General features: G+C 31.8%; 2 protein-coding genes and 1 long non-coding RNA gene across 7 annotated transcripts; 2 read left to right on the top strand and 1 right to left on the bottom strand.

Annotated features, from left to right (window-relative positions):
• Positions 1-61,306: 61,306 nt before the first annotated feature.
• On the top strand, positions 61,307-164,528 carry LOC129615791 (protein unc-119 homolog). Of its 5 annotated transcripts, none has more exons than XM_055531157.1 (4): positions 61,308-62,128; positions 62,184-62,356; positions 103,492-103,645; positions 164,370-164,528. In XM_055531157.1, the coding sequence occupies exons 1-3, from the start codon at positions 61,707-61,709 to the stop codon at positions 103,608-103,610; spliced, it is 714 nt and encodes a 237-aa protein (XP_055387132.1). In that variant the 5' UTR covers positions 61,308-61,706; the 3' UTR covers positions 103,611-103,645; positions 164,370-164,528. The 5 variants fall into 5 exon arrangements, with proteins under 5 accessions (XP_055387135.1, XP_055387132.1, XP_055387134.1 ...); XM_055531159.1 differs by lacking the exon at positions 164,370-164,528 and adding an exon at positions 142,989-143,154; XM_055531158.1 differs by lacking the exon at positions 164,370-164,528 and adding an exon at positions 135,440-136,306.
• Positions 164,529-185,419: 20,891 nt separating this feature from the next.
• LOC129615783 (uncharacterized) lies at positions 185,420-197,878 on the top strand. Its single transcript, XR_008697484.1, has 2 exons — positions 185,420-185,554; positions 197,720-197,878. It is a non-coding gene; the product is annotated as an uncharacterized LOC129615783 (long non-coding RNA).
• A 33,294-nt stretch (positions 197,879-231,172) lies between these two features.
• On the bottom strand, positions 231,173-232,831 carry LOC129615784 (uncharacterized). The gene has a single exon (XM_055531149.1). The coding sequence runs from the start codon at positions 232,829-232,831 to the stop codon at positions 231,173-231,175; it is 1,659 nt and encodes a 552-aa protein (XP_055387124.1).
• Positions 232,832-262,630: the final 29,799 nt, after the last annotated feature.

Genomic DNA, 262,630 nt, shown 5'->3' with positions numbered 1-262,630 from the left:
TTTAATAATGATTCAATGTATGCTCTGTAATGATAATTTCCATCTGACCGGGTAATACTTTTTCCGTTAAATTGAACATCACACTGTTTTATTATTGAGTATAGAAGATTATTCATTGTTATTTGTCGTTATTCCAATGGTTTGCATCTTTTTTAACAATTTGTACCTTTAATCTAAGATATGTAGAAGATAAATCTCTGTATGTATCACCATGATCTAATGAGACAAATTCAATAGTTGATGGATTATCTAAAGAAGCAATAGGATTGTATGAAACTTCTTCAGATCTTGAAATACTAGATTGAATTGGCTTTGTTCTAAAAATATCCAATTCTGATTTCATACATTCAATCATAATTAATCAAAAATATCAACTTTTTTTCTTTTGCTATTAACTTTTCGTCGCTTTGAAGCAAAATAGTCGATTTTTTTAATGAGGCGCCTTTTTATAGTTTTTCTTTTTCCAGATCCTGAACTACTTCTCTTATATTTGCTCCAGTTGCAATATAAGATAGAGCATTCATACTGGAATTAATTGCTTCATTTTTCAATATACATATTAGCTCTTTGATAGGCAAGGGCAGAATGAAGTAAGGGGCCGATATCATCAAGCTCTTTACCAGATTGAACTAAATAATACTTATAATACAATCGTTCCATAATATAATAGAAAAATAATATAATTTTTGCTTAATACCTTTTATTTATACTTATTTGAAATGTAATACAATTTTTGTAAGAATATTACAATTGGAAAAATTTATTTGTTTACCATATTAATCACATAACATAATAGAAATATTATCAAAAAATTTATTTTCAACTGGAAAATAATGAATATTTTTAAATTCAAAAAAATTATTTTCTTATGTATTCTTTATTATTATTGTTCGTAAACACCTCAAAGTATTGTCACCGACAATTTGTGGTTCTATAATGTCACTGTATACAAACATAATATCTGATTTATGTACTGGTATAAAATATAAGGTTTCTAAATAAGACTTGTACAATTGCACAATTCTGTCTTTATATTTTTTAAAATCGGGATATTTTATTAAAATTTGATTAAAACATTCTTTGATAAAAACATCAATTGACCAACTGGTTTTTACACCTATTTTTATGTCAACTTCTGAATCGCTGACACATATTTTAACCACTTCACCAGTGTATTCAGTTGGTTCTCCAGATTTTATGTAACTTGAGTTCCTTGAAATATAATCAAAAATTTGCCATATAAGTTGACGCTCACATTCCTTTTTTGTATATCCTGCATCCGGTTCTATATTTTGTATGAGTTTAGGTAAAACAAAAGTTTTCCAATCACAATTGATTTGTTCTTTCCTATATGGAATATAAGTTGTACCTATGTTTTCATATTTTTTTTCTGTACTTCCAATCGTAATTCATATTATTTTTTCGTCATTTTCTCCGTAAATGGATGATACATAATCATTTACATACACTTGTGAAATTCCAACTTTCCATTTTTCATCAAGGGCAAATTGTTTATTTAATTTATTAGTAAAAGCTGCCAATGTGTTTTCAGGATAGTAGTTAATGGACGAGTTACTTAGTAAAGTTACATAAAATTCATCATTTACCTGTAAGTTGTCCATGTGCTTGTCGATTTACTTTTACGTATGGGAAAATCAAGCTGTGTTTGTGTGTCACCTGCTTTAGCTGATCGTAAAACACGTCTTTCAGATTTTTCTGCGCTTTTGCTATTTATAGTTTTTTCTTTTTTTGTAGGAGGACTTGGACTGTCTAGAGGAACCGTTATAATATCTCCACTATCGTACATCTGAAAATTTTGATTTCTGATAGACTTACGTTTTCTAAGACGTTCACCAGCTGATGCAGCAGAAGGCGCTGTCGTAAAAACATTTTCATGCAATTCATTATCAAATACATCATCTGGTTCTTTTACGAATATTTCCTCCTCGGGGAACTGTATTTTAGCATCCTTAAATTCCACAAAATTTGTTTGGGTGTCTGTGTTTTTAAAAACAGTTTTTGGACGAGTTTGAGTACTCTTTGTGTCTGTAAGTTTGGGCTCGTACGACTGTGCTGTAATGTTTTGGGGAACAGTTCTACTTTTGTTCCTTATTTTAAACAGGTTTTGACGATATAAATACCACTTTTGGATATCAGTCAAATTTTTATTCAGTAGAATATTTTTCATCTTTTTATTTAACTCATTTAGCTCGACATCAGAATTTTGTTTTAGTTTTCATAAATTTCAGGTTTTATTATTACCATTTTATTCAAAATTCAAAAAAAGATATTCTTACAACAATTCATTGACAACTCCAAAATAGAGGATTTAAAAGAAAGTATGCCATCATTATTACAAATTGAAAACTATAAGGCTTTATGCCCTATTGCTGAACATAATGGAATTAAAAAATTAAGATGTGCTGTAAAAAATGCAATAAACATTTACATACATTTGATAAAGGAAAAAATACTGAATTAACTACATAATAAAAATATGAAAACAAAAGTTCACTTTAACTTGAAATTAAAAATTCATTATATGAATGCATGGGATTTTGCTTACAGAATTGCTCGAAAAGGAATATACGATAAGCTTGCACGAGATAGGAACCGGTTTCAAAGACGTATACAAATATTTGAACCAGTGATATCTGCAATTCTAACCTGTAGTCATCGAAAAAAAATATTTAAAGAAAGATTCCAAGAACAAATATGTACTATATATAATTATTAAAGAAAAAGTAAAAAAAAAAAAAAAAAAATGTGTTTTGTAATTTATAGGTATATACGTTCTATAGAACATTCTACTTTAAGAAAAATACAAATGCGTAATGTATTAACAACTAGACTTTTTTTGATTAACCAGTTTTTTTTTTGTATTTAAGTACAATCAAAGAAAATGAAAACAAGAATTTGTTTTTATTTTCAACGCAACTATTTGCATCAACAACAACAAATTTCATGCATCTTGTTTTTCTTATGCAAAAGTAAGCAATAAGACATTCCTGCTATTTCTTAATTATGCATAGTAAAAACAAAAACAATGCGGTGCGCAAGCAACTAGATACAATAACAAGAACTAAGGTAGAAGGAAAATAAAAATTATAGGTACCTCAATGTAAATAAAACAAGTTTTTTCCTTTTTTACTATCAAGGTAAAATTAAAAATACGTACTTTCTGATATTTCTGATTACCTAATACTATTTTTAAAATATTTAATTTAAATTTTCTTATCTGCTGGGCAACTCCGGCAAAGGAAACTCACATGTAAACAAATCATGCAAAGTCTCAAGTACGCTGAACTCGGACAAGTAAACAACTTGCTTTGTAACCTTTGACCTCATTGACCTGGCGGCCACCTCAGCTTCGTACATTCATATGTACATGGGTCATGACACACTTAAAACAACTTCCGCCATTAATTAAAACTTGCTTGACGATACCAACGTCATACAACTCCTCGAATCAACAACAATCAAAGGGTCATGATATACTTACACATCAATCATGCAAAGTCTCAAGTATACTGAACTCGGACAAGTAAACAACTTGCTTTGCAACCTTTGACCTCATTGACCTGGCGGCCAGCTCAGCTTCGTACATTCATATGTACATGGGTCATGACACACTTAAACAAGTCATCTACCTATACCAGGAAATAAACGACCCGTTATACAGGTCATGACATACTTTAACAGGTCATCTACCTATACCAGGAAATAAGAAAGTGAAAGTGGGGCGTGCGTTAAGATCATTTGCCAAATTAATGTTTAATTCATTTTGGTGCAAATTTGGTCAAAGAGAAAATTTACAAAAAACATCAAACATTATCCAGCCTAGAGAATTGTACAACCTGTTAAAAAAACCCATCTATAGAAGTTTGTTTTATTTTTCCGGTAAATGAAGAAAACATTATAGTTAATTGGCAGTACAAGGAAGAAGTAATGGATTCCTTACCAACAGTAAATGTGTGTATTGCTGCTTACACAACAACTCAGGCGCGATTAAAACTGTACAGTTACTTAGAAAAACTTCAAGAGAGAGTCTTATATTACGATACTGATTCCGTAATGTATATCAGTCGTGAAGGGGACTATGAACCTTTAGTAGAAGATTTTATTGGTGACATGACAGATGAGTTAGAATGTTATGGTAAAGATAGCTACATAACAGAATTTGTAAGCGGTGGCCCCAAAAATTACTCATTTAAAGTATATAGTACAAAAGATAAAGAAGAAAAAATTATATGTTAATGGTTTTTGTTTAAATTATGAAGCTTCACAAAAAATTAATTTTAACACAATCAAAGAATCTGTGTTAAACCCGAAAGCAGACAACGAAATTTATATATTGTCACAAAATATTGGGTGCAACAAAGAACCTAAAGTACTAACGGTTCCGCAAGTAAAAGTATATCAACCGAAATCAGAAAAACGCAACTTTGCTGTAGATGGTAGCTCCCTTCCTTACGGATATAAGAGGTTAAAACAAAACTAAATTTGTAAAAATATAAAAATAAACTAAAAAATAATAAAAAAAAAAAAATTAGGCAAACAAAAGAATTACTTTCTTCAATTTTTATTATTGTACAAAGGTCGAAAAATAAATATATAAATAATACTATCTATATATATAAATAATACTATCTTTATTGATCCATATATTATGATCGTCGCTGAACCCCAACCATTTTACGAAAACTTTATTTCCCTGTTTTTTAATAATTTTTTCTACTAGGTAAGCATCAGGATATTTAACAGAAGTAAGTTCTTCGTTATAGAAACCACCAGAAATAGTATTGTCTTTATAGTCAACTAATTGATATGTAATGGGATATGTTTTATTTACTTTGGCGATTTTAAAAATCTCAGTACACCAGTTAGGTTGATAACCTTTTTCAAAATGCTTTTTGTATTTATTTATCCTTACGTAATCACCAATTTTATATTTACTTTTTTGAAAAATTTTAGGTTTTATATAGATATTTCTTAATAAATATTGTTCATTTTTCTTTGTAACTTCTTCAGGCGAAATTTTTATTTTCTTATGTTTTGTTGAAAAAACTCCTTGCCTTGATCAGATTGAATATTTTTGGGAATTGATTTTGATCTTTTAATTATTAATTTTAAAGAGTTTAAAACATTTTCAGCAAAGCATCTTTGAAAATATATCTACAGCTGTTAATATGTATTTATATCCTCTATTGAATTTAGCGTAGGGTATTATTTCAACTAAATCTATTTGCCATGTATCATTTACTCCCTTTTGCTTGAATTTTCTTCTGAGATATCGTTTTCTAGCTGGTCGATACTATTTGAGATTTTGACATTTTTTTTGTACCAGTCAATCAATTTTGCAACTTTAATTTTGTATTTTTTTATTGTATAGCATTCACAAGTATCTGGTCCAGATGTAGTATCGTCGTACGCCCTAGGGCAAATAGTAAAATGGCTTCCGTGTATCGAACTAGTTAATTGTAATTTATGTTCAAATGTTTTTAAGTAATTGTTTAAATATAAAATTTGATTCTTATGTTCTTCCAAAATAACAGAATCATATACATTTAAAAACTCGTTGACATCCATTTTTAAAATAAGAAAAATAAAAAGGGATTCGATTATTTATATAAGCCGTTGCAGCTCAATAAAATCAGCAAAGTCAGTATTTTTATATTTTAGCATGATTCAAATAAAAAACTTTAGTATACATCAATTTATAATCGTAGCAGCATAACTGTAACGAATTTTCCAGTTTTACTAAAGAAATAAAAATGGATACTCAATCACCAAGAGGGGATGGGGTTTCAATTATGTTCTATAATGAAGAAGAACCAATTCAGATACCAAATTCATTTTGCTGGAATTGCTATAAATGTCTTATGCAGTATATGGTATTTTTATGTTTGCTTTTTATTATTTTTACAATTACTCATGTTTTAAATAACACAAAAATAATGTAAATAAAAGAAAAAATAAAATAAAATACAAGTAACATATTAGTCTAGTAGCATAGTGCTTTTATTTATTTCTAAATATTTTTTTATCTTATTTTTAAATAAAAACGGAATTTCATAAAACAATCTAGAATAATTACATTGAAAGTTAAATCGATCTAATGGTATATAAATTTCACTTTTTAGTATGATTTCATTGTTTTCTACACATTGTCTTATATATTTCCTTACATAGTCTTTTACACCTTCTTCAGCCTTGTGTTTGTAATCCATTACCACATGAATAAAATCAATTAGGATATGAAATTCATCCATCTCTTCGCTCCTTAACACGAAAGTTTGTAAATTTTTTGTTTTTATTTCAAATTGTAGACAAGAGACCTTGTTATTTATAAATTTTTTTTTATACTTTGTTTGAAATTGCTGATAAAATTCCACCCAATCTTCATAATTTATAAAAATTTCCTTTTTTCCAATACGGTATATTGAAATGGTTGCTTCTAATAATTCTACGTGGAATCCTATTACTACTTTTACAGTATGTGTTTTGTTTAAAAAATAAGTATACGTATAAGTACAACAACATGTTTTAAGAAACACTGATTAAGTAGTGCTGATTTAGCTGTCTGTTTTTAAACTTCATTTTAATTGAGACATTTCATCTTTTATAAAACATGATTTCTAGAAACACATGTCTGAATATTCTGCTTTCCAAATATTTTGTGAAATTTTCTTAAAACTATTTGATCATTTTTAATATGGTTGCGTTTCTTAAATTCACGTAAAAAATTATTCATACTTATACCAAAACATCTATACCATGCATACACGCAACAGTATTCTCCACAAACTTCTGAAAAGGTGCTTTATAATTGTTTGTCATTGAAAACAATACATTTATCTTTTAAAAACCTTAAAATTTCCTTTTTATTTGGTAAACCTCCATAAGAATCAAAGTATTCAACACAACCAGGATCTTTTGCTTTATCAGCATTTATAATTATAAGAGAAGATCTTTCAAGGTTGGTATTTAATCTAAAGCAAATACACCTCCAAATTTTTTTCTTGTATATTTATTGCAATTTAAATATTTTATAATATCTAAAGTATTAATATCCATAAATTTAATTCACTTAAATCATAAACTGTACTGTTTTCTTTAATGTAATACGAAATCAAATCTTTTTTGATTTTTCCGTTAGTAAATATCACATTGAATCCAAAAAATTTTTTTTCAATGGTTGATAATTTTTCCGAAATATAATTCTTCTTTCTAAGTCTCCTCTCTCCAGAAGAAAATCAGCTTTGACAAAGTGCGTATGTAGCGCACGAAATATATTAGCAAAAAAAAAATAAAAAAAGTATTTTATTCCTAATAAAAGGAAGTTTTCTTTTTATACCAATAAAAAAAAAAGAAAAGAACCACATTGAATTTTTTTAATATTTCTTTAAGTTCATAGCTTATATTGTCATTAAACAAAGTTCCAAACATATAGTTTTCAAAATTTTCATATATTAGTTCCTTAGTTGGAAATTTGTAAAAAAATTCCTTTACAATTTTTTTGCATTTTTCTTGAATCCCAACTAAGCAAATATCTTTTACAAATAAGGTATTCTTGTCGTCACAACAAAAAGTTATATCAACAAGTGCATAAGACGATGACATCATCTTGAATATTAAAGCCATTTATGCAAATGTTCTATTTATAGGTTTGTGAAAATATTTCTATTTTTGTCGATTTCAACACTTGCATCAAATTCTCCATAGACAATAGCAGTCAATACAGATGATTCCGCTTTAGATAACCTTGACTCAATTCTAATTGTACCTTGATTAAATAGACCTTGACATATCTCATTTCCTGATGCATCTGGTGTCAAATCGAAAGCCAAGATGAAAAATCCACTACTAAACACAGATTTTGATATTTGATGTCCTTTGTCATTATGATAAATTCCTGTACCAGAAAAAACTGTATGGTATGTACGAATATGACAATTTTTTTCATCTGAGAAACTTGTTTCAATTGCTGTGTTTGGTAATTGTACACCATTTACATACAATACAAACTGGGACATATCAAAATGTCGAAAATTATATGGATTTTTTGATTTTTTCTAGAGTAGCCCATATTTTCTGTAAGGCAAAAAATTCTGGTGTAATGAAGACATTATCAAGTGAAATAGTTGATGTATTAGAAGGAATTGTAAAACTTTTTACTTCAACACGCTTGTAATTGTACGTGGCATTAGATTTTTCTAGAACAGCATTATGGGCTAGTAGCACACTTGGGTTTATTGTTACGTGCTTCATAAATAATGTAGCTTCCAAAATTTTTAACTGAGATTTATCAGCGTCGTCTGTAAATATATAAAAATCTGGTTTTTCAAGTGTTAAAGTAATTCTCACATCAACGTTGTTTATTAAAAGAGTCGGCATCCGTACCATAATTTAATAATGATTCAATGTATGCTCTGTAATGATAATTTCCATCTGACCGGGTAATACTTTTTCCGTTAAATTGAACATTACACTGTTTTATTATTGAGTATAGAAGATTATTCACTACACTTGGCTGGGCCAATGTTTTTCCGTCGGCACCTTTGTCGTTATTCCAATGGTTTGCATCTTTTTTAACAAATTGTACCTTTAATCTAAGATATGTAAAAGATAAATCTCTGTATGTATCACCATGATCTAATGAGACAAATTCAATAGTTGATGGATTATCTAAAGAAGCAATAGGATTGTATGAAACTTCTTCAGATCTTAAAATACTAGATTGAATTGGCTTTGTTCTAAAAATATCCAATTCTGATTTCATACATTCAATCATAATTAATCAAAAATATCAAACTTTTTTTCTTTTGTTATCAACTTTTCGCCGCTTTGAAGCAAAATAGTCGATTTTTTATTGAGGCGCCTTTTTATAGTTTTTCTTTTTCTTTTTCCAGATCCATACATTTCGTTTAATTTACGAACTGCTCCACGTCTCACATTTTTTAAAATTTCTTTGCCCCGGTCCTGAACTACTTCTCTTATATTTGCTCCAGTTGCAATATCAGATAGAGCATTTATACTGGAATTAATTGCTTCATTTTGCAATATATTAGCTCCGGAGACAAACAAAGGTTTCAAATATTTAAAAAGCCCCTCAAAAAAGCTTCCCAATCCTCGATCTCTTTGATAGGCAAGGGCAGAATGAAGTAAGGGGCCGATATCATCAAGCCCTTTACCAGATAGAACTTAATAATATTTATAATACAATCGTTCCATAATATAATAGAAAAATAATATAATTTTTGCTTAATACCTTTTATTTATACTTTTTTGAAATGTAATACAATTTTTGTAGGAATATTACAATTGGAAAAATTTATTTGTTTACCATATTTATCACATAACATAATAGAAATATTATCAAAAATTTTATTTTCAACTGGAAAAAATAAATTCAAAAAAATTATTTTCGTAAGTATTCTTTATTATTATTGTTCGTAAACACCTCAAAGTATTGTCACCGACAATTTGTGGTTCTAAAATGTCACTGTATACAAACATAATATCTGATTTATTTACTGGTATAAAATATAAGGTTTCTAAATAAGACTTGTACAATTGCACAGTTCTGTCTTTATATTTTTTAAAATCGGGGTATTTTATTAAAATTTGATTAAAACATTCTTTGATAAAAACATTAATTGACCAATTGGTTTTTACACCTATTTTTATGTCAACTTCTGGATCACTGACACATATTTTAACCACTTCACCAGTGTATTCAGTTCGTTCTCCAGATTTTATGTAACTTGAGTTCCTTGAAATATAATCAAAAATTTGCCATATAAGTTGACGCTCACATTCCTTTTTTGTATATCCTGCATCCGGTTCTAAATATGGTAAACAAATAAATTTTTCCAGTTGTAATATTCCTACAAAAATTGTATTACATTTCAAAAAAGTATAGGTTCTATATTTTGTATGAGTGTAGATAAAACAAAAGTTTTGCAATCACAATTGATTTGTTCTTTCCTATATGGAATATAAGTTGTATCTATGTTTTCATATTTTTTTTCTGTACTTCCAATCGTAATTGCAATTCTTTTTTCGTCGTTTTCTCCGTAAATTGATGATACATAATCATTTACATACACTTGTGAAATTCCAACCATTTTTCATCAAGGGCAAATTGTTTATTCAATTTATTATTAAAAGCTGCCAATGTGTTTTCAGGATAGTAGTTAATGGACGAGTCACTTAGTAAAGTTACATAAAATTCATCATTTACCTGTAAGTTGTCCATGTGCTTGTCGATTTACTTTTACGTATGGGAAAATCAAGCTGTGTTTGTGTGTCACCTGTTTTAGCAGATCGTAAGATACGTCTTTGAGAATTCCTTAAGTTTTCGGTATTTATAGTTTTTTCTTTTTTCGGAGGGGGACTAGGACTGTCTAAAGGAACTGTTATAATATCACCATTTTCTGTTTCATACATCTGAAAATTTTGACTTCTGATAGACTTACGTTTTCTAAGACGTTCACCAGCTGATGCAGCAGAAAGCGCTGTCGTAAAAACATTTTCATGCAATTCATTATCAAATACATCGTCTGGGTCTTTTTCGAATATTTCCTCCTTGGGGAACTGTATTTTAGCATCCTTAAATTCCACAAAATTCGTTTGGGTGTCTGTGTTTTTAAAAGCAGCTTTTGGACGAGTTTGAGTACTTTTTGTTTCCGTAAGTTTGGGCTCGTACGACTGTGCTGTAATGTTTTGGGGAACAGTTCTCGTTTGTTCCTTATTTTAAACAGGTTTTGACGATATAAATACCACTTTTGGATATCAGTCAAATTTTTATTCAGTAGAATATTTTTCATCTTTTTATTTAACTCATTTAGCTCGACATCAGAATTTTGTTTTAGTTTTTCATAAATTTCAGGTTTTATTATTACCATTTTATTAAACATTGCGCTATTCATTTTAAGAAACGTCCTATTATTCCAGACAATATGGCTCCAAGAAGGCTTGGTAAAAATCCCCCTTTTTGAATAATTATTTTTCGTTTATTATTTATAGATTTTTTATTGGAGGTTAACGAAGTATATGATAACCAGGTTATAAATTATAATTAGTTTTTTTCTAAAATTAATGTAGTAGTTAAAACTCTAGATCTAATTTTATTATATAATAAAAACTTAAATGTTTTGCACCCACAAAATATATACTTACTTACACAGTTTTTATATAAATACGCATAATTGTTTAAAACATTAAAAAATTTCCTGAAACATGAACTATTAAAAATTTACTAATTGACTTTATTTGTACAAGTCCTTATACTCAAATTACATTAAATTTAAATGATTTAATTTAGGACACATATACAAATTTGAATTAGATAATTAGTTCCTGAATTTAGAAACAAGGATGACAAGTTTAAAAAAATATCAATTTACAATATGTACAAATAAAGTTTATTTTTTATGCATATTTTGAAAAATTACTCATTTTTATTACAAAATAATAAAAATTTCAATTTATGTACATATTGGTCAAATAGTTTAGCATTATTTTTCAATTAATTTATTTAATATGGGCATATACAATAGAATCTAGTTATAAAAAACTTTTAATTCGTTTTTCTTGCACGCATCGTACCACAAAATTGCATGCCTTAAAAAACTCTTAAAGTTGAAAAAATGTTGATAGCAACATTCATTTAAGTCTTAGCTTAACACAAATTTTTAAAAAAGCTAGCCAAGCTCACTTCAAAATGCCAATTTTGACAATTTTAAAATTATTTAACATGATTTTTAGCGAAACTAGTCAGTCAATTTAGAAACACATCACGTAAAAGTTTGTAGAATTAATTAAATTTTAATTTTTTATAAATTAATGAAGAGTTCATATTACAGGAAAATGACACTTGGAACTATTTTGGAATTAGTTTATATAATCAGAAGTTAATAGTTTGTAAATGAAATATTGTCTTGTAATGGAAATTGTCTTACATATAGTTGGTAGTATGTGAAGCTGAAAATGCTAGGAAATGCCTTCTGAAAACATCGGCTCTCCCAACAAATCCGACTCTGACCTCCTAGAAGGTAGGTTACATAGTTATCTGCCTGGTGTCTCCTGGGCAACTTACTTAGTAAGGCTGACGAGAGCGGGTGAAAGTGAGTACTCGACGCTTAATCCGGGTTTCGTTGGTTAGGAAGCGCGCGGGCGGTAAATCAGGAAGCGTCTGACCTAGAATAAGCGGCCCCCTGGTCTACGGCTGATCCCTGAGGAAGGGCAGCTTTTGAATGCTGGCAGTAGGTATAAAATGCAGAATTTAATCATTTGTGCAATGGACAAAACAAAAGGATTTAGTACCTCAGGTGGTAATTCAACTACGTTGGAGAATCGGCCCTCTGTGGAGGGCGGCTCTACGGATTCTGGGGAGAGTCATTTATTGCATTTGATTGATCCGTTCAAGAGGAACGCGCAAATCTGGTGTGCGGATTTTAGAAAAGAATAAAAATATAGAAGGTGGACTACCGAACACTCAAGCTCCACAGACCAATAAGAATATAATCATGAGTAAAACTCAAGCCAAAAAAATTGATGATCAGAATGCTGACATACATAAAAGGATTAGCCAACTAGAAAAGCTCTGTGTGGCTTTGAAAAACAAGGTTCTTCAACTGAGGGCTGAGAATGAGAAGCTAAAGGAAGCAAAACATGGACAAGTTACAAACAATAAGTCTAATGACAGTAGTTATAAAGAAAAAGACGCTGCACCACAAGCAAAGCACCAGAGAAATAGATTGGATTCTAAAGCAAAAGAGGTCCAGTAAGAAAAGAAAAGCGGAATCATCTGCGGAAGTGGTTCAGGTGACGATCAACGATGAGAAAGCGAATGTTCCTGATTCTAAAAGTCGAGGCGATGTCACGAAAAACTCTACAAATGGACTACAAGAATCTTGCCAGGGCCATGAATGGATCTTTACTAGAGTGGCATATCTATGAAAACAAGCAGGCCAGACCAATAAAAGTCATGGTAAGAAATCTTCACCCCAGTTGTAAACCGGAAGATATAAAAGAAGACCTAAGCTCTAGGGGTTACAAGATCTTAAATGTAACCAATAAAATTAAAAAAATAAAAGAAAATGGGAAAAACATGTTGGTGCCTCTACCGCTGTTTATGTTAACGTTCTCAAATGACGAGGAGATGAAAGAAATTTATGAAGTCAATCACATAAATAGGATGAAATTTAGGATAGAGGCACTTCGAAAGGACAGGACCTTTCCGCAGTGTAAAAGGTGTCAAAGGTATGGACATACACAAAAATTTGAACCGTTTGTGTTACATGTGCAGGCAGGCACTTAACATCAGATTGTAGTAAGCCAAAGAGTACTGCAGCACAGTGCTCCAATTGCTTGGAGGCGCACCCAGCAAACTATAGGAAATGTCATGTAGCTAAGGAACTGCAAAAAAGTAAAAATAAGAACAGCAACAACAACTTGAAGAATTCTGAACGGCTACCGAGACAATTCACCTCGAGAATAGTCTCAAAAGTTGTAACATACAAGGACGTTCTCCAAACGAAAACTGGTGACGGTGGCACGAGCAATAAAGCAAGGGCCAGTGACGTGAATGTTTTGTATAAAAAGCAAAATATGATGCAGAACATGCTAGATATGATGGACAAAATCTCTCAGAGATTGAGCATTTTAGAGAGCGAAGGGAAAAAATCGAATACCAAAAAATCTGTTAAATGATGGTACGAAGTATTTTTAAAATAGCGACATGGAATTGCAATGGTATCGCAAATAAAAAGGAAGTGCTTGAAGTTTTTCTACATATACAGAATATAGCCGTGTGCCTCGTAACTGAAACCCATATGCCCTTCAGAAGCAAGATTCGGTTTCCAGGTTATAGAATTTATAACTCGAACCACCCTGGAAATATGGCGAAGGGCGGAACGGCGATAATAATAAAAGAAAATATAGTGCATTGCGATCTGCACCAGATACAAACCGAGGGAATGCAAATGACGGCGGTTCAGATCATTTCGTCTAAGCAAATATTTAGAGTGGCTGCATTATATTGTCACCCCAGATTTAAAATAACGACAGAAATGTTTCAAAACGTTCTGACAGATCTAGGCAATAGATTTGTATTGGGGGTGACTTTAACGCCAAGCACACTGATTGGAGTTCAAGGCATACTTCAACTAGAGGAAGAGAACTCGGGACAGCAATTGGTGGCACGGGGTATCTTTTTCACTCTACTGCGAAACCAACGTGTTGGCCAACCGATGTTAATAAGTGTCCAGATTTAATAGATTTCTTTATAACAAAACAGATTGCGAAAACTTCCATCGAGGTACATGATAACTATGATCATAACTCCGATCATTCGGTGGTTGTTCTTGAACTTAAGGAAAATATAGTTATGAAAAGACCGCAACCTGCGCTGACAAATAGAACTACAGATTGGTCAAGATTTCGCTTAAAAATTGAACGACAAATAGATCTAAGGAAAAGAATGAGAACGACCCAGCAAATAGATGAAGAGGCCGAAAACTTTACTAAAATTATTTAAAATGCGGCTTGTAGTAGTTCCAAAATTAATGTTATTAGAAGGGGAGGCATTAACTATCCCCCACATATACTAGCAAATGTAAGACAAAGCAGGCGGGCGAGAAAGAGGTTGCAAAAACTGACAAGGACAAGGCAAATGCGTTTGCGGATCATTTGTCCGATATATTCTGCCCCCATAACAGCCAGGGCGTGTATCAAAATGAGGAATCTGCTTTTATTGGGGATAGCGTCACTATTCCAATTGTCAGGGAAAGAGATGTTATAGAAGAAATCAGGACTCTGAAACATAAAAAGGCCCCAGGATTTGACCTAATAACGGCCGATATTTTGAAAGAATTACACAAAAGGGGTATAACAAAGCTTACGCGCCTAATAAATGCGTGTATATGGTTCAATTACGTTCCTGAAATTTGGAAAGTTGCAGAGATAATCATGCTGCACAAACCTGACAAACCTATAGACAGGGCGACTTCTTATAGACCAATCTCATTGTTGTAGATGATTTCAAAACTGCTAGAGAAACTTTTATTGATAAGACTTTTATTGAGCACACTTGGGTTTATTTATACGTGCTTCATAAATAATGTAGCTTCCAAAATTTTTAACTGAGATTTATCAGCGTCGTCTGTAAATATATAAAAATCTGGTTTTTCAAGTGTTAAAGTAATTCTCACATCAACGTTGTTTATTAAAAGAGTTGGCATCCGTACCATAATTTAATAATGATTCAATGTATGCTCTGTAATGATAATTTCCATCTGACCGGGTAATACTTTTTCCGTTAAATTGAACATTACACTGTTTTATTATTGAGTATAAAAGATTATTCACTACACTTGGCTGGGGCAATATTTTTCCGTCGGCACCTTTGTCGTTATTCCAATGGTTTGCATCTTTTTTAACAATTTGTACCTTCAATCTAAGATATGTAGAAGATAAATCTCTGTATGTATCACCATGATCTAATGAGACAAATTTAATAGTTGATGGATTATCTAAAGAAGCAATAGGATTGTATGAAACTTCTTCAGATCTTAAAATACTAGAATGAATTGGCTTTGTTCTAAAAATATCCAATTCTGATTTCATACATTCAATCATAATTAATCAAAAATGTCAAACTTTTTTTCTTTTGTTATCAACTTTTCGCCGCTTTGAAGCAAAATAGTCGATTTTTTATTGAGGCGCCTTTTTATAGTTTTTCTTTTTCTTTTTCCAGATCCATACATTTCGTTTAATTTACGAACTGCTCCACGTCTCACATTTTTTAAAATTTCTTTGCCCCGGTCCTGAACTACTTCTCTTATATTTGCTCCAGTTGCAATATCAGATAGAGCATTCATACTGGAATTAATTGCTTCATTTTGCAATATATTAGCTCCGGAGACAAACAAAGGTTTCAAATATTTAGAAAGCCTCCCAAAAAAGCTTCCCAATCCTCGATCTCTTTGATAGGCAAGGGCAGAATGAAGTAAGGGGCCGATATCATCAAGCCCTTTACCAGATTGAACTTAATAATATTTATAATACAATCGTTCCATAATATAATAGAAAAATAATATAATTTTTGCTTAATACCTTTTATTTATACTTTTTTGAAATGTAATACAATTTTTGTAAGAATATTACAATTGGAAAAATTTATTTGTTTACCATATTCATCACATAACATAATAGAAATATTATCAAAAAATTTATTTTCAACTGGAAAAAATAAATTCAAAAAAATTATTTTCGTAAGTATTCTTTATTATTATTGTTCGTAAACACCTCACCGACAATTTGTGGTTCTATAATGTCACTGTATACAAACATAATATCTGATTTATTTACTGGTATAAAATATAAGGTTTCTAAATAAGACTTGTACAATTGCACAATTCTGTCTTTATATTTTTTAAAATCGGGGTATTTTATTAAAATTTGATTAAAACATTCTTTGATAAAAACATTAATTGACCAATTGGTTTTTACACCTATTTTTATGTCAACTTCTGGATCACTGACACATATTTTAACCACTTCACCAGTGTATTCAGTTCATTCTCCAGATTTTATGTAACTTGAGTTCCTTGAAATATAATCAAAAATTTGCCATATAAGTTGACGCTCACATTCCTTTTTTGTATATCCTGCATCCGGTTCTAAATATGGTAAACAAATAAATTTTTCCAGTTGTAATATTCCTACAAAAATTGTATTACATTTCAAAAAAGTATAGGTTCTATATTTTGTATGAGTGTAGGTAAAACAAAAGTTTTCCAATCACAATTGATTTGTTCTTTCCTATATGGAATATAAGTTGTATCTATGTTTTCATATTTTTTTTCTGTACTTCCAATCGTAATTGCAATTCTTTTTTCGTCGTTTTCTCCGTAAATTGATGATACATAATCATTTACATACACTTGTGAAATTCCAACCATTTTTCATCAAGGGTAAATTGTTTATTCAATTTATTAGTAAAAGCTGCCAATGTGTTTTCAGGATAGTAGTTAATGGACGAGTCACTTAGTAAAGTTACATAAAATTCATCATTTACCTGTAAGTTGTCCATGTGCTTGTCGATTTACTTTTACGTATGGGAAAATCAAGCTGTGTTTGTGTGTCACCTGTTTTAGCAGATCGTAAGATACGTCTTTGAGAATTCCTTAAGTTTTCGGTATTTATAGTTTTTTCTTTTTTCGGAGGGGGACTAGGACTGTCTAAAGGAACTGTTATAATATCACCATTTTCTGTTTCATACATCTGAAAATTTTGACTTCTGATAGACTTACGTTTTCTAAGACGTTCACCAGCTGATGCAGCAGAAAGCGCTGTCGTAAAAACATTTTCATGCAATTCATTATCAAATACATCGTCTGGGTCTTTTTCGAATATTTCCTCCTTGGGGAACTGTATTTTAGCATCCTTAAATTCCACAAAATTCGTTTGGGTGTCTGTGTTTTTAAAAGCAGCTTTTGGACGAGTTTGAGTAATTTTTATTGGAGGTTAACGAAGTATATGATAACAAGGTTATAAATTATAATTAGTTTTTTTCTAAAATTAATGTAGTAGTTAAAACTCTAGATCTAATTTTATTATATAATAAAAACTTAAATGTTTTGCACCCACAAAATATATACTTACTTACACAGTTTTTATATAAATACGCATAATTGTTTAAAACATTAAAAAATTTCCTGAAACATGAACTATTAAAAATTTACTAATTGACTTTATTTGTACAAGTCCTTATACTCAAATTACATTAAATTTAAATGATTTAATTTAGGACACATATACAAATTTGAATTAGATAATTAGTTCCTGAATTTAGAAACAAGGATGACAAGTTTAAAAAAATATCAATTTACAATATGTACAATAAAGTTTATTTTTTATGCATATTTTGAAAAATTACTCATTTTTATTACAAAATAATAAAAATTTCAATTTATGTACATATTGGTCAAATAGTTTAGCATTATTTTTCATTTAATTTATTTAATATGGGCATATACAATAGAATCTAGTTATAAAAAACTTTTAATTCGTTTTTCTTGCACGCATCGTACCACAAAATTGCATGCCTTAAAAAAACTCTTAAAGTTGAAAAAATGTTGATAGCAACATTCATTTAAGTCTTAGCTTAACACAAATTTTTAAAAAAGCTAGCCAAGCTCACTTCAAAATGCCAATTTTGACAATTTTAAAATTATTTAACATGATTTTTAGTGAAACTAGTCAGTCAATTTAGAAACACATCACGTAAAAGTTTGTAGAATTAATTAAATTTTAATTTTTTATAAATTAATGAAGAGTTCATATTACAGGAAAATGACACTTGGAACTATATTGGAATTAGTTTATATAATCCGAAGTTAATAGTTTGTAAATGAAATATTGTCTTGTAATGGAAATTGTCTTACATATCGTTGGTACTATGTGAAGCTGAAAATGCTAGTAAATGCCTTCTGAAAACATCGGCTCTGCCAACAAATCCGACTCTCACCTCCTAGAAGGTAGGTTACATAGTTATCTGCCTGGTGTCTCCTGGACAACTTACTTAGTAAGGCTGACGAGAGCGGGTGAAAGTGAGTACTCGACGCTTAATCCGGGTTTCGTTGGTTAGGAAGCGCGCGGGCGGTAAATCAGGAAGCGTCTGACCTAGAATAAGCGGCTCCCTGGTCTACGGCTGATCCCTGAGGAAGGGTAGCTTTTGAATCCTGGCAGCAGGTATAAAATGCAGAATTTAATCATTTTTGCAATGGACAAAACAAAAGGATTTAGTACCCCAGGTGGTAATTCAACTACGTTGGAGAATCGACCCTCTGTGGAGGGCGGCTCTACGGATTCTGGGGAGAGTCATTTATTGCATTTGATTGATCCGTTCAAGAGAAACGCGCAAACCCGACGTTCACCACCTACATCTGGTGTGCGGATTTTAGAAAAGAATAAAAATATAGAAGGTGGACTACCGAACACTCAAGCTCCACAGACCAATAAGAATATAATCATAAGTAAAGCTCAAGCCAAAAAAATTGATGATCAGAATGCTGACATACATAAAAGGATTAGCCAACTAGAAAAGCTCTGTGTGGCTTTGAAAAACAAGGTTCTTCAACTGAGGGCTGAGAATGAGAAGCTAAAGGAAGCAAAACATGGGCAAGTTACAAACAATAAGTCTAATTACAGTAGTTATAAAGAAAAAGACGCTGCACCACAAGCAAAGCACCAGAGAAACAGATTGGATTCTAAAGCAAAAGAGGTCCAGTAAGAAAAGAAAAGCGGAATCATGTGCGGAAGTGGTTCAGGTGACGATCAACGATGAGAAAGCGAATGTTCCTGATTCTAAAAGTCGAGGCGATGTCACGAAAAACTCTAGGCCGCTTCCAGTAGTTACAAGTAATGCGGTTGACTATAATCAAATAGAGTCAACATTGAAAAATAAGGACATCAAATGTAAGGTTAAAATGATGAATTACAATCAATTTAAGCTTATTGTAAACTCCGAAATGGACTACAGGAATCTTACCAGGGCCATGAATGGATCTTTACTAGAATGGCATATCTATGAAAACAAGCAGGCCAGACCAATAAAAGTCATGGTAAGAAATCTTCACCCCAGTTGTAAACCGCAAGATATAAAAGAAGACCTAAGCTCTAGGGGTTACAAGATCTTAAATGTAACCAATAAAATTAAAAAAATAAAAGAAAATGGGAAAAACATGTTGGTGCCTCTACCGCTGTTTATGTTAACGTTCTCAAATGACGAGGAGATGAAAGAAATTTATGAAGTCAATCACATAAATAGGATGAAATTTAGGATAGAGGCACTTCGAAAGGACAGGACCTTTCCGCAGTGTAAAAGGTGTCAAAGGTATGGACATACACAAAAATTTGAACCGTTTGTGTTACATGTGCAGGCAGGCACTTAACATCAGATTGTAGTAAGCCAAAGAGTACTGCAGCACAGTGCTCCAATTGCTTGGAGGCGCACCCAGCAAACTATGGGGGATGTCATGTAGCTAAGGAACTGCAAAAAAGTAAAAATAAGAACAGCAACAACAACTTGAAGAATTCTGAACGGCTACCGAGACAATTCACCTCGAGAATAGTCTCAAAAGTTGTAACATACAAGGACGTTCTCCAAACGAAAACTGATGACGGTGGCACGAGCAATAAAGCAAGGGCCAGTGACGTGAATGTTTTGTATAAAAAGCAAAATATGATGCAGAACATGCTAGATATGATGGACAAAATCTCTCAGAGATTGAGCATTTTAGAGAGCGAGGGGAAAAAATCGAATACCAAAAAATCTGTTAAATGATGGTACGAAGTATTTTTAAAATAGCGACATGGAATTGCAATGGTATCGCAAATAAAAAGGAAGTGCTTGAAGTTTTTCTACATATACAGAATATAGCCGCGTGCCTCTTAACTGAAACCCATGTGCCCTTCAGAAGCAAGATTCGGTTTCCAGGTTATAGAATTTATATCTCGAACCACCCTGGAAATATGGCGAAGGGCGGAACGGCGATAATAATAAAAGAAAATATAGTGCATTGCGATCTGCACCAGATACAAACCGAGGGAATGCAAATGACGGCGGTTCAGATCATTTCGTCTAAGCAAATATTTAGAGTGGCTGCATTATATTGTCACCCCGGATTTAAAATTACGACAGAAATGTTTCAAAACGTTCTGACAGACCTAGGCGATAGATTTGTATTGGGGGTGACTTTAACGCCAAGCACACTGATTGGAGTTCAAGGCATACTTCAACTAGAGGAAGAGAGTATCTTTTTCACTCTACTGCGAAACCAACGTGTTGGCCAACCGATGTTAATAAGTGTCCAGATTTAATAGATTTCTTTATAACAAAACGGATTGCGAAAACTTTCATCGAGGTACATGATAACTATGATAATAACTCCGATCATTCGGTGGTTGTTCTTGAACTTAAGGAAAATATAGTTATGAAAAGACCGCAACCTGCGCTGACAAATAGAACTACAGATTGGTCAAGATTTCGCTTAAAAATTGAACGACAAATAGATCTAAGGAAAAGAATGAGAACGACCCAGCACATAGATGAAGAGGCCGAAAACTTTACTAAAATTATTTAAAATGCGGCTTGTAGTAGTTCCAAAATTAATGTTATTAGAAGGGGAGACATTAACTATCCCCCACATATACTAGCAAATGTAAGACAAAGCAGGCGGGCGAGAAAGAGGTGGCAAAAACTGACAAGGACAAGGCAAATGCATTTGCGGAACAGCCAGGGCGTGTATCAAAATGAGGAATCTGCTTTTGTTGGGGATAGCGTCACTATTCCAATTGTCAGGGAAAGAGATGTTATAGAAGAAACCAGGACTCTGAAACATAAAAAGGCCCCAGGATTTGACCTAATAACGGCCGATATTTTGAAAGAATTACACAAAAGGGGTATAACAAAGCTTACGCGCCTAATAAATGCGTGTATAAGGTTCAATTACGTTCCTGAAATTTGGAAAGTTGCAAAGATAATCATGCTGCACAAACCTGACAAACCTATAGACAGGGCGACTTCTTTGAAATCATCTACAACAATGAGACCAATCTCATTGTTGTAGATGATTTCAAAACTGCTAGAGAAACTTTTACTGAGAAGACTTCAGCCTATAATTTAAAGTAAAAGGTTAATCGTCAATTTGGTTTTCGCCGGAACCACTCAACCATAGATCAGATTCATAGAATAACTGACTTAATAGAAAACTTACTGGAAGAAACAGCGATATATTCTATCATATGTTTGGACGTAGCACAGGCCTTCGATAAGGTTTGGCATTATGGATTAATAAAAAAACTTAGGCGATTACTACCAAGGCAGTATGTTGACCTGCTCGGATCTTACCTGGCTAATAGGGTATTTCGAGTTAAACAGGAAGAAGAGTACTCTTCGCTTATGGATATCAGGTCGGGGGTACCACAAGAAAGTATATTGGGCCCGATATTGTACTTGTTATACACGTGTGATATTCCTGATACAGCAGTTATCCCAATAGAACGAATCGAAAATACACATAAATTACAAAAGGCAAGTGATGAGATCTCAAATGGACTAGAAAGTGGAATATGATACTTTACGAGGTGAAATCAGTACACGTAAATTTCAGTAATAGGAAATTTTACAATTGATTTTCGGTTCGGATAAATGGTCTTTCGAGATTTTTCACCCTTCCTCTCAAAAAAAAAAAACTAAAAATTTATTTACGTTAAGATTATTTCGATTTTTCGAACCAAAAATAAGTGAGATCATCATATTTTCAAATATTATTTATTTCTCGGTTTGTGTTTCTAATCATAATGTAAAACGCATAATTTATTTCTTGGTTTGTGTTTCTAATTATATTAAGTATAAAAGAAAAAGGTGCTTTTGTTATACAAAAATCTTTTCAGAAAATCTTAAAATAGAGCTATTTCGGGTCTAAAAATTTTTGTTTTATTTTTTTTTAATATATAACAGATAAATATTATTATAAAAGTTTAAAGAAAATTTCCAAAAAAACTAGATAAATATGTATGTATATTTTTTTTAAAGCTTCCTAACTTTTTAAGCTTTCTATATGAATTGAATAATATTCAAAACTGTGGTTTGGCATATAGAAATAAATTTTAAACACATAATTATTAAATCATGGGGTAAACATATAGAAATAAATTTTTCAAATAAATAAAAGGTTTAGGCATAAATAAAATAATATCTTTTTTATACATATGAATGTATTAGAATTGAACATTTAAAAATTTTTCTTTCGAATAATTAGAAATAACATTTCAAGTACACACATACATAATTATGAATGTTACCTATTTTTTTAAAACTGTGGGTGAACATACAGAATTAAATTTTTCAAATAAAGAAAAGGTTTAGGCAAAAACAAAATAATAATTGTATTCAAATCCATGTATGTACATATGAATGTAATTTTTCAAATAAAGAAAAGGTTTAGGCAAAAACAAAATAATAATTTTATTCAAATGTATGCATGTACGTATGAATGTATTAGAATTTAGCATTTTACAGTTTTTCGCTTGAACAATAAAAATATAATTTTAAGTACATACGTACATAAATTCTGTATGTATATTTTTTATAAAATATTAAACATAATATTCAAAACAATAACAAATGAAGCATTAAAATTCAGATGTCACAAAACATCTAATTTCTTTGATAAAAGCTGACATTTATTTCCGTTCAGATTATTTCGATTTTCCGAACCAAAAATATGTGAGATCGTTATATTTTCAAATATTTTTTTATTTCTCGGTTTGTGTTTCTAATAATAACGTAAAATGTATCATTTATTTCTTGGTTTGTGTTTCTAATTATATAAAGTATAAAAGAAAAACGTGCTTTTGTTATACAAACATTTTTTCAGAAAAGCTTAAAATAGAGCTATTTCGAGGCTAAAACGTTCCAATGCAAGATTTTTCTGGGACTCTATAGGAAAAGCACTATCTAATGCCTTCTGTCCCACCGCTCCAGCCCTTCCAGAAATACCCGTACTTTTTGACAGCCGTGCGTGCTTGCATTGCAAGTCTTGCAAATATTATGTTTTTAGTTTTGAAATTGTGTTCCATTCTGTGTCTGAGATATTTTAAGTTTACTTCCTTTCTTCAAAAACAAACCCGTAATATACATATAGATATGTTTTTTTCCAAATATCTTTTAAGATAAAACTTAGAATAAAAAATGCTCTTAAAAATAATTACGAAAAAGTACATAATTAAACAAATATTTAGTTCTTTTGAGATCTAATATCTTTTTAGTGATTTATTTTGACAATTAGCACCTTAAGCGATAAATTACCGTATACGCATAAAATAATTCGCTACTAAAATACGTATTTATTTGGATTTTATAATACATGCGAATAAAACGCGTGAATGTATAATTAATTAATACTAATACTATATAGGTTAAAGCGTATAGCATACGATTTCTATGCAAAAAATCCCAGGTTCCAACTCTGAAAAATGCAAATCGCATTTTTCAGATGAACTCTTTTTTACCGACCGTATTGTGTAAACAATAGGTAGGTTATGTGATGGCAACAAATTTTGCATATCGAGTTTTCGGTGGGAACGTACTTCTCCATAGTAGGGAAGTGTAAATAAACTATTTTTAGCAACCTGTCGGTCTGTCGGTCTGTCGGTCTGTCGGTCTGTCGGTCTGTCCGTCTGTCGGTCTGTGTGTGCACGCGTGTATCTCAAGTTCGGCTGAACCAATTTTGATGAAATTTTATATGTAAGTTTGTTTCCACCATGGCACGGATCGATCAACTTTTGGTATATATCAGGGCTCGGGAACTGCACTTTTTAGCGGGCCTGTTTTACATTTTTGAACATTTTGAAGAAAATATTCATCCGATTTACTTGAAATTTTATATATAAGCTCAGCTCGACCGTCTGCAAAAATTCGTATGTTTTGGAAGAAATCAGGCATCGGCAACTAGACGTTTACTACGGGCCAAATATACATTTTTGTGTATATAAAGAGAAATAATCAACCGATTTCATTGAAATTTAATATATGAACTCCTTGTATCAAAACAATGAACATATAAATTTTTTTGGAAAGATCATGGCTCGAAAACGGATTTGCGGGCCGATTTTACATTTTTCACCATATCCACAGAACAAATTGATGGAATTTCTTGAAATTTGATATTTGAGTTCTGGTTGTTACCGAAACTAACTGGCGAGCATTTCAGGGAATTCGGGTAGCACAAAGCGAAACTCTACTAAGAGCAAAATTTTCATTTTTCTTAGTATGTTAACTATAAGCTTACTAATGTCCTAAAAATTGGAAAGAAGTATTTAACAGACATTTTTTTAATATTCTGTAACACTTTCATTTAACTAGACAATACACAATGCGGTCGGTTATGTGCTGACCACATCAGATTTTTTATTGATAATTTTATATTTTTTTAAATGAAATTAAAAAAGCTTTACCCTTACAAATCAACATTTTTTTGAAAATCCCTTTTTGTAAAATGCTATTGCAATAGAAAAACATTTTCTTATAATATTTTGTCCTAAAAATATATTGTCAAGAAATTTAATATACCCTTATGTTTTGCTTACTAATACATTTTGCTACAGATCGCGAAAAGAATACATAACTAAATGCGTACGTACACACTTATTAAAAAAAATGTAGATCTCATTAAATCTTTACAATTTTCTTAAGAAAGTGTTCACTTTTTGTTATAACTCACACTTTCAAATATGAATTTACATACAATATTTATAACTCCAAAAGTAAATAAAAACTACCCTTAAGGAGGTCTTGGGTGGGTCTGAAGGGAAAGGGTGGGTGGAATAAATCATTTTTCTTGGATCCTAGAGGCAAAACCCTATATAATGCCTTTTGTTCCATGTCTCTAGCCCTTCTAGAAGTACCCGTACTTTTTGCCACCTGAGAAGTAGCTATATACATGTAATGTAAAATAGGATGGTTCTCGAGGAATTATACGAAATATGAATAAAATCTAGAATTATAAAGGGGAATTCAAGGTACTGCGTAGCCTAGTGGGTAGCGTGGTGGTCTGATAGCCAGGAGGTTATCGGATCAATGCTTGCCTGGATATTGTCGTATTTTTCTTTTTTTGGATTATTTTAAAAATGTTTTTTTTTTTTATTTTATTTAAATTTTTTGTTTTATTTTTTTTAATATATAACAGATAAATGTTACTATAAAAGTTTAAAGAAAAATTCCAAAAAAATATTCTTATAATAGTTTGGAAAAATTCGCAAAAATTTTAAGTACATAAGTATGTACATATGTATATATTTTTTTTAAACCTTCCGAAGTAAATTTTTCAAATTATCTATATGAACTGAATAATATTCAAAACTGTGGTTTGCTATATAGGAATAAATTTTAATCGCATAATTATTAAATCATGGGCGTAAACATACAAAAATTAATTTTTCAAATAAAGAAAAGGTTTAGGCATAAAAAAAATAATTATTATTCAAATATATGTATGTATTAGAATTGAACATTTTAAAATTTTTCATTCGAATAATTAGAAATAAAATTTTAAGTACAAACATATATAATTATGAATGTATATCTATTTTCTTAAAACTGGGGGTGAACATATAGAATTAAATTTTTCAAATAAAAAAAACAAAGGTAAAAACAAAATAATAACTCTATTCAAATACATGTATCAATATATATATATTTAAATTTAAAGCAGACAAAATATAGAAAACTTCATTTTTTATATTCACTTACATTCTAAATATTATAACGTATAATACTCGAATATAGTAATTCACACTATATAATAAAAAAATGTTTAAAAAAATCGTAGTTTTCAGTCAGTAGTGTTTGTACCTAAGATTTTTTATTGTATCACCTGCATTTGAGAAATCTCAGAGAAAGCTGCGCAATTTCATTATTTTGGGAGAATAAGTTAAATAAAGTTGGGTCAAACCAATGGTTTGTAATGTAGCACTTCTGCTTTCAACAAGTGAAAATACTGCTCCATTACTAAAATTGCTTTCATTTATATACGAATACATTTCAAAAATTGCGTACTTTTGGAATAAACATTGTATGCATACTTTAGAAAAAACGAAAAAACATTTAAAGACGTGTGTAAACAATGCTTGAATTTAAAGGTTAGTTGCGTGAGTTAAGAAAAATAATTTTATTTTTTATTGACATGGAAATTACCGCTAGCCTCATGCATTCACAGTAATTTGGATAAGCTTGCAATTTCGGAATTGTAAGGTGCCAAAATTTGAAATATTCCAAATTTTGAGAGGCGATATCTTAAGAGGAAGTGAAAGCGGAAAAAAATTCTTCTCCCGAAATGAACTATTTATTAGTGTCTAAAAATTGCTAAAATTTCAGACTACTACCACTTGAGGTCTAGAAGAAAAACATTTTATATAACGACAAATTTTATCGACCGTTTTTTTTGTAAATTTGAAATATAGTACGCTGTGATGGAAGAAATCAGCCACTACATTTCTGTATTTTCATAATATGAAAAATTTTTCTGGTTTTGCTACAATCATTACTTAAAAAATGGCATTTTTAGCCCTTTGAGGGATTATGATTTTTAGAGGGGGGAGATACATAAAAATTCCCTTCTACGGAAATAAGTTCTTAGTAAAGATATGTGTACAAATGAAATTCCAGTTTTCTATCTTCAAGGGTATAGAAGTTGTGTAAACGAGTTCACGAACGAACAGAGTCGAGGCAATTTTTACAAAATTTTTTTAAAAAGTGGCTAAAAACCAAATGTAACAAAATATAATTATCCAAAATTAAAAACAGTAAATATAATGATCAGATAAAAAATATCATTAAATTTTTTATCACACTTTTTACACCCGTACGGACGTATGTTTGAAAGATATACTAAATTTGCCTTATCGTTTATAACGCTAAGAAAAAACGATCCCAAGGTATAGACTCAAGTGTATGTTTTTGATGAGCGTCGAGTTCTGAGTCGATTTAACCATGTCTGTCCTGACGGCTATATCAATGAAACTACAAAAGTTGTGGTACTGAAATTTAGCATCAGGAAATATATTAGTTATTTGAATATATTAATACAAGCAATATAAATTGCTTGGCTTCTTCTGGTAGCTGCCATATTATTAAACCTGTGATTTGGCTATATCTTAAAACTGTTCAACCTGCGGTACCGAAATTTTGCAAAAAAAAATATGGTAAAATGGCAGGCTTATTCATTAAAAGTTGTTGAGATTTCAAGAGCGCTTGTGATTACTGCCACACAACTCCAAAAGTTATTTGGCCATATCTCAGAAATTTCTCAACGCATGGATTTAAAAATTTGCACAAGCAAATATGTTATTAGGACTCGTGTGTTTGATAAATGCCATTGAAATTTCTGGGCTGCTTATGGTCGCTGAAATACAACCTCATAAGTTGTTTGTTCATAGCTCAGAGACTATTAAAGCTGCAGGGCTGAAATTTTAAACAAACAAATTTAGTGATGTGTTTTCAGTAAATTTCAGTAAAACAGTTTTAGATTTTCTATATATGTATAAAATAGCACTAGACATAAAAATCAAGAGGTTGTATGAAACTGTATATCAATTACCTCCGGCATTTAAAATCGGTTGTTCGTACGGTTATCATAGAGTTGATATGGGCAACTCTCGTTAATCCAGAATTTTTTTTATGCATTTTAATTTTAGGATTTTTTTTGTAATAAATATTTTACATATAATAGCAAATTGTTTAAGTTTGCTATTATATTAAAATAATTTTCTACGAAAAGTTTAAGTGTATTAAAAAATATGAACAAAAATGTTTATGATTTTGTTTTTCTGATTACTTTGTTTAACGTCTAATAAATACTTATCATCACATCCTATATTTTCCGAATTTTCAACTGAAAATATTTAATTTTGCAACCTTAAAAATTTATTGATAATTTTAATTTTAAATTTTATGCAATTTATTGCAATTGATATAAACTAAAGAGCATACTAACACTTACATAAAGAAATCATGCTTTTGTCATTTGAAACATATGCAAAACTTATTTTCACGAAAGTAACATTGACTCAGAATCACACCAAAATTATAATAATAAGTGATATCATAATAAGTCTACAAATGTATAAATTTTTTGAAAAACGGAAACTTCTGTTTACAGCTTTTTTTCAGCTTAATTAGTTTCTGCACGAAAAAAAGTTTAAAAAATGACTTTATTATATTTTAACAAAAAGCAAATGTTCAGACTGCACCTAAAATAAAAGTACAATTGATAGAAAAGAGAAACAATATACAATTGCGTTTTTACCTGAATTACTCTCAGTGGTCACTATTCGTGTCCAGGGTGATCCCGACGTCGATCATTTTGCTGCAAAAAAAACCAAATAACATTTTTCATAATGTATGTGTGTGCTTTAAAAAATTATATAAAAAATAATAATTTCTATTTTTGCTACGACGGCAACCATTAAAGCCACCATCTTCGTATATCATCGCATATAAGGTGTGCTATGATATAGTATGCATACATATGTATATATAATATGATATAGTATACATACTTATATACGTATACGTAAGATGATATAGTATACATACATATGTACATATATAAAATTTGTTTTTAAAAAGGATTAATTTAAAATAAGGTCTGTTTGGTATAAAAAAAGTTTTAAAAATGTTAATAAAAATTGAAAAAACTTTTATAAACTTTGGCATGCGTCTTGAATAATGCTTTTGGATAAAAATTAGAGAAAATAAAGTTTCATTTTCTCAATGATTAAAGTTTTTCAAGTTTTGTAAAATAAAATTTAGTGTTTTAAAAACTTTTGAAATCTCTTGAATACGTCACAAGGTTTTATTTTTAAAAAAAAAAAATCTTTTTATCAAGAAAACTTTTTTTTTTCAATACTTTTTAATTAAATATAAAATAAAATAAGCAAAATGGATTAACAAATGGTTTCTTCTAAATTTCACGCGTTAAGACATCATAAACTGTTTTAATTTTCTTTTTGACTTTTGATTAATAAAGTTAAAAAAAAAGAAGTGTAAATTTTTACTTTATAAACTTACTTTATAAACTGTATAATGAAACATTTACGTATTTTAGTAAAATTGTCGTAATTGAAATTTGTAGACCGTCATCACCGATTAACGCAATGCCAGTAGTTACCAATATTTTGCGAGTCATCGAGCATTTTTATTGCCAGCCGTCGGGCACTTATCAATTACCAGCCGGTTTTAATATTTAACGATTACCAACCGTATACGATATTTATTGATGTCTCCGAAAATAAACAAAATTCGCCGCGTAAAAAACACAATCGATACGTACTGAAACTAAAAGTACAATTGATAGTTACTGTATTGATGTTGTATATACTATAATTATGCATTAATTATATTACTTTACTATAATTATAAATTAAGAATGAAGTGCATATGAACAATTTGAATGAAATTGAATAAGCTTAAAATTGGATTGGCGACGAATTCAGAAGTCGTTGAATTTTTATAAATAAAAGCTTAAATATTTTGTAATATTGCAAATTTGTGAAGTTCTTATTTAAAGTTCAAAATAAAATTTTGATTTCTTTGACCAAAAATGCATTGGATTCAAACTACATTAAATTTTTCAAATTTTAAAAAAAAAAGAAAGGAAAAAAACATCGTTTGATGATGGAAAGATTTATCAGAAATTACAAAACAGATGGTGCAAACAGGAGAGCCGTGTCTTATCGAAAACAGGCTAGTAACATTCCAAAGCTTGTGGAATGAATAAAAAACAGACTTATCATGACGAAAAAATTATCTGATTGCAAAATAGTGGAGGATCATGAATATTTTAGCGAAGAGTGTAGGCTGAGGTAGAGAGTTTTTTCATTGATAACTATTGTTACATTCCCGAAAAATTCAGACAAGAACATCGAAAGTCAAAACAAATGAGAAGTGTTACACATCAACCTACCGAAAATTGCCTTCGACAAGTTAAATGGTAACTATATTTAGTGGCCAACATTCCATGACCTTTTTAGTAGCCACAATCGTTTAGAACAATTCGTATTTTCATAAAACTTAACTCAAGCTGTATTTAGTTATTGAGTCAGAGAAGTTTTTGCGCCAATTCCAGGTGACAGATAATAACCATACATCTCTTTGGAGTGCTCTGAAAACAAAATACAATAATTAGCATGTGCTCTTGAGTAGCCAATTAAAAATGTTATTCAACAAGGATTCGGTTCATTCAGAATAGGCAACAACAGTAAGAAAACTTATGAAGGTTACGTCGGTGAGTTTACAGGCTCAAATTAATTAAGACGTTGATGTCTCCAGTTGGGATGCAGTCATAGTTTATCTGGTAGTTCAAAGGCGATCTGGTAGTTCAATGAATAGCAACGACAATGGGAACAAGGAGTAGGCAAGATGAAATACTAACCGACATGGGAAGATTTGGAGGTGTTCTTGAAAACGAAGCAGAAACCAAGCTCTGAAAGCCTTGAGAACGAAGACTTCTAACTTTCGAAATCAATATAAATTTTCGTTAAAAATAAGAAGAGATGTGCGATCTTGTTTATAATACACAAAGAAGCGAATTAAGATGGTCAAAATGAATAAGTTGTGTTTGAATTGTTTGACTCCGGACATCTCATACCAAAATGTCCTAACATTCACAAATTCTACAAATGTAACAGATCGCATCATGCAATGTTAGATTTGGCTTCCAGTGTAACTGAAAAGCTTCAGTTTGTCATGGGGTCGCAAACAGACTTTTTCTTTTTAAAATAAAATCATCAACTATGGCCTCAGCATCGGGAGTAAGCCATTTGCCCCAACAGCAGAAAATAAATCAAAAAGGAAATGTTCTAGGAGATGAATCGAACTATTGGCAAAAATGGGTTGCTTGAGCAATTGGAGGGTATACATCTCAGATTCTGTATATTGCTATAATTTGACATGAAGCGTTGCGAAAAGCGGAACAATATTTGAGCGAAAAAATATTTTGAGTGTTTTCTAGTAAAACAAATGTCTTAAAAGTAAAACATTAAGCGTCACAAACAAAGGAAAATAGGGCGATATACTTTATTTTTAGAACATATAATCTATAATACTTGTTTTGTGAAACCAATAATCCTTACTAAAATACGAGCCTCCTCAACAAACAATTTCGTAGCGAAGTTTGGAATTGATAATTTCATAATAAATCATTTTTAATAAACTCCTAAAACGATATTAACTTAAATAATAAAAATTTCGGATAGCATTGTTCAAATAACCCTTCAGATACCGGCAGTAACAAGACAAATTTAAGACCAAGATAGACTCAATACGTTCAATTCCGAAACAAGAATGATAACGAGGAAGGAGTTTCACAAAGAAAGGAATAATATCTTAAGAGAAAATTTGCCAAATCGAAGTCAGTGAAGTTAAAAAACATAAATTTAATCATTTAACTAATTATAAGTTTGTTACAATAAAACAATTTTCGCACAAGAACCAAATCATAGTTAACATTGCGAAAGAGCTCAGTAATTTTACTACCACTGTAAGGGAAACTAGTATCATCCGCCAAAGCAGTAATTTTCCCCCTAAACGTCTGTTGGTACAGTGAATTTATGAAAATTAGGAAAAGTGTAGGCTCAAAACAGAACCCTGAGGCACGCCCATGTTCAAGTAACCTACTACGATAATACTAGTACAAATGAATAAATGTTTTATATTTATTCACCACTTAAAATAACAAAAACCACCTAAAACATTAAAAGTTTAAATCAAAGGGAAATTTAACAACAAATCAAAAGAAACATACATGAGCTACTCACACAATTTTGAACTCTAAGTTTAGATAAAATACATATTAAATAAAACTTTTTATATTCAAAATACATATTTGAATATTCAATTTGAGATAAATTCGGGCGTATGTTCAGAAAGAAAAATAGAATTGTTAGAAAAAAAGGAGCGATATATACAATTGCGCTAGTTACGTACCCTCCACTATATAAACTCATATATAATATAACTTTCCTACACTATTAGCATATAATATAAATTTTCTATACTATAACCAATCATATTAAATCATATAAAATCATATTACAATTATTTTCCCAGACTATGTATTTTAATAGCCAATTAAAGTCACATGTTCTAAACATATGTATTTAAAATAAATAATTATGTTCCCATAAATACTTTAAGTTATATATCATATTACATTATTGTTTCTCACAGATTTTTGTCAATTCTAAATATTCAAATTACATACTGTTACCTAATTTTTATAATTTCTTTATAAACTAAAATTGCTGAACTAACATAAAAAATGTATAAATACTGTAGAAATAAAACAATCAGAATCAGAATAAATCTTAAGTTAAGTGAATTAATTAAATCTTTAAATAAAGTGTATTTTTGATAATCTAAATTCGCATTTTTTTTCCTACCTGCGTTAATACGATACGTAATTGGCGCAGTCGGTAGGATCGGTAAAAGTTAGATAGTTCGCATTGAATAAGTATACAACGGTTTATTGTATAATTTATTTAATTCGGTTCGCGGTAACAACATAAAGCTTTAAAAATTTAAAAACATAAATATCACAAATTAAAATTTAAAACTTTGAACTTATACAGTGAATGTTGTTTTAAAAAAAAAAAGTGATACAAACTAAAAAAAAAAAAATTTTTTAAAGAGTGTTGTGTGTTGTGCTACAAATCAACGGATTATTGATTAGTGAACTACAGTGTCAAGAGTATATTGGTGCTGGTTCTGGTAACAACCCTGCGGATTGCGGACTTCAACTTGGATTTCAATCCTTCATATACCGATCTGATGAACCTATCGAAATTAATGCTGGTAGAATTAATGTAAGTGAATTTATTATCATTTATACAATTTTACACAAATATTTACACAAATTTAAAGAAAAATTTTGCACAAAATTAAAGAAAAAAACAAAAAAAAAAATTATTATAAAAACATAAATTTTAAATAGAATAATATTAACTAAAAATATATTTTTAATTAAAATAAGAAGTAAAATTAAAATATAAATAAAAATTTAAATCTTAGAAAGAAAAAGAAAGAATCAATTATAATTTTGTATACATATAATTTTTTTAAAATTGAATTAAAATTAAGCTCTTACAAAATTGTAAAATTAAATGAAAAAAACTAAAAGAATTTTCCCTGCACCTTATCCAAGAATTAAATCCAAAAATTTTGAAACTAATAGCGAAGATTACAGCTTAACATTAGATTTAACACATTTATTTGAAATTAAGACTTTTGATATGGCTACAAATCCTTCTCCAACTACCACTACCTCAGATATTTTTAACTCTTTACGAGTACCTGATGCCATTAAGGATCTACCACAATTCCAAGGCAATTCCAAACTTTTATTTGATTTTATTAATAATGTAGAAGAAATTTTTGATTTATTTTCGTGTACACAGGGTACACCATACTTCAGACTTTTATTAAGAGCAATTAGAAATAAAATAGTTGGCCCAGCCAATGAAGTTTTAAATATGTATGGAACGTCTCTAGATTGGGATAGTATAAAACGGAATCTTATACTACATTACTCCGATAAAAGAAATGAAACTTCCCTCATTCGAGATCTGCATAGCTTAAAACAGGGAAATAAGACAGTTGAGAGTTTTTATAGCGAAATAATAGAAATCCTTGCTACCATAACGGCGCATGTGCAAATGCATGAGGACGATTCAAACGTTATCAAATCAAAAAAAGATCTTTATACGGAAATGTGTCTGAACACATTCTTGGCAGGACTAAGAGAACCACTTGGGTCCACAGTGAGAGCCATGAGACCCGAAAGCTTAGCAGTAGCTTTTTCATACTGTATTAGGGAACAAAATATTTCATATAGTCGACTGGAAGCACATCATCCTAAATCGGCTTCCACACATAAAACCCACACACCCATACAGAAATTTAATATACCCACAAATAACAGAAATAATTTTCAGAAATATCATTCGTCAAATAGTGGAAATTTTAACAATAGGAATTTCAGTAATAATCAATTTAATCGCAGTCATAATCTTCACAATAATCAAGTTAACTCAACTAATCAATTCTCCAAACCAATTAATCAATTTCCTAAACCTGAACCAATGGACACTTCCTCTGGTAATACAAACTTCCGCAAACCTCCTCAAAGCAATTTCTTCAGGCAAACAAACCGGCCTACATTTACTAGTAGGGAACTTTTCAATATATCCTCATCTCCCTATCAAAATTTAGATCAATACTATAACCATAACTATCAAAATTTAGAGCAGCATAATGGCGAGAATTGTCAGAATCTGGAACCCGAAATTGACGACACAAATTTTTGTCCCACAGCCTCGAAGAACCGGTCGGATACATAGATTTCAACAAACATGGATCCGTCCTTCCATATATTAATATAAACTCTCCTTTTGGAAGACCTTTAAAATTCCTTATAGACACGGGTTCATCTTCATCTTTCATAAATCCTGAGTATATAAACCCAGAAGACCTCCAAAAAACAAATCCTATAATAATTAAGACTATTTTAAATTCTCATACATTGGATAAACAGGTTACACTACCAAATTTTATCGAATTCAACGAACCAGGCAACACAACTTTTCTCATATTCAAATTTCATAATTATTTTGATGGTTTACTTGGCCTAGATGCATTGACATCTTTGGGAGCCACTGTAGATCTTTCTAGTAAAACATTAAACACTAGGAATTCAAAATTACAACTACTATTCAAACCCAATTTCATGTCGAATAAATATATCATAGAACCAAACTCAAAATTAATAACTAAGTTACCGGTAGATGTGGAAAATGGAAACATTTTCATAAATAGGACAATAATAGGACCAGGGTTATACATCCCTGAAGGAATTTACAATTGTCGCGATTGGTATAGTTGTGTCGAAGTTATAAACTCTTCAAATAAAAATCAAACCATCTTCTTAGAACAACCACTAAAAGTGACTCCGTACCGATCTGACGAATTCATCGAGATTAACAATTTTAATGTTGAATGCCCTTCCAATTCTTTTTCTGCTGATATAACCAATTCAATTAGGACTTCTCATCTTAATAAGGAAGAAAGGAATCTACTGATAAGTATCTGTAAACAATATGACGATATATTCTACAAGGAGAACGAGACTCTAACTTTTACTAACCGGGTTAAACACAAGATAGCGACAACAGACGACATTCCCATTCATACGAAATCATATAGGTACCCATTCATACACAAAGAAGAAGTCAGGCGACAAATTAATGACATGCTTAGTCAAGGAATAATTCGACCTAGTTACTCTCCTTGGAGTTCTCCGGTTTGGATCGTACCCAAGAAAAGGGACGCATCTGGAAAGCAAAAATGGCGTTTGGTAATAGATTACCGTAAGCTTAATGAGAAGACCGTCAGTGATAGATATCCGTTGCCAAATATAACTGAAATTTTGGATAAGCTTGGCAAAAGTATGTATTTTACAACGTTGGACCTTGCGAGTGGATTCCATCAAATAGAAATGGATCCAAACGATATACAAAAAACGGCCTTCACAGTGGAAGGTGGACATTTCGAATATGTTAGAATGCCATTTGGGTTGAAAAATGCCCCTTCAACCTTTCAACGCGTAATGGATAATGTTCTTCAAGATCTTCAAGGCAAAATATGTCTAGTCTACTTGGATGATATAATCATCTACTCAACCTCCTTACAGGAACACGAAGAAAGTTTAAAAAAGGTCTTTGACAGACTTCGACAGTTCAACTTAAAGGTTCAACTCGACAAATCAGAATTTTTACATAAAGAAGTAGCTTTCTTAGGACATATTGTTTCTACCGATGGTGTAAAACCAAATCCAGAAAAAGTTAAGGCTATAAAAAATTACCCCGTTCCAAAAACACAGAAGGAAATCAAAGGATTCCTAGGACTATTAGGGTACTATCGTAAATTTATAAAGGACTTTGCCAAAATAACTAAACCATTAACGGAATGTTTGAAAAAGGGAGCAAAAATAGATTTTAGTGATAATTATATTAAAGCCTTCGAAAATTGTAAAAACTTACTCATAAATGACCCTATCCTTCAATATCCTGACTTTTCAAAACCTTTCATTCTAACTACAGACGCTAGTAATTTCGCGATAGGTGCTGTGCTATCACAAGGCCAAATTGGAAGCGACCTACCTGTCTGTTATGCAAGCAGAACACTTACAAACTCCGAAACAAATTACTCCACAATAGAGAAAGAGCTGTTAGCTATAGTTTGGGCTACCAAATATTTTAGACCATATCTCTTTGGGCGACAATTTAAAATCGTTACAGATCACAAACCACTAACTTGGCTGATGAGCTTGAAGGATCCTAACTCAAAACTAGTTCGTTGGAGACTCAAGCTTGAGGAATTTGACTATCAAATAGTGTATAAGAAAGGAACACAGAATGCTAACGCCGATGCACTTAGCAGAACTAAAATTGAAGAGCAACCTGAAAGAAAAATAGAAGTCAACAATTCTGAAACTACTAACACATCCTCTTCAGAGCCAGGAAACGTTTCTACCATTCACTCTGCTCGGGAAAACTATAATGACGGTATTCCTATTTCGGAAAGACCTTTAAACGAATTTAACCTTCAAATCGTATTAGACAAAACTGATAAAAAACCATTCACATCCCTAGAAATTCCCTTTCGAAATAAATTGCGAAAAACGTTCAGAATTTTGAACCCAACAACAGATAACATAACAAAAATTTTTAAGGAACACCTAGCACCTAATAAACTTTCCGCAATATTTACAGACGATGAAACATTTAATATAGTCCAATCAGTTTATTCTCAACATTTTTCACACAGTAAAACATTTAAACTAATTCGCTGTACTGAAATTTTAATAGACGTTAAAGAAGATGATGAACAGGATAGAATAATATTAGATTATCACACAAAAAACAACCATAGAGGTATTAACGAAACTTTAGCACATTTGAAAAGGCAATTTTATTTCCCATTTATGAAACAAAAAATAATTAAAACTATAAATAACTGTGAAACCTGCCAATTACTTAAATACGACAGACAACCTGTAAAACTAAAATTTGAAAAACCAGAAACCCCTTCTAAACCTCTAGACATAATCCATATTGATGTATACACTATAAACAATAGATCCAACTTAACGATAATTGATAAGTTCTCAAAATTCGCCGCAGCTTACCCTCTCAATTCTCGAAATAGTTTAGAGATGGTTAAATCGATTAAACATTTTATAAGCCTACACGGCGTCCCATCAAAAATTGTATGCGATCAAGGTACAGAATTTACCGCAAATATATTTAAAGACTTTTGTAATCAATATAATATAAAATTGCATTATACATCCTTCCAACAATCTAGTAGTAATTCCCCAGTAGAAAGATTTCACTCTAGCTTGACTGAAATATATAGGATAATTCTCTATAAGTTCAAGTATGCAAAAGTGGAACATAGTCACGAAGACATTTTAACTGAAGCAATTATAACTTATAACAATGCCATTCATAGTTCCACAAAATTGACTCCATACGAAGTTTTCTATGGCAGAACTTCTAAATTTAACGATGGTGTTCAGTTTAATAATGAACACGATTATTTAGAAAAATTAAATGCATTTCAGAAAGAATTTTACCCGTCTATAAAAGCTTACCTAGACTACATCTCTACTAAAAATATAGAAAAAATAAATGCAAACAGAGAAGATCCAGTAAGTATTAATGAAAACGAAATAGTATTTAGAAAGGAAAATAGAAGAAATAAAACTACCCCTAGGTTTAAGAAACGTAAAGTTAAGAAAAATAATAAAGTTAATATAATTACTTACAATAACCAAAAAATTCATAAATCCAAATTAAAAAGGAAACTTAAATTTCAGAATACTACCACTAATAATAGCCCAGAGAATGGAAATTCTTAACCTGTCAAATAATAACGGTATACTCCCACTGCAGTTAGGTTCAGCTAGAATAATTCAAAACCACATAAATTTCTTACACATAATAAAATTAGATCAATATAAACGGAACATAATAAAATTACAAGAATCCCTATACACCTTTAACACAGAAGACTCACTTAACCCATCCCTTAGCATTACAAAATTAAAACTTCAAAAATTACAAGACAAACTTCAAACATTAATGCCAACATCTAGAATAAAAAGAGGTCTTATAAACGGCCTAGGCACAATAGTTAGAAGCATTACTGGTAACATGGATGCCAATGATGCTCAAAAATTGAATGAGGAGATTGAAGCCATAATCAAAAACGAAAATACTCTAAATAAAAATCAACAGTCTCAAAACTTAATTAATAATAGTATGATAAAAAGATTTGAAAATATAACTAATCATATCAATAATGATCAAGATATTATAATAGAATATATAAGTAAATTTCAAAATCAATTAAAAAACAGTATCAGATCCGAAGAAGCCAAATTTAAATTTATTCAATATCTTAATCAGATAAATTATAATATTGAATTGCTATACACACATTTGAACGATATAGCAGAAGCTGTAATTCTTGCTAAATTAAATATAATATCCAAACAAATTTTAAACCCTTCAGAAATTTCGGAAATACGAAATAAATTTTTAAAACAAAATGTAACTCTTAACTCCGATGAAAGTATATACGAACTTTTAGAACTTCAAGCCTATTATAACGGCACTAATATAATATTTAACATACAAATTCCTATAATTTCCCAAGAATCCTATTCCTTATTTCATTTAATTACACTACCAATCAATAAACACAAAACAATAATTACAACACCATACATAATAATCAATGATAATATTATTCAATATCTCGACACCAAATGTCCATTTATAGAAACCAACTATTATTGTAAAAATACTAACCATAAAGAAAATGTAATAAATTCGAAATGTATAGGAAATCTTTTAAGTAATAAACCAGCCAATTGTGAAATACACAACAGAGAAAAGGACATCGAAATTCTACAACCAGAACCAAATTTCATCGTAGTAGTCAACATTCCAGAAACCAATATTAACACAACCTGTCTTCCAAATAATATCAAAATTAAAGGCACAATTCTTATTCACTTTAATAATTGCGAAATCACGATCAACGGCATAACATACACAACAGTAAAGCACAACCATTGGGATGAAATCATTATTCATCCTGCAATATTCAACGAATTAAGTATCACATACACAAATATTAACACAACATTCAAAAAACTAGAAAACTACCAATTTACAAAAAGCGAACCATTCAGCCAAATTGATTTTTACGATAACAAATTATATTCAACATTTAACATAACTACAATTACATTCAACATAATCTTGGTAATTTCAATAATCATCGCTTTAACACTATATCTACATCATCATCGTAAAGTATACTTCGTCAACAACAGAGCTTCAATCAACACAACGCAAGTTCCTGCCGCTGAACATCAGAAACCTCAGTTCATCTGGCCGTAACTTCCAACTAAGAGGGGAGGAGTTACGTACCCTCCACTATATAAACTCATATATAATATAACTTTCCTACACTATTAGCATATAATATAAATTTTCTATACTATAACCAATCATATTAAATCATATAAAATCATATTACAATTATTTTCCCAGACTATGTATTTTAATAGCCAATTAAAGTCACATGTTCTAAACATATGTATTTAAAATAAATAATTATGTTCCCATAAATACTTTAAGTTATATATCATATTACATTATTGTTTCTCACAGATTTTTGTCAATTCTAAATATTCAAATTACATACTGTTACCTAATTTTTATAATTTCTTTGTTAAACTAAAATTGCTGAACTAACATAAAAAATGTATAAATACTGTAGAAATAAAACAATCAGAATCAGAATAAATCTTAAGTTAAGTGAATTAATTAAATCTTTAAATAAAGTGTATTTTTGATAATCTAAATTCGCATTTTTTTTCCTACCTGCGTTAATACGATACGTAATTCGCTCTTTTCTTAACTGTATATTTACTTTAAGTGGTTACTATTCCTATCCCGGACGATCAAAAGAAAAATCACACAATAATTTCTAATTTTTTTTGGTTGGTAATTGGCCATGGTCCAGGAGTATTATCACATACTCCTGTAAAATTCCATGAAACGCCATACCGTTGCAAGCAGGTCTGCCAACGAATCCAGCTCTCACTGGAAACTGTAAGAATCTTCACCAAGAAAAAGCACCCAGGAGTCAAATCTACGTACTAGCTCAACCAACAACATAATTATTTAGCAACAACCAGCTAACAAAATAAACAAAGTTGCGTCAGATGAAATAATTAAAGCAAAAGAAATTATGAGTCAGCAGGGCCTTCACATTAGTAATTTGGAAAGCCTTTGCTGTGAGTTCAAGAAATAAATATCTGAACAAGATATCATTAGATGTCAGCTAATTGTGACATTACAAAAAAGCTGAAATTGAACAGTTGTTCAAAACAGGAGGAGTTTTATACGGACGAAGAAGCGCTAATGAAAAAAACTGAATGAAAAGTTCAAAGTAAACGAAGAAGAAAAGTTTCAAGTCGGTGCAAAAGACAACAATGACGAAACAAATAAAAAAGGATAACTAAACGAGGTAAATGTCACAAAATATCCTCAACAGGACAAAGTTCGTAAACATAAACCTCCTCCTGTCGCATTGAGCACTATAGACGACTACAATTTAGTTAAAACAATCCTTAAGGAAAAAAATATAAACTATGAATATAAAGTTTTAAACATGATGCACAAAATGAAGGAGACTACAGAAACCTCAAGAAAACTGTAAATGAAAAAAAATACGAAAATACGAAAACAAAAAACAAGGCCAATTAAGGTTGTTGCGAGAAGGTTGCATCCGTCATGTTCACCAGAAGACGTCGTAGAAGAGCTAGCTGGCCAGGGTTTCAAAATACTGGCGGCAGCCAATATTACTAAAAAAGTTAAAGAGGAAAGCAAAAGAAAATGTTTTTCGATAGCAAGGAAGATCCCAAAAAAATTTACGATATTAAGTGCATTCAACATAGATGTCAGCAATACGGACACACACCGAATTTCTGTCGTAGAGGAGTAGATTAGATTATATTTAGATTTTCAAGGGATCCGAGTGGGACTAGCCACCCCAGTCATTCCTGACTTATTGTATCCTCGCCACGCTTCCACCTATAATATCCCTGTCCCAACTATAAAGCTGGAGATATCCCCAAGGGAGTTGGACAGATATTCCTGAACACTTTGGAACCCATGTCCAAGACAATGCCAACGCCGGACAGCCAGTGCCGGACAGTCGCAAAGGATGTGCACGGCGGTCTCGTCACCGCCACCACAAAATCTGCACAAGGGGACCCCGATTTCCCAAGCCTGTGCAGGTCGCACTTCACTGGGCAGGGCCCCGTGAAAAAATTCGCAATAGCGCGAACCCGGCTACTGTCCCCCAGGTCCCACCGATGAAGCTCCTACACGTCCACAAGGCCGCCGTAGCCCTCCCGATAACTCTATCTATAAGGGTATTCCAGGAGAACCATCATCTAGGGTTAATCCCAGATACCTTACCTCCCTAGAATTCACCAAACAGAATTGGGCTTCTTAATTTATTCCTGCTTCTTCGTCTGGTGAAGGCAACCAAAGTACTTTTACTGGGATTTATAATGAACCCAACGCCTTCGCACCACCTTTCTACAACACGCAAATTTTGCTGTAGAAAATCAGAAATAGTGCTCTCAATTTTGCACTGATAACGAAGGCCACATCGTCGGCGTAACCACAGGAGGGGCGAAAGAACCTCGCCCTGCGGGCACCCTTTTGCAGCGGAGATGAAGAGTATATCGTCAGCTAAGGTGGACTTAATAATTCTATGCTGTAGCATCCGATTAACCCATCTGCTAGTCGTCGCATCGATCCCTCGTTTGTGCAACGACTCACAGATTACATGATATGGAGTGCTGTTACAAGCTCCCTCTACATCAAGGAAGCAGCCAACTGCCACCTCCCGCACTTCCAGTAAGTTTTCAAGAACCTCCAATAGACTCTGCAGGGCGAGTACAGTAGACCTTCTCGACTGATAGGCATACTAAACCTCATGCAAGGGATTGCTTCCCAATCCGGTATGAATCTGTCAATCACTTTTTCCATTTCTTTCAATAGAAGGGAATCAGGGCTAACGAGACGGAAAGACCTTTGGTTGCTTACTTGCCCTCGGAATATACGTCACTTTAGCCACCCTTCATGTCTGAGGGATGTAACCCCACGCAAAGGGGGGGAAAAATTTCCAACAGTGTTCTAGTTATATGTTGGAAACCCCTCTGCAAAAACGCAGGATATATCCCGTCATAACCTGGAGATTTAAGGGTCCTAAAAGAGAAAACAGCTCATCTAATCCTACCTATTGTGAAGACTAAACGAGATCGTTGCCAGTCATCCCTCCTGGGCCAGGGTACCCTCGGTTCAATGACCGCATTTGAGTGATTCCGAAGAATCTCCGAGTCAGGAAAGTGCGTTGAGGCCATAAGCTCCAACGTTTGTAATCCTAATTTCTTTATTGTCCATAATCCTAATTTCTTTATTGTATTCCTTGAGTGAGTCTTTATACTCCTTCCACGAGCCCGACGCCTTGGCCTTATTGAATAGTTTTCTGGTTCTTACTTCAAGCCTTGAAAGCCCTTCATTCCACCACGGGCGCTTTCTATTACTCTGCCTCGGCTTAGCGCGGCAACTCCCATGGTAGGCATTAGTAATAGCCACTGTCAGGGCCAACTGGCCAGCGAGTTCGATATCCATCACCGTTCTGACAGAAGTAGGAATGGATACAATCCCATCCATAAGGAGCGTTTCGAATCGACTCCAATCTGTGGATTGGAGCACTCGATATATTTCTTCTGCCAGGCCCCCGGAGATCATGATATCAAACTGCCGATAAATTCAGTGCAAAGGGTGATGTCAAGTACCTCTTCGCTAATTGCATTTATGATTTCGGCTTATTACCGAACCGTCGTACCTATTTCTGCTATCTGGTCTGTTATTTTGGTCTGGTTATGGACAAAGTTGCAGTAAAAGAAACTTAACCATCGCTTTGCAAAACCTCTGCAGACCGGGCTAGTTTTAAACAAAACACATAAGAAGGAGTAAATCCTGATGTGAATTTTGACATGGAAGAAGATAATGAAGGATAATCAAAATGCCGCACGGCAAAATACAAAATACTACGTTGTAATTTACCTAGAAATATACTATCGCTGATTAGACAAAAGCGTTCAGCTAGAAGAAAGTAACAACATTTACGAGACGCGGTAGATAAAAACATATTAAATACCAGAACACTAAAATTAATTATCAGGAGATTAATCAAAGATCTGGAGGACAAATCTATGCAAAAATACCTACTAGATCTTTCTACAACGAAAGAAACAAAATACTCACTGTGGAAAACAACTAGCAAAATAAAAAGACCAATTGAAAATTCAGCGCCAATCAAGAAAACCGATGGAACGTGGGCACGTAGCGACAAGGAGAGGGCGAATACTTTTGCTGAATACCTTTACAATACATTCACCCCTCATGACATCGAAACAGATGTTGATTTAAAACAGAGAGTCAACGATCTGGCGTATTTTCAAATGAAACCAATTAAACGTAAGGAATTAATAAAAGAAATAAAGGCATTGGAGCCTCCTCAAATGAAACCAATTAAACGCAAGGAATTAATAAAAGAAATAAAGGCATTGGAGCCAACGAAAAGTTCGAGTTTTAACTTAATCACGGCCCAGGTCCTACAACATTTTCCAGAAAGAGTGATAGTACTGCTGATATGATACCAAAGTTAGGAAAGCAACTAAATGAAACGTCATCATTTAGGCCAATTTCTTTGCTTCCAGTTATCTCAAAGTTATTTGAAAAATTATTACCGAAGAGACTGCAACCAATAATTGATAGTAAAAACATTGTACTAATACGTCAGTTTCTGGAGGACGAAAGAACTCTGGAGGAAAAATGCATCTGCTCTTCGATTTTCCTGGATATTGCGAAAGCATTCGACGAAGTATGGCAAATTGAACGAAACTAAGTCTTCACCCGAAATTTCCCTTATAAATAAACTGAGTCACCAAGTTACAATTAATAATATCATTAATAGATGCAAAACTGAAATGGATGGAGCACGTGAAAATAAAGAAAAAGGAACCGGCCATCAAATACACTAAATTGAATTGGCTAATTGGCAGAAAATTCTCCCTTTCAACGTATAACAAAATTTTAATCTATAGTCAAATATTAAAACCTGTCTGGGCATACGGTATTCAAATATGGGGCTGTACCAAACAAACCCATATTGAAACTATTCAAACATTTCAAAATAAGGTATTACGCGACATTGTGGGCGCCCCTTGGTATTTTTGTAATACAGACATTCATAGGGATCTTCAGATTTCCTTTATAACGGATGAGTTAAAGAAGAGGGCTTCACGCCATAGATTTCGTTTATCCCATCATCAATACCGAAGTAGCACGATTAGCTGACGATCAAAATTTTGTTCAACTTCAAAGACAACCTAAACGGGCGAAACTATTTGAACTGTGTTAGGTTAATATCTATTATTCATCAAGTATTCCTATTGGAATATCGGTAAATCATAGACGTCTACAAAAACTTTAATTTGCAAGATTTTATGGGAGGTTTTAGTGCTTTCGAATGGAACAGTACTTCAACCCTGCACTCCCCGGGTGTGGCACGGTTGAGTGTCTCATTTCGGTGATTTCTTCCTATCAAAAAAAAAACTTTTTTTGTTTTTCGAGTGTGATTCGCAATAGTTCAACGGCCAACAATGGAATTAAATATATTAACACCAAAAACAAAATGCCCTCTGTCAAAAGTAAAGAGAAACAAGTAAAAGCATTTTAGTCGGTCTAAACCGACTGAATTATACCCTGCATCTTGACAATCTGAGTATAAAAATTTGTTTTTGAAATATTCAGAATTAGCTTCTATGGTTTTATGGCAGTTGTTCAAAACTCACAACATTCCACAAAAAGACAAAGATATTGTCTGACCTACAATTGGACTCATGGTTGCCAAGTCTCCAAATCTAACCTATATTATTTTTCCGAATATTTAAAATTACATTCTGTAGTTGTTTGGCAGCTACATTAACCTGTTAAGCCATCCCAAGAAGGCTTCATGGATACGTGTTATCTATAACAGGACACAAAACCGCCAAATCTTATTGACCTAATTTTATTATTTTTCCGAATATTTAAAATTGGTTTTTGGAATAGTATGTTAGCTATCAGGAACTGCCAAGGCAGTATTGGACATTTACAAGATATAATTGGACACATGACTGCCAAATCTCATGAACCTAGTTTTATTATTTTTCCGAATATTTAGAATTAGCTTTTGGAGTTGTGTCGTAGCTATCTTTTTGTTTGCAACTCCAAACAAAAGGCAATTCCAAATTGACTTTAGGAGTTGTCTGGTAAACTCTCAAGCCAATCCATATAAACTTTGAGCACATTACTGAACTATAACTGGGCACAGACTCCCAATTTTCATGAATCTAGTTTTACTGTTTTCGAATATATACCTCTAGCTTTTAGAGTTGTATGGCAGCTACCCGAACCCTTTGGCCGAATTGGCTCAGTAACAATAGCTTCCGTTGATTTGTGAAAATTTAGCCTTATTTGCTTTATTCGTTATTTTCTAAATCTACGCGGAATTTCATGCTGAGCCAAAACATATGTAGCACATCCCCATCCCGCAGATGACTCCATACCAAATATGCACTTCACGACCGTACAGGGAATAAAAAAGAAAAGGCAGACAAAATCGTTCACTTTTCGGTAACAAATTGAGTAGTCTTCTTTATAAAACCAGTTCACAGTTTAATAGGGTTATTATGGTATGCGAAGCGAATACATATGTACCCGAAGCGAACAGCTTACTCGAATATTCGCCGAAGGTATATTATGGTTCGCGAATGATATTATGAATTTTTAAACAATTCTAAACATTTTTAGTTGAGATTTTAACATTTTTACCTTATGAAATAAATGAAAATCCGTTTTCAACGAATGCCGATCTTTTCTATTGAGATGGGAACACCACTAATAGTAATGGAGACGAGGGAAATGCAAATATTGAAACTGTAAGTTGTTTAATTGAAAAACTTCTTGTTGCTCGGTTTGAAGTTAATTAATTTATTTATTAAAAATCTGACCTATTTATACAAAAATCATAAAACTTAAAATTGATTATTTTCCACAGAAATAGACTAGTAAGCAATTTTATGCATTTATAAAATTCATAATTTTCTTATGTATCATATAGGCTTCAAATTTACTTAAAGTAAAATTAACAAACAAATATTCGTAACTTGACTCCTACTAAAATTTTGTGAGAAAGTTATGTATGGGAAAATATTTACATTAACTAACTATAATATTTGCAAATCATGTGCTTTAATATTAAGTTTCAACAAATTAGAATTTCAGCAATTTTGGTAATTTAAATAAATGAGAGAAATAGAATTAAGAATTATTGTTATTACACAACATTCTCCTTTTCAAAGGCAGGCGAGAAGTTTTGAGCCTTCATAGATGAACGAACACTGTTAAGCAAAATGTATCCAATTTCGAGAAGAAAATGTATCCAAAATGTATCCAGCCTCTTAAAGTAGAATTGTTGTACTAAGTCGTCTTATTTTGTACAAATAAATTCATAAATAATATTAATTTGCTTTATTCAACAATGTGAGTTTCGTTATTTATACTTAATTATTTAAGAAATCACACGCAATTTCTATTGCATTTTAAAAGTTAAGGGCAGAAAATATATGTTATGTAGCTGTTAAACTATGCGGTAAAAAAGATTCACCATGAAAACGGAAATATTTTATTTAGTTAGCAAATAACATTTGATAAAAAAGGTAAAGAAATTTCGTGAATTAATATTAGTAGCACTTTGTAACATTTATTTAATGTTTGAGAAAGAAATGTATCCATATTTCAGCAAAATTGTAATATGTAATCAATTTCGACATTTTAGCAGATTTGAGAATCTTTGTATTCAAGCTAAATTTTAAAGCAAAAATGTATCCAATTGGGAACTCTGATTGTGAACATCAACTAGTTGTCCACTTGCGTCCAGTTGACGTAGTTTTTCTTCAAACTTACTGACATTTTCTGAATGACCAGTATCTATTTTGTCTAATTGATGTTGTTGTAAATTGTGGACAAAACTTACGAACTTGGTGATATTCATAGCAGAAAGATACGATAATTCGACTTGACTGGTAATAGCACCGTGCGAAGAAATTGCCATTGTTGGTTGTTTCAATTGCCAGTTGCGAAATTGCAGGATTCCAGCTTGCTCTAATGTTAAAGTGACTGTGTTGCTGCTACAAATTAAAATGAACGTTCTCCTTTTGTCCATAATCCAGTTTTGGTGGTTTTCATAGGAATCCATATTTGTTGGCGATTCATCTTTGAAATCACACAACTTTCATATAATTCATTGGTGATTGAGTAGTTGAACTTCACATTGAGCAACTTCGGATTTTTCGTTGTATATAGAATGCAACTTCCGGCATTCTAATAGGCAGTTTTTAAACTCAGTTTTCTTGATTGGATAATATGAGCTAAATTAATTATGAGGTATTCCGATGATGGGTTGAAAACTATCGGGATTGTATGGAAAATTTGAAACAATTCTGCTTGTAGCAACGGAATTTTACATTCAAATATATAGCGAGACCATGTTATTCGCCCTCGTATTGTCATTAATTTGTATAGTTGCAGAAGTTGTTGTGTATCTTTAATTTCGGGAATGTAGCTACCAGGCCGAATGCGACGTCTTATGATCGACAATTGTTTTCTTAAAACTTTTGGAAAAATTATAATGTGATGGTTAAGTCATTGTTGCGTTGATATCGTAGCATTTAAGATTGAGTTTTGTTCTTGTTCTTGTTCATCAATCATTAGAATAACTGAAATAGTGGAAGCGACAAGAGAGTGTTCAGATTCTGAAGCATTCTGAATACTAACACTTAATTCCCGAAATCTCTGATCAGATAGTTTCTAAATTGAATGTGGTCTCTAGTATAGAAGTATAATTTTTTAATAACTCCTACTTAATTTTGCGTCATCAATTTTGTTTTCTAGTTCTTTAGCTGTATCTAACAGAATATTTGGCAACTTTCAAACTAAATCGAATTGTGATCGACGTACTCGTTCTGATAGCGATCCATCACCAGCTTTAATTTGAAGAAGTTGGTTGTTTTGCTCTAATGATAAGACCCGCTTAGAAATGAGTTGGTTTGGTATTATAATAGGATGTTTGGAATTTTCGTCGATATTTGCTCTTCATAATCTGCCTCCCACTCTTAAAATACCATCTTTCAAAAATGGGCGAAGTTCTAGTATCTTTTTGTTAACAGGCAGTAACTTGTTTTTTATTAGGCAGCTAATTTCTGTGTTATAGACAGTTTGTTCCAGTTTGATAATGGAATACAGTGCTGTTAGTTGTGCAGTATTCTTCCATTTTGGATTTTTTGCATTATTGCAAAATTTTTGACAAAATGCGATAGTTCTTTTTGTAGTCTTGGTTGTGAGGAAAATCTTTTAATGGAAAGACTTTTAATTGGTGTTCATGTTGACGTAAGGGAACTAATTTTTAACTCCAACTGTGTTAGTTAAAGTACCTTGTCGGTCTCACTTGTTGTATCATTATGTGGCAACTCTGGTGCTGATCACCACAATTTGTTTCGGAAAAATTCCTCTTGACGCCAAGTCAGAGGAATTTTTAGTCGTCTTAACACAATTCCAAATAATCTTCCGTAGTGAGCATTGGATGATTTTAACGCGGTTGGCAACGAAGGTTTTCCACTTACTTGGGTTTTCCTGGAACCAGGAAAATACTACTTGAGAATATGTCCATGTATACGGTACTATATATGATATTTGTAAATCATCCGCAACCTTATGAAGCAGTTTCATTAGTAATTCTGCTCTTTTTAGTTCTAGTCGCGGAATTGAAAGTTTTTGCGAAGACGATGTTAACTTTGTTTTGGCGATGATTAATGTTGATTTGTAACCGTTTTGGTGCAGTCGTGAGCATACTATCCCGGCATGTGCTCTACTTGAAGTGCCACAGAACCCATGAAGTTAAAGTGGTTTGGTTGAAGTGTAGAAAAGCTGCATGATATATAAATTGCAATTGGTTTCGAAAAGTTATATATTTATCATGTACACGTGGCAGTAATAGTCATCTCAATCAACATTTTTGTTCCATATGCGGTTACTCCACTTATAGAATCATTTTTAGGGTTAATACAACTGATTTCAAAGCTACCCACCCAAGTTGGTTTAAAATTCTGGAAATTTCGGGGAGTACAACACTTTCTGTGATATATTTTGGTATATTCGGAAGGTCGATTATTTTTCTAAATTCGTCTTCTTTTGGGTACCATCGTATTCCTAATAATTTACATGACTCAGTTTGTTTATTTTTCATTTTGACGCACTTTGTCGGCATTGTGTTGTCTACGAGCTGTTGGTTGTTACCTGCTCATTTGTGAAATCTAAAGCCAGCGCTTTTTAGGATATTTACAAGTTGTAATTTGCCTTGTATGGCTTGTTCAACTAAATCGCTACCTGACATTACATCATCTACATACTTCGTTATTAGGTTGAGTAGTTGCTTCATAAAATGCTTCACATTCTTCATCTTCTTTCACCATTTCTGCCTTTAAGGGTGTTTACTGCTCCAGGACCAGTTACAATCCTTTCAAAGACTGTTTGCTGAACTATTAGATGGTATGATTGTTCTTTTATTATTTTACTAAGCAATATTTTACCAATGACATCTGATCCTGATCATAATATAAGATAAATTTTTGGTGGTTTTTCAAACTCAGGGTCTGCTAACTCTATGTTCTTAAGGTGCTCCCAATTTTTTTTATGAACTTGTTCTTGCGGCAAGATTTTTGTCAAGTTTTCAAGCGAAAATTTTTTACATAGCTTTGATGTGATTGTTATGCTCACACTATTTTTTACAGAGCTTTTTTCTTTTGCACCGACTCCAGTTATCAATTATTTTTGTTCTTTCGAGTTGTAATTGATTCGCAATTAATTTATTTTTAACGTATACATTTGCTGTAGGTAATAAAATTTTCGCATATTACGGTATGACGCAGTTGTATGACTGCCCGCTCGAATTACTGGGTGTATTATGTGTATTTATTGTGCTTTCATCATGTACCAGACTGTGATGATTTTTGTTACATTTTATACAAGTGTTACTTGTATTTGCTTCTCACATGATTGCTGTTGAGAAAGTTTGAGCATAAGTTATGGCTTCTTACTGCTGCCCATTTTTGAGTAATACTCATTACCTTCATCGCGCTGTGATACATTAGGTTGCTTCGCCTTTTACGTTTTGTTTTTGTTTCCGGGCCCCCCAAAAGTTTCTAGCACCTGAAACGTTATTTGCAGGAATCGCAACATAGCAGTCAACTCTGGGACTCAGGGTTTGACGCCTGTCATTCCTAAAGCCTTAAAGTTTCCTTTTCAATATTTTGTAAGATTTGAAAACTAATTATAGCGCACCAGAAATATGTTTCAGTGCCTATGATTCTTATAGCACAAAGGTATTCCTTTATAGTGTCCAACATGTTTTTTAAACCAGCCGATGTTTAACCAACGTTGAACGTTGGTATTTTATTTTGCGGTAGTTTCATTTGGTTTTCTATGCTCCGTTATTCTTATAACAATTTCCTGATGTTTCTCGTCAACTCTTTCGAAATGCTCATCTTTTTGGTATTCTGATTCTTGTTCATTTCCAGTATGGGAAATGATGTCATCATTTGTTCTAATGATATCTTTCCAATATGTGGCCAATGTTTCAAAGTACTGCACACACGCTGTGAGAGAGCCCTTTTGTTGCACGCGTTCGTCTACCTTTTTGACAACTCGGTAAAATATTTTTATTTTATTATGCTGCTTTTTGTAACGTTGCTGTTGCTCTATGTCCATTAAATCACTAGAGCTTAACTCAGCTTCCTCGTTATTGCTCTCTTCTAAATCGCCGTCCGTTTCAATGTCTTCTTCAGTTTGCTTTTCAACTTTGAAGTTTTTAGGTTGGCTTGCACTTTCAGCTGGTACCGTACTTGTGAGTCGGCTTTGTAGATTCTCCTTGAGTGTCTTCAGTTTTGAAATATGCGTGATCAGTGTTCGTACTCCAAAACTCTTATAATATCAAGTCGTTTATACTAAACTGTTTCCCTAGTTAGTTGAGTCTATCTAGCCTAGCGGCTGGATAATATTCTGCTGTATTTCTTGAAGCTGAATCTTTCTAAAAGTTTATCAGTAACTTTTCCATGTCTTCTCCCAACTCCTTCTGTTTGGCAACAGTTTCATCCAGATTTAAATTTTGTGATATTTTTTTGTATTTTTTGGTTGAGCCCCCACAGTGTTAGATAGTTTAATTGAAAAACTTCTTGTTGCTTGGTTTGAAGTTAATTAATTTATTTAATAAAAATATTTATGCTAAAAATTAAACTACTTAAAATTAAATATTTCCCACAAAAATAGACTAGCAAGCAATTTTATGCATTTATGAGATTCATAATTTTCGTACGTTTCGTATAGGTTTCAAATTTACTTAAAGTAAAATTAACAAACAAAATATATGTAATTTGACTCCTACTAAAAAATTGTGAAAAAGTTAAGTATGGAAAAAAAATTAACATTAACTAACTATAATGTTTGCAAATTTTTTTTTTTTTCCTTTGTTCACTCCTAGAAGGAGTATAGGGCTAGTGCATGATTTCTCATGCACTAGTTTCAAAGCGTCATAGGGTTTAACATCTAAAAATTTTTGTGTAGTCTGGTGTAGGACAAATAAAACAATGTTCTTTTAACTTTTCACCAACGTTTCGATTTAATTTTAAATCTTCATCAGGGCTAAAAATAATATTTATATGATAATAATGCTTTTACAATATGTCATACATTTCTTATATGTATACTTACATTAAGTTATTAAATTTTAATTTGATTTTAACATAATTAATTAACTCAATAGCTTCCATAAACTAATTTAATAAAATTTTTTTAAAAATCGTCAATTAATATTTTTAATAAATAACATATATATAAATAAATAAATAAAATAAATTAACACAAAATTGTAAATGGGACAAAAACTAGACTCTTACAAAACTTAAACTATAATAAAAAATATCACAAATCAGCTGTTTATTGTTTTCATCTATTGTTCGCTCTATTGGGGTTACCGCTTGTTTTAATTTTTTGAAATTTCATAATAACAGATTTGTAAAATGAATTTAAATTATTTGTATCTGTTTTGTAATTTATGTTGTTTTTGTTTAATTCTATGTGTATCATTTCACTTATATTCCTCTTAAACCAATTTTTCTCCCTGTCTACTACTTGTGTTTCATTGAAATCAAAAGTGTGATCATGGTTAAAATGATGTTGCGCTAATGCTGTTTTATCTGTTTTATTAATGTTTTGTATTTTACAATCATATTTATGTTGATTTAGTCTGTTTTTAAGATATTGTTTTGTTTGTCCTACATAGCACGCTTCACACTCTTGGCAATTTATTTTATATATTAAGTGTGATTGCGTCATTTTGTCCTCTTGATCTTTAAGTTTTGTGTATAGTTTGCGTACCACGTTTTTGTTATAGAAAATGAATTTGCTATTTTGCATATATGGTTTAAAGACATTTTTGATTTTGTATGCTATTTCCGGAATATGTTGAAATTTTAAAAATTTGGTGTTGTGTAAATTTGGAGAGAATGTTTCTTGTATGTTGTTTTTATTGTCCCTGTTTTTGTATTCCCTAATTATTTGATGTATGAAAAATTTTGGGTAATTATTGTTGTTTAATATTTCTTTCATTTTTTGTATATTCTTTTCTATGTATTCCTCAGAGCTCAATGAATAAATTTTATCTAACATATTTATTACTACATTTCTTTTTTCTTGCACTTGATGTTGCGACAGAAAATTTAATATTCTGCCGGAAGCAGAAGGTTTCAAGTACCAATCTGTGGAGATCGTTCCATCATCATTTCTAATTAATAACACATCTAAAAATGGAAGCCTATTGTTTTTTTCGGATTCCGATGTGAATTTTATTCTATTGTGAAAACCGTTAAAAACCTCTAACACTGCCTCTACCTTGTCTTTCGGTATTGCCATTAATAGATCATCTACATATATTTTCATTATAGGAATTTTAAATTTTAATTTTTTAACCGTTGCAATTATTAAGTAATTCATTATTAAATTAGCAAATGAAGGACTAACTGGATTACCCATCGCTGCCCCATCTAGCTGTTGATAAACTTTATCATTAAATTTAAAATAACTCGAATCAAACACGAATTCTATTAATTCTAAGAACAATTTCAGAGTCAAGTTAGTATATTTTGAAATGCTTCTCCATTGTATTTTTATAATTTTAATTAACAACTCTTTAGGAATACTTGGAAATAACGATTCAACGTCAAGGGAAATCAATATATAATCTTTCGGTAATTTGATATTTTTTAATGTTTGAACAAGAGCCTTCGAATTAACCACATTATATTTAAATGTTTTTATATGTTCATATAAGATTTTGTGTAAAAATTAGAATTCGTGTTTGATTCGAGTTATTTTAAATTTAATGATAAAGTTCATCAACAGCTAGATGGGGCAGCGATGGGTAATCCAGTTAGTCCTTCATTTGCTAATTTAATAATGAATTACTTAATAATTGCAACGGTTAAAAAATTAAAATTTAAAATTCCTATAATGAAAATATATGTAGATGATCTATTAATGGCAATACCGAAAGACAAGGTAGAGGCAGTGTTAGAGGTTTTTAACGGTTTTCACAATAGAATAAAATTCACATCGGAATCCGAAAAAAATAATAGGCTTCCATTTTTAGATGTGTTATTAATTAGAAATGATGATGGAACGATCTCCACAGATTGGTACTTGAAACCTTCTGCTTCCGGCAGAATATTAAATTTTCTGTCGCAACATCAAGTGCAAGAAAAAAGAAATGTAGTAATAAATATGTTAGATAAAATTTATTCATTGAGCTCTGAGGAATACATAGAAAAGAATATACAAAAAATGAAAGAAATATTAAACAACAATAATTACCCAAAATTTTTCATACATCAAATAATTAGGGAATACAAAAACAGGGACAATAAAAACAACATACAAGAAACATTCTCTCCAAATTTACACAACACCAAATTTTTAAAATTTCAACATATTCCGGAAATAGCATACAAAATCAAAAATGTCTTTAAACCATATATGCAAAATAGCAAATTCATTTTCTATAACAAAAACGTGGTACGCAAACTATACACAAAACTTAAAGATCAAGAGGACAAAATGACGCAATCACACTTAATATATAAAATAAATTGCCAAGAGTGTGAAGCGTGCTATGTAGGACAAACAAAACAATATCTTAAAAACAGACTAAATCAACATAAATATGATTGTAAAATACAAAACATTAATAAAACAGATAAAACAGCATTAGCGCAACATCATTTTAACCATGATCACACTTTTGATTTCAATGAAACACAAGTAGTAGACAGGGAGAAAAATTGGTTTAAGAGGAATATAAGTGAAATGATACACATAGAATTAAACAAAAACAACATAAATTACAAAACAGATACAAATAATTTAAATTCATTTTACAAATCTGTTATTATGAAATTTCAAAAAATTAAAACAAGCGGTAACCCCAATAGAGCGAACAATAGATGAAAACAATAAACAGCTGATTTGTGATATTTTTTATTATAGTTTAAGTTTTGTAAGAGTCTAGTTTTTGTCCCATTTACAATTTTGTGTTAATTTATTTTATTTATTTATTTATATATATGTTATTTATTAAAAATATTAATTGACGATTTTTAAAAAAATTTTATTAAATTAGTTTATGGAAGCTATTGAGTTAATTAATTATGTTAAAATCAAATTAAAATTTGTTCAATAACTTAATGTAAGTATACATATAAGAAATGTATGACATATTGTAAAAGCATTATTATCATATAAATATTATTTTTAGCCCTGATGAAGATTTAAAATTAAATCGAAACGTTGGTGAAAAGTTAAAAGAACATTGTTTTATTTGTCCTACACCAGACTACACAAAAATTTTTAGATACTAAAAATAAAGGACGCTACAATTAGAACTTCAATAGGGTTTAACTAGGTAGGTGACTAGCCTGCCGTAGAATGTTTGCAAATACATGTGCTTTAATATTAAGTTTTGACAAATTAGAATTTTAGCAATTTTGGTAATTTAAATAAATGAGAAAACAATAATAAGAAATATAGAATTCAGAATATGCACAATAGGAACGATACGAAGCTGTATAAGGGATCAGCCAAATCCATAGAAAGGAGTTTGCGGGTAGGAATTGGGGCATTAATCGTGTGTCGATCAGGCTGACAGGGGCACTCAGAACTACGCCAATCAGGCGTTTGGTGGTCTTTTTTGACTTGGATATGGTGGATGAATTGATGTAGAATGTGGCCGCTAAGAGTGCTTTGAGACTTCATGCGGCGGGCTTTTTGAGGACCGTTAGCTACACTCATGGTACAATTTTGAAAGAGTGCTGCATGAATATCTACGGCGTAGGATCTACGGGCTGATTACCCGGTTCCGGTAACCAACTATCCTGTGAAGTACGGAATAGTGATTCCGGAAGTGCAGGAAGACGGCTTGCCGGTTAGCCGAGGGCGTCTCGTTCTATAATGATAATTCTAAGAGTTCCAGTAGGACTGAGATTGGAGCATTTTGTTAGGAAATGGGGCTTCAGCTAACTGTTAGGCTGCGGGACTACATTACCATATTTCAGGCCGAGAAGTTTATGCTGGCCAGGGCCGCCGAAATGGCAGTGGCGGATGGTGTATCAACTGGGGCGGTATCTTTTTACATATATAGCAGGACGACACCTGGGACACTGGGTTTCTGCACCGACAAATCTAGATTGGTGGGGAGGTGCAGGGCAAACTTAAGAGCCTTATGCGGGCCCTATAGTAGTGTCGAAGGAAACGAGGTGGCCGACAAACTGGCCAGTTCGGGGGCGGCGGCCAACATTGCGGCAATGGAATGGTCCGTGCTTCCGTCTGTAGGGGAGTTGAGGAACATTACGGATGAGGTATCTAGAAGAAAAGGAAACTTGCTTGGATATGGCGGGCGGATTTGTATAAGGACAAGAAAGCTGCTGGCACTGAGTAGGGGGGACTTACGTATTGCGGTAGGCATTTTGATGGGACACTGTTTATTGGGAAAGATGGTTCAGAGGATGGGCATCTCTCATCGGATATCTAACGGGGTGGTGGGGGATGTCCATCACGTGCGATTCGTGTGCAACCCTTTGATGCGGAGAGGGGAGCGCTTTCAAGACGGATATCGATTCGAATGGAGGAAACTGGAGGAGCTCTCGGGGGTGATCTGTAAAACTTTTTCAAGGAACTTCAATGGATTTAAATTCCACAACAAGTTACCCCACATATCCATCAATATACTTTTCTTGAGCCCAAACTTAACTCCACCACGAGCTACCTCCGGATTGCTTTCCATTAGTTCCACTAATTTTGTGAACTGATCCCGATTTGTTTTTTGAAACTACAAATTTGTAAATAATATATTATGCAACACTCTGGCAATATATTATGTCACCGGGTAGAGAGAGTAACTCTCATATTCTTTTATGATTTTTAAAAAAATGTATAGAGTTTATATGAAGAAAAAAAATTATCACCGTATTTTAGTCTTTTACATCTAAAAATCACAACAGAGTTTTGAAAATAATACCCTTATTATCATCGGCGAGTCGAATGAACATGGCGAATCGAATGATATTTTAAATTATGATTGGCGAATGCTTTCATTCGTCAGATCCAAAATGTTGCTACCGCCAGACTTCAGAAAATCTACCGAAAATAATAAGATTAACACCACAAAGGTGTACATTGCTTTTTATTTTTTGCAAAAACAATTGAATTTTTTTCTCCTTTAGCAATCCGGGGTTGTTGTCCATTAATTTATTTAAATGATCGAATTATTTTTGGCCCGCTTCTTTTCACACTTAAATTAATGCTAAACAATCAACATTTTTTAGAATAATTTGTAGAATTTTATGAACATACTTTACAGATAGTTTAGATTTTTCTATTATATCACTATAAATGCTTCAATATCCAATAAAAAAAACACTTATGTACAGTCAGTCGCAAAAGTGAGTAAACAGTAAAAAAAATTAATTTCAACTTAAAATTTTTTTGGTTAAATTAGATGAATGATCAATGTGATTTAGAAATAAAGTTTCTTTAATTCATCTACAACAATAAATAAAAACAAGAAATAAAAAAAAAAAATTTTTTTTAGAAATACTAAAAAAAATAACAAAACTGAAGCAAATTTTCGCCGCAAAAGTAAGTAAACACAATAAAATAATGATATGGGTGCACGGAGAAATTTCGCATGCACATGCAAAGATATTTACCGCAAGGTTTAAAAAACATTTGTTTTTGTTTCTTTTATTAAAATTTCGCACAACATTAGTATTAGAACAATTTATTAGTAAACGCCTTTAGATTAGGTTCGATATTTTTAAAATGAGAACTGAAACCACTATAGAAACCAGAAAAACTATTATTCAGATGCATCAGGACGGCAAATCTCTGAGAGAAATCGCAAAAATAGTTAAAAGGTGTCCTGCTACAATAAAAAAAATTGTGGACAAGTACAAAAATTTTCATGTTCTACAAAATTTCAAACGAATAGGCCGACCAAAAAAATTGACTGAGAGAGAAAAAAGAGAACTGGTAAAAGAAGTTAAGGCTAATCCCAGATCCAGCGCGGTAAAATTAGCTGAAAATATTAGTAGAGAAGGTTTAGAAGGTATAAGTGCTGATACAGTTCGCCGCGCACTACATGAAAGGGGTCTACATGGTAGGGTTCCCAGAAAAAAACCGTATATCTCAGAAGTCAACAAAATGAAACGAATACAATATGCTAAAAAATACAAAGACAGTGACTTTTCGTTTTGGAAAAAGGTTTTATTTACGGATGAAAGCAAATTTGAAATTTATAGTAATAAAACAAATAATAAAATTTGGAGAGGAAAAAATCAAGAGCTTATAGACAAAAATACGATCAAGACAGTTAAACACGGAAATGGATCAGTAATGGTATGGGGGTGTATGGGAGCATCTGGTGTCGGGAATCTTACTTTTATTGAAGGAAAAATGACGAAAGAAGATTATTTGAATATTTTAAAAGAAAATATTCCAGCTAGCATTGCAAAACTTGAATTACCGTGCTCTTGGGTCTTCCAGCAAGACAACGACCCAAAGCACACATCATATTTGGTGCGAGAATGGCTACTATATAACACACCTAAGCGGCTCGAACATCCCCCACAATCACCAGACCTCAATCCCATAGAAAATCTATGGGATTTTTTAGATCGCCAAATTCGCAAGCGAAAAATAACCAGTAAGGAGACCTTAAAAGAAGTTATCAAAGATGAATGGACGAAAATCTCACCTGATATAACTAAAAACGTAATTTGTTCTATGCCAAGAAGAATTAAAGCGGTAATAGAAGCTAAAGGAAGCGCTACTAAGTATTAATAATGTTTAAGAATAAAAAACAATGTTTAATTATAACTTTTGAAATAAGAATTTTTTTTTTGTTTACTTACTTTTGCGGCGAAAATTTAGTTAATTTTTCTTATTTATGTTAATATTTATGAAGTTTTTATTATTTGTTAAATTTTTATTTTTATATATTGTTAAGCATGAATTAAACGAAGTTTATTTCAAAATTACATTGATCTTTCATTGAATTTAACCACAAAAATTTGAAGTTGAACTTAATTTTTTTAGCTGTTTACTCACTTTTGCGACTGACTGTATGTATTAATTTGATTTTTCATTGGCCAAGCTTGTCACACGGAATATTCATTCGACAGATCTGACAGTCCATTTGCCAAAATTTAGGTGAATTCGCTAATCATAATACCAAAAATATATACTAGTCAAAAATTTCATTCGCTTCGCCGAATGAAATAATAAGCCTTACTCTAGTTACATACAAATTTCATTGGCTGACATTTCTTTCAAAGTAATTTTATATTTATGTGTATATAAAGCATAATAACCACATAAAATGCAATTTTGAGGTTTAATTTTGTTCTAAATGTGCATAATATTTTTTTTATAATTATAATTATTGTAATCTATATGTAATGACATATATGTCTATCAGGCCATTAAGCTGAAATTATTTTCCAAAATTTTGATTCGAAAAAAATTACAAAACAATTATATTTTTTTTTTTATTGTGAAAATTTTGAGTGTTTTTTATATGTTTAATTATAAAATATAATTCTCATTTTATTTAGCATAGTTTTAAAAGTCATCTCAAAAAAATTATTCAAAAATTTTACTGTGTAATATAGTATCCTTCCATTTGGAAGAAAAGAAAAGTTGACTGCGTTAAAGATGACAACTTTAGTATAGATCTATTTTCTTCACACAAATTAATTTCGACACCGCTTCTATTCAAACTCCATATAAATTTGGCATTTATTTTTGATTTACTCTCTGAGCTTGATGGCCTGATAGATATGAGTTTTCAGATGAGTTTTTTTTGTTATTTATTGAAATTAAATTGGAAGTGATATTTTGGGAAGCATGTTGGCAGAGTTTTCTTATACAGTTCAACACTTTTGGTAACATGTACGGGAATAACATGTTTTTTATTACATTATATAGTGTGAAACATGCATTACATAGAACCCTGCATATTAAAATAAAAATCTTCCTGGAGAATGTATAGGTAAACGTGATGTGATATTTTAATGATCTACATTTACGACGTATATTTGTAACGTAAAAACCAGCAACTAGCGAACAAACCTTGCTTTAATAATAGACGTAATAGACCATACATTAATGTTGGAGAATTAACAATATATTAAACCTTTGATATTTTCGATACATCGTCGGAAAACTATCGCTATATATCGATAGGTGCGTAATATGAAAACTCCATAATACAAGTCCCACGAAAATGATCGAATGCTTTTATTCATCAGATTCAAAATGTTGCTACTGCAAAACATTAGAAAACCTACCGAAAAATAATGAGGTTAACACCAAACATATGTACATCTTTTTTGCTTTTATTGCAAATACATGGAGTGTTAAATTTAAATTTCGAGTTTTGACATGTTCATCCCAAAGAGATTAAAAAAGATGAACTACTCAATGACAATTTCACGGAGTATTCATAATGCGTGGAAAAAACGAACATTACCGAAAAAAATGATAATAATTTTAAATTTCGTTAACTAAAACAGAAAATAGATATGATTTTATGTATATTATTAATAATTGTGTACATATATATTATGGAATTCGTAAAATGCAATGAAATATTTATACGTTCCTGTCAAATTTCCCTTTAAAAAATTGAAAATACGTTAACAAGATTCTAAAAAGTTTATCTAAAGATAATGTTATGTAGACTTTAAAAAAACTCGATAGTTTCGATATTTAAGAGCTATCAATAATAATGATAGTACAATCGTTAGTTCCGTACCTCTACCATACGTGTGTATTCTAAATTGAAAGTTTTTATGGAAAAAAGATTTTTTGAAAAATGTATTTGCACTTATTAAATACATGTACTTATTAATATACGTACTTATAAAGCATAACCAAATATTGTCTTGTTAAATATAGTTAACCATAAAATTTCTATTGTGTAAAACAAAATCTCCGCTTGAATTTTGTAGTGCGTACACATATTTTTAAATTTTTAGATTTGGTATCCATAAATACATGTAACATGGTACATTCATACATTATGTACATGTAGATATGTAATTGTGTAAACTATATACATAAATACATATTTTGTATGAAAAGCCAATGTATGAAACAGAAAATTATACTCGTTTTCAAAATCAATACATTTAAAAACGGTTAAAATGAGCTTAGTGGGTAAAACACCATTTCAATCAGGAGACAGATTAGATATTTTAAATTCACCAACAAGTTCCGATGAGAGACAATATATAACCCCAGAAGATGTGTTACGTTTAACAAAAATAACTGAAGATTATTTATGCCCAACAGATGCTAATATATACGACATTGATTTTACAAAATTCAAAATACGTGATTTGGAAAGTGGAACCATTTTGTTTGAAATTGCGAAGCCTGTTAACGACCAATTTGGGTTGACATCTGCACACCAAAACTTGCAAGGTGATTTAGAAAAAATCATCGAACAGGCAACTAAAGCAACCGAAGATTTAACTTTAGACGAACCTGTAGATCATAATTCTGGTCGTTATGTGAGATATCAATTTACCCCTGCATTTTTAAAATTGAAGACGGTCGGAGCGACGTATTTTAGATAAAAACATTTTTTTATTTTTGATTTTAACATATATATCTTTTAGAGTCGAATTTACTGTTGGGCAAAAGCCCGTCAACCGCTTTAGAATGATTGAGAGACACTTTTTTCGTGATAAACTTTTGAAAACCTTCGACTTTGAGTTTGGATATTGCATTCCTCATTCGAAAAATACTTGTGAGCACATATATGAGTTTCCGAATTTGCCTTATGATTTAAGTAAGTAACGTTACATTTTTATGTACATATAAATTAATTTGAAACAAATGTTTTGGTACAACTTTCCTTAAAAATCTTGACCTCCCGTCAAATATTTAAATCCATCATGGTTTTAAAATAATAGACATATTCTAATATGGGAAAAATAATAAATATTTTGGAAAAAAAATTATTTTCGTTTCGAGTTTTTTTTAGGCAATAACCAAACCATTTTTATATTAGAACGAAATTTAGAATTTTCTGAAATTCGAATTTTAACTATAGTTTTGACCAAGAATAGGGTTTTTCAGTTTTCCGTTTTTTTTTTAACCATATCAGGCAAGATATCCGACAGAATTGCGAGTGAAAATTGATAACACACTGAATAAAAAACAAATTAGATGTTGTATTTTTTAGTCTGAAATAAGCAACATAAAATACAGATAAAATTTTATTAGACTTAAGTTAGAATTTAAGTAAAAAATATAAAGAAACTTGTGCAAACTTTTAAAGTTCCTGCTGTGATAGGTTAGGTAAATCTGTGAGTTAGACTAACAATGTGATTAAATATTTCCCAATATTTAACACATTTTCTAATTTTAACTTTATATTATTTTTTAACTACGAGAGATAAAGCAAATATTTAAAATATTACGAAAAGCGGAAAAAGTTCTTATAACATTAAATACGTTAAAAAATTCTTTAAATTATATATTAAATAATTAAGCTTTTTTAAAAAGTATCACTTCCAGTATCCGAACACAAAAATTTAGTTGCTGAACACTTTTATTCTAGTATTCGAACACACAAATTTTCTTGAAATATAAGGTGCTTTTCTAGTAAAAAATTAACGAAGTAGGTTTTATTTTAATATAAATTTTATTATTTAAATATGCTAATTAAATTTGTAGTGAAGAAACATTTTGCTAATGCAAATAGATACAGTTTTTTTTTGCATAAATCACCGGTAAATTCAAAAAAAGGAATAAAATATTAGTTCAAATTCAAGAATAAAAACTAAAATAACGAATTTATTGCATAATAAAATATAGTTTTAGTAAAAATAGATTAAAAATAAATGTAGTCTTAAAACTAATTAACATCATAACGAAACTTGCAAACATAGTCTTTCTCCGATGCCATTTCATATTCAACTACAGCCTCCGATGTGAGTTTAAGTTTTTGAAACTATCCAATAAGGTTATCATAACCAATATTGCTTAATTCGTCATCCTCAATGTCGCTCTATAGCTCTTCTCTGCAATTTTGGCAGCCTTCTTTGTTTTAATTTTTTTTTATTCTTTCTCTCCGTTTTTCGACAGCTTTAGCTTTTTTTTTGCTTTTAGTTTTCTTTTTTTTCATAAATTTCCCGTCAGGCTTCAGATGAATTTGCGCTAGAAGACCGCCTCCCCCCCCTTTTTTTTGGCATTGTTTTTACCACCAAGCTAGTTTCATCGCCATTTAGATTTGAAGGGCTGCTCATAATATTTATATTTTTGGTTTATACTTTTTAAGTAGTTTTCCAGATTGTTAAACCATTTCACTATGCTCTCCTCAGTGACTTTCACCTTTGGTAAAATTTTCAATTTCTCTGATTGTTAATATCGGATTTTGTTTCACAAAGGGACGCATTAATGATTATCCTTTGAGCTCGTTTTTAAAAACTGTTTTTCTTTTAGTGCCTTAAATTAGTTTTTGCATAGTATTTAGGTTGGTGGTCTGTTTTAAGAGGAAGCAACATTTGCATGCTTTAATACACCATTGAACTATATGTGCATCTTTGACAGGCATTAAATATAAATCTAGACCAATTTTGGTTGATTGTTCTCTAATTCACGTGTTACCTTTTAATCGATCGAGTAGTTTTGTTGGCCGTAATCCATATTAGGCAGCTGCTTTCCGAATCATTAAGTTATTATTACGGATATCTGCGAGACCCTTAGCTAAAATACCTGCGTCCATTATTTAAACAAAACAAGGGGCATAGAAATTTTTTTATTGATAAATGAAGTTAATAAATTTCAATAAAAAAATATTTAGTATTAACGGAGTTGTAAAAATAAAACCGATTCAAATTACAAAAGAATACATTTGCTTATTCTAAAAAAGTTTATGATTCGTAGTAATGAATGATGAAAATTTATGAGTCGGTTTAAATTTAAGAATTTGGAATCATTTTATTGGCAATTTTTCAAGAAAATTTAAAAAAAAAATTAGTTTTAGTATTTTTTTATAACTCGCCCAATTTTATAAAAGTACAAACTGCATAAAAAAATTAAATAGTATAAATTTTCTTTAAAAAATCAGCACTTCTACATGCAATATTTTAAGTATTTTAATATAAATATTATGTTTATGGTAAAATAAGGTATTCTGATAATTAAATTTATTCAAATGTGTTATTTATTTAATGTACTATTAACTTTAAAATAGAATTAATTACATAAAAATTTGGTTGCTCGGATACTAAAATGTGCATAATTTTCATATCTTCAGAATCCGAACTAACTGTTCGGAAACTGAATATATAACAAAATTTCGGTTCTACTATCCGAGCAGCAAATACTTAGTTAAAAATTACTCTTCTTAACGTTTTATGATTTTTTTAAACAATATTAAGTAAATTTCAATGAAAATAATATATACTTATCACTAAATAGAACTTAAAATATAAAAAAAAAAACACTTACCCTCCACACACAGTAGTCATGGGCAATATCGTTCATTTCAGTGTTTCGTTCTGAACGAACTACTTTTTTTCACTGACCGATTATACAATTTCGTTCAATCGTTCATTTAGTTCACATCACTTCTGTATATATTATTGCATGTTTATACCAGTAGAACGTATGTTCGAAGGGTATACTAAATTTGGTTACCGTTTGTAACGCTAAGAAATAATGGTTAGAGATATAGACTTAAGTGTATGTTTTTTATCAGCGTCGAATTCTGAGTCGATTTAGTTTTCGTCCCAGCGACAACGTCCTAATCAAAAACTAACGCAACATCAAAAACTAATTAAGCTGTGTTTACCAAATTTTCACAAATGATTTATTGTAGTATCTGTCAGAACTCTATTTAAATTGGACATGATCGGTGTACTGGTTCGGGTAGCTGCCATACAACTTCAAAATTTATTTGACTGTATCTCAGAACCTATAAAAGCTGTGGTATTGAAATTTCACACAAACAAATATATTAGTAAGGCCAATGTGTTTGATAAAAGTCGTTGAAATTGCTAGACTCCTTTTAGTAGCTGCCAGATCACTTCAAAAGTTATTTGGCTATATCTCAGAAACTATAAGAGCTATGGTATTGAAATTTCTCACAAGCGAATATATTAGTAGAGCCAATGTGTTTGATAAAAATCGTTGATATTGCTTGGTTCCTTCTGATAGCTGTCATACAACTTCAAAAGTTATTTGGCATTATCTCAGAAGTTATCGAAATTATAATATAGAAATCTCATGAAAACAAGGGTGTTATTAGGGTTATTATGTGTGATAAAAATCATTGAAATTTTTTGGCTCGTTTCACATAGAAAGTATTGTAAACACAGTACTGAAATTTTACATAAATTAATATGGTAATATGAAGACTTAAAGTCTGTCCCATAGTCAGCTATGGCATATTTATTCGCACATAGGATAACAAATTCATACGGGTATCACAGAGTTGACACGGTCAATTCTATTTTTTCTGGTTTTTGGTTATAATTAGATGGCTATTCGTATTTATGGTAAATTTTCAAGAAAAGAATACATAATGAATTTGAAGAAATAAAAATTTTAAATTTATTATATCTTATAAGAAATTTGTAGAATAAAAATAGTTATAATTACATATCTTTATTTCTAATCCTCGAAAAAAAACTAAAATGCTATCCTAATTTTTTTAAACTTTTGCTTAATTAACTTTTATTTAAAATATTTAGGTGAAAAAGTGATCATAATTATTATCTTTTTTTAAATATTTTATGCATAAATATAAGACGTATGGTCAATGCTTTCTTTTTACCGACCGTATTGTGTAAACAATAGGTAGGTGATGTGATGGCAACAAATTTTGCATATCGAGTTTTCGATGTACACGTGTGTATCTCAAGTTCGGCTGAACCGTTTTGGATTAAATTTTATGTGCAAGTTGATTTTCACCATGGCACGGATTGATCAACTTTTGGTATATATCAGGCCTCGAGAACTGCACTTTTGAACATTTTGAAGAAAATATTCAACCGATTTACTTGAGATTTTATATATAAGCTCAGCTCGACCATCCGTGAAACCTTCTTACTTTTGGAAAAAAACAGGCGTCAACAACTGGGCGTTTGCTACGAGCCAAATATACTTTTTTGCGTATATGAAGAGAAATAACCAACCGATTTCATTGAAATTTAATATTTAAATTCTTCTTATTAAAACAATGAAAATTGGAGAAATTTTTTTTGGAAAGATCATGGCTTGAAAACTGATCTGCGGGCCGATTTTACATTTTTACCATATCTACGGAACGAATCGATGGAGTTTCTTGAAATTTGATATTTGAAATCTGGTTGTCACCGAAAATAACTGGCGAGCATTTCAGTGTATTCGGGTAGCACAAAGCGAAACTCTACTAAGAGCCAAATTTACATTTTTCTAGGTATGTTAACTATAAGCTTACTAATGTCCTAAAAATTGGAAAGAAGTATTTAACAGACATTTTTATAATATTCTGTAGCACTTTCACTTAATTAGACAATACACATTGCGGTCGGTTATGTGCTGACCACATCAGATTTTTTTTATTTCATACAGGTAGCTTTCAATTTGAATCAACTAGTCCAATCTTTCAATTTTTTTATTAAGGTAGATTTTTAATTTGGTCACTTTTATTTGAATTGCATTTATATTAGGCAATAGGCACGTGTGTCGTGAATTGGTCAATATTTGTAATTTGCTTTTATCAATATTGCATATGTCGTTTGTTTCTATTACTTTGTATATCGTTCAATTTTACTTGTATTGTATATATATTGGCAACTGTTTCGGTAACTTTTGTGTGTGTTGTATTTCATTCATTTTACTTTTCATTTGCTTTTATACATATTGCATATAGGAGTATGTGGTTCGTTTTTATGAGAATTGCATATGCGTTATTTAGTATGTCGTTCAATTTACAGAAAGATATAAGGAATAAAATGTATATAATTACGAATGTATGTGCAGTAATTTTTTTTAATAACTTAAAAAGAGAAGTGGAATTCTTAGTGAACGGTGAACGATTCATATTTAAAGAAGTGAACTAATCGGTTAAGCTAAGAGAAGTGATTCGTTCTTTAAGATTAAATCGTTCGTGAACGGCACATGACTAACACACAGCTCCACTTTTTTTTAAAAAAAAAAAAAAGAACTTCGAATCAACCGCTCTTCACAAACCACTGACACAAATTGACTTATAATTCAGAGAGCATAAAAGTAATTTATTTCAAATTTTACAAGTACTTAGGGCAATATACAAACATGTTTTTTGCGTTTTTGGTTTGAACGATTTCTTGAAAAAAATTCTTAACCAACGAAGTGTTCGGATACCGCAACTGTTCGGAAACTAGTGGCTCTATCTACATACATAAAAAAATTATGGATTTTCATTATGAGAAGGCTACGCATATGCAATACTTTTTATGAATTATGAAGCGGAATAATTTAATTCATATAGTATATATAGCAAATAATTTCAGGGGTCAATTTTAATATTTTAACAAGTAAGAACGTTTCAGTCGGTATAAACCGATTGAATTATACCCTGCACCTTTCATTATTGTGTAGCAATTACTCGAACCTGTGAAATCGTTCTATAGAAACTTCACGGACATGTCTGACCTATAATTGGACATCCGACTGCCAAGTTTCATGAATCTGACTTTATAATTTTTCCAAATATTTAAAATTAGCTTTTGGAGTTGTATGGCAAGTACCTGAACCTGTCAAGCAATTTCATCAAAACTTCACAAATATATCTGATCTATAATCGGACACACAACTGCCAAGTTTCATGAATCTGACTTTATTATTTTTCCAAATATTAAGAAAAAGCTTTTAGGCTTGTATGGGAGCTACTCGAACCTGTCAAGCAATTCCACCAAAACTTCAGAAATATGTCTGACCTATAATTGGACACACGACTGCCAAGTCTCATGAATTTGACTTTATTATTTTTCCAAATATTTAAAATTAGCTCCTGAAGTTGTATGGCAGGTACTCGAGCCTGTTAAACAATTCCTCTAAAACTTCAGACATATATTTGACCTAAAATTGGACATATAACTGCCAAGTTTCATGAATCTGACTTTATTATTTTGCCTAATATAAAAAGTTTGCTGTTGGAGTTGTATGGCAGCCACTTATTATTTTGAATTATATACTGTGTACGAGCGATTGAGCTCAGTTGACATAAATCTGAAATAAATAAAACAAAAAATCCATACTAAATACTATATTGTTTTGACCTTTATATAAGGAGTATGTCACTGAACTTTTTCATAAACTTTTTAAAAAGTAAAATTTAAAAAAATATTTGAATCACAATATTAAACATTAAAGCGAATAAAAATAACAAAAACAACCCACATTGGTGTATATTCTAATATATGTATGTACACATTTAATCATTTCCATAAAAAGTATTCAATAGTTTCTGTATTGTATTTTTAAAATTTTATTTTAATCATATTATACAGGTTGTCTCGTAATAAAGTGCACTGCTATATGCCACTGTATAGGCCCTCATGACTAGACAATACTTTTGTATAGAGACTATGTTCACAGCTCAACAGGGTCGGAGCTACAGGGGCTTAAAGTGAATTTCAACTGATTTTTTTACATTTTGAAATTTGAAGTATAACTCCGCGACTGTGTACGACAGCCACATATAATTTATGTTATAATATGATTTGGAAACCTCAGAGTACAGATTGTTGTGCATTCGAAAAATTACGAAAAAAAAAATGTCGGTGGTTTCCTGTCGATCGCTTAAACTGACTTAATATAGCACTCATAGCAAAGTCTAACGCGTTAACACCAAGCGTTTAGAAGATGCGCCAAAAGTGTAGCATCCAACATGTGTTGAAATATTTTATATTTCCGGGAATTGATTTTTAAGGTTTATCTTGAATCGAAATTGCGTATGGAATGAATCTTCTGTAAAAATTGCCATTCCCTTATGATTTTAGGCTTAGGTTAATAGCTTGCGCTTTCGATTTAACTGGCGTACTACTATGGCTACTAATTGAATGACCAAGATATTCAACTTCGGTTTTACCGAATATGCCTTTCGACGATTATTAAATATGCTGCTCCTCGTTTTCTGACGATACAAATATATCATCGATGTAAGCAATGACAAAATCAGGTCCACGAAGAGTGTCATCGATAAAACAATTGAAGAAAGTTTGCGCATCATTAGATATACCAAAAGTTATTCGAGTAAACTCGTAAAGACTGCAAGGGTAGTAATAGCGATTTTTGGTATTCCAATTGTTTCTATTAAAACCTGGTGAAAAAGTTTTTGAAGATCAATTTCTAAAAATATAGTTTCGGCACGTAGATTTCAAACAAAATGCTGATCAGTTCCTTTTTGATGGTTTACAGATGCCTTACGACAACAGGGTTTTAACAGGAACTTCCGTTTAGCAGCCCCGCATTTTTCAGGAGTGGGAAGTCTAAGTTTGGCGGTTACTACTTGGCCATTGGTAATAATATATTTTATATTGCCTTAGTGTTTTAAAGTTTCTGATAATGGATGAAAATCTGTAATCGATAAAAGTTATTTAACAAGAGAGATAAAAGTTATTTGACAATTATTTGGCAAATCCGTGACAATTTGGTTTTTTTGGCAGGATTGATTAAACGTTTCTGTTTGAGATCGACAAAAAAACCAAAGGCCGTGAAGAAATTAACGTCAATATTTGATATTGTAACATATGCCATTACAAAATTCTATGTAAACTCTCTACGTAAACCGGAAGATACCGTTTTTCTCACAACTCCGCAAGTGGGTATTCTTGAACATTTAGCGGCAAATGGTTGATTGGAAAGATTCCAGTTGTTTTTGTGCTTTGACAAGATTTGATAATTACAGGTGTATCAGTACGGGTGTCAATAAAAAATTTAGTATTAGTTGCAGGGTCTTCTATAACTCCACTTCAAACTGAGAATTTAGTTTCCCGATTTATTCTGATTTAAATAAAATTTGCACTACTTCTTACAATATTGCTAGCTTTGTCACTGTGCCCTAGATCGTGTGGACTGTTCTAATTTATCTAGGCGGCCTATCATGTGATTTGGCTTATTTTCAGATTTTTTGAGTCAGCGTTAAATTTGTTGTGAAATTCATTGTCATTTGAAGTTTCATGATGGAAAAATAGTAAAACCAGTAAATTTAAAAGTTAAAATTATATATTTTGGAATTTGAAAAACTCAATTTCGAAATTATCTAAATTAATTAAGTTCCCAATCGTTCACTAAGCCGCTGAAGAGAATTTTGAAAAGATTTTTTAAAAGATGAAAGAAAAAACTTTTAAACTCTCAATATTATAAATTGAAATCACTATACAAAATTCTGTATAAACTAGTCCCGTAACGCTGAGTGTAAAATGATATATAAAAAGATTATTATGTGTAAGTATGCAAGTAATTATTGGGTATACTATTTTTTTACTTTGATTAACGATTATTTAATTGTGAAATTTGACTTTCGTATTCGTTTATAGTTAATAGTAAAAAAAATTATTATCGTATTCGTTTCGTATAATAGTAAAAAAATTAAAAACAAATCAATTTTTGTACTTACATATATAATTTTTATTACCGACCGTATTGTGTAAACAATAGGTAGGTTATGTGATGGCAACAAATTTTGCATATCGAATTTTCGGTGGGAACGTACTTCTCCATAGTAGGGAAGTGTAAATAAACTATTTTTAGCAACCTGTCGGTCTGTCCGTCTGTCGGTCTGTCGGTCTGTGTGTGCACGCGTGTATCTCAAGTTCGGCTGAACCGATTTTGATGAAATTTTATATGTAAGTTTGTTTCCTCCATGGCACGGATCGATCAACTTTTGGTATATATCAGGCCTCGGGAACTGCACTTTTTAGCGGGCCTGTTTTACATTTTTGAGCATATTGAAGAACATATTCAACCGATTTACTTGAAATTTCATATATAAGTTTTGCTCTACCGGCGATGAAACCTCCTAACTTTTGGAAGAAATCAGGCGTCAGCAACTGGACGTTTACTACGGGCCAAATATACATTTTTGTGTATATAAAGAGAAATAATCAACAGATTTCATTGAAATTTAATATATAAATTCCTCGTATGAAAACTATGAACATATAAATTTTTTGGAAAGATCAGGGCTCGAAAACTGATTTGTGATCCGATTTTACATTTTTCACCATTTTGAAGAAAATATTCAACCGATTTACTTGAAATTTCATATATGAGCTTTGTTTGACCGTCCGTGAAAATTCCTAGCTTTTGGAAGAAATCAGGCATCAGCAACTGGACGTTTACTACGGGCCAAATATACATTTTTGTGTATATAAAGAGAAATAATCAACCGATTTCATTGAAATATAATATATGAATTCCTCGTATGAAAACTATGAACATGTAAATTTTTTGGAAAGATCAGGGCTCGAAAACTGATCTGCGGGCCGATTTTACATTTTTCAACATATCTACGGAACGAATTGATGGAGTTTCTTGAAATTTGATATTTGAGTTCTGATTATTACCAAAACTAACTGGTGGGCATTTCAGGGACTTCGGGTAGCACAAAACGAAACTGTACTAAGAGCCAAATCTACATTTTTCTAGGTATGTTAACTATAAGCTTACTAATGTCCTAAAAATTGGGAAGAAGTATTTAACAGACGTTTTTATAATATTCTGTAACACTTTCACTTAACTAGACAATACACATTGCGGTCGGTTATGTGCTGATCACATCAGATTTTTTAAACAATAGTTTTTATACATATTAAACAAATTAAAATATGTTTCATTAAATGCTATTTTAAAATATTTTGAAAATGATTAGGTTGCAATTCAAAATAAAAATTTTTTTGCTTTAAAATTTACGGTTTTATGATTTTTATTTTTGCATTGCACTTTATATTCAGTCACCTAATGTTAATTTGCCACTTACACGTAATATGTATTCTAAATGTGCATAGCTCAAATTTCAAAAGTAGTGAAATCTGTTGTTTCGTTTAAACATATGAAAAAAAAATTTAATTACACGATTTTATTTCATGTAATTTCTTATTATGCGTAATAAATTTTGATTTAATTTCTGTTGTGCACCAGAATATAAAAACAAAAAACATTTCGCTAAACTTAATTGTATGCACGTGTACCATTCTTCGAGATTAATCGTAATAATACTAATAATATATAGGCCAATGCGTACAGCATACGATTTCTATGCAAAAGGTTTCAAGTTCGAAGCCTGAAAAATGCATTTTCTCAAATGAACTTCTTTTTACGTATGTTCGAAGGGTATACTAAATTTGTCTTACTGTTTGTAACGCTAAGAAATAATGGTCTGAGATATAGACTTAAATGCATGTTTTTGATGAGAATCGAATTCTGAGTTGATTTAGCTTTGTCTGTTCGTCCATCCGTCCGTCCTTCCCAGCGATAACTCAAAAACTAATTGAGACAATTTCACCAAATTTTCACAAATGGTTCATTATAGTAAGTGCCAGAACCCTATTTTAACTGGATATGATGGGGGTACTGGTTGGGAAAGCTGCCATAAAACTTCAAAATTTATTTGACTATATCTCAGAAATTGTAAAAGCTGTGGTATTGAAATTTCACACAAGCGAATATATAAGTAGGGCCAACGGGTTTGATGAGGGTTATTGAAATTGCTAGGCTCCTTCTGGTAGCTGCCATATAAGAGTTATTTTATATACATATCTCACAAACTATAAAAGCTGTGGTATTGAAATTTCATTCAAGCGAATATATTAGTAGGGCCAATGCGTTTGATAAAATTCTTTGAAATTGTTTGGCTCTTTCTGGTAGCTGCCAAACAACTTCAGTAGTAGTTTTGCCATATCTTAAAGTATTGAAAACACAGTACTGAAATTTTGCATAAATTAATATGGTACGAGTAATATGGCAACTTAAAGTCATAGTCAGTCCTATAGTCAACTATGACATATTAATTCGCATATAGGATAATAAATTCGTACCGGTATCACAGAGTTGACACGGTCAAATCTATTTTTTCTCGTTTATTGATAATTTTATTTTTTTTGGTTCTTAGAAACTTTACTCTTACAAGTCAATTTCAAAGAGTTTGTGTCTTAAATATTTTTTTGAAAATACCCTATTTGTAAAAGTTTAATGCTATAAAATAATATTTTCTTATTAAATTTTGTCTTATAAATATATTATCAAGAAACTAAATGTACACTTGTGTTTCAATTATTAATACATTTTGCAGTAGACCACGAAAGGAAAATATAACTAAAGGCGCACCTACATACTTATAATAAGTATAGATATTATTAACTTTAAGAATTTTCTTAAAAAAGTGTTTACGTTTTGTTATAACGCTATTAGTACTACCAAAAGTAAATAAAAATTACCCCTACAAGATGTAGTATCATTTTGTAAAAAGCGGTCTCAAAGCATCTTGGGAGGGGGTAAAGGAGGAGAGTGGGTGGAATTCTTACTTTTTCTGGGACCCTATTTACAAAACTTTTACACCCTTGAAGATTGAAAGGTGAAATTTTATATGTACATGGATCTTTACTAGAAACTTTACTACTACTAGGATATTTGTACCCATCTTCCTTCCTCTACAAGTTATACCTCCTTCAAAATCCTAAAAATGCCATTTTTTAGCTATTCATTGAAGTGAAACCATAAGCATTTTTCAAATTTTGCAAAGGAAAAAAAAATGTGGCTTCCTCCTGCCATCGCGGTATTTTCTACTAGGTGAAAAAATCTCGAAAGATGAAGAAGGACGGCTCTATCTGCCTTTTTCCTCCGACAGTGGGGAAGCGTGACTCCTACCCTAAAAAATCACCTAAATTCTAAAGGGATAAAACTGGTCCTACAGACCAACTATTACATCCGCGCTAACTTGATTTTTCCGTGCAGGAATTAAATACCTTCCATAAGGAAATTGGTATTTCGTGTTAAATTGAATGATCTCGTTCGTTTAAGTTTTTCTGTTATAACGCCATTGTCTAGCAGCCGAGTTGCTTCCATATTTACATGCTGTACTAGATGAGCTCTATGCTTTGTAGCGCAACTTCTAATTTCATCCACAACCAAAGGAATTTCTAAGTCCCTGTGGATATCACTGCTACGTATATACCATGGCGAATTTACAATATCCCGTAGAACTTTATTCTGAAAGGTTTGAATTTTGTTAATCTGAGTCTTCTTGGCACAACCCCACAGTTGAATGCCATACCGCCATATTGCTTTAATGATTTGGTTATAAATCAGTATCTTATTATCAATTGCCAAATTGAACTTATGACCTAAGAGCCCATAATTTTCTCTATATTTATTTTCTAGTTCTATGTGTTTCTTTATATGCTCTTTCCATTTTAGCTTGACATCTAAAGTCATTCCTAGGTACTTTGCTGAGTTATGGATCGCTACGTTCGTTCCATTTACGTTAATTTGTGGTGGATGCAATATTTTCCGATTGGTGAAGTTTATGTGAACCGATTTCGCTTCATTTAACCTCACCCTCCAATCTCTAGTCCACTGGCTTATTTTGTTAATTGCCTTCTGTAATTTTTTTGTCGAATCGTCAATGTTCGCTCTTACTCCCAATATTGGAGTATCGTCAGCAAAAGTGGCTATCGTAGCATTTTCTATTTGTTGCAAATCACTCGTGTAAAGCAGCTACAACGTTGGGCCCAATATACTGCCTTGAGGCAAACCTGCCTTTATTTCTCTTAGCGTGGAGTATTCAGCATCTTGTTTAATTCTAAATGTATCAGCTAAGTAAGATTTCAAAATTTCTACAAATGACGATGGTAACATTTGCCCCAACTTAAGTATAAGGCCCCTGTGCCATACCCTGTCGAATGCCTGTGCTACGTCTAGAAACATAGAAGAGCAGATTTCCTTATTTTCCCAGCTTTTTTCTTTAATATTAGTTATTCTATGGACCTGGCCTATTGTAGAACGGTTTCTTTTAAAACCAAATTGATGGTTCGGTATTAGGTCCCTATTTTCTATTATTGTCTTCAATCTCCTGAATAGCAGTTTTTCAAAAAGCTTAGACGTCATTCGCAATAGTGAAATGGGCCTGTAAGACTTTGTTTCCCTCAAGGATTTCCCGGGTTTTTGAACCATAATTACCTCCGCGACTTTCCAAGCACAAGGAACATACCCAAAATCCATAGCTGCATTCATGATTTTTGTCAGATGTTCCAATGCCTCGTTTGGTAGCTCTCTCAGTACTTCCGCAGTAATAAGATCAAAACCTGGCGATTTTTTCAACTTCAGGAATCTTCCGCAATTTCTAATTGAGTAAGTGGAGCTATGCTGTCTGCTTTATTTGCAATAGATTCTACCAAACTTACATCTGAGGTTATTCCGTTTGGCGTGAATATGTTTTCCAAGTGGTCAGCAAACAATTCGGCCTTCTCTATATTGCTCGTCGCCCAACTGTCATTTTGCTTTCATCAGTAGCGGAGCGTGCCTAATCGGTCTCCTTTTGCTCTTTGCCGCCTCCAATAAGGAATAATTCGTGTCCTTCGTAGCTGATAAGTTCTTTATATAATTTTCATATGTTGCCGATTAAAATTCTTGGATTTTCCTTTTAAGCACCTGAGAAAGTCTGTTTAAAACAGTTTTATCATCAGGGTGACGCGAACGTTGCCATCTACGTCTGGCCCTTCTCTTTTCATCTACTAAATCAGTCATTTCTCCAGGATAGCTAATTGCTGTCGGTTTGTACTTTGACATTTTTGTATTGTTCCATGCAGCTTTTGCCCATCGCGGCATGCTATAGTTCTCACTTCTCATTTATGTTAAAATTTACCATTATCTAAAATCCGTTTCTTCTAAATTTTTGATGTCGTTTTTCTTCTAGATTTAAGGTTGTGGGAGCCTGAAATTTTAGCAGCTTTAGATAGTAACAAACAGTTCGTTTTGTTAGAAAAAAAAAATTTTCCATCTCCACTAAGTTATGAAATTTCCTCTTGAAATTTGTAAAATTTGAATTTTTGTCGCCTTATATTTCCGAAACCATGTATGTATATTTTTTTTTAAAGCTTCCTAATGAATTTTTTTAAGCTTCCTATGTGAATTGAATAATATTCAAAATTGTGGTTAAGCATATAGAAATAAATTTTATATTATTAAATCATGGGAGTAAACATACCGAAATAAACTTTTCAAATAAAGAAAAGGTTTAGGCAAAAACAAAATAATAATTTTATTCATATATATGTATTAAAATTTAGCATTTTACAGTTTTTCGCTTGGAACAATAAAAATAAAATTTTAAGTACGTACGTACATATATTCTGTATGTATATTTTTTTAAAGCTTGCTGACGAAACATAATGTTCAAAACAATAACAAAAAATTTGATGTGGTCAGCACATAACCGACCGCATTGTGTTTTGTCTAGTTAAATGAAAGTGTTACAGAATATTATAAAAATGTCTGTTAAATACTTCTTTGCAATTTTTAGGAGATTAGTAACTTATAGTTAACATACTTAGAAAAATGTAAATTTGGCTCTTAGTAGAGTTTCGCTTTGTGCTACCCGAATTCCCTGAAATGCTCGCCAGTTAGTTTCGGTAACAACCAGAACTCAAATATCAAATTTCAAGAAATTCCATCAATTTGTTCTGTGGATATGGTGAAAAATGTAAAATCGGCCCGCAAATCAGTTCTCGAGCCCTGATCTTTCCAAAAAAGTTATATGTTCATTGCTTTAATATGAGGAATTCATATATTAAATTTCAATGAAATCGGTTGATTATTTCTCTTTATATACACAAAAGTGTATGTTTGGCCCGTAATAAACGTCTAGTTGCCGATGCCTGATCTTTCCAAAAAATTTACATGTTCATTGTACAACCGGGGAATTCATATATTAAATTTCAATGAAATCAGTTGATTATTTCTCTTTATATACACAAAAATGTATATTTGGCCCGTAGGAAACGCCCAGTTGCTGATGCCTGATTTCTTCCAAAAGTTAGGAATTTTTGCGTATGATCGAGCAAAGCTTATATATGAAATTTCAAGTAAATCGGTTGAATACTTTCTTCAAAATGGTGGAAAATATAAAATCGGCCCGCAAATCCGTTTTCGAGCCCTGATCTTTCCAAAAAATTCATATGTTCATTGTTTTAATACGAGGAGTTCATATATTAAATTTCAATGAAATCGGTTGATTATTTCTTTATATACACAAAAATGTATATTTGGCCCGTAGTAAACGTCTAGTTGTCGATGCTTGATTTCTTCCAAAACATACGAATTTTTGACGGTCGAGCTGAGCTTATATATAAAATTTCAAGTAAATCGGTTGAATATTTTCTTCAAAATGTTCAAAAATGTAAAACAGGCCCGCTAAAAGGTGCAGTTCCCGAGGCCTGATATATACCAAAAGTTGATCGATCCGTGCCATGGTGGAAACAAACTTACATATAAAATTTCATCAAAATCGGTTCAGCCGAACTTGAGATACACGCGTGCACACACAGACCGACAGACCGACAGACGGACAGACCGAAAGACTGACAGGTTGCTAAAAATAGTTTATTTACACTTCCCTACTATGGAGAAGTACGTTCCCACCGAAAACTCGATATGCAAAATTTGTTGCCATCACATAACCTACCTATTGTTTACACAATACGGTCGGTAATGAAACATTAATATTCAGATGCCACAAAACATCTGATGTCTTTGACAAAAGCTGACATTAAAATTATTTAGATTTCTCGAACTAAAAATATGTGAGATCATTTTATTTTCAAATATTATTTATATCTCGGTTTGTGTTTCTAATAATAACGTAAAACGTATCATTTATTTCTTGGTTTGTGTTCTAATTATAAAACGTACAAAAGAAACACGGGCTTTTGTTATACAAAAATTTTTTCAGAAAATCTTAAGATGGAGCTATTTCGGGACTAAAAAGTTCCAATGCCAGAGGGTCCCAGAACAAATCTAATGACAAGATCTAAAAAAACAAATCTAAAAACAAGAAAACCTATCTAATGCCTTTTGTCCCATGTCTCTAGCCCTTCTAGAAGTACCCGTACTTTTTGGCACCTGGGAAGTAGCTATATATATATAATTACACCTGTACTTGTAACGATTTGTACATGCTGTATACTATTATGTGTACCATGCATGTATATTAATGTGTGTGTGTATAGAATAGACTTTTAAAAAAAGTATGTTCATTATTTCATTTATAGTACTTCGAAATTGTCAAGAGAAAAAAGATATTAAAGCTGAACTATTTGCTGATTACTTGAAACCCTTACATGACTTATAGAGACTCTTACATACATTACAGCATCAATTCAACTATGCCGCTGCATACGGTGACAAATTTTCATAAGTTCCGATGATACTCTGCCAATAATAAGAGATTTCAGCCGTTTCCACAATGCTAACCTAAACCCGACGATGATTCGTCACCGCCCACCTCGCTAGCCTTTGGAACAGGTTCAACATCACTTGCGAAGTACTTATCCATCAATACAATAAGGGTTTTCATGGACGTTTTAGCATATTTTCAATCGATTTTGTTCTCAGGAAAGAACGATTAGATTGGTCCTTAGAGAGTAATCTATCAAGACTGGAGGAATTTTTTATGCACTCTACGTTCCCAAAAAGCTCCTGCAAACTTGGCTTTTTGCGGAATTAACGAAATTGCATAAGTATATGTGTTAACTGTCTTGTAGCTGTCTGTTGTTAAATTATCATTCTACCGTGAGGGTACGTTTTCTCAGAGTTCATAGAGCAAGAGACTGAAGGCCAAAACATGGCTTTCTGAAACTGGATGACTGGGACCTTTAACTCGTCGACATCGTGAATTGTATTTCTATGTCAGGAGAGGCCGTGAGCTTGACTCGCACAATAACACTAAATTTAACCCAATTTCTTTTTCTCGTATTTCCACGGTAAAGAGTCTCAGCATATTCTAAAGCTATCTCTTGTCAAACACGCTGCAATTGATTAAACAATTATTTATTGTAAGTATTATATCTACGACATTTTCCCTGGCCAGGGTTTGAACCCGCAGCTCTTCGGTCAAAGGGCCACAGCAGCCATTCTTGACTTATTGTAGCCCCCCCCCCCCCCCACCCTCCTGCCCATAATATCCCCGTCCCAACCACAAAGCCGGAGATTTCCCTAAGGGAGTTGGACAACAGTTCCCAAACACTTGGGATTCATGTCCAAGACAATTGCGGCGCCGAACGGCCAGTACCGGACAGTCGCAGAGAATGTGCACGGCGGTCTCATCGCCACCCCCACAAAATCTGCACAGGGGGGAGCTCGACTTCCCCAGCCTATGCAGGTGGTACTTCGCTGGGCAGTGCCCCGTGTAAAATTCGTAATAGTGCGAACCCGGCTCCTGCTCATCCCCAGCATGGCCACTATGGCCCGGCACCCAAATGAGCGTGACTCTGTTCTCCGATGCCAATTCTATAAGTGCAGCCAGCAGACGAGCTTCCTTCAATATATGGAGGTGCAGTGGCGGCAACCCGATCATCACCTCCAGTGCAGCGGTAGGAGCCGTCCGCATTGCCCTGGTCACTCCCAGGCAGGCCAGCCTCTGTAGCTTTTCCAGCTTGGTCCGCACACCCGGCTGCTGAACCTTACGGCACCATACAATCGACGCATAGGTCACGATGGACTTAGCATGGGCCGTATGTAGCCACAGTGTTATCCTGGGACTGATTCCGCAGGTTCCCCCGATGAAGCTCCTATACGTCCACAAGGCCGCCGTAGCCCTCTCGATAACTCTATCTACATATATGGGCATTGCAGGAGAGACATGGGGGTAACCATCATCCATGGTTAACCCCAGATACTTCACCTCCCTACAATAACTAATACGTTCACCAAACAGAATTGGGCTCGTTAATCTGTCCCTGCTTCTGCGTCTGGTGACCAAAGTGCTCTTGCTTGGATTTATATTTAACCCAACGCCTTTGCACCATCCCTCCACAACACGTAAATTTTGCTGGAGAAGATCAGAAATAGTGCTCTCAAATTTTCCCCGTACGACGAAAGTCACATCGCCGGCGTATCCCCGGACAGGTGAGCCCCTGAGAGCAGCGATTAGATCATCCACTACAATGGACCACAGGAAGAGCGAAAGAACCCCGCCCTACGGACACCCTTTTGCAGCGGAGATGAAGAGTATATCGTATTGTATGGTGGACTTAATAATCCTATCCTGTAGCATCCGATTAACCCATCTGCTCCTCGTCGCATCAATCCCTCGTTTGTGCAACGACTCACAAATGACACGCTATGGGGTGTTGTCAAAAGCTCCCTCTATATCAAGGAAGCAGCCAACTGCCAACTCCTGCACTTTAAGTGAGTTTTCAAGAACCCCCACCAGACTCTGCAAAGCCAGTACAGTAGACCTTCCCGACTGATAGGCGTACTGAGATTCACGCAAGGGATTGCTTCCCAGTGCATCGTCCCGTCACATTTTCCATTGCTTTTAATAGAAAAGAAGTCAGGCTGATTGGACGGAAAGACCTTGGTGGTTGCTTGGTCGCTTACCCGCCTTCGGAATATACGTCACTTTAGCCACCCTCCATGCTGGAGGATGTACCCCACGCATAGCTGGCACGAAAAATTTCCAAAAGTGCTCTGGCGATATGTTGGAAACCCCTCTGCAAAAATGCAGAATATATCCCATCATCACCTGGAGATTTGAAGGGCCTGAAAGAGAAAACAGCCCATCTGAAATACACACAGTTAATACCAGGAATAAAAATTTAATACACATTGATCGTAAAAACACAGTGCACTATGGTACATCAACATCAATAAGTTTGGGTATACAATGGTACAATGGCCTTGAAAATAAACTCAAATTAATTAATGCTGTTTGTTTAAAAAATAGATTAAGAGATAAAACACTATAAAATTACAGTAAAACTTCTGTATTTAGTTGATTTGATAATTACAATATAATATTATAGCTGTATTTTAAAATTTTAAAATTTACTTTGTGCTATACTACGAATATTGTTTTTGCTTTATATTTTTTTTTTTGTATTTTTACTTTTGAATCAATGTCATCTAACTATTAAAATTGATTTACTTTATTAAACTGATACAAATTTGATTTATATATACTTTACTTTTTGTTAAAAAAAAAATTCATTTTTGTTATATAGTCTTTATATGAGAATAAATTTGTATTCTCTTCAGACATACTGAAATAAGTAAATAAAAATAAATAAATAAATAAAAAAAAAATAATCCTGCCCATCGTGAAGACCAAACGGTTTCGTTGCCGGTCATCCCTCCTGCGCTAGGATGCCTTCGGTTCAATGTCGGCATTTAAGTGATTCCGAAGAATCTCCGAGTCAGGAAAGTGCGTTGACGCCATAAGCTCCAACGTCTGTTTTCCGTTCTAAGTCATGGAACCATCAGGCCCGTAAATTAGGCCCAACCCGCTAGCATACTTTTTGGAAAGCACCCTGTGAAGACGCGTTCTGCTGGAGATTTCATCAATGCCCTTGCAGAACGCCCTCCACGCTTTCCTAATTTCTCTTCTCTTCGCTTTCCTAATTTTTTTATTGTATTTCGTGAGTGAGTTTTTATACTCTTCCCACGAATCCGACGCCTTGGCCTTATTGAATAGTTTTCTGGTATTTAGTCTAAGCCTTGAAAGCTCTTCATTCCACCACGGGTACTTCCTATTGCTCCGCCTCGGTTTAGCGCGGCAGCTCCCATGGTAGGCACTAGTAATAGCCGCCTTCAGAGCCTCGCTGGCCAGTTCGATATCCATCACCGTTCTGACAGAAGCAGAAATGGATCCAATCCCATCGATGAGGAGTGTTTCGAATTGACTCCAATCTGTGGATTGGGGTACCCGATACCCTTCTTCTGCCAGGCCCCGGAGACCATGATATCAAACCTAATCTGCCTATGATCGGACATGGATGTCTCATTTGAGACATGCCATCCACTAACCCTACTGCCGATAAACTCAGTGCAAAGGGTGATGTCAAGGACCTCTTCCCTAATTGCATTTATGAATGTCGGCCTATTGCCCTCACTCATAACCATTAATTTATTGCTATATATAAATTCAAGTGGGCGCTCACCTTTTTTGTTTATATTACTGCTTCCCCAGACGGTGGTCATTGGCATCACTTCCTATTACTAGTTGGAAGTTCGTCCTTCCACAAAAGTCCAAAAAAATCTTTCAGTTGTTTGTCTGGGTGGGCACAGTCTTCCGGGAGGTAGGAGGTAGGGCGCGCTGGTCGATAGTCCTTCCGCTTCCGCCGTTTTCGGGGCGACTTCAGACTTTCCAATGAGTTTTGGCTCTTTTGGTTGGCCTGAAGTGTTCGTCGTTGTCGCGGTGGGCTTTGGTTTTTTATTTTGTCCTGCCCTGCCGCCAGAACCCCGCGAGGGTTTTCTTCCTTTAATCCGAACGATAACACGGAAGAAGTTCAAGAAAAGTCGGAACTCCGCTTTCCGTAGGTCTTCCAATCCGGAATCATCCACGGAAAAGGTGATGGAGCAGCCTCCGTCCTTTTCTTTACCCATCCTCAGCACCCTCCAGGAACTCATCTCGAGGCTGGGATTTTGCTTCCCTATCCTACTTAGAAATTTGTCCCTGGAGAGACTGACGGTTGTCTCGTCCTTTGGCACGTAGGTGACGCAGACATGCTGTTTGGGCATTTCGTCTCCATCCAGTACCACGACGTTGCAACCGTACCAAGGCTTTATCTTCCTGCAGACACTGCAGGTTATCCACTCCCTGGTGTTTTGATTATCTTTTTTGAGGGCCGTGCAACAGGGGTGTTGCTTTCTGACGTTTCTTTCTTCTGGAGGATCCTGATTATCCGCCTTTTCCTCTACTGGCGTGAGAAGGAGTTCCTCCTCTGCGTCAGTCGAGAGAAGCTCTGGTTCCGCAGACCCTTGAGCACTAACTGTGTTTGTATTAATATTGTCCTTAGTATTGTTGTTGTTGTAATTGTCACTGTTGTTATTGTTGTTGTTGCTGTTGTTGCAGTTGTTGTATTTGTCACAGCTGTTGTATTCGTATCGTATAAAATGCACGTATGGCGATTTTCTGCACAACTTATTAATTTTCGCTTTATTTTCTTATTCTCATTAAGTTGAATAAGCCTTAGCTTACTACGCAACATAAACGATTACATTTGAATATAGTATAATTTAATATTGTTATTGTTATAATTTAACATCGTTATATTGTTATTGATTGTTATCATGTAGTTATATATTTTCTGTTATTATAGTTAAATATTTCTGTTACTTTTTTTTATGTTGCTTTTATTCATAAATTTAAATAGCCAAAATAATCTATTTAAATTCATGAATAAACAGGAAAAAACATATCTATGTATATGATGTGAATGTTTATACTTACATCTAAATGGTATAGTTATTAACATTTAATTCGTTTCCATAATAGGTGAACTTAAAATTTTAAACATTCCCATATACATAGTGTAAACGAAGTAAATTATACAAGGCGACAGAAAACAACAACAAAAAAAAATTCATGCGTTATGCTATACAAATCCAATACCATATTGCGCATATTATTCAGGTGCTAGAGTAAAACCGCATGATATACAGAATTGCAAGAACTTTATAAAATTTAAGGTCCTGTTCATTTCAAATTATTACTAATTGGTTGACTACTGCCGGTATATGAATATAATAATAATAATAATAATAATAATAATAATAATAATAATAATAATAATAATAATACCATATTTCATTCAGTAACATAGTTAATCTACATAAGTTTTCAACGTTTCTCGGTTCCTTACCAGATGTCTTAATTCGTTAAATGATTTACCAGCTTCGGTTTGAATCGCACGTCGCCAAGATATTTTCGGCCTTCCTCTGCGTCTAGTTCTTTGCAAACTCCATTGAAGCACTGCATGACATATTTCTTCTTGATTTTTCCGCATAGTGTGTGCAATCCATTCATATTTTCGACACATTCCTTTATTAATGCCTTTATACCCGGTTTTCCTGCAAAGGTCCTGTTTAGAAATAATTCTAGGGCACCATACTCCCAAACTGTTAAGCGGACATCTGTTTACACATAACTGTAGTTTCTGTTTTATGGCGCTATTCACCAACCAGGGTCTCTGATCAATTTAATAAAACGTCCTCCAAATTTTCTTCAATCTCGTGAATACTGCTCTCGCTTTTCTTATTCTGCCATTGACGTCTTCTGCAGTACCGCCGCTTTTGGTAATGATACTGCTTAAATAGTTAAACTATCTGTTTGATCTATCTGATCTGACTTAATTTCTGTGTTGTCTTATTATCTGTGTTGATTCCCATTGATCTCGATTTTTTGTTGTTGTTTTTCACACCAATTTTTGATGATTCTATCGACAGTGCTTCAAATTTCGTTTGCATATTTGGGAAGTTGGAATCAATAAGGACAAGATCATCCACATACTCTAAATCATATTGTTTGTCGGTCATTCTCCAAGTAATACCACTCGGGTACCAGTCCACTACATCAAAAACCATATCCAGCACGGTTATAAAAAGTAGAGGTGACAAAATGCACCCCTGCCAGACAGCAGTACGTGTTTCAAAGAGCCGATTTAACATGCCCTCGTGGATCAGCCTACCAGTGGCTCCGTTGTAATTTTTATTTATTAGATTGATAATTTTTAGAGGAATTCTTCTAAGTTCTAAAGCTTTCCAAATATTCTCTCTTTTGATAGAGGCAAAGGCCTTCTAAGAATCAACAAAAATTAAATAAAGTGGCTTCTATGTTACTTAGATGTTCAATAAGTATTCTCACTGTATTAATTATGATCATACAGTCCCTGTACGGTCTAAATCTAGCCTGCTGACGTCGTACCAATTCGTCTTAAGGGTCCTGAATTCTATTTAAAATAATTTTATTAAAAATTTTGTTTATAAGTGGGAGGAGCGAGATTCCTCTGTAGTTGTTGCAGTCCGATAGATTACCCTTTTTTGGTATTTTTACTATTAAACCTTCTTTCCAGTCATTTGGAAACCTTTCCTCTTCCGATATCTGATGGAAAAGCGGTTTCAATATTTCGGCAAAAAGCGTAGGATCAATTGCATAACACCCTGCTGGTATACAATCTATTCCAGCGGATTCGCCCCTTTTCTTTGACCTAACCGTCTCAGTGATTTCATCTAAGCTGGGTGTCAGTACGCTGGTTCCCCTAGTGACACGTCTAGAGGGATTTAAACCGTTTTCGCCTTGTGTATCATGTATTACGTTTAAAGTTCTTTCGAAATGCCTTTTCCATACATTTATTTGTTCTTCTTTCGCTGATACTAAATTTTCGTTTTCGTCTTGGATTGGTTTACCATTTGCTCTGTAATCGCTACTCAGTACTCGAACTATTTTATATACGTTTTTCGTATCATTCACGTTGCCAGACTTTTGTGCTTCCTCGCAAAGTATTCATAAAAGTTTCTTTTATCTATTCGCACATGTTTTTTTTATCAATTTATTAATTTGCTGCCTTATTAGTTCAGATTTTCGCTGTGTATTGCTATCTGAATTCCCTGAATATTGTATATGTTCGAAATCATAATATACAAACACAATTTGTATTTCTATATTATGATTTCGGACAGGCGACACCTATTTGATATTGTGACAATATTTGTGCGACCCATTGCTTAATCAAATTTTGCACATAATTCAACTAGTAACTCACCATTTTCGGTGATACTTCCTATACCTTGCTTACCAATTATATTATCAAAGCTGATATTGTGAGATCCTAAACCATTGGGCGTTAAAATCTCCCATTAGTATAATTACGTCTTTTTTATTGATCCGCTCTAATACCCGTTCTAGTAAGCTATAAAAATTTTCTTTTTCAGATATGTCAACATCTTCAGTGGGTGCATAACACTGAACAATAGTCATTCTTATTTTATATGTTTTCAGAGTGACAGTTATAATTCTTTCAGTAACACCTTCCCATTTAATCAAAAATTTACGTATCTTCCAGTTAATGTAAATTCCAACTCGTTCTTAGAATCGTTCGGCATCCCTGAATATATCACCGAATCACTCCTGTTGTTAGAACACTCGTTTTAACTGATCTCATCTCATTTCATTTATCCCAAGCACATCTATATTTAGTCTGTCACATTCTGCACAGAGTTGAGCACTGGGCGAATCTAGTCCTTGTTTTCATGCTGTAATTCGTTTCCCTAAAGTCCATTCTATTTCTTCTTCTTGTAGATACTTGAATTTAAATGCTTGGTATATAATGGGTTATTACCCCAAGATACCTATTCATTTCCTCCCTCAACATGATTGATGATTTAGTTATACCGCTAATACTCGGACGCCAGAGCCTCTTTGGTGGTAACAGGATCCACCACGAGAGGTTGAGGATGACTTTTATTTGGAGAGGCTATTTGAGACACATCAAGAACCTTAGACGTATGTGAATATACACAATTTTTTATATTTTGTAAGTCTACGACTTATTACCTAATCTAATTTTGAATTTTTCTTTCTTCACTAAATTGTATATTTTTGCACATAATGTATATTTTTATAATTTTGCACCATCGTAAATGGTGAGCACAACAGTAACTTTATTTCAATGTGACCATTTTTAAAACATCAACTTTTTTTAAAGAAGAATAACAAGAAAGATAGCCTTAACTTTTCCGAAAAAGAAAAAACCAAAAGTTATAAAGCTTTTTTAATTATTTAGTTTCTTTGAATTTAAGTTTTTCACCTGTGATACGGGGACTGTAAGTTTTTTTTGATTTGCTTGCTTTTTGAAATGCTGCAATATATGTACAATATATTTTTGTTTCTTGAATTACTGAATTTTTAGCACTTTTCCAAAATTTTTTTGAAAAAAAGTGCTTATTAGTTTCACTCTGTCCGTCCGTCCGTCCGTCCGTCTGTCCGTGTGTCTGTTTACAAAACTTCTACATTTTTAAAGATAGAAAGCTGAAATTTAATACGTACATAGATCTTTACTAGAAACTTATTTCCGTAGAACAAAATTTTTACCTATCTCCCCCCCTCTAGAAGTTATACCCCCCCAAATCACTAAAAATGGCCAATTTTAACTATTTGTTGCAATGAAACCATAAGCATTTTTGAAATTTTGCAAACGCAGAAAGGCTGTGGCTTGCTTCCCCTACCGCGGTATACTATAGTTAAACTTTAGAAAAACAAAATGGCCGTTCAAATTTACCGTTATCTACAGTCCTTTTTTTCCAAATTTTTGATGTAGTTTTTCTTTTAGACCCCAACCTGTAGAAGCTTGAAATTTTAGGGGTTTTTAGACATTAACATATAGTTTATTTCGTTAGAAGAAAATTTTTTTCCATCTCCACCCCCTCTCAAGTTATCGCCTCTTGAAATTTGTAAAATTTGCATTTTCGACACCTTATATTTCTGAAACCGCAAGCTTTTTCAAATTTCCATAAACGCAAAAAGTTAACGGTAAAATCGAGCATTATGTTAACCCCTGCTTATATTAATTTTTGCTTTATTTCAAAGACTGCATAAATCGTTCATCCTAATTATATGCAATCCTAGAAATAGTTTTGTATATGAATGAAAATAATTTTAATAGTGTGATAGGTATACATAAACTGTTTTTAGAAGCAGAATTTTCACTTGTTGAAGGGAAAAGTGCTACAATGCAAACCATTGGTTCGATCCAACTTTATTTTTTAATTAAATAATTAGAAAAAATATAATTCATCTTTCGATTCAATTCCATAAACATCGAAGACGGGTCTCAAATTTGAGACTCTAATTTGATTATTCAATTTGATACGGGTCTCATTACTCAAATTTGATTATTTTAGTTTTATTTAACTATATTTGTTAAAAGTTGCTGACATGTCATGAGTCCTAGGGATAGCTACCTTACAAATCCAAAGGTTTTTTGGCCATATTTCAAAAATTATTGAGCCTATAGTTTTGAAAGTTTATTTTAAGGGTAATTAAAATAAAATTAATTAATAATTAATTAATAATTAGTTAGTATTAATTTTTTTTTTTTAGTTTTTAATTTATTTTATTTTTTTTATTTATTTTTTATATTTATTTAAATTTATTTTTTCGATAAAAGCCTTTGAAATTTCTCGACTTAACTACTGCTAGTGGGTAGCTTTCATACAAATTAATAAGTGGTTTGATTAGTCGATGAAACTCTTAGATTTAATAGGTTTATATGATAACTACCATGTATGTATAAAATAGTACTAGAACTAGACATATATACCCTTATTATGATCGGCGATGCGAATGGCTAGGTGAGTCGAATGCACTAGGCGTATCGAATGACATTTTAAACTATGACCGGCGATTGCTAATCTGCAAAATGTTGCTACTGCAGGACATCAAAGAATTTACCGAAAATACAGAAGTTAGCACCACACATATGTACATTGTTTTTGTATGCAAAAACAATTGAATTTTCTTATCCCCTTAGCAAAGTCGGGATTGTTCTCCATTATTTCATTAATGCTCGAATTGTTTGTTCGTTCGACTTTCGTTCGTTTTTTTTCACGCTTAAACTAATATTATTAAGCAATCAATATTTTTTGCAATAATTTGTAAAATTTTATGAACTTACTTTACAGATAAATTAGATTTTTCCATTATATCACTGCTAATAAATGCTATAATATCAAATAAAAAAAGAAATACTTATTATTTTGAATTTTGGTTTCATTCGCCAATCTTGTCAAACAGAATTTTCATTCGACAGATTTGACAGCTAATTCGCCTAAAATTTTGGCGAATTCGCCAATCATAATACCAGAAATTCATATTCGCCAAAAAGCAGGAGATCGAATAAAACTGTATGTCAATTTCTGCGAAATTTAAAATCATTTATTTGTACGGGTATCACAGAGTTGACACGGTTATATATATCCATCCTCGTTTTATGTTCTTATTTTTCAAATTGGTTGATGCAAGAAAGTCGAAATTAAAAGTTATTATTTTAATTACAATTAATACTAAATACGTTTGAGAAAAATCTTAAACTTTTCAAGTCATTTCGCTATTTGTCGGCTGGTTATTATCAAAATTTATATTCCGTAAATGTAGCAACTATTGTTTTGATGTTTTAAATTAGAGATACTTTCACAATCTATGTTAGTTCTTATAATATTCATTCACAATTTGGCATAAAAGAAATATCGCTTCTTTTATATATATATCACATAACAAAAACATTACTGGTCACCAAAAAGTATATACAAAGGGGGAGGAATCAAACGAAATTAAATCAGAAATTTATTTCATTGTTATCTCTTTTTTTAATCACTATACGCGTCAAGGATTTTCTGTCTTTGAAATAAAAATTGAATATTTAGAATATTTTCTTCAACGATTTTTCCTTTTTTCTTGAAACGCTATCATGCCAAAAATGCACGTATTCAAAATTGATTTCTGTAATGCCAAATTTGACATTAAAAATACTAATAAATCATACTTAATTATTATAACACATATAATACTTAATAAACAAACGTGTTTAGTGTCGATGAGTCATCGGTGAGCAAACTTAAAACGCCCATGCTCAACGTTGAATATGAAAAAAACGTTTTGTTGAATTCCAATGAGAAATTTTGAGTAGTGATCATTTGAGAGGGGGTGGAGATGGAAAAATATTTTATTTTAATGAGATTAATTATTTATTTAGTGCCTAAAAGCTGCTAAAATTTTAGAATCCTACCTCAGGTACCTAAAAAAAGATCGAAATTAAAAATTTGAAAAAAAACTCACTTTAGATAACGATAAATTTTGGCCATTTTGTTTTTTTAATGTTCAAATATACTATGACGCGCATTTACGGAAAAAATATTTGTGCTTTCGTTTCAATAAGTAGTCAAAAAGTGGAATTTTTAGAAGTTTGAGAGTTATAACATTTAGAGAAGGGAAGATGGGCAAAAATTTCCTTCTACAGAAATAAGTTTCTAGTAAAGATCTTTGTACGTGGGAAATTTTAGCATTTTATCTTCAAGGGTGTAGAGATTTTGTAAAAAAATCCACGCATGGAGGGACGGATGAACGGACACAGTCAAACTAATAAGCACTTTTATTCAAAACTTTTTTGGAAAAGTGCTAAGAATGGTTTCAAGTGTCTGCCCTGGTAAACGACAGTTGAACGAAAAATAACTCAATTAGACCTTCCCATTAACTTGTAAAATTAATAGGTCATTCACTATTTAGTACTAAGATATTCAACATCACTACTATTAACTAAACTGTTTTTTAATTTTTAACTGTTCAATCATTAATTTTCAATTGTTTTCGTGTAAACTGTTCTACATACACGTGGACTTAGTAAAATTGTAAATTAAAAATTTAATTTACAAAGTAATTTAAAACATCATTTCAAATAAATAAAAATGTAGTAAATTTTCTGTTGGATGACAGTGATAACCATCTCCATGTGAAACAAACCCAAATGCAAACAACATAATTAATTGAGTCACTTTTCGGATGATGTTACTCTCGCGGATTTTAGTCCTAAGCAAAACAAGCCATCATCAGTGAACATTACTGGTAAATACCGAAATTCATGACCACATGGCATAACTAGGTAATAAAAATTACTTTTTAAAAAACTGCAGCATAAGCACAAAAATTTTTTTGGAAGAATTTGATTTTTTACAACTTCAGTTTGAAATATTATACAAATAAAGATAATTTTTCACAGATCAAAATCAATTTAATAAACCAAATAAATTCGGATTAGATAATTCAGGAAAAAATTATGATTTACTTCACGAACGAAGAAATCGTAATATTGAGTGTGGTGATGTTAAAATTACGAGTATGCAATTAAAAACAGGGCGATATTATTGCCAATAAATTCTTTTAATATATATAAAAAGAAATAGCATTTTTTTGCTAATTTCTAAGTTTTGCTAATTTCTAGGCTAACTACTGACATGTAAGTACTGTCTGTGGTATATGTTTATAAGTTTTATGTTTACAGGCAGAAATGAACATGTAAATTGCAAAGATCAACACAAAAAAAATTATCTTCAATGTCAAGAGGGAATTAAGTATGAGAATATAATACAGTCTCTGCGAGAGAGGAGTAATAAAAAGCAAAAGAAAAATCGTTCTCACTAATGGAACTTCAACAACAATCATAACTTTAGCGACATACATCATTTGCCAAACCTCTTACCTAATTCGAGAAAAAATGATTAGGAATCAAACCCCACCAACAAGAGTGACAGAACTATTAATTCATACGCAAATATTACAAACAATATTTGAACAATATTTCTAATTTAAATAATTTATGTAATTATAATGATATTAATTTTCTCAATAACATGAGTTCTAATTTTAGTAATAATGCTAATATTACTAACAATAGTACAAATAATGATCTCTTTACTTATTCAAAATTATTAACTTTCTCTAAAGAATTGTTCACAAAGTTAAAAGACTGCCGGTCTAAAGTAGAACAATTTAATATGTTAACTGAACTATCTTCCATATTATTAGTAAAAATTGAAGTTGCCGCAACCAAATTGTTAACCGTGGATTTATTTTTCAGAAAATAATTCGTGTTGATTCTTCACAATAAATTATGTACAATGGTCGTATACGAAGTCATATAACAAGAAATCGAAAATTTTAGAAATTGCATACAATTGAGCAAACGGTCTATAGTTTTTTTCTACTTCAGTCTTTAACTCCATATAATTATTTTTATTAAGGATTTAAAAAAAGTGAAAGTCGAAGGACGAAATTGGAACAATAAAATTATTTAAACTGTAAGCTTGTAGAAGACGTTATATTTCAAGATGCTTAGCACTTTGATTCTGTCACTAAACACCCATGGATCTTGGAGCAGAACAATGTTGTAGTCTTCTTCATATAGGAACATCGTTAGGTTTACCCGGAGTATCCATACTGTCAACTTTTTTTAAATAGTAGCCGACCTGTAATTTGTTTTGTCGATTCTTCAACATTAGATTTCCCTGCCGTATTGTTGTATCGTCGGCAAATATAACACGCTCTAAATCTGGCAAATCGCTTGTACAAAGCACGTATAACATACACCCCAAAATACTATCCTAAAGCACATCAGCCCAAAGCGTAGAGTATTTATCGCTCTGTTTGATTTGGAAAAGCCTGTCAGTTAAATCCGATTCAAGTAAAACGAATTGCAAGGGTATCAATTTTCTAAGTTTAAATAATAAATCGTCGTGCCAAACCTTATCGAACGTTCGACGAAATATTGTCGAACATATTTTCCTTTCTTTTAACCTCTTTCCCACAACATTTTTTATTCTGTGTACTTGGTCAATTGTTCCAGACTTTGTTCTAAAAACAAACTACGGTTCTTTCAGCTACTTTCATCTGTTCAAGCAGCTGCCTTATATCCTCAACAGCAATTTCATCTGGATTAGCGGTACCGGAAGATCTTTCGATTGGCACATCTTATGCCAAACATCCGGTTAATATTTCTTTTTAGCCCCTTTTAGCTTTCCTCGTTTATGAAAAATTATAAGGACTCGCTGTTTCTCTTACTGGATGAGCTGCCTGCGATCCATCGGAACAGTAGGATTGGCCATCCTTAGCACCTTCAGCAGTTTGTCCTCTGCAATCCTCATTCGGATCCAAATACGAGCGTAGGGTTTCCGCAAAATTTCTTTAGTAGGGATGACTTCAATCTCAGCCAACTCTAGCTCCGATACTCTTAGCGATGAACTAGGCAAATCCTTAGAGAGTCGATTGTTCGCTTTGATCATCCTGTAACCTCTCACTGCTTTAAATGAGCCATAGCTCTGGATATCTTTTGGTGGTTCGAACTTACCCAACTATCATTTCTTGTAACTTCACTTACACTAGAGGTGCGTCGATAGTTTTAAGTTAGGTAAGGTTAGGTTAACGCGGCCTTCCGGAGCTCAGATTCCAAAGCCATTATCGCGGCCTAGCTATAAGGGCTTTGGAATCCGTTAAGATACTGACGTTGTCGGCAAATATCACACTGTCGCCAAGCCATCGTAAAACCTCCCGACCGACCACCTCTGCCTGAAAGACACTGCAGTGATCCGGTAAACGGAAGGAGAGCTCAACATCCAATTCTCAGAATGGACTCCGTCGTCAACCCTGTTGTCAAATTTGGATCCGTCTGTGTAAAAATGGACCGACCCGTCCTCGCAACAGTTTTCGTTCCGCCAGGCCTGACTCGCTGGAATCGAAGTACCAAAGTTTCTGGTAAATGAGCGCACAGGAGAAAAAGAATAAAGTGTCCCCAGTCCACAAAAACAGAAGCATGTGCTCTTTGCCACATGTTCATGTACTGCGGGTTCTCCCGTCCCAGTATGCCTAATGGCGGCAATTGGAAGGGAATCTCAAGAGCCTGAGTAGGGGTGGAACCTAACACCCAAAACACACTATTGCCATTCTTTGAATTTTGCTTATTAGTTTAAAGTTCTCAGCTGTGCGAAGCACTGCCCACCATGCCAGAGCACCATACAATAAGACCGGTCTCTCCACCGCGAAATATAGCCAATAAAACATGTTAGGTCTGAGGCCCCACCTCCTCCCGATAGCCTCTTACATGAATTAAGCGCAATAGTTGCTTTACTTACTCTCTCCCTGGCCTTTAAGCGGATTGCATTGAGTTGCGATAGAGTTACGCGCGGTATCTTCTATTTCCTACTAAAAATAAACAGCTCCGCCTTTTGTGGGCTTATAGTTAGCCCCCAGCCAAGAGCTCAGTCAGAGACGAGGCCTTTGCATTAGTCCATTCAGGCTATCAAGGTGCTTCCTGCTTGAGGAGTGCACGTGCCAACGGAGTGCTTAATACATGTACTGTCAAAGGTAGCCCTGAAGTTAAAGGTCCTATCAGGGCCCTTAGCGAGCCATGAATTGAAAACTCTGACCCCGCTTGAGTGATAGAACGCGGCCGGACATTGTTTAAAGCGCTTTCAATATCTAGGAAGGCGGCCATTGCGTACTTTTTACCGTCCAAAGACCTTTCGATATATTGTATCAAAGAGTGGAGGGCCGCTTCTGTTGAACTGCCCTTACGGCACGCATGTTGTATCGGAGATATTAACCTCGGGCTAAATTTGCTACGAATGTATGCGTCTACCAACTTTTCCAATACTTTTAATAGAAATGTGAGACTCTCTTCCAACGTGTGAGACCTTCTTCCACTCTTAGGAATAAAGGCCACCCTGGCAACATTTCACGTTTTTGGAATGTAGGTTAAGTCTCAACAGCACTCATAGATGGTCTTCAGCCAAGGAAGGATGTCCTTCATAGCGTATTGTATTTCTGCCGACACAAGGTCGTCAGGAGCTCGCCGACTTCAGGGCTCAAAGCTGCAAATTGCACGCAATATTCTTCTTTCAGAGACCACTGCCTCCGCATAGGACCCGCCATCGTAACAGATCCGAGCACACTCTCGGGGATATTTGGGAAAGTATGCAGTCAGCAGCAACTCTAAGGACTCCACAGCGGAATTGGTCTAGCCATCGCCAGGGCTAGCACGCAACTTGTCACGACTGGCTCGCTTGCCGAAACCTGCCTAAATCTGGAGACTTCTGCAGTGCTCTCAATCTTGCCCTTCAAAAATTCTTCTAAGAAGTTGTCTGAGCCTTCCTCAACCTCCTCTTGTATTCTGTGTGGTGCTCTGGTGAACTTCGCCTTGTTGAATAGAGTTCTACATTTTTCCCGAGGGCGTTTAACTTTCCGAACCACCATTGTGGTTTCTGTTTGCATCTTATATGAGTTAGAAGGCACGCAAGTCTGGAGGCGCTCTTTATGGCCTCAGTGAGCGTGCATAGCATACTGTCGAGGTCCCCGGGCGTCCTAGGATGCGAAGGAACCGCAGTCGCGAAGAGATTGCTTAACGAATCTCCGAACTCTGACCAGTCAGTCTGCCTTCGATTCCTGAAATTCAGAGTACCATTCTGCCTTGTAACGAATTCAAATTCTATACAGCGGTGATCAGAAAAGGGGTGCACTTGCTATACCTTCCGATTCCTGACCAAGCCAGTAAAAATTTGCAAGGAAAGGGTTATATCTATAACCTTCCGCCGATTTTTAGTGATAAAAGTGGGCTTTGAGTCCCTATTGCACAGTGTGAGATTAGTACTTATGATAAACTCAAAAAGTAACTCAGCTCTTGCACTAGTGTCTGAGTTCCTCCAGATCACGTGGTGTGCGTTGGCATCGCTCGCAAGGCCATTATGTATATTATAAGTACATTATAACAATCAATAATAATATTAAAGATCATAAATTATACCATATCCATATATAATCATTTATCTTGCGTAGTAAAGTAGGCTAAGACTAATGCCATATATATCTATCAGGCCTCCAAACTGAAAATGTTTTCCGAAATTTTGAATCGGAAAAAAATACAAAAACAATTTTAATATTTTATGTTTTCGAAGTATGCCGATTGAAATATTTTTTTAATTTTTTTTGTGAAATTTTTGAGTATTTTTTATGAATCTCATTTTATTTAGTATAGTTTTAAAAGCCGTCTAGATTATAATTATTACTTTTTTGCTTTTTCCTTCAATTAATTTTTAAATTCTATTCTTTATTTAAAAATTTTACTCTTTAATTCAGTACCATTTCATTTGGAAGACAAGACAGTTTGTCTGCGTTAAAAATTGCAATTTTGTTTTCTTTAATGCATTTTTCAAATGGAATTTGTCAACCGAAAAAAAATTAATCAATTTAGAGCCAAAAAATATTAATCAATTTCCATCACACAAATAAACTCCGGCGTCCCTTCCGTTTAAACTGCATATAAATCTGGAATTCATTTTTGATTTGCTCTCTGAGCTTGATGACCTGTAGATATATATGACATTAGGCATAATATAGTATTATGAGTAAATGACGATTAAGCAAAAAGTTATTGGAAAAATTTTTAGAAAATTCCAACTCTGAAACTAAAAAAATCTACAACGACTGGCATAGGGTTAGAAGGAAACTTTTATTAGCTTTAAAAATTCAAAAATTAGACGGTTCAGCATATTCCAACTTATCTTCATTACAATAGGTAGGTAATGTGATGGCAACAAATTGCATATCGGGTTTTTGGATGGGAACGCACTTTTCCATAGTAGGGAAGTATAAAAAAAACTTTTATAGCAACCTGTCGGTCTGTCGGTCTGTGTGTGCACGAGTGTATCTCCAGTTCAGCTGAACCGATTTTGATGAAATTTTACAAGTTAGTTTATATCGACTATGGCTCGGATTGATCATGTTTTGGAATATATCAGGCTTCGGCAACTGGACCTTTTAGCATATTATTAGCTTTAAGAAAATTGGATTCAAAATTTTATTTTTTTATGTAAATATCTTCCCAAGAGGGTAATGTGAAAAGGCATCTTACACAGGAGAGTAAATTGGATACTCAGGACTCCAGAATAACTGAGTTAGAGAGTCTTCGTAAGGTGTTACAAAACGAGATCTGCAAATTACAGGCAGAGAATGTAGATTTAAAAAATCTAATAAAATCTGCATCAACAGAAAAGAAAAACAAAGATGCAGAAGCTATTGTATATGAAACCGACGAGAAAAACTCGCTAAAGAAACTGACTGGATCCTAAAACAGAATAATGTAAAGAAGGGAAAAATGGAAAGGTCTCCTGAAATAAATTCAGAGAGGACAGTTAAAAAAAATAATGAAACCAGCCCTAAAATGAAGACTGAAAATCAAAAAAAGTACAAGCCTCCTCCGGTTATATTGAGCAACATTAAGAACTACTCCCACGTAGTTAAGATATTAAAAGAAGAAAGAATAAAAGTTAGGGTCAATATGATGAACATTGACCAATTAAAAATAAATGTTAAAAATAAAAATGAATACAAATTACTAACAAAAGCTATAAATAAGGCTAGACTGGAGTGGCACACGTATGAGAAGAAACTGACGAGGTCAGTTAAAGTTATGGCTAAAATTCTCCATCCATCGTGTGAGCCAGAGAGAAATAATTTGATTTGTAAATAAAATCAAAAGGAAGAAAGAAAATGGAAAATATATTTCAGTAAAACTTCCGCTCTTTATGTTATCTTTTGACCATTCGGAAGAGATAACCAAGATCTATAAATTAGAATACTTGCAGCACATGAGAGTACAAATTGAAGCTCTTAGAAGCAGCAAATCCATTCCGCAATGCAAGAGATGCCAGAGATTTGGACACACACAAAAGTTTTGCCAAATGTGCAAATTGCAATGAGGCACACCCTGCTAGCTATCGAGGTTGTTTGGTTACAAAAGAATTGCAAAATTTCACTGTTACCAATGATGTCTAATTGCAAAAAATCAAACAAAACCAAGTTAAATTTAATGAACAAAGAACTCCAAAAATAGACAGAATAACGACACCTAGCAAGGTGTTAAAGGGAGTACCGTATTCACAAGCGCTTCAAAGCAAAACCCCACAAAACTGGAAAATGAAGGAACCTGAGAACAAAACCCCACGAAGAAAAGAACTGACGCAGACATTATGCAAATGATGCATAGTATGTTGATTAGAATTGACGAGATCTCTAAAAGATTATTAAAAATAGAAAATGCATGCACTGAGGTGTATACGGGACACCAAAGAAATTAAGAAAAGATGTACGTAAATAAAGTACGTATAGTAACTTGGAATGCTAATGGTGTTTTTAATAAGAAACGTGAATTGGAGGTCTTTCTCAAAACGAGAAATATAGATATTTGTTTGATGTCGGAGACTCATTTGACATATTATACGGGCTTTAAAATAAAAGGCTATAATTGCTATAAAGCGGTACATCCGAGCAATCAGCCAAAAGGAGGTAGTGCTATACTAATAAAAGAAAGTATAGAACATAATGAAGAATTCAAGATAGAAACGGTTGAAATTCAGCTTATTTCGATAAAAATTAAATCGATTAAACAGGACTTTAGTGTTGGTGCTGTATACTGTCCAACCAAATTGCAGCATTAAGAAAAATACTTTTAAAGATCTCCTGTACAAGCATGGACACAGATATCTAACAGGAGGTGACTATAATGCCAAACATACAGATTGGGGTTATAGAATCACCTCAACTAGAGGAAGAGAGCTAAGAAAAGCTATGCAAAAGCTAGGTTGTTGCTATCACTCCACTGGCACTCCTGCTTATTGGCCTACTGACACTAACAAGATTCCTGATGTTATTGACTTTTTTATAACCACAAAAAAATCAGAAAACTTTCTAAGCCTTGAAGATAACTATGATTTTAATTCGGATCACTCTGCTGTCATATTAAAACTAATTGAAAAAATTACATAAGTTTGGGCGAGCTTTAAATACAAAATAATAAACAATATTGACGTAAATATTAATATACAATCAAGAGAACAATTAGATGTGGAGTTAGAAGGATTTATTAAAATCATACAAAAAGCTGCATGGAACAATACAAAAATGTCAAAATACAAATCGACAGCAAATAGCTATCCTGGAGAAATAAGTGACTTAGTAGGTGAAAAGAGAAGGGCCAGACGTAGATGGCAACGTTCGCGTCACCCTGATGATAAAACTGTTTTAAACAGACTTTCTCAGGTGCTTAAAAGGAAAATCCAAGATTTTAAATCGGCAACATACGAAAATTATATAAAGAACTCGTCAGGTACGAAGGAAACGAACTATTCCTTATGGGAGGCGGCAAAGAGCAAAAAGAGAACGATTAGGCACGCTCCGCCACTGATGAAAGCAAATGGCAGTTGGGCGAGGAGCAATATAGAGAAGGCCAAATTGTTTGCTCACCACTTGGAAAACATATTCACGCCAAACGGAATAACCTCCGATGTAAGTTTGGTAGAATCTATTGCAAATGAAGCAGACAGCATAGCTCCACTTACTCAATTAGAAATTGCGGAAGATCCCTAAGGTTGAAAAAATCGCCAGGTTTTGATCTTATTACTGCGGAAGTACTGAGAGAGCAACCAGACGAGGCATTGGAACATCTGACAAAAATCATGAATGCAGCTATGGATTTTTGGTATGTTCCTTGTGGTTGGAAAGTCGCGGAGGTAATTATGGTGCAAAAGCCCGAGAAATCCTTGAGGGAAACAAAGTATTACAGGCCCATTTCACTGTTACCAATGATGTCTAAGCTTTTTGAATAGCTGCTATTAAAGAAATTGAAGCCAATAATAGAAAATAGGGACCTAATACCGAACCATCAATTTAGTTTTAGAAGAAACCATTCTACAATAGATCAGGTCCATAGAATAACGAATTTATAGAAAAAAGCTTGAAAAAAAGGGAAATCTGCTCTTCTATGTTTCTAGACGTAGCAAAGGCATCCGACAAGGTATGGCACAAAGGCCTTATACTTAAGTTAGGGAAAATGTTACCACTGTCATGTTGGGCCCAACGTTGTATCTGCTTTACACGAGTGATTTGCCACAAATAGAAAATGTTACGATGGCCACTTTTGCTGACGATACTGCAATATTGGGAGTAGAGCAAACATTGACGATTCGACAAAAATATTACAGGAGGCAATTAACAAAATAACCCAGTGGACTAGAGATTAGAGGGTGAAGTTGAACGAAGCAAAATCGGTTCACATAAACTTCGCCAATCGGAAAATAGTGAATCCACCACAAATTAACGTAAATGGAACGAATGTAGCGATCCATAACTCAGCAAAATATCTAGGAATGACCTTAGATGTCAATTTAAGGTGGAAAGAGCATATAAAGAAGAAACACATAGAATTAGAAAATAAATATAGAGAAAATTATTGCAGGTGATTTTTTAGGGTAGGAGTCACGCTCCCTTACTGTCGAAGAAAAAAGGCAGATAGAGCCGTCCTTCTGCATCTTTCGAGATTTTTTCACCCATTCAAATGTAAATATCATATGAAGTTACTAAAAACAATGAGTTCAAAAAATTTTTTTTCAAAAAGAATTCTTATTATATATGTGTTTACTATTTTTGTTTACCTAAAAAACAAAACAAAGTACCGAAAACCTATTTTGTTACCTAAAGTTCATTATTTTAGCTTATAAGAACATGAAATTTCATTTTGTTATTTAAAAAAGAAATAAAACAATTTCTGTATAATATAATTTGTGTTTAATCGTTTTTTATTTTCCAAACATCCCAAATCACCATAAACATTTCTAAATAATACGAGAATACCTAATATAACAATATATTTCTTTACAAAAAGTACGATGATCCATTTTGAATACACCGTATTTATGGATTAGTAAATTGTGTATTACGAAGTCTTGGGAATAAAGATGCCTGTGGTATTACGCAAACTTATATAAGGATGTGTGACGGTACGTACATTTGCGTACATATCCTAATTATGTGAATATTTTAATCATAAACTGCTATAATGTACGAGACATGTTAAAATTTTTGTATTTGTGTCTATTGATTATTGTACAAAAAATTAACTATGGTATTCTTTAGTCCATATATAAATTTTGTACGGGAAGGCTGCGTCGCTGTGCGGTAAAATAATTTCTTTGCTGTTTAAAATTTAATTTTAATTTAAATTTAGTGAATTTTTCGTGTTATTAAATAAAATGAAGATTTATAATACATATATATAAATAAATTTTTTCTTTTGTCTGTCGTATTTTGTATGAAACAAAGACGGATTTTGAAAAAATAGTGTTAAGATTTATTTCAAAAGAAAAATCAATTAACAAATTAGTAAGATTTGGTGTACTTTTAAAGTTTTATTTGTATTTAAATAAAATATAATAGTATATTTGATTACGTCCATGTAAGTAGAAATGCCCCGAAAGTGTTGCCAGGTTGGATGCAGAAGCAATAGTCTACGAGAAAAGGAGAACGTAAATGCTATACCTAAATTTACTTTGCCAAAGAACGAAGTCATCAGGGACAAAATAATTTAATCAAGTACCTACTAATGTTAAGATTTTAACAATTTAAATAAGTATATAATTTAATCTCTTATAAAAGAAATTTGCAAAACTTTGTTAATTTAATTGAATACATAGGTACGTTTATATAATAAAAAAATCTGATGTGGTCAGCACATAACCGACCGCATTGTGTATTGTCTAGTTAAAAAAAAGTGTTACAGAATATTATAAAAATGTCTGTTAAATACTTCTTTTCAATTTTTAGGACATTAGTAGGCTTATAGTTAACATACTTAGAAAAATGTAAATTTGGCTCTTAGTAGAGTTTCGCTTTGTGCTTCCCGAATTCCCTGAAATGCTCGCCAGTTAGTTTCGGTAACAATAAGAACTCAAATATCAAATTCAAGAAATTCCATCAATTTGTTCTGTGGATATGGTGAAAAATGTAAAATCGGCCCGCAAATCAGTTCTCGAGCCCTGATGTTTCCAAAAAAGTTATATGTTTATTGCCTTAATATGAGGAATTCATATATTAAATTTCAATGAAATCGGTTGATTATTTCTCTTTATATGCACAAAAGTGTATGTTTGGCCCGTAGTAAACGTCTAGTTGCCGATGCCTGATCTTTCCAAAAAAGTTACATGTTCATTGTTTTAATACGGGGAATTCATATATTAAATTTCAATGAAATCGGTTGATTATTTCTCTTTATATACACAAAAATGTATATTTGGCCCGTAGTAAACGTCTAGTTGCCGATGCCTGATTTCTTCCAAAACATACGAATTTTTGCGGATGGTCGAGCTGGGCTTATATATAAAATTTCAAGTAAATCGGTTGAATACTTTCTTCGAAATGTTCAAAAATGTAAAACAGGCCCGCTAAAAAGTGCAGTTCCCGAGGCCTGATATATACCAAAAGTTGATCGATCCGTGCCATGGTGGAAACAAACTTACATATAAAATTTCATCAAAATCGGTTCAGCCGAACTTGAGATACACGCGTGCACACACAGACCGACAGACCGACAGACCGACAGGTTGCTAAAAATAGTTTATTTACACTTCCCTACTATGGAGAAGTACGTTCCCACCGAAAACTCGATATGCAAAATTTGTTGCCATCACATAACCTACCTATTGTTTACACAATACGGTCGGTAATGAATTGCTTTTCTCATCAAATATTACTAGTTTTAAGAAATATTGATTAAAAATTTTATTTTTTTATGTAAATATGTCAAGCAGTTTTTCAAAAACAACTTTGTTATGTATTTATTATTTTGGTTTTAACTGAAAAATATTTTGTTACCTGTAATTTATTATAATGTTATTTGTTACCTGTAATAAGTAACTAGTTTGTAAGAAGAAGAAATTTAATTTTGTTAATATTAAAATGAAATAAAATAATTTCTGCATATTTTTTGTATTTAATCGTTTTTTATTTTACAAACATCCCAAATCACCATATGAACATTTCTAATTTATTCGAAAATACCTAGTATAAAATATATTTCTTAACAAAGAGTACGATGAAACACCGTATAAATGGATTCAATACACCGTATAAATGGATTAGTAAATTGTGTATTGTCAAGTCTTATATAAAGATGTCTGTGAATGCATACAAACATACCAAAATAAAACAAAACAAGCCAAACACACAAAAGCAAAAAAAATTCTTAAAAAGTGAGAAAAAATTAAAGAAAGAGAGTGAGAATAAGAAAATAAACACAAAAGACTAAAATTGTTTTTATGTTCAAGCAATGTTTGGTATCTCAGAATTGATTTTTTAAGCTGAAATTTATCTTGTTGGTACATCTTTGTATTTTTAATGTCTTTGAATAAACGTGTAGATAACGCTTGAACTTGTCTTATTCGTTCATTAAAGATTAAATTGACTTATATAATTTTATATACGTATTTTTTATTAATATTGATTTTGTATATCGATATTTTTTTGCATTATGTACATATTTTTAAATTTAGTTTTTGAATATAATTTTAATTTTTTTCATTTAGTTACAGACATGATAGCAAGTCCATTTGAAACTCGATCAGATAGTTTTTATTTTGTTGAAGATCGTCTGATAATGCACAACAAAGCTGACTATGCATATGATGGAGGATTGTTGGTCTGAAGTCTAAATATTTAATCTTAACCTTGTACGCCACTGTAAGTTTAAATAAACTACAAAAATTATATAAAAGACATCCAAACTGATGTTAATTTTTGGTAATCTGAAATATGAGGAAAATTAAAATTTTCAGTTATGTAATCTAACAATTCTCAGGGCAAAAGAAACAAAATAAGTAACGAAGAATAAACTTTTGTGATACGTTTTCCTTAATAAGATTAAATGAAAAAGTGAGTGTCAAACACTAATATAAAGAATAGCTCACATAAATATTTTTATTTAACGTATACACTATGTATAGCAAATATATGTTGTAGGTTTAAAATATTACATTGCATATTTAGAATTTTAAAGAATAGCTTCTTTGACCGACACAATTCTGACTTCAATGATTTTACAAATTGGGTTATGTTTGCAATTGGCTAACTCGATGGTACTTCAAGAAAGTTTTCTTCAAAATAGTTTTTTTCATCAATTTTCATTAATACTTCCAAATATTTTCTTTTTATTTGCCAAGTTTGTTGTCATCAGACAGTTTTGATAATTTATTCGATTTAAGTAGAAAAACTCAAATGTTATTGCCAAAACGCCGCTTTGCTAAAACCGAATTAAAGATAAGACAAAAAAAATTGATGTGGTCAGCACATAACCGACGGCAATGTGTATTGTTTAGTTAAGTGAAAGTGTTACCGAATATTATAAAGATGCTGTTAACATGTTCCCGCCGGCTTGTACCATAAATGGTACATTGAGGGCTGTCCCATAGGTCGGCTTGTACCATTTATGGTACATACACAATTGTCCCATCGGGCGGCATGTACCATTAATGGTACAATGAAAGAAATCAATTTTATATCTATTTTTTGCTAATAAAAAGAAACAAAAATTTGCAAATGATCTTAGTTAAAACTATTTAAGCGGCTTAAATAAAAACATATATATTAGTTAGTGTAGTTCATTACATTAAAAAAAATTATTTATTTTCATGAGTCTTATTGAAGCAAGGTAAGCACAAATGTGGTTTGTCTTCACAAGCACTACAAAATGTTGTCACTCTTTTAGCTTTTTTTGCAGCTATAGAAGAACCCTTTTCCTGAGATAAATTTTTATAACACTACCTACATTCATTTCTGTACCCATAGTGGATATTCTAATTGGTTGTAATAAAAATAGCAAATAATTAAAATAAAATTTTGTAATAACTTATATATTACTTTCATAAAAATCTCACAATAAAGAGCACAATAACTATAAGTTCTCGTTATCAAAAATCAAATAAAGATATTAAATATTAGCGCGATTACTTTAAAATTGCATGTAGCAGGTTTCATCAGTGACTTTGTTCTGAACGTAATCGCATATCTCTCATTGAGAGAAAGTCACAACAGCGCAGCGCCGTCCGATGAAACAAACTAGGATTTACAGCGCCGTCAGATGGCGAGAAATACAAATTAGGCCGCCGGCGTGAACGTGTTAAATACTTCTTTCCAATTTTTAATATAGTTAACATTCTTACAAAAATGTAATTTGGCTCTTAGTAGAATTTCCCTTTTTCACCAGTTGATTTTGGTGGCAACTAGAACTCAAATATCAAATTTCAAGAAATTCCATCAATTCGTTCCGCAGATATGGAAAAAATGTAAAATTAGCCATCAGATAAGTTTAGGACCCTTTATATTTCCAAAAAATTTATGTGTTCATTGCTTTAATACGAAGAATTTAAATATTAAATTTCAATGAAATCGGTTGATTATTTCTCTTTATGTACGCAAAAATTTATATTTGGCCCGTGGTAAACGTCCAGTTGCTGACGCCTAATTTCTTCCAAAAGTTAAGAGGTTTTGCGGACGGTCGAGAGCAGCTTATATATAAAATTTCAAGTAAATCTATTGAATATTTTCTTCATAATGATCAAAAATGTAAAACCGGCCCGGTAAAAAGTGTAACTCGCGATGCCTTACATGTCCCAAGAGTTGACCAATCCGTGCCACAGTCGAAATAAACTTACACATAAAATTTCATCAAAATCGGTTCAGCCGAACTTGAGATACACGCGACTAATGTACTTTTTATTTTATTTAAAGAAAAAAATTCAATTTTTTACTTTTCTGATTTTGTTTTTATTTTATTCCTTTTTTCTCTCTTTTTATTAATAAAATAATTGTACATAGAATTTTGATTTTACACTTTTATTATAATTTTTACACTACACTTTTATTCTAATTCTTGCTTAAGCAAAAATTTAGGTGAACTGCACTGTTTTACAAACTGACTACAATTAAATTTTTGTTTTCTAAAAACGAACAGTTGCGTTGGATCAAATTTGCTTAGTATGCATTTTTAATATAAAATATTCCATGTGTAATTTAAATCATATTTTAATAAACAACTCGCAACGTGGTTAAATTACTCACGTTGTCTAAGCATTATAAATTGTCTCGGTTATTATATATAACTCTCCCTTCGTTAGGGTTAAGATTCTTCTGAATCTTCTTGTTGAAATTTGGTCCATCGCAATTGCTTTTACAATAAAACAAGATTATTACAATAGTTATTATCAGCATCATTATTATTATTGCTGTTAGTGTAATGAGATAAGTTGACAATGAATTTTTATTGTTTCTTAATTCAATAATTTGATTTAAATTTTTTTTTGTTTCTAATATAATATCATTGAAAGAACAAGATTGGTTAAAAGCTTTATAATTTAAATTTGGGATTATAAATTTATTTTTTGTTTCTTTAATATCATTAATAAATGTTTGGTTGTTTATGTTTATAGTACAGTTATAAAATTTTACGAAGTAATTACCATTTAAAACAATCTTTCTCTCGTCACAATTTGATGTTAAAATTACATTTTTTGCAAGTTCAACTATCATACTACTATCGTCGATACTAATTATTTTAAAGCTACAATTTTTTATTGTCCTACAATTTTTGTTCTGTACACAATGGTCTAATTCGTTCAATTGGTGAAGTGCTTTAGTTTCCTCATATTGGTAAAGTTCGTTATGAAATTCCAAGGTTTTTGTTATTGAAGTATCTATTAGTTTGCAATTATTTTCGTTAGCTAATGGTACTATTAACTTTTCGTTGATTGAGACTAATTTAAAAGGTATTTTGATTAGAAATACCAACCTATTGGTTGTGGTTCTTGAGAATCCTACTTTTAAGTGTTTGAGTTTATCTGCATTTATTTTAAAATTGATTATTTCGTCATGGTTTAGAAGAGAAGGATGAATGATGTTCAGGTTAGTTAGGATAATATTGTCTTGCAAATCTTCGATAAATTTATTTGTTTGTTGTATTGTTAATCTCAGGTCAAAAGCTGCAATTTTTAGAGTATTTTCGTTCACATTATTTTTAAGCAAATTTTGAAATAATTGTCTGTGTTGTTGAATATTTGTTAGTAATTTATTTATGGAGTTATTCAAGTTATTGTTAATTTGTATCTGTTGGTTTATGTTTTTTATAATATTATGGTCAATATGTTCGATTAGTTGAAGTTGTCGGTTAATAATTTGTCTGTCTTCGTCATCCATAGTTCCAGTCAACCATTTATTAATTGTTCCTAAGAAATTAGCAAGTCCTCGTTTTTGAATACTATGATGACCAAAGTAGCTAATTAGTCTTGTAAACCACCAATTTCATTGATTATTGGCTGGCTCAAATCTGTGCCAAGTAAAGAGGAACTTCTTTTTAATTCGCCTATTATATACTCCATTTCGTTTAAGTCAATTATATGTAACAAGTAGTTGAATGTTTTTGGTATTTGAATTTGGTCTTTTTGAATAATTGTTGACCCATTATCTGTTTCAATTTTCTCTATTTGAAGCTGATTTGACTGTACTAGAGGCAGTTTTAGAAATACTAGAAATAGTGTCATCGTCATTATTATCTGAAAATTTTAAAGTCGTTTAATATTAATAGGATGTACGTTGGTTAAGTTATATTTTCTAAATTTTGGTTCTTCTTTATGTCGTAGAGACTTATAATTTTTAATATAGCCTATTTTGCGATTTTCTGTATAATCTTCTCTATTTTTATTATGCTTAACTAATCGTTTTTCTTGAGATTTAATTAGGTTACTGTATATATTTTCATTTGAGACAAGGTTATTTTCCGCGTTTTCTGGTGTAGTTTTTATTGTACTATGATATAAAGTATTGTAATTTTTAATTGCGTTTAGCATTTGTATTCTAACAGGTAGTAATTCTTCTAAGTTTAATATTCGTAATTTTTCCGTTATAGTGTTATTTAGCCCTTCAACGTCAGAATTACCGGTATGGCTATTCGGTTTGGCTAAATGAAGTTCGATATTTTCTTGATTTAGGAATTTTTTAATATACATATTTTTAAACTCTCATTTTTATCAGCCACTAATTTTTACCGACCGTATTGTGTAAACAATAGGTAGGTTATGTGATGGCAACAAATTTTGCATATCGAGTTTTCGGTGGGAACGTACTTCTCCATAGTAGGGAAGTGTAAATAAACTATTTTTAGCAACCTGTCGGTCCGTCGGTCTGTCGGTCTGTCGGTCTGTCGGTCTGTCGGTCTGTGTGTGCATGCGTGTATCTCAAGATCTGCTGAACCGATTTTGATGAAATTTTATATGTAAGTTTGTTTCCACCATGGCACGGATCGATCAACTTTTGGTATATATCAGGCCTCGGGAACTGCACTTTTTAGCGGGCCTGTTTTACATTTTTGAACATTTTGAAGAAAATATTCAACCGATTTACTTGAAATTTTATATATAAGCTCAGCTCGACCGTCCGCAAAAATTCGTATGTTTTGGAAGAAATCAGGCATCGGCAACTAGACGTTTACTACGGGCCAAATATACATTTTTGTGTATATAAAGAGAAATAATCAACCGATTTCATTGAAATTGAATATATGAACTCCTCGTATTAAAACAATGAACATTTAAATTTTTTGGAAAGATCAGGGCTCGAAAACGGATTTGCGGGCCGATTTTACATTTTTCGCCATTTTGAAGAAAGTATTAAACCGATTTACTTCAAATTTCATATATAAGCTTTGCTCGATCATACGCAAAAATTCCTAACTTTTGGAAGAAATCAGGCATCAGCAACTGGGCGTTTACTCCGGGCCAAATATAAATTTTTGTGTATATAAAGAGAAATAATCAACCGATTTCATTGAAATTTAATATATGAATTCCCCGTATTAAAACAATGAACATGTAAATTTTTTGGAAAGATCAGGCATCGGCAACTAGACGTTTACTACGGGCCAAACATACACTTTTGTGTATATAAAGAGAAATAATCAACCGATTTCATTGAAATTTAATATATGAGTTCCTCATATTAAAGCAATGAACATATAACTTTTTTGGAAAGATCACGGCTCGAGAACGGATTTGCGGGCCGATTTTACATTTTTCACCATATCCACACAACAAATTGATGGGATTTCTTGAAATTTGATATTTGAGTTCTGGTTGTTACCGAAACTAACTGGCGAGCATTTCAGGGAATTCTGGTAGCACAAAGCGAAACTCTACTAAGAGCCAAATTTACATTTTTCTAAGTATGTTAACTATAAGCTTACTAATGTCCTAAAAATTGGAAAGAAGTATTTAACAGACATTTTTATAATATTCTGTTACACTTTCATTTAACTAGACAATACAATACAATGCGGTCGGTTATGTGCTGACCACATCAGATTTTTTTGGTTTTTTGTGATTGAAAAAAATCCTTAATTTTTCTTTTATTTCCGTATGGTTTTTATGTTCTAATGGATAGGCAGTTGCAAATTTTGTAAACTTATCAATAAATATAATGAAATGTTGTGTTCTATTGGTATATGTATCGACATGTATAATTTGATTTTTTTCATAGGGGATTTCGGTTTTCTTAAATTTAGGTTTTATAGGTTTTCTGTCGTATTTGCCTTTGTTGCAAATTTCACAGTTGTTTGTAAGTTGATTAATGATTAATTTTAGTTGCTTGTGGTAAACTTTATATTTTAAATATTCATATAATGAAATAATTCCAGGATGTTTTTGTTCTTTATGATGTAGAGATACAATTTTTATAAGTTCCTCTTCTGTTTTTATGTCTTGTGCAAAGTAGGTACATTTTAGAAATTTTGTATTGGGAAATTGTCTTATTAATATTTGTTGAATAGAATTATACTCGCTATCTGATACTTGAGTAAATATTGCTATTTTGTTGTCTGATATGTAGGATTTTAGTTTGTTCGTAAGTTCTGGTTCGTTTATGTCGGGTCTAATGTAAATTCTTCTCTTACCGTATGGTAGGCCTTCGAATTCTTGGGTGAAGTTGAAAGTAAATATGAGTTGGGTTTTGAATCTATTGGCTATTGTTTCTAAGATAGGAATATGGTCAAGTTGTTCTTCTTCTTGCGAATGTATTGTAGCTTGGAGAGAGGTATTGTCATTTTCGTCATTGTTATTGATTTCGGTCGATTCTCTCCCTTCGATAAGACTGAACGTCTCTGTCAGGTTTATTTCGTTTTCGTTTGAATTAATACGGCTTAAAAAATCTTCAAGTTTATTGTCTTTGCCCTTTAGGTATTCTATTTTAATATTGTACTCGCCTAGAGATAATATCCACCTTTGCAATCTTGGATTTAAGTGTTTTCCTAAATATTTAGTATGAAGCCATTTTAAAGCTTGGTGGTCCGTTTGTAGTTCAAATTCCCTCCCGTAGACGTAGGGCCTAAAGTATTTAACTCCCCAAACAAGTGCTAAAAGTACTTTCTCTGTTGTGCTGTATCTAATTTCGTGATTGCTTAGCGTTCTGCTAGCATAGGCAACAGGGTGGTTGTCCTGCATCAGTACTGCTCCTATAGCAAACTGACTGGCGTCCGTATTTATTTTAAATGGTTTATTGAAATCCGGATATTTCAATATGGGATGGGATGTCAATAATATTTTTAATTGTTCAAATGCGTTAATGTACGTTGGGTCTAGGGTATTTATTTTACAGTCCTTTTTCAGGTATTTAGTTAATGGTTGTGCAATTTTAGCATAGTTCCGTATAAATTTTCTATAAAAACCCGTTACACCTAAAAATGACTTTATCTGTTTTTGTGTTGCTGGTAACTTTAAATTGATTATGTCCTGAATTTTTTTTGGATTCGGTTTAACGCCTTCCCGGGTTAGGATGTGTCCAAGATATTCGGTCTCCCTACATAGAAAATTACATTTATCTACTTGAATTTTTAAATTTGCTTTTCTGAGGGCATTAAAAATCTTTCTTAGGTTCACCACGTGCTCTTGTAACGATGTGCTAAAAACGAGTATATCGTGTAGATATACAATGCAAATTCGATTAATATATTCTCTTGGGATTGAATTCATCAGCCGTTGGAACGTGGCTGGCGCGTTTTTCAATCCAAAAGGCATTCGAGTGTATTCGTAATGGCCAAATGGGGTTGAGAAAGCGGTCTTCTTTTGATCTTCAGGTTTCACCTCTATCTGGTGAAAGTCCTTTGCTAAGTCTAAGGGCGTGAAGTATTGAGCGCGGCCTAACTTGTCTAAGATGCTTTCGATATTGGGAATTGGAAATCCGTAGTCGATGGTTATTTCGTTTAGTTTCCCGAAATCAATTACAATTCGCCATTTCTTTATATTAGAATTGTTCATTTTCTTAGGGACAATCGAGAGTGGTGAGTTATATGGTGAATTTGATTCCCTAATTATACTTTGTTCTAACATATCCTTGATTTGTCGGTTTATTTCTTCTTCGTGTATTTTAGGGTAACGATAACTTTTACAATAAATTGGAGTATCTGTTTTGAGTTTAATTTCATGTTTTATTTCATGGGTAGATGTTAAATTATCTCCCTCCTTAAAAAATAAGTCTGAGTTTTTTGTCAAAAATTCCCGTAATTCGTTCTTTTCTTCGTTATTTAGATGATTTTGGTTTATTTTGTTAAAAATTTCGTTGTTGGTGTCTAAAAGAGGTTCGAAGTGATTCGCTTCAGCGATATCACGAATGTATTTTATATTTTCAAAATAAATCTTATTCCTCGAACATACTTCCAGATATTGGCTTGCAATATCGATCTTTGCTTCAAAAGGTAATAAAAAGTTGATACCCATAATGGCGTCGTATTTCCTGCTCTTTAGAGGAAATACCTTCCATTCCAATGTTCCTTTTCTTTTTAATTCTATGGGAATAGGAGTAACCATTTTAAGATTTACCTTGTTAGGGCCTCCCAAAGAGTTATAGGCTATGGGTTTTGCTAATTTTTCGGTTTTGAAGGGTAAAATATTAGGTTTTATAAGGCTTGTGTCTGATCCTGAATCAATCAAACAATTTATTTCTACACTATTGAAAGTCAATTTTATTATGGGTAGTTTATTGTCCGAGGCTAGTCTGTAAAATTTACTTCCTCGTTCACTTCATTTGTAGTGTCGATGTTATCAACTTCCATCGGTTCGGTAGTCTGTGTGCGAAAATTCGGTCTAAATTGTCCAGAACCATTTCTGAATTGGTTAAAATTCTGTCTAAACTGTCCAGAGTTTGGTCTGAATCGTCCAGAATTTTGTCTGAACTGTCCAGAGTCTTGTCTAATATTATTTTGTTGGAAATTTCTAGAGTAGTTTTGCCTTGGGAAATTATTTGTATTGTTGTGTTGAGAAAAATTATTATTGTGGAAATTACTGTTTTTATTAAAATTATTATTTCTAGTATTTTTATTGTTATATAAGTTAGAATTACTCGATTTATTATTACTATTATAATTTTGTTTAATTACATTTTCTCTGATTAGGCCAGAGTTCTCTAATAATTTGTATGCTTCTCTAAGCGAATTTATATTTCTATTTAAAATTAGGGAAGCTAAATGAGATTCGATTCCATCTATAAACGTTTTTAATACTACAGATTCGTTATTTTTCGGGGCGAATTCAGATGGTTTATCTGAATCGTATTCGTACTTCTCATTTAACTTTCCTAATAGAGATTCTAATTTATAATAAAAATCACTTACCGACGTTTTTCTTACTGAGAATATCTGTTGGTATAAATGATGATATGACTGTTTCACTCCGAAGTTTTTTATAAGTACTTGTTTTATTTCTTCCCAGGAATTATTTTGGATAGTTCTGATCACATTTAGGGCTGGTCCCTGTATCTTGTTCAGGATTACCCGTTGATAGACATATCGTGCTGCACCCACATTGCTGCTGAGTAGGTTTTGTATCGTCTCCACCTCCCTTATAAACGATGTTAAAGCATATGATTCGTCACCTCTGTATTCGTGAATTCTTTGAGCATCCTTAATAAGATCGCTAATTGATATTGTGAATGTGTTTGGATTTGGAGTTGATGAATCTTGCTGACTGGATGAAGCTTGCTGGGAGTTTGTTTGACTCTGTTGGCTGTTGTCGGTCTGCATGTTTTCGTCGCTATCTTCACTGGTACTATTGGCGTTATAAATTTTCGTTTTGAATTTTTTTGAAATTTTCTTTTCCTTTGGCATTAAATTTTAAATAGGTAGTTTATTAATTTATTTTATCGATAATATTGATTATGTTTTATTTACACTTCGTATTTTATTCTGATGTTTTAATTTAAATTTTATTCAGTATATATATATATAATTTAGTTTTATAATTAATATAAATTTTCTGATTTATTTAAATTTGTTCATTTGCACAAAATATTGAAAAAAAAAAAAATTTTTTTTTGTGATTATAATTGGTTTCTATTTAATTTTGTTCTAATTGTTAGTTTTGATATTATGGTATTTTTTGATTTATTAATTCGATTTTTCTAGTTTGTTTTATTAGTTTTATAATTTTAAAGTCGTATTTTAATAGAATACGAGGTTCGGTCACTGGATACAAAATCTTTAGATTTGCATCCTACCGTTGACTGTGCCACTAATGTACTTTTTATTTTATTTAAAGAAAAAAATTTAATTTTTTACTTTTCTGATTTTGTTTTTATTTTACAGTGGAATCCGCTTATAGTCACTACTGTTTATAGTCATAATTCGGTTACAGTCAACAATTTCGTTGTCAACATCTTTTTTATTATATTTTCATGTATTTTCATTTGTTTATAGTCACAAACGTTTATAGTCACATACGGTTATTGGATCGTATTTTTTGTGAACCATATTGCTTAATTCATATATTTGACGTCGCTTATAGTCACATACTCTGAACGCCATTTTTTTTAAAGCGGTAAGTAGTTTTACTACTTACTTTACGGCAAATAGTTTAATTACAATATTTGTTGTCGAATTTGTAGCGGCAAATTTTGTAACTTAAATATTTTTTTCTGTCACATTTGTTTACTTAATTTAAAATTAAATAAAAAAAAAATTAAGTTTTGAGTTTTACTTATAAATTTTTTTTTTTCTACTGACGCTTATAGGCATATGATGCTTATAGTCACACATTTTTATGAAATTTTTTGTGTGACTATAAGCGGACTCCACTGTATTCCTTTTTTTTCTCTTTTTATTAATAAAATAATTGTACATAGAATTTTGATTTTACACTTTTATTATAATTTTTACAGTACACTTATATTCTAATTCTTGCTTAAACAAAAATTTAGGTGAACTGCACTGTTTTACAAACTGATTACAACTAAATTTTTGTTTTCTAAAAACGAACAGTTGCGTTGGATCAAATTTGCTTAGTATGCATTTTTAATATAAAATATTCCATGTGTAATTTAAATCATATTTTAATAAACAACTCGCAACGTGGTTAAATTACTCACGTTGTCTAAGCATGATAAATTGTCTCGGGTATTATATATAACTCGCGTGTACATCGAAAACTCGATATGCAAAATTTGTTGCCATCACATAACCCACCTATAGCACAATGCGGTCGGTAAAAAAGAGTTTAAGTGACATGCCTAAGTATTTGAAAAAGTGGAACTTCCGACTGTATCAATTTATATGAACTATATTATAGTAAAATCCGTCGGTAACTTATTTATTTACTCGAAACTAGTCGTGTATGCTTGCATTGCAAGCTTTGCGAATAATATGTCTGTATTTATTTGTTTTAAGATCGTGTTCCATTCTCTGTGTGAGATATTTTAAGTTTACTTTTTTTCTTCAAAAAACACCCGTAACATGTTATGTTTTTTTTCCTAATATTTTGTAAGATAAAACTTAAAATAAGAAAAACTCTTAAAAATAATTACGAAAAAGTACCTAATTAAACAAATAATTAGTTCCTTTGAGATCTTTTATCTGTTGAGTAATTTATTCTAGAACCTCGCTTTGAGTTAGGTCCCATAAAATTGTAAATTAACTTTGACAATAAGCCCTTTAAGCGATCAATTACTGCTTACGCATAAAATAATCCTTTAGTAACGGATTATTTTGCACGTATTTGGATTTTATAATACATATGTTTTATTCGCGTAAATGAATAATTAGTTAATACTAATATTATATAGGGTAACGCATTTAGCATACGATTTCCATGCAAAAAGTCTCAGGTTCGTACCCTGAAAAATGCGATTTGTCAAATGAAGTTTTTTATTGATAATTTTATTTTTTTTGTTTTATTTAAAATGGAATTAAAAGCTTTACCCTTACAAATCAATATCAGCGAGTTTCCGTCCTAAATATTTTTTCGAATATTAATATTTTTTCGAATTTAATGTACACTTATGTTTTGTTTACTAATACATTTTGCAGCAGATCGCGAAAAGAATATGTAACTAAACTAGTCGTGTGTGTTGCATTGCAAGCGTTGCAAGTATTATGTCTGTAGTTTTGAAATTGTGTTCCATTTTGTTGACCTTGTCAACTCTGTGATACCCGTACGAATTTGTTATTCTATGTGCCATAACTGACATATTCTTTTCGCGATAAATATGCCATAACTGACTATAGGACAAACTATGACTTTAAATTGCCGTATTTCCATATTAATTTATGCAAAATTTCAGTACTGTGTTTTTCAAAATACTGTGTAAGCCAAACTACTATTGAAGTTGTATGGCAGCTACCAGAAAGAGCCAAGCAACTTCAACGACTTTTATCAAACACTTTGGCCCTACTAATATATTCGCTTGTGTGAAATTTCAATACCGTAGCTTTTATAGTTTCTGAGATATAGCCAAATAACTTTGGAAGTTGTATAGCAGCTACCAGAAGGAGCCAAGCAATTTCAACAACTTTTATCACACACATTGGCCCTACTAATATATTTGCTTGTGTGAAATTTTAATATCACAGCTTTTATAGTTTCTGAGATATTGCTAAATAAATTTTGAAGTTGTATAGCAGCTACCCGAACCAGTACATCACGTCCAATTTAAATAGGGTTCTGGCACTTACTACAATAAATCATTTGTGAAAATTTGGTGAACTTAGCTCAATTACTTTTTGAGTTATCGTTGGGACGGACGGACGGACGGACAGACAGACAGACAGACAAAGCGAAATCAACTCAGAATTCGACGCCAATCAAAAACATACACTCGAGTCTATATGTAAGACCGTTATTTCTTAGTGTTACAAACGGTAAGGCAAATTTAGTATACCCTTCGAACATGCGTTCGTACGGGTATAAAAATAAAATAAGAAATGCTCTTAAAAATAATTACGATAAGATACATTTGTACCTAAACCTTTGACAATAAGCACTTTAAGCGATAAATTACTGTATACACATAAAATAAATCGCTACTAAGATCCATGCACGTATGTATTTGGATTTTATAATACATGCGAACAAAAAGCGTGAATATAATGAGTCAAAACTAATACTATATAGGATAATGCGTGTACTCGTAGCATACGATTTCTATGTAAAAAGTCCAAGCTTCGAACTTTGAAAAATGCGATTTTCTAGATGAACTCTTATTGATAATTTTATTTTTTTTTAAATGAAATTTAAAAAAAATTAATAATGAAATTAAAAAAAGCTTTACCCTTACAAATCAATATCATATGAATATTTTTTTGAAAATCCCTTTTTGTAAAAAGTTTAATGCAATAGAATAATATTTTCTTATAAAATTTTGCACTAAAAATTAGCCCCCTTAAAAGGGGCTAGCGTGGCACCTAGTATGGCAAAGAAGGCTGTGGCAGGGCAGGCGCCCACCAACATGCGTAAAAAGGCGGCAATTGGAAGCAAGGTTCATTTAAAGCCTTTGTCTAAAGGGCCAAAGCCCATAGACAAGAGCCGGAGGAAATGATATGGCTGTGAGGTGCATCCAAATAAATCTACAGCATGCTAGGGCATCTACTGATGTTCTAGCTCATAGATTTATGAAGGATCAGCTCGATGTCACCCTTATCCAAGAGCCTTACATAGTGTCAGGTTAGGGGCCTAACAGGTGAGCTATTGTATGATAATAAAATTGGGGGCAGGCCTAGGGCTTGCATTTTGTTTAGTAAAAGGCTAACGTATTTTCCTATTCCAGATTACTGTTCTAAGGATCAGGTAGCTGCGTTGGTGAAGGTGAAGTCTTCCGGGGGCTGTACAGAGTTCATTGTGTGCTCATCCTAACTCCCGAGAGATTGTGCCCACCCGGACGAGCAACTGAAGGATCTAGTAGACTTTTGTGGAAGGAGGAACTTCCAACTTATAATAGGAAGTGATGCCAATGCCCACCACATCGTCTGGGGAACAGTAATATAAATAAAAGAGGTGAGTGCCTACTTGAATTTATATACAGCAATAAATTAATGGTTAATGGTCTCAAATGAGACATCCATGTCCAATCATAGGCAGATTAGGTTTGATATCATGGTCTCCGGGGGCCTGGCAGAAGAAATGTATCGGGTACCCCAATCTACAGATTGGAGTCAATTCGAAACGCTCCTCATGGATGAGATTGGATCCGTTCCTGCTTCTGTCAGAACGGTGATGGATATCGAACTGGCCAGCGAGGCTCTGAAGGCGACTATTACTGGTGCCTACCATGGGAGCTGCCGCGCTAAGCCGAGGCGGAGCAATAGGAAGTGCCCGTGGTGCAATGAAGAGCTTTCAAGGCTTAGACTAAATACCAGAAAGCTGTTCAATAAGACCAAGGCGTCGGGTTCGTGGGAAGAGCATAAAAACTCACTCACGAAATACAATAAAGAAATTAGAAAAGCGAAGAGAAGAGAAATTAGGAAAGCGTGGAGGGCGTTCTGCAAGGGCATTGATGAACTCTCCAGCAGAACGCGTCTTCACAGGGTGCTTTCCAAGAAGTATGCTAGCGGGTTAGGCCTGATGGCTCCATGACTTAGAACGCAAAGCAGACGTTGGAGCTTATGGCGTCAACGCACTTTTCTGACTCGGAGATTCTTCGGAATCACTCAAATGCGGACATTGAACCGAGGGCATCCTAGCCCAGGAGGGATGACCGGCAACGACCCCGTTTGGTCTTCACGATGGGCAGGATTAGATGGGCTGTTTCTAGGATTAGATTATCCTGCATTTTTGCAGAGGGGTTTTCAACATATCGCCAGAGCACTTTTGGAAATTTTTCGTGCCAGCTATGCGTGGGGTTACATCCCTCAGGCATGGAGGGTGGCTAAAGTGACGTATATTCCGAAGGCAGGTAAGCGACCAAGCAACCACTCAAGGTCTTTCCGTCCAATCAGCCTTACTTCTTTTCTATTGATAGCAATGGAAAAAGTGATTGATAGATTTGTACGGGACGATGCACTGGGAAGCAATCCCTTGCGTGAATCTCAGTACGCCTATCAGTCGATAAGGTCTACTGTACTGGCTTTGCAGAGTCTGGGGGGGGGTCCTTGAAAACTCATATAAAGTGCGGGAGTTGGCAGTTGGCTGCTTCCTTGATATAGAGGGAGCTTTTGACAACACCCCATATCATGTCATCTGTGAGTCGTTGCACAAACGAGGGATTGATGCGACGACGAGCAGATGGGTCAATCGGATGCTACAGGATAGGATTATTAAGTCCACCATACAATACGATATACTCTTCATCTCCGCTGCAAAAGGGTGTCCGCAGGGTGAAGTTCTTTGCCCCTCCTGTGGTCCATTGTAGTGGATGATCTAATCGCTGCTCTCAGGGGCTCCGGGCACGTGTCTGGGGATACGCCGACGATGTGGTCTTCGTCGTACGGGGAAAATTTTAGAGCACTATTTCTGAACTTCTACAGCAAAATTTACGTGTTGTGGAGGGATGGTGCAAAGGCGTTGGGTTAAATATAAATCCAAGCAAGAGCACTTTGGTCGCCTTCATCAGACGCAGAGGCAGGGATAGATTAACGAACCCAATTCTGTTTGGTGAACGTATTAGTTACTCTAGGGAGGTGAAGTATCTGGGGTAACCATGGATGATCGTCTTTCCTGGAATACCCATATAGATAGAGTTATCGGGAGAGCTACGGCGGCCTTGTGGAGGAGCTTCATCGGGGCGACCTGGGGAATCAGTCCCAAAATAGCACTGTGGGTATACACGGCCCTTGCTAGGCCCATCGTCACCTATGCGTCGATCGTATGGTGTCGTAAGGCTCAGCAGGTAGGAGTACAGGCCAAGCTGGAAAAGCTACAGAGGCTGGCCTGCCTGAGTGTGACCGAGGCAATGCGGACGGCTCCTACCGCTGCATTGGAGGTGATGATCGGATTGCCGCCACTGCACCTCCACATATTGAAGGAAGCTCGGTTAGTGACTTACCGACTCTCTTTTGGCGAGGACAGGGCAGGACAAAAGTTGGCCCACAGGACTCACAGAGACTTCATTGAGAACGATCCGATTCTAAGAATAACCATGTCGGATACCTGTCTGCCGCGGTACAAGTTCGACCACAGGTACAGGGTTCTGTTTCCCGATCGATGGACGTGGGATCGGAGTGGCCCGGTACTTGAGTCGGGTTCGAGCGTGTGAAATGCAGACGGGTCCAAGCGGGTTCGGGTGTGTACGATGTCCGCCCGCACACGCGTGTATATGCAACCCTTGACCCGTATTGAACAGTGTTTCAGGCCGAAATACATGCAATAGAGATCTGTCTGAGAATCAATTTAGAAAGGGGGTGTAGAAACTGCACCATCTATGTGTTCTCGGACAGCATGGCTGCGCTGCTGGCGCTTCCTTCTCAGGTTACATCCAAGCTGGTCTGGGGCTGCTTGCTGCACTTATGGAGTTGGCATCGGAGCACAGAGTCACGCTCATTTGGGTGCCGGGCCATAGTGGCCATGCGGGCAAGGAAGTTGCCGATGGGCTGCCGCCGAGGGCATCTGGGGCTGACTTTGTGCAGCCGCTGCCTTTCTGCGGTCTGCATTCTTCCGCCGAGGGGGCCATGCTTGCCTGCCTGCTCGCGGCGGAATACGGCCGTCACTGGCGGAACACGAAAGGTTGCCGTCATGCGAAAGTATTTCTTTCGGCATGCTCCAGCGGATTCACGGCAGAGTTGCTGGGGATGAGCAGGAGCCGGGTTCGCACTATTGCGAATCTTTTCACGGGGCACTGCCCAGTGAAGTACCACCTTCATAGGCTGGGGAAGTCGGGCTCCCCCCTGTGTAGATTTTGTGGGGGTGGCGATGAGACCGCCGTGCACATTCTCTGCGACTGTTCGGCACTGGCTGTTCGGCGCCGCAATTGTCTTGGACATGGGTCCCTAAGTGTTCGGGAACTGGTGTCCAACTCCCTTAGGGATATCTCCGGCTTCGTAGCTGGGACGGGGGTATTATAGGCGGGGGCGTGGGGGGGCTACAATAAGTCAAAAATGGCTGCGGTGGCTTGGGGGGTTACTCCTATCCCACGCGGTTCCCTTGGAATCTACAATCTACATATTTGGAAAAATAATAAAGACAGACTCATGAAACTTGGTAGTTGTATGTCGAGTTCTAGGTCACATATTTCTGAAGTTTTGGTGAAATTGCTTAACAGGATCGAATAGATCCCATACAAGTCTAAAAGCTTATTCTTAATATTTGGAAAAATAATAAAGTCAGGTTCATGAAACTTGGCAGTTGTGTGTCCGATTATATATCAGATATATTTGTGAAGTTTTGATAAAATTGCTTGACAGGTTCAGGTACTTGCCATACAACTCCAAAAGCTAATTTTAAATATTTGGAAAAATTATAAAGTCAGATTCATGAAACTTGGCAGTCGTAAGTCCAATTACAGGTCAGACATGTCCGTGAAGTTTCTATAGAATGATTTCACAGGTTCGAGTAATTGCTATACAATAACGAAAGGTGCAGGGTATAATTCAATCGGTTTATACTGACTGAAACGTTTTTACTTGTTTAATTTCGTTTTAAACAAAAATAAAATTATCACTAAATTATCAATAAAAAAAAGTTCATAATCGCATTTTTCTATTTCGTATTCTATACACGTAACACTATACACGTTAGCACTGGTGTTAACTCATTTTACAGTCATGCGTTTTATTCGCGTGTATTATAAACTCCAAATACATACATGCATGCATTTTAGGAGCAAATTATTTTATGCGTATACAGTAATTTATCGCTTAGAGTGCTTATTGTAAAAGATATTTTACAATTTTATGCGACATAACTCAAAGCGAGGTTCTAAAATAAATTACTCAAAGGGTATTTGATCTCAAAGAACCTAATTATTTGTTTAATTATGTATTTTTTAGTAATTATTTTTCACACCTTTTCTTATTTTAAGTTTTACCTTATTATTTATTAAGAAAAAACATAAATGTATATTACTGGTGTATTTTTGAAGAAATAAAGTAAACTTAAAATATCTCAGTCACAGAATGGAACACAATTTCAAAACTACAGGCATAATACTTGCAAGGCTTGCAATGCAAGCACACACGACTAGTATTTTATATACTTATTTTATATATACGAAATGAAAAAAATGTATATAATCATACATAAATAAAAATTTACTATACAGTGGAACTTCGATATGTCGAACTCTCTAAATGTCGGAGAAAAGTTCGAGATAAAGAGACTCTCGATATAAAAAATACTATTTTTTATATATTTATTTAAGATGTCCTTTTAATCATAACAAAATAAAAAACAAATAATTTTAGTCCAATGATAAATAAAACAGATATTTACATTATATGTTACGTACATATGCCGTTTTTAATAATGTAGTATTTACATATTTAATTTAAATGTTTCACATTAATAATGAATAATCATGATTATTATAATTGCAGTATGTACAAAATAGGTATTTTTATTTGTAAAGAAAAAATTTAATATTTCATCAATTTTAGCTCGAAAAATGTTAAATGGATTAGTTTAACAATTCAAAACATCCCAAAACTAATAAAAAATTAGTACAAAATGACAATTCACTTATATGTTTTACAAAAATTTACTATTTTTATTAACTTTTGTAATACGTACAAAAAAAGTTAATAAAAATAACTTTTAAAAAATTTTTAAAAGTTATTTTTATTAACTTTTATTTCACTCTATAGCAAAAACAAAAACACACATACATAAATATAGCAAGTTTGTTGTCTTTTTTTTACTTCGAAAAAAAAAAATTGTTTATTGTTGTTTTAGTTCGAGATAAAGAAACTTTGTGCGTCAAGATGACACAAAACAGTTCGAGATAGAGAAAAGTTCGAGTTAGAGAAACTAAAATATATGAAAACATATTTCAAAATGCTAAGTAAACATAAATAGTTCGTGTTTAAGAGAAGTTCGTCTTATACAGAGTACGTGATAAAGAAGTTTGACTGTATTAAAATTTATATGCATGTATGTAAAATTCCTTATTATTTTGAAATTAATTTTTCCCATGAAAGAAAATTTAGTTTTTCGAATAAAAAAAAATGTTACGTACTACGACCTAGCCCATAACAAGGCAAGTTACACGACACAGTTGTGTAAGTGGAAAAAAGGATAGGCTGAAAAAAAATCTTTTTGGTAACTATGTAAATCAGCTCAAAAAAAAAAGATTGAGAATTTGAAAGGAAGGTTAAACAATTTTTAAAACAAAATTCTAAAGGCAATTAGGTCACGAAATGCAGAAACACATTTCAGCCTCTGTCAAGACAACTCTGCAGGCCTAAGCAGTTGAATTCTTCATATCTTTGCATGACACGTAACTATCCTACCGGTTTCTTCATCCTGCAGCTCGTGCATGCAATTCTCCCACATCGCCAGAGCTTAGCCTTAATAAAGGCTGGTGCAAATTTGGGGCACTATTCCTTACTCGCGTCGCTCAGAACAAAGTTACGCCAAATGTCACCCACCGCAAATTATGACACTTAGCCGAACACTCGAACGCGATATTTATATTCTCCACGATCTCAGTCCGAATTATTTGCAGCCTATCCACAGTGCAGAGCTCAATATGCTCGCCTCTTAGGGCTTCCAATTTCCGTAACAATTCATAATCCTTCGCGTGCTTAGCCATGTGCAAGCCAAATAATGTGTGGTAAGATGAAAAGCCTATGGTTTGATGATAAGAAAATCTCAACGCCTCAGCTATTTCGAAGATATTTTTATTCCCATTGCTTTGATCCTTGTCCAAGTACGATCGAATGCCTGCTATTACTGAACGCTTGACTCTTTCACTTGCGTTTGTTTGTGGACTGTACAAGGAAGTAGTGAGGTGACGAATTCCTCGCTCGGCCATGAAATTTGCAAACTGGTTCGACTTAAACTGTTTGCCATTATCCGACAAGTCCGGGGCCCGAGGTACCAAACACAGAGGAAATATTTTCCATAAGGTAGCTACAAATTATAGAAGAGTCGAATCGTTTAATAGGCTTCAAAAACGGAAATTTAGATAAATGGTCGAGGAGAATACGACCATTTATCTAATTTTAGGATCAAGTAGATCGATATAAAGTTTGTGAAACAGACGCTGAACCACAATTCGGGAAGGCATGGGTGAACGCAAAGGAATATTTGCTGGTTTGCTCCGCTGACAGACACCACCTTTCGTGATATACTCCTTTACGTCGCTAGTTTTTAATCCCCAAGAATAATATGCTCGTAATCTCTGCAGCGTTTTTGCAATTTCCTCGTGACACTTATTCGGATGTGTTCATTACCAATAGTTTCGGTGATCAATTCCTCAGGAATTTAAAGTTTCCAGTGATATGATTCACGGATCTGATCGTCATGGGCATTCATAACCTGAAGATCAGGAAGCCGATTACCATTGTCGAGGTTGTGTACCTTAAGTTTTATATATTTGACTTAAGTATTATACTTGAAAGCGTCGGCACTCAAAGTCTACCATTGGAGCCAAGCCGATCTGCGATATTTTCCCACAATCCTGCCTTGAAAGTTCATCTGGTACGACGTTTTGTGAGCCCCGGCGGTACGGGGGGCTCGCATGGTCAGTGATAATAGTAAAATCATGTCCTTCCACGCTCTGAGTTTCATCACGCTTACAACAGCAGCCAAACGCTTCAGTTCCGTAACGCTATATTTCTCTGGACACTATTCAAGTTCTGGGAGAAGTATGCAACTGAAACCTCCACATTCTCTTCATTTAACTGTGTCAAAACGGCATCTACTCCTGACTGACTCGCATCATGCTGGATCAAAAAGGGTTTAGAGTAATCTGGATTAGCTATTGACGTCTGCTCCTGACGACAAAGATTTTTCAGTGTATCAAGTGCACTCTACGCCTCACCATCCCACTCGAATACCGCAGACTTAAGCAAATTAGTCAAAGGAGTGCTCACTGTTACAAAGTTGGGAACAAACCTACGGAACCAGCTGGCCATGCCCAAAAAACGACGAAATTGTTTAACCGTCCTCGGTTATGGATAGTTGGCAATCGGCGAAACCTTATCCGGATCAGTGCGTAACATACCCTTCCCAACAATGTAACTGAAATACTTGACTTCGGACAGACAAAATTTCCTTTTTTCGACATTTATTGCTAAACCAGCAAGCCTTAACCGACGTGCCACTTCTACTTAAGTCTCAATATGCGATTCAAAGGTCAGAAAATCATCCAAGTAAACGAAAACGCTTGTGCGAAGCTGTGGCGGTATGACGCGATCCATCAGTCTACATAATGCCTCAGAAGTATTATGCAAATCGAATGGCGTAACACAATATCTATACAATAGTCGATTCGGAACTGTAAAACACGTGAAATAGTGAAAATTTTCTTCAAAGGAATTTGCCAGAGAGTCTAACGTAAATCCAAAAAACTTATAAACTCAGCACGCAGCAAACGGCTTAATATACCCTTGATATGCGGAAGCGGATAAGCGTTCTTAATTGTTAGACTATTTACTTCTCGCCAGTCCAAATATAAACGTGTTTTATCCGATTTACTAACCTAAACTACCGTAAGTTTCACGAGCAACAAAATTTTCATTATCACGAATTTTCTTTTGCAAAATCGCCCCCAATGCACAAAACTTGCGTGCCAGAATCCAAAAGAATCAAGTTTTATTCAAGATGCTCAGCGTAGGGTCGCATATCACATTTATTACGAGTTAAAGCACATGTAGACGATAAAATATTTTTACGGAGGGACACAATCCTATTCAAGAAATTACGAATTCGGACGGACGAACGTTTAAAATTATGAGTAAAATGGATTTCGTTTATATATGTAAAAATTTCAGAACTTTTCCTTTCATACGCTTTAGTCTTTCGTCGTACGGAATAATCGGTTTCAAAATAGGTCTATAAGGAGAAATACACGGCAAAGTCGAGGGTGGAGTATCGGGAACTAGCATTCGTGGTTTTGTCCCCTCGCGAGCTCGCAAGTTTCCCGGCCCACATTGCGGACAATTTTGTTTATAGAGGTTTAGATCCGTAACAAAATATCTTTCTATCAGCCAAACAATCGCAATAACTATGCCCCTCTATGCAGCAGTTCCAACATACCAATTTCGATCCGGAGTCCGCCAAAGATCTCCCACTAGGATTAGTCTGCGGCCTCTAATGGTTAAACGAAATAGAACTGGAGCCAGAAATCTCCCTTATAAGTTTCTACCCCCTCAGGCGGGACAGACGAAGTTGGTGTAAGGTATGGATGGGCACGTATAACAATTGTTGACAAACCCGCGGCATTAGACCACGAGGCGCAATATCTCAACCAGCTCAGATTCCGGAAAAGACTCCTGAAATTTTTCAGAGATCTTAAGAACTGCATCGCGATAATCATCAAAAGATTCGGACGCACCTTGCTTCGGAACAAGCATAGCTTCTCGTATATCCGCGTCGGAATAACACCTCCCACGGTGTGTATACAGACCTTGACGAAAACTTGGCATCGTAAAACGCGCGACAGTACAACGGTAACGTCAGTACAGATCCTTAGCGCCGCCAGCGAATAAAATGTGAGCGTGTTCACACAACGCGGTAAGTTAGCACCGAAAATATCTATCGTAGATAAAATTGTCTACTGAAAGGTGCGCCATTTGCTCAAATTTAATATCCCAATCGGAAATAATTCCCGAAATTTTACTACTACCCGATGAAACAAGATTCTTAATTCGGTTATTGTCATCCAATGTAGCAGCGCCACTCGACAGAATGACGACTCTAATGAGCGCCGAGAAAAAAGAAACCTAATAAAATAATTAAAATAAAGTAAATTATACTTTGAGCGGCAAAGTCGAACCCAAAAATTAAGTTTTAAATTTTAAGTCTAAGTTACTTAGATATTACACAAGAAAAGTATGTGGAAGTGCTACAAGTGTCGTAATACCCCCAAAGTTATTCCTTAAAAAAGTTATATCTTCAAATTCCCAATTCGAAACCAAAAAGAAAAATAAATTTATAATTCAAAATTTTCTTCTACTAAGAATATTTCTACTAAAATATTTTTTTTTTTACCGAGAGGAAGGGTGAAAAATCTCGAAAGACACTGCCAGACAAAAAGCAGTAGTGTGGAACTTTAATCCACTAAAAAACACCCCCCTCAAAATAAACTATAAAACTAGTCGGAACGACTAATCATTAATTTTGCTCTAACTTTTTTGATTAATTACAAGCTTTTGATCTGGCACAATAGTGTACTAAGTACTCATTGTTTCAGATAAAAAACTTTAAACTAACTCGAGAGGTCTCGTACGTTTAAGTCTCCTAACAAAGTTTTGATTGTCAACCAATCGAGCCGCCTCGATATTGACATGATTGGATAAACGCATTTTATGATTGGCTGCTTGCTTTTTAATTTCGTCTGTGACACTTGGGATCGTGAGATCCCTGTGTATATCGGCATTACGGACATATCAAGGGGCGTTTACAATGTCCCGTAATACCCTATTTTGAAATCTTTGTAAAGATTGGATATGAGTCTGCGCAGCGCAGCCCCACAACTGAATACCGTAAGCCCAGACAGTCTTAAATATTTGATTATATATCAAAACTTTGTTGTATGTTGTCAATTTAGAACGCCTCCCCAAAAGCCATTCAAACTTTCTGTATTCCTCTTCTAGTTGAGATCTCTTTTTCTTTATGTGCTCGCTTTACGTCATTCCCAAATACTTCGCTGTGTTTGCAGACGGAATCAAGACGCCATTTATTTGAAGCGAAAATGAATTGTCAATTTTCCTATTAGTGAAATTTACATGTACTGATTTCACCTCGTTAAGTTTTATATTAAACTTTCTAGTCCATTTTGAGATCTCATCACTGGCCCTTTGCAATTTTTGTGTAGAATCATTTTCATTTCGTCCAATTGCGATAACTGCTGTATCATCAGCAAATGTAGCTGTTGTCACTCCTTCCGATTCAGGAATATCACACGTGTATAGCAAGTATAATATCTGGCCCAATATACTCCCCTGTGGTACCCCCGACTTGATATCCCTAAACGAAGAGTACTCCTCTTCCTGTTTAACTCGAAATACCCTATTAGTCAGATAAGATTTGAGCAGGTTAACATACAGCCTCGGTAGTAATCGCCTAAGTTTTGTTATTAATCCACAATGCCAAACCTTATCGAAGGCCTGGGCTACGTCCAAAAATATGATAGAACATACTGCTTTTTCTTCCAGTGAATTTTCTATTAGGTCAGTTATTCTATGAATCTGATCCATGGTTGAGTTGTTGCGGCGAAAAGCAAATTGATGATTCGGGATTAACCTTTTACTTTCAATTTTAGGCTGGACTCTTCTCAATAAAGGTTTCTCTAGTAGTTTTGAAATCATTGGCAACAAAGAGATTGGTCTATAAGAAGTCGTCCTGTCTCTAGGTTTGCCAGGTTTGTGCAGCATGATTATCTCTGCAACTTTCCAAATTTCAGGCACGTAATTGAACCTTATACACGCATTTATTAGGCGCGTAAGCATCGTTATACCCCTTTTGGGCAATTCTTTCAAAATATCGGCCGTTATTAGGTCAAATCCTGGGGCCTTCCTAAGAGCTCTAATTTCTTCTATAACATCTCTTTCACTGACAATTGGAGTAGTCACGCTATCCCCAACAAAAGCAGATTCCTCATTTTCATACACGCCCTGGCTATCATGCGGGCAGAATTTATCGGCCAAATGATCCGCAAACGTATTTGCCTTGTCCTTGTCAGTTTTTGCCCACGTTCTATCTTTGTTTTTAATAGAAGCGAGATGTTTGATAGGTTGCTTCATTTTCTTTGTTGCCCTCCACAGTGAGTAATTGGTTTTCTCACACGCCGTCAAATTTTGGACATAATCAGCAACCGAATCCTCTTTGTATTTTCTAATACAGCGTCTTAGTTGCTGCGATTCATGATTATATCTGGTTTTATCAGCAGGATCGCGCGTTTGCTGCCACCTTTTTCTCGCCCGCCTGCTTCGTTTTATTTTTTCTAGTATATGTGGGGGATAGTTAATGCCCCCCTCCTAATAACGTTAATTTTGGAACTACTCCAAGCAGCATTTTGAATAATTTAACTAAAATATTTAAATAAACAAAAAAAATATGTGTGGAAATGAATTCAATATTCACTAATTTAATTAATTCAATTTATGATAATACAATAATAATAACTAATAATAAAAATGAGATAATAATATATATAAACTAATAATAGATCTGGCTTCAGTTATTAATAAAATTAGTGAAAATTCGAAAAAATACAAATATACAGGGTGTTACAGAAATAATGGCCACTTATAACCAGAAAAAAAAAATATGTACACGTTGATATAAATAACTAAAAAAACTAGTACGATTACAAAAAAAATTAAAGTTCAATTTAGCTGGTACACCCTGTAGTGAATCAGGTACATCATTATGCTGACAAGGACATGAATCACCAATGTTCTGAGACTTCCATGAGTCTGGGATGATATTGAGACTCCTAAACATTGCTCGAAAACCTGAATGAAATTACAACTCTGCAAACATTTTAATCTATTATAAATGCGAAAGCAAAAAAAGAAAATTTATAAAAAAGTAAAATAATAAAAAAAACTTTAATTTTACATTCCTGTTTTTTCCGTTATAGTATTTATTATCTAATCAATATAGTTTTCTTTTCTTTTTTTTCTTTTTTTTTCAACAATACTCGTAAGGATAATAAAAACAAAAACGACCTAGGACTTGCGACCTAGGAGCCAATAATTTTCTCTATATTTATTTTTTAATTCTATGTGTTTCTTTGTATGTTCGTTCAACTTTAGCTTGACATCTAAAGTCATTCCTAGGTACTTTGCTCAGTTAGGGATTGCTACGTTCTTTCCAATAAAGTTAGTTTGTGACGGATTTTTCGATTGGTGAAGTTTATGTGAACCGACTTTGCTTCATTTAACTTCACCTTCCAATCTTTAGTCCACTCGCTTGTTTTGTTACTTGTAAATGCTCTATCCTACTGCGAATATTGCAGTATAATCATCAAAAGTGGCCATCGTAGCATTTTCTAGGTGTGGTAGATCACTGGGGTAAAGCAAATACAACGTTGGGCGCAATAGACTACCTTGAGACACATCTGCTCCTATTTCTCTTAGCGAGCAGTATTCAGTGCCTTGTTTAATTCTAAGTAATCTATCAGCTAAATGAAATTCCAAAATTGCTGCAAATGACGATGGTATGTCCTAACTTAAATATAAGGCCTTTGTGCCATACCTTGTCGAATGCCTGTGCTACGTCTAGAAATATTGAAGAGCAGATTTGTTTATTTTTTCAGCTTTTTTCTATAATATTCGTTATTCAATGGACCTGGTCTATTGTAGAAAGGTTTTTTCTAAATCCAAAATGATGGTTTGGTATGAAGAAACTGAATATTTAATATGGTTTGGTATGAATATTTGGCTTCAATCTCCTTAATAACAGCTTTTCAAAAATGTTAGACATCATTTGTAACAATGCAATAGGCTTGTAAGATTTTGTTTCCCTTAAGGATTTCGCGGGGTTGGGTACCATAATTATTTCTGCAACTTTCCAAGCACAAGAAACATACCCAAAATATATAGCTGCATTCATGATTTTCATCAAATGTTCCAATGCCTCGTCTGGCAGCTCTCTCAGTACTTCCGTAGTAATAAGATCAAAACTTGGCGATTTTTTTAACTTCAGGGATCTTATTTCTTCCGCAATTTCTAATTGAGTAAATGAAGCTATACTGCATGCTTCATTTGCAGTAGATTCCACTAAACTCCCATCTGATGTTACCCCATTTGGTATGAATAGGCTTTCCAAGTGATCAGCAAATAATTCGGCCTTCTCTACATTGCTCCTCCCCCAAATCCTATTTCTTTCATCAGTGGCGGAGCGTGCTTAATCGGTATCTTTTTGCTCTTTGCCGCCTTCCATAAGCAATAATTCGTTTCCTTGGTAGCTGACAAGTTCTTCATATAATTTTGATATGTTGCCGATTTAAATTCTTGGAGTTAAGCACCTGAGAAAGTCTGTTTGAAACAGTTTTGTCATCTTGGTGACGCGAACGTTGTCATCTACGTCAAGCCCTTTTCTTTTCACCTATTAAATCAGTTATCTCTTTAGGATAGCTATTTGCTGTCGTTTGTTCTTTGACATTTTTGTGTTGTTCCATGCAGCTTTTTGTATGATTTCCATAAAATCTTCTTACTCAAGTTCTAATTGCTCTCTTGATTGTATATTAATATTTAAGTCAATATTGTTTATTATTTCGTATTTAAAGCTCGCCCAATCTGTAGTGCTATTTGTCAAAGTGGGTTTAAATAATGTTCTAGTTATTTTTTCACTTAGTTTTAATATGAAAACAGAATGATCTGAATTAAAGTAATAACTATCTTCAAGGCTTAGAAAGTTTTCTGATATTTTTTTGGTTATGAAAAAGTCAGTAACATCAGGAATCTTGTAAGTGTTAGTAGGTCAATAAGTAGGAGTGCCAGTAGAGTTGATTATAGAACCCCAATCTGTATGTTTGACATTATAGTCACCTCCTATTAGATATCTATGTCCATATTTGTACAGGAAATCTTTAATAGTATTTTTCTCAACGCTGCAATTTGATGGACAGTATACAGCACAAGTACTGTTAGTAGATTTAACTTTTATCGAAAAATAGTGAAAAATATTCAGTTGTTTCTATCTTAAATTCTTCATTACGTTCTATACTTTTTTTTATTAGCATTGCAATATCTCCTCTCGGCTGATGGCTGGGATGTACCGTTTTATAGCAATCATAGCTTTTCATTTTAAGGCCAGTATTATATTCTCGTTTTGACAAAAATTTCTAATCCCATTAGATCACCATTACCATTCTAAGTTACTATACGTATTTCTCTTACGTAAATCTTTTCTTAATTTCTTTGGTATTACCGTATACACCTCAATGTAAATTATTTTCTATTTGTAATAATCCTTTAGAAAACTCGTCAATTCTAATCAACATACTATGCATCATTTGTTCTCATGTTCCTTATTATTCTTATATCCTGCTTTGTTTTGAAGCGCTTGTGAATATGATACTCCCTTTAACACTTTGCTAGGTGTTGTTATTCTGAATATCTTTGAAGCTTGTTGCTCATTAAGTTTAACTTTTGTTTGGTTTTATTCTTTTTTTATCTTCCAAACAACCTTGATAGCTAGCAGGGTGTGCCTCATTCCACTTCCAATTCGCACATTTGGGCTGAAAACTATCCTTCGTATTAGACTCTGCTATCATATAATCACCAGCACATTTTACTCATCTAGTCTTTTGGCAAAAATTTTGTGTGTGTCCAAATCTTTGGCATCTTTTGCGTTACGGGATGGACTTGCTACTTCTAAGAGCTTCAATTTTTATTCTCATGCTGTAAGTATTCTATTTTTTAGATTTTGATTATCTCTTCCGAATGGTCAAAAAATTACATAAAGAGCGCAGGTTTTATTAAAATATGCTTTCCATTTTTTCCCCTTTTGTTTTTATTATAAACAGCTAGACATTTAAAACCTTTGCTAATGAGCTCTTTTTTATATCCTCGGGTTCGCAAGATGGTTGGAGATTTCTAGGCATAACACTAACTGGCCTCTGTCAGTTTATTCTCAAACGTGTGCCACTCATCTCTAGCCTTATTTATAGCTTTCGTTAGCAGTCCGTATTCATTTTCATTCCCCACATTAATTTTTAATTGGTCATTATTGATCATGTTGACCCTAACGTTTAGTTTTTCTTTTTTAGCACTTTTCCAAAAATTTTTTCAAAAAAAAAATTGCTTATTAGTTTCACTCTGTCCGTCCGTCCGTCCGTACGTCCGTCAGTCCATCCGTGGATACTTTTTTTGTTTACAAAACATCTACACCCTTGAAGATAGAAAGCTGAAATTTAGTACGTACATAAATCTTTACTGGAAACTTATTTCCATCGAACAAAATTTTTACCTATCTCCCCCCCTCTAGAAGTTGTACCCCCCTAAAACCCTAAAAATGGCCTTTTTTAACGATTTGATGAATGAAACCATAAGCATTTTTGAAATTTTGCAAACGCATAAAGGCAGCGGCTTGCTTCTTCTATAGCGGCATACTATATTTGAACTTTAAAAAAACAAAATGGCCGTTAAAATTTACCGTTACATAAAATCCGTTTTTTTCAAATTTTTAATGTTGTTTTTCTTCTAGACCCCAGATTGTGGGAGCTTGAAATTGTAGTATCTTTTAGACACTAACAAGTAGTTCATATTGTAAGAAGAAAATTGTTTTCCATCTCCACCCCCTTTCAAGTTCTCGCCTCTTGAAATTTGTAAAATTCGAATTTTCGACACCTTATATTTCCGAAACCGCAAGCTTTCCCAAATTTCTATAAACGTAAAAAGCTAACGGTAAATTTCATGACATTAGTAAATTGACATTCTATGACAAAATATAATTATTTTTCTTAACTTACACAATTAAACTTTAAAATCGAGCATTATGTTAACCCCACTTTATATTAATTTTTGCTTTATTTGAAATACTGCATAAATCGGTCATCCTAAATATATGCAATCCTAGTAATAGTTTTGTATATGAATGAAAATAATTTTAATAGTGTGATAGGTATACATAGACTGTATTTAAAAGCAGAATTTTCACTTGTTGAAGGGAAAAGTGCTACAATACAAGCCATTGGTTTGACCCAACTTTATTTAATATCTTAACTATGTATGAGGAGTCTTTAATGTTACTCAATATAACTAGAGGAGCCTTGTGCTTCCTTGGATTTTTAACCTTCTTCTTTTTTATTTCATTAATTTTTTAAACTGTCTTTTCCGAATTTATTTCAGAATATTTTTCTATTTTCCTTTTCTTTGCATTATTCTGTTTAAGGATCCAGTTAGTTTCTCTAACCAGCTTTTCCTCGTCGGTTTCATATACAACAAATTCCACATCTTTATTCTTTTTTTCTGTTGATGCATATTTTATTTGATTTTTTAAATTTACATTCTCTGCTTGTAATTTGCAGGTCTCGTTTTGTGGCTCCTGGCAAAGACTCTCTGACTTATTCTCGAGTCTTGAGTATCCAATTTACTCCCCTGTATAAGATACTTTCATATAACTCTCCTGGTTTTTTATTGGACTTATTGGACTTTTTCTCAGAGTTTTCATCCTTAACTCTGTCATTTTTGTCGGCAATCACCAATGGTCCATGAGACCATTGGTGATTGAGACCAGCCTCCGAATAGTTTGGATTTTCCAGCATTACTGGATTACCACCTGGGGTATTCAATCCTCGTGTTTTGTTCGTTGCATTTGTTTGTTTTATTTCGGAGTTTTCTTTTCCTAGCCTTTGAGAATAATTCCCTCGTGCAAGGCAGCACATATAATTTCTGCCGTCCCTCAGAGATCAGTCGCAGACCAGTGAGTCGCTCATTGTGAATCCGTCGCATCTGGATTTCCATTGGATTTAAGTGAACTCTTACTATAAGCGTACCTTAGTGCGAATATTTCGTGGCCCAATCCGCCGGGCATCGGTTTTTCAAATAAAAAACATATTAAGTGCTACGACCTAGCCCATAACAATATTTAGCATGTTGTACAAGTTTTGCACATGCACTGATTTCTCTTGCTATTTACTAACAGCAGAAAAAAATTAGGTTTGTCCTTCGTATAGCTTAGTTTATTTGAATGCGACATGATAGAAAGACATATAATGAGTAATTTTTCGAATGAAAATTTTATGTTATTACTCAAGCCAAACGATTTTGAAAGAATTTTTAGAAGAATACAATTTCGCAGTTTCAACAAACTGAATATTTTAATAACATTCATAAAATTTACACTATCGAATCCTAAAATATTTTACCAAAATAACGAATGTATATAATACAAGTTAACCTTCCTCAAAATTTTCAACCAAAGGTTTTGTTTTGGTCTTTCAATAAAGAAAATGTGTGGTTCACAAATTTTACAATTTTTTTTTATTCAAATTCTCAACACAAACAATTTATTTTGATTTTTGATTTAGGACAATTTCAATTCTGACTTCGAAATGTAGTCTAAAGTTTAACTTTGCGGTTTGGATTTTGTTAGAGTATTGAATTTGTGTTGCAATATGATTTTTTGTATTAAAATAAGAAATACGAAAAAAAATAGTTGACCATGTCATCTCTATAATACGAGTACCCGTACAAATTTGTAAATTTTATCCTACGTGCGAGTAAATATGTCATACTTGACTATGGGTAGACATGACTTCAAATGACCGTATTATCATATTAATTTATGGAAAATATCAGTCTGTGATTTGATGAAACGAAATGTGTATATTACAGGTCCAATAATTTCTGAGATAATGCCAAACAATTTTGGAGTTGTATAGCAGCTGTCACAAGTGCTCATGCTACTCTTTCAACTGCCATTTTACCACATATTATTTTGCGAAATTTCAGTACTGTGGATGGAACACTTTTTAAGATATAGCCAAATAACTTTTCAAATTGTCAAATCAATATTAATATTAATATACTACAGCTTTTATAATTTCTGAGATATAGACATAAAATTGTATGGCAGCCACCCAAATCAGTGTTCTTCGATCATATCCAATTTAAATAGGGTTCTGGAATTAACTATAATATTTTATTTGCAAAAATTTAACGAACGGGCAGACAGACGGACAGATAAGGATACTTTGACTCAGAATTCGACGCTAAGCAAAAACATATGCTTGAGTCCATATCTTAGACCATTACTCCTTAGTGTTACAAACGGTAAGCCAAATGTTCGTACAGGTATAGTGATTAAAAGCCATTGTGTTAGAGAGAAAGTTATTTTAAGGTTACTTATTAATTTAAGCAGCGCGAGTTACATTTAATACAGTTAGTAAAGTTAACACAGTTGCTATGAATGACGCAACACTTCCTGTTATTCAAAATTCTGTGGGAAATGACACTTTCTCATAAAAATAAATGGTCATAAATAAACGGAAAATTATGGGGAAACCGGTAGACCGGTTTCACCAAAAATTATAAAGCTGTAAGGCATAAAGAGCAACCAAAGTTCAAAAAGCTTACAATTGATAATATACATATATCCAATATTAAACGACCTCCCAAATTTTCAGGTATGGAAAATATTGACGATGGTCATACTTCTAACAACACCTAGTTTAGCTTCATTGGACGTTAATACTATAACAGCAGAAACTGGCTTTGTAAGCATAAATTTGGACAAAACAGATTTAGTCACAAAAACGGACATTATTGTACACATTATTAACATATAAGAAATTTAGGACACCTTACAAAACGTCTCCGAAATTACAGAAAACCGAAATTTAAAATACAGGACAGTACTAGAGTTTGAGATTACTCAACTTATTGTAAAAATTAAAACAATTATAGATAACAAGATATAGACACACAATTAGTATCTTTAACATACACTAGCAACCAGTTAACTTACAATGCTAATGCACAAGTCAAAGTAAATGATCACCTTAATAGTGCAATCAATCAACTAGGGCGATATATAGAAAATGATCGAACTTTATTATTAGAAAACTTTAACAAAATAGAGAAACGAACTATCCAGCATAATTTTTACATCGAACTAAAATTTAAAATCCAACTTATTAAAGAAAAAATTAATCAAATTCAGTCAGGCATGGTATATTCCACCCTAATATTCTTACGAATCAGGAAATCCAAAATTGTGATATAGATTTTTATAAATTACAATATGTTAGATTCGGAGTAGCTAAATATCAAGAAAATTCATTATTACTTTCTGTTAAAATTCCTAGTAAGATTAAAAATATTCAATTAAAATTAATAATTCCTTTAGGAAATAGTTTGTATAAAGAAATTGATCATGTACCAGAAACCATTTTGGAGTATAATAGTTTAAATTACCATTATGAAGAATCAAAAACATTAAATGAATTAAAATTGAGTAAATATTGTACGTTTAAAAATAATTACAAAATTATAAACAATAATAAAACGAAAGGTAACTTATAAAACTTATAAACAATTATAAAAGAAACGATTCTAATAAAAAATGCAAACTTTTGATAATAGAAATCTTGTTCAATATAAAAATGTACTTATTCATTTTTATAATTGCTCATTAAAAGTATTGGACCATTATTTTTCAAATGTAAAACCAAATCTAAAAGAAAGACTTTACTATCCTATAAGTAACAGTAATGAAAATTTAAAAAAATTCAAAACACAAATTACATTTGATGAAATTGTTCTAGAGAATTTTAACAATGTAGAAAAAATAAAAACTTTGCATTATCATAAAAATGTTTCATGTATTTTAATAACTGTAACAATTATAATACTGAGTGTAATAATTTGTTTTGGAGTATTTGCAATATGTAGAAAATTTAAAAAATTTGATATTAATAAAATTCAGGAGAATTCAAGTCTAAACGGGGGAGAAGTTACGTATAATACAGTTAGTACAATTAACATAGTTGCTATGAATGACGCAACACTTAATGTTATTGAAAGTTCTGTGGGAAATAAAACTTTCTCATAAAAATGAAAGCAATTACAAAATTTGTTTTTAGCTATCAGCAAAACTTTCACAATACAATTTTTGGCACGTTTTGTTGCTATCAGCAATTTTAGTCTTAAGAATTGTAAAATTTAAATATAAGAATTTTAATTGTAATTCAGTCATAATTAGATACCTTAAGTTTACGGTTGAATTTTCGGAAATAAAATAAATAATAAAAAAATTAACTTTGAAGTGTTTTATTTAATATATTAAGTTCAGAAAGTGTTTTTTTTTTTAAATTAAATATAAAAGACTTACAAAAGTCGCGTTTCTTCTCACTTCTTCAATTGATTCTTTCTGCAAGTGATTACTTTTTTGAAAAGACTGCATCCTCCCCCTGATCCAAATGATTAGTTAGTTCAAGATTTCTTGTTATTCGAAGTAGACTGGCTTATTGTTGTTGGTTGTGGATCTAACTGTAATGTTGTTCTATGTATATTTTTAGAGGTGGTTATATTGTGTAGTGCGATATATTGTATATTGTACAGTTTTTGGGATGAAAACAACAGAAAGTATTGTGAACATGTTTGGTGTTGGAAATTCTAAACTTCAATTTCCTTTGTGTAGTGCAGAGTTTCAGTATCTTCAATTAGGTGGTATATCTCATTTTTATTAAGTAAGTTAGTGCTTACATTTGCTACTTTAACTATTTAAATTGCTCCAGCGATTTCTTTAATTTTCTTCTTTAAGATGGTGATACGATTACATATTGTCTGGGCGTAATTTTCTCTCGTGCTGGTTTTTCTCGTCTATCAGTTTATTTTGAATGTTTATAATGTAGCCCCAGTCGGATGAATCTGGTGGCCCTACCACACATTTCCATGCGGAGCCTAACCATTCAGTTGCACGTTTCTTCCATTGGGGTATTTTATGTACTTTTTTGAGTTTTGATAGTGTGGATTCAATACCGCTTTTATTTGATATTCTAGCTGAATCTTCAGTGAGTTATCACGAGATACTTTTTGACTTTATTCAAATATTTTTTGGAGTGCTTCTTCGAATCTTTGGATTCTGATTATATGAAGTTACTTCAGATTGCTATTTATCATGTTAACTTTATTCCGTTTGATAACTGTTATTGAATATCGAATGTTAAAAATACTTGGCATCCAGCTCGTGTGCTGGAGTGTAACTCTCAAAATAGATTTTTAAATTATTATTATGTTATACGAATATTAAATAATGAATGAATTTCTACTAATCAATAATTTTAACTTGAGAAAAATAGTCTTGGTCACTTGTATTTGTTTTATAGCAACAAATATACCTTCTCCCGGATTATATTTTTTCGGTATGTTCCACTTCAAGTTTCCCCTTTTTGCCTCGATTTTTTGATTTCTTTTAATAAGATGGGCTAACTGAATTACTAGTACAACGTTTAGTTGTTTTAATTAATTAGTAATATTCTTATTACACTAACAATATTACCTTAATGGACATTTCCTCATACAATTGGTGAACAGATGGGTGACCTAAGATGGACTAATTCGTTATTTACATAATTTCTATCTTCTATTAAACTTTCGAATTGGCATTTTTAACTCCAACCAAAAAATACATCACTAGGTTTCAATTTTATTACAGAATGGATCTTACTATTATAACTGTCAATGACAATGCACCTGATTATTTTGAATAAGGTGGTGTAACCTCTTTCAACTGTGCCATTTACTTCACTTTTTTGACTTGGTTTACAATATAATTCGATTCTTAACATTCTTGTGTAGTTTGCCGTCATCGGACTGACTATATCTTTTTCGTTATCTGTGACAAGCAACCTTGGTGCGGTAAAGCAATGTATAATTTTTGTTAATTTATCTCTCAGATTAAGTGCAGATTTGTATTTTATTCGAAGAAGTTTGACGAATTTTGAGAGTTTATCGATGACGTTAATAAATTTTTCGTTTTTCATGTCTATCAGATTTTTAACACATCTTTTTGTATTTTGTAATTAGTGCTGTCATACTCAGAAAGAAATAATTTTGAATATTTTGAGCTTTATTTTTATTTTTCTCCTCGTGCGGTAGGTCACTGTTCAATGGTTCCTCGTCATGTGTCGTGCCCGCTATTTTGGGACGATTAAAGTCCTCAAAGCTGTAAATATAACTGAATTAAAATATACATCAGAATTAGAATTTGGTGGTATACAACAATTTACCAATAGAAGTTTTTTAGAAGTTAATTCAGTTTTAATCGCGATCACCTCCAAATTGTCGCAATTATAGTCGGATTCACAAGACCTTTTGTTCATATGGACTTTAGATGGAAAAAGTCGGTTGAAATGCATTTGAGAGAAGGTTTCAGCAGACGAGTTAACAGCAGTTGTGCCTGCAACCCCGAAAAAAGTTAGGGTCTTTGCTATTTTTGTTATTGTTGCCAGTACGACCGGGCCCGTAAACAATATTATTATTGTTATTATTAATGTTATTATTGTTGTTATCATATTGTCATTAATAATATTGTTATTTTTATTATTGTTTTTACTATTATTATTTTTATTATTATTTTTAATACTATAATTATTTTTTTTATTACTATTATTTTTATTATTATTATTATTATTATTATTATTATTATTATTATTATTACTATTTTGATTATTATTATTATTACTATTATTATTATTATTATTATTATTACTATTATTATTGTAATTAATGCCCGTAATATTGTCACAAATATTATCGTTGGAAATACCGTTCGCAGTTTCGCAATGCGAAAACAATGGGCTACAAAACCCCCTAGAAATGTTATTAGGCATCAAAAAGTGAGAGGAACCATTCAGTGGCAGTGAAGATATAGGTAACGCCATGAATTTCGGAAATGAAGTATTTTTTTGATTATGTAAAAAGTAAGTGTAACAGTTAAGAAGTGGCAGAGTCACATTTCGAATTCACAAAACAAAAATTATCATCTGTAAGAACTTGAAATTGCCGTTTTGAAAAAGAAGACGATGAAGGTGAATGCGTATTTATATTATGCGGTCAATCAAGTTTGGTATCTTCATTACTTTTAATTTTGTTTGAGTTAGTATCGATTTTTAGTTTTTTCTAATTTATTTTTCTTTTTGCTTTTAAACTTAATACTTAAATTTTTTTTATTATTTTTACTAATAATTGGATTTTTTATTTTATTATAAGTATTACCTTTTTCCGAAACTGCTCATACCTTTATGTTTCTCACATCATTAGACCATGGAAAAACTTGCATATTATTTCATTTTTCCGTTTCTGCTTGTCTAATAGCATTCTAATAAACTTTGAATCCGTCGTTACTTTAAAATTTTGGAATGCCAAATTCCTTTTCTGAATTTTTTTAGTTGTGACGAATTTGCATTGGACTTTTTATACCCTGCACTTCGTGAAGGGTATATTAACTTTGGTATGGAGTTTGTAACTACTTGAAGGAGCCATCTGCGGTATGGACATATATATATATTCTTGCTCAGCGTAAAATTCTGCGTTGATTTAGAAATGTCCGTCCGTCCGTCCGATCGCACGATAACTCAAAAACGAATAATGCAATCGACACCAAACCTTCACAAGTTGCTTCTTTTTTGCCAAGGACGAACCCTATTGTTATTGGACCAATTCGGACAACGGGCTCGGGTAGCTGCCATACAACTCAAAGAGTTTATTTTAATTATTTCTAAAACTAATAAAGGTACAATTATATTCTACATATGCTCTAAAAATTTTAATGAGATAGCTGTACCGGTTCGGATGGCTGCCATACAACTCCAAAAGCAAATTTTTTATATTCGGCAAAATAATAAAGTCATATTCATGAAACGTGGCAGTTGTTTGTCCAATTATGGGTCAAAGATATTTCTGAAGTTTTGGTGGAATTGCTTGACAGGTTCGAGTAGCTCCCATACAAGTCCAAAAGCTTACTTTAAATATTTGAAAAAATAAAAAAGTTAGATTCATGAAACTTGGCAGTTGTGTGTCCGATTATAGATCAGATATATTAGCGAAGTTTTAGTGGAATTGCTTGGCAGGTTCGGGTACCTGCCATACAACTCCAAAAGCTAATTTTAAATATTTGGAAAAATAATAAAGACAGATTCATGAAACTTGGCAGTTGTGTGTCCAATTATAGGTCAAAGATATTTCTGAAGTTTTGGTGGAATTGCTTGACAGGTTCGAGTGGCTCCCATACAAGTCTAAAAGCTTATTTTAAATATTTGAAAAAATAATAAAGTTAGATTCATGAAACTTGGCAATTGTGTGTCCAATTATAGATCAGATATATTAGCGAAGTTTTAGTGGAATTGCTTGGCAGGTTCGGGTACCTGCCATACAACTCCAAAAGCTAATTTTAAATATTTGGAAAAGTAATAAAGTCAGATTCACGAAGCTTGGTAGTTGTGTGTTCAGATATAGATCAGACATATCCGTGAAGTTTCTATAAAATGGTTTCACAGGTTTGAGTAATTGCTATACAACAATGAAAGGTGCAGGGTATAATTCAATCGGTTCATACCGAATGAAACGTTTTTACTTGTTTTATCTTTCCTTTAAACACGTATTTCTTCTGTACTTTATATTATTAGTAACAGAAACCAAAAAATAAATCGTATTCGAAGTAAAATGATCTCACATATTTTTAGCTCGAAAAATCATAATAGGCTTAGATAAATGTGAGCTTTTTTCAAAGACATCATATGTTTTGTGGCTCTTGAATAATAATGCTTTGTTATTGTTTTCAATATTATGTTTCATTAGCAAATTTTAAAACAAATATGCCTACAGAGTTTATGTACGTATGTACTTAAAATTTCATTTCATATTGTTCGAGCGAAAAACTAAAAAATGCTAAATTCTAATTCATACATACTTATATATGTACATACATTTATACATAATTTAATTCTTCTAGAAGTCCCCTAATGCAATAATTTTAAATATTTTTGAAAACAAGTTTTTAAAGACAATTCTAAAAGACTTCGTAGAGTCGGTGCTCACTTGTGGTGACTTACTTTAAGTCCCTATATCACAGGGGTAATCCTATAATTTAGAGAAACTAACTATGTGTATAAGTAGAAGAGCTACATATATGAAATTTTAGCCTTTTTTTTCGCAGAAATCGAATTTATCTTTGCGTTTCTTATAATTGCGTTACTTATTCGTATGTTCAGCAACGATTCAACGCATATAAGTTTTCTTATGTTCACCACTTTTGGCATTTTAGATTTGCTCACTTGTAATACATTGAGACTCAACGTGTTAAAATATGAATGCATGTACATGATTAATTCATTTAATAAAGGAAGGAAAATTAAAACTTAAAAGGTTGTCGGGGGCTCCCAAAATATAAAGAATTACATCCATATATCTGCAGTGCTCATTATAGTAAATCAATAAGTAATGATTTGAAATGAACATGAACTTAAGTTTGAGAACAAAAATATCAAGTTCACCTCTCTATGTAACGTAGAAAACTGGGATCTGGACCTTTAGACACAGTTCTTCGTCGGAAAGGTTTAAGTGAATTTTTTGAGTAATTTTGTTGAGTGCCTTTTTTGAGGGATTTTTTGAAATAACTTTTGAGTGACTTTTTCAAGTGACTGTTTGAGTGATTCCCTTGACAATGATTTTTTGGTAATGTTCTCATGGTGATTCTTTTCTTTTGAATGATTATCTTGATGTTGATTTTGGTTAATTTTTCTAATAAAAATTTTGATCTTTTTTTAACATTTCTCCCAAAAAAAAAAATATAAATGGAAATACAAAAAAAATATAACAACCAAGTTTCATTATACAACCTAGTGCCATATTATTTTTGTTTTCTTGAAAAACCAATTTTTGTTTTGTGGCTTTAAACGGCTTTTAAAAAAAGTAATCTAGGCAACATCCGGTAATATTATAATAGATACCGTTATTCTAGAATATACTTCAAAAATCTATTTTCATAAAAAAAAATTTAAAAAAGTAACTGGAACAATTTCATTTAAAATTTCTGATTCACTCGTGATGTATTCACTCATGATGTCATTATTAATAAATCACTCACAAAAGCTATTCAAATAAGAAATATTCAAAAGAAATTAAGTATTCTAATAAAAAATAAAATTTTTTTTTTCATAATCCTGTGCAAAGAACAACTACGCTCAAACGGACCACCAAAAATGCCGTTAAAAAACTCAAAAAATCCCTCGAAAAATTTACCTCAAAATTGTTTTAGTTAAAAAATTACCATTAAGTAATTCTTCAAAAATCACTCAAAAATTACTAACAAATACCACTACTTAAGCGTTTCCATCGAACGGTGGCAGAGGAAGGCGGAATGGGATGAAGGGGAGTGGCACCGTCGCAATGGGGCTTTACTAGTTATAATAAAAATTTTTTTTTTCTTTTTGAGAAAAGTGTTAAAAAAAATTAAAATTTTTATTGTAACAATTGACAAAAAATAAACATCAAGAAAATCATTAAAAAAAATCACTTGAAAAAATCATTTAAAAAATCGCTTAAAAAATCCCTTCCAAGTAACTCAAAAAGTCACTACAAAAAATCCCTTAAAAAGTCAGAAAAAAAATTACTCAAAAAGTCACTTAAAGAATCTTTAAAAAAACCTCCAGCTAAAAAAGACAAACTCTCAGCTTCTACCATGAGAACATTACAAAAATCTGATGTGATCAACACATAACCGACCGCAATGTGTTTTGTTTAGTTAAGTAAAAGTGTTACAGAATATTATAAAAATGCCTGTTAAATACTTCTTTCCACTTTTTAGGGCATTAGTAAGTTTATAGTTAACATAGCTAGAAAAACGTAAATTTGGTTCTTAGTATAGTTTTCTATTTGTGCTACTCGAATTCCATGAAATGATCGCCGGTTAGTTTCGGTAACAACCAGAACTCAAATATCAAATGTCAAGAAATTTCATTAATTCATTCCGTAGAAATGGTAAAAAATGTAAAATGTTATACTTTTCTACAATGGAGAAGTGCGTTCCCACCAAAAACTCGTTATGCAGTATTCATTACCATCACATAACCTACCCATTGTAACACAATACGATCGGTAAAAAATATGATGTGATGAGCACATAACCGATCGCAATGTATTTTGTCTTAAGTACTCTAGAAGATTATGAAAATACGTTTTGAACATTTTTTTATAATTTTTTGTTAAGAAGTTTAGATAATAATGTTTTATTAGTGTTTAGTTAATAATGTTTATTAGTATTTTTGATTAATATGTTGGTGATTAAATTAATAATGTTTTGTTAGTGTTTATTTTTACTAGCGAATGCTTTCTGGATGTCAAGAGCGATTGTACACGTAGAGTTTTTATTATGTCTCTCTTTTGATTTTGAAATTTTATATTCTTATAAGCTGGTAACTAATTTGATGTTTTTTCTCGGAAGCCCAATTGCTTGTTTGGTAAAATATTTTTTTCATACATAAATTTAGTTATTCTTGCTTTTATTCCTTCTTCAAAAAATTTTACGATTGAAGTTAATAAGCCAATTGGCCATAACTCGTAATATTTTAGCAAGTATTATCGGGCTTTAAAATACTGATAACATCTGCTTATCTCCATACAGTTGGAGAGTAATTTACTTCCAAAGAACTGTTGAAAATAGTGTAAGAAATTTTAGTGGTTTTTCGATAGTTCTTTTAAAATAAAATTGCGTAACCGTCGTTAATAGGAGCTTTTTCTCCCAAGTGAACCAACCTCCTCTTGGCCAGTGCCTCACAAAACTAGAAAATATGCCCAACCGTCTCATCTTCATGACAAAATTTACAAAAAAGGTCCCCAGATTATCCCATCAGTGAGGAGGCCAATCACTAACCGGGCCTCCGCCACCGTTAGCTCGCCACGACTCCTAACAGAAATGTTCTGCGCCCCCATACCAGCTTTGGCCCTAACCATTGCAGCCATCGTCGTCATTGTCATTACACTGGTGATATTTAAGCACGCGGTTCTCTGTAATCTTCAGAGCTTGTCCTGGGTCGTCTTTTGAGACGTCTTCCTCCATTAGCATATGTAACAACTGAACGAATAATTGCCAAGTACATTTAGTGCATGTTCCAAGTCTTTCCACGGAGACGTCTGCACGTCCAAAAGGAAAACCGGTCTCTTCCAATCACAGTGTCAAGATAAGAATCTTGGCCCTACGAGTATTGCGGCAAAGGAGAGACAACTGCAGCAGAGGCTCAATGCAGCGGCAAGGCTAGTTACTCACTGAGGTTATCCAGTATCAGTGAGGCTCCGTTCGCGGTAGCATTATATTACCCCTCTGCTATCAACTAATCCACTATGCGCGGTTTGTGTAACACCGTTGAATTAAGAGGTTTGGTTTTATTGAGGATTGGATTGGATTTAAATGGTGAGTTTGAATTACCGCCCCTTAAATAAGCAGCTATAATTAAAATGTCGCCAAAATTGGATAATTTAACAAAGTTTCTAATACTTCTAATTCGCGATCTGAAATGGAGTGCTTAATAGTTTCTTTACAAATATGGTCACACCGCCGTGCTCCTTTTTTCGCATCGAGTCTGCGAACAAAATAGGAAACGTCAGAAACAGTTTTCTCCGCATCTATTGCTTTAAAAATGTCAAAAAATTCATAAGATTTATTTTGAAAGCTTTCAGCATCATAATTGAGTATTTTAACATTACTGGCATACATAATTATAAAAATATTTTGCACAAATTTCAGCTGCAGCCGTCATGTAATCTTTTTTAATTTGACATAATTTTAATTTTTGCATAATTTTTCCATTAATTGTAACTATTTTAGAGGCTGTCAGTAGTTCATTTTTATTGAGATGTGCGTAGCTTCCTACTTTATGATTGATTGAGTTATTAACCCGTGGAACGTATGGTTTTACGTGTGAACTGTACGTTATACTATCGTTATAATACGCTATAGGGGTGATATTAGTGTTGTTGCTATAAGGAATTTCATGACGTTTGTTTGCTAAAGTTGGCATTAAATTTGTAAGGTGTTTGAAATTTACGTGAGATGTTCGATAATTTCTTGAAGTACTGATGCGATTTCTGGGGGCTGATTGTAGGTGTAAATGTTCTGTTCTTTTGACACCGCTTGAACTGGCTTGATGTTTATCTCCACAGGGAACGTAAGAAGTCAAGCGGTTTTCAATACGATCCTTCTGCTTTTCTGGGAAAACTTTGGAGTTATGCTCCTCACCACAAGTTCTACAACAATATCCTAGATAGCAATGGATGGCACCGTGACCAAATGTTTGACAACGATAGCACTGAGTTAAAATTTTTACTTTTCTTTATGGTGTGATATTAATCCCAAGAAACACTTGTGTCACAAATAGAGTTGCACTTTGATCGCAAGTCATTTATTTTTACGCTACTCTTCTTGAAATAAACTAAATATGTTGTCTGATTCAAATATCTAGGAATATGTGTTAACACATTGGAAACTTTACTGTATTCAAACCCAGAACCAATCAAAAAGTTTTTAAGTTCCTCTTCTTCGATCTTGTGTAAGTCCTTTGAAACCATTTTGGTTGGTAATTTATTTTTTATGTAAATCCTAAATAAAATTTTTATGTAAATCCTTTATAATCCTTTATTTTTGTACAAATACTGGTATTTTGTTTGATTAATTTGTACCCGCCATCATGGTCATTTATTTGACTAAGTGGAGCAATATGATTTTGATTTTTTAAAATTATTTTCGCTATTTCAATTTTGTATTATTACAGGCTACAGCGCTGGCCCATACCAATATGATTTGGCAAATTGTTTTTGTTTTTTTTTTTAATCAAAGAGAAATCATCATCAGTGAGTGATTTCAATTATCATCACTTGGTGAGTGATATTCCTCTTGATTGCTAAAATATTAAATTTTAATAAGTGAAGGTAAAATATTTAAAAAAAAGTATTTCCTATTATTTTTGTTGTATATTTAAATAGCTGAATATGGAAAACTAATATTATATATATATAGCTACTTCTCAGGTGGTAAAAAGTACGGATACTTTTGGAAGGGCTAGAGACATGGGACAAAAGGCATTAGGTAGTGTTTTGCCTCTAGGGTCCCAGAAAAATCTGACATTGGAACTTTTTAGCCCCGAAATAGCTCTATTTTAAGATTTTCTAAAAAAATTTTTGTATAACAAAAGCACGTTTTTCTTTTATACTTTTTATAATTAGAAACACAAACCAAGAAATAAATGATACGTTTTACGTTATTTTTATTATTAGAAACACAAACCGAGAAATAAATAATATTTGAAAATATAATGATCTCACATATTTTTGTTTCGGACAAAAGAATTAATCTTAACGTAAATATATGTCAGCTTTTATCAGACATCAGATGTTTTGTGACATCTGAATATTAATATTTCATTTGTTATTGTTTTGAACATTACGTTTCGTCGGCAAGCTTTAAAAAAATATATGTACATACAGAATATATGTATGTACGTATGTAGTTAGAATTTTATTTTTATTGTTCCAAACGGAAAACTGTAAAATGCTAAATTTTAATACATTTATATATACATACATATATTTGAATAAAATTATTATTTTGTTTTTGCCTAAACCTTTTCTTTATTTAAAAAAATTACATTCATATGTACATATATATATTTGAATACAATTATTATTTTATTTTAACCTAAACCTTTTCTTTATTTGAGAAATTTATTTCAATATGTTCACCCGCAGTTTTAAAAAAACTAGGTATACATTCATAATAACGTGTGTTTGTGTTAATAATTTTATTTCTAATTTTTCAACTGCAAAATTTAAAAAATTTCGATTCTAATACATTCATATGTACATACGTTCATATGTTGGAACGAAAAATTTTAAAATCTTCAATTCTAATCCATTCATATATACATACACACATGTATTCATATATACATACATACATATATTTTTACACACATAAATTATTATTTTGTTTTTGTTTCTTTTTTAATTTTCGATTCTAATACATTCATATGTACATACGTTCATATGTTGGAACGAAAAATTTTAAAATCTTCAATTCTAATCCATTCATATATATATACACACATATATTCATATATTCATACATACATATATTTTTACATACATAAATTATTATTTTGTTTTTGACTAAACCTTTTCTTTATTTGAAAAATTAATTTTTGTAAGTTTACTCCCATGATTTAATAATTATGCGTTTAAAATTTATTTCTATATATTCTACAGTTTTGAATATTATTAAATTCATATAGAAAGCTTGAAAAAATTACTCAGGAAGCTTTAAAAAAAATATACATACATACATCGTCGGCTGAGTGCTATTTTGATCCATACGCCACTTTCACGTTTTTTGACTTAAGACCACTTTCATAGGTTTTCGGGGATGATCTTTCATTTTATGAAATCAGTTTTTCGCTAACTCATTTAGTTTCACAGATACGCAGATGTCATTTTGATCCACCTCCACTTAAAATTCAATTTGGGATGCATTTTGATCCATATCCAAAATCGTTGGCGTATGGGTCAAATTTTCATGTAAATTTTTCAAAAAATTTTTGAGTGCTATAATGGTACACGTACGTATGCATGGAACGTAGATCGCAGAAATTTTTGTTATTTCCGTGCTATTTTGGTACACATCCATAAAAAAAGTTGTATGTTGCAATATTCATCATTGATTGAAAATATTAATGAGTGTAAAAATTTGATATAATAATTTATTTAATGTTTTTAAAAATTCACAATATTATGTGTACATCTTCCATGACTTTTATTTCTGTACGTGTATTAATTTTCACTAATTACAGTTACATACGATATGCTTATTTGCATCTCGTATTGAATAAATATAATTATGTACATTTTATAACCGTTAAATGTTTTTATACCTGGTTAAAGTGAAACTGAAAAGTATTTAGTTAAATTACATATTTATTATCTTTATGTATGTACATATTTTGACACAAACAAATTAAAAAAGTAAAAGTAATGTGCAAAAAATTTAATTATTAATTATACCAATAAAATTTCAAACAGATAAAAATGCCTTTGATTTGTTTCCCTGAATTTTCTCAATTCTTAACGCCTTATGAGCAATAAATAATTAGTTATAAATATCTGACTTTTTCTGTTGAAAAAGAAAGGTAATTTATCCTACAAGCAAACTGACTTTAAACTATTACAAAATAAACTAACAAGAATATTAAATATAAAAAAACAGGTAGCTATTTAGCTGACTTTTTAAAAAAAAAATTATTCCAAATTCTTATGCACATGCAGAAATCAGGTAGTTTTATATAATCGTTAATATATTTTAACAGGTGCATATTACTAAATTATAAAACTGCAGATTCCCAAACTAATTTCAAAATTCATTCATTTTTAATAAAAATTAGGTGTGGACGAACAATGTGGAAGAAAAATTGTCAATCAAGTACAAATCATCATTTTCCGAGATTAATTATAAAATATGTAGTTTATATAAGCCTGCGAAGAGAAAAACCTTAGCAACTCCAAAGAATTTATTAAGTTATAATACTTTGTGAACATACGATTTCGAAGGAAAAAGAAAAAGATCTTAAAAATGTTATTCCGTTTTTACCACCAGAACACCAAAATTATATGCGAGCTATTTTAAAGATGAACTTATAAGTTCCTAATTATGAATTGATTAGCACAATTTCTTTTTAATTTAATTTATTTGTTAACTAAAACTTACTTTTATACTTTGTAATAAAAAACTTAAAGTATACGTCATTATAGTGAAATCTATTTATCTGACAATATTTAATAAGATTATATAGATATAAATCTCAAAAAATTAAAAAAAAAAAAACATTTAAAAAAAGCATAACGTGAATTTTATTTTTCTTAATGTTCACATAGCAGTAAATTTGTATGATATAGATAACAATGATTCTTTAATTTATTTGTGCTATTTTGATCTATATCCACTAATTTTTTGATCCACGTCATACAAAATGAACATTTAAGGTCAAAAAAGTGGATATGGATCAAAATAGCACTGGACCTGTTTTACTTAACTTGTTATAGCTCTCGATCCGTTTGATGAAATTGAATAAAACTTTATAGTTAAACTCTTAAAACTATAATAAACCTACTGACGAAAATTTAAGAAATCCCATCACGCAGTTTTGAAATAAATAGTTTCTAAACTTCAAACGCGATTTTCTCGATTCAGAAGTTGTGGCGTATGGATCAAAATAGCACTCAGCCGACGACATATTTATGTACTTAAAATTTTTGCGAATTTTTCCAAACTATTATAAGAATATTTTTTTGGAAATTTTCTTTAAACTTTTATATAACATTTATCTGTTATATGTTAAAAAAAAATAAAACACAAAATTTAAACAAAATAAAAAAAAAATTTTAAAATAATGCAAAAAAATAAAAATACGACGACATCCATGAGACTACCACGCTAACCACTAGGCTACGCAGTACCTTGAATTTCGCTTAATAATTCTATATTTTATTCATATTTCGTATAACTCATCAAAAACCATCATATTTTACATTATATATATATAGCTACTTCTCAGGTGGTAAAAAGTACGGGCACTTCTAGAAGGGCTAGAGACATGGGACAAAGGGCATTAGATAGAGTTTTGCCTCTAGGGTCCCACAAAAATCTGACATTGGAACTTTTTAGCCCCGAAATAGCTCTATTTTAAGATTTTCTGAAAAAAATTTTTGTATAACAAAAGCACGTTTTTCTTTTATACTTTTTATAATTAGAAACACAAACCAAGAAATAAATGATACGTTTTACGTTATTTTTATTATTAGAAACACAAACCGAGAAATAAATAATATTTGAAAATATAATGATCTCACATATTTTTGTTGCGGATAAACGAATTAATCTTAACGTAAATAAATGTCAGCTTTTATCAGACATCAGATGTTTTGTGACATCTGAATATTAATATTTCATTTGTTATTGTTTTGAACATTACGTTTCGTCAGCAAGCTTTAAAAAAATATATTTACATACAGAATATATGTATGTACGTATGTAGTTAGAATTTTATTTTTATTGTTCCAAACGGAAAACTGTAAAATGCTAAATTTTAAGACATTTATATATACATACATATATTTGAATAAAATTATTATTTTGTTTTTGCCTAAACCTTTTCTTTATTTAAAAAAATTACATTCATATGTACATATATATATTTGAATACAATTATTATTTTATTTTAACCTAAACCTTTTCTTTATTTGAGAAATTTATTTCAATATGTTCACCCGCAGTTTTAAAAAAACTAGGTATACATTCATAATAACGTGTGTTTGTGTTAATAATTTTATTTCTAATTTTTCCAACAGCAAAATTTCAAAATTTGCGATTCTAATACATTCATATGTACATACGTTCATATGTTGGAACGAAAAATTTTAAAATCTTCAATTCTAATCCATTCATATATACATACACACATGTATTCATATATACATACATACATATATTTTTACATACATAAATTATTATTTTGTTTTTGTTTCTTTTTTAATTTTCGATTCTAATACATTCATATGTACATACGTTCATATGTTGGAACGAAAAATTTTAAAATCTTCAATTCTAATCCATTCATATATATATACACACATATTTTCATATATGCATACATACATATATTTTTACATACATAAATTATTATTTTGTTTTTGACTAAACCTTTTCTTTATTTGAAAAAATTAATTTTTGTAAGTTTACTCCCATGATTTAATAATTATGCGTTTAAAATTTATTTCTATATATTCTACAGTTTTGAATATTATTAAATTCATATAGAAAGCTTGAAAGAATTACTCAGGAAGCTTTAAAAAAAATATACATACATACATATTTATGTACTTAAAATTTTTGCGAATTTTTCCAAACTATTATAAGAATATTTTTTTGGAAATTTTCTTTAAACTTTTATATAACATTTATCTGTTATATATTAAAAAAAAATAAAACACAAAATTTAAACAAAATAAAAAAAAAATTTTAAAATAATGTAAAAAAATAAAAATACGACGACATCCAGGCAAGCATTGATCCAATAACCTTCTGGCTATGAGACTACCACGCTAACCACTAGGCTACGCAGTACCTTGAATTTCGCTTAATAATTCTATATTTTATTCATATTTCGTATAACTCATCAAAAACCATCATATTTTACATTATATATATGTAGCTACTTCTCAGGTGGTAAAAAGTACGGGTACTTCTAGAAGGGCTAGAGACATGGGACAAAAGGCATTAGGTAGAGTTTTGCCTCTAGGGTCCCAGAAAAAGCAAGTATTCCAACCGTCCGCCCTCCTCCTTCACCCCCTCCAAAGATGTTTTGGTCCATTTTTTTACAAAATGGTATTACATCTTATGGGGGTAATGTTTTTATAATTTTGGATAGCATATATATTGGAAATAAGTTTAATTCTATAAGTGTGAGTTATAACAAGAAAACAAAAAATTAATAATATCTACATATAGTTTTGTAGCATGTACGATTACATACACATTTACTTATATATATATGTATTCTTTTTGCAATTTGCTACAAAGGTATAATCAATTATACTAAGGTACAATCGGAAAGTAATCGATACAGCATTCATATGCAATCATGTAAAAGACCTGTATGAAAATGTTTTAACAAAGTTTGGTGGCCAAAAATGTCAAAAATACGCATAGAAATCGTATGCAATACGTATTACCCTATATACGTTAGTATTGGTGTTAACTCATTCTACAGTCACGCGTTTTATTCGCATGTATTATAAACTTCAAATACATACGTGCATGAATTGTACTTTATAATAAACAATAATTTATGGCTTAAAGTGTTTATTGTAAAAGGTATTTTACGATTTTATGCGACATAACTCAAAGTGAAGTTTTAAAATAAATTACTCAAAAGGTATTAGATTTCAAAGGAACTAATCATTTGTTTAATTATGTGTTTTTGGGTAATTATTTCTCAGAACTTTTTTATTTTAAGTTTTAAGTTTTATCTTATTATTTATCAGGAAAAAACATATCTATATGTATATTATGGGTGTGTTTTTGAAGAAATAAAGTAAACTTAAAATATCTCAGCCACAGAATGGAACACAATTTCAAAACTACAGGCATCATACTTGCAAGGCTTGCAGTGCAAGCACACACGACTAGTTTTATCATAAAGTTAATAACAAGATAAGCGACTGCACCACACGATATTCGCACACGACTGTGATAAAAAACATAAATTTTTTTTTGCAGACTGTGAAAAATAAAAAAAATCATAAATTTTTTTCTTTTCTGGCATATAATTGTGGAAAAGATACTGTACATTTTGTGCAAAGTCAGTTGAGCATTTTAAAACAATGTTTAAGATTCTTATTATATTGCTGCTCGAATTCCTTGTAGCAGCCATGGCATAAATTTTAATGATTTCGTTATAACGATTTAAGCCGATTGTAACCATAAAGCAGTTTTCAGCGCTTATTTGCTTCAAAGATAGTCTCGGCACCTCAAAACCAAAAAATCTCAGCGCAAAAACTATAATCAATTAAACATTGATAATGATTTTTCTATTTTTTTTTTGTCGTAATATAAAAAATTTTATAAGTCATTAAACATTTTTATAAAATTATTGAGTAAAGTATTATGCAACATCATTATATAAAAGATTTGTTTTAACTTAGTTCACATTAGAGATGGGGAGCTATTAGAGAGAGCTATTGGTGGACCTCATCAAAACTATCGATGGTTTTAAAGGCGATATAATATAATCGTTAAATTAATATTAATTCTCGGCAATTAATAAATTTTGAAAAATGGTCAAGGACGGAATATCGTTCTGAATTTAATGAATTTCATAACATTATTTTCATACGTAAACACATTATGTATATATTTTTTATATATTGTTACTACTTGTGTACAAAAATGTTCTTATGAAATTCGTAAAATTCAGTAGAATAATTATACTTCAATAACACTAAATACCTAGTTTATTTAAGAACAGTATCACATATAACGATTTCGGGAACCTCGATAGTTTCGATATTTGAAAACTAGTGATAGTATCGATAATGTCGTCGATGGTACCGATGGTGTCATCAATAGTTCTTCATTTCTACACGGAATATATAAATCAGCGTTCATCAGCAAATTTTAGGAGAAAAAATGAAAACAAAAATATTTTGTATTTTTTTCTCTCTTACAATTATATTTTGTATTAAGTGGCCCCTTAAAAGTTCCCGTGGTCTCCCGTTTTCATTTATCAATTTAAACACCTTTTTTTTGTTTAAAACCAACAAATTTGTAAGTTTGGTTAAATTATTTATTCTTCCATCAATTTTTTTGAATTCTACAGAAAAAATCAAAAATATTTTATAATGCATTTGTTCTTATGTTTCTTCATGAATAGAATTTTCAATGTGTGCCATCTGACATGCATAAATGCACTGTGTATCATGCAAGTTAGGCGTATAACGTTAACTATGCTAGTATGATTGTTTATTAATTTTTTCTTTAATACGAAAATTGTTCTATTAGAACGTTTCCATTATTTTGAGTTAAAGCTTTTTAGAAAAAGACAATTTCTTGAATTAAATGTTAAAAAAACGTACGCTATTTTGCGAATGAGCTTGATTCGAAAATTTTTCTTTTTGAAATCAGAAAATAACTCAAGGCACTTTGAGACTTCGGTATATGTTTCGTATTTTTCCGACAAATTTGGAAAAAAGTGTTTATTGCTATATGCTTTCTTATATAGTTTATACATAAAATGTTATTGTTATACACTATTGAATATTTTTTTTAATTTAGATTTAAAAAACATCACAAATTCTTGACAGTTGAATGAGTAATATTGCATAAAATATTTTTAATTTGCTTTTTAATTCCAGATGAAAAAGTTTAATGTGTCAAGAAAGCCGTATATGAAGCACTAAACTACACTTAAAAACCATGAACCACATTCATTAAGTATCGATCAAAGAGATATTTGCCGTACTATGTGTTTTAAATTGTAATGTTAAAATGTAATAAATTTTATGATTCCCTAATATGCACATTTTATTTAAAATAATTTAAAAAACAATTTTATATGGATATGTGTCAATTTGATATAACAAAAATTTTCTAAAATTCAGAGGAAGAATTTGTTTTTGTTTGTTGTTATATTTATGTTTATTTGTTTATTATAATATATATAAAAATCGTGAAAAAGGTCGTTCTTGGCAAACGCGCATATTTGTTGGACACGTACATTTTATCTATAAAAAACTAAGCACTAAAAATTTTTTGAATTTCATTTATTTTTGAGACCTGTTAAGTTTCTATACAGATATTTTTGTAATCTATTATAACATAGATTACAAAAATATCTATCATAACATAGATTACAAAAATATCTATGTATGTATATATTTATTTATATCTATTTAGTTTATATCTATAAATTTTCTACAGTTTAAATCTCGTAAACCTTAATTTTGTCATTCGTTTGGTAATAAAATTACAAAAATTACTTTATCTAATGTTTTTATATCTAACAAGTCCCAATGCTAAGAGAGAAACTTGAGAGCACGATCTTGTTTTATATGGGTTTCTTTAAATCGAAGTGGCTATTTTTTGAGAAGAAATATTAAAATAAATTCACACTTATTATAAAGCAGGTAAAATTTCGAAAATATATTTAAAAAATCAATTAAATACATTAATATTTTCATTCATAATTATTTTAAAATTCTTGAAATACATACAAAAAAGCGGAAAAACAAGAAGCACAACCTTCGCCTTCAACATTTTATATGTTACTGAAAGCATTTAATTATTTTTAAGTGAAAAGCTTTTTTTCCAATAGGGTAAGTTAACTCAAGATATGGCAAGTAACTGTAGTGTTCCGTTGAAAATATAATTAATGAAAGATAATTATTAAATATTGATATGGATACATATTAAAGAAAACACTTGAAGAGGGAATTACAAAATAATATCTAAAATACAATCAAATATTATTTTTCCAATACAAATTTTATATATACTTCTAAATTTTACCTCTATTTTTATTTGAGAAAAATTTAATATGTTAGTAAAAAAATATTTAAAAGGTTTTAGAAAAGACAATAATATATTTTAGTGACCGGATTCGAATATCTTTTTTATTTTTTGAAAAAAATAGTGTCTTAGCAAATGACTTAAAAACTCCGATTGTAAAATGACAGGTAGTAGGTACTGATGTAAATTTTTGCCCGTTTGCGTTTACTATTAAGATTCATTAACAGGCAGGGCCATTTTATAAATAGATTGCTCTTGTTTACCTGCTAATAAAATATGAAAGAAGAACACAACAAAATTTTTAAAGCACTCAATATAACTCAAATATGTTTCAAATAGCTTCAAAATAATTATTTAAGAAAAAAATGATTGGAAGTAGGTACATACATATTTATTCTTAATAATTTAAAAACTAACTGAAATTATTTGAAACAATTCTATAAGTAACGTATAAGTAGCCGAAATGAGATAATTCAAATTGTTGAAATGTGTCAGCCTATGTTACTTTTATTAACATTTTTGTTAGCCGACACTATTCAACTTACCTTATTGAGAAATACAAAATGTGTATGAAAAATCATACATCCTTCCTCATTAACATTTGAAACCATACTGAAATATGAATTTGAAATTTTTTTTTCATTTTTCTTTCCTCCTACTTTTCTTTCTTTTTCGTGCAATAAAATTTAAATGGGAAGCTTTTTAAAAAATGTAATATCCTGAGATTATTTAAAGTATTAAACTCTTATTTGCGTAAAAAAAGAAGAAAATAATAAGAAATGTGACACGATCAGTGGAATTTAAAGAAAAAAACAGGAACAAAGCCAAAAATTCGTAATATTTCGTAAAAAAAATTGAGTATTGGGACTTGTTAGATGTAAAGACATTACTTTATCATTAAACTGAAATTTTTAAAAGTTGCTATTTAGTAGAGAGGATCATAATTTTAACTAAACTTTACATATTTTTAGTTCGAAAAATCGGAATAGGCTTAGATAAATGTGAGCTTTTTTCAAAGACATCATATGTTTTGTGGCTCTTGAATAATAATGCTTTGTTATTGTTTTCAATATTATGTTTCATTAGCAAACTTTAAAACAAATATACCTACAGAGTTTATGTACGTATGTACTTAAAATTTCATTTCATATTGTTCGAACGAAAAACTCCAAAATGCTAAATTCTAATTCATACATACTTATATATGTACATAATTTAATTCTTCTAGAAGTCCCCTAATGCACTAATTTCAAATATTTTTGAAAACAAGTTTTCAAAGCAGGTAAAATTTCGAAAATATATTTAAAAAATCAATTAAATACATTAATATTTTCATTCATAATTATTTTAAAATTCTTGAAATACATACAAAAAAGCGGAAAAACAAGAAGCACAACCTTCGCCTTCAACATTTTATATGTTACTGAAAGCATTTAATTATTTTTAAGTGAAAAGATTTTTTTCCAATAGGGTAAGTTAACTCAAGATATGGCAAGTAACTGTAGTGTTCCGTTGAAAATATAATTAATGAAAGATAATTATTAAATATTGATATGGATACATATTAAAGAAAACACTTGAAAATTCTAATTCATACATACTTATATATGTACATACATTTATACATAATTTAATTCTTCTAGAAATCCCCTAATGCACTAATTTCAAATATTTTTGAAAACAAGTTTTTAAAGACAATTCTAAAAGACTTCGTAGAGTCGGTGCTCACTTGATATTTGGACTTACTTTAAGTCCAAATATCACAGGGGTAATCCTATAATTTAGAGAAACTAACTATATGTATAAGTAAAAGAGCTACATATATGAAATTTTAGCCTTTTTTTTCGCAGAAATCGAATTTATCTCTGCGTTCCTTATAATTACGTTACTTATTCGTATGTTCAGCAACGATTCAACGCATATAAGTTTTCTTATGTTCACCACTTTTGGCATTTTAGATTTGCTCACTTGTAATACATTGAGACTCAACGTGTTAAAATATGAATGCATGTACATTATTAATTCATTTAATAAAGGAAGGAAAATTAAAACTTAAAAGGTTGTCGGTGGCTCCCAAAATATAAAGAATTACATCCATATGTCTGCAGTGCTCATTATAGTAAATCAATAAGTAATGATTTGAAATGAACATGAACTTAAGTTTGAAAACAAAAATATCAAGTTCACCTCTCTATGTAACGTAGAAAACTGGGATCTGGACCTTTAGACGCAGCTCTTCGTCGGAAAGGTTTAAGTGAATTTTTTGAGCAATTTTGTTGAGTGCCTTTTTTGAGGGATTTCTTGAAATAATTTTTGATTTTTTGAGGGATTTTTTGAAATAATTTTTGATTGACTTTTTCAAGTGACTGTTTGAGTGATTCCCTCGACAATGATTTTTTGGTAATGTTCTCATGGTGATTCTTTTCTTTTGAATGATTATCTTGATGTTGATTTCGGGTAATTTTTCTAATAAAAATTTTGATCTTTTTTTAACATTTCTCACAAAAAAAAAAAAATTATAAATAAAAATACAAAAAAAATATAACAACCAAGTTTCATTATACAACCCAGTGCCATATTATTTTTGTTTTCTTGAAAAACCAATTTTTGTTTTGTGGCTTTAAACTGCTTTTAAAAAAAGTAATCTAGGCAACATCCGGTAATATTATAATAAATAACGTTATTCTAGAATATACTTCAAAAATCTATTTTCATAAAAAAAATTAAAAAAAGTAACTGGAACAATTTCATTTAAAATTTCTGATTCACTCGTGATGTATTCACTCATGATGTCGTTATTAATAAATCACTCAAAAAAGCTATTCAAATAAGAAATTTTCAAAAGAAATTAAGTATTCTAATAAAAAATAAAATTTTTTTTTTCATAATCCCGTGCAAAGAACAACTACGCTCAAACGGACCACCAAAAATGCCGTTAAAAAACTCAAAAAATCCCTCGAAAAATTTACCTCAAAATTGTTTTAGTTAAAAAATTACCATTAAGTAATTCTTCAAAAATCACTCAAAAATTACTAACAAATACCACTACTTAAGCGTTTCCATCGAACGGTGGCAGAGGAAGGCGGAATGGGATGAAGGGGAGTGGCACCGTCACAATGGGGCTTTACTAGTTATAATAAAAAATTTTTTTTTCTTTTTGAGAAAAGTGTTAAAAAAAATTAAAATTTTTATTGTAACAATTGACAAAAAATAAACATTAAGAAAATCATTAAAAAAAATCACTTGAAAAAATCATTTAAAAAATCGCTTAAAAAATCCCTTCCAAGTAACTCAAAAAGTCACTACAAAAAATCCTTTAAAAAGTCAGAAAAAAAATTACTCAAAAAGTCACTTAAAGAATCTTTAAAAAAACCTCCAGCTAAAAAAGACAAACTCTCAGCTTCTATGAGAACATTACAAAAATCTGATGTGATCAACACATAACCGACCGCAATGTGTTTTGTTTAGTTAAGTAAAAGTGTTACAGAATATTATAAAAATGCCTGTTAAATACTTCTTTCCACTTTTTAGGGCATTAGTAAGTTTATAGTTAACATAGCTAGAAAAATGTAAATTTGGTTCTAAGTATAGTTTTCTATTTGTGCCACTCGAATTCCATGAAATGATCGCCGGTTAGTTTCGGTAACAACCAGAACTCAAATATCAAATTTCAAGAAATTCCATTAATTCGTTCCGTAGATATGGTAAAAAATGTAAAATGTTATACTTTTCTACAATGGAGAAGTGCGTTCCCACCAAAAACTCGTTATGCAGTATTCAATACCATCACATAACCTACCTATTGTAACACAATACGATCGGTAAAAAATATGATGTGATGAGCACATAACCGATCGCAATGTATTTTGTCTTAAGTACTCTAGAAGATTATGAAAATACGTTTTGAACATTTTTTTATAATTTTTTGTTAAGAAGTTTAGTTAATAATGTTTTATTAGTGTTTAGTTAATAATGTTTATTCGTATTTTTGATTAATATGTTGGTGATTAAATTAATAATGTTTTGTTAGTGTTTATTTTTACTAGCGAATACTTTCTGGATGTCAAGAGCGATTGTACACGTAGAGTTTTTATTATGTATCTCTTTTGATATTAAATTTTATATTCTTATAAGCTGGTAACTAATTTGATGTTTTTTCTCGGAAGCCCAATTGCTTGTTTGGTAAAATATTTTTTTCATACATAAATTTAGTTATTCTTGCTTTTATTCCTTCTTCAAAAAATTTTACGATTGAAGTTAATAAGCCAATTGGCCATAACTCGTAATATTTTAGCAAGTATTATCGGGCTTTAAAATACTGATAACATCTGCTTATCTCCATACAGTTGGAGAGTAATTTACTTCCAAAGAACTGTTGAAAATAGTGTAAGAAATTTTAGTGGTTTTTCGATAGTTCTTTTAAAATAAAATTGCGTAACCGTCGTTAATAGGAGCTTTTTCTCCCAAGTGAACCAACCTCCTCTTGGCCAGTGCCTCACAAAACTAGAAAATATGCTCAACCGTCTCATCTTCATGACAAAATTTACAAAAAAGGTCCCCAGATTATCCCATCAGTTAGGAGGCCAATCACTAACCGGGCCTCCGCCACCGGTAACTCGCCACGCCTCCTAACAGAAATGTTCTGCGCCCTCATACCAGCTTTGGCCCTAACCATTGCAGCCGTCGTCATCGTTGTCATTACACTAGTGATATTTAAGCACGCGATTCTCTGTAATCTTCAGAGCTAGTCCTGGGTCGTCTTTTGAGACGTCTTCCTCCATCAGCATATGTAACAACTGGACGAATAATTGCCAAGTACATTTAGTGCATGTTCCAAGTCTTTCCACGGAGACATCTGCACGTCCAAAGGGAAAACCGGTCTCTTCCAATCACAGTGTCAAGATAAGAATCTTGGCCCTACGAGTATTGCGGCAAAGGAGAGACAACTGCAGCAGAGGCTCAATACAGCGGCAAGGCTAGTTACTCACTGAGGTTATCCAGTATCAGTGAGGCTCCGTTCGCGGTAGCATAGTATTACCCCTCTGCTATCAACTAATCCACTAGGCGCGGTTTGTGTAACACCGTTGAATTAAGAGGTTTGGTTTTATTGAGGATTGGATTGGATTTAAATGGTGAGTTTGAATTACCGCCCCTTAAATAAGCAGCTATTATTAAAATGTCGCCAAAATTGGATAATTTAACAAAGTTTCTAATACTTCTAATTCGAGATCTGAAATGGAGTGCTTAATAGTTTCTTTACAAATATGGTCACACCGCCGTGCTCCTTTTTTCGCATCGAGTCTGCGAACAAAATAGGAAACGTCAGAAACAGTTTTCTCCGCATCTATTGCTTTAAAAATGTCAAAAAATTCATAAGATTTATTTTGAAAGCTTTCAGCATCATAATTGAGTATTTTAACATTACTGGCATACATAATTATAAAAATATTTTGCACAAATTTCAGCTGCAGCCGTCATGTAATCTTTTTTAATTTGACATAATTTTAATTTTTGCATAATTTTTCCATTAATTGTAACTATTTTAGAGGCTGTCAGTAGTTCATTTTTATTGAGATGTGCGTAGCTTCCTACTTTATGATTGATTGAGTTATTAACCCGTGGAACGTATGGTTTTACGTGTGAACTGTACGTTATATTATCGTTATAATACGCTATAGGGGTGATATTAGTGTTGTTGCTATAAGGAATTTCATGACGTTTGTTTGCTAAAGTTGGCATTAAATTTGTAAGGTGTTTGAAATTTACGTGAGATGTTCGATAATTTCTTGAAGTACTGATGCGATTTTTGGGGGCTGATTGTAGGTGTAAATGTTCTGTTCTTTTGACACCGCTTGAACTGGCTTGATGTTTATCTCCACAGGGAACGTAAGAAGTCAAGCGGTTTTCAATACGATCCTTCTGCTTTTCTGGGAAAACTTTGGAGTTATGCTCCTCACCACAAGTTCTACAACAATATCCTAGATAGCAATGGATGGCACCGTGACCAAATGTTTGACAACGATAGCACTGAGTTAAAATTTTTACTTTTCTTTATGGTGTGATATTAATCCCAAGAAACACTTGTGTCACAAATAGAGTTGCACTTTGATCGCAAGTCATTTATTTTTACGCTACTCTTCTTGAAATAAACTAAATATGTTGTCTGATTCAAATATCTAGGAATATGTGTTAACACATTGGAAACTTTACTGTATTCAAACCCAGAACCAATCAAAAAATTTTTAAGTTCCTCTTCTTCGATCTTGTGTAAGTCCTTTGAAACCATTTTGGTTGGTAATTTATTTTTTAGAGAATGGCTGAAAAATGAACATTTTTCTTCTCTAAAATTTTTATGTAAATCCTTTATAATCCTTTATTTTTGTACAAATACTGGTATTTTGTTCGATTAATTTGTACCCGCCATCATGGTCATTTATTTGACTAAGTGGAGCAATATGATTTTGATTTTTTAAAATTATTTTCGCTATTTCAATTTTGTATTATTACAGGCTACAGCGCTGGCCCATACCAATATGATTTGGCAAATTGTTTTTGTTTTTTTTTTAATCAAAGAGAAATCATCATCAGTGAGTGATTTCAATTATCATCACTTGGTGAGTGATATTCCTCTTGATTGCTAAAATATTAAATTTTAATAAGTGAAGGTAAAATATTCAAAAAAAAGTATTTCCTACTATTTTTGTTGTATATTTAAATAGCTGAATATGGAAAACTAATATTTTATCATAAAGTTAATAACAAGATAAGCGACTGCACCACACGATATTCGCACACGACTGTGATAAAAAACATAAATTTTTTTTTGCAGACTGTGAAAAATAAAAAAAATCATAAATTTTTTTCTTTTCTGGCATATAATTGTGGAAAAGATACTGTACATTTTGTGCAAAGTCAGTTGAGAATTTTAAAACAATGTTTAAGATTCTTATTATGTTGCTGCTCGAATTCCTTGTAGCAGCCATGGCATAAATTTTAATGATTTCATTATAACGATTTAAGCCGATTGTAACCATAAAGCAGTTTTCAGCGCTTATTTGCTTCAAAGATAGTCTCGGCACCTCAAAACCAAAAAATCTCAGCGCAAAAACTAAAATCAATTAAACATTGATAATGATTTTTCTATTTTTTTTTTGCCGTAATATAAAAAATTTTATAAGTCATTAAACATTTTTATAAAATTATGGAGTAAAGTATTATGCAACATCATTATATAAAAGATTTGTTTTAACTTAGTTCACATTAGAGATGGAGAGCTATTGGTGGACCTCATCAAAACTATCGATGGTTTTAAAGGCGATATAATACAATCGTTAAATTAATATTAATTCTCGGCAATTAATAAATTTTGAAAAATGGTCAAGGACGGAATATCGTTCTGAATTTAATGAATTCCATAACATTATTTTCATACGTAAACACATTATGTATATATTTTTTATGTATTGTTACTACTTGTGTACAAAAATGTTCTTATGAAATTCGTAAAATTCAGTAGAATAATTATACTTCAATAACACTAAATACCTAGTTTGTTTAAGAACAGTATCACATATAACGATTTCGGGAACCTTGATAGTTTCGATATTTGAAAACTAGTGATAGTATCGATAATGTCGTCGATGGTACCGATGGTGTCATCAATAGTTCTTCATTTCTACACGGAATATATAAATCAGCGTTCATCAGCAAATTTTAGGAGAGAAAATGAAAACAAAAATATTTTGTATTTTTTTCTCTCTTACAATTATATTTTGTATTAAGTGGCCCCTTAAAAGTTCCCGTGGTCTCCCGTTTTCATTTATCAACTTAAACACCTTTTTTTTGTTTAAAACCCACAAATTTTTAAGTTTGGTTAAATTATTTATTCTTCCATCAATTTTTTTGAATTCTACAGAAAAAATCAAAAATATTTTATAATGCATTTGTTCTTATGTTTCTTCATGAATAGAATTTTCAATGTGTGCCATCTGACATGCATAAATGCACTGTGTATCATGCAAGTTAGGCGTATAACGTTAACTATGCTAGTATGATTGTTTATTAATTTTTTCTTTAATACGAAAATTGTTCTATTAGAACGTTTCCATTATTTTGAGTTAAAGCTTTTTAGAAAAAGACAATTTCTTGAATTAAATGTTAAAAAAACGTACGCTATTTTGCGAATGAGCTTGATTCGAAAATTTTTCTTTTTGAAATCAGAAAATAACTCAAGGCACTTTGAGACTTCGGTATATTTTTCGTATTTTTCCGACAAATTTGGAAAAAAGTGTTTATTGCTATTTGCTTTCTTATATAGTTTATACATAAAATGTTATTGTTATACACTATTGAATATTTTTTTTAATTTAGATTTAAAAAACATCACAAATTCTTGACAGTTGAATGAGTAATATTGCATAAAATATTTTTAATTTGCTTTTTAATTCCAGATGAAAAAGTTTAATGTGTCAAGAAAGCCGTATATGAAGCACGAAACTACACTTAAAAACCATGAACCACATTCATTAAGTATAGATCAAAGAGATATTTGCCGTACTATGTGTTTTAAATTGTAATGTTAAAATGTAATAAATTTTATGATTCCCTAATATGCACATTTTATTTAAAATAATTTAAAAAACAATTTTATATGGATATGTGTCAATTTGATATAACAAAAATTTTCTAAAATTTAGAGGAAGAATTTGTTTTTGTTTGTTGTTATATTTATGTTTATTTGTTTATTATAATATATACATATAAAAATCGTGTTTATTCGATAAAGTACAGGTCGTTCTTGGCAAACGCGCATATTTGTTGGACACGTACATTTTATCTATAAAAAACTAAGCACTAAAAATTTTTTGAATTTCATTTATTTTTGAGACCTGTTAAGTTTCTATACAGATATTTTTGTAATCTATTATAACATAGATTACAAAAATATCTATCATAACATAGATTACAAAAATATCTATGTATGTATATATTTATTTATATCTATTTAGTTTATATCTATAAATTTTCTACAGTTTAAATCTCGTAAACCTTAATTTTGTCATTCGTTTGGTAATAAAATTACAAAAATTACTTTATCTAATGTTTTTATATCTAACAAGTCCCAATGCTAAGAGAGAAACTTGAAAGCACGATCTTGTTTTATATCGGTTTCTTTAAATCGAAGTGGCTATTTTTTGAGAAGAAATATTAAAATAAATTCACACTTATTATAAAGCAGGTAAAATTTCGAAAATATATTTAAAAAATCAATTAAATACATTAATATTTTCATTCATAATTATTTTAAAATTCTTGAAATACATACAAAAAAGCGGAAAAACAAGAAGCACAACCTTCGCCTTCAACATTTTATATGTTACTGAAAGCATTTAATTATTTTTAAGTGAAAAGCTTTTTTTCCAATAGGGTAAGTTAACTCAAGATATGGCAAGTAACTGTAGTGTTCCGTTGAAAATATAATTAATGAAAGATAATTATTAAATATTGATATGGATACATATTAAAGAAAACACTTGAAGAGGGAATTACAAAATAATATCTAAAATACAATCAAATATTATTTTTCCAATACAAATTTTATATATACTTCTAAATTTTACCTCTATTTTTATTTGTGAAAAATTTAATATGTTAGTAAAAAAATATTTAAAAGGTTTTAGAAAAGACAATAATATATTTTAGTGACCGGATTCGAATATCTTTTTTATTTTTGAAAAAAATAGTGTCTTAGCAAATGACTTAAAAACTCCGATTGTAAAATGACAGGTAGTAGGTACTGATGTAAATTTTTGCCCGTTTGCGTTTACTATTAAGATTCATTAGCAGGCAGGGCCATTTTATAAATAGATTGCTCTTGTTTACCTGCTAATAAAATATGAAAGAAGAACACAACAAAATTTTTAAAGCAATCAATATAACTCAAATATGTTTGAAATAGCTTCAAAATAATTATTTAAGAAAAAAATGATTGGAAGTAGGTACATACATATTTATTCTTAATAATTTAAAAACTAACTGAAATTATTTGAAACAATTCTATAAGTAACGTATAAGTAGCCGAAATTCAAATTGTTGAAATGTGTCAGCCTATGTTACTTTTATTAACATTTTTGTTAGCCGACACTATTCAACTTACCTTATTGAGAAAAATAAAATGTGCATGAAAAATCATACATCCTTCCTCATTAACATTTGAAACCATACTGAAATATGAATTTGAATTTTTTTTTCATTTTTTCCTCCTGTCTCTCTTTCTTTTTCGTGCAATAGAATTTAAATGGGAAGCTTTTTAAAAAATGTTAATATCTTTATATCTAACATAATGTCTTTACATCTAACAAGTCCCAATATTCAATTTTTTACGACATATTACGAATTTTTGGCTTCGTTCCTGCTTTTTTCTTTAAATGCTACTGATCGCGTCATATTTCTTATTATTTTTTTCTTTTTTTTACGTAAAAAAGAGTTTATTAAAGGGTATTATACACATCGTATACATAATCAAGAAAATATATTAATATTTTCATTCATAATTATTTTAAAATTCTTGAAACAGCAGAAAAACTACAAGCACAACCTTCGGCTTCAACGTTTTATATGTTACTGAAAGCATTTCATTATTTTTAAGTGAACAGCTTTTTTTTTTGTCATAGGGTAAGTTAACTCAAGATATGGGAAGTAACTGTAGTGTCAAGTTGAAAATATAATTAATGAAAGATAATTATTAAATATTGATATAAATACATAGTAAAGAAAAAATTTGAAGAGGGAATTAGAAAATAATATCTAAAATACAATCAAATATTATTTTTTAAATACAAATTTTATATACACTTCTAAATTTTACCTCTATTTGTGTGAAAAATTTTTAAAACTTAATATATTACCTAAGTAAAAGTATATTTAAAAGGTTTTGGAAAAGACAATAATATATTTTAATGACCGGATTCGAATATCTTTTTTATTTTTGAAATAAATATTATCTTAGCAAATGACTCAAAAACTCCTATTGTAAAATGACAGGTAGTAGGTACTGATGTAAATTTTTGTCCGTTTGGGTTTACGATTAAGATTCATTAACAGGCAGGGCCATTTTATAAATAGATTGCTCTTGTTTACCTGCTAATAAAATATGAAAGAAGTACACAACAAAGTTTTTGAAGCACTCAATATAACATGTTTGAAATAGTTTTAAAATAATTATTTAAAAAAATTTGATTGGAAGTAGGTACATACATATTTATTTTTAATAACTTAAAAACTAACTGGAATTATTTGAAACAATTTTATGAGTAACGTATATGAGATAATTCAAATTTTTGTTAGCCGACACTACTCAACTTACATTATTGGGAAATACAAAATGTGTATGAAAAATCATACATTCCTCATTAACATTTGAAACCATACTGAAATATGAATTTGAAATTTTTTTTTCATTTTTCTTTCCTCCTACTTTTCTTTCTTTTTCGTGCAATAAAATTTAAATGGGAAGCTTTTTAAAAAATGTAATATCCTGAGATTATTTAAAGTATTAAACTCTTATTTGCGTAAAAAAAGAAGAAAATAATAAGAAATGTGACACGATCAGTGGAATTTAAAGAAAAAAACAGGAACAAAGCCAAAAATTCGTAATATTTCGTAAAAAAAATTGAGTATTGGGACTTGTTAGATGTAAAGACATTACTTTATCATTAAACTGAAATTTTTAAAAGTTGCTATTTAGTAGAGAGGATCATAATTTTAACTAAACTTTACATATTTTTAGTTCGAAAAATCGGAATAGGCTTAGATAAATGTGAGCTTTTTTCAAAGACATCATATGTTTTGTGGCTCTTGAATAATAATGCTTTGTTATTGTTTTCAATATTATGTTTCATTAGCAAACTTTAAAACAAATATACCTACAGAGTTTATGTACGTATGTACTCGAACAATATGAAAATTTCATTTCATATTGTTCGAACGAAAAACTCCAAAATGCTAAATTCTAATTCATACATACTTATATATGTACATAATTTAATTCTTCTAGAAGTCCCCTAATGCACTAATTTCAAATATTTTTGAAAACAAGTTTTCCAAGCAGGTAAAATTTCGAAAATATATTTAAAAAATCAATTAAATACATTAATATTTTCATTCATAATTATTTTAAAATTCTTGAAATACATACAAAAAAGCGGAAAAACAAGAAGCACAACCTTCGCCTTCAACATTTTATATGTTACTGAAAGCATTTAATTATTTTTAAGTGAAAAGCTTTTCTTCCAATAGGGTAAGTTAACTCAAGATATGGCAAGTAACTGTAGTGTTCCGTAGAAAATATAATTAATGAAAGATAATTATTAAATATTGATATGGATACATATTAAAGAAAACACTTGAAAATTCTAATTCATACATACTTATATATGTACACACATTTATACATAATTTAATTCTTCTAGAAGTCCCCTAATGCACTAATTTCAAATATTTTTGAAAACAAGTTTTTAAAGACAATTCTAAAAGACTTCGTAGAGTCGGTGCTCACTTGATATTTGGGCTTACTTTAAGTCCAAAAATCACAGGGGTAATCCTATAATTTAGAGAAACTAACTATATGTATAAGTAAAAGAGCTACATATATGAAATTTTAGCCTTTTTTTTCGCAGAAATCGAATTTATCTCTGCGTTCCTTATAATTACGTTACTTATTCGTATGTTCAGCAACGATTCAACGCATATAAGTTTTCTTATGTTCACCACTTTTGGCATTTTAGATTTGCTCACTTGTAATACATTGAGACTCAACGTGTTAAAATATGAATGCATGTACATGATTAATTCATTTAATAAAGGAAGGAAAATTAAAACTTAAAAGGTTGTCGGTGGCTCCCAAAATATAAAGAATTACATCTATATGTCTGCAGTGCTCATTATAGTAAATCAATAAGTAATGATTTGAAATGAACATGAACTTAAGTTTGAAAACAAAAATATGAAGTTCACCTCTCTATGTAACGTAGAAAACTGGGATCTGGACCTTTAGACGCAGCTCTTCGTCGGAAAGGTTTAAGTGAATTTTTTGAGCAATTTTGTTGAGTGCCTTTTTTGAGGGATTTCTTGAAATAATTTTTGATTTTTTTAAGGGATTTTTTGAAATAATTTTTGATTGACTTTTTCAAGTGACTGTTTGAGTGATTCCCTCGACAATGATTTTTTGGTAATGTTCTCATGGTGATTCTTTTCTTTTGAATGATTATCTTGATGTTGATTTCGGGTAATTTTTCTAATAAAAATTTTGATCTTTTTTTAACATTTCTCACAAAAAAAAAAAATTATAAATAAAAATACAAAAAAAATATAACAACCAAGTTTCATTATACAACCCAGTGCCATATTATTTTTGTTTTCTTGAAAAACCAATTTTTGTTTTGTGGCTTTAAACTGCTTTTAAAAAAAGTAATCTAGGCAACATCCGGTAATATTATAATAAATAACGTTATTCTAGAATATACTTCAAAAATCTATTTTCATAAAAAAAATTAAAAAAAGTAACTGGAACAATTTCATTTAAAATTTCTGATTCACTCGTGATGTATTCACTCATGATGTCGTTATTAATAAATCACTCAAAAAAGCTATTCAAATAAGAAATTTTCAAAAGAAATTAAGTATTCTAATAAAAAATAAAATTTTTTTTTTCATAATCCCGTGCAAAGAACAACTACGCTCAAACGGACCACCAAAAATGCCGTTAAAAAACTCAAAAAATCCCTCTAAAAATTTACCTCAAAATTGTTTTAGTTAAAAAATTACCATTAAGTAATTCTTCAAAAATCACTCAAAAATTACTAACAAATACCACTACTTAAGCGTTTCCATCGAACGGTGGCAGAGGAAGGCGGAATGGGATGAAGGGGAGTGGCACCGTCACAATGGGGCTTTACTAGTTATAATAATAATTTTTTTTTTCTTTTTGAGAAAAGTGTTAAAAAAAATTAAAATTTTTATTGTAACAATTGACAAAAAATAAACATTAAGAAAATCATTAAAAAAAATCACTTGAAAAAATCATTTAAAAAATCGCTTAAAAAATCCCTTCCAAGTAACTCAAAAAGTCACTACAAAAAATCCTTTAAAAAGTCAGAAAAAAAATTACTCAAAAAGTCACTTAAAGAATCTTTAAAAAAACCTCCAGCTAAAAAAGACAAACTCTCAGCTTCTATGAGAACATTACAAAAATCTGATGTGATCAACACATAACCGACCGCAATGTGTTTTGTTTAGTTAAGTAAAAGTGTTACAGAATATTATAAAAATGCCTGTTAAATACTTCTTTCCACTTTTTAGGGCATTAGTAAGTTTATAGTTAACATAGCTAGAAAAATATAAATTTGGTTCTTAGTATAGTTTTCTATTTGTGCCACTCGAATTCCATGAAATGATCGCCGGTTAGTTTCGGTAACAACCAGAACTCAAATATCAAATTTCAAGAAATTCCATTAATTCGTTCCGTAGATATGGTAAAAAATGTAAAATGTTATACTTTTCTACAATGGAGAAGTGCGTTCCCACCAAAAACTCGTTATGCAGTATTCAATACCATCACATAACCTACCTATTGTAACACAATACGATCGGTAAAAAATATGATGTGATAAGCACATAACCGATCGCAATGTATTTTGTCTTAAGTACTCTAGAAGATTATGAAAATACGTTTTGAACATTTTTTTATAATTTTTTGTTAAGAAGTTTAGTTAATAATGTTTTATTAGTGTTAAGTTAATAATGTTTATTCGTATTTTTGATTAATATGTTGGTGATTAAATTAATAATGTTTTGTTAGTGTTTATTTTTACTAGCGAATACTTTCTGGATGTCAAGAGCGATTGTACACGTAGAGTTTTTATTATGTATCTCTTTTGATATTAAATTTTATATTCTTATAAGCTGGTAACTAATTTGATGTTTTTTCTCGGAAGCCCAATTGCTTGTTTGGTAAAATATTTTTTTCATACATAAATTTAGTTATTCTTGCTTTTATTCCTTCTTCAAAAAATTTTACGATTGAAGTTAATAAGCCAATTGGCCATAACTCGTAATATTTTAGCAAGTATTATCGGGCTTTAAAATACTGATAACATCTGCTTATCTCCATACAGTTGGAGAGTACTTTACTTCCAAAGAACTGTTGAAAATAGTGTAAGAAATTTTAGTGGTTTTTCGATAGTTCTTTTAAAATAAAATTGCGTAACCGTCGTTAATAGGAGCTTTTTCTCCCAAGTGAACCAACCTCCTCTTGGCCAGTGCCTCACAAAACTAGAAAATATGCTCCACCGTCTCATCTTCATGACAAAATTTACAAAAAAGGTCCCCAGATTATCCCATCAGTGAGGAGGCCAATCACTAACCGGGCCAATCACTAAGTGAACCAACCTCCTCTTGGCCAGTGCCTCACAAAACTAGAAAATATGCTCAACCGTCTCATCTTCATGACAAAATTTACAAAAAAGGTCCCCAGATTATCCCATCAGTTAGGAGGCCAATCACTAACCGGGCCTCCGCCACCGGTAACTCGCCACGCCTCCTAACAGAAATGTTCTGCGCCCCCATACCAGCTTTGGCCCTAACCATTGCAGCCGTCGTCATCGTTGTCATTACACTAGTGATATTTAAGCACGCGATTCTCTGTAATCTTCAGAGCTTGTCCTGGGTCGTCTTTTGAGACGTCTTCCTCCATCAGCATATGTAACAACTGGACGAATAATTGCCAAGTACATTTAGTGCATGTTCCAAGTCTTTCCACGGAGACGTCTGCACGTCCAATGGGAAAACCGGTCTCTTCCAATCACAGTGTCAAGATAAGAATCTTGGCCCTACGAGTATTGCGGCAAAGGAGAGACAACTGCAGCAGAGGCTCAATACAGCGGCAAGGCTAGTTACTCACTGAGGTTATCCAGTATCAGTGAGGCTCCGTTCGCGGTAGCATAGTATTACCCCTCTGCTATCAACTAATCCACTAGGCGCGGTTTGTGTAACACCGTTGAATTAAGAGGTTTGGTTTTATTGAGGATTGGATTGGATTTAAATGGTGAGTTTGAATTACCGCCCCTTAAATAAGCAGCTATTATTAAAATGTCGCCAAAATTGGATAATTTAACAAAGTTTCTAATACTTCTAATTCGAGATCTGAAATGGAGTGCTTAATAGTTTCTTTACAAATATGGTCACACCGCCGTGCTCCTTTTTTCGCATCGAGTCTGCGAACAAAATAGGAAACGTCAGAAACAGTTTTCTCCGCATCTATTGCTTTAAAAATGTCAAAAAATTCATAAGATTTATTTTGAAAGCTTTCAGCATCATAATTGAGTATTTTAACATTACTGGTATACATAATTATAAAAATATTTTGCACAAATTTCAGCTGCAGCCGTCATGTAATCTTTTTTAATTTGACATAATTTTAATTTTTGCATAATTTTTCCATTAATTGTAACTATTTTAGAGGCTGTCAGTAGTTCATTTTTATTGAGATGTGCGTAGCTTCCTACTTTATGATTGATTGAGTTATTAACCCGTGGAACGTATGGTTTTACGTGTGAACTGTACGTTATACTATCGTTATAATACGCTATAGGGGTGATATTAGTGTTGTTGCTATAAGGAATTTCATGACGTTTGTTTGCTAAAGTTGGCATTAAATTTGTAAGGTGTTTGAAATTTACGTGAGATGTTCGATAATTTCTTGAAGTACTGATGCGATTTTTGGGGGCTGATTGTAGGTGTAAATGTTCTGTTCTTTTGACACCGCTTGAACTGGCTTGATGTTTATCTCCACAGGGAACGTAAGAAGTCAAGCGGTTTTCAATACGATCCTTCTGCTTTTCTGGGAAAACTTTGGAGTTATGCTCCTCACCACAAGTTCTACAACAATATCCTAGATAGCAATGGATGGCACCGTGACCAAATGTTTGACAACGATAGCACTGAGTTAAAATTTTTACTTTTCTTTATGGTGTGATATTAATCCCAAGAAACACTTGTGTCACAAATAGAGTTGCACTTTGATCGCAAGTCATTTATTTTTACGCTACTCTTCTTGAAATAAACTAAATATGTTGTCTGATTCAAATATCTAGGAATATGTGTTAACACATTGGAAACTTTACTGTATTCAAACCCAGAACCAATCAAAAAATTTTTAAGTTCCTCTTCTTCGATCTTGTGTAAGTCCTTTGAAACCATTTTGGTTGGTAATTTATTTTTTATGTAAATCCTAAATAAAATTTTTATGTAAATCCTTTATAATCCTTTATTTTTGTACAAATACTGGTATTTTGTTCGATTAATTTGTACCCGCCATCATGGTCATTTATTTGACTAAGTGGAGCAATATGATTTTGATTTTTTAAAATTATTTTCGCTATTTCAATTTTGTATTATTACAGGCTACAGATTATTCAAATATTCATAATATTCGATACTAAAGACTAAGAAAAATAAACAGTAAATATTAATAATCTCAAATAATTAATATAAATAAAAAAAAACTACGACAGGCTAGTCACCTACCTAGTTAAACTCTATGACGCTATGAAACTAGTGCATGAGAAATCATGCACTAGCCCTATGCTCCTTCTAGGAGTGAAGAAGGAAAAAAAAAAAAAAAAAAAAAAAACAGGCTACAGCGCTGGCCCATACCAATATGATTTGGCAAATTGTTTTTGTTTTTTTTTTAATCAAAAAGAAATCATCATCAGTGAGTGATTTCAATTATCATCACTTGGTGAGTGATATTCCTCTTGATTGCTAAAATATTAAATTTTAATAAGTGAAGGTAAAATATTCAAAAAAAAGTATTTCCTATTATTTTTGTTGTATATTTAAATAGCTGAATATGGAAAACTAATATTATATATATATAGCTACTTCTCAGGTGGTAAAAAGTACGGGTACTTTTGGAAGGGCTAGAGACATGGGACAAAAGGCATTAGGTAGAGTTTTGCCTCTAGGGTCCCAGAAAAATCTGACATTGGAACTTTTTAGCCCCGAAATAGCTCTATTTTAAGATTTTCTAAAAAAATTTTTGTATAACAAAAGCACGTTTTTCTTTTATACTTTTTATAATTAGAAACACAAACCAAGAAATAAATGATACGTTTTACGTTATTTTTATTATTAGAAACACAAACCGAGAAATAAATAATATTTGAAAATATAATGATCTCACATATTTTTGTTTCGGACAAAAGAATTAATCTTAACGTAAATATATGTCAGCTTTTATCAGACATCAGATGTTTTGTGACATCTGAATATTAATATTTCATTTGTTATTGTTTTGAACATTACGTTTCGTCGGCAAGCTTTAAAAAAATATATGTACATACAGAATATATGTATGTACGTATGTAGTTAGAATTTTATTTTTATTGTTCCAAACGGAAAACTGTAAAATGCTAAATTTTAATACATTTATATATACATACATATATTTGAATAAAATTATTATTTTGTTTTTGCCTAAACCTTTTCTTTATTTAAAAAAATTACATTCATATGTACATATATATATTTGAATACAATTATTATTTTATTTTAACCTAAACCTTTTCTTTATTTGAGAAATTTATTTCAATATGTTCACCCGCAGTTTTAAAAAAACTAGGTATACATTCATAATAACGTGTGTTTGTGTTAATAATTTTATTTCTAATTTTTCAACTGCAAAATTTCAAAAATTTCGATTCTAATACATTCATATGTACATACGTTCATATGTTGGAACGAAAAATTTTAAAATCTTCAATTCTAATCCATTCATATATACATACACACATGTATTCATATATACATACATACATATATTTTTACACACATAAATTATTATTTTGTTTTTGTTTCTTTTTTAATTTTCGATTCTAATACATTCATATGTACATACGTTCATATGTTGGAACGAAAAATTTTAAAATCTTCAATTCTAATCCATTCATATATATATACACACATATATTCATATATTCATACATACATATATTTTTACATACATAAATTATTATTTTGTTTTTGACTAAACCTTTTCTTTATTTGAAAAATTAATTTTTGTAAGTTTACTCCCATGATTTAATAATTATGCGTTTAAAATTTATTTCTATATATTCTACAGTTTTGAATATTATTAAATTCATATAGAAAGCTTGAAAAAATTACTCAGGAAGCTTTAAAAAAAATATACATACATACATATTTATGTACTTAAAATTTTTGCGAATTTTTCCAAACTATTATAAGAATATTTTTTTGGAAATTTTCTTTAAACTTTTATATAACATTTATCTGTTATATGTTAAAAAAAAATAAAACACAAAATTTAAACAAAATAAAAAAAAAATTTTAAAATAATGCAAAAAAATAAAAATACGACGACATCCATGAGACTACCACGCTAACCACTAGGCTACGCAGTACCTTGAATTTCGCTTAATAATTCTATATTTTATTCATATTTCGTATAACTCATCAAAAACCATCATATTTTACATTATATATATATAGCTACTTCTCAGGTGGTAAAAAGTACGGGCACTTCTAGAAGGGCTAGAGACATGGGACAAAGGGCATTAGATAGAGTTTTGCCTCTAGGGTCCCAGAAAAATCTGACATTGGAACTTTTTAGCCCCGAAATAGCTCTATTTTAAGATTTTCTGAAAAAAATTTTTGTATAACAAAAGCACGTTTTTCTTTTATACTTTTTATAATTAGAAACACAAACCAAGAAATAAATGATACGTTTTACGTTATTTTTATTATTAGAAACACAAACCGAGAAATAAATAATATTTGAAAATATAATGATCTCACATATTTTTGTTGCGGATAAACGAATTAATCTTAACGTAAATAAAGGGGCCCAAAACCGCACTGTCACCTCCTAGTGGTGGGCCCCGGTAATGGCGGAGGATAAAGGGGTGATTGAAACGATCAAAGTTACGTTCGTGTCGTGGTCATGTCTCGCGGCGAGCCTCTTGCTTTGTGAGTTTCAGCCCTATATCTATACGTCAGCTGACGACAGGCGTCCCAAGTCAAGGTGGAACAGCATATGCCGATGACTGCGTGGCTAAGGGGGAGCTTAGTCGTTAGTATGCGGACTCTGGATACCAGGCGCCCTCCAGTTTAAATAAGCCTTCCCATGGTATGCCGGGCTCTGCCATGGGTGACTTTACTTTCCCGCGCTACTCGTGGGACAGAAATGAAAAGCAACAACAACAACAACAAGACAAATAACAACAGTGACAACAACAACAACGACACTAAGGACAACATACAACCACTTAGTGCTCAAGGGTCTTCGGAACCAGGGCTTCTCTCGACTGACGCAGAGGAGGAACTCCTTCTCACGCCAGTGGAGGAAAAGGCGTCGCCTCCGATGGAGACGGATAATCAGGATCCTCTTGGACCTATTATCCAAAAAACTGAGGAGGACCTGAAAAGGTTGGACATCAGGGGAAAAAAACAATATTTCTCTAGTGCATCCAAGCGGCGTATCGCGGCTTATATCAGGGATGGCATGTCCCCAGAGGAAGCTCGCAGATACGAGAAGGAAAGGCTGGAAAAGCTGAAGGCCTGCGGATCGGCTGTTGTGGCCGACCATCCCCAAAAGAGGGAAAGGTCGGAAAGCAACACCCCTGATGCAGGGCCCTCAAAGAAGAGGTCGATGAAGGGCAATGTTGAGGAAAAGGTCCCTGGGAACATTCCTCAACAAAACCCGAAAATGACTTCTTATCGGGATGCAGTAGCACAGGTCAAGGTGGCCATCACTCATAGACTGCATCCAGAGGAAAGGCTATCCGAAGTCCAGATGGGGAAAATCAAAGTAGCCATCATGGATGAAATGGATAGGGTTGTGGACTCTCATCCACAATTCACTGCAGCGTTGCAAAGGGACGGATGGATATCCGTAACATGCAACAATCAAGACACCAGGGAGTGGATAACCAGTGTCTGCAGGAAGATAAAGCCTTGGGACGGTTGCGATGTCGTGGTACTGGATGGCGACAGCATGCCCAAACAGCATGTCTGCGTCACCTACGTACCAAAGGACGAGACAACCGTCAGTCTCTCCAGGGACAAATTTCTAAGTAGGATAGGGAAGCAAAATCCCAGCCTCAAGATAAGTTCCTGGAGGGTGCTGAGGATGGATAAGGAAAAGGACGGGGGCTGCTCCATCACCTTTTCCGTGGATGATTCCGGATTGGAAGATCTACGGAAAGCGGAGTTCCGACTTTTCCTGAATTTCTTCCGTGTTACCGTTCGGGTTAAAGGAAGAAAATCCTCTCAAGGTGCTGGCGGCAGGGCAGGACAAAATAAAAAACCAGTGCCCACCGCGACAACGACAACGACGAGCACTTCAGGCCAAACAAAAGAGCCAAAACTCATTGGAAAGTCTGAAGTCGCTCCGAAAATGGCGGCAAGGGAAACGGAAGGACCATCGACCAGCACGCCAAATACAAGCGTCCCGGGGGAACCAAAAGGGCTCAAGCCCATTGGGAAGCCCGGAAATGCTTCGGTATTTGCTGTTGGAGGGGCTAGCGTGGCACCTGGAGCGGCAAAAGAGGCTGTGGCAGGGCAGGCGCCCACCAAGATGTGTAAAAAGGCGAAAATGGGAGGTAAGGCTCATGTAAAGCCTTTGTCTAAAGGGCCAAAGCCCATAGACAAGAGCCGGAGGAAATAATATGGCTGTGAGGTGCATCCAAATAAATCTACAGCATGCTAGGGCATCTACTGATGTTCTGGCTCATAGATTTATGAAGGATCACCTCGATATCGCCCTTATCCAAGAGCCTTACATAGTGAAGGATCAGGTTAAGGGCCTAACAGGTGAGCTATTGTATGATAATACAACTGGGGGCAGGCCTAGGGCTTGCATCTTGTTTAGTAAAAAGCTAACGTATTTTCCCATTCCAGATTACTGTTCTAAGGATCAGGTAGCTGCGTTGGTGAAGGTGAAGTCCTGCGGGGGCTGGACAGAGTTCATTGTGTGCTCATCCTACCTCCCGGAGGACTGTGCCCACCCGGACGAGCAACTGAAGGATCTAGTGGACTTTTGTGGAAGGAGGAACTTCCAACTTATAATAGGAAGTGATGCCAATGCCCACCACACCGTCTGGGGAAGCAGCAATATAAACAAAAGAGGTGAGTGCCTACTTGAATTTATATATAGCAATAAATTAATGGTTATGAATGAAGGCAATAGGCCGACATTCATAAATGCAATTAGGGAAGAGGTCGTTGACATCACCCTTTGCACTGAATTTATCGGCAGTAGGGTTGGTGGATGGCATGTCTCAAATGAGACATCCATGTCCGATCATAGGCAGATTAGGTTTGATATCATGGTCTCCGGGGGCCTGGCAGAAGAAATATATCGGGTGCCCCAATCCACAGACTGGAGTCAATTCGAAACGCTCCTCATGGATGGGATTAGATCCGTTCCTGCTTCTGTCAGAACGGTGATGGATATCGAACTGGCCAGCGAGGCCCTGACGGCGGCTATTACTAATGCCTATCACGGGAGCTGCCGTGCTAAGCCGAGGCGGAGCAATAGGAAGTGCCCGTGGTGGAATGAGGAGCTTTCAAGGCTTAGACTAAAGACCAGGAAGCTATTCAATAGGGCCAAAGCGTCAGGTTCGTGGGAAGAGTATAAGGACTCACTCACAAAATACAATAAAGAAATTAGGAAAGCGAAGAGAATCTCGTGGAGGGCGTTCTGCAAGGGCATTGATGAACTCCCCAGCAGTGCGCGTCTTCACAGGGTGCTTTCCAAAAAGTATGCTAGTAGGTTGGGCCTAATGGAACGTCCTGATGGCTCCATGACTGAGAACGGAAGGCAGACGTTGGAGCTTATGGCGTCAACGCACTTTCCTGACTCGGAGATTCTTCGGAATCACTCAAATGCAGTCATCGAACCGGGGGCACCCTGGCCCAGGAGGGATGACTGGCAACGATCCCGTCTAGTCTTCACGATGGGCAGGATTAGATGGGCTGTTTTCTCTTTCAGGCCCTTCAAATCTCCAGGTGATGACGGGATATATCCTGCATTTTTGCAGAGGGGTTTCCAACATATCGCTAGAGCACTGTTGGGAATTTTTCGCGTCAGCTATGCGTGGGGTTACATCCCTCAGGCATGGAGGGTGGCTAAAGTGACGTATATTCCGAAGGTGGGTAAGCGACCAAGCAACCACCCAAGGTCTTTCCGTCCAATCAGCCTTACTTCTTTTCTATTGAAAGCAATGGAAAAAGTGATTGATAGATTTATACGGGACGGTGCACTGGGAAGCAATCCCTTGCATGAATCTCAATACGCCTATCAGTCGGGAAGGTCTACTGTACTCGCTCTACAGAGTCTGGTGGGGGTCCTTGAAAACTCACTGGAAGTGCGGGAGGTAGCAGTTGGCTGTTTCCTTGATATAGAGGGAGCTTTTGACAACACCCCATATCATGTCATCTGTGAGTCGTTGCACAAACGAGGGATTGATGCGACGACTAGCAGATGGGTCAATCGGATGCTACAGGATAGGATTATTAAGTCCACCATAGCTGACGATATACTCTTCATCTCCGCTGCAAAAGGATGTCCGCAGGGCGGGGTTCTTTCGCCCCTCCTGTGGTCCATTGTAGTGGATGATCTAATAGCTGCTCTCAGGGGCTCCGGGGCGCGTGTCTGGGGATACGCTGACGATGTGGCCTTCGTCGTGCGGGGAAAATTTGAGAGCACTATTTCTGATCTTCTACAGCAAAATTTACGTGTTGTGGAAAGGTGGTGCAAAGGCGTTGAGTTAAATATAAATCCAAGCAAGAGCACTTTGGTCGCCTTCACCAGACGCAGAAGCAGGGACAGATTAACGAGCCCAATTCTGTTTGGTGAACGTATTAGTTACTCGAGGGAGGTGAAGTATCTGGGGGTAACCCTGGATGATCGTCTCTCTTGGAATACCCATATCGATAGAGTTATCGGGAGAGCTACGGCGGCCTTGTGGACGTGTAGGAGCTTCATCGGGGGGACCTGGGGAATTAGTCCCAGAATAGCACTGTGGCTATATACAGCCCTTGCTAGGCCCATCGTCACCTATGCGTCGATTGTATGGTGCCGTAAAGCTCAGCAGGCGGTTGTGCGGGCCAAGCTGGAAAAGCTACAGAGGCTGGCCTGCCTGGGAGTGACCGGGGCGATGCGGACGGCTCCCACCGCTGCATTGGAGGTGATGATCGGATTGCCGCCACTGCACCTCCATATATTGAAGGAAGCTCGGCTGGTGACTTACCGACTTCTCTCTGGCGAGGACGGGGCAGGGCTAAAGTTGGCCCACAGAACTCACAGAGACTTCATTGAGGGCGATCCGATTCTAAGGATAACCATGTCAGATACCTGTCTGCCGCGGTACAACTTCGACCACAAGTACAGGGTTCTGTTTCCTGATCGATGGACGTGGGATCGGGGTGGTCCGGTACTTAGGTCGGGTTCGAGCGTGTGGTATGCGGACGGATCCAAAACGGAGTCGGGTGTGGGCTCGGGCGTATACGGTGTCCGCCCGGACACGCGTGTATATGCAACCCTTGACCCGTATTGCACAGTGTTCCAGGCCGAAATACATGCAATAGAGATCTGTCTGAGAATCAATTTGGAAAGGGGGTATAGAAACCGCACCATCTATGTGTTCTCAGACAGCAGGGCTGCACTGCTGGCGCTCCGTTCAGCTCAGGTTACATCCAAGCTGGTCTGGAGCTGCCTTGCTGCACTTATGGAATTGGCATCGGAAAACAGAGTGATGCTCATTTGGGTGCCGGGCCATAGTGGCCATGCGGGCAACGAAGTTGCCGATGAGTTGGCGCGGAGGGGATCTGGGGCTGCCTTTGTGCAGCCGCTGCCTTTCTGTGGTCTGCCTTCTTCCGCCGTGGGGGCCAGGCTTGCCTGCCTACTCGCGGCGGAATGCAGTCGTCACTGGCGGGACACGAAAGGGTGCCGTCATGCGAAGGTGTTTGTTCCGGCGTGCTCCGGCGGATTCGCTGCGGAGTTGCTGGGGATGAGCAGGAGCCGGGTTCGCACTATTGCGAATTTCTTCACGGGGCACTGCCCGGTGAAATACCGCCTGCACAGGCTGGGGAAGTCGGGCTCCCCCCTGTGCAGATTTTGTGGGGGTGGCGATGAGACCGCCGTGCACATTCTCTGCGACTGTCCGACACTGGCTGTTCGGCGCCGCAATTGTTTTGGACATGGGTCCCTAAGTGTTCGGGAACTATTGTCCAACTCCCTTAGGGATATCTCCGGCTTTGTGATTGGGACGGGGATATTATAGACGGGAGGGTGGGGTGGCTACAATAAGTCAAAAATGGCTGCGGTGGCTTGGGGGGATGCTCCTGTCCCCACTCAGTTCCCCTAGAATCTACCAATCTACCATCTACGTAAATAAATGTCAGCTTTTATCAGACATCAGATGTTTTGTGACATCTGAATATTAATATTTCATTTGTTATTGTTTTGAACATTACGTTTCGTCAGCAAGCTTTAAAAAAATATATTTACATACAGAATATATGTATGTACGTATGTAGTTAGAATTTTATTTTTATTGTTCCAAACGGAAAACTGTAAAATGCTAAATTTTAATACATTTATATATACATACATATATTTGAATAAAATTATTATTTTGTTTTTGCCTAAACCTTTTCTTTATTTAAAAAAATTACATTCATATGTACATATATATATTTGAATACAATTATTATTTTATTTTAACCTAAACCTTTTCTTTATTTGAGAAATTTATTTCAATATGTTCACCCGCAGTTTTAAAAAAACTAGGTATACATTCATAATAACGTGTGTTTGTGTTAATAATTTTATTTCTAATTTTTCCAACAGCAAAATTTCAAAATTTTCGATTCTAATACATTCATATGTACATACGTTCATATGTTGGAACGAAAAATTTTAAAATCTTCAATTCTAATCCATTCATATATACATACACACATGTATTCATATATACATACATACATATATTTTTACATACATAAATTATTATTTTGTTTTTGTTTCTTTTTTAATTTTCGATTCTAATACATTCATATGTACATACGTTCATATGTTGGAACGAAAAATTTTAAAATCTTCAATTCTAATCCATTCATATATATATACACACATATTTTCATATATGCATACATACATATATTTTTACATACATAAATTATTATTTTGTTTTTGACTAAACCTTTTCTTTATTTGAAAAAATTAATTTTTGTAAGTTTACTCCCATGATTTAATAATTATGCGTTTAAAATTTATTTCTATATATTCTACAGTTTTGAATATTATTAAATTCATATAGAAAGCTTGAAAGAATTACTCAGGAAGCTTTAAAAAAAATATACATACATACATATTTATGTACTTAAAATTTTTGCGAATTTTTCCAAACTATTATAAGAATATTTTTTTGGAAATTTTCTTTAAACTTTTATATAACATTTATCTGTTATATTATATTAAAAAAAAATAAAACACAAAATTTAAACAAAATAAAAAAAAAATTTTAAAATAATGTAAAAAAATAAAAATACGACGACATCCAGGCAAGCATTGATCCAATAACCTTCTGGCTATGAGACTACCACGCTAACCACTAGGCTACGCAGTACCTTGAATTTCGCTTAATAATTCTATATTTTATTCATATTTCGTATAACTCATCAAAAACCATCATATTTTACATTATATATATGTAGCTACTTCTCAGGTGGTAAAAAGTACGGGTACTTCTAGAAGGGCTAGAGACATGGGACAAAAGGCATTAGGTAGAGTTTTGCCTCTAGGGTCCCAGAAAAAGCAAGTATTCCAACCGTCCGCCCTCCTCCTTCACCCCCTCCAAAGATGTTTTGGTCCATTTTTTTACAAAATGGTATTACATCTTATGGGGGTAATGTTTTTATAATTTTGGATAGCATATATATTGGAAATAAGTTTAATTCTATAAGTGTGAGTTATAACAAGAAAACAAAAAATTAATAATATCTACATATAGTTTTGTAGCATGTACGATTACATACACATTTACTTATATATATATGTATTCTTTTTGCAATTTGCTACAAAGGTATAATCAATTATACTAAGGTACAATCGGAAAGTAATCGATACAGCATTCATATGCAATCATGTAAAAGACCTGTATGAAAATGTTTTAACAAAGTTTGGTGGCCAAAAATGTCAAAAATACGCATAGAAATCGTATGCAATACGTATTACCCTATATACGTTAGTATTGGTGTTAACTCATTCTACAGTCACGCGTTTTATTCGCATGTATTATAAACTTCAAATACATACGTGCATGAATTGTACTTTATAATAAACAATAATTTATGGCTTAAAGTGTTTATTGTAAAAGGTATTTTACGATTTTATGCGACATAACTCAAAGTGAAGTTTTAAAATAAATTACTCAAAAGGTATTAGATTTCAAAGGAACTAATCATTTGTTTAATTATGTGTTTTTGGGTAATTATTTCTCAGAACTTTTTTATTTTAAGTTTTAAGTTTTATCTTATTATTTATCAGGAAAAAACATATCTATATGTATATTATGGGTGTGTTTTTGAAGAAATAAAGTAAACTTAAAATATCTCAGCCACAGAATGGAACACAATTTCAAAACTACAGGCATCATACTTGCAAGGCTTGCAGTGCAAGCACACACGACTAGTTTTATCATAAAGTTAATAACAAGATAAGCGACTGCACCACACGATATTCGCACACGACTGTGATAAAAAACATAAATTTTTTTTTGCAGACTGTGAAAAATAAAAAAAATCATAAATTTTTTTCTTTTCTGGCATATAATTGTGGAAAAGATACTGTACATTTTGTGCCAAGTCAGTTGAGCATTTTAAAACAATGTTTAAGATTCTTATTATATTGCTGCTCGAATTCCTTGTAGCAGCCATGGCATAAATTTTAATGATTTCGTTATAACGATTTAAGCCGATTGTAACCATAAAGCAGTTTTCAGCGCTTATTTGCTTCAAAGATAGTCTCGGCACCTCAAAACCAAAAAATCTCAGCGCAAAAACTATAATCAATTAAACATTGATAATGATTTTTCTATTTTTTTTTTGTCGTAATATAAAAAATTTTATAAGTCATTAAACATTTTTATAAAATTATTGAGTAAAGTATTATGCAACATCATTATATAAAAGATTTGTTTTAACTTAGTTCACATTAGAGATGGGGAGCTATTAGAGAGAGCTATTGGTGGACCTCATCAAAACTATCGATGGTTTTAAAGGCGATATAATATAATCGTTAAATTAATATTAATTCTCGGCAATTAATAAATTTTGAAAAATGGTCAAGGACGGAATATCGTTCTGAATTTAATGAATTTCATAACATTATTTTCATACGTAAACACATTATGTATATATTTTTTATATATTGTTACTACTTGTGTACAAAAATGTTCTTATGAAATTCGTAAAATTCAGTAGAATAATTATACTTCAATAACACTAAATACCTAGTTTATTTAAGAACAGTATCACATATAACGATTTCGGGAACCTCGATAGTTTCGATATTTGAAAACTAGTGATAGTATCGATAATGTCGTCGATGGTACCGATGGTGTCATCAATAGTTCTTCATTTCTACACGGAATATATAAATCAGCGTTCATCAGCAAATTTTAGGAGAGAAAATGAAAACAAAAATATTTTGTATTTTTTTCTCTCTTACAATTATATTTTGTATTAAGTGGCCCCTTAAAAGTTCCCGTGGTCTCCCGTTTTCATTTATCAACTTAAACACCTTTTTTTTGTTTAAAACCCACAAATTTTTAAGTTTGGTTAAATTATTTATTCTTCCATCAATTTTTTTGAATTCTACAGAAAAAATCCAAAATATTTTATAATGCATTTGTTCTTATGTTTCTTCATGAATAGAATTTTCAATGTGTGCCATCTGACATGCATAAATGCACTGTGTATCATGCAAGTTAGGCGTATAACGTTAACTATGCTAGTATGATTGTTTATTAATTTTTTCTTTAATACGAAAATTGTTCTATTAGAACGTTTCCATTATTTTGAGTTAAAGCTTTTTAGAAAAAGACAATTTCTTGAATTAAATGTTAAAAAAACGTACGCTATTTTGCGAATGAGCTTGATTCGAAAATTTTTCTTTTTGAAATCAGAAAATAACTCAAGGCACTTTGAGACTTCGGTATATTTTTCGTATTTTTCCGACAAATTTGGAAAAAAGTGTTTATTGCTATTTGCTTTCTTATATAGTTTATACATAAAATGTTATTGTTATACACTATTGAATATTTTTTTTAATTTAGATTTAAAAAACATCACAAATTCTTGACAGTTGAATGAGTAATATTGCATAAAATATTTTTAATTTGCTTTTTAATTCCAGATGAAAAAGTTTAATGTGTCAAGAGCGCCGTATATGAAGCACGAAACTACACTTAAAAACCATGAACCACATTCATTAAGTATCGATCAAAGAGATATTTGCCGTACTATGTGTTTTAAATTGTAATGTTAAAATGTAATAAATTTTATGATTCCCTAATATGCACATTTTATTTAAAATAATTTAAAAAACAATTTTATATGGATATGTGTCAATTTGATATAACAAAAATTTTCTAAAATTTAGAGGAAGAATTTGTTTTTGTTTGTTGTTATATTTATGTTTATTTGTTTATTATAATATATATAAAAATCGTGAAAAAGGTCGTTCTTGGCAAACGCGCATATTTGTTGGACACGTACATTTTATCTATAAAAAACTAAGCACTAAAAATTTTTTGAATTTCATTTATTTTTGAGACCTGTTAAGTTTCTATACAGATATTTTTGTAATCTATTATAACATAGATTACAAAAATATCTATCATAACATAGATTACAAAAATATCTATGTATGTATATATTTATTTATATCTATTTAGTTTATATCTATAAATTTTCTACAGTTTAAATCTCGTAAACCTTAATTTTGTCATTCGTTTGGTAATAAAATTACAAAAATTACTTTATCTAATGTTTTTATATCTAACAAGTCCCAATGCTAAGAGAGAAACTTGAAAGCACGATCTTGTTTTATATCGGTTTCTTTAAATCGAAGTGGCTATTTTTTGAGAAGAAATATTAAAATAAATTCACACTTATTATAAAGCAGGTAAAATTTCGAAAATATATTTAAAAAATCAATTAAATACATTAATATTTTCATTCATAATTATTTTAAAATTCTTGAAATACATACAAAAAAGCGGAAAAACAAGAAGCACAACCTTCGCCTTCAACATTTTATATGTTACTGAAAGCATTTAATTATTTTTAAGTGAAAAGCTTTTTTTCCAATAGGGTAAGTTAACTCAAGATATGGCAAGTAACTGTAGTGTTCCGTTGAAAATATAATTAATGAAAGATAATTATTAAATATTGATATGGATACATATTAAAGAAAACACTTGAAGAGGGAATTACAAAATAATATCTAAAATACAATCAAATATTATTTTTCCAATACAAATTTTATATATACTTCTAAATTTTACCTCTATTTTTATTTGTGAAAAATTTAATATGTTAGTAAAAAAATATTTAAAAGGTTTTAGAAAAGACAATAATATATTTTAGTGACCGGATTCGAATATCTTTTTTATTTTTGAAAAAAATAGTGTCTTAGCAAATGACTTAAAAACTCCGATTGTAAAATGACAGGTAGTAGGTACTGATGTAAATTTTTGCCCGTTTGCGTTTACTATTAAGATTCATTAGCAGGCAGGGCCATTTTATAAATAGATTGCTCTTGTTTACCTGCTAATAAAATATGAAAGAAGAACACAACAAAATTTTTAAAGCAATCAATATAACTCAAATATGTTTGAAATAGCTTCAAAATAATTATTTAAGAAAAAAATGTTTGGAAGTAGGTACATACATATTTACTCTTAATAATTTAAAAACTAACTGAAATTATTTGAAACAAATCTGTAAGTAACGTATAAGTAGCCGAAATTCAAATTGTTGAAATGTGTCAGCCTATGTTACTTTTATTAACATTTTTGTTAGCCGACACTATTCAACTTACCTTATTGAGAAAAATAAAATGTGCATGAAAAATCATACATCCTTCCTCATTAACATTTGAAACCATACTGAAATATGAATTTGAATTTTTTTTTCATTTTTTCCTCCTGTCTTTCTTTCTTTTTCGTGCAATAGAATTTAAATGGGAAGCTTTTTAAAAAATGTTAATATCTTTATATCTAACATAATGTCTTTACATCTAACAAGTCCCAATATTCGATTTTTTACGACATATTACGAATTTTTGGCTTTGTTCCTGCTTTCTTCTTTAAATGCTACTGATCGTGTCATATTTCTTATTATTTTTTTCTTTTTTTTACGTAAAAAAGAGTTTATTCAAGGGTATTATACAAATCGTATACATAATCAAGAAAATATATTAATATTTTCATTCATAATTATTTTAAAATTCTTGAAACAGCAGAAAAACTACAAGCACAACCTTCGCCTTCAACGTTTTATATGTTACTGAAAGCATTTCATTATTTTTAAGTGAACAGCTTTTTTTTCTCATAGGGTAAGTTAACTCAAGATATGGGAAGTAACTGTAGTGTCAAGTTGAAAATATAATTAATGAAAGATAATTATTAAATATTGATATAAATACATAGTAAAGAAAAAATTTGAAGAGGGAATTAGAAAATAATATCTAAAATACAATCAAATATTATTTTTTAAATACAAATTTTATATACACTTCTAAATTTTACCTCTATTTGTGTGAAAAATTTTTAAAACTTAATATATTACCTAAGTAAAAATATATTTAAAAGGTTTTGGAAAAGACAATAATATATTTTAATGACCGGATTCGAATATCTTTTTTATTTTTGAAATAAATATTATCTTAGCAAATGACTCAAAAACTCCTATTGTAAAATGACAGGTAGTAGGTACTGATGTAAATTTTTGTCCGTTTGGGTTTACGATTAAGATTCATTAACAGGCAGGGCCATTTTATAAATAGATTGCTCTTGTTTACCTGCTAATAAAATATGAAAGAAGTACACAACAAAGTTTTTGAAGCACTCAATATAACATGTTTGAAATAGTTTTAAAATAATTATTTAAAAAAATTTGATTGGAAGTAGGTACATACATATTTATTTTTAATAACTTAAAAACTAACTGGAATTATTTGAAACAATTTTATGAGTAACGTATATGAGATAATTCAAATTTTTGTTAGCCGACACTACTCAACTTACATTATTGGGAAATACAAAATGTGTATGAAAAATCATACATTCCTCATTAACATTTGAAACCATACTGAAATATGAATTTGAAATTTTTTTTTCATTTTTCTTTCCTCCTACTTTTCTTTCTTTTTCGTGCAATAAAATTTAAATGGGAAGCTTTTTAAAAAATGTAATATCCTGAGATTATTTAAAGTATTAAACTCTTATTTGCGTAAAAAAAGAAGAAAATAATAAGAAATGTGACACGATCAGTGGAATTTAAAGAAAAAAACAGGAACAAAGCCAAAAATTCGTAATATTTCGTAAAAAAAATTGAGTATTGGGACTTGTTAGATGTAAAGACATTACTTTATCATTAAACTGAAATTTTTAAAAGTTGCTATTTAGTAGAGAGGATCATAATTTTAACTAAACTTTACATATTTTTAGTTCGAAAAATCGGAATAGGCTTAGATAAATGTGAGCTTTTTTCAAAGACATCATATGTTTTGTGGCTCTTGAATAATAATGCTTTGTTATTGTTTTCAATATTATGTTTCATTAGCAAACTTTAAAACAAATATACCTACAGAGTTTATGTACGTATGTACTTAAAATTTTATTTCATATTGTTCGAACGAAAAACTCCAAAATGCTAAATTCTAATTCATACATACTTATATATGTACATACATTTATACATAATTTAATTCTTCTAGAAGTCCCCTAATGCACTAATTTCAAATATTTTTGAAAACAAGTTTTCAAAGCAGGTAAAATTTCGAAAATATATTTAAAAAATCAATTAAATACATTAATATTTTCATTCATAATTATTTTAAAATTCTTGAAATACATACAAAAAAGCGGAAAAACAAGAAGCACAACCTTCGCCTTCAACATTTTATATATTACTGAAAGCATTTAATTATTTTTAAGTGAAAAGCTTTTTTTCCAATAGGGTAAGTTAACTCAAGATATGGCAAGTAACTGTAGTGTTCCGTTGAAAATATAATTAATGAAAGATAATTATTAAATATTGATATGGATACATATTAAAGAAAACACTTGAAAATTCTAATTCATACATACTTATATATGTACACACATTTATACATAATTTAATTCTTCTAGAAGTCCCCTAATGCACTAATTTCAAATATTTTTGAAAACAAGTTTTTAAAGACAATTCTAAAAGACTTCGTAGAGTCGGTGCTCACTTGATATTTGGACTTACTTTAAGTCCAAATATCACAGGGGTAATCCTATAATTTAGAGAAACTAACTATATGTATAAGTAAAAGAGCTACATATATGAAATTTTAGCCTTTTTTTCGCAGAAATCGAATTTATCTCTGCGTTCCTTATAATTACGTTACTTATTCGTATGTTCAGCAACGATTTAACGCATATAAGTTTTCTTATGTTCACCACTTTTGGCATTTTAGATTTGCTCACTTGTAATACATTGAGACTCAACGTGTTAAAATATGAATGCATGTACATGATTAATTCATTTAATAAAGGAAGGAAAATTAAAACTTAAAAGGTTGTCGGTGGCTCCCAAAATATAAAGAATTACATCCATATGTCTGCAGTGCTCATTATAGTAAATCAATAAGTAATGATTTGAAATGAACATGAACTTAAGTTTGAAAACAAAAATATCAAGTTCACCTCTCTATGTAACGTAGAAAACTGGGATCTGGACCTTTAGACGCAGCTCTTCGTCGGAAAGGTTTAAGTGAATTTTTTGAGCAATTTTGTTACGTGCCTTTTTTGAGGGATTTCTTGAAATAATTTTTGATTTTTTGAGGGATTTTTTTGAAATAATTTTTGATTGACTTTTTCAAGTGACTGTTTGAGTGATTCCCTCGACAATGATTTTTTGGTAATGTTCTCATGGTGATTCTTTTCTTTTGAATGATTATCTTGATGTTGATTTCGGGTAATTTTTCTAATAAAAATTTTGATCTTTTTTTAACATTTCTCACAAAAAAAAAAAAAAATTATAAATAAAAATACAAAAAAAATATAACAACCAAGTTTCATTATACAACCCAGTGCCATATTATTTTTGTTTTCTTGAAAAACCAATTTTTGTTTTGTGGCTTTAAACTGCTTTTAAAAAAAGTAATCTAGGCAACATCCGGTAATATTATAATAAATAACGTTATTCTAGAATATACTTCAAAAATCTATTTTCATAAAAAAAATTAAAAAAAGTAACTGGAACAATTTCATTTAAAATTTCTGATTCACTCGTGATGTATTCACTCATGATGTCATTATTAATAAATCACTCGAAACAGCTATTCAAATAAGAAATTTTCAAAAGAAATTAAGTATTCTAGTAAAAAATAAATTTTTTTTTTTCATAATCCCGTGCAAAGAACAACTACGCTCAAACGGACCACCAAAAATGCCGTTAAAAAACTCAAAAAATCCCTCGAAAAATTTACCTCAAAATTGTTTTAGTTAAAAAATTACCATTAAGTAATTCTTCAAAAATCACTCAAAAATTACTAACAAATACCACTACTTAAGCGTTTCCATCGAACGGTGGCAGAGGAAGGCGGAATGGGATGAAGGGGAGTGGCGCCGTCACAATGGGGCTTTACTAGTTATAATAATAATTTTTTTTTTCTTTTTGAGAAAAGTGTTAAAAAAAATTAAAATTTTTATTGTAACAATTGACAAAAAATAAACATTAAGAAAATCATTAAAAAAAATCACTTGAAAAAATCATTTAAAAAATCGCTTAAAAAATCCCTTCCAAGTAACTCAAAAAGTCACTACAAAAAATCCTTTAAAAAGTCAGAAAAAAAATTACTCAAAAAGTCACTTAAAGAATCTTTAAAAAAACCTCCAGCTAAAAAAGACAAACTCTCAGCTTCTATGAGAACATTACAAAGATCTGATGTGATCAACACATAACCGACCGCAATGTGTTTTGTTTAGTTAAGTAAAAGTGTTACAGAATATTATAAAAATGCCTGTTAAATACTTCTTTCCACTTTTTAGGGCATTAGTAAGTTTATAGTTAACATAGCTAGAAAAATATAAATTTGGTTCTTAGTATAGTTTTCTATTTGTGCCACTCGAATTCCATGAAATGATCGTCGGTTAGTTTCGGTAACAACCAGAACTCAAATATCAAATGTCAAGAAATTCCATTAATTCGTTCCGTAGATATGGTAAAAAATGTAAAATGTTATACTTTTCTACAATGGAGAAGTGCGTTCCCACCAAAAACTCGTTATGCAGTATTCAATACCATCACATAACCTACCTATTGTAACACAATACGATCGGTAAAAAATATGATGTGATCAGTACATAACCGATCGCAATGTATTTTGTCTTAAGTACTCTAGAAGATTATGAAAATACGTTTTGAACATTTTTTTATAATTTTTTGTTAAGAAGTTTAGTTAATAATGTTTTATTAGTGTTTAGTTAATAATGTTTATTCGTATTTTTGATTAATATGTTGGTGATTAAATTAATAATGTTTTGTTAGTGTTTATTTTTACTAGCGAATGCTTTCTGGATGTCAAGAGCGATTGTACACGTAGAGTTTTTATTATGTATCTCTTTTGATATTAAATTTTATATTCTTATAAGCTGGTAACTAATTTGATGTTTTTTCTCGGAAGCCCAATTGCTTGTTTGGTAAAATATTTTTTTCATACATAAATTTAATTATTCTTGCTTTTATTCCTTCTTCAAAAAATTTTACGATTGAAGTTAATAAGCCAATTGGCCATAACTCGTAATATTTTAGCAAGTATTATCGGGCTTTAAAATACTGATAACATCTGCTTATCTCCATACAGTTGGAGAGTAATTTACTTCCAAAGAACTGTTGAAAATAGTGTAAGAAATTTTAGTGGTTTTTCGATAGTTCTTTTAAAATAAAATTGCGTAACCGTCGTTAATAGGAGCTTTTTCTCCCAAGTGAACCAACCTCCTCTTGGCCAGTGCCTCACAAAACTAGAAAATATGCTCAACCGTCTCATCTTCATGACAAAATTTACAAAAAAGGTCCCCAGATTATCCCATCAGTGAGGAGGCCAATCACTAACCGGTCCTCCGCCACCGTTAGCTCGCCACGACTCCTAACAGAAATGTTCTGCGCCCCCATACCAGCTTTGGCCCTAACCATTGCAGCCGTCGTCATCGTTGTCATTACACTAGTGATATTTAAGCCCGCGATTCTCTGTAATCTTCAGAGCTTGTCCTGGGTCGTCTTTTGAGACGTCTTCCTCCATCAGCATATGTAACAACTGGACGAATAATTGCCAAGTACATTTAGTGCATGTTCCAAGTCTTTCCACGGAGACGTCTGCACGTCCAAAGGGAAAACCGGTCTCTTCCAATCACAGTGTCAAGATAAGAATCTTGGCCCTACGAGTATTGCGGCAAAGGAGAGACAACTGCAGCAGAGGCTCAATACAGCGGCAAGGCTAGTTACTCACTGAGGTTATCCAGTATCAGTGAGGCTCCGTTCGCGGTAGCATAGTATTACCCCTCTGCTATTAACTAATCCACTAGGCGCGGTTTGTGTAACACCGTTGAATTAAGAGGTTTGGTTTTATTGAGGATTGGATTGGATTTAAATGGTGAGTTTGAATTACCGCCCCTTAAATAAGCAGCTATTATTAAAATGTCGCCAAAATTGGATAATTTAACAAAGTTTCTAATACTTCTAATTCGAGATCTGAAATGGAGTGCTTAATAGTTTCTTTACAAATATGGTCACACCGCCGTGTTCCTTTTTTCGCATCGAGTCTGCGAACAAAATAGGAAACGTCAGAAACAGTTTTCTCCGCATCTATTGCTTTAAAAATGTCAAAAAATTCATAAGATTTATTTTGAAAGCTTTCAGCATCATAATTGAGTATTTTAACATTACTGGCATACATAATTATAAAAATATTTTGCACAAATTTCAGCTGCAGCCGTCATGTAATCTTTTTTAATTTGACATAATTTTAATTTTTGCATAATTTTTCCATTAATTGTAACTATTTTAGAGGCTGTCAGTAGTTCATTTTTATTGAGATGTGCGTAGCTTCCTACTTTATGATTGATTGAGTTATTAACCCGTGGAACGTATGGTTTTACGTGTGAACTGTACGTTATACTATCGTTATAATACGCTATAGGGGTGATATTAGTGTTGTTGCTATAAGGAATTTCATGACGTTTGTTTGCTAAAGTTGGCATTAAATTTGTAAGGTGCTTGAAATTTACGTGAGATGTTCGATAATTTCTTGAAGTACTGATGCGATTTTTGGGGGCTGATTGTAGGTGTAAATGTTCTGTTCTTTTGACACCGCTTGAACTGGCTTGATGTTTATCTCCACAGGGAACGTAAGAAGTCAAGCGGTTTTCAATACGATCCTTCTGCTTTTCTGGGAAAACTTTGGAGTTATGCTCCTCACCACAAGTTCTACAACAATATCCTAGATAGCAATGAATGGCACCGTGACCAAATGTTTGACAACGATAGCACTGAGTTAAAATTTTTACTTTTCTTTATGGTGTGATATTAATCCCAAGAAACACTTGTGTCACAAATAGAGTTGCACTTTGATCGCAAGTCATTTATTTTTACGCTACTCTTCTTGAAATAAACTAAATATGTTGTCTGATTCAAATATCTAGGAATATGTGTTAACACATTGGAAACTTTACTGTATTCAAACCCAGAACCAATCAAAAAATTTTTAAGTTCCTCTTCTTCGATCTTGTGTAAGTCCTTTGAAACCATTTTGGTTGGTAATTTATTTTTTATGTAAATCCTAAATAAAATTTTTATGTAAATCCTTTATAATCCTTTATTTTTGTACAAATACTGGTATTTTGTTCGATTAATTTGTACCCGCCATCATGGTCATTTATTTGACTAAGTGGAGCAATATGATTTTGATTTTTTAAAATTATTTTCGCTATTTCAATTTTGTATTATTACAGGCTACAGCGCTGGCCCATACCAATATGATTTGGCAAATTGTTTTTGTTTTTTTTTTAATCAAAAAGAAATCATCATCAGTGAGTGATTTCAATTATCATCACTTGGTGAGTGATATTCCTCTTGATTGCTAAAATATTAAATTTTAATAAGTGAAGGTAAAATATTCAAAAAAAAGTATTTCCTATATTTTTGTTGTATATTTAAATAGCTGAATATGGAAAACTAATATTTTATCATAAAGTTAATAACAAAATAAGCGACTGCACCACACGATATTCGCACACGACTGTGATAAAAAACATAAATTTTTTTTTGCAGACTGTGAAAAATAAAAAAAATCATAAATTTTTTTCTTTTCTGGCATATAATTGTGGAAAAGATACTGTACATTTTGTGCAAAGTCAGTTGAGCATTTTAAAACAATGTTTAAGATTCTTATTATATTGCTGCTCGAATTCCTTGTAGCAGCCATGGCATAAATTTTAATGATTTCGTTATAACGATTTAAGCCGATTGTAACCATAAAGCAGTTTTCAGCGCTTATTTGCTTCAAAGATAGTCTCGGCACCTCAAAACCAAAAAATCTCAGCGCAAAAACTATAATCAATTAAACATTGATAATGATTTTTCTATTTTTTTTTTGTCGTAATATAAAAAATTTTATAAGTCATTAAACATTTTTATAAAATTATTGAGTAAAGTATTATGCAACATCATTATATAAAAGATTTGTTTTAACTTAGTTCACATTAGAGATGGAGAGCTATTGGTGGACCTCATCAAAACTATCGATGGTTTTAAAGGCGATATAATACAATCGTTAAATTAATATTAATTCTCGGCAATTAATAAATTTTGAAAAATGGTCAAGGACGGAATGTCGTTCTGAATTTAATGAATTCCATAACATTATTTTCATACGTAAACACATTATGTATATATTTTTTATGTATTGTTACTACTTGTGTACAAAAATGTTCTTATGAAATTCGTAAAATTCAGTAGAATAATTATACTTCAATAACACTAAATACCTAGTTTATTTATTATTTTATCTATTATTTAAGAACAGTATCACATATAACGATTTCGGGAACCTCGATAGTTTCGATATTTGAAAACTAGTGTTAGTATCGATAATGTCGTCGATGGTACCGATGGTGTCATCAATAGTTCTTCATTTCTACACGGAATATATAAATCAGCGTTCATCAGCAAATTTTAAGAGAGAAAATGAAAACAAAAATATTTTGTATTTTTTTCTCTCTTACAATTATATTTTGTATTAAGTGGCCCCTTAAAAGTTCCCGTGGTCTCCCGTTTTCATTTATCAACTTAAACACCTTTTTATACCCTGCACTTCGTGAAGGGTATATTAACTTTGGTATGGAGTTTGTAACTACTTGAAGGAGTCATCTGCGGTATGGACATATATATATATTCTTGCTCAGCGTAAAATTCTGCGTTGATTTAGACATGTCCGTCCGTCCGTCCGCCCGTCCATCCGTCCGATCGCACGATAACTCAAAAACGAATAATGCAATCGACACCAAACTTTCACAAGTTGCTTCTTTTCTGCCAAGGACGAACCCTATTGTTATTGGACCAATTCGGACAACGGGTTCGGGTAGCTGCCATACAACTCAAAGAGTTTATTTTAATTATTTCAAAAATTAATAAAGGTACAAATATAAAATTTTGTATACATGTGTCCAATTATATTCTACATATGCTCTAAAAATTTTAATGAGATAGCTGCACCGGTTCGGGTGGCTGCCATACAATTCCAAAAGCAAATTTTTTATATTCGGCAAAATAATAAAGTCAGATTCATGAAACTTGGCAGTTGTGTGTCCAATTATAGGTCAAAGATATTTCTGAAGTTTTGGTGGAATTGCTTGACAGGTTCGAGTAGCTCCCATACAAGTCCAAAAGCTTACTTTAAGTATTTGAAAAAATAAAAAAGTTAAATTCGTGAAATTTGGCAGTTGTGTGTCCAATTATAGATCAGATATATTAGCGAAGTTTTAGTGGAATTGCTTGGCAGGTTCGGGTACCTGCCATACAACTCCAAAAGCTAATTTTAAATGATTGAAAAAGTAATAAAGTCAAATTCATGAAACTTGGCAGTTGTGTGTCCAATTATAGATCAGATATATTTGCGAAGTTTTAGTGAAATTGCTTGGCAGGTTCGGGTACCTCCCATACAACTCCAAAAGCTAATTTTAAATATTTGAAAAAATAATAAAGTCAAATTCACGAAACTTGGCAGTTGTGTGTCCAATTATAGATCAGATATATTTGCGAAGTTTTAGTGAAATTGCTTGGCAGGTTCGGGTACCTGCCATACAACTCCAAAAGCTAATTTTAAATATTTGGAAAAATAATAAAGACAGATTCATGAAACTTGGCAGTTGTGTGTCCAATTATAGGTCAAAGATATTTCTGAAGTTTTGGTGGAATTGCTTGACATGTTCGAGTGGCTCCCATACAAGTCCAAAAGCTTATTTTAAATATTTGGAAAAGTAATAAAGTTAGATTCATGAAACTTGGCAGTTGTGTGTCCAATTATAGATCAGATATATTAGCGAAGTTTTAGTGGAATTGCTTGGCAGGTTCGGGTACCTGCCATACAACTCCAAAAGCTAATTTTAAATATTTGGAAAAATAATTAAGTCAGATTCATGAAACTTGGTAGTTGTGTGTTCAGTTATAGGTCTGACATATCCGTGAAGTTTCTATAGAATGGTTTCACAGGTTTGAGTAATTGCTATACAACAATGAAAGGTGCAGGGTATAATTCAATCGGTTTATACCGACTGAAACGTTTTTACTTGTTTTTGTTTAAAACCAACAAATTTGTAAGTTTGGTTAAATTATTTATTCTTCCACCAATTTTTTTGAATTCTACAGAAAAAATCAAAAATATTTTATAATGCATTTGTTCTTATGTTTCTTCATGAATAGAATTTTCAATGTGCGCCATCTGACATGCATAAATGCACTGTGTATCATGCAAGTTAGGCGTATAACGTTAACTATGCTAGTATGATTGTTTATTAATTTTTTCTTTAATACGAAAATTGTTCTATTAGAACGTTTCCATTATTTTGAGTTAAAGCTTTTTAGAAAAAGACAATTTCTTGAATTAAATGTTAAAAAAACGTACGCTATTTTGCGAATGAGCTTGATTCGAAAATTTTTCTTTTTGAAATCAGAAAATAACTCAAGGCACTTTGAGACTTCGGTATATTTTTCGTATTTTTCCGACAAATTTGGAAAAAAGTGTTTATTGCTATTTGCTTTCTTATATAGTTTATACATAAAATGTTATTGTTATACACTATTGAATATTTTTTTTAATTTAGATTTAAAAAACATCACAAATTCTTGACAGTTGAATGAGTAATATTGCATAAAATATTTTTAATTTGCTTTTTAATTCCAGATGAAAAAGTTTAATGTGTCAAGAAAGCCGTATATGAAGCACGAAACTACACTTAAAAACCATGAACCACATTCATTAAGTATCGATCAAAGAGATATTTGCCGTACTATGTGTTTTAAATTGTAATGTTAAAATGTAATAAATTTTATGATTTTCTAATATGCACATTTTATTTAAAATAATTTAAAAAACAATTTTATATGGATATGTGTCAATTTGATATAACAAAAATTTTCTAAAATTTAGAGGAAGAATTTGTTTTTGTTTGTTGTTATATTTATGTTTATTTGTTTGTTATAATATATATAAAAATCGTGTTTATTCGATAAAGTACAGGTCGTTCTTGGCAAACGCGCATATTTGTTGGACACGTACATTTTATCTATAAAAAACTAAGCACTAAAAATTTTTTGAATTTGATTTATTTTTGAGACCTGTTAAGTTTCTATACAGATATTTTTGTAATCTATTGTAAATAAAAAAAATTGAGTATTGGGACTTGTTAGATGTAAAGACATTACTTTATCATTAAACTGAAATTTTTAAAAGTTGCTATTTAGTAGAGAGGATCATAATTTCAACTAAACTTTACCAAAATTTAAGAGCCTATTTGAATTTGCTGTTAATTGTTATGTTTTATTCTGTCTCTAAGTTGATTATTTTAGAGATGAATTTTCTGTGGAAATAAAAATTATTAAAATTTGCATAAAATAAATAGAATTTTACAAATTTTTAGAATTTGAGTAGTTAGTGCAATTTTGATTTTTAAATAAGTAGTAGTGTCAGAGTGAGCTTTCCTTCATTTGAAGGAAAGCTCGCTCATATGCTAAGGGATTTCATTTTTTAATTTAAAGTAATATTTTTATTTCGTGATAAATATTTTTATTCCATGTTAAGTATTTTCGGATTAATTAAAAAAACCAAAAATGTTATTACCGTTTAATCATTCGCACGAACTTTTTTGTAATTAATAGGTCTATATAAAGATATTATTTATTTACTCTTTCTCGAGTAAATGACCACCGGAATCCTATTTAAGCTGGATGAAATTAAAACGGTGGTTAGAGTAGGTGCTCAAAACTTCAATTTTCATGAATTTCAATTTCATGAAATAAAAGTCATTGAAATTTCTTAATTCCTTGTGGAATAAGAAATTCAACTTTAGTAGTTGTTTGACCATATCTTAGAAACTTTTACACTTGCAGAACTAAATTTTGCGTAAATTAATATAGTAAAACGGCAACTAATATTTCCATGCGAACGTATGTTCGAAGGATATTATAAATTCGCCATATCCGTTTGAAACGTTGAAAAGCTGGAATCATATATATTCTTACTCATGTATTCTTACTCATTGTGGAATATGTAATTTTTGTCATTTCTTACAAGACAAATCCCACGTGATTAAAGCCATTATTTGTCCCATAATTGGCTATAGAATATTTGTGATCTCATAGGATAATAAACTCGCATGCATATCAAAAATCAACACTCTTTAATTTTTTCAATCTGATTTTCTATAGCTCCCCAAAACTACCATTAGAGGTCTGAATCCCGCCTACTTTCTCAGGCGAAGTGACATTATTTTTCAGGTTTTAGACTATTATAACCTACAGTCTAGAAGAAAAACCAAATTAAAAATTTGCGAAAAAGGTTTCAAAAAATGTTTAATTTGAACGGCCTTTTTTCCACGGAAAATTTTCTAGTGAAGAGTTAATTGTATGTAAAATTTGAGCTGTCTATTTTACAGAATATAGATGCTTTGCACGGACGGACCTATAAATTGATAATAATAAAAACATTGAATTGAGTTTGCGTTTCGCGTGGAGATCTTACCATTCGCGTGGATACAATTTTTTCGAAATGTTTTAATAATCTCTTAAAATGTTTCTTTTTATGTGTTTTTAATATATTATAAAAAGACACCATTTATTAATATTAGAACGAACAAGTCAAAGTTTTGCTTGAAAAATTTCTGACTTACTTTTTGAGAGTTCTCCAAAAATGACCCATATATACTTAGCACTTTTCCAAAATATGTTTAAGAAAATTTAAAGAATTTGTATTTAGTATAGGTGAAAAAGCAGTGTCGGTTTCGTGATCTGCGCCAGTTAGAAACAAGTTGAAGTTAATTGAACCTAAAGAATTACGGCGAATCCGTTCCTTCTTTTGAATTCTTTTTTTGCAATGAAATTATTGCGCGTTCAATATATTACATACATATTGCATCACATATACATTGCGCTTTGAACTTTAAAAGGAGATTATGGACTTAATTTTTTTTTTGGAAATATTTAATACATTCTTTGGTGGGGGTTTTATAAATAAAACAGTTAGACTTTTCAAATAAATTTTTTGGCGATAGCTTTTTTTCAGTAAACTTAAAAAAATAGGAAAAAAAAAATAGTTTTGGTACTAGACATTATTTTGAAATATAACTTTTTGAAATTTCTTTTTAATATTTTTTTTAAAGTACTATAGGTTTTTGAAAATATGCTTTAGTGATATTTTTTTATTTATACCATAGATAATATATTACTACTAATGATTTATACATATGTAGGCTAATTTACGTGTAATTAATATTTAAAACAAAATAAAAGGAGTTTTGGTACAGGTAATGTTTAAACGGATCATGTAATTTTTTTCCCCTACACCTTCGTGAAATTAATATTTAAAACAAAATAAAAGGAGTGTTGGGACAGGTAATGTTTAAACGGATCATATAAATTTTTGTTTTTTACCCTGCACCTTCGTGAAGGGTATATTAACTTTGGCATGGAGTTTGTAACCACTTGAAGGGGTAGTCCCCAGTATGGATATGTGTATACATTCTTACTCGGCGTAATTTAGCCATGTACTCAAAAACGAATAATGTAATCGACACCAAACTTTCACAAGTTATTTCTTTTCTGCCAACGACGACTGCTATTGTAATTTGGCCAATTTGGACAAAGGGTTCAGGTAGCTGCCAACAACTCAAAGAGGCTTTTTTGAATATTTTTAAAAGTAATAAATATACATTCAAAATTTATAAATGTTCATTCAAAATTTTGCAAAGATGTATCCAATTACACTTTACATATGTTCTGAAAATTTCAATGGAAAGACGGTACAGGTTCGGGTAGCTGCCACACAACTTTAAAAGCTAATGTTAAATATTTGTAAAATAATAAAGTCAAATTCATGAAATTTGGCAAAGTAAACGGCAAATCGTTTTATGTTGCTACCTATTGGTTAAAAAGGGCTTCAGGTCCGTTTTGTTCAGCTATGCATACAATATGAAAGTGTTAAGGTTTTTCGAAACTGAGTATAATTAAGCGACTGGAGAAAACTGAAGGTCTTTGCATAAATTGTTTGAAGCCTGTACACATGATGATTACTTACGTTACCACAGTGAAAGAGTAAAAAGGTTCGCTCCCCATCACGAGGTGCACCTGCTTTAGAAATACATGCACACCATGCATACTCCGCAGCAGGCACCGACAACGGCACCAGAGTTCTCGACCTTGGCACCGGTATTTGTACCCGCCAGTCTCAACGTCCACACTTGCCAGACAACAGGCCTTGCCAGCTTTGGCATGTGCCAGGGTTGTATCACCTATTACGGGCCGATATCAAAAGGCCAGGACGCTGGTTAATCCCGGTTTACTAAGGTTTTTTCGTAGCTGAGTCACTGGTTCAAGATTTAAATTTAAAGAAATAGAAAAAAAAACCCCTAATATACACGGTGTATCACAAACAAATATTGGCCAATCGTTGGCTAAAATTGAAGTCATAATTTATGGTGCAAATGGTGCACCACTTAACCAAGTGTCTGGTTAAGTGCTTTAAAAATTAACGAATTTGTTACCACAGTGAAACATCTTATGTGCAAGGGTTGGCACATTTAAAAGGGTTAACCATAGCTGACCCAGAATATTTCAGGATGGGAACAATAGATGTATACTCATCGGAGCTGATGTTTTTGGCCAAATAATATTAGATGAAGGAAACGCTCATTTGGCTATTTTGTAATGTGAGAAGATTGTCTTCTAAACTAGTGCTAAATATTATATTGTCGTCAAGATAAACAAAACAAGTTTTGCCAATTCCTTTAAGAAAGAATTGACAAAACGTTGAGATCACTATGGTCAATGACAATATTCTATTTGTCATTTCCAGATGCATCGACTTTTTTTTGATACAATCCCCAAGGAGGCTGAATACGATGGGTCACTATACCTTATTATTTCTTCTTCTTATAGATCTTATAGATTAGCGAGTGTCAAGAGTACTAATTATATGTTTTATTTCATGAGTAAAGGAGAGATCATCATCTTCACGATAAAATACACTGTAGAACTTTATTAAAACTTTCAAAAGCTTTTTTTTTTTATAAAAGGCTATTATAATACTGAGTTCCTTAAGAGAAACAGGAACCTTATATTCCTTTTGCCCATTTTTATTGAAATGATACAGTAGGTTGTTACCCGATTTTAATTTTGGGCTATTAACCTCATAATTAATTATGTCTCTTAATTTTTCGCCGCATCTTACTCTTTTTCATCTTTTCAATTAAATGTCAACAACTTTCGGCACATTGATAACTATCCTAAAACTACCTTTACAAATTTTGTCACGAACTCTTTTGCGGTTGAAAAATATCTTTCTAATTTGGGTTCTAGTACTTCTCCTGGACCAAATGGAGTTCCTGAGATTATTTTAAGCAGGTGCTGCTCTTCTCTGGCGCCCATCTTAACCTTAATTTTTAATAAGTCCTATTCTTCGAGTATTTCCCCGTCCGTGGGGAAGAAAGCTTTCATTAAGCCAATCCATAAGAAAACCAATAAAAATGACGTCTCAAACTATCGTCCTATAGCCAAACTGTCGGCAATTCCTAAGGTTTTTGAGTTGATGGTATATGACAATATTTATTTCCATTGTATGCCATTCATTAGTGCGCGTCAGCATGGATTCTTGAAAAAAAAATCCATGGTGACTAATCTAGTGGAGGCCACGACAGTTTTCTCAAATAATATGGAAAATGGGTATCAGACGGACGTGATTTACACAGACCTTAGCAAAGCCTTTGACATACTACCACATGAAATTATTATTTTAAAATTGAAACTCTTAGGATTTCCTGACAACTTCTTAGCATGGATAAAGTCATATCTCTCTGGCAGGACTTACAGAGTCCTCTTTCGTTCAGCAATTTCCTCGCCTCTTTCGTCTAATTCTGATGTACCCCAGGGTAGTCGCTTAGGTCCATTGCTGTTCATAATTTCAATTAATGATGTTGTTTCGATGCTAACGCACAGTGAGGTATTAATATATGCTGATGACATGAAAATTTAAAAAAAATAAGCTCTGCAAATGATGCATTGTGTCTTCAGAATGATCTTAACCACTTCTACGGCTGGTGGTCAAGTAACAATCTAAAATCAATGTAAGTAAATGTGCACAAATGTGCTACTCTATGTAAAAACGGCCATTTTTTACAAACTATACTTTGAATGGTCAAGCTGTAGTCGAGTTGATTTAATAATGGACCTGGGTGTTTGCTTCGATAGCAAGTTATCATTTATAAACCACTATAATCATATCGTTTGCAAACGCTGGTCAAAGAAGTTTAATGATCCTTATGTCTTAAAATCACTCTACACATGTCTGGTCCGTCCTCATCTTGAATATGCTTCACAAATATGGTCACCCTATTATGATATATATATTAATAGGATTGAGTCTATTCAAAAAATTTTTTTGAGATTCGCACTGCGCCTTCTTCCTTGGGAGGACCCCATCATTCTTCCACCTTACGAGCACAGACTCAAATTAATTGACCTACCCACACTGGGTAAAAAACGTGATGTTGCGGATTTGTTACTCATTTTTCAGCTTATGAAAACTGACTTAATCTCCCCAATAGATATTGGGTGTCTTTGTGCTGGGAAAAAATTAGCCCATATCGCATGCCCACTTTCACTCCGGGTCGTTTATTTCTTGGTATAGGTAGATGACCTGTTTAAGTGTGTCATGACCCATGTAGATATGAATGTACGTAGCTGAGGTGTTTTAAATGGCCGCCAGGTTAATGAACTATAAAGTAGGTCAAAGGTTGCAAAGCAAGTTGTTTACTTGTCCTAGTTCAGCGTACTTGAGACTTTGCATGATTGATGTGTAAGTATGTCATGACCCTTTGATTGTTGTTGATTGAGGAGTTGTATGGCGTTGGTATCGTCGAGCAAGTTTTAATTAATGGCGGAAGTTGTTTTTGAGGTCGTAGACCTGGCTTTGAAGTAAAGAGTTCAGGAAGTTGGGAATAAAAAGAATGTTTTTATAAATAATGTTAACGGGATATCATGAAAAAAGCAGTATTATTTTTATATAGGTACCATGTGTAAGAATTCTACTACTACAACTTTTTTATTATTTTGAAGAAGAGTGTAGAAAAAAGCAATAAGATAACATTTATTTATATCTTATGATTAATTACATCTTGTATTGCTTTTCTTGTTTTGTTTTGCTTCTGTTGTTTAATTTTTCGCATTAAAAGGTAAAAAGAAATATGAAAATATTTCAATGCATTTTATGATGCATAACATACATATCTATTCATATATATGTAGTTACTTAAGGTTAAGTTTAGGAAATAGAAGGAATGAAATTCTTGTTCGATTCTTCGTAAAACAAGAAAAAAAATGTTGGAGGCTTAAAAGTGATATGTAAAGAAAAATAATTTTAAATGATCTGGTTTTGATTGTTTTTATAAAAGCAGAATGAAGAAAAGAAAATAAAGCATCTCTTTACTTCATATATTAAAAATGTCATATTTTTTAAGTTTTCTGAGAGCCTGGTACTAAGTATATTGGTGTTATTTGTATGTTGAAAAACAACAAAAAAATAGATTTAAATGTTGTTCTTTTTTCTTATGGAAGCAACAGATTTCATAACATAAAATCTAAACCTATGGAAAAAAGAAAATTATGAAACATTTAAAAACACATAATTATTTTTATTGTAATTGAAATTTATTTCGACCATAACTCGTATCTGAAAAAATTAAAAAAAACCTAGGAAAATAAAAAAAATACCTGAAAGTTGAAATAAAATACAAATCTTTCATTTTACTTATTTTTATTTTCATTCTTGAACAAAAAAAAATTAAATTCCTTAAATACTTAATCAAAATTGTTTATATTTTTGACAATTTTAAATTTTTATTATCTGTAGTTTTTATGATGAATTCATCGAATGAAGGTAATTTTTATTTAATTTAAAAATCCTGACGTGGTTGTCAGGCATGAAAATGTAATTATTTTGGGTGACAAACACCCAATATGGGTTTTTTGTATTTCTACTAAATTTTTCTTCTATGCCTTCTAAGACATAGTTTTCATTTCGGTCGATTTGTTGAATCGCTTGACTGTTAAAAATACGTATGAGATCCATATCTGGATTCTCCTTTTCTTTTTGGGCCTGAGATTCATCAAACCCAATTGAAAAACAATTCAAAATTTGGATGCTGTCTTGTTGTTGTTGAAGATATTGTTGCTGTTGCTGTTGTTGTTGCGGTTGTTGTTGTTGTTCATTCAGCTCTGCCTTTTGATGACTCACTCTTTTTCGTTTTGGGGCAGCCATCAATTTGGCTTTCTTCATAGGTCAAGTCAAGCGATTCCATTTCTATTAGATATTGATATATATTTTTTCTTGATAATAAAAATGCGACTGTTGAATATTTAGAAAATTCTGAAATTTTTTACACAAAAAGTGAGCATACAAAATCTTCCATAATTAAATACAATTATATGCATTACAGTTTTTTCAATTAGAAATCATAATTAATTTTATTACAAAATGACAGGATAATTTTTTCAGATAATTAAAACCACAATGTTGCAAGTTTTCCTATTTTTAAAATAGTTTCAATACAAAGTTGTTAAAGGGTTTTTTCTTTAAGTAGGATCTAAAGCCGAAAAAAAATTCTTAAACCATAATTTATGTATCACGATTATACAATAATTTTGAAGTGTACAATGCAATTGATTGCACCGCATTTGGTGTTTATCTTTTCAATTAGAAATCATCATTTATTTTTATACATTTCAGATGATTAAACCTGAATATTTCTATTTTTAATGGATTCTAAGTCTAAGGTTTAATTAACCGTAGATTAAGTCTAAGGTTTAATTTAATTATATGATTTTACTACAATGTAACAATTAGTCTTTTATTACTAATATAATAAATTTGAAACCCTTTACAGCCAGTATACTTTCGTATTTTCGAATAAAAACATGGCGCGCAAATTTATTTTAAAAAAAATTCTACAATCTTTTCGAAAAAATTTAAAGGCGTATATCATCGAAAGTTAAAACATATCCGTCATAAAACGGTTCAATATTCAAGATCGCGTAATAAAATTTAAAATTAAAGCAGCACCATCACAGCTAGGGCCAATTGATTGGTTCAAAAACGCAATTGAAGAAGTTTTGAAATACATTCTTGAAGGAATTGACCCCACAGATCAAATAGGATTGACATTTTGCGATGAAAGTTTTGAACACAGAGGACTGGGATGGGTGAAATTCCAGGAGGCGAGAGAGCTTAAATTATCATATCAAATATTTTTCAGAGTAACTCTGAAGGTCTAAGCTCTGATAAATTTTGTATAATAGCAACATGTGTTAAATTACCACAAGGAACCGGTAAAACTTTAAAATACACAAATCAACACCGTAGAGGAGTTATTACAATTTCAAATAGAGGTAATTTATGCTTGCTGCGAGCTTTAATTGTAGCGGTTCATCAAGTCGAAAAATCTGTAGATTACAAACAAATAATAAAAACTAGTTCAAAATTGCAAACGAAAAAAGCCACAGAACTTATTGAAAATGCAGGTCTTACGATTCCTAGCAACGGCTGTGGGGTCATCGAACTAAGCAAATTTCAAAAGCATCTATTTAATTATAAAATAATAGTATATAAATATGGTACAAAAGGAAAAGATGTAATATTTGAAGGATTAGGAACAGGGAAAAAATTAAATCTTTTATTTCACAAAAACAATTATAACGTGATTACGTCACTTACAGCAGCATTCAGTTATATATATTATTGTGAAGATTATCATGTAGCGTATAATAACAAAAATGGACATAGATGTACTGGATCATGTCCGTGTTGTCAAAAATCACCACCATGTGATAAAAATTTGAAAAATATTATGTGTAATGATTGTAACAGAAAATTTATTGGTCAAGAATGTTTTGATAACCACAAAAGTTCTAGTTCAACTACAATAAGTATTTGCGAACTAATACATAAATGTTTCAAATGTTTAAAGGTGTACAAAAGAGATAGACAACACATTTGTGGTGAATATTTCTGTAAAATATGCAATAAGTACTTGGAAAGTAACCATTTATATTATATCCAACTAAAAATCAACCCAATTTAAAAAATTTGCCGTTCATTTTTTATGATTTAGAAACAAAACAAGAAAAGATTTTTCAAGAAAAACTTGTAAAAAATAATAAAACAGTTATTAAACAACATGAAACAACTTCATGTGTTTTTGAGCAAAGGTGCGATCAATGTATTGATATTGTATCTTTATATTTATGCGCAAATTGCAAAATTAGAAGAAAAATAATTGAAAAAGGAAATATTATTATTATTGTATAGTATAATATTGCAAGGAAATATTAAACTTTTCTTAACTACATATTGGAAATGAGAAAAAAATTTAAAAATATTATAGTAATCGCACACAATGGGTAAGCTTTCGATCATCAGTTTATTTTGAATTTTATTTTAGAAAAAACATCCTTGCAAACTAAACTGATAATGAGGGGTACAAAAGTAATAAGATGCTATAGGGAAATATAAAATTTATAGACTCGTTAAATTATTTTCCAATGGCTTTGTCGAAATTACCAAAAGCTTTTGATCTACAATTTAATATGAAGAAAGGGTATTTTAAGCATCTTTCTAACACAACGAAAAATGAAAATTATATTGGGAAATTACCCTCTGTAGAATATTACAATCCAAACGACATGAAAGTAGATGAGCGTGAAACCTTCTTAAAATGGTATGAAGAAAATAAAAACAAGTAAAAGCGTTTTAGCCGGTATAAACCGATTGAATTATACCCTGCACCTTTCGTTATTGTATAGCAATTACTCGAACTGATTTCATAAGTCTATAGAAACTTCACGGATATGTCTGACCTATAATTGAATATCCGACTGCCAAGTTTCATGAACCTGACTTTATAATTTTTCCTAATATTTAAAATTAGCTTTTGGAGTTGTATGGCACGTACCTGAACCTGTAAAACAATTTCATCAAAACTTCACAAATATATCTGATCTATAATCGGACACACAACTGCCAAGTTTCATGGATCTGACTTTATTATTTTTCCAAATATTAAGAATAAGCTTTTAGACTTGTATGGGAGCTGCTCGAACCTGTCAAGCAATCCCACCAAAACTTCAGAAATATGTCTGACATATAATTGGACACACGACTACCAAATCTCATGAATTTAACTTTATTATTTTTTCCAAATATTTAAAATAAGCTTTTAGACTTGTATAGGAGCTACTCGAACCTGTCAAGCAATTCTACCAAAACTTCAGAAATATATCTGACCTATAACTCGACACACAACTGCCAAGTTTCATGAATCTGACTTTATTATTTTTCCAAATATTAAGAATAAGTTCTTAAACTTGTATGGGAGCTACACGAACCTGTCAAGCAATTCTACCAAAACTTCAGAAATATATCTGACCTATAACTCGACACACAACTGCCAAGTTTCATGAATCTGACTTTATTATTTTTCCAAATATTAAGAATAAGTTTTTAAACTTGTATGGGAGCTACTCGAACCTGTCAAGCAATCCCCCCAAAACTTCAGAAATATGTCTGACATATAATTGGACACACAACTGCCAAATCTCATGAATTTGACTTTTTTATTTTTCCAAATATTTAAAATAGGCTTTTAGACTTGTATGGGAGCTATTCAAACCTGTCAAGCAATCGCACCAAAACTTCAGAAATATATCTAACCTATAACACGACACACAACTGCCAAGTTTCATGAATCTGACTTTATTATTTTGCCGAATATAAAAAATTTGCTGTTGGAGTTGTATGGCAGCCACCCGAACTGGTACAGCTATCCCATTATAATTTTTAGAGCATGTGTAGAATATAATTGGACATATGTATACAAAGTTTTATATTTATAGCTTTATTAGTTTTTGAAATATTTAAAATAAACTCTTTGAGTTGTACGGCAGCTACCCGAACCCGTTGTCCGAATTAGTCCAATAACAATAGGGTTCGTCCTTGCCACAAAAGAAAAAACTTGTGAAAGTTTGGTGTCGATTGGATTATTCGTTTTTGAGTTATCGTGCGATCGGACGGACGGACAGACGGACATGTCTAAATCGACGCAGAATCTTACGCAGAGCAAGAATATATATATATGTCCATACCGCAGATGACTCCTTCAAGTAGTTACAAACTCCATACCAAAGTTAATATACCCTTCACGAAGTGCAGGGTATAATAAAAAGTTTAACATTAAAAAAGAAATTATTGAATACTGTGTCAATGACATTTAAAATTCAGAGAAATGTTCTTGAAGCAGTGTAATGTTGAACCATTTCTAGAAGGAACAACAATTGCATCTGCATGCAATTTTGCATTTAGAAGAAATTTTTTAGAGGAGGACACAATTAGTTTAATTCCTAAACATGGATACAGATACTCAGACAATCTATCAAAAGTGGCTATTCAATGGTTAGTATGGGAAGAAGAAAAAAGAAATATTAACACCAGACATACAGAAAAAATAGAAAGAAGCATTTGTTAACGGTGTAAAAGTGAACGGTTTTTGTTCAGAAACTAATCAAGATTTTGAATTTTGCGGTTGTTATTATCATGGATACCCTACTTGTATACCACATAGCCGAAATAACAGCCATCAATTTGGCTTTCTTCATAGGTCAAGTCAAGCGATTCCATTTCTATTAGATATTGATATATATTTTTTCTTGATAATAAAAATGCGACTGTTGAATATTTAGAAAATTCTGAAATTTTTTACACAAAAAGTGAGCATACAAAATCTTCCATAATTAAATACAATTATATGCATTACAGTTTTTTCAATTAGAAATCATAATTAATTTTATTACAAAATGACAGGATAATTTTTTCAGATAATTAAAACCACAATGTTGCAAGTTTTCCTATTTTTAAAATAGTTTCAATACAAAGTTGTTAAAGGGTTTTTTCTTTAAGTAGGATCTAAAGCCGAAAAAAAATTCTTAAACCATAATTTATGTATCACGATTATACAATAATTTTGAAGTGTACAATGCAATTGATTGCACCGCATTTGGTGTTTATCTTTTCAATTAGAAATCATCATTTATTTTTATACATTTCAGATGATTAAACCTGAATATTTCTATTTTTAATGGATTCTAAGTCTAAGGTTTAATTAACCGTAGATTAAGTCTAAGGTTTAATTTAATTATATGATTTTACTACAATGTAACAATTAGTCTTTTATTACTAATATAATAAATTTGAAACCCTTTACAGCCAGTATACTTTCGTATTTTCGAATAAAAACATGGCGCGCAAATTTATTTTAAAAAAATTCTACAATCTTTTCGAAAAAATTTAAAGGCGTATATCATCGAAAGTTAAAACATATCCGTCATAAAACGGTTCAATATTCAAGATCGCGTAATAAAATTTAAAATTAAAGCAGCACCATCACAGCTAGGGCCAATTGATTGGTTCAAAAACGCAATTGAAGAAGTTTTGAAATACATTCTTGAAGGAATTGACCCCACAGATCAAATAGGATTGACATTTTGCGATGAAAGTTTTGAACACAGAGGACTGGGATGGGTGAAATTCCAGGAGGCGAGAGAGCTTAAATTATCATATCAAATATTTTTCAGAGTAACTCTGAAGGTCTAAGCTCTGATAAATTTTGTATAATAGCAACATGTGTTAAATTACCACAAGGAACCGGTAAAACTTTAAAATACACAAATCAACACCGTAGAGGAGTTATTACAATTTCAAATAGAGGTAATTTATGCTTGCTGCGAGCTTTAATTGTAGCGGTTCATCAAGTCGAAAAATCTGTAGATTACAAACAAATAATAAAAACTAGTTCAAAATTGCAAACGAAAAAAGCCACAGAACTTATTGAAAATGCAGGTCTTACGATTCCTAGCAACGGCTGTGGGGTCATCGAACTAAGCAAATTTCAAAAGCATCTATTTAATTATAAAATAATAGTATATAAATATGGTACAAAAGGAAAAGATGTAATATTTGAAGGATTAGGAACAGGGAAAAAATTAAATCTTTTATTTCACAAAAACAATTATAACGTGATTACGTCACTTACAGCAGCATTCAGTTATATATATTATTGTGAAGATTATCATGTAGCGTATAATAACAAAAATGGACATAGATGTACTGGATCATGTCCGTGTTGTCAAAAATCACCACCATGTGATAAAAATTTGAAAAATATTATGTGTAATGATTGTAACAGAAAATTTATTGGTCAAGAATGTTTTGATAACCACAAAAGTTCTAGTTCAACTACAATAAGTATTTGCGAACTACTACATAAATGTTTCAAATGTTTAAAGGTGTACAAAAGAGATAGACAACACATTTGTGGTGAATATTTCTGTAAAATATGCAATAAGTACGTGGAAAGTAACCATTTATATTATATCCAACTAAAAATCAACCCAATTTAAAAAATTTGCCGTTCATTTTTTATGATTTAGAAACAAAACAAGAAAAGATTTTTCAAGAAAAACTTGTAAAAAATAATAAAACAGTTATTAAACAACATGAAACAACTTCATGTGTTTTTGAGCAAAGGTGCGATCAATGTATTGATATTGTATCTTTATATTTATGCGCAAATTGCAAAATTAGAAGAAAAATAATTGAAAAAGGAAATATTATTATTATTGTATAGTATAATATTGCAAGGAAATATTAAACTTTTCTTAACTACATATTGGAAATGAGAAAAAAATTTAAAAATATTATAGTAATCGCACACAATGGGTAAGCTTTCGATCATCAGTTTATTTTGAATTTTATTTTAGAAAAAACATCCTTGCAAACTAAACTGATAATGAGGGGTACAAAAGTAATAAGATGCTATAGGGAAATATAAAATTTATAGACTCGTTAAATTATTTTCCAATGGCTTTGTCGAAATTACCAAAAGCTTTTGATCTACAATTTAATATGAAGAAAGGGTATTTTAAGCATCTTTCTAACACAACGAAAAATGAAAATTATATTGGGAAATTACCCTCTGTAGAATATTACAATCCAAACGACATGAAAGTAGATGAGCGTGAAACCTTCTTAAAATGGTATGAAGAAAATAAAAACAAGTAAAAGCGTTTTAGCCGGTATAAACCGATTGAATTATACCCTGCACCTTTCGTTATTGTATAGCAATTACTCGAACTGATTTCATAAGTCTATAGAAACTTCACGGATATGTCTGACCTATAATTGAATATCCGACTGCCAAGTTTCATGAACCTGACTTTATAATTTTTCCTAATATTTAAAATTAGCTTTTGGAGTTGTATGGCACGTACCTGAACCTGTAAAACAATTTCATCAAAACTTCACAAATATATCTGATCTATAATCGGACACACAACTGCCAAGTTTCATGGATCTGACTTTATTATTTTTCCAAATATTAAGAATAAGCTTTTAGACTTGTATGGGAGCTGCTCGAACCTGTCAAGCAATCCCACCAAAACTTCAGAAATATGTCTGACATATAATTGGACACACGACTACCAAATCTCATGAATTTAACTTTATTATTTTTTCCAAATATTTAAAATAAGCTTTTAGACTTGTATGGGAGCTACTCGAACCTGTCAAGCAATTCTACCAAAACTTCAGAAATATATCTGACCTATAACTCGACACACAACTGCCAAGTTTCATGAATCTGACTTTATTATTTTTCCAAATATTAAGAATAAGTTTTTAAACTTGTATGGGAGCTACTCGAACCTGTCAAGCAATCCCCCCAAAACTTCAGAAATATGTCTGACATATAATTGGACACACAACTGCCAAATCTCATGAATTTGACTTTTTTATTTTTCCAAATATTTAAAATAGGCTTTTAGACTTGTATGGGAGCTATTCAAACCTGTCAAGCAATCGCACCAAAACTTCAGAAATATATCTAACCTATAACACGACACACAACTGCCAAGTTTCATGAATCTGACTTTATTATTTTGCCGAATATAAAAAATTTGCTGTTGGAGTTGTATGGCAGCCACCCGAACTGGTACAGCTATCCCATTATAATTTTTAGAGCATGTGTAGAATATAATTGGACATATGTATACAAAGTTTTATATTTATAGCTTTATTAGTTTTTGAAATATTTAAAATAAACTCTTTGAGTTGTACGGCAGCTACCCGAACCCGTTGTCCGAATTAGTCCAATAACAATAGGGTTCGTCCTTGCCACAAAAGAAAAAACTTGTGAAAGTTTGGTGTCGATTGGATTATTCGTTTTTGAGTTATCGTGCGATCGGACGGACGGACAGACGGACATGTCTAAATCGACGCAGAATCTTACGCAGAGCAAGAATATATATATATGTCCATACCGCAGATGACTCCTTCAAGTAGTTACAAACTCCATACCAAAGTTAATATACCCTTCACGAAGTGCAGGGTATAATAAAAAGTTTAACATTAAAAAAGAAATTATTGAATACTGTGTCAATGACATTTAAAATTCAGAGAAATGTTCTTGAAGCAGTGTAATGTTGAACCATTTCTAGAAGGAACAACAATTGCATCTGCATGCAATTTTGCATTTAGAAGAAATTTTTTAGAGGAGGACACAATTAGTTTAATTCCTAAACATGGATACAGATACTCAGACAATCTATCAAAAGTGGCTATTCAATGGTTAGTATGGGAAGAAGAAAAAAGAAATATTAACACCAGACATACAGAAAAAATAGAAAGAAGCATTTGTTAACGGTGTAAAAGTGAACGGTTTTTGTTCAGAAACTAATCAAGATTTTGAATTTTGCGGTTGTTATTATCATGGATACCCTACTTGTATACCACATAGCCGAAATAACAGTTTGCAAGACGATTCAAATGATACAATGAACACGAGGTATGAAAGAACTATTAAAAAAGCTGAAACATTACGAAAATTAGGTTACGATGTTATTGAAATGTGGCAATGTGAATTTAATTCATTAATTAGTAAAGAAGAAGCAAGTTATTTAAAAAATCATCCGTTAGTGCAACATGCACCATTGAATCCTCGAGATGCTTTTTATGGAGGACGAACAGGAAATGTCTACAACTATTATAAATGCAAAGAGGAAAAAAAAAATAAAATATATAGAAATTTGCTCGTTATACCCTTGGGTTTGCAAGTACGGAAAATTTCCTATTGGCCACCCGCAAATTTATGTCGGGGAAAGTATTTGTTCTACTCTAAAACTAAATAACATGGACGGAATTCTTAAATGTAAAATTTTACCACCAACGAATTTACTACATCCCGTTCTCTCACTAAAACAAAACAACAAGCTAATGTTTTCATTATGTCGAAGTTGTAGTGAAGAAAAATGCCTTGAAGAATGTTGTCCACATTTAGATGAGGAAAGAGCTTTAATAGGAACATAGGTAATTGACGAAGTTGTAAAAGCTGTTCAAAAAGGTTATAAAATGTATGAAATTTATGAAGTTTGAGAATACCAAACTACAAAATATGATAAAAACATGGATACACAGGGCTTATTTACAAATATGATGAACAAATTTATTAAAATTAAACAAGAAGCGAAAAAGAAAACTATGTTAAAGATTTTTTTGATAAAGAAGATATTCAATTGGAGCATGAAAAGGTTTCCAACAATCCTGGCTTAAGATCATTTGCCAAATTAATGTTAAATTCATTTTGGGACAAATTTGGTCAAAGAGAAAATTTACAAAAAACATCAATCATTAACCAGCCTAGAGAATTGTACAAGCTGTTAACAAACCCATCTATAGAAGTTTGTTATATTTTTTTCGGTAAATGAAGAAAACATTATAGTTAATTGGCAGTACAAGGAAGAAGTAATGGATTCCTTACCAACAGTTAATGTGTGTATTGCTGCTTACACAACAACTCAGGCGCGATTAAAACTGTACAGTTACTTAGAAAAACTTCAAGAAAGAGTCTTATATTACGATACTGATTCCGTAGTGTATATCAGTCGTGAAGGGGACTATGAACCTATAGTAGAAGATTTTATTGGTGACATGACAGATGAGTTAGAATGTTATGGTAAAGATAGCTACATAACAGAATTTGTAAGGGGTGGCCCCAAAAATTACTCATTTAAAGTATATAGTACAAAAGATAAAGAAGAACAAGTAAAAACGTTTCAGTCGGTATAAACCGATTGAATTATACCCTACACCTTTCATTGTTGTATAGCAATTACTCAAACCTGTGAAACCATTCTATAGAAACTTCACGGATATGTCAGACCTATAACTGAACACACAACTACCAAGTTTCATGAATCTGACTTAATTATTTTTCCAAATATTTAAAATTAGCTTTTGGAGTTGTATGGCAGGTACCCGAACCTGCCAAGCAATTCCACTAAAACTTCGCTAATATATCTGATCTATAATTGGACACACAACTGCCAAGTTTCATGAATCTAACTTTATTACTTTTCCAAATATTTAAAATAAGCTTTTGGACTTGTATGGGAGCCACTCGAACATGTCAAGCAATTCCACCAAAACTTCAGAAATATCTTTGACCTATAATTGGACACACAACTGCCAAGTTTCATGAATCTGTCTTTATTATTTTTCCAAATATTTAAAATTAGCTTTTGGAGTTGTATGGCAGGTACCCGAACCTGCCAAGCAATTTCACTAAAACTTCGCAAATATATCTGATCTATAATTGGACACACAACTGCCAAGTTTCGTGAATTTGACTTTATTATTTTTTCAAATATTTAAAATTAGCTTTTGGAGTTGTATGGGAGGTACCCGAACCTGCCAAGCAATTTCACTAAAACTTCGCAAATATATCTGATCTATAATTGGACACACAACTGCCAAGTTTCATGAATTTGACTTTATTACTTTTTCAATCATTTAAAATTAGCTTTTGGAGTTGTATGGCAGGTACCCGAACCTGCCAAGCAATTCCACTAAAACTTCGCTAATATATCTGATCTATAATTGGACACACAACTGCCAAGTTTCATGAATCTAACTTTATTACTTTTCCGAATATTTAAAATAAGCTTTTGGACTTGTATGGGAGCCACTCGAACATGTCAAGCAATTCCACCAAAACTTCAGAAATATCTTTGACCTATAATTGGACACACAACTGCCAAGTTTCATGAATCTGTCTTTATTATTTTTCCAAATATTTAAAATTAGCTTTTGGAGTTGTATGGCAGGTACCCGAACCTGCCAAGCAATTCCACTAAAACTTCGCTAATATATCTGATCTATAATTGGACACACAACTGCCAAATTTCACGAATCTAACTTTTTTATTTTTTCAAATATTTAAAGTAAGCTTTTGGACTTGTATGGGAGCTACTCGAACCTGTCAAGCAATTCCACCAAAACTTCAGAAATATCTTTGACCTATAATTGGACACACAACTGCCAAGTTTCATGAATCTGACTTTATTATTTTGCCGAATATAAAAAATTTGCTTTTGGAGTTGTATGGCAGCCACCCGAACCGGTGCAGCTATCTCATTAAAATTTTTAGAGCATATGTAGAATATAATTGGACACATGTATACAAAATTTTATATTTGTACCTTTATTAATTTTTGAAATAATTAAAATAAACTCTTTGAGTTGTATGGCAGCTACCCGAACCCGTTGTCCGAATTGGTCCAATAACAATAGGGTTCGTCCTTGGCAGAAAAGAAGCAACTTGTGAAAGTTTGGTGTCGATTGCATTATTCGTTTTTGAGTTATCGTGCGATCGGACGGACGGACGGACGGACGGACGGACGGACGGACATGTCTAAATCAACGCAGAATTTTACGCTGAGCAAGAATATATATATATGTCCATACCGCAGATGACTCCTTCAAGTAGTTACAAACTCCATACCAAAGTTAATATACCCTTCACGAAGTGCAGGGTATAAAAAATTATATGTAAAGTTAAGGGTTTTTGTTTAAATTATGAAGCTTCCCAAAAAATTAATTTTAACACAATCAAAGAATCTGTGTTAAACTCGAAAGCAGACAACGAAATTTATATATTATCACCAAATATTGGTGATAATATATAATATACAAATAGTACTAACGGTTCCGCAAATAAAAGTATATCGACCGAAATCAGAAAAACGCAACTTTGCTGTAGATGGTAGCTCCCTTTCATACGGATATAAGAGGTTAAAACAAACCGAATTTGTAATATTGAAAAATTTAAAAATATAAAAATAAACTAAAAAATAAAAAAAAAAAAAACAAACAAAAGAATAACTTTCTCCAATTTTTATTACTGTACAAAGGTGGAAAAATAAAACTATGTATATAATATGTACTATGTTTTAAATAATACTATCTTTATTGCTTAATGTATTATGATCGTCGCTGAACCCCAACCATTTTACGAAAACTTTATTTCCCTGTTTTTTTAATATTTTTTTCTACTAGGTAAGCATCAGGATATTTAACAGAAGTAAGTTCTTCCTTATAGAAACCACCAGAAATAGTATTGTCTTTATAGTCTACTAATTGATATGTAATGGGATATGTTTTATTTACTTTAGCGATTTTAAAAATCTCAGTACACCAGTTAGCTTGATAACCTTTTTCAAAATGCTTTTTGTATTTATTTATCCTTACATAATCACCAATTTTATATTTCCTTTTTTGAAAAATTTTAGGTTTTATATAGATATTTCCTAATAAATATTGTTCATTTTTCTTTGTAACTTCTTCAGGCGAAATTTTTATTTTCTTATGTGTTGTTGAATTATACTTCTGTATTAATGATGTGAGATATGTAACCATTTATAATTTCCATTTAAACTAAAGGTTTTCCACATCATATTTTTTAATGTTCTATTAAATCTTTCGACAATTGATGCTTTCATTTCGCTGAATGTGTGATAATGATTAATTGCTTTTTCTTTCATATAATTTTGGAATTTTGAATTAAAAAACTCCTTGCCTTGATCAGATTGAATATTCTTGGGAATTGATTTTGATCTTTTAATAATTAATTTTAAAGAGTTTAAAACATTTTCAGCATTATTTGTTTTTACAGGTTCTGCGAAAGCATATTTTGAAAATATATCTATAGCTGTTAACATGTATTTATATCCTCTATTGAATTTAGCGTAGGGTATTATTTCAACTAAATCTATTTCTAATATTATTTCAACTAAATGTCTTATGCAGTATATGGTATTTTTATGTTTGCTTTTTATTATTTTTACAATTACTCATGTTTTAAATAACACAAAAATAATGTAAATAAAAGAAAAAATAAAATAAAATGCAAGTAACATATTAGTCTAGTAGCATAGTGCTTTTATTTATTTCTAAATATTTTTTTATCTTATTTTTAAATAAAAACGGAATTTCATAAAACAATCTAGAACAATTACATTGAAAGTTAAATCGATCTAATGGTATATAAATTTCACTTTTTAGTATGATTTCATTGTTTTCTACACATTGTCTTATATATTTCCTTACATATTCTTTTACACCTTCTTCAGTCTTGTGGTTGTAATCCATTACCAAATGAATAAAATCAATTAGGATATGAAATTCATCCATCTCTTCGCTCCTTAACACGAAAGTTTGTAAATTTTTTGTTTTTATTCCAAATTGTAGACAAGAGACCTTGTTATTTATAAATTTTTTTTTATACTTTGTTTGAAATTGCTGATAAAATTCCACCCAATCTTCATAATTTATAAAAATTTCCTTTTTTCCAAAACGGTATATTGAAATGGTTGCTTCTAATAATTCTACGTGGAATCCTATTACTACTTTTACAGTATGTGTTTTGTTTAAAAAATAAGTATACGCCAACAACATGTTTTAAGAAACACTGATTAAGTAGTGCTGATTTAGCTGTCTGTTTTTAAACTGCATTTTAATTGAGACATTTCATCTTTTATATAACATGATTTCTAGAAACACATGTCTGAATATTCTGCTTTCCAAATATTTTGTGAAATTTTCTTAAAACTATTTGATCATTTTTAATATGGTTGCGTTTCTTAAATTCACGTAAAAAATTATTCATACTTATACCAAAACATCTATACCATGCATACACGCAACAGTATTCTCCACAAACTTCTGAAAAGGTGCTTTGTAATTGTTTGTCATTGAAAACAATACATTTATCTTTTAAAAAACTTAAAATTTCCTTTTTATTTGGTAAACCTCCATAAGAATCAAAGTATTCGACACAACCATATTTTAAAATATATATGGCTAACCAATGTTCGCCAGGATCTTTTGCTTTATCAGTATTTATAATTATAAGGGAAGATCTTTCAAGGTTTTTTGGTATTTGATCTAAAGCAAATACACCTCTAAATTTTTTTCTAAATTATATTTATTGCAAGTTAAATATTTTATAATATCTAAAGTATTCATAAATTTAATTCACTTAAATCATAAACTGTACTGTTTTTTTTAATGTAATACGAAATGAAATCTTTTTTGATTTTTCCGTTAGTCAATATCACATTGAATTTTTTTAATATTTCTTTAAGTTCATAGCTTATATTGTCAATAATCAAAGTTCCAAACGAATAGTTTTCAAAATTTTCATATATTAGTTTCTTAGTTGGAAATTTGTAAGAAAATTCCTCTACAATTTTTTTGCATTTTTCTTGAATCCCAACTAAGCAAATATCTTTTACAAATAAGGTATTCTGGTCGTCACAACAAAACGTTATATCAACAAGTGCATAAAACGTTATATCAATAAGTGCACATCATCTTGAATATTAAAACCATTTATGCAAATGTTCTATTTATAGGTTTGGGAAAATATTTCTATTTTTGTCAATTTCAACACTTGCATCAAATTCTCCATAGACAATAGCAGTCAATACAGATGATTCCGCTTTAGATAACCTTGCCTCAATTCTAATTTTACCTTGATTAAATAGACGCTGACATATCTCATTTCCTGATGCATCTGGTGTCAAATCGAAATTTTGATATTTGATGTCCTTTGTCATTATGATAAATTCCTGTACCAGAAAAAAGTGCATGGTATGCACGAGTATGACAATTATTTTCATCTGAAAAACTTGTTTCAATTGCCGTGTTTGGTACTTGTACACCATTTACATACAATACAAACTGGGACATATCAAAATGTCGAAAATTATATGGATTTTTTGATTTTTTCCAGAGTAGCCCATATTTTCTATAAGGCAAAAAGTTCTGGTGCGATGAAAACATTATCAAGTGAAATAATTGATGTATTAGAAGGAATTGTAAAACTTTTTACTTCAACACGCTTGTAATTGTACTTGGCATTAGATTTTTCTAGAACAGCATTATGGGCTAGTAGCACACTTGGGTTTATTGTTACGTGCTTCATAAATAATGTAGCTTCCAAAATTTTTAACTGAGATTCATCAGCGTCGTCTGCAAAAATATAAAAATCTGGTTTTTCAAGTGTTAAAGTAATTCTCACACCAACGTTTTTTATTAAAAGAGTCGGTTGGTTAAACATATCCAAATGTTGTTTACCCATTAGCTCTACGATATTGCTGTTGTGATAAAGTTTTTGACGTTCTTTTGATCCATTATTATCTGGTTTTGCTATGTTTGGTTTATTTAAACACCATCCAGTACACTCTAAATGAGTAGTAGCGGCATCCGTACCATAATTTAATAATGATTCAATGTATGCTCTGTAATGATAATTTCCATCTGACGGGTTAATACTTTTTCCGTTAAATTGAACATTACACTATTTTATTATTGAGTGTAGAAGATTATTCACTACACTTGGTTGGGGCAATGTTTTTCCGTCGGCACCTTTGTCGTTATTCCAATGGTTTCCATCTTTTTTAACAATTGAGTGGCCTCAAACACAAACCGCCTAACTCGAGTTAAGACAAAAATGAGTTTCATATGCTCACAAAATTTGGTGGTTCTACGACTGTTGTAGCCAGAGTTATTGTCGAATTCACACATGACATAACTTGAAATGGTAACTATGTGCACTTGCACTAATCGCCTAAATCGAGTTAAGAGCAGAAAACATCCTTTTTATGTTTTTGACAAACCACTTATTTCGAGATAGGCTATTGTTGCAAATTAAATTAGTGACATTTTTTTTTATTTGTATGAATTTTTACTAATTCAAATACTAACTCGACATAAGCGATTCGTGTAAAATAAAAATTGGTAGTTTTTTAAACTCATCTCGAGTTAGGCGATTATTGCAATTACAATTATATTCCAAAAGACTTCTTATGTTGAGTTAGGTTTTTATAACGCGTGCAAATAAGAACAATACATCAAAATTAAGCGTTTAGTGTACGAAATAATTCATGATCAGTATAGAATATTTTTTAGTTTTTTATAATAAAAAATATTTTATTACGCTTAACATATTATTTTATGTGATATATAGTGTAGGTACTTTATGTCCATGGTTTAAAACTTGTTCACTATAGTTAAAATTAAATCTTACATTCAGCGACAAGTAAGATAGTTGTATTTTTTAACCCAAAATATAAAACATCTCACAAGTTACCTGCATTATTAATGCTCTAATTACCCAAATATCCCATGTTTAAGATTTGAATTTTTTTATTTAACAAATAATCTTGTAGGTCATTTCGTGATTTACCGGCGACAAATGTTTTTTTCAATTGACGGAGTTCCCATGTGTATGTAAAAATGACACATGGCTAGCTACCTGATGGTAGATTGCTTTTGTGGTCTAATTTTATTATTAAACAAAGTGTTGTTTTATTACGTTCTTGTAAAACACATGTTATCAGGAAGATCAAAGTTTTGTGTTTAACAAGAGTTTTTACTCTAATTATTGTATTACAAAGCAATATTTTTATTATAAGCTAGTAAAACACATTTTGTTAGGAAATTCAAATTATTATAATTTGCAAGGGTTTTCAATAAATAAAATGGGTACATCTGGGAATAAGAATATTTTGTTATACTTTTTATTACTCATTTCCGTGAGATCATATTTCTTCGATTTTTAAATATTTATGATATTTTTGTTATTTCGAAGGAAGTATTTTTTACAAAGACAGTTATTTATTATTGTTTTTAAATGTGCTGTTGTTGGAAATTGTTAAATAATGTAAAAATTATCCAATATAAACTTTATCCACGCTTAATAATTGCACGTTAAAAATTTTGGAACTTGCTAGGAGAGCTGAAATTATTGTGGCGGATGTTAGAGGTATTGCAATATATTTGAAATTAACATAACGGATTCAAATTGTTTTAAAGCATAGAAATTAGCGAAACTGGTCCTATAGTAAATAAACAAGTATTTACACAACAGATCTTACTTTGAAAACCGAAGTTAATACAGTTTTGAAAACCGCAATTGACTTTAGTCGTGGTGACTGTATTAATGATCCTAATTTTAAAATTGACAATATTTAAAAGAAAGTTTTTGAGTCCTATTGGGCATGTGAACATATCTGTAGAAATAAAAAAATATGGAAGGCTTTCTACTTTTATTCTTTTAAGAAAAATCCTTTTTCAATTTGCCGAACGGTAAGAAAAATTCGCTTAATCTTTCGCGACCGGGCTTCCTGGAAGCTCTCAAGTAAGTGAACGCTCGAAACTTACTCGTGGTCAATTTGTATGGAGTCTTAATTGAAAAGTAAATGCTGACAGCTAAAATAAAAATGCCGTGCAAACTTACAATATTCTTTGATTATTTGAAAATCAAATACTTATATACTCTACGAAAGGAGAGCAAATTCTGAACCAATTTACTTAGCCACAACTTTTTACGGAGATGTATATACTTTTTACGGCAGAACTAAGAGAAAAACTATACGTAATTAATACGTCTCCAAAATTTAATTTTCACAAGTATCGAATTATCATTTTCTATACGAGTTCGAGTTCACTATCAAATTTGACTTTTCATTACAGTAGTTGTAATGACTCACACTCGATTTCATTTTGTTTTCGATTTAAAAATTTTAATTAACTCGCATTTAGTATCATTATGAACAAGTAAGAAAGTCATATGGACTATAGTACATAAATAAAATAACAAACACCAAACTCATAAACTCATTTTAGAGATTACTTTATGTGCTCATTAATAACTTTGTCAGATCCCTTGCATAATGAAGCCTTTTTGTAATTGAATTACTTTTTGAAACTCTCTTAAGTGGAAAGAGTCGTACCACAGATTTCAAAAATTGACTTCCAAAAATATTTTACAAGAACAGTTTATAAAAATATTTTTTATATTTTAAGACGAGGTGTTAACTAGTTAAATTTTCAAGATATGCTCCAAATTGAAGAAGAAGAGAAAATTAGTCCGAAAAAAGAAAAACTTAGAGTACTTGATGCAATTTATTGATCCTTTGGTTCACAAATTTTACAAAAAGATTGAGACTGGAGATTTAGCAGATACCCATTCATATTTAGTCGCAGAATCCGAGAGAGAATAAAAGATACTGTCACCTTTCTTAAATTTAATGAAACAATTATTTTTAAACTTTTAGAAATAATTTTTACTTGAAGTTTATGCATTTCTTACCTCAATTTATGTTTTTTATGACAATGATTTGAAAAAAAAGTGAAAAATCAAATAACGTAGAAATAATACATATATTTCTTCCCTTTTCAGTGTAACTTAAGTCACCTAAAACCATATTTTCAATTTTGCAACAACAGCTTAAGTCGACTTAAGTTTGACGAAAATGCAAAAGTAATTTTTCACAAATCGCCTAACTCGAGATATGCTTTGCAAAATGCTTTTAATTTTGTATTACCGCCTATCTCACTTTTTTCATAATTATGAGAATACTATTAGTTGTTTTACTTCAGATTATGAGTTAATCGCTTCCTTTTTTAATTATCTTTCAATAAAAAAAAATTGGTTCAAAAAAATTCATAACTTTTTTCAAAATTTAATTTAAAGTTTTAAATGCATTTATCTCGAAATCACTAAAATAGACTTAAGACGTTTGTGCTTGAAGCCACTGAATTTGTACCTTTAATCTAAGATATGTAGAAGATAAATCTCTGTATGTATCACCATGACCTAATGAGACAAATTCAATAGTTGATGGATTATCTAAAGAAGCAATAGGATTGTATAAAACTTCTTCAGATCTTAAAATACTAGATTGAATTGGCTTTGTTCTAAAAATATCCAATTCTGATTTTATACATTCAATCATAATTAATCAAAAATATCAACTGTTTATCTTTTGTTATTAACTTTTCGTCGCTTTGAAGCAAAATAGTCGATTTTTTAATGAGGCGCCTTTTTATAGTTTTTCATTTTCCAGATCCATACATTTCGTTTAATTTACGAACTGCTCCACGTCTCACATTTTTTAAAATTTTTTTACCCCGATCCTGAACTACTTCTCTTATATTTGCTCCAGTTGCAATATAAGATAGAGCATTCATACTGGAATTAATTGCTTCATTTTTCAATATATTAGCTCCGGAGACAGACAAAGGTTTCAAATATTTGAAAAGCCCCCAAAAAAAAGCTTCCCAATCCTCGACCTCTTTGATAGGCAAGGGCAGAATGAAGTAAGGGACCGATATCATCAAGCCCTTTACCAGATTGAACTAAATAATACTTATAATACAATCGTTCCATAATATAATAGAAAAATAATATAATTTTTGCTTAATACATTTTATTTATACTTTTTTGAAATGTAATACAATTTTTGTAGGAATATTACTATTGGAAAAATTATTTGTTTACCATATTTATCACATAACATAATAGAAATATTATCAAAAAATGTATTTTCAACTGGAAAAAATAAATTCAAAAAAATTATTTTCGTAAGTATTCTTTATTATAATTGTTCGTAAACATCTCAAAGTATTGTCACCGACAATTTGTGGTTCTATAATGTCACTGTATACAAACATAATATCTGATTTATTTACTGGTACAAAATATAAGGTTTTTAAATAAGACTTGTACAATTGCACAATTCTGTCTTTATATTTTTTAAAATCGGGGTATTTTATTAAAGTTTGATCAAAACATTCTTTGATAAAAACATCAATTGACCAATTGGTTTTTACACCTATTTTTATGTTAACTTTTGGATCGCTGACACATATTTTAACCACTTCACCAGTGTATTCAGTTGGTTCTCCAGATTTTATGTAACTTGAATTCCTTGAAATATAATCAAAAATTTGCCATATAAGTTGAAGCTCACATTCCTTTTTTGTATATCCTGCATCCGGTTCTATATTTTGTATGAGTGTAGGTAAAACAAAAGTTTTCCAATCACAATTGATTTGTTCTTTCCTTTACGGAATATAAGTTGTACCTATGTTTTCATATTTTTTTTCTGTACTTCCAATCGTAAATGCAATTCTTTTTTCGTCGTTTTCTCCGTAAATTGATGATACATACACTTGTGAAATTCCAACTTTCCATTTTTCATCAAGGGCAAATTGTTTATTCAATTTATTAGTAAAAGCTGCCAATGTGTTTTCAGGATAGTAGTTAATGGACGAGTCACTTAGTAAAGTTACATAAAATTCATCATTTACCTGTAAGTTGTCCATGTGCTTGTCGATTTACTTTTACGTATGGGAAAATCAAGCTGTGTTTGTGTGTCACCTGTTTTAGCAGATCGTAAAATACGTCTTTGAGAATTCCTTAAGTTTTCGGTATTTATAGGTTTTTCTTTTTTCGGAGGGGGACTAGGACTGTCTAAAGGAACTGTTATAATATCACCATTTTCTGTTTCATACATCTGAAAATTTTGACTTCTGATAGACTTACGTTTTCTAAGACGTTCACCAGCTGATGCAGCAGAAAGCGCTGTCGTAAAAACATTTTCATGCAATTCATTATCAAATACATCGTCTGGGTCTTTTTCGAATATTTCCTCCTTGGGGAACTGTATTTTAGCATCCTTAAATTCCACAAAATTCGTTTGGGTGTCTGTGTTTTTAAAAGCAGCTTTTGGACGAGTTTGAGTACTCTTTGTTTCCGTAAGTTTGGGTTCGTACGACGGTGCTGTAATGTTTTGGGGAACAGTTCTCGTTTACAACTCGAATCATTATTTTAATTTTATTTAATTCAATATTTTTTTTTACTTTGACCCAATTAACCTTATAACCTTGTGACAATAACAATATTAAAAAAAAAATTTTTTTAAAAATATTATAAATTATATATAAAAAATTTTATTCACTTTACACTTTATTTTCTTTCGCAATTAAAAAAAAAAAAATAATAATAATAAAATAACAAATATCAAATAAATAAAAACAAAATAATAAAACAAAATAAAAAAAATATACAGTGCACACCGGTAATTTTCGTTTCATAAATTACGAAGAATGGATTCCAAATGTTCTGCAGCTAGTTGCCATGGTATTAAAGGCATGGAAGTAGTGTCATGCAAGGGATTTTGTAGAAATTCCTTCCATGGTACATGCCTAGGAGCTCCACATGGTTGGTACAGTGCATTTTTGGCGAACCATTTCATCTGCACGGATTGTTGCTCAGTCAACAAATCGTTGGACGAGTATTTCTGCAAACTGGAACATCAGATCGATGCAGTAAATAATAACTAATAGGAATGTGGACTGCATAAAAAACAACGCGGTCAGCTTCAACGAGATGGAGAGTAATTTTGAAATGTGGAATAAATCGATGTCAACATTCAAAGAAGAAATAAAGGGGATTGTGAGAAGTCAAGTCAAAAAGCAGACACCGGATCTCAACTCATCAATCCTTGAGAACAAGATTGACGGGGTTGGGCTAATTGTTGCCGAAAATATGGATAAAATCTTATCGGCTCTGGATACACGTGTCAATCGTATTGACGACACTTCTTATAACTTACTAGCTTCTGCCCAGGATGACATCGCTTTGATCAAGAACAAAATCGACAGTCTCGCAAACCTCGGTGGCATGATAAGGGAACTTAGCTCTCAATTTGACGAGTTGATAAAATTCAACGATAACAAAATTATCAAAACAATGGACAAGTCCTTACATGCCGAATTGCTTGAGGTATCGAAGGAAGCGATGAAAGAAAACACTGAATCTGATATCAACCCAAGCGAACCATCAAGCATTGCTTATACCAAAAATGATCTGGTTGGCCTTAAACCTCCTGCCACCGTTGCTCTGCCTATTTTTAAATGTTGAACCTCAAAATTATCTCTAGATACCACAAAAAATAGCCTGGAGGATTTCTTACGTACCAGATTCAAATGTACAGAGGTAGTTTGTAAGAAAATTACACCGGCGTTTCTCAAGCAGAAGGCAAAATAAAAAGGTGAGAACCTTTAAAGCCAATGTACCAAGGTCTAAACTATGGAAAATTCTAAATCGTAAGCATTGGCCAGCAGGTACTCTTTTGGAAAAATTTTTCGATAAAACTAACATTAAAGTTAAGAATAAACTGCCTGTTAGCGAACAATTGCTAACACTTTTAAAAATTTAAATAAAAGATAAGTTTTTCTTTCTTTTTTTTTTATAATTATCAGTTTATTGTAGAAAGCACCAAATCAAAAAAAACCATGTACTCTTTTTTCTTTTAAAAAATTTACAAAATAAATATCTTTATATATATGTATATTATATTTTCCTTTTCTTCAATTTTTTCTTTCTTCAAAAAATTTCACAATACAAATTTATACAAATGTCATATATAAAGGTTGAAATTATATAATCCAAAAAATGATCTTTGTTTAACAATACTTTTTTCTTGGTTTAAATTATACAATTCAAAAAATTATTTTTATTTCGACAAAAAATTCATAACTCGAAAGTCGATATGTTGCGGTTAGCGAACTTCTATTAGTAGCACTTCTTTTGGATGATTCTGTCCCTTTTATAATTTCTGGAACAAGCGGTTGAGCAAACGGTGAAGTTGTTCCTAGCCAGTCCCACTTTTCGGTTGTTAACGTTTTCTTCTTTTCTTTTACATAGATCATATGGTATAGTTCAACGAACCTGTAATGCAATGTATCATTCTCATGTACATCGCAATACAAATTGTTGTTGTAAAATTCTACGTTTCTTCTTTTCTATTTTATGCTATTTTCCCCTTCCATTCTCCATTTCATTCACCTTCTATTTCTTTTCTTACTCCATTACACTTCCATCAATAGCTGACTATAACTCTAAACAAACTCATCTATGATCATAGGTGACAGCTGGCAGAATTGAAATATAATATTTGTGCAGAAATGAGCGCTGCAAACTGTCACCCACCAGTTTTATTTATATTGTGATGTGAAGTATAAATTTTTAAAGAAAGAATATCAAAATTTTACACAAAAAAAAATGGAGATTTAAAGGAGCCGGAGCCCAAAATGAAATGCAGAAATGGAAGAAAAAAACGATGGAGGAGTGAAGAGCAACCAAAAAGTGCTGGAGCGGCACTTGAAGATCCCATCTGGACTGGTAGATGCATAGCTGGAAGACATTGCAAATTTATGTAAGTATTTTATTGCAAATAAAATTACATGTTAAATCCAATATATATTCAATTTTAGGTGAAGAACAAAAACGCGCTGAGTGGATTACTCTGGATTATAGCAAATTTAGATGAGTAGCAAAAATTTTGTTTTATATCAAGTAGTGTTTCTTCGTGGTTTTTTTTTTTTGTTGTTTTCTTTTTAGGAAAGGAGAAAAATGAACTGTGACGTCATGACGGAACATTCTCCCGGCCTTGGCATCCATGTTGAAAGATGACAAAACAGTGACGTGCTGATGGGTTGCTGGAGCATAAAAGGTGTGTTGCTGGTGAACAACGATATTGATACCGAATTAGCCATATTGTGATGATAATTGGTAAGTTTTCAAGTTTCGATTAAACATTCCAAATGCAAGTTGTACCCATCACTAAAGTCATGTTTTTTTTAGGTCTTCACCTGTAACATGAAGAGCAGAGGGATAGAAGGAAGAAGTTTATCTCGCTTTATCTCGCTTTATCTCGCTTTCCGGAATTCAGGAAGTGGGAATTAGGATAAAGAAAAAAAATCTATTAGTAATAAGTTAACTAACAAATTAATTTAAGTGTTACTAATTTTAAATTTTAAGTTAATTTTAAGCGTAGGTTAGAAATATTTGTATTAGGTGCCTCTACTTTCTCTTTTTTTACGTTAAGTAGCGCAAGTTAGGTTTTATTAGGTAGTGCGATGTTAGGTGCAATTCGGTAACGTTAGTTTGCGCGATTTGCTCCTGTTGTTTTTTCGTTTTATTGCGTATTAAGTGTAGTGCTAGTTGCGTACGATTAGATAACGATACATTACGCGATTTTTTTTTTGTTTCTCAAAAATGCGATTAATAGGTCTCGATTGATTGCGTTTCGGTTTCATCATAATTTTCCATCGTATCTACTGGTAGTAAGCATATCTTTGCAATCAAGTGCTTCAACATATTATCCTTCGTTTTTAACGAAACAACTCGAACAAGTCCATCGGGACCAGGATGAATCTCTATTATTCGACCCATCAACCATCTGCTTGGTGGCAACTTCTCGTCCCTGAGTAAAACCAAATCACCAATTTTCATGTTGTCAGTCCTTTTAGTCCATTTTGGACGCTGCTGCAATCGGTATAGGTATTCTTTATTCCAACGTGTCCAAAAGGTTTGATGTAATTTTTGTAATAGTTGCCATCTGTTTAATCCATTTTCATTTAAATCCAGCAAAGAAGGTTCAGGTGGTGTAATAATTACATCACCAGTCAGGAAATGCCCATGTGTTAGGGCCGTGCAATCGTCTAGATTTCTGCTAATTTCACAAAGAGGTCTAGAGTTTAGGCAAGCCTCAGTCTGAGTTAGGACCGTTGAAAACTCCTCATATGTCAACTTCGCATTTCCGAGTATCTTTTAGATCGATGTTCTTGTGGAAGGGCCTCTAGTAGTTCAGCTGCGTTTGATGACCACTGCTTTGTAGAGCGGACATCAGCCTCCCATAATCCGCCAAAGTGAGGTGAATAAGGTGGTATGAATTTGAAAATCACTCCTTCATGTTCGTGTACTTGTGCTAATTCTGATTTTAATTGTTGTAACATCTGTTTATGTTGCTTTGCAAGTTCTTTGCTAGCGCCGACAAAATTAGTACCATTATCGCAATAGAGTACCTCGCACCTGCTGCGTCTGCTACTGAACCTTCTGTATGCTGCGATGAATCCCTCGCTGCTAAGGTTCGTGACCAGCTCGATATATATAGCCTTAACTGCAAGACATATAAAAATAGATATGAACGCCTTATATGTCCTCGTATTTTTGCCTTTATAAGTTCTCAATTCAAATGGCCCGCAATAATCAACACCAGTATATGTAAATGGCCGACTGGCCCTAATCGAAAAGCAGGACACGTGAGCATTTATGTATTTGCTGGCGCATTTGATTCCATGCACCAATGATCCAAAACTTTCTAGTTATTACGTTGAGCATAAATTGAGCACCACCATGTAAAGTTTCGCGATGAATTTTTTCTAAAAGTAGTCGCACAAAATGGCATTTATCGGGCAATATAATCGGAAATTTCTCATCGTAATTCAAATCTGCGTGTCGCAATCTGCTACCCATTCTCAATATTCCATTATGATCCAGAAAAGGATTAAGCCTCGTTAAACGACTGTTTGTATGAATAAGTTTTTTTTGCTTTTGTGTCACTTCTTATAAAAAAATGTTTATGTTGCACTATTTGTGTCCACATCTCCACGCTAGCGTTGAAATCTGACACCGATATGAATATATTGCAATTTAGATTCCTTTTGGTTACTTTGGCGATGAATCTTTTGATGTAACTCGTTACATTGATGAGTTTCGTAAATGATGAATATCGTGTTTCCAATTCGTGAATCTCGTTGCATTCTTTATCATTTATGATCGCGTTGTGACACAGAGTCGATTTTCGTATCTCGCTATCCGTATCTTGAAGTAGTATTTTAGTTGGCCAGTGTGATTCCGACTTCTTCAACCATTCTGGGCCGTTCCACCACATTTTGAAGTTTTTAAGATCTGGTGGATGCATTCCCCGTGAAGCACAATCTACTGGGTTTTTCTTTGACGGTACGTGACGCCATATGTTTTTGCCTAATGTGTGATGTATCTCAGCAGTCCTATTTGCTATAAACGTTGTCCATTTGCTCGGGTGAGCCCGCAACCAAGCCAACACGATCTCTGAATCTGTTCAAACTTGCACCTTCGATATATTTTGAATTTTCAATACTCGCTGGACATATTTCATAAGTTTCGCCAATAATGCTGCGCCGCTCAAAAGATATTGTTTTTATTGGAACCACCTTTGATTTTGCAGTTAACATGCTAGTTTTTCGGCCTCCCTTTTCGTCTATGACAACCAGGTAGACCACTGCAGCATACGCCTTTATCGAGGCATCATAAAATCCATGTAGTTCTATTTTATTTGCCGATGTTGAATAGTAGAACCATCTGTTTATACGTAGTGCTTCCAGATGAACAAGAGTCTTCCTGTAAATCTGCCATTCATCGTGCAAGCTCCTTTCTATTTCATCATCCCAGCCTGAACCCAAAAGCCATAATTTTTGTATCATTATCTTAGCTATAATGATACAAGGTGCCAACCAGCCGAGAGGATCAAAGAGTTTTGAAACCTCCGACAATATTGTTCGCTTTGTCCATTTCCGTGAATCATTTTCTAGTAGGGAAATTTTATACGAAAATTGGTCGTTTGCTGGATCCCATTGTATGCCCAATGTTTTGACTGTTTCAGCTTCCTCAATTTTTAAAGGCCAATTGATTTCTCGATGTTCTTGTGGAAGGGCCTCTAGTAGTTCAGCTGCGTTTGATGACCACTTGCGCAAAGAGAATCCGCCCGAAGCCATCATGTTCAATAATTGTTTTTGCATTTCTAATGCCTTTTCGATAGAATCCGCACCCGACAGCAGATCATCCACATAAAATGAATCCAACGTTATTCTTGATGCAATAGGATAGTTTACCTTTTTATCTATCGCCAACTGTTTTAATACTCCTGTTGCTAGAAACGGTGCTGATTTTGTACCAAATGTTACTGTAGTTAATTTGTAGTCCCGAATTGATTGACTCGGAGAATCTCTCCAGACTACTCTTTGATAATCGGCATGTTGCGGTGCGATTCGGATTTGCCTATACATCTTCTCCAAATCTGCTGTAAATGCAATTTTATATTTTCGAAAACGTAATAGAAGAGTAGATAAATCATCTTGTATGACCGGGCCCTTTAATGTTTTGCCATTTAATGATGAACCATTTGAAGTAGGCCGTGATGCATCAAAAACCACTCGTAGTTTCGTAGTTGAGCTACTTTCCTTTATGACACCGTGATGTGACAAATAATTCGAGATGATTTGTTGTCGTTGATTTTTTAATTCCATTGAATTCACTTGCTCCATATGGTTCATATCTAAATATTCTGCTATGCACTTGTTGTAGTTGTCTTTCAATACCTCATTTTTTGAAAATTGCTTCTCCATGCCGAAAAGCCTAGCAATCGCAATGTGTCTTGAACTTCCAAGTGATACGGGACGCTCATCTGGTATAAAAGGTAAGTCAACCTGATAGCGTCCTTCCTCAAGTCTACGAAATGTTTCAGAAAAATGCCTTTCACACAATAATTCCTCCTCTGTAAATATTGTGTGTTCCGGTTTTTCTTCTAACTCCCAGAACCTGATACTATCATCTAAATCGGATTGGATGTGTGACGTCTCTATTGATGTCGTGTTGACACTTTGTTGATCGACATGTCCGTTACGATCCATCCAAAAATAGTTTTTTGAGCAATTGGTGCACCAGGAGGACACTTTCTTAGTCCCTCCAAAATAATTTGGCCAAAAATGTCTGCTCCGATGAGTACATCTATTTTTCCCATCGCAAAATAACTTGGATCAGCTAGGATCAATCCGTCTATGTGTGACCACTCCTTGGTTTGAATATTACGCTCTGGTAGCAAGTTGGTCAGTTTCTTGAGAACCAATGCCGAAGTTCGCACCTGCTTGGAATCCCCTAGATCTCGTATGATGACATCCACTTTTGCTAATGATTGGCCGATGTTGCTTTCTGGTACACCGTGTATATTTGTTATTGTCCTGTTTTTTCGTAATTTTAAATTCTGAACCGCTGATTCGGTGATGAAAGAACTCTGCGAACCAGGATCGATTAGAGCTCTCGCCCTCTGATAGCGTCCCGTTGGCAAGTGGTCATCATATGTCCAGAATTAAGACAGTTGATACACAATCCCCTACCTTTAACAGCTTCCAATCCTTTGTTTTGTCTTAATTCCAAAAATCTTTTGCATTGTTTCAACTTGTGGGGGCCCCGACAAATAGGGCAAGGTGGGTTACTATTCGCCGTTGCATCCGTAGCAGCATGTAAAGCGCAACTATTCCTGTACTTACTAGCTTCGTTTTGTATAGGTCTATAATGTGACGAAAATCGCCTCGTTCATATAGCCTCCAATACGCGAAATCAAGTTTCAAGGAAACTTTCCAATTGACGCCAAGTTGGCAATTGATTTTCCGCGCTGACGCTCTGTTCCCATAGCTGATGTGTCTCGGTTGGCAGGTTTTGCACGATGAGATAAACTATTATAAGATCCCAGCCCTCCACATCTATTTGTAAATTCTTTAATGCCTGTAAGCATTCATTAGTAGTGTCCAGTAATTTTTTAACTGCTGCAGCCGTTTCCTGATTTACAAAACTTTGGTTGAGTAGCAATTTAAGCTGAGTATTAAATAATGCTCGCTTGTTGTCATATCTTTCTTTCAACATGTTGAATGCGGCAGCATAATTATCCTCTGTTATACTTTGATTTGGGTCCATCTTTAGCTCCGGTGGTCTCTCTGGGAATTTGGTTTTCATTTCAGCTTCTATCATTTGATGTTTATGTTGATAAAATATTTTTATTTCGTTGAAAACGCTGTTTTCCAAGTAAGGGTACTTCACATTGTCCGCATTCTTGTCAGTGTACGATGCAACCAATATTTTTCTATGCCTCTTCTTCAGCTCGGCATACAGACCCCCCATGCCATCTGGTGCTTCTTTGTAAAACCCCTTCGGCTTGCTTTCACGTGTGTCATCCTGAAAATGTGAGACTATTTCCTCGATCGAAAACTTGTCCGCTAATTGAAGCTTAATTAACTTGTCCATCCTATATACTTTCTGTAAAAAATAAACAGCAGGTGTGTCACGAAAATATCCTTTTACCTCAATGCAAAAGGAGCGAAATACAAAAGTAAACGAATACGGGCAATGTTCGCGAATAATTGCTAACACTTTTAAAATATTTAAATAAAAGATAAGTTTTTTTCTTTAGAATTCTCAGTTTATTATAGAAAGCACCAAATCCAAAAAAAATTATGTCCTCTTTTTCTTAAAAAAATTTACTAAATAAATATGTATGTTTATATATATATATGTTATATTTTCTTTCTCTTCAATTTTTTTTTTCTTTCAAATTATTTCACAATACGAAAGTTATGTATACAAAAGTTGAAATTATATAATTCAAAAAAATGATCTTTGTTTTAACAATACTTTCTTTCGGTTTCAATTACATAATTCAAAAAATTATCTTAATTTTGACAAAAAATGTATAATTCGAAAGTCGATATGTTGCGGTTAGCGATCTTCTATTTAGTAGTACTTCTTCTTGATGATTTTGTCCCTTTTATAACTTCTGGAACAAGCGGTTGAGCAAATGGTGAAGTTGTTCCTAGCCAGTCCCACTTTTCGGTTGTTAACGTTTTCTTCTTTTCTTTTACATAGATCATATGGTATAGTTCAACGAACCTGTAATGCAATGTATCATTCTCATGTACATCGCAATACAAAGTGTTGTTGTAAAATTCTACGTTTCTTCTTTTCTATTTTATGCTATTTTCCCCTTCCATTCTCTATTTCATTCACCTTCTTTTTCCTCTCTTACTCCATTACACCTCCATCAATAGCTGACTATAACTCTAAAAAAACTCGTCTATGATCATAGGTGACAGCTGGCAGAATTGAAATATAATATTTGTGCAGAAATGAGCGCTGCAAACTATCACCCACCAGTTTTATTTATATTGTGATGTGAAGTATAAATTTTTAAAGAAAGAATATCAAAATTTTACACAAAAAAAAATGGAGATTTAAAGGAGCCGGAGCCCAAAATGAAATGCAGAAATGGAAGAAAAAAACGATGGAAGAGTGAAGAGCAACCAAAAAGTGCTGGAGCGGCACTTGAAGATCCCATCTGGACTGGTAGATGCATAGCTGGAAGACATTGCAAATTCATGTAAGTATTTTATTGCAAATAAAATTACATGTTAAATCCAATATATATTCAATTTTAGGTGAAGAACAAAAACCCGCTGAGTGGATTACACTGGATTATAGCAAATTTAGATGAGTAGCAAAAATTTTCTTTTATATCAAGTAGTGTTTCTTCGTGGTTTTTTTTTTTTTGTTGTTTTCTTTTTAGGAAAGGAGAAAAATAAACTGTGACTTCATGACGGAACACTGCCTAACCACGACACTAATTCTACTAACAGTAACTTTATTAATAATAATAGAAATAGACTTGACAGTAGAAAAGAGAAAAACAATAGAGACACAAATTTTAACAATAACAATACTAGCAAAATTAATACAAAACATAGTACTACTAATTTAAAAAACAACAATAACAGAAATAAAAATAGGAACAACAATGACAACATTAATAAAAATAAAGGCAGCAATAAAAGGAATAATAATAATAATAATAATCATAATAATAATAATAATAATAATAATAATAATAATAATAATAATAATAATAGCAATAATAATAATAATAATAATAATAACAATAATAATAATAATAATAATAATAATAATAATAATATTAATAATAATAATAATAAAAATAATAATAATAATAATAATAAAAAAAAAAAAATAATAATAATAATAATAATAATAATAATAATAACAATAATAATAATAATAATAATGATAATATCAATAATAATAATAATAATAATAATAATAATAATAATAATAATAATAATAATAATATTAGTAATATAATAACAACCAAAATAATAATATTAATAATAATAATAATAATATTGATAATAACAACAATACCAGCAACAAGAACAATAATAATAACAATTATAGTATTAATATTAATGACAATAATCATAATAATAGCAATAATAATACTAATAGTAATGACAGTAATAATAATGACAGCAATATTAATATTAATAGCAATAATACTGACAATCATATGAAAAATAATAACAATAACAATGATATTAGCAAGTATTCAAATTTCATCAAGGACGAAACATTCAACGGGACCGTAAAAGCTCAAACTTGTAAAAGTGGCGAAACCAATGCGGCGAATACTCAAACTACTCAAATTCCCATCTTGCCTTCACAATCTTTTATAGCTCCACTTGTTCCACCAGTTGTTCGTATGACAAAAAAGGCAGTTGAGGCTGGTGACAGTACGTACATTTTGTCTCGCTTTAGAGACAGGGTTGTCTATGAAAACGTTAAGCTTTATCTAGCTTACTTACATGACGCGGCGGACACAGTGCATCATGACGGCAAGACTCAGTTCAGCATAAAAGTTTTCATAGAAAGTGAGGGTTTCCCCTCTGATTACACTCTCCTCCTGAGACTGTACAAAAGATTTCATGACACTTTAAATATGCAACCTGCAAGTGTCGAGAAGGACCTACAGACTTATCGGAAACAAATGAAGAGTAAATGGGTTGATTACTTACAAAGAATGAGGGAATCAAACGATCAGCTTTTTCTTCCGTCAGGATCCTCTAAATCGCCATCAAAATGGTTTAAATAGTGACGGACCCACCCTTAAAGCCTCCCATAGTAGTCTTGTGACCATTCGTCCCATCAAATCATCTGTTTTCCCTAACATATTTTACCATAATTGCAGCTGTTTAAGAGGAGAGCTTAAAAAGCTCTTTATTGATGCTAAGTCTTGCAATTTCAATATTTCAACTCTTATGGAAACATGGTTGAACGATTCTTTCAAAAATGAGGAAATACTTGACAGTAATTGGTCTCTATACAGAAAAGACCGTGATTATACAACTACTGGTCAATCCAGGGGCGAGGGCGTTTTGATCGCCGTCAATAATCGGTTACAAAACCAATTGGTATCCATTTCAGTTTTTTCCACATTCGACCATCAATTTATCAAAATATACTCAGGTAGAATCTATACCTATGTGGGAGTGGTTTACTTTCCCCCTAATTCTGACGATCCTCTTATAACGATTTCTTTACCATATGTAACGAAATATTTTCACAAATGCATGAGGATGATGAGATAGTTTTTCTAGGTGATTTTAATCGGTCGGCTTTATCGTTTATTAACGATGAATATGATAACCATCTTCTTCCAGTCAACTTCATGGAAGACATCGATTTTAATCTCGTTAGTACGTTCTATGGGAACGACTTGCAGCAGGTGGTACGTTACCCAAATGAAAGAGGTAATTGGTTGGACTTAGCTTTCTTAAATGCCTATGACAGCATACGGGTCCGACTTGCTACAGATGAAGAGAACCTTTTCAAAAATTCTAATCATCATAATGCAATTGTTCTCGAATTTCCTAATAACAAACTTAAGTTCTCTAAATCTTACAATAAAGAGATTGTATATGATTTTCTTAACGCCGACTACAACGGCATCAATTATGCTCTTAACTTAATTAATTGGAACGATATGTTCCATCAGCACAATTTAGACAATATTGTCTCCGATTTTTACTCTATTTTGTTCAGAATAATTGACGCCCATATTCCAAGAATCCTTAAAAAGGATAGACTGGCGGAACCATGGTTAGATCGTAATTTAAGACAATTACGTAATCGGAGAAATAAATTATACAATAAAATTAAGCATTCTAGGGACAATAACTCTCTTATTAATGAATATAATGAGTTGGCGAATGAATTCAAAAATAAATCCAATGAGGCATATGATATTTATATCCAAAATATAGGCCGCTCGATTTTGGGGACCCGAAAAGATTTTTTGACTTTGTTAACTCCAAACGTAAATCGTCGGGATATCCGAGCTCCACGAGCAAGAACGGTTTAATATCATTTTCTAACTCTGAGATTTGCAATTTTTTTGCCGATAATTTTCAACAAACTTATAGATTAGATTCTCTTTCTAATTATGTCCATACCCCCACTAGTATAGATAACGGTCACCCCTTTTTAAAGATATTCATCTTTCAGTAGACAACGTACTTCAGGGTATTTGGAACTTAGAAACCAATAAAGGACCTGGACCGGACCTTATACCGCCTATATTTCTTCATAACTGTAGACACAATTAATCATATCCACTTACTTTGATTTTTAACAAATCATTATTCTCTGATTTTTTCCCGTCAACATGGAAAACTTCATACCTCATACCTATTCATAAAAAGGGGGATAAGACTGCGGTTGAAAACTATAGGGGAATTGCCATTCAATCTGTCATTCCTAAATTACTTGAAAAATTGGTTACGGGTATAATTGCACCCATTGTTAACCCATTACTAAATAATGAGCAACACGGCTTTAGGACTGGTCGCTCTACGACTACTAACCTTTCAATTTTTACATCCGATATTCTTTCGTTTATGGAAAGAGGGTTTCAAGTAGATGCGATATATACAGACTTCAACAAAGCTTTTGATCGCATTGATCACAATATCTTAGAGCATTAGCTAAGACAATTTGGTTTTAGGAATCCACTATTGGGATGGTTAAAATCTTACTTCACTGAAAGGACCCAATTTGTCAAGTTCCAGGGTGTTAAGTCGAAACCTATCCATGTCTACTGTGCAGTTTCCCAAGGAAATCATTTAGGCCCTATTCTTTTCAATATGTTCATTTCTGACCTCTCTCAGTGTTTGGCGGGTGTTCCGCATCTGATTTATGCTGATGATCTGAAAATGTAAAGGATATTTCTGACACTAATTAACTCAATTTCAATTTTCATTATGATTCTATTGTTTCTAAAGCAAGTAAAATGCTAGGTTTCATTAAGAGGAGAGCCAGAGAATTCAACAATACTGAAATAACTAAATCGCTCTATTGCTCTCTTGTTCGTTCTATTCTTGAATATGGCAGTATTATTTGGGATCCGGCATTTTCTGTACACAGAAATAAAATTGAGTCGGTTCAAAAACAATTTTTATTATTTGCTTTGAGAAGCCAATATAACCCCAATGACTTCCACAATATTCCTTCATATAAAATTAGACTTCAATCCCTGTTATGTTGAGTTTTTGTTGTCTTGTTGTTTTATCTATGATGTCCTAACAGGAAAAATAGACGTGGGCTTCATTAGAGACAAAATTATTATCAACAACGACGTCAGACCAACCAGACATACTAAATTCTTAAAAGAATATAAGAGAAAAATTTTTTTAATGAATTTTTCTGCCTTTAACTCGTTCCTTTGATTACGTCATCCATCTATTCTGCAGTTGCATGAAGAAATTTCCATTAAGATAAATTAGTAGTGTAATAAGCAAGCACATTCTTATTAATTCCGCAACTATGATGTTGTATTAGTAAAATTCATAATTTAATTAGTGCAATAGGCACAATCCTATAAATATATATGTGCTTGTTATTGTGTGTTTCATTAGTAGATTGTATGTAGCAATCAATGTAAACAAAACAAATACTTAGTAATCATGTGTATTACAGTATAAGCAATGTAGAGAACATTTCGTCGGCAATTTCTTCATGCCTCTGTAGCTCAGTTGGCAGAGCGTCCGCCTAGAAAGCGGTAGGTCACTGGTTCGAGTCCAGTTCGAGGAGGAAAATTTTTATAATGAATTTTTCTGCCTTTAACTCGTTCCTTTGATTACGTCATCCATCTGTTCTGCAGTTGCATGAAGAAATTTCCATTAAGATAAAGAAGAATGATCCACATGGTGTATTATTTTAAATCTCCATACTCTGAACACGAACTTACCCTAAAATCAAAATATAATGTTCAATATTGCGAAGATAATATAAATGGATTAAAGTGGAATAGCGGAAATATAGAATATTCACAAGTACCACATATTATTAAGCAAATTTTACAATAAGCTGAAAAGATTTATGTAAAGGGGATTTAAAAAAAGGTATTCTTACAACAGTTCATTGACAACTCCAAAATAGAGGATTTAACTGAAAGTATGCCATCATTATTACAAATTAAAAACTATAAGTCTTTATGCCCTATTGCTGCACATAATGGAATTAAAAAATTAAGATCTGCTGTAAAAAACGCAATAAACATTTACATGCATTTGATAAAGGAAAAAATACTGAACTAACTACATAATAAAAATATGAAAACAAAAGTTCATTTTAACTTGAAATTTAAAATTCATTATATGTATGCATGGGATTTTGCTTACAGAATTGCTCGAAAAGGAATATACGAAGAACTTGCACGAGGTATGAACCGGTTTCAAAGACGTATACAAATACTTGAACCAGTGAAATCTGCAATTCTAACCTGCAGTCAACGAAAAAAAATATTTAAAGAAAGATTCCAAGAACAAATATGTACTATATATAATTATATTAAAGAAAAAAGTGAAAAAAAAATGTGTTTTGTAATTTATAGGTATATACGTTCTATAGAACATTCTACTTTAAGAAAAATACAAATGCGTAATGTATTAACAACTAGACTTTTTTTTGATTAACCAGTTTTTTATACCCTGCACTTCGTGAAGGGTATATTAACTTTGGTATGGAGTTTGTAACTACTTGAAGGAGTCATCTGCGGTATGGACATATATATATATTCTTGCTCAGCGTAAAATTCTGCGTTGATTTAGACATGTCCGTCCGTCCGTCCGATCGCAAGATAACTCAAAAACGAATAATGCAATCGACACCAAACTTTCACAAGTTGCTTCTTTTCTGCCAAGGACGAACCCTATTGTTATTGGACCAATTCGGACAACGGGTTCGGGTAGCTGCCATACAACTCAAAGAGTTTATTTTAAATATTTCAAAAATTAATAAAGGTACAAATATAAAATTTTGTATACATGTGTCCAATTATATTCTACATATGCTCTAAAAATTTTAATGAGATAGCTGCACCGGTTCGGGTGGCTGCCATACAACTCCAAAAGCAAATTTTTTATATTCGGCAAAATAATAAAGTCAGATTCATGAAACTTGGCAGTTGTGTGTCCAATTATAGGTCAAAGATATTTCTGAAGTTTTGGTGGAATTGCTTGACAGGTTCGAGTAGCTCCCATACAAGTCCAAAAGCTTACTTTAAATATTTGAAAAAATAAAAAAGTTAGATTCGTGAAATTTGGCAGTTGTGTGTCCAATTATAGATCAGATATATTAGCGAAGTTTTAGTGGAATTGCTTGGCAGGTTCGGGTACCTGCCATACAACTCCAAAAGCTAATTTTAAATATTTGGAAAAATAATAAAGACAGATTCATGAAACTTGGCAGTTGTGTGTCCAATTATAGGTCAAAGATATTTCTGAAGTTTTGTTGGAATTGCTTGACATGTTCGAGTGGCTCCCATACAAGTCCAAAAGCTTATTTTAAATATTTGGAAAAGTAATAAAGTTAGATTCATGAAACTTGGCAGTTGTGTGTCCAATTATAGATCAGATATATTAGCGAAGTTTTAGTGGAATTGCTTGGCAGGTTCGGGTACCTGCCATACAACTCCAAAAGCTAATTTTAAATGATTGAAAAAGTAATAAAGTCAAATTCATGAAACTTGGCAGTTGTGTGTCCAATTATAGATCAGATATATTTGCGAAGTTTTAGTGAAATTGCTTGGCAGGTTCGGGTACCTCCCATACAACTCCAAAAGCTAATTTTAAATATTTGAAAAAATAATAAAGTCAAATTCACGAAACTTGGCAGTTGTGTGTCCAATTATAGATCAGATATATTTGCGAAGTTTTAGTGAAATTGCTTGGCAGGTTCGGGTACCTGCCATACAACTCCAAAAGCTAATTTTAAATATTTGGAAAAATAATAAAGACAGATTCATGAAACTTGGCAGTTGTGTGTCCAATTATAGGTCAAAGATATTTCTGAAGTTTTGGTGGAATTGCTTGACATGTTCGAGTGGCTCCCATACAAGTCCAAAAGCTTATTTTAAATATTTGGAAAAGTAATAAAGTTAGATTCATGAAACTTGGCAGTTGTGTGTCCAATTATAGATCAGATATATTAGCGAAGTTTTAGTGGAATTGCTTGGCAGGTTCGGGTACCTGCCATACAACTCCAAAAGCTAATTTTAAATATTTGGAAAAATAATTAAGTCAGATTCATGAAACTTGGTAGTTGTGTGTTCAGTTATAGGTCTGACATATCCGTGAAGTTTCTATAGAATGGTTTCACAGGTTTGAGTAATTGCTATACAACAATGAAAGGTGCAGGGTATAATTCAATCGGTTTATACCGACTGAAACGTTTTTACTTGTTCTTTTTTTTTTTGTATTAAAGTACAATCAAAAACCCTAAAAATGCCATTTTTTAACTATTTATTGCCGTGAAATCATAATCAATTTTCAAATTTTGTAAAAGCAGAAAAATAGTGGATGGCTTCCTCTGTTGCTGCATAACATTTCTGAAATGGCCGTTAAAATTTACCGTTATCTAAAATCAGTTTTTCTCAAATTTTTGATACAATTTTTTTTCTACATCGTACCTTACAGGAGTATGAAATTTTAGCAGCTCTTAGATATTAATATTTTATTTCGTTAGAAGAACATTTTTTCCCATCTCCACCCCTTCTCAAGTTATCGCATCTTGAAATTTGTAAAATTTGAATTTTTGACGCCTTATATTTTAAAAACCACAAGCTTTTTTAAATTTCTATAAACGCAAAAAACTAACGGTAAATTCCATGACACTAAAAAGTATCATTATTTTTCTTAGCTCATGCAATTAACCCTTAAAATTGAGCATCATGTTAACCCCTCTTTATATTAATTTTTGCTTTATTTCAAAGACTGCATAAATCGCTCATCCTAAATATAATATGCAATCGTTTCGTTTATGAATGAAAATAATTTTAATATTGTGGGAGGTGTACATAACTGTATTTAAAAGCAGTATTTTCACTTGTTGAAGAGAAAATTAAGTAAAAAAATCTGAAATGAACTTAAAATAATTTTAAACAAATTTAAAATAAATATGCCTAAACTTCAATATTTATTTACTAAAATTAAATGACTAACACTTGATTTAAGATTTTTCATGATTGTTTTAACTTATTCAAGATTTTAATTTAAGTTTCAGCAAACTTAATTCAAATTTTGTTAAAATTGAAATTGAGAATAGGGCCTATAAATTTAAGTTTACTAACATATTGATTTAAATTTAAACTATTTTTGTTCCATTTGTTTAATTCAAAAATTTAAATAAAGATTTGAAAAGAGAAAGTGCTTTAAAAAAAATATCAAACTGGGGTGTGCAAAAAAAAATTGAATTTTCAAAGATCGACAAATATGTTTTTATTTTATTTTTGTATTACTTTTTCAAAAATTGGATATTTTTGGCTTTTTGAAGATTTCGCAGTTTTGAATACCATATTGATATTTTGTACTATCAAGTTACTCTTTTCAAGACTCTCAATTTTTTAGTTAAATTTAAATCAATTGAAACAATAATTATTGTTCAAATTTAAGTAATTAATATGTAAGTTGCCTTAAAATAATGGGAATGTTTTTCAAAATCTCAATTTGATAATGAAAATAAGTTTATTTGCAAATTCGATTTGAAATTTTGAAAAACTTTCCTTTTTTAGGTAAATTTCTTATGTAGTGCTGAGTTGCTAACTTTTTGCGAGCTGAAAAGGAAAATATGTATTATTAACAATATGAAAGCTCAAAGATTTTAACATTTTATTAACATAAATTATTTATTTTTCAGTAACATAAATGATTATTTTTCTTCTTTGATGATAATTCTTACATAAACGGTTTACAAATATTTAATTCTTATATAAGTTTTTCCATTATTATCTGAATATATATGTAACGGCAAACTTGTAAAAAAAAAGATTTCTTTAAAAAAAAAATTATTCAATTTTTGACCTACTTCAAACGATTGAATGTGATCATCAAAACTTTTTAGTTTTATTTTCTTACATAGTAAAAATATTTTTTCATTTATATCAAACATTTTTTCAATTTTAAACTGTTCTGAAATATTTTCATCATTATATATTAAATAATATCCAATTTTGTAAGTGGTTCCTTTATAAATCAGTATTTCCAATTGTTTCACTGATTTCAAGGGTAGATTATATTCCTGCATAATTTGTAGAAAATTAATGTCTTTCATTATGTCAGAAAAAAAACTTGTTTCTTCTAAATTAATCGTACTAAATTTATTATATTGAATATAGGAAGTTAGGCACTTTTCGTAAGTCAACAAAAAATTGGAGAACTTTAGACCAGATTTTTTTGTTAATGTATGAGACGGGTTCATTCGTGACGTGACATTACTAAAGTAAATTTTTGCTTCTTTATGTTTGGCCTCGAATCGCATTGACCAAAGATATTTAAGAGGTCCACTATTTCTTATAACTGAAATATAGTGAACCAAAGAATGATGCTTAGGTTTTAAACTTGGTCCATATAATTTAATATAGAGAGAGTGATGCTCCGTAACTAAAGTTTGAAGTTTTTGTAAATCATTTTCAATGAAGCTACTTTTTAGTAATAAATCTATTATTTGTATGAAAATTAATAAAAGTTTCCAATGAGGATTAGAACGCGAATAAGATCACCAACCATTAGTGGAAGAAAATGTGTGAAACACAAAATTTCTCTAGCAGTCATTTTTAATTTGAAATTTTGCAATTTATTAACATCTAAAGGTAATGATATGTTTCCAATTTCTGTTTCACCAAACTGAAAATATTTTTTTCTGCTATTGATCGTATCTAGAGTTATAACTTTATCTTTTAATAAATTCGTTAGTATATTGCAAATATCATAAATGCAAACTCCTTCTAAAACATCATACATTATATCGAAATAAAAATTTTCAACTACGTGATAGCTATTTAAATTATTTGAAAATACAAAAACTTTTGATTACATCTTCTTTATTTTCACGTATAGCCTCGTCATAATTAGTTTTATTACGCAGATATGAGTCATACTGAAATATATCATTTTTAGTTTCCTTCTTATTTCTCAAGCAAACGCGACAAAAATTTTTAGAATTAAAAGATGGAACGAAATCGAGAATACTATTTTAACCTAAATTATCACCAATAACAAGTCCTAAGATGAAATGAACTTTCACAGTTTTGCTATTGGCGTTTATTTCTATACCATCTTCAAGTTTTTTAAGATCTTTGACTAAATTATATAATGACTTTTCATTTCCTAAATTTTTTAAGTCTGTTGTTGGTATAAATGCAGCCTGAAAAATAAAATCAAGTTTAGATAAAAGATACTGTGGCATTGTTGGAAAGTTGTAATAACAACCACATATAGAATAAGTATGACTTCCGAGTGGATTATTGATTTGGAAATCGTCAAAATATAAATTGAATGGAATGACTAAATCAGTTTCAAATTTTAAAATTTTTGCACCAAAAATAGCACCAATAGCGAAATTTTGTAAGAGCTCCTCTTTTATATATTTTCTTGTATTTTCTAAAGTTAAATTTAATAAATTTGGGATTTCGAAAACAGCTTTAAACTGAAAAACAAGTGGCATTATTTGTATTGTAATATATTTTGCCATTAAAGTTGGATTTCCTTTTAAAATTCTTCCATCTATCGAATGACTGAGGCCAATAATTGTTTTATGTTCTTCATACAATCTTAGCCCTTTTAGAATTTTAAACAAGTAAAAACGTTTCAGTCGGTATAAACCGATTGAATTATACCCTGCACCTTTCGTTATTGTGTAGCAATTACTCGAACCTCTGAAATCATTCTATAGAAACTTCATGGACATGTCTGACCTATAATTGGACATCCGACTGCCGAGTTTCATGAATCTGACCTTATAATTTTTCCAAATGTTTAAAATTAGCTTTTGGAGTTGTATGGCAGGTACCCGAACCTGCCAAGCAATTTCACTAAAACTTCGCAAATATATCTGATCTATAATTGGACACACAACTGCCAAGTTTCATGAATCTGACTTTATTATTTTTCCAAATATGTAAGATAAGCTTTTGGAGTTTTATGGCAAGTACCTGAATCTGTCAAGCGATTCCATCAAAACTTCACAAATATATCTGATCTATAATCGGACACACTACTGCCAAGTTTCATGAATCTGACTTTATTATTTTTCCAAATGTTAAGAATAAGCTTTTAGACTTGCATGGGAGCTACTCGAACCTGTCAAGCAATCGCACCAAAACTTCAGAAATATATGTGACCTATAACTCGACATACAACTGCCCAGTTTCATGAATCTGACTTTATTATTTTTCCAAATATGTAAAATAAGCTTTTGGAGTTGTATGGCAAGTACCCGAACCTCTCAAGCAATTCCACTAAAACTTCACAAATACATCTGATCTATAATCGGACACACAACTGCCAAGTTTCATGAATCTGACTTTATTATTTTTCCAAATATGTAAGATAAGCTTTTGGAGTTTTATGGCAAGTACCTGAATCTGTCAAGCGATTCCATCAAAACTTCACAAATATATCTGATCTATAATCGGACACACTACTACCAAGTTTCATGAATCTGACTTTATTATTTTTCCAAATGTTAAGAATAAGCTTTTAGACTTGCATGGGAGCTACTCGAACCTGTCAAGCAATCGCACCAAAACTTTAGAAATATGTCTGACCTATAATTGGACACACGACTGCCAAGTGTCATGCATTTGACTTTATTATTTTTCCAAATATTTAAAATAAGCTTTTAGACTTGTATGGGAGCTACTCGAACCTGTCGAGCAATTCCACCAAATCTTCAGAAACATATTTGACCTATAACTCGACACACAACTGCAAAGTTTCGTGAATCTGACTTTATTATTTTTCCAAATATTTAAAATAAGCTTTTGGAGTTGTTTGGCAAGTACCCGAACCTGTCAAGCAATTCCATTAAAACTTCAGAAATTAGTTTGACATATAATTGGACACACGACTGCCAAAGCTCATGAATCTGACTTTATTATTTTACCAAATATTTAAAATAAGCTTTTAGACTTGTATGGGAGCTACTCGAACCTGTCAAGCAATCCCACCAAAACTTCAGAAATATATCTGGCCTATAACTCGACACACAGCTGCCAAGTTTCATGTATCTGACTATATTATTTGCCCAATATTTAAAATTAGCTTCTGGAGTTGTATGGCAGGTACCCGAACCTGTCAAGCAATTCCTCTAAAACTTCAGAAATTTATTTGACCTATAATTTGACACATGACTGCCAAGTTTCATGAATCTGACTTTATTATTTTTCCGAATATAAAAAATTTGCTGTTGGAGTTGCATGGCAGCCACCCGAACCGGTGCAGCTATCCCATTATAATTTTTAGAGCATGTGTAGAATATAATTGGACACATGTATACAAAATTTTATATTTATAGCTTTATTAGTTTTTAAAATATTTAAAATAAACTCTTTGAGTTGCATGGCAGCTACCCGAACCCGTTGCCCGAATTAGTCCAATAACAATAGGGCTCGTCCTTGGCACAAAAGAAAAAACTTGTGAAAGCTTGGTGTCGATTGCATTGTTCGTTTTTGAGTTATCGTGCGATCGGACGGACGGACGAACGGACGGACGGACGGACAGACGGACATGTCTAAATCGACGTAGAATTTGACGCTGAGCAAGAATATATATATATGTCCATACCGCAGATGACTCCTTCAAGTAGTTACAAACTCCATACCAAAGTTAATATACCCTTCACGAAGTGCAGGGTATAATAAAATATTTAATTCATTTTTAGCTTCTTTAAATTTATTGTTATCTAAACTAAACATAATTACATGTGAAATTGACGAAATTATGTCAGAAACATGTCTTGAATGTCGATCCTTGGCATGATATTTTGAGAGTAAAGACCAAGAGAAAATGATAGTACCTTTTTTATACCCTGCACTTCGTGAAGTGCATTAAGTGTTATATTAACTTTGGTATGGAGTTTGTAACTACTTGAAGGGGTCATCTGCGGTATGGACATATATATATATTCTTGCTCAGCGTAAAATTCTGCGTCGATTTAGACATGTCCGTCTGTCCGTCCGTTCGTCCGTCCGTCCGATCGCACGATAACTCAAAAACGAACAATGCAATCGACACCAAGCTTTCACAAGTTTTTTCTTTTGTGCCAAGGACGAGCCCTATTGTTATTGGACTAATTCGGACAACGGGTTCGGGTAGCTGCCTTACAACTCAAAGAGTTTATATTAAATATTTCAAAAACTAATAAAGCTATAAATTTAAAATTTTGTATACATATGTCCAATTATATTCTACACATGCTCTAAAAATTATAGTGGGATAGCTGCACCGGTTCGGGTGGCTGCCATACAACTCCAACAGCAAATTTTTTATATTCGGAAAAATAATAAAGTCAGATTCATGAAACTTGGCAGTCGGATGTCCAATTATAGCTCAGACATGTCCGTGAAGTTTCTATAGAATGATTTCACAGGTAAGTGTAATTTCTATACAATAACGGAAGGTGCAGGGTATAATTCAATCGGTTTATACCGAGTGAAACGTTTTTACTTGTTTAATACTTCAATTGAGTTATTACAATTAGAAACTTGTTGCAATTCTGAAAAATTGATTTTTTCAGTTAGTGCATTATTAACATGAGCACCACTTAAAACTGTAAACTCAGAAGTATCTGGATTGATATTTATATTGGAATAAGATTTCGTTTGACTTAAATTAATGTTCTGAAAATTTGAATTTTCAACAGAAATGTTTTCTTGAAAAGTTGCAAGCGAATTACTTGCAATTGCACTTATATCCAAAACTGGTTTAATGCAGTGTCTTTGTAAATGTCTCTTAAAAACAGAAAAATCTGAAAATAATTGATTGCATTTACTTTGTTTGCATTGAACCTTATCAAACTTTCGAGATAATAAGTGCTCGTATTTAAGGTGACGAATAAGGTGTGGAATTTCTGAAAATGTTTTATTTTATTTTTTTGTTATTATTATTTTATTTTAATTTGCACCAAGCAAGATGCTACATAATTACAAAAATTTGCATAGTTTACAAAAATTAACAAAAATATACATTATACATACTTGTAAACTAAATTGAATCACACTAACAAAACTTTAAATGAATTTATTACACAAATGTAATATGTTACATATAAAAAAAATAATAAATAAAAAGAAAGAATTTTATTATGTTATCATTTATGCCGAGTAGGTATTTAATATTAATATGATTTAATAATTGTACAATTAGGTCATATAATTATCATATGATATTGTACTAGGTCAGTAGTGAATTATGAATTTTTTTTTTGAAGGTGTATTTTGTAACTGCTGGTGAAAAAAATTACTAAAACGATTAAACGATATAGTACAACATCTATTTATTGGTTCATTTTTAACATATTCAGTCCTATGCGTATATTCTTTTAAGAATTTAGTATGTCTGGTAGGTCTGACGTCGTTGTTGATAATAATTTTGTCTCTAATGAAGTCCACGTCTATTTTTCCTGTTAGGACATCATAGGTAAAACAACAAGACAACAAAGACAGGCGTGACTTCAGACTCAACATATTCAGGGATTGAAGTCTAATTTTATATGAAGGAATATTGTGGAAGTCATTGGGGTTATATTGGCTTCTCAAAGCAAATAATAAAAATTGTTTTTGAACCGACTCAATTTTATTTCTGTGTACAGAAAATACCGTATCCCAAATAATACTGCCATATTCAAGAACAGAAGGAACAAGGGAGCAATAGAGCGATTCAGTTACTTCAGTATTGTTGAATTCTCTGGCTCTCCTCTTAATGAAACCTAGCATTTTGCTTACTTTAGAAGCAATAGAATCATAATGAAAATTGAAATTGAGTTTACTGTCCATAATAATACCTAGATCAGTAATATGATCAACGCGTTTTAAGTGGAGTTTTGAAGTGAATATTCTTGAAAGAGGTTTGAACGCTTACGTGAAAAACTAATAACATAACATTTTTTAAGATCTAATTTATTAGTCTCGCACCAAGAATTTAGATGTTCTAACTTTAATTGGAGATATTTAATGTCAGAAATATCCTTTACAATATGATACATTTTCAGATCATCAGCATAAATCAGATGCGGAACACCCGCCAAACACTGAGAGAGGTCAGAAATGAAGATATTGAAAAGAATAGGGCCTAAATGACTTCCTTAGGGAACTCCAGAGTAGACATGGATAGGTTTCGACTTAACACCCTGGAACTTGACAAATTGGGTCCTTTCAGTGAAGTAAGATTTTAACCATCCCAATAGTGGATTCCTAAAACCAAATTGTCTTAGCTTATGCTCTAAGATATTGTGATCAATGCGATCAAAAGCTTTGCTGAAGTCTGTATATATCGCATCTACTTGAAACCCTCTTTCCATAAACGAAAGAATATCGGATGTAAAAATTGAAAGGTTGGTGGTCGTAGAGCGACCAGTCCTAAAGCAGTGTTGCTCATTATTTGGTAATGGGTTAACAATGGGTGCAATTATACCCGTAACCAATTTTTCAAGTAATTTAGGAATGACAGATTGAATGGCAATTCCCCTATAGTTTTCAACCGCAGTCTTATCCCCCTTTTTATGAATAGGTATGAGGTATGAAGTTTTCCATATTGACGGGAAAAAACCAGAGAATAATGATTTGTTAAAAATCAAAGTAAGTGGATATGATTAATTGTGTCTACAGTTATGAAGAAATATAGGCGATATAAGGTCCGGTCCAGGTCCTTTATTGGTTTCTAAGTCACAAATACCCTGAAGTACGTTATCTACTGAAAGATCTTTAAAAAGGGGATGACCGTTATCTATACTAGTGGGGGTATAGACATAATTAGAAAGAGAATCTAATCTATAAGTTTGTTGAAAATTATCGGCAAAAAAATTGCAAATCTCAGAGTTAGAAGATGATATTAAACCGTTCTTGCTCGTGGAGCTCGGATATCCCGACGATTTACGTTTGGAGTTAACAAAGTCAAAAAATCTTTTCGGGTCCCCAAAATCGAGCGGCCTATATTTTGGATATAAATATCATATGCCTCATTGGATTTATTTTTGAATTCATTCGCCAACTCATTATATTCATTAATAAGGGAGTTATTGTCCCTAGAATGCTTAATTTTATTGTATAATTTATTTCTCCGATTACGTAATTGTCTTAAATTACGATCTAACCATGGTTCCGCCAGTCTATCCTTTTTAAGGATTCTTGGAATATGGGCGTCAATTATTCTGAACAAAATAGAGTAAAAATCGGAGACAATATTGTCTAAATCGTGCTGATGGAACATATCGTTCCAATTAATTAAGCTAAGAGCATAATTGATGCCGTTGTAGTCGGCGTTAAGAAAATCATATACAATCTCTTTATTGTAAGATTTAGAGAACTTAGGTTTGTTATTAGGAAATTCGGGAACAATTGCATTATGATGATTAGAATTTTTGAAAAGGTTCTCTTCATCTGTAGCAAGTCGGACCCGTATGCTGTCATAGGCATTTGAGAAAGCTAAGTCCAACCAATTACCTATTTCATTTGGGTAACGTACCAACTGCTGCAAGTCGTTCCCATAGAACGTACTAACGAGATTAAAATCGATGTCTTCCATGAAGTTGACTGGAAGAAGATGGTTATCATATTCATCGTTGATAAACGATAAAGCCGACCGATTAAAATCACCTAGAACAACTATCTCATCATCCTCATGCATTTGTGAAAATATTTCGTTACATATGGTAAAGAAATCGTTATAAGAGGATTCGTCAGAATTAGGGGGAAAGTAAACCACTCGAAAGTGGAAAAAACTGAAGTGGATACCAATTGGTTGGGAACCGATTATTGACGGCGATTAAAACACCCCCGTCCCTGGATTGACCAGTAGTTGTCAAGTATTTCCTCATTTTTGAAAGAATCATTCAACCACGTTTCCGTAAGAGTTAAAATATTGAAATTGCAAGACTTAGCATCAATAAAGAGATTTTTAAGCTTTCCTCTTAAACCACTGCAATTATGGTAAAATATGTTAGGGAAAACAGATGATTTGAAGGGACGAATGGTCACAAGACTACTATGGGAGGCTTTAAGGGTGGGTCCGTCACTATTTAAACCATTTTGATGGCGATTTAAATGGCGATTTTGTACGCTTAAAGCAAATATACATTTTAAAAAATATATTTAATTAATTTAAATCTACAAATAATTAATAAAGCAAATTATTATGTTTTAGCAGGATATATATACTTACGTATTTCAAGATTTCGCGTAACAAAAGTTGTATTTTTTTTTTTATGTGGATTAAAAACACTTTTTTAGTTTTTGTATTCAAAAAGTTTTTTTTATTTAAAATTATTTTCAAACTTGTTGATACCACGTATGGCTTCTTAGAACTAACTTACTTTTTATTTTCTATTAACTTTCATTCCCAATATTTTTATTCAAAGTAAAAATTGCTTGATAGGCAATTTTTGTTTGTTATTTAAAATTCATAATTATAATTTACTTAAAATTTTATGTAATTCGATAAATTGCAAACGGATGTTACATAACGCGTCGCGAATGTTTATTTTAAAAAGTGCAAGTAGAATTTTATTACGAAAGGAAAGAAAAATTTATTTTATTTGATAAAAACAATTTTTGTTTATTGGAAAGGTAGAGGGCAATCTTTATTTGAATTTGTTATGGGCAATTCTGTTTTACTACACGTATCATGTAGAGTAAAGCATGGTGGTGACGTAACACCTCCGCCCTTAAGATCCGACTCCGTGCGGATCGGTTTTTATTTTTTCGATTGTTATGTCCCGTTCTATATACGGCAATATTTTGGCTGAATATTGTTTTTAATAACTTTCCTGCATAAAATTATCGATAGCAACTTTGCAATTTACGAACTTTACAATATTATTACCTTTTATTTTAAATTCTTTTTGTTGTTCACAATTATTGATTAATAAGGTTTGTTCTAAGTTTTTCGTTACAATTACATTGTCTGTTAATAAAAAAAATATCCTTAGTTAAATTCTTAAAGTAATTACATTTCATTTTCTTTATGTTTAGTAAATTTGCTATACAACTATCATTAAAGCTTTTTAGATCTGTTTTTGTTATAATTTTTTCTCAGTATCTTCAAAAACATTTTGGTTGCAAGTAATTATTTTGTTTATTTTGGTATCTAATTCTAAACTATAATTTTTATTTGGAATTTTTACAATTAAAGTTTTAAAACAGGTTTCTTGCGAAAAAATTGGGATTGAAAGCGTAAAAATAATATTGTTTTCTTTAAATAACATTGCATTTTTTATAAATGGTAACATTTCTATAGTAATATTTAAAAATTTAATTTCTTCATAAGTAAGAATATTTTTTGATAATATTTCAAGTCTACTGGCTAATATAATTTCTTTAAAATTTTTTATTTGGTTTAATATGGTATTAATATTCTCATTTAACTCTAATTTAATAGTTAACAATTCTAATTTTAAATCAATTTTTGTTATATCATTCTTTAATTCATCAATACTTTCTTTAATTTTACTTTGGACATTATTAATATGATCGGTTATGTTTTGAATTTGATCCGATAATTTTGTATTAATGTAGACTTGTTGGTTCAAATTTTTAGTTATTTTATCATTATTGCCTTTTAATATGTCAAAGTGTTGCTCTATTTCTACTCTGTCGTCGTCGTCCATTACACCGGCCAAAATATGAAGACCGCTACCAACAAAATTAAACAAACCCCTTTTGTGTACATGATGGGGAATTAGTGTCTTAAATTCTTGTTTTAAATGTTCAAAATTGTGTAAAAGATTAGTGGGTATTTCTGTTTTTTTATGAAGGTGGATTATATTAGTTTGAATTTTGTTAACAGTTTCCTCATATAAATTTAAATCTACTACATGCAATATTTTTTCGAAATTTCTTACAATTTTTAATTCGGAGTCTTGTAATAAGATATAACCATTTCCATTTTGTACTTCGTTAATTTCGATATATGAGCAATTAATGTGAGCTATGTTGCATAATACGATTATAATAAAAATAAGAGCTGAAAGAGTACAAAATCGTTTCAGTAAGAATTTATATCTGATGTAATATGATTAAGTAGAAATTTTGTTGTCAATTTTAAAAGATTAATAAGTTTAAAATTATTTTTTTTTCGAATTAGTGCTGACATAAGCTAAAATGGTTTTATAAATATTTCAGAATCTTATTATTGTTTTGTTTTTTTTTTTTTTATTTTGCTTTTAAAATAAATATTACAGAGTTGTTGTTAGTATTGTTAGTTATTATAGATTTTTATTTAGACGTTAAAATCAGAAAATTTCATGATAGAATTATGATGTATGGACTTATATGCATTTAATCAAAGTAACGAGAGTTATTGTATAAAAATGTAACGAAAAATCAAATCTAAAACTGTCAATTTTGTTAATCATATGGCACTTTGATGTTGTAAAATTTGTTAGGTTAAAAATTTTATAGAAGAAGAACTTTTGTCCTAATTTTGAAATTTTAATTTTTTCCTGAATTGATTGAAATAACGAGGATAGCTTTCGTTATCAATCCCGAAATGAGAATCACTTTCTTTCTCGATCTTAACTTTTTTATGCAGAGGTTGAAGTTTGGTAATTCTATTAAGTTTAAGATAAGTAGATGCTTTTTCTTTTTTTCGTTTTTTATTAATACTATTAATTTTTTTGATTTTAGATGATAATAATTTTTTGTGAATGGCAGGGTAATCTGTAGTTTTTACGATACCGTTTACAAAATCAATAGGTTTTCTGCCCGTGGAGGAATGGATTGTTTCGTTGTAAATTTTTACACTTTTTATAACTGGATCTTCATCCATAGGTAAATTTTCTTCTTTTTGTATTGCGTATAAAATTCTGATATGCTCATTTAACGTATTGTGAAATCTTTCGATATCCGCGTTACTTGAGTGGTTATTGGGTGTGGTAAAATTTATCGTAATCCCCTCATTTTCTAAAAAGTTTTTGAAATTCAAACTGTTAAAACCCTTTTCTTGATCCGTTATAATTTTTTTAGGTTTGCCAGAAGATGAGATGTATTGCATAAAAGCATTTTTTAAATCTATCCAATTTCTGGACTTAATTGGTATTACGTGTGCATGTTTTGAAAATTTGTCGATTACCGTTAGGTAAGCATTTCCTTTGCTTTTAAACCAAATATCGAGATGGATTATTTCTAGTGGTTTACAAGGAGTTTCAGTAATTTTTAGTGGTAGATTTAAGGGTTTCCGTTCATATTTTGCTACATTACATATGTGGCAATTATTTAGTAGTTTTTGGATTTCTTGTTTTAATTTAGGATAGTAATATTTATTCTTTAAATTTTGATAGACATTATTGATACCCCTGTGATTTGATTTTTGGTGTTGGTCAAGAATAAGTTCTTGCAATTCATGTCGGCATAAAATGTCCTCAAGTAAAAATGAACATTTATTTAATTTTAATAGTTTATTTTTTGAAAAATGTTTTAAATAAACGTTTTGAAATTTATTGTATGTTGGTAGGTCATCAATCATGATACCAATTATTCCCTTATATGGTATATGATCTTTTAAAATGTTAATCATGAAATTTTCATCCGGTTTAGGATGGTAAAATATTTTTCTTGTTCTATCGTAGACCTTTTTTACTCTAGTTTGAATGTGGGGCCCAATGTTAATAATAATTTGTGTTTTGTACACATTTAGAGGTAATTCAGAAATAGGGATGTATTCTGTACCATCTTCTTGCGCAGAATGAATAGTAGCATTAGTTGAGCGTATTTCCACATCATCCAAATAATTTTCATGTGGACTATTATTTGAATTAGTTTCTACGTTTTCATTAGTGTCTATAGTCGCGTGTACAGAACTGATTTCATCTACTTCAATATCGTTAGTTAAATTGTTACGTGCCAAAAATATTTCATTTTGAAATATTGCAGCATTTTGTAGAGGTACAGGAACGCAATAATCCTTTTCTTCACTTTCATTGAAGCATAAAGGGATTTCGTTACCTGTATTCAATTTTAAAATTCTATTTTTATAACTAATTTCAGCTTCGAACGGCAATAGAATATTATTGCCTATAAGCCCATCGAATTTATCATGAAATTTTAATTCTAAGAATTCCATTTTTTTATTTGAATCAAATTCAATAAAACTATCTATTGTAACTTTATTTCTACATTCTATTAAATTGGTTAATGTTTTTACATTGATTGGTTTTATTTCGGATTTGTAAATAGGATTACAAATACCTGTGTTGATGATGCTCATTGAAGCACCAGAATCTATTAAAAATATTAAAGGTCTTCCCTTTGATTGAACTTTTATATAAGGAAGCTCCGATGTTTTTCCGAGGCTTGCGAGTGAAAAATTTTCTATTTCAAAGTTTCTTTTCGATTTACTAACTTCTAAGTTCTTTACTCTACGCGTGGTACTCGTATCGACCTCCATTGGTTCGATGCGTTGAGTACCATGCGAGTTAAAATTAGAATTTGTTCTATTAAAACTATGATTATTTCTGTTATTAGTACTACTATTACTAATCTGATTAGTTCTACTACTACCGTTAAAATTACCATTTTGTAAATTTTGGTTAGTATAATGTTTTTTTAAATGTTCATTATTTCTGTTTCGGTTAATGTTACTAAAATTATTATGATTAAAATTGTTTGCCCTATTAGAATTATTTTGGTTATTAGGCCTATAGAAATTGTGTGTGGGTGGTTTGTTCAAACTTGTTTTATTTCTGAAAGGACTGTAGTATGCATAGTTGCATTCATGCAAAATATCCATTGCTTCTTCTATTGTAGCCGGATTTCTGCAATATAAAATGGAACGCATTGGTTCCGGTAACTTGTCTTTGAAAATTTTTAAAGCAGTTTCGATATTTATGGCGGTTGTAAAAACTGAGTTAGGATCAGCCTTTACCTTATTATTGAGTCGCCTCAATATCTTTTTAATTTCATTGAACAAGTCTACACTATGAGTAGTAAAACTGACTGCTCTTAGTTCATCATAAATTTGCAAAGCAGTTTTACTATCTCCAAAATTATTAATCAAAACGGATTTCATTTCCGACCAATTTTGAATATTATTATTAATTTCTAACACTTCCCTAGCACTACCTATAACTTTACTTCTTACTTTATTTAATAAAATTTTTTGACTACTAGTATCGTATCTTAATATTAAAGGACAAATATCGTCCACTAATTCTATAAAAGAATAAAGTTCCTCACCTTTTCCGTTAAATTCTGGTAAATTTTGGATGTACTGCATCGGATCTATCGTTAATTGCAGCGGAGCTGGAGTGTTGGCGGTAGCTGAAGATGTTGAAGCATCAGTGTTATTTGTTGCCATTTTGAATATTTCCTCGTATCTAATTGTCAGTCGCTTTTCTTTTCTGGAATCCACTTTTCACTTTTTTTTTTTCAATGTTCTTTTTTTTTTTTTTATTTAATTTTTATTTCTTTTTGTAATATTATTGTTGATTTGAGATTATTGATTTTTAATTTGAGATTATTGTTTTATTATTTTTATTTTATTAAAATTTTACTGGATGTTTAAGTTTTCCAGCATTAAAAGTTCAAAAAAAAAATTTTCAATTTTTAGTTTCAGAAATTTTCTTTTTTTTTATTTTTCAAGTTTATTTGAAAACTTTTATTTGAGTTCTATACCGTTTTTCAGACACAACTTTTATGCGAATCTTTTTATCTTTTTAGATCTTAGCGATTAAGATCCTCTACCGAACTGCGCCACTTACGTATCTCAAGATTTCGCGTAAGAAAAGTTGTATTTTTTTTATACGTGGATTAAAACACTTTTTTAGTTTTTGTATTCAAAAAGTTTTTTTTATTTAAAATTATTTTCAAACTTGTTGATACCACGTATGGCTTCTTAGAACTAACTTACTTTTTATTTTCTATTAACTTTCATTCCCAATATTTTTATTCAAAGTAAAAATTGCTTGATAGGCAATTTTTGTTTGTTATTTAAAATTCATAATTATAATTTACTTAAAATTTTATGTAATTCGATAAATTGCAAACGGATGTTACATAACGCGTCGCGAATGTTTATTTTAAAAAGTGCAAGTAGAATTTTATTACGAAAGGAAAGAAAAATTTATTTTATTTGATAAAAACAATTTTTGTTTATTGGAAAGGTAGAGGGCAATCTTTATTTGAATTTGTTATGGGCAATTCTGTTTTACTACACGTATCATGTAGAGTAAAGCATGGTGGTGACGTAACAATATAGACTTAAAGATTTTCGATGAAACGTTGAGTTTTCATTCATAAAATTAAGCAAAGAGGTTAAATTAGAAGTTTTATAATCAAAATTAGTATTAATTTCAAAAAAAAATTTCTGAATAAAAATCCAAGTTTGCCGGCAAATCTCAGGATATTCCAATGAAAAAACTTGAAATAACTTAAAACAAATATCCAAACATTCTATAAAGGATGTAAATTTATTTAAAGCTTTATCTAAGTAAATATAGAAATCAGAACTTTTCAAAATTTGTTGTACAATTATAAAAGGTTGCAACGGATTAGCCTTTTTAGAGTACTTATCTTCAATTTGTTTAATTTTGATCTCAATGTCACTCAAAGCTGAAACACTTACGACAAAACATTCTTGCGCGTCTTCAATGGTTGGCTTCTTGTACTTTTTTCCATTAATATCTTTGTATCGCATAGTGGGATGCAAAACTGCATTTAGTAAAACTGTCAAGAGCAAATTTTGTGTTTCTGAAATAGTTAAAATAATGTGAATGAAAATTTAACAAGCATTTTTTTTTCAAAATAGATAATTAATATCAAGTCTTATTGTAGTATATTCAAAGAGATTTTATTTTTGAATATTAAATTTTTTACAATGTAAACGAAATTTAAATTTAAAAATTGCTTCTGTCCACACAAAACCAATCTTACCTTCATCAGAAGTAGACTTAGCTGCATTTAGGAGTTGTTTGCATTTTATGTTATTTATGTTATTTTCATAATATGTCTTAATTTTTGTTTTGAAAGTAGAGAACTTTTCAAGTAAACATTTACTTTTATTTGGATATAAAATATCGAAGTCGATCTGAATCTGAAATAAAATTATAGAAATTAAAATACTTATATCAATAAACACATAATAAAATTTATACCTTTATAAATTATAATTTGAAAATAACAAACAAAACAGAGAACATACCAGATCTGGCGCTCTTGAATCAGTAATTTTTGGCCAGGATTTATAAAATTCAATAGCATTTAAATTTTTTAAATTTTGTTGGCGCAATACAAAACTTTTGGGCCATCTGTCCTTCACACTTTCCCAATTTAAATCATCCATAGCCAATGAAGATCTGATTTTTTCTAATACGTGTAGATCATACTCATCTTCACTACCCTTCGACTGACATTGTATTGCAGAATGCCTTGAAAGTTTTCGTTTTTTATCTTTTTGATTTGTATATCGCGAAAACAATTTTCCACAAGGATTTATTTTTCCTCTGCGAGGAATAAAATAATATTCCTAGAAATAAACAGAAAAAAAAATGTATTAAATGAAATGTAAAATGAAATGAATCTGTATGTAGCTTAATACAGACAATCAGACAATTTACTTTGTAATGAATTTCATCAGGAAATAGTTGACATATAATTTCAATCAGACGGGGAAAATCATTAGTTTTCAAATTAACGTCGTTTGCTACTAATTCTTCCACAATTAGATTAATTAATTCATTTGTCATATGATTGTTCATCTTTTGATTGCATTGATATTGCAAAATTAAATGTTTTCCTTTACTTGAAGATGAAATTTTTTCAGAAAAGTTCTAAAAAAAATTATTTAAATATTGTTTATTTTTAATATAAATTGTTGTGATTAAATACTTACATTTAATGTATCAGATTCACTTTTTTTTAACACTCTGATTCACTGTTTCATTTTTAGAACCCGATCTTTCACTGACCCATTCTGTAATAGAATTCGTAATAGTAACATTATCGTCCATTCCAAACTAAAATCGGTGAATAAAAATTTATATTAAAATTTTTTTGTTAATAGTTTTTCTCGAAGCTCAGCTCTGATACCAATATCTGGTATAGCATCTCGTATGTCGTCCTTCGAGATATATTCTAAACTTCTAAAAGTTATGCCAGAGCCTAGAATGTAGTTGCATTTGTAAATAAAGATATGCATTTAAAATGTGCACCTATAGTTTTGGTTTTGAACAAAAAAGTTTAGAAATAATAAGTTTCAATTCAAATTGTTTAAAATTTAACTTTTAAAAAATTGAATCTTAATGAAAGTGAAATTAATGTGAAATATTGTTAAACTTTGCATTTTACATAATGTAAATTTTTAACTTCACAGTCTATATTTTACTCACACGTAAATACAATAAAATATAGTATACACATAATTATATGTAGATATATATATTTATGTATATATATCTATACGTTACCTACAGATATACTTCTTAGTTTAAACATTTAAAAATGCGTCTAATTTTTAAACCAAGAATATTTTAGAGTTCACTGAAATACTTACGCTTCAGATATGTAAAAGAATCTACTATATCTATTTTTTCTAAAAAGTCGATTAAACTTTCGTCATCCTTATTTTCGCTTATTAATATTACGGATTCGTGAATTTGTTCATTGCCATATTTTTCTTTTGTTGATTTGGGTTGTCCACTTAAATAATTGTCTAAAATAATTACCGGGTTTTTTTCACCTATTTTATCAAATGCACTTTTATTATTATATAAGTTAATGTTTTTTCTTATATGTTTATAAAAAAAAACAATTTTTTTAATTTCTCGCACGGGCTTACACGCCGGTGCTTGTTTATTTATTGCTAATGAAATATTAATCAGATTTGCTTAAAAGCTAACAATATTTATAATTTTATAAAATGTGCAATCAGCACATTTTACATGGGAAAATAATTTTATTTAACTTAACTTTAAAATTAAGCAAAGTGCAATATGAGATTTTTATTTTGAATATTTGTCTGGGAATAATTTTGTAATATGAATATTCCAAAATATTTATGGGAACATAAGTTTTAGCTAACGTTGTTAACTCTCCCACGCTTAAATGCTATTGTCCGCAATAGCTTAAAAATATGGCATGTTGTTAAACCCTATTTTTTGGGTTGCCAACTTTGCAGGAAGTTCTATTTGCGATGTTGGTATTTCGGAAGGTGAAATCGCATTTTTTCCTTGTAAGACGATTTTTGTGCTTCTAGTCGCGAACATCTTAGATGCTATTATTATGAAAACGACTATAGCTGTGATGCAACTGTATGTAATGGAACGATTCACTATGGAATTGAAATGTAACGTTTTAATTTCGGAAGTGTTATTTATGAAGAGTTCATTCATACTTTCCTAAAATCTTTTTGGAATATTCTTAAAATCTTTTTGGAAAGTTGTAGTGAGGTATATTGGAGGTAAAATGTGGGATTTTGAAATTTCATTTGAAATGAATGTTTTATTTGCAATCTCTAAGATTGCCTTATGGAATTTTATTAAGAATGTTCCGCTTAGTTTATGATAGCTTGAATTTATTTTAATTGAGTCATTAAAGTTATTAAGTACAATTATTTCTTCTGAGACTTCTTCTACTAGAGACATTTGCTTATTAATTCTTGTATTGCAATTTGCTTTAACATTTGTAAGTAAATTTCTTATACAGTTTGAATTTGACAGATCTACAACATTATTGGTTTTACAAATTTCTAAGAAATTAGATTTTTTACATTCACTTTTTTGTCCATTCCGTTGATACATTCACTTTGCTTCCTCCGTTGATATGAAAGGAAATTGCTCTTTAGCTAAAGTGTTAGTCGCGACATTGATTTCCTCCGCTGAAAGTATCATGGAATTAATCACGTCAACCTTAGCCCAATGTATGGCGTAAATGATATTTTTGAGTTCCTCCTTAATGAGTTTGATCTTGTATTGGAAACTCATTAACAGTTCAAGACATTGTTAGAGTCCCTTAGGAGCGTTTTTATCTCGTTGTTGATTTTTGTGATATTGTTTGTTCTCTCGTTATAAATGGAATCAATCATTACTTGTTTATTGTTGTTTTCTAAAACGTTCATCATCTGTTCTCTAATTGTCATGAAATCTTCGTGGTCTGGACTACCCGCAATCCATTTCCACGCGGTCCCTAAGAAATTTATCGACCTTTTTGGCCGAATGGGTTTTAGATTCTGAATTAAATTTTGAATTTCTTGTACTTTGTGAAATAAGTACGGTGAAATAGAATGATTTTTGTCTGACTCTAGTACTGGGGTGATTTGGGCTATGCAGTCTTC

This window comes from Condylostylus longicornis, unplaced genomic scaffold, assembly GCF_029603195.1.
Source record: "Condylostylus longicornis isolate FDR11 unplaced genomic scaffold, ASM2960319v2 ptg000147l, whole genome shotgun sequence".
In the NCBI taxonomy this organism is placed as follows: Eukaryota; Metazoa; Arthropoda; class Insecta; order Diptera; family Dolichopodidae; genus Condylostylus; species Condylostylus longicornis.
Note: the sequence above shows the minus strand (reverse complement) of the source record. Positions and strands in the feature narration are given on the sequence as shown.

What these genes read in the sequence shown, in the direction of transcription:
- LOC129615791 (XM_055531157.1), top strand. Translation starts at nt 61,707, where the DNA reads ATGAGCTTAGTGGGTAAAACACCATTTCAATCAGGAGACAGATTAGAT. An exon ending in TTGAAGACGGTCGGAGCGAC is followed by an intron (nt 62,129 to 62,183) that starts GTATTTTAGATA and finishes TATATCTTTTAG; the next exon opens with AGTCGAATTTACTGTTGGGC. An exon ending in GAATTTGCCTTATGATTTAA is followed by an intron (nt 62,357 to 103,491) that starts GTAAGTAACGTT and finishes TTTTTCATTTAG; the next exon opens with TTACAGACATGATAGCAAGT.
- LOC129615784 (XM_055531149.1), bottom strand. Translation starts at nt 232,831, where the DNA reads ATGGATCGTAACGGACATGTCGATCAACAAAGTGTCAACACGACATCA.